The sequence below is a fragment of the Carassius gibelio genome, chromosome B7, assembly GCF_023724105.1.
Source record: "Carassius gibelio isolate Cgi1373 ecotype wild population from Czech Republic chromosome B7, carGib1.2-hapl.c, whole genome shotgun sequence".
Taxonomy (NCBI): domain Eukaryota; kingdom Metazoa; phylum Chordata; class Actinopteri; order Cypriniformes; family Cyprinidae; genus Carassius; species Carassius gibelio.
Window position 1 is genome coordinate 5321105 of NC_068402.1, and position 283227 is coordinate 5604331.

At 38.3% G+C, this 283227-nt stretch overlaps 22 protein-coding genes, 1 long non-coding RNA gene, 2 other non-coding genes and 1 pseudogene across 54 annotated transcripts in view; 11 read left to right on the forward strand and 15 right to left on the reverse strand.

Moving 5' to 3' along the window:
• LOC127962500 (ephrin-B3-like) overlaps positions 1-9806 on the reverse strand; it is a 72423-nt gene extending 62617 nt beyond the window's left edge. Inside the window, exon 1 of the mRNA XM_052562087.1 lies at positions 8690-9806. Within this exon, the coding sequence (XP_052418047.1) occupies positions 8690-8838 (149 nt within the window). The 5' untranslated portion in view covers positions 8839-9806. The remainder of the gene's footprint in view (positions 1-8689) is intronic.
• Positions 9807-18113: 8307 nt separating this feature from the next.
• On the reverse strand, positions 18114-31456 carry LOC127962672 (telomerase Cajal body protein 1-like). The gene is made up of 11 exons (XM_052562316.1): positions 31246-31456; positions 30272-30539; positions 28733-28874; positions 28526-28621; positions 28328-28436; positions 27262-27350; positions 22109-22332; positions 20709-20920; positions 20464-20567; positions 20229-20372; positions 18114-19520 (listed from the first exon to the last, which is right to left on the reverse strand). The coding sequence occupies exons 2-11, from the start codon at positions 30504-30506 to the stop codon at positions 19301-19303; spliced, it is 1575 nt and encodes a 524-aa protein (XP_052418276.1). The 5' UTR covers positions 30507-30539; positions 31246-31456; the 3' UTR covers positions 18114-19300.
• An 871-nt stretch (positions 31457-32327) lies between these two features.
• LOC127961426 (GRB10-interacting GYF protein 1) lies at positions 32328-55749 on the reverse strand. 2 transcript variants are annotated; one of them, XM_052560509.1, is made up of 26 exons: positions 55217-55749; positions 51001-51570; positions 50777-50840; positions 48543-48672; positions 46635-46730; positions 46316-46430; positions 46122-46230; positions 45716-45909; positions 44333-44559; positions 44128-44248; positions 43745-43924; positions 43509-43654; positions 42957-43116; positions 42628-42842; positions 41671-41774; positions 41480-41580; positions 41305-41375; positions 41099-41224; positions 40683-40868; positions 40118-40287; positions 39196-39356; positions 38813-38976; positions 38685-38732; positions 38449-38581; positions 33918-37368; positions 32328-33678 (listed from the first exon to the last, which is right to left on the reverse strand). In XM_052560509.1, the coding sequence occupies exons 3-25, from the start codon at positions 50809-50811 to the stop codon at positions 37301-37303; spliced, it is 3060 nt and encodes a 1019-aa protein (XP_052416469.1). In that variant the 5' UTR covers positions 50812-50840; positions 51001-51570; positions 55217-55749; the 3' UTR covers positions 32328-33678; positions 33918-37300. The 2 variants fall into 2 exon arrangements, with proteins under 2 accessions (XP_052416469.1, XP_052416470.1); XM_052560510.1 differs by having other exon boundaries at positions 42676-42842; positions 55217-55747.
• Positions 55750-55846: 97 nt separating this feature from the next.
• On the forward strand, positions 55847-59057 carry LOC127961427 (mitochondrial fission 1 protein). The gene is made up of 5 exons (XM_052560511.1): positions 55847-55932; positions 56350-56482; positions 56602-56678; positions 57049-57154; positions 58310-59057. Exons 1-5 carry the CDS (start codon positions 55888-55890, stop codon positions 58408-58410), a joined length of 462 nt encoding a protein of 153 aa, XP_052416471.1. The 5' UTR covers positions 55847-55887; the 3' UTR covers positions 58411-59057.
• A 5021-nt stretch (positions 59058-64078) lies between these two features.
• On the forward strand, positions 64079-72854 carry LOC127962683 (claudin-15-like). Its single transcript, XM_052562328.1, has 5 exons — positions 64079-64483; positions 65323-65487; positions 65648-65729; positions 72073-72180; positions 72348-72854. Exons 1-5 carry the CDS (start codon positions 64267-64269, stop codon positions 72436-72438), a joined length of 663 nt encoding a protein of 220 aa, XP_052418288.1. The 5' UTR covers positions 64079-64266; the 3' UTR covers positions 72439-72854.
• A 1066-nt stretch (positions 72855-73920) lies between these two features.
• LOC127962464 (dnaJ homolog subfamily C member 3) lies at positions 73921-82007 on the forward strand. The gene is made up of 13 exons (XM_052562032.1): positions 73921-74051; positions 74285-74434; positions 75414-75524; positions 76087-76211; positions 76325-76399; positions 76523-76666; positions 78067-78248; positions 78497-78616; positions 79118-79223; positions 79384-79504; positions 79579-79711; positions 79835-79983; positions 80775-82007. Exons 2-13 carry the CDS (start codon positions 74338-74340, stop codon positions 80909-80911), a joined length of 1500 nt encoding a protein of 499 aa, XP_052417992.1. The 5' UTR covers positions 73921-74051; positions 74285-74337; the 3' UTR covers positions 80912-82007.
• A 577-nt stretch (positions 82008-82584) lies between these two features.
• LOC127962111 (cytochrome b5 domain-containing protein 1-like) lies at positions 82585-86172 on the forward strand (annotated as a pseudogene).
• Positions 86173-87632: 1460 nt separating this feature from the next.
• On the forward strand, positions 87633-137701 carry LOC127962100 (chromodomain-helicase-DNA-binding protein 3-like). Of its 2 annotated transcripts, none has more exons than XM_052561549.1 (40): positions 87633-87978; positions 90026-90156; positions 90470-90637; positions 91379-91503; positions 91581-91819; positions 92649-92776; positions 92855-92984; positions 93789-93964; positions 94156-94410; positions 95416-95619; positions 95704-95921; positions 95992-96123; positions 96251-96341; positions 97503-97694; positions 97782-97982; positions 98205-98342; positions 99642-99763; positions 99954-100127; positions 100281-100422; positions 100615-100746; positions 101065-101182; positions 102030-102154; positions 102317-102548; positions 102684-102853; positions 103782-103959; positions 108596-108682; positions 109970-110055; positions 110460-110593; positions 110719-110863; positions 111711-111876; positions 111956-112110; positions 113562-113796; positions 113891-114025; positions 114275-114403; positions 118058-118166; positions 118446-118578; positions 121790-121985; positions 124345-124508; positions 125234-125360; positions 130661-134685. In XM_052561549.1, exons 1-40 carry the CDS (start codon positions 87813-87815, stop codon positions 130864-130866), a joined length of 6294 nt encoding a protein of 2097 aa, XP_052417509.1. In that variant the 5' UTR covers positions 87633-87812; the 3' UTR covers positions 130867-134685. The 2 variants fall into 2 exon arrangements, with proteins under 2 accessions (XP_052417509.1, XP_052417510.1); XM_052561550.1 differs by lacking the exon at positions 130661-134685 and adding an exon at positions 135343-137701 and having other exon boundaries at positions 87639-87978.
• Positions 137702-139093: 1392 nt separating this feature from the next.
• On the reverse strand, positions 139094-147248 carry LOC127962110 (tumor necrosis factor ligand superfamily member 12-like). The gene is made up of 6 exons (XM_052561578.1): positions 146492-147248; positions 143285-143366; positions 141779-141826; positions 141655-141678; positions 141404-141531; positions 139094-140450 (listed from the first exon to the last, which is right to left on the reverse strand). Exons 1-6 carry the CDS (start codon positions 146705-146707, stop codon positions 140196-140198), a joined length of 753 nt encoding a protein of 250 aa, XP_052417538.1. The 5' UTR covers positions 146708-147248; the 3' UTR covers positions 139094-140195.
• A 1161-nt stretch (positions 147249-148409) lies between these two features.
• LOC127962112 (thialysine N-epsilon-acetyltransferase) lies at positions 148410-152553 on the reverse strand. The gene is made up of 6 exons (XM_052561579.1): positions 152357-152553; positions 151456-151507; positions 151260-151343; positions 150005-150106; positions 149893-149933; positions 148410-149744 (listed from the first exon to the last, which is right to left on the reverse strand). Exons 1-6 carry the CDS (start codon positions 152417-152419, stop codon positions 149571-149573), a joined length of 516 nt encoding a protein of 171 aa, XP_052417539.1. The 5' UTR covers positions 152420-152553; the 3' UTR covers positions 148410-149570.
• Positions 152554-160167: 7614 nt separating this feature from the next.
• LOC127962109 (uncharacterized) lies at positions 160168-165281 on the forward strand. Its single transcript, XM_052561577.1, has 3 exons — positions 160168-160485; positions 162608-163300; positions 163541-165281. The coding sequence occupies exons 1-3, from the start codon at positions 160443-160445 to the stop codon at positions 163624-163626; spliced, it is 822 nt and encodes a 273-aa protein (XP_052417537.1). The 5' UTR covers positions 160168-160442; the 3' UTR covers positions 163627-165281.
• Positions 165282-165406: 125 nt separating this feature from the next.
• On the reverse strand, positions 165407-168769 carry si:dkey-19b23.7 (uncharacterized). The gene is made up of 8 exons (XM_052561576.1): positions 168479-168769; positions 168042-168113; positions 167854-167925; positions 167494-167669; positions 167357-167414; positions 166830-167001; positions 166136-166333; positions 165407-165816 (listed from the first exon to the last, which is right to left on the reverse strand). Exons 1-8 carry the CDS (start codon positions 168524-168526, stop codon positions 165710-165712), a joined length of 903 nt encoding a protein of 300 aa, XP_052417536.1. The 5' UTR covers positions 168527-168769; the 3' UTR covers positions 165407-165709.
• A 2667-nt stretch (positions 168770-171436) lies between these two features.
• zpax4 (zona pellucida protein AX 4) lies at positions 171437-178703 on the forward strand. 18 transcript variants are annotated; one of them, XM_052561551.1, is made up of 27 exons: positions 171437-171600; positions 171678-171760; positions 171839-171928; positions 172579-172706; positions 173095-173235; positions 173309-173380; positions 173452-173622; positions 173728-173824; positions 173901-174124; positions 174215-174299; positions 174380-174588; positions 174680-174764; positions 174874-175085; positions 175159-175243; positions 175328-175536; positions 175631-175715; positions 175799-176007; positions 176087-176168; positions 176254-176462; positions 176906-177023; positions 177104-177309; positions 177418-177535; positions 177668-177837; positions 177912-178009; positions 178118-178227; positions 178303-178452; positions 178615-178703. In XM_052561551.1, the coding sequence occupies exons 1-27, from the start codon at positions 171578-171580 to the stop codon at positions 178620-178622; spliced, it is 3477 nt and encodes a 1158-aa protein (XP_052417511.1). In that variant the 5' UTR covers positions 171437-171577; the 3' UTR covers positions 178623-178703. The 18 variants fall into 18 exon arrangements, with proteins under 18 accessions (XP_052417511.1, XP_052417513.1, XP_052417514.1 ...); XM_052561553.1 differs by having other exon boundaries at positions 175340-175536; XM_052561554.1 differs by having other exon boundaries at positions 175201-175243.
• LOC127962104 (uncharacterized) lies at positions 178445-192380 on the reverse strand. Of its 3 annotated transcripts, none has more exons than XM_052561570.1 (12): positions 192130-192380; positions 185647-186482; positions 185425-185546; positions 185117-185269; positions 184274-184497; positions 182979-183130; positions 182795-182898; positions 182612-182672; positions 182438-182526; positions 182227-182361; positions 179443-179543; positions 178445-179326 (listed from the first exon to the last, which is right to left on the reverse strand). In XM_052561570.1, the coding sequence occupies exons 2-12, from the start codon at positions 186422-186424 to the stop codon at positions 178849-178851; spliced, it is 2397 nt and encodes a 798-aa protein (XP_052417530.1). In that variant the 5' UTR covers positions 186425-186482; positions 192130-192380; the 3' UTR covers positions 178445-178848. The 3 variants fall into 3 exon arrangements, with proteins under 3 accessions (XP_052417530.1, XP_052417531.1, XP_052417529.1); XM_052561571.1 differs by lacking the exon at positions 192130-192380 and adding an exon at positions 187230-188974; XM_052561569.1 differs by lacking the exon at positions 192130-192380 and adding an exon at positions 186796-187221.
• Positions 192381-195865: 3485 nt separating this feature from the next.
• On the reverse strand, positions 195866-201297 carry LOC127962106 (4F2 cell-surface antigen heavy chain-like). 3 transcript variants are annotated; one of them, XM_052561575.1, is made up of 9 exons: positions 201050-201297; positions 200534-200698; positions 200255-200442; positions 199647-199820; positions 199125-199213; positions 198820-198950; positions 198336-198618; positions 196584-196646; positions 195866-196463 (listed from the first exon to the last, which is right to left on the reverse strand). In XM_052561575.1, exons 2-9 carry the CDS (start codon positions 200692-200694, stop codon positions 196116-196118), a joined length of 1437 nt encoding a protein of 478 aa, XP_052417535.1. In that variant the 5' UTR covers positions 200695-200698; positions 201050-201297; the 3' UTR covers positions 195866-196115. The 3 variants fall into 3 exon arrangements, with proteins under 3 accessions (XP_052417535.1, XP_052417534.1, XP_052417533.1); XM_052561574.1 differs by having other exon boundaries at positions 200534-200726; XM_052561573.1 differs by having other exon boundaries at positions 200534-200764.
• A 2900-nt stretch (positions 201298-204197) lies between these two features.
• On the reverse strand, positions 204198-209163 carry LOC127962105 (4F2 cell-surface antigen heavy chain-like). The gene is made up of 9 exons (XM_052561572.1): positions 208998-209163; positions 208541-208755; positions 208153-208340; positions 207448-207621; positions 206822-206910; positions 206553-206683; positions 206111-206423; positions 205976-206038; positions 204198-204786 (listed from the first exon to the last, which is right to left on the reverse strand). The coding sequence occupies exons 2-9, from the start codon at positions 208729-208731 to the stop codon at positions 204448-204450; spliced, it is 1488 nt and encodes a 495-aa protein (XP_052417532.1). The 5' UTR covers positions 208732-208755; positions 208998-209163; the 3' UTR covers positions 204198-204447.
• Positions 209164-210829: 1666 nt separating this feature from the next.
• zgc:103586 lies at positions 210830-213727 on the reverse strand. Of its 4 annotated transcripts, XM_052560044.1 has the most exons (8): positions 213525-213714; positions 213389-213439; positions 213011-213202; positions 212080-212872; positions 211667-211777; positions 211426-211537; positions 211205-211262; positions 210830-211109 (listed from the first exon to the last, which is right to left on the reverse strand). In XM_052560044.1, the coding sequence occupies exons 4-8, from the start codon at positions 212084-212086 to the stop codon at positions 210996-210998; spliced, it is 402 nt and encodes a 133-aa protein (XP_052416004.1). In that variant the 5' UTR covers positions 212087-212872; positions 213011-213202; positions 213389-213439; positions 213525-213714; the 3' UTR covers positions 210830-210995. The 4 variants fall into 4 exon arrangements, with proteins under 4 accessions (XP_052416004.1, XP_052416002.1, XP_052416001.1 ...); XM_052560042.1 differs by lacking the exons at positions 210830-211109; positions 211205-211262; positions 211426-211537; positions 211667-211777 and having other exon boundaries at positions 212509-212872; positions 213389-213400; positions 213525-213727; XM_052560041.1 differs by lacking the exons at positions 210830-211109; positions 211205-211262; positions 211426-211537; positions 211667-211777 and having other exon boundaries at positions 212509-212872; positions 213525-213721.
• Positions 213728-216388: 2661 nt separating this feature from the next.
• On the reverse strand, positions 216389-218516 carry LOC127961100 (transmembrane protein 272-like). Its single transcript, XM_052560040.1, has 5 exons — positions 218475-218516; positions 218247-218315; positions 218103-218153; positions 217803-218009; positions 216389-216814 (listed from the first exon to the last, which is right to left on the reverse strand). Exons 2-5 carry the CDS (start codon positions 218308-218310, stop codon positions 216621-216623), a joined length of 516 nt encoding a protein of 171 aa, XP_052416000.1. The 5' UTR covers positions 218311-218315; positions 218475-218516; the 3' UTR covers positions 216389-216620.
• A 412-nt stretch (positions 218517-218928) lies between these two features.
• Positions 218929-230524, reverse strand: LOC127961395 (calpain-5-like). 2 transcript variants are annotated; one of them, XM_052560477.1, is made up of 14 exons: positions 230301-230524; positions 229394-229820; positions 226847-227038; positions 225968-226099; positions 225387-225598; positions 225097-225289; positions 224724-224917; positions 223106-223183; positions 222526-222979; positions 222247-222369; positions 221533-221729; positions 221246-221364; positions 220455-220591; positions 218929-220309 (listed from the first exon to the last, which is right to left on the reverse strand). In XM_052560477.1, the coding sequence occupies exons 3-14, from the start codon at positions 227009-227011 to the stop codon at positions 220145-220147; spliced, it is 2169 nt and encodes a 722-aa protein (XP_052416437.1). In that variant the 5' UTR covers positions 227012-227038; positions 229394-229820; positions 230301-230524; the 3' UTR covers positions 218929-220144. The 2 variants fall into 2 exon arrangements, with proteins under 2 accessions (XP_052416437.1, XP_052416438.1); XM_052560478.1 differs by having other exon boundaries at positions 229394-230524.
• A 1203-nt stretch (positions 230525-231727) lies between these two features.
• Positions 231728-233708, forward strand: cnpy4 (canopy FGF signaling regulator 4). The gene is made up of 6 exons (XM_052560295.1): positions 231728-231917; positions 232006-232132; positions 232271-232367; positions 232492-232614; positions 232786-232903; positions 233010-233708. Exons 1-6 carry the CDS (start codon positions 231833-231835, stop codon positions 233111-233113), a joined length of 654 nt encoding a protein of 217 aa, XP_052416255.1. The 5' UTR covers positions 231728-231832; the 3' UTR covers positions 233114-233708.
• Positions 233709-233760: 52 nt separating this feature from the next.
• On the forward strand, positions 233761-233854 carry trnai-uau (transfer RNA isoleucine (anticodon UAU)). The gene is made up of 2 exons: positions 233761-233798; positions 233819-233854. It is a non-coding gene; the product is annotated as a tRNA-Ile (tRNA).
• Positions 233855-234729: 875 nt separating this feature from the next.
• Positions 234730-234823, forward strand: trnai-uau (transfer RNA isoleucine (anticodon UAU)). The gene is made up of 2 exons: positions 234730-234767; positions 234788-234823. It is a non-coding gene; the product is annotated as a tRNA-Ile (tRNA).
• A 2176-nt stretch (positions 234824-236999) lies between these two features.
• ntn5 (netrin 5) lies at positions 237000-255092 on the forward strand. The gene is made up of 7 exons (XM_052560064.1): positions 237000-237406; positions 244246-245576; positions 246522-246710; positions 247566-247715; positions 249765-249818; positions 251460-251540; positions 252168-255092. Exons 2-7 carry the CDS (start codon positions 244259-244261, stop codon positions 252884-252886), a joined length of 2511 nt encoding a protein of 836 aa, XP_052416024.1. The 5' UTR covers positions 237000-237406; positions 244246-244258; the 3' UTR covers positions 252887-255092.
• A 3228-nt stretch (positions 255093-258320) lies between these two features.
• On the reverse strand, positions 258321-269621 carry si:dkey-33c9.6 (active breakpoint cluster region-related protein). 3 transcript variants are annotated; one of them, XM_052562220.1, is made up of 22 exons: positions 269460-269621; positions 269181-269293; positions 268830-268934; positions 267825-268082; positions 266884-266991; positions 266743-266797; positions 266598-266650; positions 266364-266501; positions 264726-264841; positions 263786-263942; positions 263502-263627; positions 262786-262861; positions 262589-262684; positions 262412-262483; positions 262029-262126; positions 261815-261919; positions 261401-261567; positions 260436-260575; positions 260183-260317; positions 259942-260047; positions 259650-259770; positions 258321-258486 (listed from the first exon to the last, which is right to left on the reverse strand). In XM_052562220.1, exons 1-22 carry the CDS (start codon positions 269512-269514, stop codon positions 258397-258399), a joined length of 2490 nt encoding a protein of 829 aa, XP_052418180.1. In that variant the 5' UTR covers positions 269515-269621; the 3' UTR covers positions 258321-258396. The 3 variants fall into 3 exon arrangements, with proteins under 3 accessions (XP_052418180.1, XP_052418181.1, XP_052418182.1); XM_052562221.1 differs by having other exon boundaries at positions 269181-269324; positions 269460-269610; XM_052562222.1 differs by having other exon boundaries at positions 269181-269255; positions 269460-269607.
• A 550-nt stretch (positions 269622-270171) lies between these two features.
• Positions 270172-275554, reverse strand: LOC127961177 (uncharacterized). Its single transcript, XR_008154391.1, has 2 exons — positions 272763-275554; positions 270172-270791 (listed from the first exon to the last, which is right to left on the reverse strand). It is a non-coding gene; the product is annotated as an uncharacterized LOC127961177 (long non-coding RNA).
• A 7443-nt stretch (positions 275555-282997) lies between these two features.
• The window catches only part of ponzr1 (plac8 onzin related protein 1), an 11175-nt gene continuing 10945 nt past the window's right edge, over positions 282998-283227 (reverse strand). The window contains exon 4 of the mRNA XM_052562164.1: positions 282998-283227. This exon is cut by the window's right edge and continues 259 nt beyond it. The gene's annotated coding sequence lies outside the window, so the exon portion shown is untranslated.

Sequence of the window (283227 nt, forward strand, 5' to 3'; positions counted from 1 at the left end):
TCAAGCTGAAGTGTGCAGAGGAGTCGTGGGAGGACCATGCGTTCTCGTTAGGCTGGAACACGGCCCTAGCGCTGTCACCAACTGAGTACAGCGTTCTGCTTTCTATAAGGGAAGACTGTGTGTGTGTGTGTGTGTGCGCGGCAGGAAGCCTTCAGGGTCGTGATCCATTGACCATCTCTCACACTCTGTAAGTAGGTCACGTCAAACCCCGGGCCCCCTAACTGACAATTACAAACTGTCACACATATACACACGCTAGGGCATTTTGGTCATTTTGTCTACTCATGCACTGATAAATCAACTGATTACTTGAGAGGAGTGGACGGAGGAGGGGGCACATCTGTGCTATTCTTGTAAAATTTCTTCCATTTACATGTGCCCGATTTATAAAGGAAATAATATATCAGTGCATTAAAAATACAATACAATAATACACAGTTCAAAATGTATGTAATTGAAAAAAAAACACCTCTCATGGACACCAAAGCTGCACTTTTTTAAAATCAATTTTAAACGATTTAATTCATCCGTGCTCAATAAAAGTATTTAATTTCTTGCTGACCCCAAACTTTTCAACAGTAATATGCTGAACTTTCCTAACATGCAAATTCTTATTTGTCCCTGATATATTTCATTTTAACTGAACTGGAGGATTTCGTACAGATAAACACACACACTCTCTCTCTCTCTCTTACACACACACACACACACAGTATTTTTAGCACAGGCCTTAACACAAATCATAGGGCCTCTGTCAAAATCAGACAACACTCATCACTAAAACAGCACAGTCAGACGCCATGGAGGACAGGAAAGGTTTGCACATTGTGTGCACTTTGAATACATCTGCCGATGTCCCAGTTTCCTTTGATAACTTCTGTTCCTCTCTTGTTCTTAACTGTAGAGACGACGGTGCAAATGAAGTCTGGCTCCGTGTGTCCGTCTGCAGCTTTGAGATCAGTCACCTTCGGCCCGAGCAGCGACACTGACCCCAGAACAGACAGACAGAGATATCTGATCTTCATCACAGTGAACAGATGGCCAAACCGACTTCAAACCGGCTCTATCCTCTGATTAATATTGACCGCCAATGATTTTGTCCACTTGAGAAACATTTCAAAGCCGGAGTATAGAGTAAACGGTGCTATCTCACTCAGATTTTAGCCTCCAGACCTTTAGATCTGGAATCAGTCGTGTAAAACTTGCCTTTCCTTTGTTTCCCATATCAGAGCTGATTCCAGATCAGAAGGCAGACGGAGAGGCAGGGGAAGTCAATAAAAGCAGGCCTGGGTGGCATGGGCTAATCTATAGTAGTATGGAGGTTTTCCTCGGGCTGATCAAGTTTACGATTCACCTAATCAACTCTGGGGAAAGAGGAAGCCTGAAGGGAACAGCAAGAAAATGTGGCATTGTCGGTGGTTGCCAGAGTAGTGCTTACAGGCCAAAAAGTGTCAAAAACACCCATCTTGCTCTGTAAACATATTGTTTGTATGCTATACTATTCATAAATTAGGATTTGGTCATTTGGGGGTCACCAGAGCTACATTTATTTGATCAGAAATACATTAAAAAAATAATACAGTTAACGGTTATTCCATTCCATCCATAATATAAATGTTTTCTATTTTAATATATTTTAAAATGCAATTTTTTTTTCTGTGATGGCAAAGCTGAAATTTTCAGCAACCCAGTCACATTTCACATGATCCTTCAGAAATCATTCTAATATGCTGAACTGGAGTTCATGAAACATTTCTTATTATAACGAATGTTGAAAAACGCTGTGCTGCTTAATATTTCTGTGTAAACTGTGACAGAAATATGTTTTAGGATTATGTGATGAATAGAGAGAAATTGGTGTTATTTATAACATTATAAATGTCTTTACTGGCTCTTTTAATACATTCATGCATCCTGGCTAAATAAGTAAGGTCTTTAAAAAAATATTAAAACAGTAAATTATACCAAAACAAGGAAAGAAAGAAAACTTCCCAGTCTCATGATGGTATGTGCGCGTGTCTTTGACCCATGCTGGACCTTACGGCAGCAGGAGAGGATGATCCTGATTAGTAAAGGCGGTCTGTGTGAGAACGAACCAAATCACACACACACACACACACACACACACGGAAAGCCTCCTGGACAACGCTCATGTGACCCTTTAAATCTGTGAATGGAATTAGCCAAAAAAGAAAGAGAGTGAAAACAGAAGTGAAGGTCTTAACATCTATGGCAGCAGGTGGGCACAGACCCTGATCAGCTTTATTACTCTTAAAACAAACACACACACACACACACACACACACACACACACACAAGTAAGACTCCATTCTCTGTTTCATATTCGGTCTGCGTTCGAATATTAATGCTTCAGTGAGGAGGCCCAGTTTCCGAGAACTGTCATCACATACCTGCACACACAAACACACAGATTCAAACACACACCTAGTGATGAGAGATGTTCAGAGCGAGACCACACACACACACACACACACACACGCACGTACCATGCTGCTGGGCTTTAGGAGGCCCCAGGAACACAACGTCTCCCGCACGTCAGCACGAGTTTAACAATCAAACCGTGTGTGTGACTATGAACGTCCTTTCAATTATTTCTAAATAGTTTAAATGAACACCCCGCAAATGTCAGGAGGTATTTGGGCACACAGAAGTGTGTTTGTGTAAACATGTGTTCCTTATATTTGCATCACACATCCCCTGAACACACTTCTGGCTGTCTCTGCAGGGACGGCGCCTTTGTTTCCCCTTTATAGAGCCCTGTGTGTGTGTGTGTGTGTGTGTGTGTGTCTGCAGTTATTCTGCCACATCAGCTGAGAGCCATTTTCACCGCTCCTGTTGCTGAGAGCTCGTAAAGCTTCCAGCAGACCCTGCACCACACACACAAACACTCCCAATTTTCCCTATTTCTCCCTCCAGGGTACTGAGAAGATCCTATACAAGAGCTCAAATGCTGTTTCACACACATTCGTGCAGTACAACCGTTCATCTAATATAGCATATGCACTACACATATGCCATCTAAAAGAGGAGACAACATTATTATAGAATTATTTCTATTTCTGACCAACCAAACCTTAAACCCTAAAACTCCTAAAAGGAAACTTTTTACAAAGGGATGCCCCAACAGGTTAATAAATAAACTGACTTTACTTACTAACTGCTAGTTTACTTTCTAATCATCAAAATAATCCGTGAATATACATATTAAAATGATATCTGACGGACCATCCAACACTGATGACTGGAGTAACGGCTGTTGAAAACTGTAATAATATTTCATAATATTACTGGATTTTGATCAAATGAATGCAGCGCATTGTGTGTGTGTGTGTGTATAAATACATATTTCTTTAACTTCTAGGGACAACTGCACCCTCAAATCATAGATAGGTAAGCCCATAAGCTCACACAAAGACACACAAACACACACTCTCTCTTTCTTTCTTTCTTTAGACAACACCAGTGATGCTGCACAAACAGTCGAGCCTTTAAACTTTCTGAATAAAACCAAATTTCCCTTGACCAAAGGAAGTCAATCCTTTAAATCAAGCTTAAATGGATCTCCCCAGTTTAGCAAATGAACACAGATTCAATCCTCTAATCCATTTGTGAGCATGTCAAAAAAAAAACTTTTACATTCATTTAGCAGATGTTTCCGCAAGGCGACTTACAAATTCGGACTTTCTGAACACAACAATGCATGTCAGTGACCTACTGAGATCGTGTCTTCTTCTAATCCCTCCACCCAATGCCCTCCCTCCCAAGTTTCCCTCGTCTTAAGCCTGAGATCGGTTAACTAGCGCTTTTATCCGAGTCCAATTAGCCTGCGATAAATTAATTATTAAAAATCCATTGGGGGTAACATGTTTCTTTGAGAGAGAGCGCTGATACAAAAGGCTCATCACGCGTACACACACAGACCCTGTGACATTTATGATAACACACAAATCCTTACAGTTACCCACAATCGCTCGTCTGAATTCATTATCGGAAAACCCCCCAACAGGTTTGAGCTGGATCTGAATCTCTGAAACGCAATTACCCAAACGCACAGTGATTTCGACAGAAGCACAGAAACCTTCTGAACCGTAAGTAACCATTTGGGATCAAATTACCCAACCAGCATCTCAACATAGTCAATTGGAAGAATTACACGGCCGTAACTGACCCCTCAGGGCATCAGTCAGAGACGTGTTTGCTCATCCAGAGAGAGCCGGGTACCAAGGACACACAAACACACTTTGTCTTTCTTGTGTGTAAACAATGTATCAAGAGGTGTGAATGTCAAAAGGTGAAGGACGCTCACTGAGAAACACTTACTGTTTACTAAAAGTCCTGCTTCGTGCTTATTCAATCTCAAGAAACCATTTTTCATCTACGCCTTAATTAAATATACATTCTGGAATTACATTAAAACTGCAGTGTCTACGAGCAAACACAATTTTTGCTTTATAGATTTTCTTTTTACCCTATGCAGACAATTTCAAGGTGATCTTTGTGCTGGACTTGCATTTTCTTAAGCCTAACTCAAACTGACATTCAAGGCTTAGAAGATATTGATTTTGGTACATTTAAGGATGCGCCCCGCTGTTCCTCCCTCTTCTCTCGATCCCTCTTTCCTCCCATCACTTCTCAGCTGTGTCTTCGCTCCCCTGAAGGCTACACATGTTTCTAATTTCGCACGAGGAGGAGAATGGCAGCGCCATCGTGAGAGGGTGAGATGGAGTAGTAGTAGTGACGGAGAGAGTGATGGGATTGAGCGGGTGAATAAAACACTCTACAGGTGCAGGACCTCATCTTCAAAGCACTGAGGAGCAGAGGTTCACTGATCCCTATTAAATATACAGCACTGCCAACAATGTAACCTGCGTACAGCTACTTTTAGTGCGAACTGTGCAGACTCCTGTAGCCTGGAGCAAAACCACACGGTGCAGATGTCTTGTAAGTGTGTGTCTGCATGAGCAGCCAAATTTACACTGCACTGTGTATTTTCAAATCAAATATGAATATGGCGACACTGTGTTTGTGTAAAGAAACCAGACTTTCCTTTACAGTGTTCAAGCTACCATGTAACACAATAGTAAGTGATTAATACAACCAAAGATTAATTAATATGCAATGTATGGTGCTTAACACGTAATGCAGATTGTCCTGGCAAACTAATCTGCCGATATTTTTCCATTTTGATATCGGAAGCCATTAAAAATGCATGCTTCATTTGCCAATTCGATGGACTGTTCATCAGTGTGCGTCGCTAGGCCAGGGCTTGACGGGGATATAGCCCCATCAGAAACTGTTTCTTGGTGTCACTTTCGTTAACATTGAAAAATTAAAATTAAAAACCTAAATAAAGGTGGAATGGGTCAAGGAACACAAGAAAGCAATGCACAAACTGTGTGCAAGAGTTATGTCATTAATTCACTACAGAGAATGTGAAAGTTTAAAAACTGATGGAGAATTATACGGCTGCATTAACGGCGCATGTTCCTTTACAACGAGAAACGAAACTCCTCAAAATAATGGTATATAACTGACTTAAATTATTCTCTGAATATTTCTCTTGTGACCCGCATAGTAGAAAAACATGAGACGAAACGTATTTCATGCTAAACAGGTTTTTTGTTTTTGAAAATCATGCACAAAATAAAACTGCTTTTAATTTTCATTGATGACTGCAGTGTTAATAATTTTAATTATAGACCTATAATTTGTTGTATAAATGAATAGACCAGTTTAAAAAAAACTGTGGGGTTTTTTGGTGTTTTATGCCTTTATTTAGATAGGACAGTAAGTGACTGGAAATGATGTGGGAGAGAGAGTGAGGACAGGAACGGGAAAAGTCCGCGAGCCGAGACTCGAACTCGGAACGGCCGAAGCGCAACTGCGCTACATGTCGCAAGCCACAAGGCTATCGGCGCAGACAAAAAAAAACTTTTTTTTTTAATTAGGAGTAAGCTAATAGTCTAAACTTTAATTATCCTCAAAGTGTGTCATGCAGTGATGAGCTATGAAATTATTCCGGGGCAATAATTTCGTGTAATTTAGTAATAAAAGTAGCCTAACCTAATAATAAAAAGCCTAATAATAAAAAGAATGTAACAGGCCTACATTAATCGGAAATGGTAAATCCTCTTAATATTGCCTATTTCCGATGCTTTTGACAATATCTCTGGTTATCGCCGACACACGATCTCAGCACGGGGATGTTATCGCGGGGCGCCACCTTTTTTTTTGTTTTGCCACTTTATCTATTGTAAAAAATTAATTTTTTGAATTTACCATGTTTTCCTTCCAGTAGGCATTAAGAGTGACTGAGATTTGATGGTCAGAAAAAAATACTAAATAGATAGTGTAAAAATACAATAATAATAATAATAAAACAATGAAAAAAAAAATCCCTACTTTCTCGCTTTTCTATGTGCATTCATGAATTGTATTTATTTGTAATTGTCATATTTGGCAGTTGGCATTAGACGTTATATTACTAATAACAGTGACATATGAGAAGTTTAATACCACAGAATTTATTTATTTTTTAATATGCCTTTTTCGAAGCTGTTGTATATAATAAAAACACAAAGTGCCTGAATTTGCATGCTATTTAGATATATATAAAAGTTTATTATTTTCACTCAATTTAATTAGTTTTTTAGCAACCCCTCTGAAATGGTAAGCCCCTCCTTAGCAGCCCCAACAAAAACAAAATCCTGGAGCCATCACTGCTGCCTATAAAAAAAATTAAACTTTTGGTTTTCTTTTCTTTTTCTCTTAATTTCAAGTGTTCCTAAGCGAGTATGTAAATGTGTAAAATGAACACTGACCGCAATATGTCAAGAAATATGTGACCATGGACCACGAAATAAGTAGCACATTTGTAGCAATAGCATACATTGTATGGGTCAAAATTATCAATTTTTCTTTTTTTGCCAAAAATCATTTGGATATTAAGGAATGATCATATTCCATGAAAATATTTTGTACATTTCCTACCGTAAATATATAAAAACTTAATTTTTGATTCGCACAACTTTATTTGTTCAACTTTAAATGCGATGATTTTTTTGCACACTTTTTTGATTGCAGATTTGCAAACAGTTGTACTGACTGTGAGCGTTCACACTGCGAAATGACGCGAATTCGGATCATTTAAAGTGCGAAAAATCCGTGAGAAAACCGGCGCCCACTGCTGATCGACTTACATCGATTACTAGTGATTGAATCAGTTAAACCCATTGTCATCCGCGCGCCTCTCCTCTCTCCTCTCAGGTAAAGGTCAAGCAGAAGACGGTCACGGGCATGCCCCCCACCCGCGCTCCCGTTTCAAATCAGGTCCCCACAAACCCTTGCTAGATTAACACAAGCAACACCGACAACAACCCTCATTAAGAGCGTCTGCCAGCGGCCACTGGGACAGAATAAAGCCCCTCCATCACCCCCAGCAGCATCTGTTGAAGCGCACAGCCCGGTATATGCGCCACATGGACACATTAAAAACCTATTCGTCTTTCAAGAGCTCGTGGCACCACTAATAGCCCCTCATAACCCACATACCGATTTAGACCGGGCACACAAGTGCTCCCACGACGCCGGGTGTCCATTTAAACAAGCCCAGTAATGACAGAAGGGCGAAAGAAAGAAAAAAAGAAAGGGGTCTGCTCGGCCATAAATCGTCGTTTATGTGCCGGACACACCGCTTGCATGGGTTTCTTTGGCTCCCCACTAAATTAATTCACAGTTGCTGGGTTGCAGAGACCTCCCCCTTATTTACGGATATATAGTATGAGAAATCCAGCTGTAAATTATTCCCTATTCCTTCCTGCTGCAGGGAAAACAGTGTCATGCGTGACTGGAGTAATCAATTCTGTCGCGTGAAATGGCACTGATTGACCATCTAAAGGTAACACCTGCGTGTAAAACTTTTCACTTTAGGTGTTTCCACGCTAACTAGGTCCAGTAAGGTGTCGACTAGGAGTGAAAGCGTACTCCTTCTTTTGTTTTAACTGACATGACAGCAGAAGTTGCCAAACTAATAATAGACTAGTCCCTGAAAAGGTGCAGTTTGCATTTTTCAGTTTCATTTAAAGTTTGAGTTGTTGTTATTACGTAGCCTATAAATAAAAGTGCAATTGGTTTTTAATTCATGTAAACATTTTTGCATGCTCTTTTGTTTGAAATGCTGCCATGACAGAAGTTATGTTGGTGACTGGAGACACTCTGAGGGCTTCTACACGTTCTCACAAGTTAAACAAGAACGTTTTACAAAGGCTGCATTGTTTAAGTGGCACTAAGACGGCAAAAAATAGCCTACTTGGTGTTAAGCAACTAAAATTCATGCCAATCTAACTGGAGCGTATCTGAAGGAGAGTCAGCGGTAAATGTGGCGGCTACTGTCGTAAAACTCCTCAACACACACCTTCAATGAAATGTGGCATTTATTAGTCTGGCGACATTGATGCTCGTAACTTCTGCAGACTCGTGATTATCCACTAAGGGGCTTGTCTGCGTAATAGCGCTTAACAGCTTTCTTTCCCCCTGCGAGAGACGTTTAAAGCCGTCTTTTAACGATTTGTGCGAAAACACGAGGCGTTTGACTATCTCCAACGCAAAGCTCTTCTTAAATAAACGGGGAATAAACGCCGTGCCCAATGTCTTTAGTTGCGGCTCTTACCTTTTGTTCATGGAATTCCAGTAGATGGGCTCCATGTTGGTCGCCGTGATCCCGAGTAAATCCACTAAGAACATCAGGAGAATTCCCAATCCATTTTCACAGCCCCGACTCGCCATTTGAAATCCCGAATCCCGTCTATTTACTCCCATCAAAGCCGCGTGGGATACTCTCCCAGAGGTCGGAGATCTGTGGACTCGGAACAAACCGGGTGTGCTTCAGGTGAATCCGTCAAGTGTGATCAGGAACAACGTGTTTTGGGAGCCTGCATTGGATATCTACTAAAACACACACACATGCGGGAGCACAGATTAAACAAAGGTGCAGTCTGTGTGGATTTTAAGGAGAGAATTCCTCACACACACACACACACACACAAAAACGTCTTTAGGGGAAAAGTAGCTCGTGGACAATAGTACTCCGCCGTGATTTCAATTCCCACAGCCGTTTTCTTGCTATTTGTTCATGCAAGAGTTTACTTTTCCAGTATTTCGTGATGCTTATTGTTTTTTTCCGCGGCTTTCAGACTGGATCTTTCCCATTCCCCTTTTCACTCCCACTTCATTCTGTTTTCTCCACGAATTAGGACGGGAATGTGATGGCAGATGGATGATGGTTTGGGAATGAGCTTTTCCTCGCCTCTTCAGAAGAACATGTTGATGCTGGATACAGCTGCTTCTCTCTCTCTCCTCTAGTTCTCCAGTTGGATTTTCCTGCTCGTCCTCGAGATTCCAATAATTCCGCATGCACTTGAAACGATGCGCGCGGCTAGCAATCCGTAAGGCTTATAATTAACGCAAAGATAGCAAAACGAAACTAATCAATGCATGTTATAAAACAAGCATATCAACTGGACACAGATTTATAAGTGTGGCGAAACTGGCAAAATGATTGCCAGGTTTTCCAGGGTGGAAACAAATATCGCAATCCTTATTCATGGGTCTCGGTTGCAGGGTGTTTGAGAATGTGCTCGGATGTGGCAAGTCATTAGATAGTTCATTTCTCGTCTGTCCTGCTTGGATTCTCTCGATGTGTCTCTCTCACTGGCTGCAAATCCGACTAGTGAGACTTGTTCCTAACGCTAGGCGCACACTGACAGACTGAGATGTTTGAGAGAGAGAGAGAGAGAGAGAGAGAGAGAGAGAGAGAGAGCAGAAGGGAGGGGGGAAGAAGAGGTGTGCGCGCTCGAATAAGAAAAATCCCATCTTCCGGCTGGAGTGCGCACTAACGGAGCGGATTTTTCTTTGGGGGATTTGTTTTTCCGCATGCAGAGGTGCTATTAAATCAGTCGCGAATACATCCATATGCCATGCAAACATATTTCCCAACGCTCATGTAAAAGATCCTCTGTATCCATAAATAAATGATACCAGTCTCAGTGCACGTACATTTTTGTGACTGCTTCTCTTTCCGTTTGATATGATGATCGTGATCCGTGGCACCCGATCACACCGATCAGCGCCTGTCTGTGCGTTCAGAAGCGACGGCTTACGGAGCTACAGCGCCCCCAGTGCATTCGCTGGTAACGGTGCATGTAATAACATTTCATGCCGGTGGTAACGACACTAATGACAAGCTTAGTAAGATATGCAGCAGATAAAGAACTTGTTTAATAAATATCCCTACCGTCCAGTTGAAACTGCAGTGATTTTCAGCGTTCTGCGTATGTGGAAACTTGGTAGCCTTATTAATTGAGTTTGTATACCTGTCTATTGCATATAAAAAAAACTATAATTTGGAAGTGTATTATGGACTAGGCGCTGCTGATGGGACCCAATGCGTTAAGGCGAAGGAGTAAAACCTTGCCAACAGTGACACCCGACGGCGAAGTAATGCTACTGCAGCCCACTAACTCTAAATAGCGCCCTGCGAATTTTGATGCCCTTTTGGACAGCCATATCAATTTTAAACGATTAATCCATCAATTTCATCCATCCATCCATCCATTCATGTCACATATATTCTACTGCTGTCCCAATTCATCAAAGGACTTTAAATGGCATTTAAAATTTTTTATTAAAGCAGGTAGTTGATAAATAGCTAGGCTTTTTAACGACTAGCAAACGTCTAGTAAACTAGGTCATTTTGTTTGTAAATTATTTATGTAGCAAGTTATCAACAGCACTAATATGTTATTGTTTATTTAATTGTAATATGTGTGTCTGTTTGTCATTATGGAATCTTGCTGTGAAAGGGCACATAGTTTTTTTTCATACAACAATTTACAGTGATAATATCTAGTATACTGTACATTTGAATCAGTGGTTAACTAACATTACACACAGCACATGCTAATGTAATTAAAACAGACCTACCAATAACAATGTGTAAGCTGCTCCAGGACATTATTACATATTTAATATGTTATTCTTCAGAAATGTCACTCACTACACTACAATGTAAAATATGATTAAGGGTTTTAAATATTCAGAATTATGTTATCTGACAAACTATTATTTCAACAGTTTTACATGCAGACAGAGAAAATATGCTGTACTCACTTAAATCTTACAAAACTGCAAAGATAAAAAAAAATTTTTATCTTTATTTTTCAAAAGAAAATAATTTATATAACATACAGAGGGAAAAAAAAATCCCCGATTTGAAGGTTAACACATTTTCTGTATACGACTTTCTTTTAAACATTTTTCCACCCACCCACATAGGGATATAACAACAACAAAGATTAACATTTTAATATAAGATTATAAAGTACACTTTTTACATAGCCTACTGGTAATTACAGGAATAATATACATAAAGTAATATATGCAATTTCCCCTATTTATTATGAAACTGTCAACACATTTCATAGCTATAAAATAGGTTGTAAAGATTTCAATCTAGGGATTGAGGAAGATGAACGCATGAAGGAAAGTATATTTTAGATGTTTTATATAATTTCGAACCACTTTCAAGCGGTTGCAAGTGCATCAATTATATTTTCAAATGACAAATATTCCTAAAGTTACTAAAAAATGTTAGACAAATGCTTAAAAATGATTTTGCATGTACTGCAGGGCATGGCAAATACCCAGACGCTGTGACGTGAGCCTCACAAGATCACAGTTAGGAGCTGATCTCATCAGTCTGTGTCGCAGTGTCCATGAGACCTGGCTCTTTCCCCAGTCTGCGCAGCTTTAAGAGGTAATCAGAGCGGAGGGAGGAATCTGTCAAGTCCACAAACCGCCTGTAACTGGCCTGCACCTTCTGAAAGACAGCAAGAAGATGTAAGCACACAAACATGCTGATTGCATTTCAGTTAGACAGGTGGATCATCATAATGACAAAAGTTGGAAACGTCTTCAAGAAAAAGGTCAAATGTCAATACTGTTGTCTATTGCGGGGAAACAAACTAAGCTTAATAAGAACCAAACATCAGAGGACGTGCTTGCACCGGAAAAGAGAAAGTTCTGTTATTCCGTCATTTTATTGCAGGGTGTTGCAGATGCTGGATTTGAGCGGGTCCCCTTTTTAGAGCTGTTCATTTATTCATGATGACCTCATTACAAGGGCTGACCTTAAACTCTGCTTTATACTGAATGCGCTCCCTGCAGGCCTGCTCCAGACTGTCCCGCAGCTGCTGTATCCTGGAACACACACACTCCGTCATGCACCATTTCAGAACATTATTCAAAAGAAAGTAAGTGTTGGTGAAGACAACAAAATCTATATATTCTAGGATTCTTGAAGAAAAGGGAGAAAGCATACATATTCAAAGAGAGAAACTAATGAAATTTACAAAAGGTGGGAAGGAGAAAGAGAATAGCTGAGATGCATCACAACAGGAAGCTGGGGTGAGCAGGAGGGGTGTTTCATGGGTATTTTTACCTGTTTTGTAACTCGTATATCTCCTCTTCATGTCTGTCCTGTAGAGCCCGTTTCTCTCTTTCTGCCTTCATGTCACACTCCTCACGAATACTTCTCTCAGCATCCTGCACACACCTCCTCACACACTCCTGAGAAGCAAAGAGCAAGGTGAATGAATCACAGCTCTACTCGAGTCAGATTTTAAAGTTTGCAAATTTTGTTTCTTCAACTATTTACATATAGTAGTTAAATCAGTAGAAACTGTTGATTATTATTGATTTGCATACAACAGAACCTTATGCAAATGTTCAGTATGCACATCATTGACCCATGCAATGCTATTCGTTATTTAAAACTTTATGGAAGCATTAAGGTGCTTTTTGGTGTCCAGTACATAACTCATTTGCCTTGATAAATTACAACTAACCCAAAGGTTGGGGGTTCGAGTCTCGTACCGGCAAGGATTGTAGGTGAATGGTCATATTAGGAAATCCGCCCCTTTAAGAAAAGGCCATCCCCTTTAGTGACATCAGGACAGCAACAGATTTTTTTGTGTGTGTGTCTCTTCGGTGGGAATTTCAACAGCTGAAATAAGTTGGTGACTTTTCAATTGATAAATTTTCTTCTGAGTTTGCTTACTTGCTTCTCCAAAGCTTACCATGTCCACCTAGTCTGCATAAAATATGCCAGAAGGGATTAGAATACACTTTTTTCTAAATATGTTTAAATTTACCAAATTGTGTTCAACAACCAGACTAAATATTTATCTAGTCACAGTTTGTTGTAAGCCATGCTCATTGAAGCCCAAAGTGTCAATGAAAACATATTTAACAGTAATATATATGACCATGACAGGGTGGACATATCTTATAGTTAATGATTCAAATAATGGCCCATAATTATCTAAAAAAAAAATATTAACAATAAACAATAAAAAATGACATGACATAAAGCAAATGGGAAATTAAAACCAAAATTTTTGAGTATTGTGAGGGTTGAAAGGCACTCTATGGTGATATTTACCTGGGAATTCAATAAAATCTTCTCATTTTATTTAAACACAATTAGCTCCATCTTACAGCAGCCAGGTTTAATTTAATATTGAAACATTACTGTTACAGTGTTCATTCATTCTGTGAACATCCACTTAATTTATGATATAAATCATGAATAATTCCCTGGAATGCACTAGGAATATTTCATTTTTCTCCCCCAAATCCTCCTGTCTTTCCAGGTTTGTTTTCACACGGATGCTGTATAATTTAATTGTTAAAAGATATTACTATAAAAATATTGCTGCGGATAGAAAGGAGGATTTTTGGGAGTTATTCATGGTATGTTGAAGGTAATTTCTTAATGCTTTTACACTTTTAAATTTCCTTTTAGTGATCGACGGTTAAAGGTTGAGCTAAATAATGTCACCTCATAGTACCCAGTTTTTAAAAAACTTATTATTGTGTTATAAGGGTGAACTTTTTGCTGATTGTTAAGTATAAATGGAAGTTACTCCTATAATTGGCGCAAAGTATCATGGTGCGTAAGAAAAAGATGGATAGACCTTGTGTAACTCTGTCCACCTTTTCTGCCCTGTAGTCTTTGCAATGTGTCCAAGCACAACTATTTGTCCCAGACACAAGAGACGTGAAGCGACAACACAGTCGGCTTACTTTGCAGCTATAGTGTGTCACATCCTTTATGAAGCTGGCCTTAAGGCAGGTCATCCCAATGTAGGGTTATCTGATTTATCTATACTGTGGGAAGCAAACGTCCAATAACAACGACAGACAAACTAGACCACAGACACACACACATGTGTCTCTTCTCGTACAGTGTGTATTATTTTCTCCTTTGTTTCTTTGTGCTGCTGTTCTTGCAGCTTCCTGCAGGCCTCCCCTACGGCCTGGACCTTCTCTTCCTCCATCTGAGCCCTCAGGCTTTCACAATGAGCTCTGAACTGGGCCTGGAGCTCCCGCCTCATTTCAGCCTCCAGCCTGTCCCTTGCTCGCAGGGCCTCTCGAAAACTGGCCTGCAGACTCTGGGGAAGAAGTGATGGAGAAGAAATACAGGGGATAAAAGAGAATAGGGAGGACAGAGAAGGATGAATCGAGAATGGGAGAGACGAATAGATGATGAAGATATTGGGATGAACCCGGAAAGTGGGAGATGGAGAGGTAGAGAGAACACAAGGAGACAGCGGGCGTTAGGGAGGGAGAGAAAGAAAAGGACGGATGATCAGTGTTGGCAGGGCAACTGTACTGGGCTTTTGAAGAGGAGAGTCATCTCTGAGTTTGGCTGTTGCTTGCTTTCCCTGGAGAGCAATTACACAAGCAATTACACCCCATTACAAAAGCTCTTCTCATTTCTCTGACACAATGGCAAAGCTTTGACTGCTACTGGCGTTGGAGTAGCAACCGGATCATTCATTAAATCTGACACTCAGATGCAACGAGGAGAGAAGTTAAGGATTATGCTGCTGCTGCTGCTGCTGCTGCTGGACAGGGAAAACGAAGCCGACTCTTTTTTATCAGAAAGTTTTAATCAAGTCCTAATAAAATCTCTCTGGACCGCTCCCCTGGAGACTGAAATATGGCTTTTTGAATTCCAGGAGACAGAGTTTTACAGTCTAATATGTCTGTATTAATTACTTTTTTGACATGGTTCACTTGAGGATTACAAATATTCACCTCTGCCAAATGCTTTAATTCCTCCATTAAAGTCAGGGTGCTCCTGTCCAATTGCAGTCTGTAAACTAAATTTTTGGTGGTCCTCTGTTGTAGCATTGAGAGATGACCATGGACATAACTGTTCTCCCAGTTCTGAAAGAAGACATGGCTCAAACACGAAAATCAATGTTTGAAACAGATTGTAATCTTCAAAAATACATATGGCTGTTAAATAATATATGTTATACTGTAAATAAAAAAAGATCTTATGCATGCCTCATGAGGAAATGTCTCAGATGCACATAGGAAAGAAAAAGCATAACTGTTATCTCTAATATCTCACTCGTTTATCCTGGACACTGACAAGATTTAATGGAGAGCAAATGAAAACTTTGGTTTAAGTCTTTCCACATGTCCCTCCTGTGGAAAAAGAGCCACATGTCTCCTTCTAGAGTTTCAGAATGAAAAACTTTCAAACTGATATGCCAAGATACCACAGTAACAGGATTTTTAGAAATATTTCTCATCAAATCCTTCCAAGAATAAAGTGTGTAAGGATTTTGTCCACATTAATTTATAGTTCTTTACAGGTAATGCTAACAACATTCATATGTGTGTAAACTTATTATTTATTAACACAATTAATACATTAATGAAACATAACCAAAAATGTTATATGGATAGTTCACCCAGAAATACAAATAATGTCATGTCGTTCCAAACCTGAATGATTTTCTTTCTTCTGTGGAATTTTAAAGAACACATTTATGAAAACTCTTTTTTTTTTTCAGTCAATGGGGTCCTGTTTTGCTTTTGAGAAAAAATGCAAAGTGATGCAAGTTGAGGGTGAATAGAATTTGCATTTTGGGGTAAAATATTCCTTTAAGACTTTGAGTGAAATGTCTTTTTGAGTTCTGAAAGACCAACTTCTAAGCAAGTAGACTTTCCTTGGGGTGAGTATATATGTATTTTTTCTTTCAAATACATAATCTTCCTTCTTGTGCATGAGTATAATTTTTGACCTCTCTTTTGACATTTCTGTATTTGTTAGAAAAATGTCCAGTAGCAGACACTGTGGTAGTAAATGCCAGAATCATTAGGCTGGACGTCGTGGGGAGGTTGATGACGCTGATTGCTCTGTGTTTTGTTATGGTTGTCCAAGGCAGAGAATGTTCTGTGCTGTCCTTCAGAAAGAATTCAGATTATACTACTGGAGGAGAACCTAGATGTGCCCTGGTACGTTCTAATGAAGGCTTGAAGAGACCATATGTTTGTGTAGTATTAAGACTACACTCACCCAGAATGTGTGTGTGGAGCACTCTCTGTGTGCTTAGAGTTGTCCTGTTCACCATCTTCTCGAGAGACCTTCTGTCCCACATTTCGTCTTCACAAACACTGCACCCTTGGTCCACACAGAAGCACCAGAGACTGGCTCTTAAAAACTCACAATTTCCTGCCCTCCACCACGTCTCGTCCCTTTTGGGATTTGTCTTTTCTTTCAGCTTTTGACTTGCTGATGGTCGCTTAGCAACATGGACAACAAAACAACAGACTGTGCTGCTTAGCATTCAAGAATGATTTGATCCAAGATCAAGATTTGAGACAAGATGCCTGCCAGCGTGTGTGTGTGTGTGTGTGTGTATGATTGTGTGGAAGTGTTTTATGAGCAGCCTCCCACTGCGCTAGTCATTTGAGATGTTTTGCTTCAGGGTTCATGCTCATTTGTGGGTCACATTTTGTGCAATATGAAGAGCACAAAATGGAATATAATGCCCAAAATGGAAGTTCACAGTTATTTGGAATCCGAAAGATGTAACAGAAATATTCTGAAACAATAAATTAAATAAAAATAAATGAAATTGAAAAGCTAAGACGTACTAAAAGAAAAGAATATTTTTAATAATAATACATTTATAGAATTAAATGAGTTTTACATTTTCTAAAAACAATATAACTGTTGCGTGCCCATGCAAAAGTTGCTGCCATTATGCTAGCTGTCCCTATGGCAAATACCCACTGGAGTGCCACAGGGCTCAGTACTTAGATCGCTTTCATTCTCCCTTTACATCAAATCAGTTATCCTCACCTCAAACAAACAGGTATCCTCTTGAAGTTGAATCACAGCATATCTGGTATTAATGCATGGAAGAATGCCCATCATGTGAAGCTGAATTTATCAAAAAAATGCTGTTCATTCCTGTGAAGAACAGGCTTTGCCAAGACCTCATCATTCTCTCTTTTCACCCACACAAAAAGCAAAGAACCTTATTACACTCAACAACTGCCTGTCATTTGTACCCACGTACAAGTCAAGTCACATTTATGCTTTATAAAATACAGTTTCGAAGCAGCTTCACAGTAATAAATAGCAAAACAACGTCAAACGTCTTTACAATTTAAAAGAAATTATTCTGTGATGCAGAAAACAGTGTGATTATTGAGCGCAAGTCAGTTTAGTGTTGATTCAGTCCAGTAACTGTCAATGCTGCAAAATCCATCCATAATTAAACAAATTCAATTCAGCTGTAAAGAACTTATCAATAACCATACCAGAAACATCTGATATTTTTCAAAGGTTTCTCCAGCATAACAACCAGTCAGACTTTTTCTTAGACGAAAAAAAAGTCCACTTAAACCCTGCACAATCGGCTGCAAGCTTGCATTCATTTTTTGAAGGAAATTCCCACTTAATCCAATAAACAACAAAGTCTCTGCCCTACATATTTTTCTTTTCTATTTTCTAATCTATTTGCTATCATATTGCACATAATACAGAAGATCACATTTAGAATTACTTCCATTCCACTATGACTTTTAGATTTAAAACTGAATATCCACAAGATATCATTAATGTACACAGCACAAATACAGGAAGTTACACACCTAAGCCTGAGCAATAGTAATAGTGATTGCTACTGCCTTTGAAAACCATTAATTACAGAAACACTGTGACATTTTAGATTTAAACATGTTTATTAATATTTTCAGCCACAAAGTGATCTACCTGTTACAAATGGTTCATCTGAGCAGAAGAAACCAGAAGCAGACTTGGATGATGTGGCTTACAATCCACAGAAACGGTACAAAAAAAGGTTTGCATTACACATTTGTACAAACAACTGATGCTTTCAGCACTGAATGTAATGTGATACTCAGCACTCTGACTAGAACATGTTCGGCAAGCCTCAAACATTCAAACCCACTGCTTTAAAGAGTAAATTACAGACATACACGCAAGATAAAGCTGTAAAAAGTGTACATTTTTAAAAAATGCACACCATTGTGTCAAGATGACAGCTACCATTAGAATATGCAAAGGCTCTTTCTCTCCGACACATACACAAACAAACATAAACACAGGTTATTACAAAAGGGAATGCGCAGCCTCAGCTAAAGAATCAAGAACCACTGAGAGGCAGGAAAACAACCACACACACACACAATGAAGCAGATTACTGGCTTACAAAAATATATTCACAGCTGCCCACTGTAGCTCTATAGCACATTTAACATAAGATAAACTGTCAGAGTCAATCACACACAGCCTTCCCATAGTCAAAATCATCTCATACAGGGATTAAACCTGCTCCTGAAATAACTCTTCTGTGTTCACTAGCAGTCCTTAAAGTAAGTCCTAGACAAGGCTCAACGTGTTTCCCGAAACCGGCTTTACATGGGTGAAGGAAAACAAACCCAATGCAAATCGTAAAGGCTGCAATGCTGCATCAGAAACCTGAGAGTCATCCCACTCCAGCGACGTCTGGGCATCCTGAAAGCACTGCTGGTAAACAACGTAAACATCAATTTAGGTCCCCGTCCAAACAAAACAAAATCTATGAATGAATTATTCATATTTCAGATCAGTGTCCCAAGTGATCGGAATAATAATTTGCTGTCAAGACGGTTTAAATTCAATGGACTTTGAAGGATTTCACTCTTGATTTTTACACATTCACTGATTGAGGTTTACAAACCCAGCAACATGCAAAGAACAAAAAGCCTGCAGGATTTTAAAAAGGGACTATTCTACAACTAAAATCGATGCAGATTTACAGTCTCACCACTCTTCACCTAAACAATCATTATAGGTTTGGCAGTAGATTACGGGTCATCAGAAGTGATGATTAGCAATCAAAAAGATCTAGCTCTCAATAACTGCTGGCTCCTCCTCCCGGACCCTCTCATTGGTTGAGCCCAATGGGCCGGCCCACCACAGCACCAGAGCATTGTCCTGTCGAACACTGTTTGATGACATCACATTCCCCTCATCCAAATCAGACTCAGAGTCCTCGCTGTCAGACGGCCAACAGAAATTACGCTGACCACTAGACGAAGCCACCAATGGCATGAAAGGATGCACGCTGTCGAAAAAAAAGAGGATATGTTATTGATGCTATATGCATTGAATTATTTAGCAGATGCTTACGCTTTCATAGTTGTGTTAAAGATGCCATGCTTTCAAATTGATCGTAAGTGTCCGTAAAGACATTTACATTACAACAAAAAAGAAATGCTCTTCATTTTTTTACTTTCTATTCTTAAAATAAATAAACAAAAATTATATATAAAGTAGCACTACTGTTTTCAACAGTAAAATTAATATATAGAAGATTTTTTATCAGATTAGCATATTATAATTTCTAAAGGATCTTGGAGTAGTGGAAAACAGTTATTTTTAAACTCTAATAATATTTGGCGAAATCAACTGTGAGCATAAAAGACTTCTTTCAAAAATGTTTAAAAACCTTACTGACCCCTTGTTTTCAACGCTAGCGCATGAATGCCACATGAACTGACAATATGCTTTTTAAGTTCTTAGTACATAGTACAGATGAATAGTTTCTCTAATTTTAGTAAATGTATTTCAGAGAAGACTAAAGGCTGGGTAAGGGACAAACCCAAAATAAAGAAATTCCGCAGCAAACTTAACCTTTCAGAACTCCTAAAATTAGAAAAATGAATTACGGAGCCACAATATAAAAGGTGATTATCCATAAAGGCTATGATTTTTGCACTTTACATTTTATATATCATTAAGTTTTTCCATTTTATAAATTTGTTAATTATACCTGATGCCATTAGTGCAATTAGTGTGCGCCTGAAACTGCAGCGCAGGTTGTAGTGTCTCCTCGTTCCCATCAGGTGGCGCTGTGAGGGTGTCCCACACCGACACCACACCATCTGTGTCCCCACTCAGAAGATATCGGCCAGATCTATTTCAGACACAAATATCAACATCAGCAAATCATAAATGCATCTAATTACTGTGCTGTCCTTCGAAGTAAACTGGTAGATCTCTCTTACTGGTCCAGGTCAAAGTAGATGCGCTGGTTTGTGTTGACGTTCCTGTGCATGGACAACAGAACTTGTCCCGGATCTCTGAGGTCCCAGCAAAGGATCTCCGAATCCTGAAAGCAGTGACACATAACATTAGCTGGAAATTCAAAACATGCAACCAAATTAGAGCATTTTTGATTGGTGGATGCATCTGAAATACTGAATTTAGCCATATAAACCTGTAGAAGTACAGCACACATGAGCCCACTGACCTTACGGCCGCCCGTGAACAGGTGATAGCCGTTGGGTGAGAACAGCAGGTGTGTAAGTCCTCCGCGGTGTCGAGCGGGCAGCAGAGCCAGCAGAGAACCGTCCTCACATGAGTAGAGACCGGCCGAACGAGAGTACGACCCACAGGCGTACATGGACTGACACGAACTGAAGGCTATACAGGAGATAATGCCAGTCTGACCCTGTTTCTTGACTTCAAAAAGTTACGAGCGGGAAGAAAAACAGGAACAACAGTATTAAGATCGGTTTCATATTGGAAAACCATGATAAATCATTGAATAATGAGAAAGACATTTTTCAAGACAAGGAGAAGCTGTCTTTACTTAGATGAAGTTCACAACTAATTACTACAGTATGTATAATTACTATAGAATTATTAATATTAGACAATGAGAATAGAATTCATCTGATCTGCAATCACTACTGTGCAAAAGTTTGGAGTTTATGATTTTGAAAGCCTTTTATGTTCACCAAGCCCACACTTATTTGATACAAAACAAAGTTTTAAAAACATGAATAAATTACAGTTTAAAAGTACTGTTTTTTTATTTGAATATATTTTAATGTCACTAGTCTTTAGCGTCACATAATCTTTCAGAAATCATTCTAATATGCTGATTTGAAATTATTTTTTTTCCTCATCATTGATTAAAAAGGTTGTGCTACTAAATATTTTTTGGGAACTGAGATTTTTTAATGAATAGAAAATTCAAAAGAACAGCATTTTTTTGGAAATGGAAATCCTTTGTGACATTATAAATGTCTTTACTGTCACTTTTGATCAATTAATCAATTGAGTGCATCCTAAAAACATTAAAGAAAAGATTATATATATCAGCTCCTCTGTAACAACTTGGCATGTAGTTCATCTAATCAGAACATATCAATTTTACAATATCACTGTGAGTCTTTTTATTTTTTTGTAAATAAAATGTTTATGAAAAAAAAAAGTTTCTTTCTTTTGCATCCATTTAAAATAATATAATACAATATAAACAGTAGGTGGTATCTTTCAACCCTTCATCAGTCTGAACAAAGATCTTTCAAGTCAAATCCAGACCATTCATTAATTACAATAGCAGTGTTGAAACACCACGAATGAGTCAGTCACTACAAACATCCTAAGATAATTATATCCACAGCTACTGTCTCGATCAGAGGCATGCATGCCGTGTTAGCTTAATGGAGCCAAATATGTGTTTCCAGTCATGAATGTGTTTGGAATGAATCCACCCAAACAAACAAAAAGAAATGAAATGGGATTACAGGCATTCCACAGCCATGCCAGCCAGCCAGCCGTCTTAATGACCCCGATTAACGAGCGTTTGAAGAGTGAGAGTGATTGATGTAGTGGTTATTCCTCTACAAGAGGGATCCTCACCCATGGTGGGCCTCTGCTCGCAGTCTCTCCCAGGACGCTCGGTGTGGAAGACCCTGACGGTTTTGTCAAAGCCGCAGTAGAGCTGAGAGCCGTCGGGAGAGAAACACAGCGAATGGGCCGCTGTCAGCTCATCCAGGTGGTTGTAGGGGCGAAAAGATGCCCGGAGGTCCCCGTAAAACGCGTCCCATATGTGGACGGGGTTGTCTCGGCTACTGCTGGCAATGCTGAAGGGAGAAGAAAAGAAGAAAACTGGATTATATGGCAAAATCTTAAAACTTTCCCCCACTGAAATCCATTGTTTTGGGGAAAACAAGAGATTGCGACATCAGACTTGACAGTCAGACTGGCTTTCTTTCAAACTCACAACACAAAAGACCCATTCACGATAGATCATCCAACAAATGAAGAGCCGAACAATTTGAAGTGAAAGACGACATCTACTGCTAGATAAAAAAAAAAAGAGGACATGCCATTCAAAAGTTTGGAAAATCCCTATACACGAGGTTTTGGTATATCAGCATGAATCTTTATTCATTTGTGATGACTTTGCATTGATAATGGACAATACAACGTATTAAAACAGTTTTTAACCTAAATTAAAGAACAATGAAATGAAATACTAGAAAAATCCTATGTTTGTAAATCGTCTCTGTGCTTTGGGATGGAATAAAACAATACAAGTTCTCATGTGAACATTTAGGGATCATACAATAAAAACAATGCTACTTACTATTTTACTGTAAAACTGATACATTATCGGGGGGCATAATCACTAAATTCAATCTAAACACTTGGAAAATGATCAGCATTTTTTTAACCACATTCTTACAGTGCGGTCACATTAATGAATGCAAAAAAAGTAACAATTTTGCCACCAAAATTCAATCCAAACAGAAAGCTGCTTGTTTTGAAAGTAACTTATGTGTGCTGTGCTTTATACATTATCGATAAAAGACCTTTTATGTCTAAATTTAGCTAATATGACCACACATTTAAGACAAAACAAGTTTATTCATATTCCAAATTGTAAGAATTGCTATTGAAATGACTTAATTTTGTGTGTGAAAATCCATCATAGATACTTTATTAAGCGTTAAAGTAAGTCATCACCATACACTGCCATTAAATTAATGCTAGTCAACCGGATATTTATTAAGTTTTCTCCACTTGTGTTTCACCGAATAATGTCAAATGGATTGGGAATGACATGAGGGTGAGGAAAATGAAGTCAGAACTTCTATTTTTGGGTGAACCATTTCCTTAAGTGCAGATCCATCGTTTGGTCTCAACAGGAGGGCAACATAGTTTAAAAGTGTGTAATGAGAAACTACCCCAAAATGACTCGAGTCGAGATGGAGGAAAGAAGATGACCTGAATACTAAGCACCTCCCCTGGAGGGAACGGCCAATCATAAGTCAGAGATAATGATCAACCCCTGTGGACACTCAAGCTGCTCTTCAGCCAATGGCAGCAGTACGAACGCCGAGAAGAGCTTTGCTCGGAAACTGCTGCGTTTCATGATGCTTCAGAAATACCTGTAAACAATATCACTACAACCAGACGCAAGATGACAGATTATTACTGAGCATGTCTCGTCTTGACTCCTTTAACCTCATCCTCTTCATCTTTAGGAGTTCTTTATGAAGTTACAGTTTCGTCCTTCACCCACGACTTGTCATTCCTTCATTTTCTTTGTCATTTTCGGTCGCTGCAGGGCGGATTCTGTAATCCCAAACAACGTTTGATCAGAACTGAGGCTGTGTGTGGGTGAAACAGCACATGCCACAGTTAACGAGCCCTCGTTAGTAACCTGCCGCAGCTATCTGTGACGACTGCCATTGATTTGGACTGATTTCTGTTCCATTGCCTTTTGTCACACAAAAAACATAACCATCAAAGAGGACATCATACGAGAACTGAAGCGACAGAGGACTGGAGAGGAAGAATAAGAGACCACTTACTTCCTCCCTAAACAATTCCAGCACTACTTTTAGCAAACCCTAACACACACATAGTTATTTACTGAGAGCTGGGAAAATTAACATGTCAATTTATGTGAAATTGGTAACACTGCATGAATTTTCACCTCTTGAGGTAGCCATGCTATTGTCTTTTTTCACTACCTTAAGTAACAGTACATGACCAAACTTATAGTATTAATTGTAAAAATGAATGCACAAAATCAATCAATGGAAAAAAATTAAGCTGACCGAACACTGACAGAGGCAGTGTACTAAAAAGCCTTTAAAGTTGTCCAAATTAAGTTCTTAGAAATGCATATGATCAATCAAAGAATTCAGTTCTGATATAATTATGGTAGGAAATTTACAAAATATCTTCATGGAACAAGATCTTTACTTACATTTACTTTTATGCATTTAATAGACGCTTTTATCCATTTTTTTACCAGTATGTGTGTTCCCTGGGAATTGAACCCATGACCTTTTGCACTGCTAACGCAATGCTCTACCACTGAGCCACACTAACTGACTTGATGCTAATGATTTTTGGCATAAAAGAAAAATCAGTAATATTGTTGGCTATTGCTACAAACATACCCCAGAAATTTAACACTGGTTTTGTGACCCAGGGTCACATTTATTGTAATGCGTTTATAGTAATATTGTTTTAAGATCACTTAAAAGTTATAATTTTTTTATATACTGCAAATATTAATAAATAATAACACATATGATAATTTGTTTATGCTTGTTTTTTAATTACACTGGTATGTTGATGTTGCAATCAATTATTTAACTTATACTAACTATAACTAACTATTATATGTGACCCTGGAGCACAAAGTCACTGGGGAATATATTTTGAGCAATAGCCGAAAAAACATTGTATGGGTCAAAATGATCAATTTTTCTTTTAAGTCATCATCTTCCATGAAGATATTTTGTAAATTTCCTGACATAAATATATCAAAACTTAATTTATGATTAGTTATATGCATTGCTAAGAACTTAATTTGGACAAATTTAAAGGTTGATTTTCTCAGTATTTAATTTTTTTTGCACCCTGAGATTCCAGATTTTCAAACAGTTGTATTCCAGCCAAATATTGTATGATCATAACAAACCATATATCAATATTGTTGATGTATTAATCTCAATTTCGAAAATATTTACACTTAAGACTGGTTTTGTGGTCCAGGGCCAGATATATATATATATATATATATATATATATATATATATATATATATATATATATATATATATATATATATATATATATATATGTAAAGATCGGTCATATTTCAGAGCCAGGACTAACAAACAGTTTTATAAATGTATGCAATCAAAACCACTCAGTCACTCGAGAGGGTTTCACAGAAGGTACAGGAAATGTGAGCAGCCTCAATAAACACAAACTTTCTGAAATTTTGAAATACATTCTGGGTTGAATCCAACAATCTCCGCCGGAGGAGGAGACAAGGCTCATCAGCACTGATCATAACAGAAGGGAAACACAGCAATGTTGATCCAGAACAATAGCAGCTTAATTAAACAAAGCACACTCTCTTTAAAGACGTGCCATGTCTCTGGAAAGAATTAACTGGGCCACTTTGTAAACCAGGCAATAGAGATTGTGAAAAATGTGAGTGTGGCCATCAGCAGTGATTAAAACTTGACCATGGTTAATCAGAGAGCGTCCATCTTTTGGGGGAACCTTTGTCTAACCTTTCCGGATAGCCATGAATATCACATTAGTCTTCACTAAGTATTAAGTGTAGTTTTGCAAAGTGAAATGCACCAGAAATATTGGAAAGAGATTCTTTTGATCTTCCTCTAATTCAGGGGTCACAAACATTGGCTTGTAGAGCCTGTTTTATTTTGTTATGAGCTGAATGCGAAGCCAAACACAATTATTCTCTGCAGCACAAACAGAATCAAGGATTCACACGTTGCATATCAATTTGGACACTGTTCCACAGGTCCGACTTTGTCAGCAGAACTGCAGAGTAGATAATAGCCTCCGGTTTGTTCTGCTTTTTTACTCGCCTGCTAGCTTTCAAAACAACTATTGAGATAAATACGAAAAGAGCAGTATTAATGAGCGGTTCAAACCAGCCGGCAAACACAGTCCTTAACAGTCCCCTCACAGACCACAATGACAGTGATTCTCCAAACAACACTCTTAACTCAACGCAACAGACGTTATCAAAACTAATATTTTGTAAATAGCTACACTAGAGTTAAAAAGTCTGGGGTCAGTACAAAGCTTTTTTTTTTTGTTTGAAGGATCATGTGACAATGAAAAGTGGAGTCATGGCTGCTGAAAATTAAATTTTATAATACATTAAAACAGCTTATATTTTATATACTAAAAAATAAAACAATGTTACTTTAAATTTCAATAACACTACACAATATTGGTTTGCCTTATTTCTGTGGTTAGCCATTTTTTGTGTGTGTGTGTATATATATATATATATATATATATATATATATATATATATATATATATATATATATATATATGTGTGTGTGTGTGTGTGCGTGTGTGTGTTCTTTTGTTTTTGTGACATATCAGGACACAACTCTGTATAATGACATGGGTATGACACAGGTATTACAAGGAGAGGGTGACTTATGAGGACATAACCCATGTCACATTTTTCAAAACGCTTATAAATGTAAATTTATAAGCGTATAAATTACAGAAAAAGTTTTTTTGAGAAAGTAAAAAATTAAAGTTTCCTGTGGGGGTTAGGGTTAGGTGTAGGGCCATAGAATATACAGTTTGTACAGTATAAAAACCATTACGCCTATGGGATGAACCCACTTTTCACTAAAACAAACGTGTGTGTGTGTGTGTGTGTGTGTGTGGGTATGAAGATTTCAGATGCAAAAACCTCAAAGTCCATCTGAGATTTTTGCTTTTTCTTTTTTCCCACAAAGTGCAATAAAAGCTAGCTATTAAAATGCTTTATTTTCAATTATTAAAGTGCTTTATTTAAAAAAATGTCCAATTATATTTTCATTGAAGCCTGATAAAAATGCTAATTTAAAAGAAAAAATCTCAGATAGGCTCATAATGCATAATATTTAAATAAATAAAACGTGTTTAAAAAAAAAACTGGTCTAGATGCTTTTAACTGCTGATTTAGGATACCTTGAAACAGGACAGACAGAAAAACTCACAAGCATGTGTCTGGGTCCATAGACGTCATCTTCGGGAACCAGCAGTAGTCATAGATGGTGTCTCCTTCAGCCATCTTCAGCACTGGACTCTGAGTGCACACAAACAGAAACAGCATTACAAGCGCATATCCTGCGTACAGAATATCAGACTGCTTACTGATTTATATGCATTTCAAGGGTTTTGAAATAAAGAAAAAAGTGATTTTTTCACTCCAAAATGTAAATCCTGTCATCATTTCCTCACCTTCAAGCGGTGTCAACCCTGTATAAGTTGATTTATTCTGTTGAACACAAAAGAAGATATTTATTTAAAAAAATAATAATAACAAATAAAAAAAGCTGATGTTCCCCATTGACCTCCATAGCATTTCTTCCCACTATGGAAGTCGATAGGGAACATCAACTGCTTAATTACCCACATTCTTCAAAATATCTTCTTTTGAGTTCAACAGAAAACCGAAACTCACACAGGTAAATGATGAGAGACTGAACTATTAAAGTAAAATTTTTCTTTAAATCGTGTCACAAGCCATTTATAATCTTGAGCATTGGCCTGAAATCAGTTCTACAAAGGGAACTGATCTTAGCTTAGTATTTCTACTTATACAGGTGCTTCTCAATGAATTAGAATGTCGTGGAAAAGTTTTTCATTCCACTCAACTTTCTGTTAACATGCTTGGATACAGCACTCTGTGAACAGCCAGCTTATTGGCAATTAATTTTTGAAACTTACGCTCCTTGTGAAGGGTGTCAATGATTATCAGAGACCATTTTGAAGGCTCAGGAAACCTTTTCAGGTGTTTTGAGTTGATTTGCTGATTGGCATGTCACCATATTCTAATTTGTCTAGATTGGTGGGTTTTTGTTAAATGAGAGCCAAAATCGTCACAATTAAAAGAACCAAAGACTTAAACTACTTCAGTCTGTGTGCACTGAATTTATTTATTACATGAGTTTCACAATTTGAGTTGATTTACTGAAATAAATGAACTTTTCCTCAACATTCAAATTCACTGAGAAGCACCTGTATATATAAATTTGACGAGATATTCTAGAAGAGGCTGACCATTTCAGAAAGCATGTCCCAGTGGCTGCTGTACAGCTCAGGCGGGAGGTTATACACACGAAGAACATTATCAGCGCTGTTTGAGACAATGCAGGAACCATCCGGAGCCCTGCAGAGAGACGTCATGAAGAGAGACAGACAGTGATACCATTTACTCTATACAGCCATCAGAAACAGCTCGCTTTCATCTCTGCTCACCATTTGCAGCCTCTGAGGTAATTCTCAGCGGTGTGAGTGTACTCGGCCCAGGAGCCCGTCAGCATCTGAGGGCTCTGGCTGAAGTCGAGGCCCTGACTGTGAAGACAGCAAAGAGACAGCACCGAGCAGCTGAAAATATCCCTGTCCCACTGCAACTGTGTCACCATGCATTTGTTCCTACTATGTTCTGATGAGCTGTACACTTACCAGCTCTGCTCTTGTGAATTGTACTTCTCAGGCTCATCTGCTATGTCCTCCTCAGTCGGTCTGAGTGTTTCTCTGTCCCCATCTCCTTCAATGTCCTCAGGCCCCATAGCCTGTCCTGTTTCATCAGTCTGATGACAGGCGACTGACAGAATCAAAATAACACAGACACCTTGGTTGACGAGTCAAGTAAGAGGCTTACTTGTGGTACTTTATTTACAGGATTTAGAAAAGCACATTTCTTTAAAAAAAGAGGAAAATACACAAAAAAATCCATTAACATTTCCTCACCTTATTGATCTGAACACATTTGACATTCTTCTTCCATAGATAAGAAAGAAATGAAGTATGTTGCATGATATTGTTCTTTTCCAAACAATTGCAATAAATGGGGAATGAGGCTTTATAAGATTCAAAATCTTGTGTGGATTTGAAGTTCTACAACAATCTTCTCTGAAGCTGCAAAGCTCTATTTCTCTATTCATTGAGATGGCATAGAAAAGAGATACGAAAACATTTCAGTACAGGTTTGAAGTTTCATAACTTTTTAATGACATTTTAGTTTTTGCATGAACTATAACTTAAAAGGTGTGCAATAAAGTATGCTGTAGTTTTTTTATTTTATTGTGACAAAATGTCATTTTTTGTGTCAAGTATCTGTTACTTAATTCCTCTTAACAGGTTACTAATTTAATTTAATTAAACATAAGCCAATGTTAACCTGTGTGTTTGTAATAGGGTCAGGTTTTTTTTTTTTTTTTTTTTTTTTGTGGATCCCAGGAACTAAATAAGTAAACATAACTTTTTTTTTTTTTAAGAGTATATACTGTACATTCATTTTTCCAGTATTTCTAATTTCACGTATAAGCAATGGCCTGATTAAATGTTGTGAAAACTGAAATTGTTTTCTAAATATTTCATATTATGTCACTCACATGATGTAGACCTCATATTAGTAGATTTATAAATCTGTCACATCATATTTTATATTGTTAAAAAAAAAAAGACTCTTAAGATCCATCTTTACTAAAAAACAAACAAACAGCTAAATTAAATTATTTCTTCTGGGGGTTAAAAAGTCCACAACCAAATCCAATTATATGCATATATTTAAACATTAATGCACTAGTCCACTATTCTCTACTTTAATGTTTCCTGACTATCTGTGATTAAAGGCACATGTCATACTGTCCATGTGAACAACATTCAATGGCATTCACTTGATAAACCATGTAAAAAAAATGAAAAAATAAAAAGAGCCCTGAACTGTTTAATCACATTTTATTTCAGATCCAAGAAAAATAACATCACATCCAAATTTCTGGAAGGAACCGGCAGTTCACTTGCAGAAGGCTGCCTAACTACAAAATTGAACGCATATGAAGAACTAAAGGACAAGCTCCATGTAATTCTTTAAACATGGCAGTAGGAGTACCGCATATGGAGTTTATATCACATATTAAGACATCAGAAAGGCATATTGACAGTGTGCCAAACAGGACGTTATAAAGTGCTTTAAAAATAGAAAGACAACGTCCTCACCTTCCTCTGAAGTCGCAGCTGCACCATGGCTCCCACATGTGTCTGCTGAAGGCACCACAGCCATCTGTATCATTTCTAACTCAAGACCTACATCTTCCTGCTCCAGTCGAGGCTGTTTTGCTGCTGGCTCTTCTCCTTCCACCTCTCCCTGATGATAAGCCTCACGAGGAGGTTCCCCATCAGCTTCTGTGTCGTGTCCTGCTCCACCATCACCGCTCTGAGCTGCACCGGACATCACGTTTTCAGGGGGATCTCTGTGTTTAGTGCCCTGCAGAACATGCACAAATTATATAATTTCAGTCGTGGATTTCACCTACAGATTACATACAGTGGCACTGAGGGCTTAACTATCTGACAACAACATGCAATAAAATAAAAAATTACTTTGTATTACATATTATTTATATTAGAATCAGTAAAATCAGTGATATCACTTACAATAATATGAAACCCATAAATTCCTTACTAAATTAATAGTTTCTGCTATATGCATATCAAAATTTCAAAAGAAAATAGGCTATCTTAGGAGTACTTTAGAAAATAATGTATAATTTATAAACGAAAATGAATAGTGATGCGTCAGGCAAGGACTCTTTTACTGTTTTATTGCGTGTCTGTGTATATATAATTATGTTTACTACAAAATTACACAATTTTACAAAACACATTTAATATAAACGTTGTAAAGAAACATGTATTATTGACTATAATAAGAGTTTTACAATAAGTTATTTTTATACACAGACATATAATGCATAATTTTACATGTTTCCTATATTTATACAAGGTAATTCGTTTAATATCTCCAGAAACCACAAATGCTAGATTACGTGGAGCTACTGTCCTAATGAAACTAATATTCATATTCTAACATATAGGAAGTTTGCAGGGTTTTGTGGTTGCATTCTTAAAATTACTAATGTTTTTCAGTGGAACAGCATTTTGAATCGTCTAGCCAAAAACAGTGACTCTACCTCTTGTTTCTTTAATTCGTATCGGTCGTGTCTTGTGCTCTGGATCTTACAAAGCAGACAAAATTCCTCAGTGTATGTGTTATACTAAATCCAGATGACAGTTTCCGACCATCTCGACCATAAACGCGTTGGGTTCATCCTACAACACACAGGAACTCATGCGCCGTGTTTGTAAGCGCAGGGAGCCGCCATTGTTGCATAGTATGGGTTGCCAGGTCACTTGACTCTCGCGATATTTGCGTCATTCTCCGCTTCTACAACAGTGTTGCCAAATTAGCGGTTTCCCCTACTCTTGCCGTGGATTGTTTTTCACGTCCGCGGGTTGAAACAACATAAATAACGTGATATTTAGCCTCTGAAATGCGAATTTTACTGGAGATTCCCCATGATTTTTTTTTACCAGGGAACTCCCCTCGAAACGCGATTGGGCTAGTTTTGTGTAGCAATTGGGCGGGTTTTGTTGCGGAAACCTGGCAACCCTAGTTGGGACCGTTTAACCCGTTAACTGTCACCCGGCCCCTCGGTGGGCCACCTACTTTTACTTCACTATATTAAAATTAAATCCTAAAATAAAATATCAAAATCCATCATTTAAAACCCATTTTAAATTCAAACATATCATTACCACGAAAATGGTACATCAAAATCACATTACAAAATGTCTTCAGTCATGAATTATAAAAATGTAGGTTTGGATCATGCACTTTCAAGTCTATGTTCAAAAATGCAAGTGAGAGTTGACAGGATAAACAGAAATATTAGAAATTCATGAGTTTTCCAGGAACAACTTAGGCTAAGACATAATAATAATAAAAAGGGTTACATTTATATGTTGATTACTATATTTCCAACACAGTATTTAATTAAAAAAATTTAATCAGTATTTCAGTTATTTAAACGTTTTGTAAACTGTCCTTCGAAAAATGCTTACTATTATATACCCTCACGTGAGAAGCAGACATGTAATCAGTTGTTATATAATCGTACATTTGACGTAAAGCAGGTTTATGAAGGTAGAAAAATGACCCCCTATTTATTTATTTAGTCAAATGCTAAATAGAGAAAAATGTCCACACAAGTGCTTCTTTCTGAAGTATTTATTGTTTTTCTTCAAACAAACCAGAAACCCCAAAAAAACTATTTACATAATGAATTTTCAAACATTATTGTCAAAATGGTTTCTTATGACCTTTCTTGAATTGTTGCATATCTGGAAATTTCAATGGACATCCAACTCAGATGCGTGTGATAGCAATGATAACTAGTATAAGATCTTATGATTTCGAATCAGCCAGTTATGCAGTTGATCACTTGTTCACACAGCTCTGTGACAGTCAATACAGTATTGTTGCTTCACACACTGAATCAATAAATATGTCTGTATTTTTATCATCATTAACATTTTAAAACATGGATTTTTGCATACCAGTCAAGACATTCATCTGACCTGCAACATCACACAATTAATCATCTTAAAAGGGCAACACCGTACTCACAGAGTGACAGCACCCCCACCAACAGATCCCATCCTCTTTCTGATCTTTAGCTCAGGAACAGTTGAAGCTGACACTCAAGCACGTGTTAGTAAAAGCACTTCTACACAGCCACGCTGATTTTGAGCTCAAAAAAATCAAAACATCTAGCACAATGCTGACTTGGAAACTTTTTTTGCATGGAGTATTGAAAATGCAAAGCATAAGGGTGTATCCTCATAACAAGAATTAATTACACATCTTTTGTGGGGATCATTTGTAATGTTATAGAAATCATTTCGCAGGTTCATAATGTTTCAAGGGTTTCTTAAATAAAAATCACACGCTATTATGTCACTAGAGCTAGTCTCGATGACAATTAACACTTTTTTTTTTTGTTTTACTCATCTTAAGTGTGCCTTAATAGGCAAAACTGAACTGTTAAGGCATGTCATAAAAGAGAAGAAAAAAAAAATCAAACAAATCTGAAACCAAACAGAGACAGGGAAAAGGTTTAGGGGTTATATACATTATTTACATGGCAGCCAGAGATGAAGTGTAGTAGAACTGTGTTAAGTCATGTCTGTGTGTGTGTGTGTGTGTGCAGGTGTATTTCAGTTATTAATATGTGTGTGTGGTGTTTTGCCCTGGCTGCACTATTCTGTGCAGGTTTGAGATCTCATAGTTCACTCTTCCAGCATTCACAGTTCACTCCCTCCTCCTAGCAAGGAAACACGTTCCTCGGAGTAGACCGAATACGGTGCAACGAAACTGCAGGTCTAGACCTCCTCCTGGGCTTTTAGTCCTCGTCATGCACTCATCTTTTCCCATGCTGTTTGAAATTCCTGTCCTTGGGATCTTTCTCTGAAGGATGAGGACAAGAATTAAGGGGGAGGTGGAGACGCAACACGAAACACTGGAGAGTCTCCGTCTTCATCCGAAGATGTGGAACAGCATAGATCTATAAAAAAAAAAAAAAAAAAAAAAAAATCACATAAATTAAGAAAAAGCTAAACAAATCAGGAGTAGATCTAAGTGTAAAAACTTCTCTAAATGTTCTGGGGGTTGCCAAGTCTTTTCTTATTAGTAGAACAAACCTTAACCTAAAGTTGCTCAACAGTTATTACTTTTGAAAGGGATAGGGGATGAAAAATCAATAAATGTATGAACATATATAACCAAACAAATGTATGCTATTACCAAACAGACGGTCTTGTAGCGCAGTAACCACTTCAAGACAAAGGTGAAGTTCAGCCATGCAGTCAGCAGGTGGCGATAGAGCTGACGGAGCTTATTGGTTCTCTCTCTCCAATACAAAAAAAAAAAATTGTCCTCCAGTCCTTTTTTTTCTTTTCTCCATAAATATTTTTCAGTCATCAACTAAACAATTCCAATCCACAAAAAAAAAAAAACATTTTGCATTGGCTAGCACCCTGGACCAAGCAGTTTAATCCTTTTTACATAACGGAGAACACTGTTGAGTGAATCTGTTCTGAATCTCCACATTGTAACCAAGTTTGGAGACTGTATGTATAAGTCATATATATCAACATTGTTCAGTGAAAATCCTCCACGGGGAAAATTCCAAGGATTTTTCCAGAAGTCCTAATGTGTCTGAAACTTCCCTTATCCATTTACGGTAAAGCTTGTGTGGCGTTGTTCTCAAGCAGACCGAGAAACAACCACCAGAAGGAAAATTAGTTTCATGCAAGGGCGTCGAAATCTCTCCAAGAGTCCATCTGCTGACAGAAAGCGGGCATCTTGTGTTCTGTCTGCGCTCTCCGAGCCCAAGTGAAAGTTCCTCACAGTTTTAAGCAAAGGAAAAGTGCATAGAGGGCATCAGGGCAGTGCTAGTCCCTTTGTTATCTTTATGAAGACACCCCACAGAGAAGGAGGGGAGGAAACCAAAAAAAGAAAAGAAAAAATACAATAAAACGCGAGGAATTATCAAACAGATCTGAGGTCACACATATGCTCTTTTGTTGTTCTTCTCATCAACACCCATCACAGATATGTCCATCCAAAATAATCCACAAGCAAAAAGTTGACTGGGTAAAAGGGAAAAAATTTTAAAGCATTCAATATGCATCTTACAGTACAAGTACCAAGAGGTCTTGATTTTTGTCTTCTTTCCAGGTACATAAAGCATTTCTTCTGTCTTGATCAATTTGATTCCATTACAAAAAAAGATTAGTCAAAGGTAAACAAACGAACAGAAGTTCGGTAAACAAATATGGTCGCCTTTCTGAAACCCTTTCCGTAAGATAAAGGTAAGTGAAATCTTTGATGTAATTCCATTACTTGTGTTCCAGCGATCCAAGTTTGTTTCAGTCAGCAAGTTATATAGGCTGCGCTCATATCCACATGCAAAGGAAGGGTCTGACGTCATGCCATTAAAGTCTCAACTGCAGAATCGCATATTCAATCATCACAAAAATAAAGGGGAAAAAGCACCCACAAATGTCTGGGTGGTTTGTAAACAACCAAAACTCCAGTATGGAATAGAATATCTTTTAAGTTTTCATTTTCATAGTCAAAGTCTGTATGAACAGGATTGTAGAGGCAGTGTGTTATCGATTTCGCTCCGGATGATGTCCCGCTGATTACGCTTTAATATCCTGTGTTGAGCAACTCCATCGACACAGTTACATTTTTGGAATACATTCAACATTTCTTTTTTTTTTTTAAGAAGAAAAATAAGTACACAAATGCACTTCACATGGTGGCAACTGAAAAAAATCCAAGGATAATTTTCTAAACGAAAAAACAAACAAAACAAGTAGCAGCCCCAGGTGCTCTTCCTTTTGTAGTCCAATACTTTGCTTCTATTCATAGATTCATATATAATCATATATAACATTAAAAGAAAAAATAAATCACCATCATTGTCGTCGACAACAACAATGAACAAGTAACAAAATATACAAACATTTTGTGCACCGCTGAGTGCACTTGCACAGTTTGTTGCGATCTTTTTTTTTTCTTTTCTTTTTTTTTTTCAGCCAGAAATAGTCAAAACCTCAGTCACTCGAGAGCAAGAGAGTGGACAGAAAGGCAATGTTAGGTCACATCTTCCAAATATCAAACATTTTTCATCCAAGCATCCCCAGGCTACAATAGAACTGTACAGAGATAGGCTCTTGGTTCAGAAGCATGGGAGGCATGTGGGGGCGGAGCCTTCCAAAGGAAACCACGCCCCTTTGCTAAAATATAATGTCTCAATGGCAGCAATGACGTCTAATCATTCGCCCTTTAGTTCTTAGGCACACATGTGGGGACAGAAACACACACACACACAAACACACACGATGCAATGTATGTACCACAAGTAACCATTTCCTAAAGGTATACAAGATTGAGCTCTTCAACAAGACACAAACAAAACAATGATGCTAACGACACGTTCTTAAACCTCACAGAGGCAAAGATGAAGCAGCGGAGGCAGGAAGACAGACGTCTCTTGCACTCCCCACCATAAAAACTAAAGAGTGCTGGTTGGCGTAAAATGGGCTAAAGCTTTTGTGTTTGAATCTAGAGGTTTCTTAGTTGGGGAATGGAAGGGCTGGTGAAAGAGGATGTGTTGTGCCGTTGCCCCCCTCTTTCTGTCTTTCTTTCATTCATTCGTTCGTTCACATACTGCACATTTACAAGAGGAGTAATACACACAGTTCCTCTTGTACACAAGCATTCACATTCACACATTCAGTTCATAAAAAAAGAAAAAAGAAAAGAGAAATCACTCTGTATGACGAAATGGCCTGTTTTGATCATACGTCTAAGTAAGCGATTAAAAAAAAAATACATTGTGCAGACTGGTATGTTTTAAACGCGCGCGCACACACACACTCTCTCTCGTTCGTCTCAAACAAACAAACATGCGTGTATAACATACACGATCACAAAAATATTCATCTCTATTATGTCTAACGCTTTTTTTTTTTCTTTTTAAACTTGCATTTTATTTGAGTGCAAATCTTCAAGTTTTATAATCAAAGTTTTTTTTTTTGAATATCTTTATGTTTTTTAATAGAAACTTTATATATATATACGTATATAAAAAACAACAGTGTTTGTCTTTAAAGAGAGGATTTGTTTTTCTGATAATGTCTGAACTGAAACACACAATGGTCCCCCAATCGCCACCATTTCCTCCCAGCACAAACTCCAGTTCTGATTCAAAACACACACACACACAGTATATATATGTGGTAACATTTCTGAAGCATACCACATAAATATACAAGTAAATCTTCTCGAAAAAGAAAAAAAAAAACTATCTTAATAAAGTGCATTAGTCTGAGTGTAAGGTGCTTAATGCTGTAAGTGCCAGAACTTTATCACCCCCCCCCCCCCCACCCCATCCCCCGAAAACACACACACAAAAATAAATTCACACCTGCTCCCCTTCCCTGTTGAATTACATTCTTCTATTCCCAGAGCAAAACCCCCCCGCCCCTAAACTGATCCCTTACTCCTGGCTTATGCCCGAACCCCTCTCCCTCAAAGCAGTGCACATTCGACTTGCGGAGTCTGATTAGGTGGACCCGCGGGTTTAAAGGCCTCGTGTAGCTATTGCTGTGGATTCAGTAATCCTCCACCATCTCCATCTCGTTCAGACCATACCGATCAGGGCCACCGTGGAATGAGTACCCTAAAAAGAAAGGGAGAGGAAAACTAATTCAATTTCAAATACAGTAGAAAGTTTTCCCTAGAGGACGCATGGCAAATGAACAACAAATCAAACAGCCTACAATGAATCAAAAGTGCACTACCATTCAAAAGTTTGGGGTTGTTAAGATTTTTTAAATATTTTTTAATTAGTCTAAAATTATTTGGTCAAAAAACGAATTTTTTTTTTTTGTGCGTGAGAAATATTAATACAGTTTAAAATAACATTTCTATTTAAATATATTTTGAAATATAATTTATTCCTGTGATGGCAAGGCTCCAAAGTCTCCAAATATGCTGATTTGGTGCCCAAGAAACATTTATCATCAATGTTAAAAACAGTTGTGATGCTAAATATTTTGTGTCAACAATTCAGCATTCTTTGATGAGTAAATGTCTTTTTTTTAATGTAATTTTAAATCTGATCAGTGTCACTTTTGAATTAAATGCATCTGCCACATTTTTCAAATACCTTCCTAATCCCAAGCTATTGAATACTAATGTAGGTTTTCATTAAACTTTTCACAGTTAAACACAGCATTTCATTCCAGAGCAAAATTTTATTTCACAAACAATAAAAAAAAAAATTCTCATTCCTTTAAAACAGGGATCCTCAAATCTGGACCTCGAGATCCACTTTCCTTCAGAGTTTAGCTCTAACCCTAATCAAACACACCTGAGCATGCTAATCAATGCCAATGAATGTCTTTGGGATCATTAGAGAATCCCAGACAGGTGAGGTTGATCAGGGTTGGAGCTAAATACTGCAGTGCATTGGACCTCCAGGGCAAGATTTGAGGAAGGGGGCTCTAAAATGTTCCTTTAGAATGTGTTATAAAAAGATGTTTGGAAAAATGCAATGTCATATGATGCCATTTAAGACTTATGCACAACATTACACAGCAAGTTCTAAGCCGTATGCGTTTAATTCACTAAAAGTCATTGTTTTTCAGAAGTTCACTAAGAAAATGTTAACGTCTACTAAATGCATGAATTCATGAATAACCAGCTGACAGGAGTCATTTGTAAGTCATGCTGTTAGCACAAGAGGAAAATAGATTACCTAAGATGCTTGGGTCAGAGTGCAGCATCGTGGGCTGTTTCTTCTTCAGCTTTGCTGCCTGATCGTAGACCACACCCCCCTTCCCAGAAAACATCGACTGCAGGGCACTGGGGTTCATTCCACGTAGGTTATCCTAACAGACAAAAACATTGTGAGGCATAATCTGATAAATGACAACCCAGACTGGCTTCTGCCCTCTGTGTCAAATAAATCCCCTTTTCTAAATCCACTCATACCTGCAGAGGGATGTTGTTCATGCTAAGTCCAGCCATCTCTTTGGAGAGCTATAAAAGAGGCCAGAGAGTTGTATTAGGAGAAGCAAACAGCCGCACACAATGACTCTATATCGTCCTGTCACACACACCTGCTGCTGCTGTCTCTGGTGGTTAGCTTTCTGTTTGGCACGGCGCTCCAGGAACTGTCTGGCGAACTCTTTGGCTTCGACAGTGTCGCCCAGGTAGGAGCAGATAAAGTTCAACACCTCATACGGGGACTCCACCTCCTTCAGGTACGCCACAATGGTAGGAACTGTGAACACAAACACACACGCTCCCATATCTGCTTTAGAAACTGCTTTAGCCCGCTAGGCTAACAACTGTGTGTTTGTTTCTACAAAAGTCTAAATCACTTTCCACCATAATCCTCAGCTCCAGCAGATGTTGTCAAAAGAGAATTTGGACTTCAGATTATTTTTTAATAATGAGATGAAAGCTGGTGCATGCAAATCCTAAAAGAGAGATGTCTCACCGTCCTGGGAAGAGGAGGAGTTATTGGCGGAGGTGTTGAGAGCATGCAGCATCTGTTCACACCAGGTGGTGAAGCCATCCTGAGACTTCATCCCCTGCAGGAGCTTCAACAGCCGCTCCTCCTCCTCAGTGTGTTTACGGCCTCTCATCATGTACTGCTCGCTGTAGAAACACACACACACACACAGTTCAGCTAGAAGCACTTTAGCATAGCGCTAGCAAAGCCAAGGTCATGAGTTTGATATACTTTATAAAATATAAACAAGAACATTTTTTTCCATGACCTTTCTGATTATTAATGATTATGGTATAGTAGGGGTATGACGAGACACTTATCCCAAAAAAAATGAAAAACACCAAATGCAAAAAATTATATTGAAATCAAATTGTACTTTATGAAATTAAATGTCTATTTTAATACATTTTATGCAGGTATAAACAACATGTAAACAATGCAAAAAGGTTTTGCCACAAACTCAACTGACAGGCAAGTAATTGCACAAAATTATATAGTATACATAAAAATAAGTCAGTCAAGTTTATAATTCAATAAACTGATTTCCACTTTAATAAAAAATATAAGATTTTTTACCCATTTAATTTTCCTCAACTCCTTTTTAATAGAATATACATTTCACATCAATTTATTTAAAAAAATAAATTTTTAGGGCCCTATGAAATGTTATATTTTTTTCTCACTATATTATTTATATTTTTCATTGTTACCAAATTGTCGGTTTTAGCATGTCTTATTATTTGAATCCATAACACAACTTATTATTTTTTTTTTCTTAAAGTAGCCTTATGAATTTTTTCCCCTCAGAAATTGTGTTGTGTATCTGAAGTCCCACACATCATCAGAATCTTGTGATTACTAGATATTGGTCTATGCCGCTGAAAAGCTGTCAGTGGTTTGTGTTTACCTCAGTGAGGGACTGCTGCGGCTGTTCTTCAGGCCCATGTTGTTGCGAAGTGTGCTCTGGTTCTTGAGAGCCTCGTCCCAGACTCCCATCCCTCCTCCAGAGGGGCTTCCACCACCCACCTTTCCATCCAAAGATCCAGCCGCTCCCCACAACGAAGAGGCATCACCCCACTGTAGAGCGAGGCACCCATGATGGATTTATTTTGATTATCAGGACTGCAAACCAGTGATGTGTGTGTGTGTGTGTGTGTGTGTGCGCGCATGTTTTTGTGACATATCAGGACACACTCTGTATAATGACATGGGTATGACACAGGTATTACAAGGAGAGGGTGACTTATGAGGACATAACCCATGTCCCCATTTTGGAAAACAATAATAAATCTTACAGAATTAGTTTTTTTGAGAAAGTAAAAATGCACAAAGTTTCCTGTGAGGGTTAGGGTTAGGTGTAGGGTTGGTGTAGGGCGATAGAATAAACAGTTTGTACAGTATAAAAACCATTACGCCTATGGGATGTCCCCACTTTTCACAAAAACAAATGTGTGTGTGTGTGTGTGTCTCACCCTCTGCTGCTGCTGGACTCTGTGCTGTTGTTTGTGCATTCTCTCAGCCTCCTGCTGGACATCCAGGAGGTTGAGGGGCTTGGTCTTTCCCATCCCAGGCATGGATCCTCCGCTCCAGCTCGACCCGGAGCCTGAGGAACCCTGACGCTGAGTCTGCTGGAGCAACTTCATCAGCAAATCCTGCTGCTAAGAAAAAAGAAAAAGCAAGACATGAAGAAAGAGTTGGAGTGTGAGAGATAAAACTACACAAATAAATAGCAACTAAAACAAAATTAATCTTAAACTACCATTCAAGAGTTTAAAAGAGTTTTTGAAAGACGTCTCTAATGCAACTGCATTTATTTGATTATATAATATGTCAAATGCATAAAAAACCGAGATGAAAAAAAAATAATTTTAACACACTGCTGTAATACCTGTTTGCGCCTGTAAAGCTCCTCCTCCTCTCTCCTTTTCTGCTCTTCTCGCCTTTTTTCATCCCTCCGTTTTCTTTCCTCTTCCTCACGCTTGGCCCTGAGTTCAGCTTCTCTTCTCTCTTGTAGCTGGAACACGACACAATGCAGTGCAATGAGTCCAGAGCATTTCCTCCGATCACCAGCAGAGGACATCAGCGGCAACTCACCTTCTGAAGCTGTTCTAGAATTGGACCCTGAGTTGAAGAATTCATTAAGTCCCATAGACTGGCCTCACCGCCTGCTCAAGGAAAACAGAGAGAGAGCACGAAAGAAAGTTTGTTTTCAGATGCAAGCGAGTGAGTAACGAAAAGATGACTTTTGGAGTGTTATGTGTGTGTCGACCTGCTGGCTGTGAGGCTGAGGTATGCATGTCCCACATGGACCCTGTATCTGGCACTGACATCGACCTGTTTAACGAAGGCATCATACCCTGCTCTCCACACCTACAAGACAAAAAACACACACAAAGAGGGTTGTAATACAGTCTGAAGCATACTCAGTGACACAGCAAAGACACACAAACACACACTCACCTGTTGATGAGCTGGAACAGCTGCTGTTGCTGGAGTTGCTGGTAAAGAGCCGTGGCAGCCGCTAGTTCCTGCTGCTTCTTCAGCCGCTCCTGATCCATATTACCCTGATAGACAGAGACGAAACAATTAAGCCATGACAGTGACATGCATTTATTCACGAGAGAGACACAAACGAGCACATTTATAAAACACAATAGATCCACATGTTAGTGAAGTCATCAAGACGTTTATGCAAACTGTAAAAAACAACAACAATATAATAAACAAAATATCTCTTATACTTTTCGTATTTATATTGATATTTCAACACCAGATCAAAAAGAACCAGTTTTTTGGGGGGGTTAAGGTTCTCCAAGATGATTAAAAGAATATTATTTTAGCTTAATGGTATTTACTTCATTTAAATCAGTATGATAAATGCAGTCTATAGCAAAAAGTTACACTGCTAAATTTCACGTTATATACAACAATGCAGAATGATTTGTAAGCTTTTACATTTGTTAATGCTCCAAAATAGCAATATTATAGTACTGCAAAAAAATAATAATAATATTTAATAAATAATAAATATAATTTTATTGTATCAGAGAAACAGTGAAAATACTAATCTTCATGGCTATCCTAATTTCCCTGATTGATTTCAAATGTTAAAACAGAGCATTTATTTTAGTAAAACAAATCTAGGACCTACAGAAATTACAAACTTTTTTGTGTTTTGCTAATTACAAAGTTTTTAATAGTTTGACATTTTGAAAAGAAAGAGTTAACACATTCCACGTGAACAGGAATGCAAATTTAGACAAATGCTTGCAGTGATACACAGAGACAACTTTACAAACACGCTTTTCCCTTTTACATAAATATGAAAACTAATGGATGAGAAAAAGCTCCCCTAGAATGCAAATGACCCTATGGAAAATGATGCCCAAGCATTCACCCTTCCACCCAGAGACTCACGATTGGCCCCCGGGGTGGGTGAGGGCGAAGGTCGGCTTGCTTCCTCACCAGGAGGGGCGGAGGGGAGGGGCCAGGGGCGAAAGGCACACGCCCCCACATCTTAATGACTTCTCCCAGCGGCTGAAATCCCTCATCACAACCACGTTTAACAAGCAGGTTCATGGCGAAATACCCCGCCTGAAACCATTCACACATCTCCACTGTACTGAAAGGACCTGAGAGACAGAACAGACAAAAAACAGGCACAAAAGAGATGCTATTAACGGACTTTACTCAAAGCACTGCTCCATATGCATGAGTTGACCTCCTATGAGAGAATGCGTGCGTACCCTGAATCTCTCCTTGTGGGTCTTTGTAAAACCATTTCATGGCAGAGTCATGGGAGAGAGGAAGAGCAGAGGCCGTGTTTCTGCTCTCCTGAAGAGTCTGGGTGAAACACTCTTCCTCTAGAGATGTGTCCTGGAGCGCCGCCACCATCTTCTCTGCCTCCTACACACAGAAAATCACCATCAAAAACTCATTTCCACTAAAAGAATGAGAGTGCGCTATAAGCAATGTCATTTATCTAAAGAGGAGACCTATTCTACACTTTTAGTAACATTTTTTTTTTCATAGAACTTATACTTGTTGATCCAAGTTTCTAGAACAATAATAATAATGAGCCATTACTTAAAAAAACATTTAGTTTTAATGTAGTCATAATCTTAATGTTAATCCACATTTCTAGATCAAAAGAATATTATAAATACATACAAAAGTTAAATAATTTAGTCATAATACTGAGCATCTACTAATATAATCAATGCGATCAATATATGCAGATGATATTATTACTATAAAACGTTCTAAATAGCCCATTTTTGCATCAGTTTCTGTGGTACCTGTTGCAGGTGCTTCATGCCCTCATCATCCTCGATATCACCCCCCGGTGGTGGGAGGTCAGTAGCAGCAGAGGACGAAGAGGGAGGCGATGAAGGCAGACTGGAGGAGGCACTGGGGCTCAAATCAAGCATGGCCTCTGATAACACTACAGAGAAGACAATTCACATGTGAAGCATCACCCATCTTCATAGAAATGTACATAGAAAAAATTATATATATGCATATAAAAAGGTACCTTCACTTGGTAGTTTGTTGGGAATGGAGGAGGCAGGTTGAGGCTCCTCCAGGCCAGAGGGGGCAGCAGAGGGCACAGTCTCAGTGACAGGAGCAGGAAGAGACTGAGGGAGAGGAGAGGGAGGGGAAGGAGAATCCGGTTTCACTTCAGTTTCAGACACTGGAGCAGAGTCAGTGCCATCTGTAGAAAGAGAAAAGAGAGAGAGTGATGAGATCGATGGAAGCAAGTTCGATTTCCTTAAACATACTTTGATTAAACACTTTGTAAAACTTCAAAGCAGTGATTAAATTGTATTTGTGCGCAAAATAACTCACAAAAAAAATTCTATACATTTTTGCAAGAACGGTGCTTGAAGCGTCTACTTTTTCAATTTTTGTTCCCACCTTTCTCGCTTTTTTCAGCACATGTGCCATTTTTCTTCTCTTGATCAGCACAGTCCTCTTCCTCATCTTCCAATCCCTGGAAATCAAACTCCTCTTCTGGAATTGGGTCTTTCGGGCCCTTCTGAGACAATAGAAGAGTTGAAGAACGCGAAGAAAAGAAAACCACAGATTATAAATCAGTAGAGAGTAGATCTTATGGGTTCACCTTAAGAGACATGAACGCTCCAGAAGAATCAAAAGTTCCCATTTCTCCATCTTCCTCATCTGTGCACCACTCTGGCAGACCATCTCTCTCATCCTCTGCTCCTTCGCTGCCTGTTCTCCGTCTGCCTCCCTCATTCCCTCCATCCCGGAAGTCGAAGTCAAACTTCCTGCGGCGAACTTCACCCGGACCAGCGTGTTCGCGCCAACCGGCAGAGCGAGGACCAGCATCTAGGATGTTGAAAAGTTTGAATATGTAAAAGTGTGAGGATGCTAAAATACAGTAGATCACAAATAATAAACAATTAATGTGACTTGATTATTATTATTTTTCTTACAGATGCCAAACTCTTGAACTTTAGAGCCTGTTTAACAAACCTCAAGCTCCATTTACTTATGGTACACCTCAAGTAATCCAGTACAAAGTGTTTAGCCAAAACAGATGGTTTGTTTACATCTAATAGTAACTAGTGGAGAAATAAAATACACTTTTGGGTGAACTATTCCTTTTATATGTTGGGCACTATGAAATCAGTTTTATTTTTTCCTAAATTCCATTTTATTTTTTCAAATTCCGTGTTTTTCCATTTAAATTTTCCTCAACTCCTTTTTAATGGTTAAATTTAATTGTATAAATAAAAAACCATGTCTAATTGAAATCATAACACATACATTTTCACAAAAATGTATTAAAAGTTTAACAAAAATAACATGTTTAGGGCCCTATGAAATGTTTTATTTTTTATTCACCGTATGTTTTATTGTTACCCTAGTCTGTGTTTTAGCATGTCTAATTATTTAAATGCATAACACAACTTAATTTATTCTTAAAATAGACTTTATGGGGTTTTTTTCCCTCAGAAATTCTGTTGTGTATTTACATTTTTCTGGTTATCAAATGAAGGCATAAAACAAAAATTACATTTTTCTTTGAATTATTGAAAATTAAGCATACTTTATTTTTTGGTAAACAAAAGGGATTTACTATTAAAAATAAGACATGGAAGAAATGTTGTGTGATTATTTAAAAAATAATGTTTGTTTCTTTTTAGTAGTAGTAAGCTTTGTACATTCTATAGAACAATAGTACTACATTTCTGGCAAATACTAAACCAGACTTTTATTTTGAAGGGTTGCTGTGAATACCTTTACAGTTCTGTGTATGTGATACGACGCTAGTTTTACTCAAATCAAACGGACGAATGCTCATGAAGTGACTCTGAGTGCAGTTTTGGAGATGATGTTCAGGTGTTTACATCCTCATTTAGTGAGACAGCAGACGCTGAAATCACCGCGAGCGTGACGCGCACTTCCGTGTGTGTAATTTTCTGCATCGCGGAAATGATAGGGCCCTATATATGCAAAGTGTAAATGTGTTCTGTGTTACCATCTCTTCGTGCGCCGGTGAGTCTCCAGCTGTTTCCAGTCTCTCCTGTGTCCTCCTCCTCCTGCTCCTCTCTCAGGATGCGCCAGTTGTCGCTATCAGAGCGCATGAACTCCTTTCTGCCACCCGGACCCACTTCCTCGAAACCCAGACGCACACCTTCCCTCCGCAGAGGTTTCTCAAAACGTCTCTCACTTCTGCAGAACCAAAGGTGACGAAGACTTATTTAGATGGCTTTTGATTTGTCTAAACAGTCATCCAGATCCAGATTGATAAAAGGATTTTATATCTATCGAGGCAAGAGCTTAAGCAACAAACGGAGGCCACAATAGACTCAAATCATTGTGGTATGACTTACAAAACTACAGAAATAATTTACAATACAATAAAACAAAACAATTAAGAATACCTGTCATCCCAGCTCTGACTGCGATGGATCTCTCGAGCGCTACGACCAAAACCGCCTTCTACTTCCTCATTGCTTCTTTGGTAGAAACCACCCTCTCCTCTACCTCGACCTAAACACACAGTGTAACAAACCTCAGCATCCCCGCCGATACATGAATAATTTACACGCATGTACACGTAAATAGATAGACTTGCCTCGACCGCCTCTCACAGTGCCTCTGCCTCGACTCACCCCAGCAGGGGCGGCCCCGCCACCCTTACCCATAAGCCTCAGCACAGCCACACTGTTGACAGACATGGAGAAGTTCCTCTGCAAAGAGAGAAAAGCACATGAGGAGTGAAACCAGGACCACAACAAAAACGGTGGAGATATATAAGATAGTGTTTTGGTTTCTGGAATATGTGCTTGGTCCACCTCACCCCACCATTACTTCCACAGGATAGTGTGTGTGTGTGTGTGTGTCTAATCAGCCCCAGGATCAGAATGCCAGACGAGTAAGTGTGCGCCTCTCACCTGCTCCTCTTCAGTGAGAGGCAACAGTGCCAGTGGCAGCTGAGGCTCATCCTGTAGAATAGCAGCAAACTCTTTGTCCTGCATTTCTTCAGGGACCTGAAAACACACACAAGAATGGGACTCGCTCTACTGTTGCAAATGATGGACTCAAAACTAGGAAATGTACATCTGGACAGAGAAACATTTTAAATAGACAAAGTCTGGACTGTGCACTACCGAGTCAGGATCACCCATCAACATTCTTCAGCACATTTTGCGATTTTTGCACCCTTATTAAGGCACTACATCATAGGTGATGCTACAAAAATTGAGCAACTCAATCACTTCATCAATGTCCCTTTTTACAGGCTCAAAGGTTTCATTTCTGAAGTCTTTCACTCAGGTTGCAGCAGAATCAGTAATGTTGTGAAATATTACAATAAGCACTGTTTTCTATTTTGCTACTCAAGAAACATAAAAAGCTCAGAGGTAATGTTGACTTTTAAATGGAAACCACCCTTTAAGTCCGCTTCTGCCCTAAAGAACTGGAACTATTTAAGAGTTAAGTTTGCGTAATGCTGACGTGGCTTCTTACAACAGATCAACTTTTAGAAGTAACAATCATTATATATATACATGATGCATAAATAAATATGCATATATAAATCAAAGCATCTCAGGTTCCTCTTTCAAAGCAGTTTTAGATTTGTAATTTTCCACAATAGTGGCCTTACATGAGTGACTGAATTTCTTAAAAATCCTTTTCCAACACATTGTAAGTGTAATTACAACAAATATCCTTGCTTGATTAGTGCACACTGAATATTTCTTCTGCAATATAAAAGCATGGTAAATCATTACCTTAAGGCACAGTTTCTATAGTCTATTTTGGTTATAACAGAGCTCTGCCGCCGCTGTTGCCCGCAGAAACCTTTATGACTTGTGTCAGTACTGGCAAGAATTTTTTTGCATTTTAAAGTCGACCAGTGGAAACATGTACTAGACACACACTGCATGTTAAACCTCAGGCCATATGAAAGCCACAAAAGGCAACCTGCTAAAGCTCCCTCAGCACTCTCTGAGCACACAAAACACTTACGGAGTAACATTTACAAACACAAGGTTTGAATTCTAGAAGCATCACAGAGAGATTAACACCGTCTAAATATCTAATCATTCAAATTAAAAATTTAATTTACAACTAATAAATTGTTCAACCAAAAAGGAAAAAATTCTGTCACTCAAAATACTCATGTTTGTACTTTAGCGTTAACCAAAAGAGTTATTTTGCAAAATGTCCAGGCTGCTCTTTTCCATTTAATGGATGTGAACAGAAGTAGCCCATAAAATTTGTGAGAGTTACATTTAAAGCTTTGTGTCAAAAACTGACCTTGAATTTAAGCCAATGACAAAAACATATTTAATTGTATACTTATGTATCATTACCACTTCCATTGTATGCACAAATGCACCAAGACAAATCAGTATTGAGCTCCACAGAACAAAAACCTGTTTCTAGCAACATAATGGTTATTACATACTTAAAAAAAAAAGACCAATATGTTTTTTTTTAATGACTGATGTAGATACTAAAGTCCAGAGCAACGTACAGCCAATGTATAACATAATTTACCACCAGCAATTGAGATGGACAAATTTCCTCTAATGAAATCTTATTAACTAACACAGCTGTCAGTAGATTGAATCAACCAAGCAAACATGAACAACTGATGCAAATAATCTGAAAATGCCCAATTACCGGCAGATCAATTGGACTAAAAACTAATTTTTTGTGTCTAAACAGTCCTTCTAACGTCATTGTCAAGCAGTAAAGCTGTAGGTACAATCAATGCAAAATGAATGTTTAGACATCACCTAGACTTAAAAATAGACCAATAGAGCCCAGAATTGTTTTAGGCATTTTCCCACCTTGTTGTCTTTGACATAAAGTGCTAGCATCTCCTCTCGGCCATAACGGTACTCGGCCAATTTGTACTTTGGCATAGCAGGAGAGGCAGGAGGGGAAGACACACTGCCTCCACTGGAAAGTGCACGGAGCCTGAGAGAGAGAGAAAAGATACAGCAGAATAAAACGTGAAAGCGCCATTGAGAAATATTCTAATTCTGGCTAGCATTCAAAGACAGCCCAGTCAATGTCAACCCTACATCCAGCTTTATTTAGGATCTCTCACTCCCCTTTTACAAGAAAATCATGCATAAGCGTGGGCTGATGCTTGGGTAGGGGAAACTCTCTTAAGAACTAAAAAAGATAGATGTTATGCCCAATAAATCCACATCAATCAATTCATATATATAGACTACTGTTCAAAAAGTGTTACGAATTTTTAGATTTTTTAAGAAATCAATGTTATTCATCAAGGTGCATTAAATTTGATCAAAAATAACAATAAAGACCTTTAGAATGTTACAAAATATTTCAAATAAAATGCCGTTCTTTTAAACTTTCTATTCATCAAAGAATCCTGAAAAAAAGTCATTTCCCACCAAAATGTTTAAATTAAATTTATGCATTTAGCAGACGCTTTTATCCAAAGCGACTTACAGTGCATTCAGGCTATCAATTTTTACCTATCATGTGTTCCCAGGGAATCGAACCCCTAACCTTGCGCTTGATAGCAGCACAACTGTTAATACATCGATAATAATAATACAAAAAGTTTTCAAGCACATCAGCATATTACAATGACTTCTGATAGATCATGTGACACTGAAGACTGGAGTAATGCCATCACAGGAATACATTTGGAAAGAAAAGAAAAAAAAAACGGTTCATTCAAAAACAAAACCAAATCTTACGGACCACTAACTTTCGAACAGAAGTGTATATACTTGTACAATATTTCATTTCAGACAAACCGGCTGGAGTTGCTGTGTCAGATACTGTATATAAGAACTGTGCTTATAGTGTAAACATCTCTGCTGATTATATGGGAGAGATCTGGTTTTGTTGGGTGTCAGAATCACCAGAGCTATTGTTGTTTTGACAACTTTACTTGGGGCTGACATTGTCTCGCCCCCGGCATCTGGTGTTAGTAGTTCCTGGTTCAAGCCCAGCAGCTTTGAGGGGCCAGTGCGAAGTTGTTTTTCCTGACTGAAACCACTCTTCTGCGGTGGAAACATGTGAAACGGAACCGGCTGAGGCACCTTGTTGGTGGAAAAGGGGTTTCAGGGCTGTGGCTGGCTTTGTAAACTTTACATAAATAATACCCCGCTGAGATAAGCGGATGAAGGCTTTGAGGAAACATACCACCCCTACATTGTACATGTCAAACTCAGGAATTCACTTTTGTTGGCCGAGGACCAACTATGCACAGAAGAGCCTTAGTTCAGGACCACGCCTAATGGTTTAATTTCTGCATAATCGTTTAGTGTGTGCCAAGAGGAGACACAGGGAGAGAAGGGAAGGACGGTAAAGGAAGAGAGCAGTGCTGAGGAAATATCCTTTAAATTGAAAAAACTGAATGGTACGATAGCATATTTGAAGCTCACTTCATTGAAGTGATTTAGGAAGGAAATGCATTTTCAAAAACTGAGCTTTGAGCTGTGACAAAAGATTAAAAAAAAAAATTTTGTTCAGGATTTCCAATACAACATTTTTCCATAATTTCCAGCATCATTCCTCCAGTGTCAAAGGATCCTTCAGAAATCATTTTAATATTCTGCTAAGGAAAACATGTAATATTATTATTATTATTATCAGAGATAAAAAAAAAAAAAAAACATCTGCGCTGCTAAATATTTGAGGAAACTGTGATTTTTCTTTCAGGATTCTTTGAAAAGTAAAAAAAAAAGAACATTACAAATGTCTTAATGGTCACTTTTGATCAATTGAATGCTACCTTGCTGAATAAAAGCATTCATTTTTTTTAAATAAAAACATCTAGCCGACCCCAATCTTTTGAGCACTAGTGTATGAGTAAAAAGACAAAAAATAACAACACTTATCCCTTTGCCTAAAGTAGCTAGCTACAGGAAAAGATAGCATTACTTCTTGCAAATTATTAATTCCTCCAACAGTGACAAAGAATGGAACAGAGAACATCTGTCAAAGGACGGTGATGAGAAAAAATTTCGAGGAAAAGAGAAAGGAAGATCTGACAACAAGAGAAGGAGACACGGAAATAGAAAGGATCAGATTTTACCATTCTGGGCCAAAGTTGAGTGTTTCAGCAGTCATATTCTTCCTTCCTTCTCAGAGGTGAAAGTCTACAAACAGAAATACCTGAATGAGAGTATGCAATACACTGCAAGCATACTTCTGTTCATTAGCACACACAGATTCTTTTATTTTATTGCAGTATAATGCACACATGACTGACAGTCATATCTTTACATGTAAACACAGCAGTTCATGTGTTATCCTTACCCTGTCCGGGGGAGTGGCGCAGGCAAGACTAGGCTGGACCAGGTCTGGGTGAGAGGGCTGAAAGGTGTGTGTGTAGTTGTGTGTGTGTGTGTGTGTGTGTTTCAGAGTAGCCAACTTAAGAGAGAGTAGGGCTATAGCTGCCGCCTTCAGGGTGTGTGTGACGGAGAGCAGAAACACAAAACGTCCGACACGGTAAGAGCTCTCTTGTTCACAGCCGATGAAAACAAAAAATAAAAGCAAATGGAAAACAAAATAAACAAAAAAAAAAGAAATCAAACCCCCCTAAAATGAGTAATACCTGTTGGACTGCAAAAACTGCAGAGCTTTGATACTGACGTCTAAAGTCGATCGACTACAGGAAACAAACAAAACAGACAAAGAGACGAAAAAAAAAGAAAAAGAGACAAACTTGTTAATAATACAGCTGCCAGAAGCAGTTATGAGCCTAATAAGCTTCTCTCTTTCTCTATTTGTGTGTGTGTCTTTTGAACTCTTTCTGTCAAATCTGTATGGACCAGGTCCCAGCTGGTGACCCCCTCCTCACGCCGACAATCCCTCTCCCTCCTTTATCTGCAGGAGAAAACAAGAAAACCACATAAAACTATAACATAGTGTGGACTAAATTAGTGCTGCGTCGACACGTCACACTGTTTACATCTCGCGTAATAGCATACTGGAAATGGACAAAGTTGCATTATATCACAAAAACAGAGAGAATAAAGTAAGTCTGTGTTGGTGCGGGTTTCGAATACGCGTTAGGGGTCGTTCACATATCGCGCCTAAAAACGCGTGGATAACGCTAGTCGCGACCACTGCCGCTTTCTCCTTTCCAAAGCGCTCGGGCAGTTACGCCCAGGCGGCAAGGTAGTCTCCATTTGTCCGTTATTTATTTCCAAAGATACACGACAATGTATAAAGGGCTCCATTACCTTCTATGTTACATTACGGCCCCGTAGAAACAGTTTTTGTAAAAATAGGCTAACGATTGCGTCATAACCACTCGACTCTCTGTCGCACAGTAGAGAAATTACCGTACAGACGGGAGGAGAAGCTTGCAGGCAATTAACTTAATATGGCGTACTGGCGTTAAATTTAAAAATACTACACAAAATAATTAATCAGAATACATACTCCTGCTCACTCACGCCAAAGAACTCCCCGCTCAAGCTAGCCGTCTCTGCAAGATTAACGATGGCACGCACAGCTACTAGAAGATTTACATCTGTCAGACAGATTGCTAACGTCATCAAGCTTAGTTTGAGTCTGGGCGTCAGAAACGGAAGTGCTTCCATCATGAGCGCCCATACCGCGCGCCTACATTGGAAATAACGAACTTGTGAATATGTGAATGGCCCCTTAAAAGACAACAGTCACAGACCACAGAGCTACTCCGAGTCAGCTCCAGATCTCTGGAAACCATGTTAAACCATAGCAGAACCCTGACTACATTTTATGGTTTGTGACGCTAAAGAACATTTCATGACGTCTCAGACAACTGTAAATTTGTGGCTACTGTGGTTTAATTATAAACGTGATCATAAACTCAGATTTACCATAGTAAAGTATGGCCTCTTTATTTTTGTATACTGTAAAAACTTCAACCACATTGGTTGAAAATAAAGGTTGAAATATTATAAGTTATACTTATATTTTTTTGTAAAGTTATCCAAAAGATTCATTAGCTAATCAAAAAAAGAACATTAGATTAATTATTTATTTTAATAAAAATTATTGTTAGAGAAGTCAACAGAAAAAGTAATTGTCAGTTGCAGTTCTAGACTAAATGCAAGCTCTTCTGACACCATTAAAACTGAGAAAAGGGGGCACTAGTGTTATTTCAGTATTATATATCCCTGTTCTGAATTAGCTTTTATTTTATGTTGATTTAATTTCAGTTACATTTTAAGTAATCTTTTTATGTGTTTTGGTCAGATTTACTTTTTGTTTAAAATCACCATATTTATTTATTTTATTGCAAGTAAGTTATTGTAGTGCTTCAAATTTAAATGAAAATAAGAAATGCGTCCTTGGCTAATTAAATGGAATGAGTTTAAGCTTTTTGTTTTATTTCAGCTTTGCTTCAATGAACAAAAATATACGTTTTACTAGTTTTAGTTCTCCAGCTTTAGTTCACGATAACAACCCTGCAGCGCACATTGCCCAACACACTCCTGTAACAGTATCCCATCAATTTAAAGGCCAAGTGTGCATGAAAATAACCTCTCTCTCTTTTTTTAAATATTCTGAAACATTTTCTTTAAGAAAAGAGACCACAAACAAACCATGCCTTAGGAAACGCATAGTAAAAAAAAATAATAATGCTCATTTGTGGCAAAGTTTAAAAGCACACTATATTTTGGAAAGGGCAAGTGTGCAAAATGTGTGTTTTGCAGATAGATTTAAGTGCAAATCTTTCTAGACTGGCATCTGCACAACTAGAATAGTTATTGCAATCAGGATAGTATAGAGATGGAAAAGAAATATCCCAGGGGTTTAATCAAGAGCACCCACAGATATCATAGCAACAGAAATATCTAAGCAACAGAACAAACCGTTGGGAATAAATAGTATTCACTGGGGAGCCTGGCTCTTTAGCATAAAGTACTACATACATTAGAATCGATGTCATCTCAAAAACAATTAAAGACACCTGTAACTTCAGAAGCATTTAGAGATGCATCAGTATGCCTGAGAGAGCTCATAATTAAACTTAAGCATTTGCAACGGCCGTCATGTGAACAGCTGCCAAATATCAGCAAACCGCTCAAGTACGGAGAGATGAAACGGTTCAAATAGCTGGTGAAAAATGATTCAGCAATTCTTTTTTATGTCAACAGGTGATCCATGGCAAACACTGAATGCACTAATCAAGCCATACACAATGACAAACGCATGTTTACTTTATATTAATTATGATTCTAATATGTAATTCCACTAATAAGGGTGTTTATTGTGATTTCATGTGCCATGGTTTAGTATGTTGCAGTCTTGATTCAGTTCACAAAGTCAATATAATGTGTGTGTGTGTGTGTGTACACTGATTGACATATCTTAGTTTTAAAATGCTTTGACCAGTGCATATAGCTAACAATGGGCTACATTGAATAGGTCAAAATTATAGATTTTTCCTTTATGCCAAAAATCATAAGGATATTATGTAAAGATAGTGTTCCATGACGATATTTTCTACCATAAATATATCAAAACTAAATTTTTGACTAGCAATATGCATTGCTAAGATCTACACTTGGACAACTTCAACAGCAAATTTTTTTTACACCCTCAGATTCCAGATTTTCAAATAGTTGCATATCAGCCAAATATTGTCAGATCCAAACAAACCATATATCAATTGAAATCTTATTTATTCAGCTTTCAGATGGTGTAGAAATAAAAAAAATTCCCTTTTATGACTGGTTTTGTTCTCATATTTCCAGTACATTTAAATTTGTAACAATTACGAAGTTTTTGCTGACTTGGAAAAAGTTTAAACAACTTAACGTTACTTGACTAAAATTTCGATTCGCTCCAAATGCTGTTAATTTATGATTCTCGACAAAATACGAATCGGACCGTTTGCGATTCAGTGAGCTGATGACTCGACAACCGTTCAGACGGATTCAGTCCGGAATCGGTTCAATCGATTCATCGAAAAGATCCGACTCAAAAGAACGAGTCGTTGAAGAATGGGACACAACTACAACCCGAATACTCGCCATTAGGCCATTTCTTCTCGATGTATCCTCACGTCGCGACGCAAACGTAATCCCAGAAACATACATATTGTTACATACGCAACATTTCGGAGTTTAATATTTACCGCGTCAAATGAATTGAGCACTGAAGCAGCTCAGTGTTGTTTTAATATTGATTGGATGAGTTTTGAGGGGCGTCGCGTGCATGCGCGTGCACTGCCTGGACACTCCCCCTCCCTGCGCACGCGGCGTCCCTCCAAAATCCACTCCGCGGCTTCCCTTGGCCTTCAACCCGCGGCCACAGCTGCCTTGGATACCAAACATACAAAAAGCCTCACAATTTAAAACAGCAAGATTTATTCCCACACATGCAAGCGCTGGCCCCATAAAGCGCTAAAACTCATTCGCTGTTCGCACACACGCTGTCCTTCCCCTTCCAAGTTTGCATAAAACTTAACGCAACACCCATCTGCCATTAACGCTTCAGACATTCAAGCAGAGAGAGGCACACAGTTGCTGACCGTATTTCTGGAGCTGTCGATGCGATTTCACTGTCCAGTCGCCCCGTCAAACTCGACGATCTTCACTTCGGATGCATGTGCAGTTGTTTGTGTTCTGTGCGCCTCCTCGAGAATCCCGCTCCGTTTTTACGGTTTTTTAGCTCTCTCTCTCCCTCTCCAACGGTCGCTGTGTGTTGATGTCTGGTACGCTCTTGTTGTTTGTGTTTTAGGGAAGATGGCCGTCCTACTCGGTCATAACACGTGACCACAGTGTCGCGTTGCTTTGAGAGGCGCGTGAAGATAGCGACCTCTATCGAAAGATTATTTTAAAAAAAAAGACCGTTGGAAATGGTTTTGTCCAAAATAAAAGCCATGATGACTAAAGTGTGTGTGAACCGAAACAATACGTGAAAAGAAATTAATAAATTACGTTACACGCACAAAAACAAGCAAATGCTCATAATAGTTTTGCATAGTGGCCGTTATTTATTTATTTTTTATTTGTTTGTTCAACTATAGGTCCTGCCAGCTAGAAACTTTGAACACTTCACATTCTCGCTGCTTTATTTAATTAACAGCGTTAATCAGTGGGCAATTCTGTTATTTATTTATTTATGAAACTGAGTACGTCATAATCACGGGCTTTTACTTTGACAGTTTCGTGAACGCGCTTGTGTGGTTTTTTCTCGAACATGGAGGCGATTCTGTCAGATCTTGTGGCACCAGAAGATTTAAAGGTAAAACATATTATCCTTTTACTTTCATGACTGTAAATCCAAAATGACATCGATGTCGTATTGAGGTATGTAGTGAAATGACTGATATCGGGGTTGTCGGCGGAGACATTTCTACTGTAAGTTACGTTACTTAATCAAAACAACAAAACACTGATGATGACGTATTGTTGTAACTCATAGACTTATACAGAGTACAGTTGCTATTATACGCCTTTGCTTATTGGATAAAATACCACGTATTGTTGTTATCCTATTGTCTTACCTATTTTTTACGGAATCAGACGTTTGTCTGCTTTGTTCCTGTTGTAAAAGTTAGTCTGTGGTTATCGTCAGAGGGAGCACGTGATCCTGACATCAGCCATCTACTGATTCAATCTGATTCTCATCAATCCGTGGACATTAATTGTTGTCTTTCAGAGGTTTGAGAAGAAGTACAACGATGAGCTTGTGAAAGGACCCGTTTCCAAAGACACGACCTTTGAATACGCCTGGTGTTTGATCAGAAGCAAGCACACAAATGACATCGTAAAAGGCATTCATTTATTAGAAGGTCAGTTCTTCAGCACGTCTCTTAGTTTTTGGTCAGTTACGTCCTTCTTGAGCTTCAGCTGTTATTTGGCCTGTTCTTGGTTTAGAAACTCTGAAAGTGATTCTGTTTTATTTCAACAGAACTGGTTCATAAAAGCAAGAAAGATGATCAGAGAGATTTCCTCTTCTATCTTGCTGTTGCAAACTACAGACTTAAGGTGCGTTTACCTTTTTACTTATTTTGATATTTGATGATTTTGTCACTGTTAATAATCATTATTTATTTCATGAAGCCATGTGTGGCATCTAGTTAAAAGAATGTTTCTCAACTTTGTTGCTGGAAGCCCTGGAACATTGGAGTTAAATAATTTTATTGTCACGTCACCATATAAACAAGTGTAAATGGTTCAATACATTACCTTTCTAACGTTTTAGTAACATATTTTAAATGTTTCTGAAAGAATTCTCTTATGTTGCATTTGTTTGATCAAAAATATAGTATAAACTGGTCTTAGAGATACTTAGATTGTTTTTAATTGGTTTCTATTAAATCTCTCTCTCTTTACCGCCTTACCATCATACTTTCAGGAGTACGAGAGAGCACTGAAGTACATTCGTACACTTCTGAAGAATGAACCGGAAAATAAACAGGCCCTGGAACTGGAGAAACTTATCAACAATGCGCTAAGAAAAGGTAAGGTACAACAGGACTTAAACCAGGGAAAAAAGACATTAAATGGTCTTTTTTATTAGGATTTTGTGACATACTACCCTTTAAAAGTTTGAGGTCTGTGTGATTTAGCAAGGACTCATTTATTTATTCAAAAGTGACAATTAACATTTACTTTTACATTGTTAAAATACATTTCTATTTTTAAGTTATTTTGTTTTGAACTTTATATTCATAAAATCTTTAAAAAAGTATTGTTGTTTTCAGAAAAATAGTAAGTAGCACAACTGTTTTCAGCATTGATAATAATCTGAAATGTTTCTGGAGCAACAAATCTGCATATTAGAATGATTTCTGAAGATCATGTGGCACTGAAGACTAAAGTAATGTCTGCTGAATATTCAGCCTTGCCATCAAACGAATGAATTCCACCTTTAAATTGACACAAAGAATAATTGCTCAAGATCTAATTAGAATGAGAAGGTTTGATAGGATGACTGCATTTACATGCATATTAGTATTCTGATATTAATCACAGTTTAGTGATTGGTATTCAGTCATGTAAATGCCTCAATCAATTGCTGTTCTTCTACATTTTTGGATTCCGCAAATTCAAATTCCCACACCAGGAATAAATCAGAAATGTGTTGCATGTAACTTATTCAGGAAAACCACTGCAAGGAAATATATTTGCATGTGCCGCGAAACATGCATTACAACAGGTTTCATCAGATTCTTCATGACTGCAGATTTTGTGGAATGAGCGTTTCAGGATTCTTAAGTTGCTTTGCCATTCTTCATTTGTAAGCTGTAACATCACAGCTTTCTCCTACCAGTCCTCGCTGCAAACTTGCATTCACTATCTCTTCGTTTGCTGAGTTACCAGCACGTGACAGCATGTGCCTTTTGGCGATTGCCTGATTATTACCATTTTATGACAGTGTTGTCAGGCGTTTCTAAAGGCGAGAAGTGGAGGAGTCTTTATTAAATTATAGACTTGGTTATATATTGTCAAACCTGCAACAACCACGTTTATAGAAATATTCCAATCTGTATGTGTATAAAAGGCCTTAAGCTGAATTTAATGTGCATGTAAACAAATCTCAATGTGATAACAGCATAAGCAATAGTGGATTCATCTCAACAAAGAAATAATTTTTTGTACTTGTTCTTTTTCAGATGGGTTAGTCGGCATGGCTATCGTCGGCGGTATTGGTTTAGGTGTGGCCGGATTGGCTGGTCTTATTGGTTTGGCCGTGGCCAAAGGTGCAAAGTCCTAATATGGAGATCCTGATGAGTGTACTGTGGTTCCGTTCCCCTCCAGACTTAATCATTTCTTATAATCACCTAAAACCATAAGGAGGCCTGTGCCTTTTTATTATATATTTTGCTGCCAAGATTTTCATAATGAGCTATCATATTTGACCACATTTCTTTTGCTTTATGATTCTCCAGCTCTTTCTGGTATGTAAAGAGATGTGGGGTTGAAATAAAGTTAAAAATGTTATGCCTTTGCTTTGAAACTTCAACTACAGAGGTTTGCCAAGGATTTGCAGTACAGAATAAGATGTATTGTATGCACTTTTTTGGGGTTTTCTCTTTTTTAATTAAATATATCAATGTACTTACACTATAGATGATCAATATGGAACACTTTTGATAAACTACATTAAAACCTCACATCTGTTAATAAATTAAATTGTGTGCTTACTGAACTTGTAAGGTGTTTTTACATGCGTTGCACATTTGATTTGAAAGTGTCATGCATGACCGTCCTTGTAATGCATTTTCTTACAAGTCATCATTGTCAGCACCGTGTTTATTACACACTGGTTAACATGTACTGTCAAGTGTTTCATCTTCCCTTCCTTGAGTGTTTCCTGTGTGACTTATTGTAATAATATACTGAAACATCTGCAAAGAAAAAGCACAACGTGTTTTCTTTGTTTTCCACACATTGTTAAGATGAACAAGTAACTGGAGTCAAGTCAATAAATTCAACAAAACAAGGTATTTTAAGCCTGAAAAAGGTTAATGAAGGGATTTTTTTTTTAGTTGGATATGCATCGTGCAAGTCTTAAAATTCTTTTATTCCCAGATATTTTGTCTTCAACATATCTGTGAATCAAAGTGAGAAAAACAGATTACTTTAATAATGAATGCAGACTGAATCTTTTGGTTAAATAGTTACTTAATGTCAATGTCCTCCGTGCATCATTAGCTTAAACTCTCTCAGATGTGGGAGTATCTCCAACATTGATTTAAGTCAACAACTATCAGGCCTTGAAAGTAACAAATTAATTGTAAAACATGTTTATTTAAGATAATAGCTGATAAAGGCATTCAATTTAATGTTGGGTACATTTCGCACATTATTAAACTAAGGGACTTATGCATATCTTAAGACATCTCAGCTTTACAATGCTGGCTTTAACCTGTTAACTTTCACTCACGTTTTTGAAGATAGACATGAATGTGCATGATACAAACCTAAATTTTTATAATTCATGACTGAAAACATTTTGTAACATGATATTGATGTACCATTTACATGGTAATGCAATGTTTGATTTTAAAATTGGTTTTAAAGGATGAATTTTGAGATTTTATGTTTTCAAGTGATATATAACTTCTGATGATTTCTAAAATGTGATAGAGAAAAAGGCAACGAGGAAGTCTTTTTTTTAAACAAAGGTCAAAGCTCCTTTTGTAATGTAGATTTCTCAGGGTGCACTCTTGTCATAAATTAATCTATTACTTTTCCTACATAATTTTTAACAAAACATATTGGTCAAATATATATTTGGGAGTCTTAGACCTTTCCAACGATATATAGTTTGTCAAGATTAGATTAGATTTGATTGTAATATAGTTTAGTCAACGTAGGCGTCCCGTATACGGGACGGGGTGACAATTAACAGGTTGTCATAACTAACATCATTTTATAACGCAATATTGAGGTTACTTATTAACCGGTAAAGCAAATGATGAAATGAAGTCTGATGCACAGGCTAGTCTTTCTTCTATTTGCCTGTCTGTGACTTTGCTGGTGCTATGTTCTATTGGATGTTTCCAAACTTTGCTCATGAGACTTATTGTAATTAGCCATAAAACAAAAGGGAGACAAAAACAAAGACTCAAGTCAAGCTCCGACTTGGACTCAGAAAAGAAAATGTGCAAAACTGTCACTGGGGCGGTATTCTTTTAAAAGTCTCTATTGTGTACACTTTAGATGCTAATATGTACTTTAAGGTACTCATATTTGCATTTAGGAATTCATAAGGAACAAGGTTGTACCTTTCAGCTATTGAACCTTAGGATACTTCCTCACTACTTTTTTTCTTGAGCGTGCGTTTCATCCCATAAATAAATATTAAATAAGTAAATATAGAATAGAATAAATATTTTATTGATGCATTTATTTATTACAGAAAATCCAAGTAGCCCATCAACAGTGCAAGTGTAGGGGCATTTTAGTATCAGTCAAACTATATAAATATTTAATAATAGTTTTTGATTTGGCTCACCTCTTGATTTTAAAGAGACCATAAAATAAAGCCTGGGTTCAATTCTCAGAATCATAATTTTCTTGCTTTCCTTGTTCACACATTAACAATTTGCTTAAAGCAATTACACAACACTCTATATGTGTACAACAGTCAAGAAAATCTCCTCACAGTTTATTCTTCTTTACAAACATCTATTATATTTGTCCTGTCCACTACCACGTTATACTCATGACTTATCCTGCTCCTGTAAATCTGCCTTCCTGCAGAGACGACAAACATTTTTCTCCAGTTAGTCTAATGTGTTAGAATTTGTTGACACTGTGACAATTAAATTACGCAATGTCATTTAAACACAGCAGACTTGGCAAGGATCCTACTCTCAGAAAAACAAAGCTGTCAATGGGGCGGTACCTTTTCAAAAGGTATGGTTTTGTTCATTTATGTACTAATATGCACACTTTAGGTACTAATATCTACCTTTAAGTTACCAATATGGACCCTTCAGGTACAAATGTGTAAGTTTTGAAAAGGTACTGCCCCAGTGACAGCTTTTTTCTTCTGAGAGTGAGATCTGAATTAACCCTGCCGAGTTTGCTGTGTGTTAGAGCAGGAAGTGCAAAAAGTCTGTTTCTTAACAGAGCTATTTTATGAGCGCTTCTTATGGTCCCCATAAATGTCAGATCTTTGAAAGTGTCATCATCGGTTTTAGGAGATGCATAAGCATGTGGGAAAACGATTGTGTTTGTTAAAGACCATCAAAGATGACTTATAGCAATAGTCAAGCAAGCTAGTCATAAACCTGACCTTTAAAACCGAGAGCAATCATCTGCTTATCACACGCAAGCGATTCACTTTTATTTTCTCATTGCTCACGTTACATGTGAAAGAGTTAAACATTCATTTCATCAACATATATATTTGTTACATTGACACATTATAAAAAAGCAATAAAATATAATTGTAAATGATGATGTATTTTATTGCATGATATTTATGTATGTATTTATAGATAGATAGATTATAGACAGACAGATAGATAGATAGATAGATAGATAGATAGATAGATAGATAGATAGATAGATAGATAGATAGATAGATAGATAGATAGATAGATAGATAGATAGATAGATAGATAGATAGAAAGACCACATACCAAGTGTTTCCTTATGACAGTGGCATTTTTCCACATAATTTTACTGTATTTGATCCTTTCTTTTATCATAATTTACAAAGCCATGTATTGCAACAGACTTACTTCCTTTTGCTGGGAATCGATTAACAATTACATTTTTATCAGTAAAAACATCTTTTCTTCACAGATGGCTAATTTTTCGTTAAGCCATTAAACATTAATGGAAGAATCACATCATGTGACGTTTTATTTAAACTTGTCGAATTTGATCTTTGTAGGCCTTTCTGTGTTATCATCATGTGTATAAATCTGATTTCTTGTTAATGTTGACACTGAGATATTTGCCAAGTGTGAGACATGAATATAATGCAATACTTGCTTTAAAATAATGTTTGCAGTTATAGTAATCTTTTTGTAATAAATTGTTTAATATATAATTTGTATAAAGATATGTAGAATCTATTTGTAAATGCTTCATTGGGTAGTAAGATGTATCTCCTTAAAATTGTGAAGTAGGCATATATAACTATGTCACGTAAGTATCTTAGTGCTGACAATGTTTCTTATCTCTGTTTTGTTCAACGAATGTTCTTTTGAAATATATAAAAAATGATATATATATATATATATATATATATATATATATATATATATTTCAAAGTGAAGATAAACTCATTGTGACATGATACATGGCGATCTAATCCTGGTTAAAAAAATAAAATAAACATTGTGTTCAACTTAATGCACATGATATATATATATATATATATATATATATATATATATATATATATATATATATATATATATATATATATAATGTGTGTGTGTGTGTGTGTGTGTGTGTGTGTGTGTGTGTGTGTGTGTGTGTGTATCACCATACTGTGGTGCCGTATGTCCCAGAGTGATGAGACAAAACCAACAAAACCCATTACAAATTAGGCATTTGTTGCATCCATTGGAGACATAATTACTGATTATAATGACTTCTTTTATGCATTGCATATTGTGCCACGTAAACATAAAACCATGTCTGCATTTGTGATCGGAGAAATGACAAACCACAAGCACTGCTCTACACTGCTCAAAACTCACCTTTGAATCATCAGTGGAAATCCTTTACATATGTGAACGTACTTACAGACTGTGAGTCAGAAACACCAGACTGTCCTTGCAAAGTTAGAACTGCCCCACTTTATAGAAACAGACACAGTTGAGGGATATTCACACAGGAAACAGTCCTTCTCCTTCGTAAAATGCACTGCACACATCTGAATATTTGGGTTGAACTGTTCTGGAACAGTGTTGTAAATACAACTTAACCACTGATTTCTAGTTGTGTCCTCTTTTGGAAGACCAAACAAAGTAGTTTCGCTTTCACTGCGAAACACACAGCATCTCCACAACATGGTGGCCGCAACAGCGAGAATAGTAGTTATGCCTTCTTTCTTTGCGTGAACATTTGGGCGATGTTATGCAATCTTCGCACCTCATGATGCAGAGATGTGGGGGTGTGCAAATTTAACCATAATTCCTGAAGTGAGGTTTCATTTGGTGATTGTGAACGTGATCTAGAGGCCACCTGATGAATATATGAGAATGTGTGACATAGTGTGACAGATACTGAGAAACAGATAAAGGCAGTAGATAAACACTGTCAACAGCTTCTTCAGTTGTTCATTTAATCACTGCACATAGTTCCCCTTTTCCCTCTTTTGATAGTGTCCTCTGAAGACAATTCCATTTAGCTGAACTTCTTAGTAGACTATTAAAATCTGTTATTAATAGGCCAGAGTAATGTTCGAAAGGGTTTCAGACATTTGGTTTACTCACAGCTTGTTTAACTGACATGTTCCACTTTGTAACATGTAAAAGCAGTGCACAAAAATGTTTTCAACAATGATGATATTAAATGTTTCTTGAGCACCAGATTTCAGGAGACTGGAGTAATGCCTGCTGGAAAATAAGCTTCGCCATCACAGGAATAAACACTTACCAACCCCAAAGTTTTGACCATGGATAGTTATTTAAGATATAGACAACAAATATTTTTAATTTGGAGAGAATTTTTTTTTTTTTTTTTTTTGCATTTTCTGTGGCAATCTGTTTGGGTGCAGTCAGCAAATCACACTTTACAGTGTGCAATGTGTTTGAGTCTATGGAACATAAGGATGCATTGCCAGTGAAGGTCAGGGAACGACCATTGGACTTTAGTGATAACCACCTGTTGAGTTTCGAGGTGTAAAATCATGCACACGAGAAGGGAGGGCAAACAGATCCTATAAATGACCCATCGCTTTTATATGTCGATCTCCGTGGAAAAACCGGCTCAGCTCACAGAGCAGCTCGAGAAATTAATAAACCCTGGATATTTCTCAGCCAACGCAGAACACATAAAAAAAAAAAAAAAAAAAAAAACAAACATAAAGGCTACATAAAGCAGGGAAGCTCAAGAAATACTAAAGTCGATTGTGGATGACTTGTATAAAGCAGTAATGGATCCGGTTGTCGAAGTCGTTGCTTTAATTCTCGGTTTTGTGAGTTGGATAATGGTTGGCGTCACAATCCCGAACCGTTACTGGAAAGTATCCACACTGGACGGGACAGTGATCACCACCTCGACCCTCTACGAGAATCTGTGGATGTCCTGCGCCACGGACTCGACGGGGGTGCACAACTGTCGCGAGTTCCCCTCTCTGCTGGCCCTGTCTGGTAGGACACAATCACCACAATTAATCTTACTAATTATTTCATTATCACACTTGTAGCAATGTGATATCAGCCACCACTATAGATACATTTCATTTAGGTTGAAATGTGGTTACCATTATTTTTCCCCTCACAACTTATTCCAGGTGTTTTGGAATAATTTAAATAAATATTTTTTTTTATTTCTTTCTTTCAGTAATTTATTTGTTTACTGCTATTAACTATTTATTTATTTTCTCTGTCAGACTGATTTAAGCTATTTGTCTTATAAATGTATTTCTTTATTTAAAAATATAGCTATGTTGCGATGTCTGTACATTCATCATTTTCCGTCCAGTAGGCCTAATTATTTTATACACTACTTTTAAATTCATTTGACTTTCCTTCCTTCCTTCTTTCTTTTATTTATCCTTTCAATATTTAATATTTGTTCATTTGTTTGTTTACTGCTATTTACTATTTATGTGTTTCTCTTTTATAGCTAAATCATTATTTTTTATATCTATTTGACTTTGTGCTGTTTATTTATAATTACATTTGCATTTAACACTTTTATTCAAAGCGAAATAAGGACAATGGAAGCAATTAAAAACAACAAAATAGCAATGATACACAAGTGCTATAACAAGTCCCAGTTAGCTTAGACGCAGTAAACGTAGCAAGGGCTTTTAAATAATAAATACAAAGAAAACAGAACATAAAAAAGTATAGAGCAAGCTAGTGTTAGAGGTTTTTTATTTATTTATATATAATCCTAAATATTTTATATCAATACTGTATTCAGATCTTTGAGTAGGTTTGTTAATATTGTAATATAATAGCAGATCTTTCTGTTTCTCCAGGTTATATCCAGGCGTCGCGCGCTCTTATGATCGCGGCAGTGATGGCGGGCACCTTCGGCTTGGTGGCCACCCTCATCGGCATGCAGTGCTCGAAGGCCGCCGGGGACAACTACACACTGAAAGGCAGAATCGCAGGAACCGGAGGCGCATTTTTCCTGCTGCAGGGTAAGACACATTACTAATTAAACTCAAACCTGAACTGAGATCTCTTATTGGTGCATGTGCTTTTTAAGTTATGCTTAAAAGAGTTCTTATCAGATGCGCATTCCGAAAGCTTTATTGCTATTGCATCTGTAAAACTTTATGTTTTTAATCCCATCCAAAGGTTTGTGCACGATGATTTCAGTGTCCTGGTACGCGGCCAACATCACTCAAGAGTTCTTCAACCCGCTTTACCCTGGCCAAAAGTAAGAGCTCTTCTGGAAATGTAAAGGGAAAGGCTGCCACCTGCTGTTTCAATTCACACACAGTCTGAAGTATCAGAGTAAACTAAATTAAACTTTACTATAGGCCTACATGTATTTGGACACTCTCAGGAAAGAGTACTAAAGCTGTCTTAAAGCTGCAGAAGGTAACTTTTGTAAAAATATATTTTTTACATATTTGTTAAACCTGTCATTATGTCCTGACAGTAGAATATGAGACAGATAATCTGTGAAAAAATCAAGCTCCTCTGGCTCCTCCCAGTGTCCTATTGCCATTTGCAGAAAATACATAGCTCCCGTTAAGAAACAACCAATCAGAGCTGCGGTCCGTAACTTTTTTTGTGTTCAAAATGTAAAAAAATGTATATAATAAGCGAGTACACCATGAATCCATTTTCCAAACCGTGTTTTTAGCTTGTCCTGAATCACTAGGGTGCACCTATATTAAGTGTTTATATTCGGACTATTTTAGATTGCTTCAGGGATACTGCGGCGGAGTAACCCAGTACCTTTGTGATTCTTCATAGACATAAACAGAGAGAAGTAGATCCGGCTACGATGTTCTTCCGCAAGACGCAAGCAGTTCTGTTTATTAGCCGCTAGAGCGTCAAAAGTTCCCTACCGCAGCTTTAAATGTTACAAATATTTACCATTAGGTTCCCTATCATAGGTCACTTCGATGCTGCGGTGACGTCACCACGTATGGGAACACCTCTGGTGTGACGAATGTCTGAAGCCCTATACCATCCCGCCAATCCTATTGGCCAAATGGCGCATAGCACCACCCTGCGCATGCACGCGCATGATATACCTGGGTGCAGCGCGCCATTTCGCTCAGATTTCATTCCTTCAGGAATAGCGAATCATCTGTGCCCTATCGTCTCGCGTTCTCCAGCGATCTCTTCGAGCAGTGTTAACTCCTCTTCGCGGACGCGATGAGCTTTCGAAAATGTAAGGAGCCATGTACCAGGTACATCACGGCGGGGGACACTCATGACAGGTGCGTAGTATGTCTTGGTTTACATCACGCACAGGCGGCGCTTAGCGGCCTTTCTTCCTGTCCCCATTGTGATGGCCTGCGGCTCAGAGTACTGCGCTCCAGGGTGGAAGTTTTCTCTAATGTCGCCCTCGAGTCTAACCCCCGTCAGGTCACCTCTGCGACTGCCGAGGCACCGCACGAGGCGAGGGCCTGGGGTGACACGTGCGACATGGATTTTGTGGACAGCGCAGCGCTGGAATATTCTCCACATCGCTCGCTCTCCCCTACCCTGCTGCAGAATAAAACTTATACTGAGCCCGTCGTCTTCTCTAATGAGGATTTACTTCCCACACCGGAGGCATGCACCGCCATCTCCTTCGGTTGTGGACGCTATGACGACGATGTTTTATCCACCGCGGCCTCGGGGTCTGAGGACTTCGCGACTGACACTAGCCCTCTTCCTCCTAGCGGACAGGAGAGGCGTGTTTCCCCCTCCTACAGTGAGCTGTTGGATGTGGTTTCTCGTGCGGTGGGTAAATTGGGGCTAGACTGGGAGGTTGACAAGGCCGAGGCCAAACCTTCTTCCAAGCTGGACGACCGTTTTCTAACCAGTCGGACACCTACACAGCCCCGGAGGCCTTTGCCTTTTTTCCCGGACCTCCACCAGGAGGTTTCGAGGTCCTGGAAACAGCCATTTTCGGCGCGGATTACTAACGCCGCGGCCGCGGATTTCGCCACCGTTTCTGATATGGCGAACCATGGCTATACTATGATGCCCCCGGTGGAAGAGACTCTCGCCGAACACCTTGCGCCTAGTTCGGCCGCGGCTTGGAAGTCTCGCCCCCTTCTTCCTTCGAAGGCGTGTCGAGTCACGTCTAGTTTGGTGGGTAAATCCTACATGGCGGCTGGTCAGGCGGCTGCGTCACTCCACTCTATGGCGGTCCTTCAGGCCTACCAGGCGGAGTTATTGAAGGAATTGGATGAAGGTGAGGGCATCACACCGGAGGCAGTTAAAGAACTGCGTAGAGCTACGGATTTGGCGCTACGCGCTACCAAACATACCGCTCGTGCAGTGGGCCGTACTATGGCCGGTTTGATTTCGGTTGAGCGCCACCTCTGGCTTAATCTCACCGATATTAAGGAGAAGGATAAATCTTTCCTTATGGATGCCCCTGTCTCCAGGGATGGATTGTTCGGTGAGGCTGTCACGTCAGTAGTGGAGAAGTTCAGGGCAGCGAAACAGCAATCAGCCGCTTTCCGCCAGCTGATTCCCCGCAGACCCAGGGAGGTCGAACGCCGGCAAGCGCCCGCGCGTTCTCGCTCAACCTCCTCTCACCGCCAGCGAGCAGCCTCTCGAGAGGAACCTACACCCATGGCGCCTCCTCGTAAGGACTGGGGCCCTAGGGTTTTTCCTCCGGCGCACCAGCGTCAACGTAAGCGATTGAACCTGACCTCGACGGCTAAAGCCTCTCGTTCTCGGGTGCCGAATAGCAGCTCCTGATCTTTTTGCTGCTTGCCAGGGACTGTGCCCTCCGCTAGAGAGCGCTGTCGGACCGCTTTCGCGCATCCCACACTCTCATTGCAGTCCCCATGCTCAAACATTGATTGTCTCGCCGCTAACAGCGCCTCGAGCAACATTGGATCGAGCTGTAATGACAGACGCTCCCTCAGACACTCTGCGCAATCCTGCTTTCGGAGTTCGAGGGACGACTCAAGGACCCTACACAAACGGCCCGTTTATGACGGCTCGCACAGCCGCCGCTTTTTCGCTAGCGGCAGAGCCCGATGTTCCATCTGTTGGCCTAATTCCTGCCGTGGACACGTTTCAGGATTATACTCAACGGAACGCAACGACTCCGGCGCATACGCTTCCCCGGTGCACGAACACCACGGGTTTTTCGTGTCCGGTCGTTTTAACGCGTATGACGGCGTTGCTGGGAGCGGAAGTTTTGAAACCGTTAATATTGTTTCAGGCCGCGTGGGAACGCTTGCCCGGCATTCCTCAATGGGTGTTACGCACGGTTTGTCACGGATACACCATTCAGTTTCGGAAAGGCCCGCCTCCTTTCCGCGGGATTCTTCCCACTACGGTGAAGTCTACGGAAATGGCGGTGCTGCGACAAGAAATGTCAGCTCTGCTGAGCAAAGGGGCTATAGAAGAAGTACACCCCTCTCAGATGGAGACAGGTTTTTACAGCCGTTATTTCGTGGTACCGAAAAAAGACGGCGGGTTACGACCCATTCTGGATTTACGCCGTCTGAATCTTGCACTCAGACCGAGCAAATTCAAGATGTTGACGGTGAAATCTATTCTGTCTCAGATCCGACCAAGCGATTGGTTTATTACGATCGATCTGAAGGATGCGTATTTCCATATTCAGATCGTCAAGAGACACAGGAAGTTCCTCAGATTCGCTTTAGAGGGCAAAGCGTATCAGTACCGCGTTCTTCCCTTTGGCTTGGCTTTAGCGCCCCGTACGTTCTCAAAATGCATGGACGCAGCTCTGGCCCCGTTGCGGCTCCAGGGCGTTCGTGTGTTGAATTATTTGGACGATTGGCTGGTGCTAGCGCAATCGCGGACTCAAGCACACTCTCACCGAGATCTTGTGCTGAATCATTTAAACAGCCTGGGCTTACGAACAAATTTCAAGAAGAGTGTTTTAACTCCCTCTCAACGGATAACTTTTCTTGGAATAGATCTGGACTCTCGCGCGATGACAGCGAAGCTTTCTCTCCCGCGCGCTCAGTCGATTGCGTCATGCGTGCGGCACTTCAAAGCAGGTCGCACGGTGACGGTGAGATTGTGCCTCAGGCACTTGGGTCTAATGGCAGCAGCATCCCCCGTGATTCGTCTGGGATTGCTTCATATGCGCCCCTTCAGTGGTGGACGAAAAGGCGGAATATTTCACCCCGTTGTCTCCCGCATCGCACGATTTCGGTGACACGGCGGTGTGTGATGTCGCTGAAAATTTGGATGTCAACCGAATTTCTCCTGTCAGGAGTTCGATTGGGAATTTATGCTTTCCGAGAGACTGTCACGACGGACGCGTCTTTGACTGGTTGGGGAGCTGTGTGTCGAGGGCGACCAGCCCACGGAGTGTGGACAGCGGCTCAGCGCGGCTGGCATATAAACAGACTGGAATTACTGGCAGTTTTTCTGGCTCTCCAGTATTTCGCGGATCTGCTGATCGGCCGTCATGTGCTGCTCAGATCAGACAACACAGCGGTTGTGTCTTATCTGAACCATCAAGGAGGACTGCGCTCTCGCCCCCTGTGCAGGCTGGCGAGGCGTGTTCTTCTGTGGTCTCGGGACAAGTTTCTCTCGATCCGGGCCATTCATGTCCCCGGACGATTGAATTTCGGAGCGGATCTGCTATCCAGACAGGCTCTGGAACAGGGAGAATGGCGATTACACCCCCAGACGGTGGATCTTTTATGGCGGATATTCGGCAAAGCGAAAGTGGATTTATTCGCATCGAGCATGACTACGCATTGCCCGCTATGGTTCTCCCTACGCTCCCCATCGCCCCTGGGCGTGGATGCGTTAGCTCACAGCTGGCCCAAGACCAGTCTGTATGCTTTTCCTCCGATTCGTTTGATCCCAGCGGTATTATGCAGAATACGGCGGGACAGAGTGGAACAGCTGCTGCTGGTGGCTCCGCGATGGCACACGCAGCCGTGGTTTGCGGATCTGATCAGTCTGCTAGCGGGCTCTCCGTGGGAGATTCCCATCAGACAGGATTTATTATCACAAGCACAGGGGCTGATTTGGCACCCGAGGCCAGATCTGTGGAAACTGTGGGCGTGGCCACTGAGCGGAGTGCGTTAGTATGTCCCGGTCTTTCTGCTGAAACTACTGAGACTATATTGAGTTCTAGAGCAGCTTCTACGAGACGCTTATATGCTTTCAAGTGGAGACTGTTTACAGCCTGGTGTGGTAATCATAATGTGGATCCAGTTTACTGCCCAGTGGCTTCAGTGCTGGAGTTCCTCCAGGAGCGTTTCTCGGATGGCGTTACACCAGCCACTTTAAAGGTTTACGTGGCAGCCATTTCAGCTTACCACGAATGCATAGGCGGTGCCTCTGTGGGGCGTCATCCATTAGTTTCTCGTTTCATACAGGGTGCGCGACGGCTGAGGCCTTTCCGTCCTGTGCGAGTTCCTTCATGGGATTTATCCATTGTGTTGTTAGGTTTATCAGGGCATCCGTTTGAGCCCTTGGAGACCGTATCGGATAAATTCCTGACACTGAAGACACTTCTTTTCATGGCTTTATCCTCCCTCAAGAGAGTTGGGGATTTACAGGCTCTTTCTGTTTCACCCTCATGCATGGAATTTGCACCAGGCTCTGTGAAGGTGCTGCTGCGGCCCAGGCCTAACTATGTTCCTAAGGTCGCATCTAACCCTTTTCGCTTTCAGCAAGTGGTTCTGGAAGCTTTTTCACCTGCCGAGGCCGGGTCAGGAGATCTAAGTCTTTGCCCTGTGAGAGCTTTAAAGACTTATGTGGATCGCACAGCCCCTTGGCGTGGTTCTGACCAGCTGTTTGTCTGCTTTGGACATAAAAGTAAGGGCCATGCAGTTACAAAACAGCGCATGTCCCATTGGCTGGTGGAGGCAATTTCTTTGGCCTATGAGGCGCGCGGACTCGCTTCGCCCTTAGGGGTTAAGGCTCATTCCACTCGAGCTGTAGCTTCTTCTCAAGCTTTTCTCAGTGGCTCTTCTATGGATGATATCTGTGCTGCGGCAGGATGGTCCTCACCGAGCACTTTTATCAAGTCCTACAGTCTGGATGTGAGGATGGCCCCTGGCTCCCGGGTTCTCTCCGCTTGAGCAGTTGCTTCCTCGGATCTCAGTTATCAGGTACGTCAGGCGTTTTGGTATATCGTTCCCATACGTGGTGACGTCACCGCAGCATCGAAGTGACCTATGATAGGGAACATCTCGGTTACGTATGTAACCTTGGTTCCCTGAATAGGGAACGAGATGCTGCGGTTCTGGCCGTTCCGTACCTTGATAACTCTTCATCTTCAGTCATGAAATCTGAGCGAAATGGCGCGCTGCACCCAGGTATATCATGCGCGCGCATGCGCAGGGTGGTGCTATGCGCCATTTGGCCAATAGGATTGGCGGGATGGTATAGGGCTTCAGACATTCGTCACACCAGAGGTGTTCCCATACGTGGTGACGTCACCGCAGCATCTCGTTCCCTATTCAGGGAACCAAGGTTACATACGTAACCGAGATGTTACTAATGTGCATTAATTATGATCCTGTGTTTGTGTAAAGTTTGACTAAATTTGGTTTGAGTGAAACCTATGCACATGTTGTTTTTGTGGTGTGTTATAGGTATGAGATTGGAGAGGCTTTATACATCGGCTGGGCCTCTGGTGTTCTTGCCATCTGTGGTGGAGCTTGTCTCATGTTCTCCTGCAAACTGGGCACAGAGGAGAAGGCGTGAGTTTCTTTCACACAATCTCTTAAACTCACTCACACGCTTCTCTTTCACATGCGTTCTCACTTCTCGTTCTTTCATATAAAACATTGAGCCCTTTCTTGTTATTTTATGCATTTTTGCATGTGTTTTGGGGCATGTTTCTTACATTCAGCATCTTCTCTTGCAGTTACTACCAGCCCACACGTGAAACGGTTTTCTCAGCGTCTGCATCCATGAGAGAGACACAGAGCACTTATGGAAGAAATGCCTATGTCTGAATGAAGCAATTCTGGTCAATTTCAAGTCCAAACAACATTATATTACATTACATGAATAGTCGACTGTTAATATTCTGTCCGGTGATGTTTTATCAGTGCAATTATGTAAATATGTATAAAGTACCAAACGCACAGGTGGTTTTGTGGTCATTAGTCATTAATCAAGAAAAATGTTACCATGTCGGTTTTGCTGTGCAAAAACACCTCAGAGAACATTATACAGAATGAAATAGTTGAAATTACTTCAGTTTTGTTTAGAATTTTGTTGCCGTTACATAAATCAAGATTTAAAAAAAAGAAAAAAAAAGATTTACAACATGTTAATTATTTTTTCATCATTTATTTGTACAAATGACCCTGTTTTATATGATGTTTTATACAAACAATAAACAAACATTAAAAAAATATATAAAAAAGCCATTATGTATTGGAGATATTTTATTGTTTGAACCAACACACTATTACAATAATACAACATTTCATATTTTATTGTATTCTTAAAAAAACTTTACCATTTCAAATCCTATAGTATTTTATTCTGTTTTTGCATATTAGTAATAGCATGGAAGCCATGGTTACCATGGTAAATACTTGAAAGGGTCTATTCTATTCTATTCTGTTCAAAGCTTCTTAAATTGTCTATAGAGGGTCCCAGATTCATTTATTTCAAATGTTAGTGCTAAGTAATAATTTTGAATTAAATAAGAACATGCCATTTAAAAATGTCATTGTTTTATTGTTCAACAGTTCACAACAGTTTCACAGTTTTTGCAACAACAATACAGTATATCACATTTAATTTGATTCTTCTATTCTTCTTCTCACTAATAAAATCCTATGTTAATTTATTCTGATTATACATATTGACAACAGCAATTAGTTTTAGCAATAGAAACCACAGTAAATACTATTCTATTAAATGATCTTTTATTCAAGCATTTTAGTTTGAAGAAGGCACATTGTTTTATTTATTTATTAATTTTCAGTAATAATGATAACTTATAATGAAACCATCGTTACCATTTCTATTCTTTCCTTTAAAGCTGCATTCTATTCCATAATGCTATAAAACAGCATATATTCATAACAGAACAGAGTATAACAGAATCCAAATGCATTAAACAAACCATGGAATCATATAACAACCATGTTTAACACAGTAAATGTTTGAAAACCTCACTGTTCCTAAAGGGATTTAATTTATTTGTATTTTGCAAAATTTAATGTTAGAACTTAAGTGCAGTGTGGTATTTTGGTGGAAGGTTAACATGGGATATTGATAAAGTCATATTCTTTTTTTCAGTTGTGGTTTAATGCTGTAAGAACATAAGGGATAGAATAGAATAGAATAGAATAGAATAGAATAGAATAGAATATTTGCCATGGTAACAACGGTTTTACTGAAGAGAACACACGTTTCCTCACAAGTGATGATGATGGGTCATATCAGCTGTCAGTCCAGTGCAGGACGTGGGCGTGTCCGTCCAGTGCGCTGAAATAATTCGGCCAATGGGACGGGACCACGTTTGTCGGCAAACACGGATGTGAGCAGCCAGTCACCGCGCTGAAATGTAGGGCGATTTGAATTGTACACCTAGGAGCTTCACCAAAAAGTAGGTGACCACCAGCTGTTGTGCACGGTCACTGTCACACTGGGATAAGAAACACCTCGCTATAAATTACAATACACGCAGAGAGACACACGGAACTAGAGTTTCGCATTGCTTTATTCCACTCGGACGTATTTATAATCCGGACAACAGAGACATCGCGTTCTTGCCAAGTGTGCCGGATATATGTCGCTGTTAGGATGATCTGAGTGTAAATACCTGTTCTGTCCTATTAGGCGTTGTGAATCCCAGTGGAAAGACACACGGTTGTATATCGGGGGAGTGATAAATGAATGTCATGATGGATTCGGGACGGCGGAGAGGTTTGAGCAGTGTCCTATCCTCGCTGTCTCTGCTCTGTGTGCTCCTGGATCTACAGCTGGACGGTGAGAGATCACTTTACACGACACAGCTCACCTATTTATTAAAAAGGAAATCATTTTTTCCGTTTTATTTTCTTCAGCTCTCTGGGAAGAGCCGTAGTATTACCATGTTTTTGGAGAAGAACCATGATAATACTATGGTGTTCTTTCACGTATCACTTTAAATTATGGTTCAGGAATATGGTAATAATATAATCTATATTTTAGAATAACACAATTCCATCATCTGGCACTATAAGCATTATAGCGGGGTACCTCCACAGGTGCTCAACAGGAAGTGTCAAGGAAGAAGTCTCTAATAAAATCTTTTAAAACGTAGTAAGATGAGTATCTAAACAGCATTTTGATGGCATCTGACACTGTCTAGGTTGACAACTCAATTTCTCTCACTTTAGAATCTGGTTTTGGTCTAACAGAAGAGCAACATAGCACTACCGTGTCATTTAATAATTGTTTTTGGACACAAATCATTATTTATTTGATGTACTTCACGAGAACTAGAAGTGATAGTTCGTTTTTAATTCATGCGTGGATTATTGTGATAACAAAAGATATATAATTGCCTTCTACACTATACCTTGGAGTTATTAATATATCGTAAATATAAAGCATTTAAAGCTCTTTATTGGTTAATACAGAAACAGAAGCCATTTCTATAGTTAAGTAGAGAATTTAGTCCTTTTAGTTTTACTTTTGTTTTGTTTTCCATAACTAGAGGGTGGAGTGCTGTTTGCATGGTTTCACTTTTTGTGCTATCATTGTTAACCGAAACATAAATGCAGTGGAAAACCGTGTTGAATTCCCTTTAAGGAGTTTGTTATCATGACTTGTTGTTTTGGGTATGTAAGTTATGTAAAAACATTGTTTTGGGTATTTAAGGAATGTAAACTCACTCCCATCCGGCAGATTGGGGGTTTTCAAAGCTGTCTCATTATGAAGTCGAGCAGGTGTCACGTGTAAGTCACCTGTCTCTTTGTTTCAGGTGTGTTAGGAGCAACACCGGTTGAGATTGAGCATCATCTGGAAATGGGTCGTAAGCTGTTGGCAGCCGGACAGCTGGCTGAGGCCCTGTCTCACTATCATTCAGCTGTGGGTAAGACATGTATGCACACACACCGTGAACGATGAAGCCTACTGTACCATTCAAAAGACTGCAGTCAGTAAGAATTTTTAAACAAAAATGAATACTTATGAATGATGATGTTTAGAGACATTTATAATGTTACAGGAGAAGCAAATGCTGTTCTTTTGAACATAAACTTTTTTTTTTTTAATTCTCAGGTTCTCAAAAATATTTAACAGCGTAACTATTTGACACATTGATGATCAGAAAAATTTCTTAAGCACTAAAATGACCATATTAGAATTAATTCTGAAGGATCATGTCACAGTTGACATTGAAGACTGGAGAAATTATGCTGAAAATTCAGCTTTGGCATACAATAAATGTTTATATATATCAAATTTTTACTGTATTTTTGTTCAAAGCTTATAAAAGCCAAATTTACAGACCAGACAACTGTTAAACACCGGTTTGATTTTGTTGTTTTAGTTGATGCTAGTTGGTATTAAAATGCAATCACATTCAGTGTATGTAGGTGATTGTAAATAAAGTACAGATGCAGTTTATTAGCCGATGCGAATGTGTTAAACAGAGGGGGACTCTAAGAACTACCTGACATACTACAAACGGGCCGCTGTGTTCCTGGCTATGGGGAAGTCCAAGTCTGCTCTGCCTGACCTGTCCCAGGCCATACAGCTCAAGCCAGACTTTCTTGCGGTGAGTGCATTTTTGTGGTTGTGATGTCAAACTCAGTTCTAGGTGGCAGTAGCGTGTATATATATATATATATATCATGTTTATGATGTGTGTGTGTTTGTGTGTGTTTTCAGGCCAGACTGCAGAGGGGTAATATTCTACTGAAACAGGGAAATACTCAAGAGGCTAGAGAAGACTTCCAAGCAGTAGTGAGTGAAACAATTCCCTTATTCCTTTAAAACCTGCCAACTTCATTCTCAAACCAGGTCACATTTTTGCTCCATTTTGTTCTGTTTCCTGCTTTCTGCTCTGTTAACGTTTCTCCTTTGCAGCTGAAGCGTTCCCCGGATCATGAGGAAGCACAAGATCAGCTCAGCAAGGCTGAAGAGCTGGAGTTACTCCAGGAAGAGGCACATGAAGCTCATCACCGAGCAGACTACACCACTACTGTCCAAGTGCTGGAGAAAGTCATAGAGGTGAGTTAGTCTGGAGATCCAAAATGCACATGCAGCAACAGGTGGTGTTTATATATTGATACATGTGTTAATAGTAATATTAAAGAGATTAATCACCCCAACAATTTGTTTTTCCAAAACCATTTGGCTTTTTTCTTTCCTCAGTGAAACGCTAAACACGATTCTTTTCATATTCTAGAATCTTTTCCATTAAAACAAAAGTGTTATGTAATGTATACTGTCAAGCGTAAAAAAGGACCCAAAAGTTAGCGTAAAAGTCTTCTCTAGAGCTTGTGTGCGATTCTAAATACACACAGCAGCTTTGTTTGTGTTAGAAACTGAAATTTACACTATTATTGAAATGTGCAAAAATTAGTGCAGATGATAAATCCCATCCACAATAAAAGTTTTTGTTTACTTAATATATGTAATGTGTATATTGATTATGTATATATAAACACACACACATACTGAATATATTTAGAAAATATTTACATGCATATACATTTGTTATTTTATTCTTATGTTTTATATTATATATAAATGTTTAATATAAAAAAAACAACATATTTTTCTTAAATGTATAAATGCATGTCAAGTCAGCTTTATTGTCAATTTCCACATGTACAGTACATGCATACAGAGAATCGAATCAAACATTTGTTTGTATGTATATAAACATAAAAAATATACTCTGTATACACACATATATTATGTAAACAAAAACTTTTGGAATGCAGTTTATCATTTGACAGCAAATAAGAAAAAATTGTTTATGTAAGAAGTCTCTTCAACAGGTTCACCAAAGCTGCATTTATTTGGCCAAAAAAAAAATAAAAAAAAAATACAGTAATATGTGAAATAGCATTATAATTTAAAACCCTTTTCTATTTCTATATATATATATATATATATATATATATATATATATATATATATACATATATATATATATATATATATATATACATAATTGAATTTATTTCAGAATTTAATTTATTTCTATGATGGCAAAGCTGATTTTTCAGCATCGATGTCTCCAGTCTTCAGTGTCACATGATCCTTCAGAAATATGAATTTGAGAAATTTCTCAATCAATATTGAAAGCAGATGCTTAACTTTGGAAACATTTAATAATAATAAAAAAAAGGATTCTTTGATAAATAGAAAGTTCAGAAGCACTGCATTAATTAAAAAATAGAAATGTTATTTTATACATGACTTTACCATAACTTTTGATCAAATTAAAGCATTCTTTATCAATAAAGCTATTGTAATGTTATAAAGTTATAATATAAAACTTTGTAATGAGTGGCCCTACAAATAGAATACAATACCAAATCAAATGTTTCAGTTTAAGCTTAGCATGCCTCCGTGATTAAAAAACTCAGTCCTGTAGTCATTTTTTCTCTGTTTTCCAGCTCTCTCCTTGGGATCCAGAGTCTCGAGAACTAAGAGCCGAGTGCTACATCCGACTCGGGGATCCACGGAAGGCCATTATGGACCTGACACCAGCTACGCGTCTCCGTGCGGACAACCGAGCAGCCTTCCTCAAACTCAGCCAACTCCATTACAGTTTAGGCGATCATCACGACTCTCTTAAGTATGTCATTCAGTATATGATCCTTGAATTAAATCATACAGAGCCGAGCATCTCCTGTAAGCTGCTTCAAGGACAATTCTAGAGTCATACAGTTTAGTGCATACAGTTGTCAGTCCCACACACTGACTGTGTGCATGTACAGTAGTTGGAATAGTAATACACCAATCTCATGTAATGTTGAAAAGAAGAGTTGCTTCTTTTTTTCGCTCCAGTTCACTGTGTGTTTCCCTCTTTGTTTCTGTTTTCAGTCAGGTCCGTGAGTGTCTGAAGCTGGATCAGGATGATAAGGAGTGTTTCGCTCACTACAAACAGGTCAAGAAGCTCAGCAAGCAGCTGGACTCTGCAGAAGAGCTGATCTCAGAACAGAGGTGCTGTTATTACTTTATAATTATTTATCTTATTGCTTATTTTGTCACATTCTATACACTACCGTTGAAAGGTTTGGGAATCCCTTGAAAGTCTTTATCAATATTTAAGTCAAAACAGTTTTTTTTTTTGTGATGGTAAAGCTGAATTTCAAGCATCATTACTTGCAGTCTTCAGTGTCACATGATCCTTCAGAAATCATTCTAATGTGCTGCTCAAGAAACATTTATTATTATTAACAGTGTTGAAACCAGTTGTGCTGTTTTTTTCAGAAACCGTTTCCGTTTTCATCATTTGATGAATAGAAAGCTTAATAAGAACTGCATTTATTTTAAATAAAAAATGTCTTCACTGTCACATTTGATTAATTTAATGCATACTTGCTGAATAAAAATAATAATGTGTTTTAAAAATATTTCGGATTTGGTTTTGAATGGTTTTATACCTCCATAATGTTTATTATTTCAGGTTTTTCAGTGCTACTGGTTGTATTTTTATGACAGGTATCAGGAGGCCATCGAGAAGTATGAATCTGTGATGCGAACAGAGCCCAATGTGGCATTCTACACTAATAAAGCAAAGGAGAGGATCTGCTTCTGCTTAGTCAAAGTATGTTCCTTTATCATGTCATTTATTAATGAGGGATGGAAACCCTTCAAATCCAGCTGTCATAGAAATCACTATGCATATGGTATATTCACTTTCACATCGTTAGAGGTTAATAAGAATAAGAGCATTGAGAGTCTGGGTCTGTTTTTGGCTCCTCCAGATGAAGAGTGCCGAGCAGGCCGTAGACATTTGTTCAGAAGCCCACCAGAGAGAACCTCAGAATATCCACATCCTCCGGGACCGAGCGGAGGCATACATCTTACTGCAGGAATATGAGAAAGGTAGTTCAACTCTCACTGACTTCATAACCTTTTCATTTTGTTTGCATAAACTTGTGATTCTTCCTCCGTTTCAGCTGTGGAAGACTATCAGGAGGCACGGGAGTTTGATAAGGACAACCAGGAGATTCGTGAAGGTCTTGACCGAGCACAGAAGCTCCTCAAGCAGTCTCGCAAGAGAGACTATTACAAGATCCTGGGGGTCAGCAGGTAATGTTGCAGGCAGTGTTTTGTGACTATAATAAAGCAGAAGTTTCTGGGGCTCCTGCACTAGCAACAATGAAAGTAGATTGTTTGACTGAAATGCTCGTGTCTTTCACTTGTTTTTTTTAGGAGTGCCAACAAACAGGAAGTCATAAAAGCGTATAGAAAGCTGGCTCAGCAGTGGCATCCGGATAACTTCCAGTCTGAAGCAGACAAGAAAGAGGCAGAGAAAAAGTTTATTGACATCGCATCAGCAAAGGAAGTGCTCACAGATCCAGGTAAGATCTTAAAAAACTAAATTAAGCATGAATACAAATGCTTTTCAGTCCTTATCGGTCTGTCGGCAGTCAAATTTTTTTGTAACATTTTTGTTTAAGTTTGTTTTATCACTGGATGTGCAACACTACTGATCAAAAGTTTGTAAATGTAAAAAAAAAAGTCTAAAGTGTTCATTTAGTAAAACCTACAGTAATGTGAAATATGATTAGAATTTAAAATAACATTTTGTGTTATATTTTCTAGTAAAAAAAAAAATTATGATCATCAACACTGAAACCAGTTGTGCTGCAAACCATGATCGAGTACCATTCAAAAGTTTGGTGTAATTAAGATTATAAAAAAAGATAAATTAATTTAAGATTAAAGATGCATTAAATTGATCAAGGCCTAATGGAAAGACCTTTATAATGCTACAAGGGATTTCTGTTTTAAATAAATGGTGTTGTTTTGTTTTTTTTATTGATCATAAAATCCTGATTTCAACAAAAAGTCTTCAAAACTGATAACGTTATTATTAAATGAGCAACAAATCAGTATATTAGAATGTCTTCTGAAGGATCATGAGACACTGAAGACTGGAGTAATGATGCTGAAAATTCAGCTTTGCTTTCACAGGCATAAATTACTTTCTAAAACGTATTACAATAAACTAAAGAAATGCATTGTATTTTTGGTCAAATACTGTATATGCAGCTTTGGTGAGAATAAGAGGCTTCATTCAAAAACATTGAAATTCTAATCATTAAGTGTCTTCAATTTGATTCGTTCTTCTGTGTTGTTTTCTGTTCAGAAATGCGTCAGAAGTTTGATTCCGGCGAGGACCCCCTGGACCCTGAGAATCAGCAGGGTGGAGGAGGCAGAGAAGGGCCCTTTGGCTTTAACCCCTTTGAGGGTGGAAACTTTCACTTCAAATTCCACTACAACTGAAAACGGAGAGGCTGATGCAGTATAAACGGATAATGATTTGGACTGAGAAACCTGGCTAGAGAACCTGCTTTATCCAAACTGAACTTTGGAGGAAACTTATCAAACAGGGAGTTTTTTTTTTTTTGTAGTTGAGACTTGAATCCAAAGGCTGTTTTGGACTTCTCCAGGAGAAAATTACTTGATCGGGCAAGCACCACTAATTTGGTGTTTGATTTCCGGTCCTTCAGTACGGAAAAATGCAGTCTAGTTGAACTTGGAGTCTTAACACCAGATGAGTCATTTTGGCTCAACGTTTTTGATCTTTCTTTGACATGTGCCATCTTTTAACATCACTTTATCTTTCTCATACTGTCTTTTTTTTCTTTTTCTGCTGCTTATGTTTGTTTTCTTTGAATAGCACTCCAGAATTTAGGGTTGTGGTTTCTTTTCGACTGTGCCATCATGTACTTCTGCCACCAGTATGTCATATTTGCGTTTTTAAAGATTCATCTCTGACATGCTATCAGTCTTGAAATAGATTAAACAGTATTGCACAGTTTTTGGCAAAGGAGGTACCTCCTGCTTAACTACCAGTAATGAACATGCTTTATAGCCTGACAATTTCGATCTGATACCGGTTTGCACAATATAAATATATATTTTTTACTGAAATCTTTGCTAACAGTTTACATGACAGAATGTTTATGATCATTTGACAGCTGTTGCAGATGATAAATCAGATGACAGGCTATAAACCAGTTTTTATTTGGTTGAAGTTTTTTCTCTTATATATCAACAGGTCAGTGTCCCACAACAAAGCTTTGAAACTATTGTTAATCCTGCACTTTCAAATCGAAGTTCAACCAACTTAAGAAATCGACAGATATTGGAAAATACATTTATGAAATGAATAAGATTTATGAAATGTGGCAAAAGTCATTTAAAAGGTTTGCAGGTTTTTTTGGGGTAAACATGCCAGTGTCTCCTTTGACCTCACTGATGTTAAGGACATAGGTCTTCCTAATGTTTTATGCTTGTTTTTCATTTGTTTTAAGCTAAGCAAATCCATGAAAATCTCCAAGATATACTGTATTTAAGAAAGAGTATTGAAAACTCATTTGTCAAGTGTCTTTATTTCTAGGATGAGTGTGTGAACTTGAAGGTAAAGGCACGCATCACAATTACTTTTAATTTTTGGGTTAGAGTCTTTTTATTTTTGAAAATATGATGTAACAAAAAAAAATCACAATTACTCAATAGTACTTTTTAGCAACGCACATAAAAAAATGGTAACACTTCATAATAAGGATGTATTAGTTATAATGAAAATGAAATTACTTTAGAGCGTTTGATTTTATTAATCTTCGTTAATTTCAACATTTACTTCAATATTATTAAAATCAAAAATGTTATCTCTTAATATAATTGAATGGACCTGGGCTAATATAAACTAATACATCAACGAATGTTGCCTCATTATGAAGTTTTACCAAACTGAAAATAAAAAAACTAGCGCCAATTTTTTTTCCCTTATGTTGCGCGCTCCCGTCTCGTGCTTCGGTTACCACAACAACAAGTGAGCTTGTGCGCGCCATAACAACAGTAGTTTTGTACGGTGAATGAATAACGTACTGTACTCCTAAATCGAGTAAGTTAAACGGGTTTTATTTCTCCAAAACAGGAAATTTGTTAAAATGCGGTGCCCAAAGTATTTCACACCGAACGAGGTGTCCGTTCACAACACTCAACGATTTTTGGGTGTCACCGCCACCGCTCCTGGAGGAATATAAAGGCAAGTAACGTTAAGTCAGCCATATCGTTAAAAAATTAAAAAGAATAAACGACTGTGTCCCCAAATATTTTAAATATGTCACGTATTAAATGATTATAAAGAGCATTGTAACAAACTCTGTTTCTTATAGGTGATGTGTTATTGAAACCTATCACAGAGTGTGCAGGGAAGGACATCAGTCACTGGTTTGACCCAGAGACAAAGGATGTAAGCCACTGTAATTACATTTGTCAAATATTTTCATGTTATTGACTCCTATAGGGCACACACAAATAACTAGTAATTAAGTAGGTTTTCCAAATATTTTCTTTAAATATGGTATTTGATTTTAGTATTTTTTCCCAGTATGGTTTGATGATTATTTCAAAGATAAGAAATTGGAGTCAAATCTGTATGTTTTTGATACATTCCTTCATTTTAAAGGGACACTAAGTAGGAATTACTCCCATCTAGTGGTGAAATTGTAATTTGCATTCAAACTAATTTTGCTCTCCAGCGCCTCGCTTTTTCAAATGCGCGTTGCATCTACGGTAAGCGATATGTACCAAAAAGCTTTGACAGGATGTCTTCTAATAGCACTTCGTCGAGTTTTCCTTCAGGTGAACAGGTGTGTTATTTCAAACAAACTGCAACATGACAACTAACAAACGAATGTTACAGTATGAATTACTGACTGTGGAAAACATGAAATATTGTAATTAGTAGTTATGTCTAATTTATTTGTTATATTTTCTGAATTATATGCATTGTTAGATATAAAAAAAATATTATAATATAGACTGTAACACTGACTTACCTGTCGAGAAGAAAACTGGCCACTTCAGCGTCTCTTTTGAAATCTTTATCAAGCATTAGCTCTTTCCACCTAGAAAAAGCTTCCCCGACATTAACTCTTGTTTTCTGTAATCTACGGTCACGTTTCCTTTTACGTTCTATTTTTTACTGTTTTGGCGACTATGTTTTCTTCTCCTGTGGCGCGGCATATGTATGGTCCATAATAAGAATGCAATCCAGACTTTTAAACTTGCCGGTGCAGTTTCAAGCGCCTCTCACTGCTCTGCACCTGCGTTTCTGGCTCTGACCGAAAAACGCGTTGTGGAAACGCGTTGGCTTAGTACTTTTTGTCCCTCTCTGCTATTATAGTTTTGCAAGATGGCGGAACTACATGGAAGCCTCCATCGACCTACCCATCCCATGTATATAAAGATAATAAATTCTTCATTTACAAGGATTAGTTTAAACACTGGCATAGGTATTTGTACACCATTGAGGGCATATTTATGAATAAAAATATTTATTTTAGATAATAAAATACCTAAAAAGTTACTTATTGTCCCTTTAAATAAGTATGAATTTCCCACCCTGAGAACATAACTTAAACCAAACTAGGCTACTGCATTGCTTTCTGCACTATAAAAAATGACTGCGATTTTAACTGTAAAAATGCTACAGTAACAAACCTGTTAAATGATCAACGGTAATTTGAAAACACGTAAACTGACGTTCTTTGAAATAACTGTTTCTTATTTTTTTTCTTATCTGTTATGTTTATTAGGGTTGTATGTTACATAAAATGATTTCAGTACTTCAATAATTTGGTATATTAATATTATATCAGTTAAAGCATTAAACTGTACATTTAAGGCAAAACCGTTAAACCTGAAATTGTGTATCTGTATTTGGTACAAAACCGTTAAACCTAAAACGGTGTTACCGTATTTTTTACAGTATAATTCTGCCAACCACAGCTGCCAGTTTTTTACCGTATTATTATTACATATTATTTTTTACAGTGTTGGCATGAATTGACAGTATTGAAGTATGTATTATAAATGTCTCATTCACATTTTTCTTTTTATTTAATGTCCCCCTGTAATCTTTCATAAAAAAACAAAAACACTAATTTCCCCTCTCGTTGCAGTGATCTCTTCTCTGATAAGGTGTGGATCAGCAACCTGTCGCTCACCCGAGATGTTAATAATGCAGTAATGCACAAGTTAGAACATGACTGCATTCTAGTCAGTTCCCAAAAACAAAATAGTCTAGAATAGATCTACACTATTTTCTCATTCAAAGAGGTGTTTCACTCAGATATATTTCACAGTAATGGAAGAAAATAAAATCTTTAAGGGCACAACATTTTTTTTTACTTGATTATGGAGCTGATGTTTTTTTTTTTTTTTTTTTTTTGATTCAGTGTTGTGTTTTCCCTTTTTATATTCTTACCCATGTTGACCTATTGACTGGCTGCATTAAATACTACACCCCTAGGGGGCGCTTTTTACACACATCCCCTCCTTGCCCTCGCACTGACTGGCCCTATGACTTCGGGAAGCCGTGGTGGAAGGATAACCGCTACGAGGTTGGGTTGCTGTCTGCCAAAACACGCAGGATACACATTATCAATACTCTAACCTTCCAAGAGCAGAGGCTGGAGGTAGGCCAATATTAACCTGGCAGAGATTTGTAGAGAGCAGAAAATGCCGATGCTGACTCCTCTGCAAAATGATTTCAGGATTGTGCCTAAAAAAGTGTGTATTAATTATTTAAGCATTCCTGAGATAAAATGCATGCAGAGAGCACATTCCTTGTGTCAAATTGCACGCTTGCACTGCACTGCTGCATACTGAAGAGGGCAGGGCTGCTTCATCGCTTTGTAGCTCCTCTTCATCTTTTGATTTTGTCCTCCCTCCCGTTCTTTGCTTCTGAATGTGTATGTGCATTCATAAAGTGAACATGTATTTTCTGAGCAGCCAAATAGTTCTAAGCTGTTATTATCTAAGCAGGTTTGCTCTGAGGAGACTCTGGATGAGATTCTCCAGCGATACCTGCGCTACAATTCCCATGCAGCAAGCTACACCTGGAAGCACAATGGCGTGAATTTGGACATGAGCAAGACCCTGAGTGAAAACGGCATCCCTGCAGAGGACGAGCTTTACTGCGGAAGCCCGGATTGTGACCTCTTCTCTCCATCCATATGTCTGTATTTCAACGACGACCTCACTGAACTCTAAAATCGCATGCTACTAATACGAACAATGGCATATAATTTATTAGAATATCACATCCACTGCGAGCCAATTCGAGCGAGAAGCATGAACGCCACATCAACTATTCATGTGTTCAGTGTTTCATCGATTCCTGTCTGTGTCTTATCGCAGCTCTCTGGGCTTCATCCAATCAAATGCTGAGCAACAGAATAAAAAAGATGAATGCCAGCCTACATAATAAACCTCTGAACCATAAAGTCGGGTAGTTGCCATGGTAATTGCTCAGAGGAAATGCAGCAGCTACTGTATTGTAGGCCACAGCGGACTCTCTCGACCCCAAGTAGCATATGTGTGCATGTAGACAGAAATGATTTCATGCAGCTAACATTTCAATTTAATCACTGCTTTATGAGACTATGCCATTAACGTCTGCAAACGTGCCTCTTTTTGGAAAGCAGTTTTTAATTTGCTTGTGCACCGTGTACTTGGCCTAATGAATTTTTGGGGATCTTTTTGTTCTGTGTGCACAGTAAAGAACATCTAGAACATCAGCGGTTCTCATCCAGTTGTTCAAAGTAAGACCAGATATGCACCAAAGAGCTAGAACTCTAGAACTCATATTTCTTGTTTAAATTAATTCCTGTTTCTGTGATCTTGAGAGACCTGGATTTATATCGAATTTAAGTGGGATTTTTCAAAACCTGGAAAAGTCATGGAAATATCTATAACATATATATACATTTTTGTAGTTGTCAAGCTCAAAAATTATAGTAAAATTTATAATAAGATTATTATTATTTTTTTTTACAAATCACAAATTTCTACAAAAATCCAGTATATTAATTAATAGTAACGTAAATCCTGATAAATGTTAATTTAATGCATCTGTAATTTGGGAATTTTATTAAATTAATTATTTTATTTAAATATTTTTGCTATTATAAATATAATTTAGATTGTTTATATCAATATTTAAGTATATTGCACCTTCTTATATATATATATATATATATATATATATATATATATATATATATATGAAAAAGTTTGAAATGAGCAGCAAAAGTACAAGAAATATCTTCAAGTGACTTCAAATATTGTTTTTGACAATTGGAGTCAGAGTCAGAGTCACAAAGGTTAAGAACCGCTGATTTGGATTTATACCAGCCAAACAATAAAAAAAACTATATTAGACTAAATATGAAAAACTGCATTTAAAGCAGGAAGAAATGTATAAAGCTTTTTGCATCATCAGTACCACGGCTCACAGGACGTCATAATCCAATATGTGCACTTGCAAAATATTATTGTAATTCAGCAGCTAAAAAGACAAATGATCCATTCCATATAATTTTCCTAATAATTTATTCTATTTTGAGCGGCTCTGAAAACTTCCTTTGTTCTGTCCTGAGCTTAAATAGTTAATTTTTAAGCAATGCAACTGTGTGATGCAAGTGTGGGCATGGCTGCGGCAGCGCTCCCCCCCAGCCAACCTCACATCAGCCCTTTCGATCCACTTTTTTTTTAGATCATCATTATTTTTATCTTTTTTTATTATTATTATTTTAGATTTGTTTTCACAAAGGTGGGTGCCTTAAAAGAATATAAAGCTGGCCATGTTTGTTTCATGCTGCGCCGCGTAAAGTGCGCGAGGGCGTTATACTATGTGCACTTTCGAAAAAAAGAAAAAAAAACCCAGACAGTAACCAGGCAAGTCTGAAGCAGAGAGAGAACGAAAGCTCACACAATAAAGCGAGTTGAAATACAAGTTGCAATCAGCTATACGCTCCCCTCCAGACACAATGTGATTATTTTTAAGGAGGGAGGGGAGGCTGGAGAGAGAGAAAGTGAGAGAGAAAGACAGAGAGAGGGAGAAAAAAGGCAGGGGGGGGGGGGGGGGCGTTCTGAAATAATATAGTCAGCCATTTTTATGTAAGGGGATTTTTCTTATTGGGGGGGGGGGGGGGGTTGTTAAAAAATAAATATAGGGGCGGCCATCTTTGTTTCTCTGCCTTGTAGTGTAAAATATTCCAAAACGCCCCCCACTTTTTGTGTGTCGATTTGAATATTAAACAAATATCATAATTCGGAAGGAATACACTTTTAGATCTCGCGGAACGGGGTCACCGACGGGAGTATAATGTCCTCTCTTCTCCGTTCTTGTGAGGATGATGAGGGCACGGCGGTTAATTCCGAGGGAGGAGATTTTGATGAAGAAGAAGAAGACGACGGAGACCTGGACGAGAACGCAAGCGACATAAACTCGCCGGCGGCTCCTCGAGAAACTGCAGCGAGAGCCGCGCCAGGTACCGTCACCGTACAGTCCGCGGAGCGCGCGACAACGCAGCCAAACAAACGCGAGCGCTCCGACAACTGCCACAGCGACATCTGCGCTAATGCACGCTTCACTCTGGCTCCTCTGAATTGGCTTTTGCTTTATTTACCCCGCGTGCATTTTGGCAGAGAGTTGCATGGAGTTTGGCTAAAGTTGACCGATCCCCCCTCTCTCTGTCCCGTCAGTGTCATTCATCAGGTCTGTCATATGATGGTGCTTTCTCATCTCCAGCTGTGATCCGACAAAGGATCATTAAGCCGCCACTTTGTCGTTTTGTGGTTGCCCCGAAGGCTACAGTTACTTGGCACTCGAGCAGTTAAAGAATAACATGACAATGCATGTATCTAAAGAGGCGTGCGCGTCAGGACTAACGCTACAGCTTTGATTGTGACAATGTAAATAAACTTGACCCGACCCACTGCCGCCAGGTTCAGGACAGGGCAGAGCGATGCTTTCACTTTTCAAAACGCCAGTTTATACGCTGTTACCATCCCTCCGGCTGTTTTGAGTGTGGGGACATGTCAATAAAGCGTTAAATTATTATGTATTTATCTATGGCATAACATCAACCGATAGTGATGAGTCAAAAGTTTCCACTATTTATTCGATCACAATAGCGCCGGCCACACAGAATGAAAAGCCTCAAAGCATGCTGATTAGTTTGTCCTTATGTAATTGCATTTTGTAAGATTTTACTTTTTAAAAAACAACTTGTTATTTTAACTTTTATATCACACTCTGTAGCTGTGCTGTTGTTTGTGGTCTTATATTTTGGGCCCCGTTTGGTGCGTAAAACCGCTGTCTCTCGCCTGTGCATCATTTGGCACGCGCGTCCCGTCTCGACCCCGCGACCTTCAGCTGCGGTTCATCTGGTGGTCTGCTCCCCAGGTACAGGAGTTCACGAAGAGGGGAGCATCAGCTCGGCTCGCGGCCTCTCGATCACCGAGCCCCGAGTGCGTGCTACTGCCGCCCCTGGCTGCAGCGCGCGCGGGGAAAGTGCTCTGCTTGCGCGCCCCTGCAACAAACACACAATCACATCGAACTCGTTTATCGCAGCGCAGCGGTAATAGTTCTAATCTGCGATGTCAAACATGGAATGCTGATATCTGCATTATACAAACAAACTGTATCAGGGTGAATGATACAGTGTAAAAAGTGAGAAGGTGCACTACTTGTTACAGTGAGGAAGTATTTCTATCTTATTATGTGACTTATTTGGTGTCAACTAATGCAGCCAGGTTGATTTAATTATAATTTAAATTATAAATGTAGTTATAAATGTACTTTTGAATTTAAATAGGCAAAACCAAAAAAGAAAAAAAGGAGCTGTTCACGTGTTCTGCACAGAGCTGTTTGCTTTAAATGAAAGAACAGACTGATTTGGTTTCATCTGAACGATTTTACATGGCTGCTGTAAACAGTCACATGACTCGAGCTGTTTATCTCCACTTTGCCTTTCTGAAAGATAATGTCTGTGTCAAAGCACCTTTTATGGAAGCATGTCAGACTTGTCATAATACAGGTACCTTATTTGGATGTAATGTTAACCATTTTTAGCACATCTTTAGGTGAGCTGGCTGGGTGTTTAAAAGAAAAAAAAACATTTTGAACATTTTGTGAAAGAAGTTGCATCATTTAATTATTCTTCAAATATTTTTACTTAAAGTAATTTCTTCAGCTCACACAGTGACATTAAATTCTCATCTTATGGAACACTGCGTACAATATTTATCATGGTCTTCAAATTCACTCCGTAAATAGATTTCGGAGAGTCGTAATTAGGTCATGTTTGTGAGACTAATTCATTAAGTCCTACAGCTTAGTTCAAGTCAGAAGTGGAATGATTTATATTTCCTGTGTGACAGTCTTGGTCTCCACACAGCACCTCTCATGTTGTTCAATAATTGAAGTGGGAAATTATTTGATGGATACCTCAGAGGGTTTGCATAGAATTATGGTTACTTTCATTTCGTCAGTCCTCCCATGTTCCCTCATTTCCCCCCATCTCTCTCACTTAGATGATGGTGAGACATCGGACAGGGACAACCTGGGGAAAAAGAAACGAGGCCCCAAAAAAAAGAAAGAGACGAAAAAGAAAGACAAGGACAAGGAGGGGAAGATGGCCAAAGCACGCAAGCGCAAAAAAATAGTATGTTGTTGCTGCGTTTTCTCTCTCTTAATGTTGAAGTGCACTGTTTTTTAATTAAACCTTTATTAAATAGTAATTTGCAAGCTGTCAAATATAATAGCAATAAGTCTTGCATGTCAATATTTTCAGAATAAAGTCGATTGAATGGAGATAATCTCTATGATTATTACTATGATATAATTTCTGCAATCATATACTATGATTGCACTCATTTAAATGAAAATAATTTTTATAGGTTTTGTGTTTTTTTAATGAATGCACTATAGTGACCGTTCTAATTATTTGCTCAGTTTTATTTCTCTGTTTCTTGCAGGACAGTGATGTAGAAAGAGACTCGGACTATGCCGTGAACTCTGACAGTGCTGCCAGCAATTATGGAGGAGAGAAGAAAAAGAAGAAGAAACACAAGGACAAAAAAGAGAAGAAAACCAAGAAAAAGAAGAAAGAGGATGAAGACAGCACGCATGAAGAGACCACAAAGGTTATTCTTTAGCACTTTCTATGCCTTTTCTTGCTCTGCCTGCAGAGTTGCATGCTATTTCCCATCCGCTCTGCTGATACAGGTTGTGTACTTCTCTTTATTCTCCTCTGTATCCAAATCAGACATATAAAAAGTGTAAAGCTCAATTAGTTTATTGAACTTAGAGTGGTAAAACTGTTTTGCTGTAGTTGGTATTCATGTAAGAAGGTGTTTCGTTTTTGGTCCGTACTGAAATCAAGCAAGTTATCCCATGCAAATCAGTATTTTAAATAATTACATAAAAATTATAATGCCAATCTTAAATAGGAGTTAATGGGTACTAGATAATTTTACGGAGTGTCTATTTACACTAAATAGATAGAAATTGATTTTATATCCATTGAATACGTTTAAAAATAGCTGTTAGTATTTACAGTTTACCAAAAGATGAATCACAGCTGAGCTGGTGCTAGTACTGTATATGCACGACATTACACTCAATATAAAGTGTTTGCAGACAAAATCTTCTCACATTCCCGAACACATATGCAAACACATCATCATAGGTTGATCTTGCACTTGCATCCAGAAATTATGACAAGTATAAACTGTGACATGGCGCTTTTTGCTGTTGCATGTCCACGACAATGTACAACACACATAATTACAGTTCACATGTAGTGGAGTCTAGGGCTCAGATGTTTCCAGATATTTATTACTCATCCACACTGTGACAGCCATATGATGAAGCCTTTCTTCCAGCCGGTAGAGATGAAAACGTCAGCCCAGCTGGCCAGGGAGTGGGGACTGGAGGATGTCGATCACACATTCACAGAAGAAGATTACCACACACTAACCAACTACAAAGCCTTCAGCCAGTTCATGAGGTACTGTCCTGCACCAGAGGATTCATACATTGTAGTTCCTTTCAGCAACACTTCTGTAAACATATGATCCTCTGCAGACCCTTGATTGCTAAGAAGAACCCTAAAATCCCCATGTCCAAGATGATGACCATTCTGGGGGCCAAATGGAGGGAGTTCAGCTCCAATAATCCATTTAAAGGCTCGGCCGCTGCCGTCGCTGCCGCCGCAGCCGCCGCCGCAGCAGCCGTAGCTGAGCAGGTCTCTGCAGCAACAGCCTCCCCTGAACCTCCACCTCAGCCACCACCACTTCGCAAGGCCAAGACCAAAGAGGGCAAAGGTGAGAGGTCACAGAGCATGGGCAGCTGCGTGGGTTTCAGTACAGGACTTGTTAATTCACTTTGTTTAAACACACAGCATCCAAAATTTGTGTTTTTGTCGGGCTGAGGGCTGCTGATGGTAGACATGCTGTTGATTTTTTTTTTATACACTACAGGTGATAAAGGAAAAAATTTTAACGTATAATATTTTCCCCAGTTTGTTATTCACAGTGCATTAAAACAATTGTTTTGTATTACAGGTTTATTGAAATGTTATGTTTACGTGAGGCACTTCCTCGTTTAAATATTCACACATTTGCATGCAATTGAAAATCTGAACTCAATGAAATCTGATAAACCCACGCTCAGAATTCTTGTTTTCTTTTTCTTTATTGAAAAATTATGGAAAAATCTATCTAAAATTTGAGTGCAATAAGCTTATATATTACAGCACAAAATGATATGGGCCAGAAAAAAAAACAATAACAAAAAAAACAATAACTATATTATTTATTTTTGTTTTATCTTGCAAGTGAATATTTTGTCAGGGAAGAGTTAAAATTTCGACCGGGCCAGTAGAAAAAAATCAGAGAGAGAGACCTGCAGAGTAAAGCCTTTCATGCTCATATCCCATATTTTTTACATTAAATTTGCATTTGCACTCATTTTAAGATAATATTTAACATCTTTAAATCTAATTTCATAGAAATCTCAAAATGTATATTGATAATACCTAAATTCACCTAAAAGCATTTTTAAACTACTGATTTTAGTTTTTTGTGTTTTATTTTTAATACATCTGGACAAAATTTGGTTTCATTTCAATATTGAAATATTGGTTTTCGTCAGGTCCTGGCTATAAGAAACGCAGTAAGAGTCCTCGCGTCTCAGATAAGAAGAAGCCAAAGCCCAAGAAAATGGCTCCTCTGCGTATTAAACTGGGAGCTCTTGGTAACAAGAGGAAGAAGAGCAGTTCGGTGAGAGTTTGTGTGTAATACGTCTGCACATGTTGGGTGCAGTAGTTGTGTTTGATCTTGTGTGTGGTTGTAATTCAGAGCGAGGAGGTGGATGAGGACGATTCTGAGCAGGAGAACTCCAGCGTTCACAGTTCATCAGTACGCTCTGACAGCTCGGGACGGGTCAAGAAGAACAAAAGGGGTCGCCCAGCAAAGAAGAAGAAAAAGGGTGAGATGTTTACCTTTCCTTATTGTATTGGATCTGTCTTTAAAAACGATGTCTTAATCATCTGATGTATGAACTGAATAAAAACTCCTTTTGACATGAAAACAAGAATGTAATGTAATCTTACCCAATCTTTTCCAAAATTGTTGTTTCTTGATTCATCACTGTAAAATTAAGGGAAGTGCAAAAGAAGGATGTACACCTTCAAGTGTACATACTGTATATATATATATCTGTATATATATATATATATATATATATATATATATATATAAATATATATATATATATATATATATATATATATATATAGCGAAGTTCTTTTTTTCTTTGCTTAGGAGTAGGAAGTTGTTTGAATACCTTTGTAGCTGTATATCGATGACGGCCATGTTGCTGACAGCAATGTTTAGTCAAATTATATGTAAATATTTGCTGCACACGTTCCTCTCAAAAGCAAAATAAACACACAACAAAAATAACAGGGGTGAGAAAAGAGTAGTTAAGAAAGCATCTAATCAAAGCAATGAGCATATGTTTGCACCAGCTCTGTAATTCGGCGCTCTAGTCAAGTCAAACTATGTTTATTAATATAGCTCTTTATTCAATAGATTGCTTTAAAAAAGAAAGCAGCTTTAAAGTATTGAAAAATAAAAACTTTACTTTTATTACTTATTATTTAGTTCCTAGATTTCGTTTGAAGTATGTTGGCGCCTTTAATAGTTTAAAATCGTTTTTTAATGCAATTGAAAAATTGCTTCAAAGAGTTGAAATAGATTTCGTGCCTCTCAATGTCTGTTTCTTTCTCAGTCCTGGGTGATGAGGATGGCGATGGCTATGAGACTGACCATCAGGACTACTGCGAGGTGTGTCAGCAGGGAGGGGAGATCATTCTGTGCGACACCTGTCCTCGAGCGTACCACCTGGTGTGCCTTGAGCCTGAGCTTGAGAAAGCCCCTGAGGGCAAGTGGAGCTGTCCTCACTGCGTGAGTCACATCCACCCAAACCTACAGAACTACAGACTGATTATAACCTGAAACCTGATACTTTTTCCACATTTTATATGGGAAGGTCATCAAAAACATGAAAAATTGTTGTCTTTTGTATAGTATGAGATACATTTTTCTTCATAGGCTCTTCATTGTATGCGTTTAAGTGTATGTTTTTGTTTTTCCAGGAGAAAGAAGGGATCCAGTGGGAAGCAAAGGAAGACGACTTTGAGGACTTTGAAGAAGAGTGTGACGATGTCCGGGATGTGGAGGCAGGGCTGGGAGGAGAGGAAGAAGATGATCACATGGAGTTCTGTCGCGTATGTAAAGATGGAGGAGAGCTGTTGTGTTGTGACTCCTGTCCGTCGTCCTATCACATTCACTGCCTGAACCCCCCACTGCCCGAGATCCCCAACGGAGAGTGGCTCTGTCCACGCTGCACTGTGAGTAATGCTATGTCACAGGGCTTTATATTTATTTATTTTTGTTGTATTGGAAGTCTCTTAAAAACTATGCACTGATATTTTACGCGGTTTATTGTTTTTCCCATATCCCAGACCCAAACACTTTAAACTAAAATGTTAAACTATGCTAATAGAAACATAAACAGTATCAATATTTATTGTGAACTAAATGACTTACTGACCCATAGTTGTGGAGTCACCACAACAAACAATTTAGTCCTAATAAAGTTTTTCCAAAAGTTAGTGTACTTGCTTACCATGGAGACAACACTGTCAGTGAAGAGCATGCTTGAGATGAAATATGAGACATGTGATGTGTGAAGAAAAGAAAGCAATGCAAGGTAAATATCACTTGTTGTGAACAATGTTTGTAATTTTATTTTCAGTCCAGGTGGAATTTTGTTAAAATATGCAAAAATGTGTGAAAATATAATTTTATTGTGGGTATAAATGTATCCATAAATGATAGGAATGAATTACATCTGTGTATATACATTTATATATATATGTGTGTGTACATATATAGCATTTTATGTAATTTTAATACACAAAATAAAATATAGCTCAGTTGAGGTAAGTTAGTTTACTTGTGCTGATTTTAATTTGATGCAAAATTAGTTTTAGTTTGAGAGATTAAGTAATTTATAAGGTTACTTAAAGGGATAGTTCACCCAAAAATCTAAATGATGTCATTAATGTCTCACCCTCATGTCGTTCCAAACCTTCAATGGAGGGACTAAGAGCTCTCGGACTAAATCTAAAATATCTTAAACTGTGTCCCGAAGATGAACGGAGGTCTCACGGGTTTGGAACGACATGAGGGTGAGTCATTAATGACATCATTTAGATTTTTGGGTGAACTATCCCTTTAAGGAAAATAGACTTGCGAATTTTAATTTGTAATCAATGCTTTACAGATTCGTCAGTGATCAGTTTAGTGGAAATATTTCATATGATCTGCAGCTTCTGTTGTTTGTTTTTTAGTGTCCACCAATCAAAGGGCGAGTGCAAAAAATTCTGCACTGGCGATGGGGTGATCCCCCGCCCCCTGTTCCTGTCCCTCCGCCCCCAGACGCACCCCCTGATGCACCGCCCCCTCCCCCTATGAAGGGTCGTCCAGAGAGAGAGTTCTTTGTGAAGCTTGTGGGACAGTCCTACTGGCACTGCACCTGGATCACAGAGCTACAGGTGCGTCTGTAAGACATTGTGAGCCAGACATCACCGTTAAACGACACACAGACATTTCCCTTATCCATATCTATCCTTCCTCAGCTCGAGATCTTCCACTCTGTGATGTTCCGGAACTATCAGAGGAAAACGGACATGGACGAGCCGCCCAGCCTGGACTACGGCTCCGGGGGAGAAGAGGATTCTGGGAAGAGTGAGAAGCGGAGAGCCAAAGACCCTCAATATGCCATTCTGGAGGAGAAGTACTACCGATATGGCATCAAGCCTGAGTGGATGATGGTGCACAGGATAATCAATCACAGGTGAGTGTTTTTTGTGTTAATATACTACATACTGTCAGAATATTAGAAATGTCTTTATGTGTGTGCGCAGTGTGGATAAGAAGGGCAACTACCACTACCTGGTCAAATGGAGAGATCTGACCTATGACCAGTGCACCTGGGAGAGAGATGAGCTGGACATCCCTGAGTTCAGCGCACACAAAACGCTGTACTGGAGACACAGGTGCAGTCACGCATCAATGTTTCAGAAAACTGTCACAAGGGTTTGAATCCTCTCAGAATCTTTGTTTCCTAGCAATCCATCTCGGATGATGGAATAAGCAGTGTTTTGTTGTTGTTTTTTCTCATAGGGAAGAAGTGATGAAGGAGGACCCAGAGAAGCCAAGGAGGATGAGGAGGAGAGAGGAGAATGATGAAGCCCCATGCACGCCTGTTAATGATGTTGGTGTCAGCCTTTTCTTTTCCTCCAGTGGTTCAGGAATAACATTTTTAAAGCAAAGTAACACTTTTATGTTAAGTCAAACAAGTACAGCTTAGTCAGAATGGTGTCAGCTGGTCATATATTTAAATGTAATGTATAATAGTTTTTATTTTTATAAAATTGGTAATATCCTGTAGTTAAGATGAATCATGCGGCTGCTAGATCATATTTAATATTAATTAATAGGTTATTAATGTAAAAATTAAATGCATTTAATATATCACTACTTTTACTTTCTGTTATTGAAAAAAACTTTTAAAACTAGCAGTTTTTTTCATAATTACATCAGAAATATCATATATATTGTATGGGAGGCCTGTGAATCAAAAAAGTATCTTGCAAAAAAGTAGCATCTAAAAAGAAACACAACAAAATGATCATATTAAGAAAGAATTTCACCGTCATAATATAGCACATTAATATGCAAATTTAGCCGTTCAGTGAACTTCAAACTTGCCCTCGTGAAAACTAGCATCTAGTTGCTTAGATAATTAAAGGCCAGACATAACAATAACACACTATTTGTTGATCGGTTCAGTTGTCTGCTGTTTTCTTTTCTGTGTTAATTGTATAATAAATTGTGTCATGCAATGCTGCCAATGTGTAGCATCTTAAATATTCATGTCCTGAAAAATGTAGGCTATTAATTGCAGCCTTAGACACAAAAAGCTATATTACCATCATAAATAGATTGGAAAAAATAAATATAAAATTACAAACAGAATACAATGTTAATATTATTTTCTATGATAATCTAATGTCTACATTTTAAGATGGGGTGGCCAATCCTGCTCCTGGAGGGCTATCATCTAACACACCTGCTAGGACGTTTTGATTTTGATTTTTGAAGCTTTTAAAACTATTGTTTGTGTATCATATCACAGTTTGAGAGCCACTCTTTTATGCTGTTGATTTACTTTTATTTTCTCATACTATCTACCTGTTAATAGTCCACAAAATTGGGTCCTACCATCTTTTTCTGCCTCCTTGCCATCTATTTTAAATAGCTCTGATGTTACTTTATTTTTAACATTTGCTTTCTAACACAAAGTCCTTTTTTGGGCATGTAGGACCACCCTTCTTGTTTCTAAAAAGTTCTCTACCTAACTCTCTTCTCTCAGCCTACCATCAAGTACGAGGAGCAGCCGGACTTTGTGACAGAGACAGGAGGGACGCTGCATCTCTATCAGCTGGAGGGCCTGAATTGGCTGCGGTTCTCCTGGGCACAGGGAACAGACACCATCCTGGCTGATGAAATGGGCTTGGGCAAGACCATCCAGACTATTGTTTTCCTCTACTCGTTATTAAAAGAGGTCTGTGACGCTCCGCTTACAAAAGTGTATTTTAAATGACATGTAAACTTCTAAACCTCACGTCTCTCTGTCCATGTCTCTCTCCAGGGACACACTAAAGGGCCGTTCCTGGTGAGCGCACCGTTGTCCACAATCATTAACTGGGAACGGGAGTTTGAGATGTGGGCTCCTGACTTCTACGTTGTCACTTACACCGGGGACAAGGACAGCCGGGCCATCATCCGTGAGAACGAATTCACCTTTGACGACGCGCCGGTGAAGGGAGGAAAGAAAGCCTTCAAATTACGGGTGAGAAGGAGAGGAGATGGGCGCTGGAAGGGGAAGGAATGACTGCTGATTGGAGAGGTGAAATGCAAAGATGGACAATGTAGAAAGAAAATGAAGAGAAATGTGACGGAAAGAGAGAAGCCATAGTAATAGAGAAGAGGCAAAGGATGTCATTCTGGTGCTATAGGAAGAAGTGATTTTACTCTAACCATTATTTTCATTTTTTACCCATCATCCCTCTAGAGAGAAGCGCCCATTAAGTTCCACGTGTTGTTGACATCCTATGAGCTTGTGACCATAGACCAGAACGTCCTCAAGTCTGTTGACTGGGCCTGTCTTGTAGTGGATGAAGCCCACCGACTCAAAAACAACCAGTCCAAGGTACGCCGACTTAGTTAGGTTTTCCTGTGCTTTTGTCCAAGTTTTGTTTGGTTTGAGGGAGTGTGTGTGTGTGTGTGTGTGTGTTTGGGTGATTCATCCTAATCTAATACAGCACATGAAATAACTTCTTGTGTTCTTGGCAACAGGGTAGATTGAGGACAACAGATATAAACTTTTATAAACCATTATAAAAAAGCCATTACATGTTTTCATTCAATGAGTCACTAAATAAGAAAGAATTTGGGGTTATTGAAAAAAATTTGCATGCATTTGATCAAACGCAATAAATTAATAATTGTTTGAATGATGAACTGTTTTGTATTTTAATATATTTTATAATTGATGAAAGAGCTGAATTTTCAACAGCCATTACTCCAGCCTTAAGTGTCACTTGATCTTTTAAAAAGTCATTTTAATAAGCTCATTTATTGCACAAGTAACTTTTTTATTAAAGCTGCAGTCGGTAACTTTTGACTTTCTAGCGGTTAATAAACAGAACTGCTTGCGTCTTGCGGAAGAACATCGTAGCCGGAACTACTTCTCTCTGTTTATGTCTATGAAGAATCACAAAGGTACTGGGTTACTCTGCCGCGGTATCCCCGAAGCAATCTAAAATAGTCCGAATATAAACACTTATTATAGGTGCACCCTAGTGATTCAGGACAAGCTAAAAACACGGTTTGGAAAATGGATTCACGGTGTACTCGTTTATTATATAAATTTTTCTACATTTTGAAAACAAACAAAGTTACGGACCGCAGCTCTGATTGGTTGTTTCTTACCGGAAGCGATGGATTTCTGCAAATGGCAATAGGACACTGGGAGGAGCCAGAGGAGCTTGATTTTCTCAGATTATCTGTCTCATATTCTACTATCAGGACATAATGACAGGTTTAACAAATATGTAAAAAAATATATTTTTACAAAAGTTACCTACTGCAGCTTTAATACTGAAAACAGTTCTAAAATATTTAATAATAACCGAGATATAAGAGTCCTTGCTTAAAACCAATTTTAATTACTTTTTAAAAATCCGTAGCGAACCCAAAACTTTAAAGTGGTAGGATGATCTATATTAAGAATAATCGACACATTCAGAAATTAAATAACAACTAATTTTACTCATTATTGTACACGTTTTGCAAAAAGATATAAAATAGTTTAGATAGACTGGCACATCATGGTTTCATAATGAATCTATAGTAAGCACCTTTATATATTTCCAGTTAAGTGAAATACAGATTTTGTATGTGTGTGTGTGTGTTTTATTAACTGAAGATGGTTGTTGTGGTGTGTTAGTTCTTCAGGAGACTCAATGACTACAAGATAGACCATAAGCTGCTCCTAACAGGAACTCCTCTCCAGAACAACCTGGAAGAACTTTTCCATCTTCTGAACTTCCTGACACCCAACCGCTTCAAGTATGACCATACGCATAAAAGCACATTTACTGTATATGCTTAAACAGATTATAAAAGTGTCCCAAGAAGTATGTTATATAATGCAATGATATACATTTTTTTGATACATTCTGAGGCCACTGCACATCAGCACAGACACGTTTTAATACTCAAAATAATTGGACTACATCGCTTTATCTCTGTCCTTCAGTAATCTAGAGGGGTTTCTAGAGGAGTTTGCAGATATCTCTAAAGAGGACCAGATTAAGAAACTGCATGACCTGCTCGGCCCACACATGCTCCGGAGACTCAAAGCTGACGTGTTTAAGAACATGCCGGCCAAAACTGAGCTGATCGTCCGAGTGGAGCTCAGCCCCATGCAGAAGTGAGTCCTCAAAGTGTCTCGACGTGTATTTATTATCTCAAAATAATCAGCAGTAGAAGGAATATACAAATATTGAATTTGTTTAAATACATTTCTTACTATGCATGCTAGCCTTTTTCATATGTTTTAACGTGCACATTGTGTAATAAACAGAAAATACTACAAGTTCATTCTGACGCGTAATTTCGAGGCGCTGAATTCTAAGGGAGGAGGAAACCAGGTGTCTCTGCTCAACATTATGATGGACCTCAAAAAGTGCTGCAACCACCCCTACCTCTTCCCCGTCGCTTCTGCTGTAAGAGCACACACTGTATTTCTGACGGACACAACAACAACAAAAAAAAGTAGTGTGAAATCCTGCCACCTGCTGTCAGAAAATTGGATTTGCTTGATGCTTTCAAAATGTTTGGCTAATAGTAGTGTTTAGTGTTTGACAAGGTTTTTTTTTATCGTGCATATGGGCGTCATAGATTGTCTTGTGTTACAGGAAGCTCCCAAAACACCAAGTGGAGCGTATGAAGGTGCAGGTCTCACTAAGGCTTCTGGGAAACTCATGCTGCTGCAGAAAATGCTCAGAAAACTGAAAGAGCAAGGCCACCGAGTGCTAGTGTTCTCTCAGGTACAAACACACAAGAGAATGCTTTCACTTAGCTTGTGTTTTACACATAATAAGCTGGAATGCACACAGGATCCCAAATTGTGGTTTATTAGTGCCCCCAGGTGGTGTGGAGCACACCTCTGGAAATGTGAGAATATTGCAATATATATGTGGTTTGAATTTCTCTGTGTTTCTAATCATTACAATCTCATTTGGAGCTAGTGGCAAGCTAGGTGTTTCTTGGATGGTCTGATTTGATCAGATGTGGTACTTTGCATGCATTTTAATTTCGTCACGTCTTACTATATCTTATTTAAACTTACACTGGTTCCTCCCCAGATGACAAAGATGCTGGATTTACTGGAGGATTTCCTGGATTATGAGGGCTATAAATATGAGCGAATTGATGGAGGCATCACTGGAGCTCTCCGACAGGAAGCCATCGACAGATTCAACGGTAAGAGCAGTGCAGATAAACATATTTAGGTAATATTACTGTAGTGTGTTTTGGCGAGTTGTGATCCTGTCATGCTTTCAGGTCATTAAAAAAATTTTTATAACCTGAATGCAAAGCAAATCGCTTTGGATAAAAGCGTCTGCTAAATGCATAAATGTAAATAAATGTATATTAAAACATTAGGTGGTACTTAGATGGTCTGATATGAAGAAAGGTGGTCTAAAATGTTTGAGAACCTCTCAGCTAGAGATTTGGTTTTAATAGCTATTCAGATGTCATCACAAAGCCATCTTCGCGCTCTCCTCTCTCTTCTCAGTCCAAATGTTGATGATAAATGTGAAGCTCATTGTTTGTAAGACTCAATCCATTCTTGGAGCCGTCGAGTAAGTTGTTTTCAGATGTGGAGGAAAGTTTATGCCAAATGCCGAACGTCTTATCTCGAAACGGCAGTTGATTTATTTTATTGTCGTGGAAGCAAAGCTTGCAGTTTACAAGGGCAAAATTACTTGAGGACAGACACGGTTGGTACATCATATCACTGTTTAAAGCATTTATGAAGTCTGGAGTCATTGCTGAATTTGAATATTACAACGTTTTGAAGGATATATAAACATTGTTGCTATAATTAAATCTTTTGCATTGTGCTCCGGTGAGAGAGGTTGTGTTTGATTGATTGTGTTATAATGACTTGATGACTTTTTGGTTGGCCAAAATTTATGAGCAAATCTTTAAAAAAATCTCCCAGTGAGCAATTTCATTTAACTTTAAGGAATTAAGGAAGTTTTTCCTCATTTTGACTTGTTTGGGACATAATATTTTCTAATTTCTCTCTCTGTCGGTCACACAGCTCCTGGTGCGTGTCAGTTTTGTTTTCTTCTCTCTACTCGAGCGGGCGGTCTGGGAATCAACTTGGCCACTGCGGACACAGTCATCATCTTCGACTCTGACTGGAATCCGCACAATGACATTCAGGTAAATATAAAACAGCGGAGTGTCTCACCTGACAGGTTTGATCTGGGGTTTTCTCTGTCGAGTGCCACCTAGAGGACAGTTTGAGTACTGAAAACCTAGAACAGCATCAGTGAGGTTTCACAGCCAAATATATTTAGAATCGTATCTCTTGTCTCCTCTTAGGCCTTCAGCCGAGCTCACCGTATTGGTCAGGCCAATAAAGTGATGATATATCGGTTTGTGACTCGGGCCTCAGTGGAGGAACGAATCACTCAGGTGGCCAAGAGAAAGATGATGCTCACACACCTGGTGGTGCGGCCCGGTCTGGGCTCAAAAGCTGGATCCATGTCTAAACAAGAGCTGGACGACATCCTCAAGTTTGGCACGGAGGAGCTTTTCAAGGATGAGATCGAGGGTGGGATTGAGACATTCAATTGAGATTAATGAACTCGATCGTTTGCTTGTTGAAATGTTGTGAAAAAACTTGCTCTGTAACTCTCTGCAACATGTTGTGATACTGAAGGTTCACCAGCTTGTTTCTTGTTTTCAGCGGGGGAAAATAAGGAGGATGACAGCAGTGTAATTCACTATGACAGTACCGCCATCGAGCGCTTGCTAGACCGCAGCCAGGACGCCACAGACGACTCTGACATGCAGAACATGAATGAGTATCTGAGCTCCTTCAAGGTGGCCCAGTACACCGTCAGAGAAGATGACAAGGTGGGAGGAGCTTTTCTGGAGTATATAAGAGTGGGGCTTTTGAGGAAGTTGAGAGATATCACCAATATTTCAACAATAATACTGAAAAAATGAGCCATAAAGCATGTTTTGATTTAACAACTATCTGAAGTATGTGCCACGTATGTCTCTAACTTTCCCTGCCAGAGGATTTTTTATCATTATAATAATAAAAATAATAATTATAATGATAAATATAAATATTTTTTTTTAATTTCAAGACTTAATGGAGGCCTCAGATATAATAAATTTTTTGCATTGACTTTTTCTGAGATGTTTCTCCTAAAAAAAATGCTTTAAAATAAAGTGACAGTAGGTGCGTTTATAACGTTGCAATATTCGTAATTCAACTAAATGCTGCTCTTTTCAATTTTAGACAAAATTATTCAGCAGCACTTATATTGATAATAATAAGAAAAATTAGCCTAAAGGATCACGTGACACTAAAGATGCTGCAGAAAACAGCTTTGCCATAACAGGAATAAATTACAGTATATCTGAAAATACATAAACACAATAATATTTCACAATACTACTGGTTTTACTGTATTTTGGATCAAATATATTTAGCCTCGGTGAGCATAAGAGACATAAAAAAATCATACTGACCACAAACCTTTGAACAGTAGTGAAAAATAGACTTAGAGATAGAGATTTTTGGCTTACAGTAATTAGTATACAGTTATGAAAGTAACGTGTATAACGTGTCTCATATAATTTAGTCTTGCATGAATGTAATTAGAAATGTTTGATCTTTTTGGAAACTCTGTTCTAGGATACTGAAGATTACTAGGGTCTTTTTTCAGGAGAAACATCTTAAAAGCAATAGACTTGGTCTCCATAGAATATTGCTGGTGTCTTTGAGAAACAAATGCGATATTAAGGAGATCTCATTTGTTGTTGTGTCCAGATCGAGGAGATCGAGAGAGAGATCATTAAGCAGGAAGAGAATGTGGATCCTGATTACTGGGAGAAACTCTTGAGGCATCACTATGAACAGCAGCAGGAAGATCTGGCCCGTAATCTGGGTAAAGGAAAGAGAGTCCGCAAACAGGTCAACTACAATGACGCGGCTCAGGAGGACCAAGGTAGCTTCTCCCACATAACAATTTAAGTGAAAGGTTATACAAATGAATGTCAGTACTTTCTGTGCAATGTTGCAGTTTATTTCAGTAACGACAGCACTTGAACTCCAACTTTTTTTCATCCATCCATCCATCATCTTCCGCTTATCCGGGGCCGGGTCGCGGGGGCAACAGTCTAAGCAGAGACGCCCAGACTTCCCTCTCCCTAGCCACTTCCTCCAGCTCTTCCGGGGGGACCCCGAGGCGTTCCCAGGCCAGCCGGGAGACATAGTCCCTCCAGCGTGTCCTAGGTCTTCCCCGGGGCCTCCTCCCGGTGAGACGTGCCTGGAACACCTCCCTGGGAAGGCGTCCAGGAGGCATCCGAAATAGATGCCCGAGCCACCTCAGCTGGCTCCTCTCGATGTGGAGGAGCAACGGCTCTACTCTGAGCTCCTCCCGAGTGACCGAGCTTCTCACCCTATCTCTAAGGGAGCGCCCAGCCACCCGACGGAGAAAGCTCATTTCGGCCGCCTGTATCCGGGATCTTGTCCTTTCGGTCATGACCCACAGCTCATGACCATAGGTGAGAGTAGGAACGTAGATTGACCGGTAAATCGAGAGCTTTGCCTTACAGCTCAGCTCCTTCTTCACCACGACAGACCGGTACAGCGACCGCATTACTGCTGAAGCTGCACCGATCCGTCTGTCAATCTCACGTTCCATCCTTCCCTCACTCGTGAACAAGACTCCAAGATACCTGAACTCCTCCACTTGAGGCAGGAACTCTCCACCAACCTGAAGTGGGCAATCCACCCTTTTCCGACTGAGAACCATGGCCTCGGACTTGGAGGTGCTGATTCTCATCCCAGCCGATTCACACTCGGCTGCAAACCGTCCCAATGCACACTGAAGGTCCTGGTCTGAGGATGCCAACACGACAACATCATCCGCAAAAAGCAGCGACGAAATCGTATGGTCCCCAAACCGGACACTCTCCGGCCCTTGGCTGCGCCTAGAAATTCTGTCCATAAAAATTATGAACAGAACCGGTTACAAAGGGCAGCCCTGCCGGAGTCCAACATGCACCGGGAACAGGTCTGACTTACTGCCGGCAATGCGAACCAAGCTCTTGCTCCGGTCGTACAGGGACCGAACAGCCTCCTAAGTAGGGAGCCGCCGACCCCATACTCCCGGAGCACCCTCCACAGGATGTCGCGAGGAACACGGTCGAATGCCTTCTCCAAGTCCACAAAACACATGTGGACTGGTTGGGCAAACTCCCATGAACCCTCCAGCACCCTGGAAAGGGTATAGAGCTGGTCCAGTGTTCCACGACCGGGACGAAAACCACACTGTTCCTCCTGGATCCGAGGTTCCACTATCGGCCGAATTCTCCTCTCCAGTACCCTGGCATAGACTTTTCCAGGGAGGCTGAGAAGTGTGATCCCCCTATAGTTGGAACACACTCTCCGGTCCCCCTTCTTGAAAAGAGGGACCACCACCCCGGTCTGCCAGTCCAGAGGTACTGTCCCCAACCGCCATGCGATGTTGCAGAGGCGTGCCAGCCAAGACAGCCCCACAACATCCAGAGACTTGAGGTACTCGGGGCGGATCTCGTCCACCCCCGGTGCCTTGCCACCGAGGAGCTTTTTAACTACCTCGATGACTTCAGCCCGGGTGATGGACGAGTGCCCCTCCGAGTCCCCAGCCACTGCTTCCTCAACGGAACACAAGTCGGTGGGATTGAGAAGATCCTCGAAGTATTCCTTCCACCGCCCGACGATATCCCCAGTTGAGGTCAACAGGTGCCCATCTCTACTGTAAACAGTGTTGGTAGGGCACTGCTTCCCCCTCCTGAGGCGTCGAACAGTTTGCCAGAATCTCTTCGAGGCCAACCGATAGTCCTTCTCCATGGCCTCACCGAACTCCTCCCAGGCCCGAGTTTTTGCCTCCACGACTACCCGGGCTGCAGTCCGCTTGGCCTGCCGGTACCCGTCAGCTGCCTCCGGAGTCCCACAAGCCATCCAGGCCCGATAGGACTCCTTCTTCAGCTTGACAGCATCCCTTACTTCCGGTGTCCACCACCGGGTTCGGGGATTGCCGCCTCGACAGGCACTGGAGACCTTACGGCCACAGCTCCGAGCAGCCGCAGCGACAATGGAGGTGGAGAACATGGTCCACTCGGACTCAATATCTCCAGACTCCCTCGGGATCCGGTCGAAGCTCTGCCGGAGGTGGGAGTTGAAGATCTCTCTGACAGGGGGCTCGGCCAAACGTTCCCAACAGACCCTCACAGTACGTTTGGGTCTGCCGAGTCTGTCCAGCTTCCTCCCCCGCCATCGGATCCAACTCACCACCAGGTGGTGATCAGTTGACAGCTCCGCCCCTCTCTTCACCCGAGTGTCCAAGACATATGACCGAAGGTCTGATGACACGACCACAAAGTCGATCATCGACCTCCGGCCAAGGGTGTCCTGGTGCCACGTGCACTGGTGGACACCCTTATGCTTGAACATGGTGTTCGTTATGGACAAACCGTGGTTAGCACAGAAATCCAATAACAGAACACCGCTCGGATTCAGGTCAGGGGGGCCGTTCCTCCCAATCACGCCCCTCCAGGTGTCACTGTCACTGCCCACGTGAGCGTTGAAGTCCCCCAGTAGAACTACGGAGTCTCCAGTTGGAGCACTTTCCAGCACCCCTCCCAGAGACTCCAAGAAGGCCGGGTAGTCCGCACTGCCGTTCGGCCCGTAGGCACAAACGACAGTGAGAGACCTATCCCCGACTCGAAGGCGCAGGGAAGCGACCCTCTCGTTCACTGGGGTAAACTCCAACACATGGCGGCTGAGCTGGGGGGCTATTAGCAAACCCACTCCTGCCCTCCGCCTCTCACCATGGGCAACTCCAGAGTGGTAGAGAGTCCAGCCTCTCTCAAGAAGTGTGGTTCCAGAGCCCAAGCTGTGCGTTGAGGTGAGCCCGACTATCTCTAGTCGGTACCTCTCGACCTCCCGCACAAGCTCAGGCTCCTTCCCCGCCAACGAGGTGACATTCCACGTCCCTAAAGCCAGATTCCGTGTCCAGAGATCGGGTCGTCGGGGGTCTCGCCTTCGACTGTCGCCCGATCCTCTATGCACCGGCCCCTTACGCTCCCTCCTGCAGGTGGTGAGCCCACAGGAGGGCGGCCCCACGTCACTCCTTCGGGCTAAGCCCGGCCGGACCCCATGGGGGAAGGCCCGGCCACCAGGCGCTCGCATACGGGCCCCAACCCCGGGCCTGGCTCCAGGGTGGGGCCCCGGCTGCGCCATGCCGGGCGACGTCACGGTCCTTGATTTTAAATCTGCCATAAGGGGTTTTATGAACTGTTCTTAGTCTGGCCCGTCACCAAGGACCTGTTTGCCTTGGGAGACCCTACCAGGAGCATATAGCCCCAGACAACATAGCTCCCAGGATCATTCGGGTACTCAAACCTCTCCACCACGATAAGGTGACAGTTCAAGGAGAGGACTTTTTTTCATGTTCTCTATAATAATTTGAGAACAATCCAAAGAGCAACTTTTGCGTTAAACGTAAGAACATCTGACTGTCTGTACAAAGGATGATCTATGTAACAATCCCCATCATTTGATTAGTGACTTAAAAAGAGTCAGTCATCTGAAATATTTATCTATCTCATGTCAAAATGTTTCTTTGTTTTAAGTTTGTCAAATTGATTTTTGAAGCCCAGATTTTCAGAGTGCTCTCAGACTTCTGGAGCCCACTGTATTTTAATTATCCAGTTTTTCTTGCTTTTTATTATAATAAACCATGTTTGTGCTTCTCATATGAAAGCAGTGCATTATCTCATATAAATCTTGTAGCAGCTTCATTCTTGGCATGTGGTTTACTACATTACTTCTGATTGAGTGGGACAGATAGACTGTATCCCAGTTAGACTGCTGTTTTGGTCAGGTTCGAGCAGCCACATGCAGTTGACTCAAAAATGGCAACATCCACAACACCCAGGGGATGCCCAAGTGTGGCAGCCTTTCATTTATGTGTCAAAAAAAAAGAGAAAAACAAAATGGTCAGGAAAAAGACAAATAACAGAAACGAAAAAGGAGGTTTTCTCCAGAAAGGAACAAAATAGAGTTTTTGGTTTTCTGATTTTCTGCGTAATTACAGTGATAACTGAGACAAACTGTTGGTACACTTACTTTTCTTTGTGTATCCATGCATGCCTGAACTGCAGGGTCAAAATGTTGCAGCATCTTCTCTGCAGAAGTTATTACGTATGCACAGAAAACAATCTGCTGGCCTTTTTAAATGTTTAACGGCAGCCTGTGCTTCAATAATTGACATTTGTGGGTTTTTTATTTTGGTTTAAACAGCCCTGTGTTTTCCTGTAGAACTAAATCATTCTCTCTGACAGCTGAATTTGAACAGGACGCTTGTGCAGGGTTAGATGAGTGGAGAGACAGAACATTTTGCCACAGAAGAGCCAAATTTGAAACGATCACATCTGTCTTTTTCCACTGTTGGAGAGGGTTACCAGACTGATATATAAGATTTTGGTTGGGCTTTGTTTGAAGGTTCTGGTGAATGGAAATTGTTTGACTACTGCTGAACATATTTTGTACTGTGGTTTATTACTGACAGTGCTCTTTTCTATCTGATTTTACAGAGTGGCATGCTGACATTTCAGATAACCAATCAGAATACTCCGTGGGCTCAGAGGAGGAAGATGAGGACTTTGATGAGAGACCCGAGGGTGAGGAGCATACAGTCTATGAATCAGACACTCTTTTAATAAATTTTCACATATTTTTCTTAATATAAATAAAATAAACATAATGCAGTGTTATAACCAATAGTTAAATATCATATTATTAATATTATAAACTAACCAAGCCTATTCCAAGTTATTTATAATTGGGGTTGCAAAAAAAGTGGAAAATGTCCAGTAAATTTCAGAAACATTCCATACATTTTGGAAGCTTTCCAGGATTTTTTGCAATATTTCAGGGATTTTTTTTTTTGGAAAGTTTCCAGATATTTTCCACCCCTTTGCAATGTTATTTATAATTAGGTTGGAATAATGTTCAACTGAACTAAATATAAACCATATGTTTACAGTGTTAATTCATTTAGGTTATTGTTATTTCTACATAAACATGATACAGTTTTAACTTTTTAAGCTGCATAAATTGATATTAGTTCATGTATTATGAATGAATAAGAATAATATACAATATATAACAATATTGCATTTATAAAACAATACTAGTATTATTTATTAATTCATGTAAATGTTAACACTGTAAAAAATAGTTGTGTTGAAATGGACTATATATATATAAACTCCCTAACCAAAGTATTAAACTATTAAAACAATTTCTGCTTATACTATATGCTATTATCAATATACTTTTAAGTATTAAAATATAAAAATTATATTAAAAACCATTTGTGCTATGGACATTGCAACTTAAACCATGCAGTTTATTGAGGAGAGATGCTGTTTCTGTACTTACAGCTTCACTCACAAATGTACAAATATAAAGGTAGCACTTTATTTTACAGTCCTGTTCCTCATGTACATACGATGTACTTATTATAGTAATTACAATAACTATGTAATAACTAGGTACTAACCCTGAACCTACCCCTAAACCTAACCCTACCCCATGTAGTTATCTTGTATTACCAGAACTTTCTTAGATAAATACACTGTAAGTACACTATAAGTACATGCAAGTACACGTACTGTAAAATAAAGTGCAACCAATATAACTACTAAGCCCAACATCTTTTGGCCCCTTTTAGACATTAATTAAGACATTTATTTGCTCCTTTTGGCACCTCGTTGGAACGTCTTGTGGTTTTGTCAGGTTCTGCTATTCTCCAGGAGGCACGTTCACGGTTTATGTATTGCAGCTGTTCAGGATAATGTATCCTTCCTGTGCTGTAACCCTGTTTCCTGATGCTGGCTCAATGAGATGGACATGTTGAACTGATCTCTTGGCTGACTTTCCTCTCCTCCTCTCCCCTCGTCCAGGTCGCAGACAGTCACGCAGACAGCTCCGAAACGAGAAGGATAAACCACTGCCACCCCTGTTGGCCAGAGTGGGCGGCAACATTGAGGTATCGTGTGGCTATTCTTTACTTGTCCGTTTGTGTTGGCACAACTATTGTAAATGGCCATTAAAAGATGCATGCTTAGTGTCAAATCAACACAAGCCTATTGGTCACAGTTTAATGTGATTTATAGTGTATTTTCCAAGTGTTTGCTTATCTGGAGGTGGCCTGCGTGCGTCCAGTATATACAGCGTCTCTGGATGCATGCCTCTTATAATTAAATTGACTGACATAGAGCTGGAGATAACAGGGCTGCATTCTTCCAGTTTTGAGAACTGCCCAGTAACGTTTCATAATGTCAATAAAAGCATGTCTGTTTTTCGTATAAAACCTGATTAGATTAAAACAATTTACACAAAAATGCAATCTGTCATCTTCTGCCCAATCGTGTGTCTGTGTGTGTTGTTCAGGTATTGGGCTTCAATACACGCCAGAGAAAAGCCTTCCTGAATGCCATCATGAGATGGGGGATGCCAGCTCAGGACGCCTTTTCCTCACAGTGGCTCGTGCGGGACCTCCGCGGCAAGAGTGAAAAAGAGTTCAAGTATGTCTTTCTGTACCAGTAAATGTGTTTGGAAAATGTAACTTGATACAGAAGTGTGTAAACTTCAGACTTGGGCACCGCTGAGGAAACTTTTGTCTTTTCCATTTACTTTGTTCCTCTGGCAGGGCGTACGTGTCGCTCTTCATGAGGCATCTCTGTGAACCGGTGGCTGACGGTTCGGAGACGTTTGCTGACGGTGTCCCGCGCGAGGGGCTCTGCAGGCAGCCGGTTCTCACGCGGATAGGGGTCATGTCTCTGGTAAAGAAGAAGGTCAGTGTGGGTCTGCCACATTTCTGCTTTTGGATGAACTAAAAGTTTACAAAAAATGTGTTTCAAATAAATGCTGTTTGCTTATATTCTTCAAAAAATACTAAAAAACTAAAAGTGTGATGGTTTCCACAAAAATGTAAAGCAGCACTGTTTTCAACATTACTTGAGTTTAGTCTAATGGCTACTGGAAAAACTATCAGGAATAAATTACATTTTAAAATAGAAAATGGTTGTTTTAAATTGTAATAATATTTTTTCTGTATTTTTGATTAAATAAATGCAGCCAATGTGAGCATAAGAGTAATAAAATTGACTGACCCATTTTTGTGACTGGTAGTATCTGTTCTTAATATTCATCTTTTAATGATGCTTTACAGTGCAATGCATTATCTTTTATACAGCTGAAAAAATCATCGAGCTATGCTTTAAGCACCACTGCTACAGCCATTCACATTCAGACAGACATCACGGGCCATTGCATCTTGTCTCATGCCATTTTTAAGTGTCTTGTCCTGATTTAAAGGGTTTGTTCACCCAAAAATGAAAAGTAGCCCATAAATTACTCACCCTCAAGTCATCCTGGGTGTATATGACTTGTTGCATGCATCAATCCAAAAGAAGTTAAATAAAAAGCGCCCATCCGTTAAAAAAAAATAAAAAAGGTGTCTCACACAGCTCAGGGGGTTGAACAAAGGCCTTTTTTGCAAGAAAAATATCCATATTCAAAACGTGAACATGTTAAAATAGTTAAACTGTAAAATGTGTGTTGAAAACCATGCATGATTTTTAGTCTTCAGCACTTGAGTTACTGTACTGAAGAGGCAGGTGTGTTTTACATTGTGTGCAGGTGCAAGAGTTTGAGCACATTAATGGGAAATGGAGCATGCCTGAACTGAAGCCAGAGATTACTGTGGACTCCAAGAAATCATCAAGAGCTTCTTCGCCTGCCATTAAGACAGACACTCCCACTCCTGAAATGAGCTGCAACAACACACCGTGCACCTCCAAACCAGGTACAAACCCACCCAAAACCCCCATATGAGAGAATCTCTCACACACAGAGACCTTACCTGACGTAACCTGTTCCCACAGCCACTCCCTCTCCACCCGACAAGATAGAAAAGAGCTTGAAAGAGGTGGAGAAAGACGAGTGTGAATCCATGACAGAGCCAGAAAGAGAGAGAGAGAAGGAAAAAGCGAAAGAAGGAAAGGAGGGGGAGAGTGTGGAAAGCACAGAGCCTGGAGAGGTAAGTAAGTGAGTGTGTGTGTTGTGAGGACCAAATGCAAAACCTGAAATCACCCGCATTGTGGAGAACATCCAACAAGGAAAACAACTTGATAAGCATAATAAATGATGTCTTAATGAAAATAAATGAAAGGTTTGTGCAGTGGTTAGGTTTAGGGGTTATAAAAGGCCATTATGTCTAATATAACAACAAGTAAGAACAATAGAAAAACATATCCAGCATGATAAACAAATGTGTATGTGTCAGGGTGTGTCAGGGATTGTTTTATTATATTGCACTATGCGAACCTGTCTGTTTAAATCTGTTGTTTCAGAAACTGTGGAGTCTGCTTGTGTGTTTCATGGAGATAACATTTCTGAATGCACATAGTAATCATGCTTCCAGGTTCTTCTGACAAGCTGCTTTTAGTGATGGTTCTGAAGATCTGTAAAACATTATATCATGTAATTTATCATGAAGTTATAATACAATTAGAGTCTGGCATAGACTACTGTTCAGAGGTTTGGGGTTTGGTAAAATATGTATTGTAATCTCTTGTGCCCCCCCCCAAGGCTGAATTTATTTGATCAGAAATGAATTTATTTTCGGTAATATCATGAAATATTATTACAATTTCAAATGACCTTTTTTCTATTTTAATGTTTTTAAATGTAATTTATTCCTGTGATGGTAAAGCTGAATTTTCAGCAGCCATTACTCCAGTCTTCAGTGTCACATGATCCATGAAATCATTTGGTGTGAACCATTCACCCACTTGTGAAACATAAGAGAAGATATTTAGAAAAATGTGCTAGTGTTGTTGTTTTTGTCTATGCAGTGGATGTTAATGTGTACCAAAACGCATCAGTTAACAACATTCTTCAAAGTATCTTTTGTGTTCCACAGAAGAAAGAAACTCATACAAATTTGGAATGACATGAGGATGAGTACATTATGACAGAATTTATAATTTATAAATAAGCCATATTTATAATGTCATCGTACATGTGTACTGTATAATGATGACAATAGACAGGATTCTTTCATTCAATCACATATCCTGATGGAAATCTAAAGGCCCAAACCTTTACAAACCCCATACAAAAAGCACTTTTTGGATATTTTTTCTCTTTTTTTTTTTTTTTTTTTTGTCAGTCATGTAATGCAAACCAGCTCTCTTCCAGGATGCCTGAAAAAGCAGGAAGCAAACAGTCCCAAGCCCTTCGTTAGCAACTGTCCTTTGCTAAACATCTGCTATAATGTAATATAATGAACATCTGTTATAAAATAATGACTTTTTTATTTGATTTATTTGTTGCTTGATACAAAATGAATTTGGCTGGATACATCTTAAATGGCCATTCCGGCGTGCCTGAGGAAGCTAGAGATGCCTCTGCAAGCATTTGCTTGTAAACAGTAACTTCATCCATACGATGCTCAAATAAAGAATGTGTTTATTTCTCTTCTTCCAGACTTCCACCGCAGTAAAGGAGGGTGAAATAGAGCCTGTAAACAGTGAAAAAGCTCAGACATCCGAAAGTCCAACAAAAGCTTCTGAAAACTCAAAAACAAAAGAAAGCCCTGCCGTCTCTCAGTCTTCTCCAAAAGAAAAGAGTGAGACAGAAATACAAGAGGAGGAGAGCACTGAAAAAGAGGCCTTCCCAGAGAAAACATCAGATTCTCCATCTGTTAAAGATGAGAGCAGAGGTAACTGCGGCCGCAAATGGTGGAATCTGATTGGCTGTAGCGCCAGTCAGTCATTTTATTGTGATTTGGGGTTAATTGTTGTCTGTCATTACAGAGGTTTTGAAAGGGGACAAGGCAGAGAAAGGAGAAAAGGCTGCAGAAGAAAAAGAGAAAAGTGAACTGACGTCTCCTCCCACCGAAACAACAGAAAAGAAAGAGAAATTAGATCAACCCTCAGATGTCAAAAAAGGTGAACATTACAATGCTACTTCTTCTTTGCTTTTTGTATATTATATATAGATGCATAGTGAAGAATGAAAAAGTGTTGGACCAAAGTTGTGTATGCAATCTAACACATACATTCACAAAAACAGCACCTAAACTCAATGGTGCAACCTTCAGTGGCACTGAATTTAAGCCTTCATTTTTGTGTTTTAATGAATGGAATAAATAATTAAACTAAACATGACTTGTTTTTCTTTTTTCTGTCGTGTCATAGAAGAGGTGAAGGGTGAAAAGGATGCTGTGAAAGAGGTCAGAGGGCAGAGGGAGGAGGTCCCCAAAGGTAACAGCAAACCCACAGAGCGTCCCCGGTTTATGTTCAACATCGCGGATGGAGGATTCACAGGTAAATACAAAAAAAATGTATAAAGCTGCTGTGTGCCATTTTGTCTGTGTTGACATGTTGAAGGTGTCTTTAAGCATTCCCATTTATCTGCTCAGTATTTGTTTTTCGATTTTTTGTTTTAATCTGGGGCTGCTCACGACTTCATAAGTGGGAAATAGGAAGTTTTTCAAATATATTTAAACTTCTTATTCTAACATAGAATGTCTTTAAAATCTCAGAATGGCTCAGTTCATAATAAATGCAGTGAACTTGTTTATTGAATGTGCTGTGCGATTAGCGCACATTTGGAAACCCAATGGCCACCAGTTATGCTTTATTTTCACGGCAGACGATTACAGTTTGTCACTAGATTTTTAAATAATCAAAATAAAAGATAAAAAGTGCAGAATGAATTGCTAGTTTAAATGGTTAACATTTTAAATATTGGAATAAATATTCTACACTGGATTTCATAATGAGATATTGTATTGTGAGATTTTGTTATCATTGCATCCCAAATATATATATATATATATATACAATTTTTTTTTTTTTTGATGGCTGCAACACTTTCCAAAAAGGTTGGGACAGAGATTAAATAAAAGTAAAAAGGTTATAGAATATCCACGTTAAACTGTTTTGAAACAGTTCACAAAAACAAGGTGAACTGGTAATATTTCAAGGTATCATGTTTGGGTATTAAAGGAGCATCTCAAGCAAACCCGGATCATGGCTCATCAATTTGTGCCAAATTTCATGAGAGAAGTGTCAAACAAATCAAAAATCACATTTCGCAATGCAAAATTGCAAAGAATTTAGCTCTTTCGCCAAGTACCATACATAATATTTTGAAAAGATTCAGGGAATCCAGAGAAATCACAGTACATGTAAAGCAAGGCAGGAAACCTCAGTTGAATGTGCTTGACCTTTGAGCCCTCAGATGGCACTGCATAAGAAACTATCATCCTGTGATGTTAAATATAGCCACATGGGCTCAGGAGGACTTCAGAAAACCACTGTCATTTACCATAGTCTGCTTCTGCATCAAGAAATGCAACTTGAAAACATTACTCCAGGAGAAAGCTATACATTAATTGTATGCAGCGATGCTGGGTTCTCTTGGCCAGAGCTCATCTCAGATGAGTCCAAAAGACAGTGAAAATGTGTTCTGTACTCAGATGAGTCCGCATTTCAGCTTGTTTCTGGGAAAAATGGATTTCGAGTTCTAAGTCCCAAAGGCCAAAGGTACCATCCAGACTTTCATTAGTGACAGAAGTAAAAGCAAACGTCTGTCATGGTATGAGTTTGCATTGGTTTAAACGTACTATTGAAATGGAGGCATAAATTGGGATTGTACAGAGAAATATACAGCCATCAAGATGATGTCTTTTATGGGAAGTCTATGGTTATTAGATCAAGACGATGCCAGCTCTCATTCTGCATGTGCTACAACAGAGTAGGTCTGTAGAGACAGAGTGAATGTGTTAGACTGGCCTCCAATTGAAAATGTATACCAATCATGAAAAGGAGAATAAGTCAACGACAAAGTCTTGTATAAAGCAAGACTGTTTTTTACTTGCAAAGCTAACAATTAGTATACACACTTCCCAAACAATAAAACATTACAATTAAAAGGAAGGTAGATGTTACAGTGTTAAACATGCCTCTTTCCTGACTTTTTTGGAGTGTGCCGAGGCCATCCAAATCAAAATGTGTACATATTTATAAAATACATTTACATTGGTCAGTGAAAACTTTGGAAATCTTTTCTTTGTAACTAAATAAAAGTTATTTTATTGCATTTTACAAAATGTCCCAACTTCTCTGGAAATGGGGTTGTACATGAAATATATATAAAAATCAATTAGTAATATTTGATTTATATCCTACATTCTCAATATCCATTACCATTTCTAGGGCTATTTTGAAATATTTTTAAATATATGTATGAAACTATATATTTTCTTGCAGTTTGGCAAGACCTTCCTTAGCACTTTCATGAGCTTTGGGCAAAATACACATCACAAACACAACTCATTTTGAAATGCAGTCAATGGAGGAATGGTGTAATAATGACATTTTCGATTTTGTTTGGCGCTAATAGCTCAGAAATGACACCCTGCTGCTTGAAGTTTGCAGTGTCAATAAAAAATTATTAAGTAACAATTGTGTCACTTAAAGTGGCTGGCCATCCTACTCATTGCCACATCTTGACCTTTATCCATTTTTATCCTTGTAACATCACACTAGTTCATTGTTTACCAAGTATTGACAAGCACAGTAATTGTGGCAGGTAATTGTGGCAACATTACGTAAAGGTGCTCGCTCATGTTAAATAAAGCATGTACCGTTATGATAAAACACAATGTAACAGTGTGTTGTCGAGGTAACATGACAGTGTGGTCACATTCTGAAGTGCATTTTAGCTTCTGTTCAGTGGTTTTACCAGGAACGGCAAGTAGTGATTTCATCTGTCAGTGGTTTATAAAAGCTTCCCTTAGATTAGTTTCCATCGTTCACCATTGATTATTTCCTAAATTGCTGAAATACGAAAACCTATGATTTCATGCATTCTGCTTATATTCATGGGCAATCAGTATGTAAACGCACACTTTTGTGTTTATGTTTTGTGTGCAGATACTGAATAAGTGCATACATCAATATTTCTCTGTGAGACTAATACTATGAATAATTGGTATGTGGTAAGGGTGGATACTGTAAAGGGAGTATTGGGAATATAAAGGGAGAGTTCAAGAGTAGGAGTGCCATTTTCTCATCACAAATTCTGGGAAATTATTTGAAGATGATTGTAATGACCAGCGCTAAATTATTTTTCATCTACTATGAATCATCACCTGACAAATACCATCAATGTCACTTGAAAAAAGTGTTTGCTTTTTCTTCCATTTCAAACTGTTAACTGCTCAGATATGCCAGAGTTGGTTAACTAAATCATAAAACTCACTTGTAAATATTTTAATCAAGGATGCATGTTGCATTGGTTATCGAGCAGATATTAAAAGATTTTAACCTCAGTATTGCATATTTAATTGTGCATGCTCATTTCTCATTTTTACATTTGCCATCATCTAATACTCACTTAAATGTTTATAAAATAAATTTTTTAACATTTAAAACTTAATTTTTTTTATTATTAATATAGTCAAAGCAGCATCAAAAATATCATATTCTAATTAATTTATTAGTATTAGCCTTAACACTTAAAAAATGTATTGGCTTATCGATATCAGCCATAATTGTATTATCTGTGCAACCCTGATTGAATATTTTAACCCCTTAATATTTACCAGCCCTCTGTTAGCAGTCTGGTGCTCATTTGTCTGGTCTATTATTTCTTTGATTTTTCTTTCCAAGCCCCAGCCGCTATAAATAGTTTCAGTTCCCAGAAGCCAATCACTGTATATAGTTTAATTTACACTTAAAAAAAAAACAGGGGTTTATGCATATCGTTCATAAACATTTCACCAGCGCTGAGAAAACATTTCAAGCAAACACTAAGCACACGCTGGAGTAGTTTATAGATCGCTAACTCCATTTACATACTTGCTAGCTTTGTTGTCGGAAGATTGTTACCTTTTGTTTATTTCTTCGTCTGCAGGTATAAACAGATTGTAAGTGATATGTGGCCGCGTTGTGTGTTTCTTTTATCTACAGAGCTCCATACTCTTTGGCAGAACGAGGAGCGGGCGGCCATTTCTTCAGGCAAGATCAACGAGATCTGGCACCGGCGACACGACTTCTGGCTGCTGGCAGGCATCGTGTGGTATCCTTGTAGATAGGCTGCTGTCACCGTAGAAATAATCCAGTTCCATTAATGTATATTTATACTGCGTTTACTAAATGAACAGTTTGTTTAGAGCCCAAAGCCAAGAAGAACAAGGAAAAGCGGGGTTCCTTCAAATACATCAGTTTTCTTTAGCGAAACTACAGACAGCAAAATTGTTATTCTTTTATTTAAAAGATAAAGATCTTTAGATTTGAATGCATATCATGGTCTAGTGTAATTTGACGGGTTTGAACTTTGACCCTTGACCTGTTGAAGCCATGGCTATGCACGGTGGCAGGACATTCAGAACGACCCGCAGTTCGCCATCGTTAACGAACCTTTCAAAACTCAAGTCAACAAGGGAAACTTCTTAGAGATGAAAAACAAGTTCCTGGCCAGGCGCTTTAAGGTATGTTGTAAATAAAGAATCTTAATAAATCTTTTGTTTAGTTAAGTTTCTTTTCTTTTTGTTTGTTGTGATATCCGTGGTGGAGTTTTATTTGGTTTTCACTGTGGCTTTTGTAGTTATGTTACACGGTTTGTCTTGCGTTGCGGTAGGTCATTGTTTGAAAGCTGCTTCTTTTGTTCTGTCATTTGTATCATAATTATATACTTGCGTGTCTTGTTTTGGCATGCTTCTTACTCTACCTTTTGTTCTGCTGTTTGTGTGATTTTAAAGATCTCATCTCTACATCTCGACACGTCACATTCGCAAACCCAAACCTGAACATGCTGACACGCGTTCTTGTGAAACAGCCTTGTCTCATTGTTTTTCCTGTTTTTCACTTCATGACATGTTTCACATCCTTTTCTCTACATCCTCGTTTTTCTTTTCTCAGCTTCCCTCACTCTCTTTCTCGGTCTTTCTCTTCTTCTCTTACATAATTCCGAATGTGTTGAGCAACCTGAGAACCGCCGTTATTCCAGTGGAACTTTTTTCAATTGGAAGCTGGTGCTTTCTCATGCTCATAAATCACTGGAAGGGTTTATCGTTCCAGACGTAACTTTTCTGACAATTCTGTTCAAGAAATTTCTTAATTACTTATTATTTTGCAGTCTATCTTTCTCCCAGTTTCACTCTCCCTCAGTCCAACTCTGTTTTCTCAGTTTTTGGCGTCTCTTAATCGGTTTTCTTTTTTTCTCTCAGCCTCTCACCCATGATATTTTTTCCATTGTCTTTTCTTCACTCTTTTAAAGCAGGAATTTGAGATGACTCTTGTGCTTAGATGATGTAATGAAAAATTGACTACCGTTCAAAAGTTTAGGGTCAGTAAGATGATGTTACAAAAGATTTATTTTTCAAAAAATGCTGTTCTTTTGAATGACAAAAAAATAAGTTTCCACAAAAAATATAAGCATCAACTGTTTTCATTGTTGATAATAAGAGGTTATTTCTGAAGGATCATGTGAAAATGCAGACTGGAGTAATGGCTGCAACACAGGAATAAATTACATTTATTATGTTACATTTATCTCACCAATCTATAAAGGAATAAAACAGTAATATAAAAACATATCATAAGGATAATAATCGTTTAGTTTGAATATATAGGGTCCTATTTTAATGATCTAAGCGCACGTCCCAATCCACTTTTGCTAGTTTAACGACAGGAAAATGGTCGGCATGCCCAGGCGCATGGTCTAAATGGTTTGTCCCTTTCTCTTAATGAGTAATGGGTGTTTTTGGGGCGTAACATGGAATAAACCAATCAGTGTTATCTCACATCCCCTTTTAAAAGCCAGTTGCGCTCGCGCCATGGTGGGTTCGCTATTTACATGGCGTAATGTAATTTTTCCATTTTAAAGATGTGTGTGTAATAAGCAAAGTGTATGTGCATTGTGCACCCTCCTATAGACGCATATTACTAATGCACTCTTTAAATAACAAAGAAAGACTTTAGACCAGGTTTGAGTTGGTCTATGGCACAGTCTATTTTCAGTTCCTCAAAATAGCAACGTGTTAACAATGCACCTGAACACACCTCTTTTTTAGACCAGCATGGGCGCACAAATTAGCGCAAATGCATTTGCTATTTAAATAATGCGGCACATGGCGAGAATATGAGAACTGTGTCAGGCTGAAACTAGCAAAAACACTCGTGCCGCATTGCGCCAGGTGTAAGATTATGGAAGCATATTCAATTTGGGATGTAATATGCAAAATGACAATGCAATATGTAAAATGGCAATGCATTTCTGTATTTACATTTACATTTTCCAATACATTTGTGCAACATTTGGTGCAAAATGAAAATGAAATTTGCTATTTCATACACTAGTTTTAATATGTAAAATGAATACTACTTTTAACGCTTTATAAGTTGCAAAATGTAAATGAAAATGTATTACAGAAATGATTAGATATGTGTAACATGTTCAAGCAAAAACTTTGGCAAAATGATTATTCAAATGTTAATTTTCTTAATTGCATTTACACTCACAGTCAAGACACTTACGATTGTATTTTCATTCAATGTCCCCCGATGAATGTAGCAAAATTCAATGTGCACAGTTAAAATGCATTCTGAGCCGATCTTTAAGCAACAGCTGCGAATGGAACGGCTACAGCGACTGGAAATTTGCTGTCACACCACCGTAGCCAAGAACATAAAAATCACTAAGCAACGGTAAACAGGACAGCGCAACGCAGCATTAATTCATTTATTGAGATACAGAAAAATGTAATTTACAAAAGCAAGAGAAGGATTGCTTTTGGCATTAAATGACAATCTTTTGTCAGAAGAGGAGTTTTTAATATTGTATGATGTAAATAAGTCTAAAAACCTAGATTTACCATGTAAGCAATGCTTGCCTTTTAACCTTGATTACATGGAGGAAGACGAATGCTTAAATGAATTTCGTGTCAGAAAATGTGACCTACCAATTCTGGTAGATTTTTATTTTATTTTTTTAATTCATTTAGAAGACGCTTTTATCCAAAGCGACTTACAATGCAATCAAGCTATCATTTATTTTATTTTTTTTACCTATCATGGTAAAATAAAATATTTTTTTTATTACCTGTATAGATGTTCTCGGGATTCCCAATGAGATCGTTTGTGATCACACAATCATAAACTGATGCAAATTACAGTGTCATATGCCATAAAACATAAAATTTATTTACCTAATCTCTCACGTTGTAGGTGACTCCGGCAAATCAGCTGTTCTCCCGAAGTAGACCGTTAAAGTAGAACGTCACAAAGTATCAGTTAAATTCACGCATGCGCAATACAACGCCAGAATGGCGTTGCCGTTCCACCAGAGGCTGTTGCTTAAAGTCCCTAATCACTGGGTGAACAAGGCGGGGCTTGCAGAAGGTCAAGAGACTCAAGACTCAAGAGGATTCAATTGAGAGAACATGGACAAGACAGTTGGTCCGTGTACGTTTTTATTATAAAAACGTGTGCGTTACAAATCGGTTTATGGCTTCAAAATTTCATTCGCACTTGTGGGCGGTGCTGAAATGATCCTTTCATCAGCACCATTGTTTTATCCATTCAAATTTAGTTGGTCATTTTCAGCTGCTGTGCCAGATCAAGTAGTTAGTGGGTTGCCTGAACAGCTAGCGGACTAATTTAGTCTTACACACAAGATCTCTCTCTCTCTTTCTCTCTCAGTTGCTAGAGCAGGCCCTAGTGATAGAGGAGCAGCTGCGTCGGGCTGCGTACCTCAACATGACCCAGGATCCGACTCACCCGGCCATGGCCCTGAACGCTCGATTTGCTGAAGTTGAATGTCTAGCCGAGTCCCATCAACATCTAAGCAAGGAATCCCTCGCAGGAAACAAACCTGCCAATGCTGTCTTGCATAAGGGTGAGGAAAGTTTGTGTGTGTGTTTGTCTCAAAAGTAATCTTTAAATGAAAAATGAGAGGGAATATGTTTGTGTGTAACTGGCGTCTTGAGCGTGTGATAAAAGGCTTCTGGATAGATCCAGTGGGACCAGTGCTCTTGCCAGCTCTGATATGAGAACAGTTTGAGAACTCAAGGAACTTTAAATATCCTGGAGTTTTCTCAAGCGTGTTGTTTAATCTTTGCCGATAAACCATTTATTGGATACCAGTTCACTTGGCTTGTCACTCTTATTATTGTCTGAAATTTCTGAGAGAACTGCCAATAAATTTCACATGTGACAATCAGAGTTCACTGTCACATTTAGTTGAACTGTCAATTGGCTTTCAAAGCTGAAAGTGATAAAAAGGTCTTTGATTTGCTTCAAAACAAGTACTAATTTAGTATTATTTATTTAAAAAAATTAATATTTAGTATTGGTACATTTTTTACATTTAATATTTTGTCATTTTATGTAAAGTTGTAACTTTTTTATACATTTTTAGGTATATTTTTATTTAATTGTTTGTTATGTTTTAAATATTTTATTTTATTTACTCGCCTAGTTTTTAATTTAAGTAACATTAGCACTTCAGCTTATTTTATTTCAAATTTCCAGTTTTTCATCTAATACTGTATATATACACTGAACAAAATTATAAATGCAACACTTTTTTTTTTTTGCCCCAATTTTTCCTGAGCTGAACAAAAAAATCTAAGACTTAATCTTTGTATACAAAAGGCCTATTTCTCGCAAATAAATTTCACAAATCTGTCTAAATCTGTGTTAGGGCCGTTACATAGTCAACGCGAGAAATGCGAGCGACGTGCTCCTTTTCATAGTCTAAACAGTGGACGCAAGCGTCACGGGCGATGCGTGTATGCAATACACCGCTCACTCAACAGGGGGTAGTAGAGTCGTGTGATATTAGTAGAGTCACTGGTCGCGTGATATTCAGATCACAATGGCAACTGAAGAGGAGTGTATTCTGTTGCTGATGAACTATCGTATAAATGTGGATGAATACGTATAATTGCGCATAATTTTTCCTCTTCGCCCGCCATTGTATTCAAACGTTCTTCTTCTGTAAACACTACTTGAATTAATGTACAATACTTGCAATGTCGCCCCCACCGACAGCGCATAGTATTGCATGCATCGGCGTGTCGCGTATCAAAAACTAGGACGACACATTTTGCTACGCACCGACGCATAATGGCATCCGAAAAACAGTCAATATCTGGTGTGACCACCATTTGCCTCACGCAGTGCAACACATCTCCTTCACATAGAGTTGATCAGGTTGTCCACTCCTCTTCAATAGCTGTGTGAAGCTGCTGGATATTGGCAGGAACTGGAACACGCTGTTGTATATGTCGATCCAGAGCATCCCAAACATGCTCAATGGGTGATATGTCTGTTGAGTATGCTGGCCATAGTCAAAAACGTAGTCAAAAACAGGCAATGTTCAGAGAAACAGGAGATCCAGCATATGAACTAACAATGACAGACACTTAACAGATTCACTACACAGAATATATCTCTCTGATATAACACTCACTACCAAACGACAAAGATACAAACAATAGCATACAAAACTTTAGAATGCAAGCGAAACCAGAAAGCAGTCAACAAGGCTCAAAAGGCCTAGACGAGTGTTTGGGGCGGTCCTTATATCTGGTTCATGTGTATAGTTGGACCAATCACCATCTTCAGCTGGTTAACAGAAGCCACATCCACCTGGAACACAAACACATCTACACAAACGAGCAAAAAAAAAAAAAAACACATACAAAAAAAAGAGTACACAGATGCATAGCATATTTTAAAGTTCATAACACAAGAACTGGAATGTTTTCAGCTTCCAGGAATTGTGTACTGATCCTTGCAACATGGGGCCGTGCATTATCATGCTGCAACATGAGGTGATGTTCGTGGATGAATGGCACAACAATAGGCCTCAGGATCTCATCACTGTATCTCTGTGCATTCAAAATGCCATCAATAAAATGCACCTGATCAGCACCTTGATATGCCACACCTGTGAGGTGGATGGATTATCTCGGCAAAGGAGAAGTGCTCACTAACACAGATTTAGGCAGATTTGTGAACAATATTTGAGATAAATATTTGTGCACATAGAAAAAGTCTTAGATCTTTGAGTTCAACTAATGAAAAATGGGGGCAAAAACAAAAGTGTTGCATTTATAACTTTGTTCAGTGTATATTTCATTTTATTTCAGATTTATTTCTATTCAATAAAACTTAACTTTAACTTTACAACCACATCCTTTATGTTCCTGTTAGCATGCTGTATGTTGTAATGATGGACATTTTTGTAGTTCTTAACCAACTGGAGGAGCTTCTGAGTGACATGAAGGCAGATGTAATGCGGCTCCCAGCAACACTCTCTAGAGTCCCACCGATCACGGCCCGCCTGCAGATGTCAGAGAGAAGCATCCTCAGCAGACTGGCCAACAAAGGCAACGAGACACACACACCACCGGTAAATACACAAGTACATATGAATGTACATATTCATACAGATATTAAATTATTACAAAGTACACTACCTCTCACAAGGCTGCGGGCAGTCTTTTCTTCAGTAAGGATGTATTAAATTAAACAAAAAATTGTAGTCAGCAAAGAATCCTAAAAGAAATTGCATGGTTTCCACAAAAATCACAAGTTTCCTGAGCAGCTAATCTGCATATTAGAATGATTTCTGTAGGATCATGTGACACTGAAGACTGGGGTGAATTCAGCTTTGTCATCACAGGAATAAATTACATTTTAAAATTTACTAGGTATGAAAAAATCATTTGAAATCATAATAATATTTGCCATTTTTACTGTATTTTTATCAAATAAATGTGTTGAGTATATGACACATGTGAAAAAAAAAAAAAAACATTTTTACTGACTGACAATAGTGTACATACACTCTTCACAATTGGTAAATGCTCAGGCTTGTAAATATTTAACTATTTATATAATTGCATCAGTATATTTAAAATCTAAACATATTCCATACGATTTAAATTTATGTATGACTGACACAGAAAATAATAAAAAAATAATATAAAATAGTAAATATGCTCACATTTGGTATTAATAAAATGTGCAAAGAAACTCTGAGTTAAGTTTGTATTTTTTTTTTTAGCTGCTTAAAATGAAATCCCTTTGCATTCTAAGGTTAATAACACAATCTCTTTTTCTCTCTTTATCTAGCCTATTCCTCCAGGACCGTACGCCACCCCACAGAATTACGGCCCTCCCTTCACACCTGCACCTTCAGTGGCTCTCACTCTAGCTGGGGCCAACTACAGCCAGATGTCCCCTGGCGCTTTCATATCAGGTCAGTTTTGCTGCTTCGTCCCCAGAAAGGCACCCCAAAACAGCCTCCAGTGATCTCACACTCTGGTTACCCTGAACCATTTTAAAGGCTTTTCATTACAGTTTTTTTCAGTCGCTAACAAGCATTTGTCCAAGCAGTTGTCACATTTTCAAAACTCTAAACACAATTAGCACAGCATCTATCTATTGTGGCCATACCATTCACACATTTCATGTCGTTTTCACACAATATGGATTCATTGAACACATTTCCACAATGCTTACATTTTCTGAACAGACAAGCTATACCTCCCAACAAAATTATGGATCGTTTTGGTAGTATTTACAAATGTTAACACACAACATCCCACAATAGCAAAAACAATGTTCCAAACCTTAGATACAGTATACGGACGAGGAAGAGTAAGAGCAAGGGGCCCAGGGAGAAGAGCAGGCCAAGTGAGATATGCAGTGAGAGGAGCAGGAGCAGTGAGAGGTGCAAGAGCAGTGAGAGGAGCAGGAGCAGTGAGAGGAGCAGTGAGAGGAGCAGGAGCAGTGAGAGGAGCAGGAGCAGTGAGAGGAGCAGTGAGAGGAGCAGGAGCAGTGAGAGGAGCAGGAGCAGTGAGAGGAGCAGTGAGAGGAGCAGGAGCAGTGAGAGGAGCAGGAGCAGTGAGAGGAGCAGTGAGAGGAGCAGGAGCAGTGAGAGGAGCAGGAGCAGTGAGAGGTGCAAGAGCAGTGAGATGAGCAGGAGCAGTGAGAGGAGCAGTAAGAGGAGCAGTGAGAGGAGCAGTGAGAGGAGCAGGAGCAGTGAGAGAAGCAGGAGCAGTGAGAGGAGCAGGAGCAGTGAGAGGAGCAGGAGCAGTGAGAGGAGCAGTGAGAGGAGCAGGAGCAGTGAGAGGAGCAGGAGCAGTGAGAGGAGCAGTGAGAAGTGCAAGAGCAGTGAGATGAGCAGGAGCAGTGAGAGGAGCAGTAAGAGGAGCAGTGAGAGGAGCAGTGAGAGGAGCAGGAGCAGTGAGAGGAGCAGGAGCAGTGAGAGGAGCAGTGAGAGGTGCAAGAGCAGTGAGATGAGCAGGAGCAGTGAGAGGAGCAGGAGCAGTGAGAGGAGCAGTAAGAGGAGCAGTGAGAGGAGCAGTGAGAGGAGCAGGAGCAGTGAGAGGAGCAGGAGCAGTGAGAGGAGCAGGAGCAGTGAGAGGAGCAGTGAGAGGAGCAGGAGCAGTGAGAGGAGCAGGAGCAGTGAGAGGAGCAGGAGCAGTGAGAGGAGCAGTGAGAGGAGCAGGAGCAGTGAGAGGAGCAGGAGCAGTGAGAGGAGCAGGAGCAGTGAGAGGAGCAGTGAGAGGAGCAGGAGCAGTGAGAGGAGCAGGAGCAGTGAGAGGAGCAGGAGCAGTGAGAGGAGCAGGAGCAGTGAGAGAAGCAGGAGCAGTGAGAGATGCAGTGAGAGGAGCAGGAGCAGTGAGAGATGCAGTGAGAGGAGCAGGAGCAGTGAGAGATGCAGTGAGAGGAGCAGGAGCAGTGAGAGATTGTTTTTATTTTACCCCCCCTCCCCCCACCCTTTTTATCTGGGCTTTTTGCTGTTGTTGTTTTTTTGTTCAGAATGCTCTTATGTGTTTCGTGGATATTTTGTCCACTGTAAGCAATACTGTCAAACCTTTTCTGTTCTATCATACCGTGTTTCTACTGTACCTCCTGCAGTAAACAGTAAAGGAAACAAATAGCTTTTTACTGGAATGCTTTTGAATGTGAACATTACTGTACATTTGGACATACAGTTTCTAACCAAGAAATTTAGTGTAAAACAGTGAATTGCATGTTTTGCATGCAAATACCTGTAAAACTGAGACTGAAAAGTCTATGCAGTTTTTGTAATGTCAACAATAGCCAGTATTTTGAAACCTGGTGTACTTTGATTGACTGCATGTACCTTTTGAGGTGAAAACAAGTGTTATTCTTTGACAGAATAATTTAATTTTGAGTCAGATTTCCAGTGTTTTGGTAAAGTTGGTGTGTGCAGAGAAAGATGTGTTCTATTTTGAAATGAAGATTTAGTATATATTTAACAAAATGTGTTTTTGAGAAGAAAATTATCCATTTGGCCAATTGTGTTTTGTAGGTGTCAGTCTGTGTTAAGAGTTTAGAAAAAGTATCTGAAGTATGGGTAAGCGCTTGTTAACGATTGAAAAAAACTGTAACACTGACCAAAAAGCAGATCAGCGTTTGTTAACTGCTCGTATTAAACGCAAAAGCACGTCAAGGTTGAAAAACCGTTGATTAGAATTTTTGTGATTTAAAAAAAATAATAATTGTGTTCTAAATTCTAAACATGAAGTTCTAAAATGACACGTTGAATTGAAATCTGTTTTGACCAGCTGGAGGTACTGATGTGTTTGTTTAGTTGGTTTAAATTTGAAAGGCAGATTTGCTTGCCATCTGTTGATTATGGCAGTTTCAAAATGTGAAAACAAAGTGCTTCTTGTAAGCAGCTCTGGATTAGAGCATCTGCTAGATGGTGAAACGTTGAAGTCAATTTTTCTGGATGTTAAATTCTCCTGTCACAGCTTAACATGGAGAGACAGCTATAAGTAGGATATTCATGGGGTGATTCTGCCTAAAAATATAAACACACTGTGGCTCTGTGGTGCTATCAAAACATTGAGATCCAATGCATGAGTTAGGGGCGGAGCCAGTGACAGATAGAGAGGGGAGTCTTCTGAAAACCTGTTTGCAAACAGTTATTATTTTTGCTGTTCCTTTTGGTGACACAGATCTGGTAGAATGTACTTTACCTTTAAGGGCTGAAGAATTCTTGGTGGCATTAGTAAAATGTAAGCATATTTGTAAATATATGCACCATTCGCACATATAAAACACCAGTGAATAAGTGAAATGAATGAATGATTTTGCAACCGAGTTGTAGCTACATACCCAACAAAACAATAATGAGTTTTCAAACTTTTTAAAATTAAATTACCGACACAATGCACATTGTCCTACAAACATCCGGTCAGGATGAGTCTTTTTAATCGATTAATTAAAAGAATCAGTTCAAAAGAGTCATTTGTGAATCAGACTACACCAGTTAAGTATTGTTTATTGAATATTATAGATATTTTGAAGTGGTTTTTATTTTTATATTCTCAGTTTTAAATTTTCATTTTTAGTTATGTTATGTATTTGTCATTTTATAAGTGTTTTTAAATTTTACTATTTAGGTTTCCTTTATTATTATTCAGGTTCAAATTATTTCCAGTTACTAATCCTAGTGATTCATCCTATTTCAGTTAACTGCCAAGACAGCATTTCTAATATTTATAACTTTTCAGTTAAACGTTTTTTCATCATATTGATGTTTCACTTTATTTCAGCTTCATTTTAATGAACAGATATGTTTTTAATAGTTTGATAAGTTGAGAAATGGACAATGCTTTAAGCTGTAACTTTACCATCTTACGATTAACGTGGCAAAATCCAAACGATTCAACTTCTCTGTTTTTCTCCCTGTTTTTTTTTTCTTGCTCTTTCTCTCTCAGTCTATTTGTGTTTATGTGGGCGTACGGATGCTCTATTTCACAATAATTTGTGAGGTCAGTGCATGAGAGGCTGGATTTGACATTTGGTATGTAGTTTCTCCATAAAGCACTGAATCTTGAAAAAGGTTTAAACAGTTATCAAACTTTCAAATGATTTGTGTTCCACAGATTTCAGTATTCAGTAGCTTAGTATTTAATACTTAAATTGTAAAACAAGGTTACAGATTTAATCCTTGCTCAGTATGTCACTGTTCAGAAATGCAAGCACATGTTCTGTCCTAAGTGGAAAAAAAACTACATTGACACAAGTCACACTTGATGTATTCATATTTCTGCAAAAATATGATTCTGGTTAGTGCACTTAATTACATTTTAATTTGAGAGGGCCCCTGTGGAATTTTGGCTAAATGATTTCCCTTTCTCCATCTTTGGTCCAAGAGAACAGATTAGCCCTGCCAGTGAGTTTATTGTTTCAATATTAGCTCTGTAACAGCATATGTGTGCAGGAAGCACTGAGAAGGACAAATGTAGTTGTTTTTGTTTGCCGTTTTCTGTTTATTCTATCAGAGGCCAAACTCTGTCCATCGTCCTGCCTTTTTTTACCCGTGCAGAGTGGATTGAGTGTCCTGATACCAATCTTTCTACCACAGCGTCTAAGGGAGGCATATTTTCTTGCAATGGTGCTTTTTCTGAAAATGTCATTACAGTTATCCAGAACGTTAGCCGTGCCAGGAATCGCTCAGCCGAGGGAACATTTTTTTGCTTTTCTACTCAGATATTTTTAAGAGAGAGAAAAAAAACCATGAAGAAACATAAATGTGCCTGTGCCTTTACGCCGGTTTTTTAAACCCCCTGGAGGCAGAGCTAGATGCTCGCTCTTTGTCTCTCTCTTTCAGTCTCTGTCTGTCACCGAAATAGCCCTAGACTTCAGATCCTGGTGGGTGCAGAGGCTGATTGGGTCTGTTGAGGCTGTACACACTGAACCCTCGCCTGGCTAAAAATATGCCCCGCTTGGGGCCCGTTTGAACCCTCTGGTCCCTGATTAAGACAACTGCGGTGACCCCAGTTTAAACCGAGCCAGGGAGCGAGATGAAAACAGCATGCCAGACTAAACAAAAAAACGAGAGAAAGAGATAGAAAAGAAAATAGAAAACTGAAGGACAGACTGTGTTGATCTGTTTAATGTACTCCATAATAGGACATTTTTGGACCCGGTCTGAAATCTCTCTAAAAGACAGAGGAAGAAGTGAGAAGGAGGAGGAGAGAGACAAAATGGAGTGTGAGCTCCGCTTTGCCTCTGTAAAAATCCTAGCGGACCCCGTAACATCTCGCTCAATCATTCTTAAAGTTGTCCGAAATAAAGACCTTGGCGAGCATGTCTTGTTTTCTTTTTGAAGTCATTGCCACTTAAACTCTTAGCGTTTTACATGTCATGAACTTCATAGAGCAAAAGGTTTTAGACACATTATGTCAACACAGATTTCTTTGGCAAAAAAATGCCCGAATCTCTCTCTCTCTCTTTTGTTTTTTTTCTACCTTGTGAAAGTTTGGTGCTTCACTGCTCTCACAGCCAGTGGACGTCCTGAGTCTGGCTCTCTGGAGTATTTGTAAGAGTGGGAGACACAAACTGGAAGATTTTATGCTTTTTCTTTGTTCGAGAGAAAGCCTCCTTCCAGCCTCCTGCCTACAGTTATGGGTTTTTCTCTGTTTTCTCAATATTGAGGACTCATGCTATGCCACTGATTGACCGCTCCCTACCCCCCAGTGTCTACAGTCTGCCCCCTTTCTGCCTCCACAGAAGCTCCGTCCTGCCTGAAGACCAAGGAGCATGATGTGCTGCAGCGCCAGAGGGTGGTGGACCTGTGGAAGGACGGCAAATCGGAAGGGTCAATTGGGCAGGAGCTTCACATGCCCAAATCCACCGTGCACAGCATCATCGTCAAGTACCGACTCAGCAACACGGTGGAGAACCTGCCGCGCAACGGACGTCCCAAAAAACCATGACCTGAAAGAGCCATGGATGGAGGACGGGAGGGACAGAAAGGCTAGGAAAAAAACGATAAATAAATTAGACCGGATTGGTGTGAGAATTCTGTAGCCGAAAGAATATTGTAGCAGGCTGCTGGACTTCTTGAGAAAAGATACTCTTCAGGTCAAATGGTTTATAACAGATTAACAAAAGAGAGAAATGAAGTAGAGAAAAGGGAGCTGAAACAAGAGCCGTTTGGACGATGAAAACACTGACCTCTTCTTCCACTTCTGCCCTTTCCAGCACTCTTTTTCTCTCTCTCTGTCTCTCTTCCACTCTTACTCTCTCTCCCCTTGCCCCCTCTGTTCCCTTTCTTTCATCTGTCGGTCCGAGAGAAGTCCCAGCAGATTAATTATTCATTTGGCTGAATGAGCGAGAGTGCTCGTTTAAGTGCCCGAAAACTTCCCTCCCTAATTCCACCACAAATCACTCTTTCTCTGCATCCCTTTATACAATATCTCTCTTGCTTTTATCATTTCTCCACTCTCCTTCTGCCGTTCTCTCTCACACACACATGCACACACAGTGTCAGAAGTGAAGGATTCCAAAGACGGCAGTTTTTCCAAAATACCATAAGTTTGTTTTCTGATCCAATCAAAACTGTTTTGGAACCGAGGCACAGTGGAGTGGAACTATCTTTTTTCCTGGAAACTGCGGACCTTTTGAAAAACTCTCCAGCCACGGACTCTCTTCGTTTCTAAACCAGTACTGTGAAATGTTCATATATATATATATATATATATATATGTATATATATATATATATATATATATATATATATATATATATATATATATATATGAAGACTGACTTTTCATCAAAGAAACCTGTCCACTGGGGTGATGCAGACAGATATACATCTGCACCTGAACTGAGATCAGTTGCATGATTTTCCAGAGCTAACTTTTTGAAAACGGCACTGATCCTGGATCAGAAGACCTTCATGCTGAGCATGCACACAATTCAACCTGTCCGACCAAATTCCTGTGCTGCGCTAGAGCCAGATTCAATCCCCAGCAGGACTGTTGTATGAGAACTCTCTGCATTCTACAAAAATTCACAAGCACACCCACGTGTGCACACTCACGCACATTTGAGAGCCACTTAAGTAGCTCTGTATTTTCCACCACATGCTGTGTTTTATTGTAATGGCTGAGTGAGCGTGTGTGTGCATGCAGTACCAGTGAACTGAAGCTAATCATGCTTATGTTTGTGTTCGGTTGGGGTTGATTCTGTACGAGTGAAGATTCAGGGCTGCTGGTGTGTGAGTGATTAATTGTGTGTGTGCGCTGGTTGTTTGAATAGGCTGAGGCCAGCTGCCATCTCTGCATGTTTTACTGGTTTACCGAGACATCGAGGCGAGCTGGTGTGCAGAAGCAAAACTTGAGAAAGTGACATACAGAGAAAGATGGTGGAAAGGGAGACTAATCAGGAGATTAATGTGCTGATTATATCTTTAATTAATTAGGATGAAAACTGCTCATTTATTTTCTGTATTTTATATAAAAGCAAGTTAATTAACATGTTGCCCAGTGTTCTCTTCCAAACACTGCAAATTGAAGGCTGTAAAAACAAATATAGATGTATAAAAGTGGGCTTTACTTAAAACTATGGCCAGTAAAGATGAAATCAAATAAATTAGAATGTTACAAAAATGCTGTTTACAGGAACACAAACACAAAAACATTCCCAGACATAGAGTTTGGGGTTGGTAGGAATTGTGTTTAAAGAGACATTTCTGATATTCACCAAGACTGCATTCATTTGATATATCATTCTAATATACTGATTAGGTGCTCAAGAAACATTTCTTATTATTATCAATATTGAAAATAGTTATGCCACTTAATATTCTTGTTTAAACCATGACACATTTTTTCAGGATTCTGTGATTGAACAAAGTTGAAGAGAAAAGCTTTTTTTTGCAGAGTAACAAAAATATTCCTTTCTTTAAAAAAATACAGTTTGAATGGTACTGTAGTAACATGTCAATATAAGTTTTCCTGTGAAGTACTTCTTATATTTCTATGTCATTACAGTTACTGTTCTGTTAAAATATTTTTTCTACTGGTGTTGCATATATTTCAATTAAACAATTAATGTGACATTTCAAATCTAAATGTAACATCCAACAAATTTCATCAAAATTAATTATTTAATTATTTTCTAACTAAGTGAAGTCTTAGCTACACAAGGCCAAATTAATAGATAATGACAATTGTTTTTTAATTTGTTTGGATTATTATCAATATTCATTATTATTGATTTTATCAAGTAAACATTTCAGCTCTAAGTACGAGAGACAGCTAGTCTGGAAAGAGAGACAAATCAAAAAGAAAGAATCAGTCTGAGAGTGAATCAGTCCAAGAGGGACAGAAAGGCAGTCTGACGTTCATTCTGGAATAGAGAGAAAGTCTGAGTAAAAGTGGTAATCTGAGAGAGACGCTCTGGGAAAAAGAAGAAGCCTGAAAGACGGTGAGACAGTCTGGGCGAGAGACAGTCTGAGGGAGAAAGCCAGATTGTTGATTGTAGAAGCAGAGAGTCAAGTCACTCCGAGATCTGAATCTGAGTAATGAATTATTTTCCTTGGCTCGTGTTGTATGCAGTACAGCGTTCAGAGATATGAAAGTCACCCGACGGGTCTCTAGCTCAGCATTTCCCCCTTGTAAAGGAGCCCCAATGCATTCCATGCTCTCTCCAGACGCGTTCCCTTCTGAAGGCCATGCATTCTTCTTCTCTCATTGCTTGTTTACGAAACGGTGCCAGTCTTAATCAGATAATTGAACTCAAGCGTTACCATTACCCTGTTCCAGTGCACACATTTCTTTTTTTGCACACTCCAGAACATTCATCTCAGCCAAAACCTGTAGCTCAACAAACGACTCTAGCATTATTTTCCTTGGAAAAACTTTGGTTGTGTAATTTCGAGGAACACATGCCAAAAGGGATTGTTCCTTTGTAGATCTTGCAACTATTCCTCAGTTGCCTGCATGTTTAGGCCTGAGACAAAACAGGTACCCCGAGTGCACAATCAAGGTGGCTGTCAATCACCTGTTTGGGATGTTGTGCAACCAATAAATGAAATTTAGACGTTTAGAAATGTCTTGAAATAAAGATGCATTTCTTCAAACCAAAGGTATAAAGTGCTGTAACTGCATTTATAGAATAGAATAGAATAGAATAGAATAGTCACATTAGCAAATTTTTTATGAAATTTCATGGACAAAAATGGTCCATTGTCAATAGTTTAGCAATGCATTTAGCACTCCTCAAATAGAAGTCACTTTCAAACCAAGCAACTTTGTTTTGCATGACCATCTTGAACGTGAGCAAATCTTACGCAAAACTTCCAATTGTGCAGATTCCTGTCGAAATGTCTTCGCCCATGTGATTTTGCTGAGCAGTTTTAGGCTAAATATAACTTCAACTTTACATTGTAGGCCATTTATAGTCATTTTTAGTCACAAGGTACTGTAGGGTGTTCCTGGCAGGACAGTTAGACGTGACTCAGAAGTTTATATGTGACTCAAATGATGGCATCTGTCATGTCTGTCTGAGTCATACTGTGAAAGAAAAAATCTACAAGTACAGCGAATTAAGCTAAAGAATTTCAAACACTATACACTCACTATGTGCTTGTGTGTGGTAAACTAAAATACTCAGTACTGTTGTCCTCAAAATCATTTCTTTATAGAAGACAAGGTTTTGTATTATTATTATTATTATTACTGTGTATGGTATATTATACTCTGACTGTATGCAAGTTTACCCATTAAAGGATGTCCATAATGGAGCGCAATGTGGTTTCTTTCGTGTTTTTATACACATTTACGACTGTAACCATGACACGTGCGTGCATTCCAAATATTTATTTCAAAATACCTTAAATTGATATATAAAGTTGATCCTTAAACATTTAAAAATGACTGAAATCCAGAAGGTTTATTATTCCTGTATGGTAATGAGACATTGCCATTGTGCTCTTGATCATATCGCACTGGATTGATGCTAAATGACTGCTTTCTAAACGATGTTAGCCTTCAAGTACATAATGTACAAACATATTGCTGCCTGGTATAATAGACATAGTGGGCATGATGGGCATGAATACCCTGCAATGACTGATCATCATGATGACTTTTTTACCAAATTTAAAAATGAGGAACAACTTCATCCTAAAATTAGAAGAAAAAAAACAAGCTTATGGATGATTCATGATTTCTATGCGAAAACATTCACACATGGTGTTTTATATTCACGGTTAGCGAATGAAACCTAATGAGACAGAAAGGGAAAAGAGGAAAGAGAAGACAATGGAAAATGTGATATAATAAAGATTAGAAGGTCATACTCAACTTTCAACTGTTTTGCTGTTTTGATATAAACAAAAAACGGCTAATTATAATTAGCGTACAGATCATTAACTTCCCTTTCTTTATGTTTCCCCACAGTGCTGAACGGACCCCCCATGTCGGTAAAGAAAGAAAGGGAGGCAGAGCTTCTTATGGCACGAAGGGAACAGCGCAGCGGGGAGGTGATCTGCATCGACGACTGAATTCAGCTCTTCCCGACCCACACACACACACACACGCTGACTCAGTCGAAGGACATCTGCATGCAAACGTAAACACAAATATTCCTCAACACACACACACATGCACCTGCGGTTGACGAATGAACAGACTACCCTCAGTATCACGGCAGCACTTTCACGACACCTCGAGTCACAGCTACTCAGAATTCAGCAGACTTTAGGCTCGCCTTTGGTTATGTCCTCCCGTACACATACCGTATGTGCGCATATTTCCTTTCCTCTCAGAAATATCTGTCCCAAATCAGCCTCGCATTTCAGACCAATCCACACGTTCATCCTCTCTCCAGCGCCCCTCGACACAGACATGAAGCTGCATGAATGTGGAATAGCTTCACATCACCCGCAGTGATTTGTTTTCCGACAGCATGCACCTGACAGTCCACGGTTTAGTCAAGACAAACGTCCGTGCATTGAGCTGTGCCGACTCAAGCATAGTGCAATCTTTCAAGCAAACCCTAATCGTAGCGTGACCGTTTCGGAGCCGCCATGTACCATCAACAAGCTTCAATCTTAACGCAATCTTTAATCTTAATGCTTTAAAGGGATTGAAAATCCAGTCATCATTAGGTTTCAAACCTATATGAAAGGTATTTTGAAGAACTGCTTTTTTTTTTGTCCGAACAATGAAACTCAATGCAGTCCAAAGCAACACTGGACACATTTGAGTGTCATTGCATGGTCAGAAAACACATTTTTCAGAATATCTTCTGTTCTATAGAAGAAAGATGGTCAAACAGGTTTGGGAGTGTAAACGATGGCAGATATTTCATTTTGAAGTGAACGATGATGATGATCCCGTTATGATGATTTGCTTGGTTTAGGAGCATATACACGTATTTTTACATAAAAAAAGAGGGAAAATGTAACCGTATCCTGGTCTATTTGCTTCATCTTTCAGAAAAAAAAACACGAGGTAAAGTTTATATCCTACCACGACAGTAAGGAAGTAATGTATTATGTTGGATTGAAACAGTATTGACTGCAGTATTGTCTTGGGATAAAAAGACAAGTTTGTTATGAAGTTAATTTAGCCTTATATTGGGACATCAAGCATTGATATGTAGAGTTCCCTGCCTTTTTAAGTATTGACCCTTAATCTTGTGACACGGTGAGGGGAAGAGGGTTCAAAAGCATCTTCAAACCTCCATAATAGTGTTCAAGATTGTAACTGAAGCACGTTTGGCAGTCCTACACTTTCCAAACTCCTCTTTCACTCTTTCTCTGTCATCCCCCCGTCACTTCACCCTCCCCTTCTTTCATTCAAACAAACCGCTCGCATCTCAGTCCTATCCTTTCTTCACATTTCTACTTGTTTTTACGAGCTCTTTGATATTGGTTACATATTTAAACTCGGTTTCATTGTGTTCTCCTGTTTTTAATCCTTGTTATTACAACTAAGATTATTGTTGTTGCTCTTGATGTTGTCCTTGATGTTACGATTGCGAAGCTTCTACCAAATGAAAATAATAATAATAAATAAAAAAAACAGTCGAAACATTGATGCATTGTATGTTTGGTCCAAGACATTTCTCTATACCAGACCTCTTGTAATAATATTCCACAAAAGGACTTCATAATGATTGATATCATTGCTATCTAACGGACATCGCTTATATCTAGATTTGGGTCTTGCAAAGAATAACTTGTATGCAGTGGATCACATGTAACCATGAAATTGAAAACATATGAATGCATATATTCAAATCAGAAAATGAAATTCCTCCGCAGTGTTTCTTTATGATCTTTGGCTCCTACAAATACAAGGCTTTTAATGTAATTGCCTTAAATGGTAATACAACTGTAAAGGGTTAATCGACAGATGTGAACTCTTGTATATGGCTGCAGTTGTACTATTCCTAGCTAGGCCTCAACTCAGACAGATCAGAGTTGAAATGTTAATTTATTTGCCCTGGTCCCCAGTATAGATCCTTTATTGAAACTGAAATATCGTTAGTTTCAGTGCTTGGTATTATTTGGGAGAGTTGTGTCAAATCAAGCACTTTCTGTCCATTTTTCATTCTGTCTTTTAATAGTTTTTTTTTGTTGTAGTTTTGTTTGTTTCCTGCTAAGCGTCACTGTGTTCGTTGTGATTCCAGACAGTCAGTGACATTGTTGTGATCGACATTCGCTCACCGAATGGAACATGTTAATAATGCATCTTTCTCTCTTTTGTTTCGTTTTGTTTGTAATAAAATAAAAATTCCAAACGAACAATTTCTATTTTGCTGTTCTTGTCATGAAGTAAAAAGGGTTGGGAGAATTAATCGGTTCATTGGAATGTCTATTACAGGTCTCCAGACTGTTACTGAACAACAACAACAACAAAATACATTTGCAACACATTTAAAATCTACTCATTATTGATTGTTTTTTTGGGTGTCCATTTTGGTTTTCGTCAGAAATCATATTGTTAAAGAATCTTATCTACCAAATACTATAGAATAACAACCTTATTATGCTGAAATAGCGTTAAAATTGTATTTGTTCAGGCTAGAGATGCAAATGCGCATGTGTAGTCTTAGCGTGCATCTCAGATCTATGACTGCAACCCAAGACAATTTCAAGGAATGTATTTCTATAGTATTTGCAGCAAACCACAGCTTCTAATGATAGCTGCAGTGACGTGATGGACGGGACTATTCCGCCATATTGCCTGTTTTTCCCATTTATAAAGAAGTGCAACGTCTTTGTTCAAACTCACTAGAGGTCTGAATCATTCAGTCAGTGTGAATCATTGAGGACCGTTAATGAATTCACAACTGATTCCCTCACAGACCCACAGGACAAGGAACCGATGATAGCTTGAAGTGTGTTCTTATCTGGAGCATTGCGAGATCAAAACTACACACAAAAAAGAGCATTTCGGCACGCTGAAAGGAACATGTTAATAATCTTTTTGATTTGGTACATTCAGACTTGCTTGTTTAAATAAAACATGCCAAGCAAATGTTCAAATATCCTTTAAGTCATAATGTTTTTGTCATATTTGACTACAATGATTTCATATTACAACAATTTACGGCGGCTGAATTTTTGCAGGCTTGTAATATAACTTCTTAATCAGCTTTACAGGGCTTTTAGCTTTGAAAACCTACAGAGATCACATTTCTTGATACTTTCTCAATACCCATAAATGTAGGAACCTCATATCTTCAACCCAATTCACAGGTAAAAAACATTTTTCTGATGATCTAAAAACAAATATGGCCACGAAAAATAAACACCTGTGCATATTTTCAAACCGAAACTGCCTTAAATTCACACATTTACATATTCTGACAGTACCTCATCTCGACCCAGTCAGGATGTTTAAAAAGCAGAAACGGTGCCACAAACCAAATGTGGATTTTATGCAAGGAGTGAATCCAAACAGATGAAAAAAAAAAATACTGATTAGACAAGGGGAAAGGAATGGGGCTAGAGATCGGGGGGAATAAGCACATGTTTTTCCTCAAAGGCTTTCAACTATTTGCTGCAGATTGAGATACAGGAAGTGAGAGTCCAGAAGCAAGTGGAAATAAGAAGGTTTGCAGGAGTCCACACGAAGGTTCAGGAAATACAAAGAGGAAGCCAGCTGCATTATTAGGAAACCCATTTGGGACATGGTGCACAGTTGTAATTTTCACTTTAGATTTAATTGACAGAATTTACAAGATTTAAGAAAGGCTTCAGGAGCGGTAGTTCAGGTAGATATTGACAGATTCGAGTCACCAGTGGTTTCATACATTTCTAATTAGTGAGATTAAATGAAATTACGATGGTGTAAAAATCTGTAAATTTACCTTTAAAAAAAAATATATCATGAAATTGCACCTTATATAAAAACTAAAGGCATACTGCATACTGCGACTTTTTTTTTAAAGGTCTGTGCCGTCCATGCCATCAACCTTCATGCCATATGTACACATAGTCCACTTTCAGTGACACAGTACAGTACACAAGATACATCATCTGCTTAAAAGTCACGGCATTTTCATCGATAAATATTAATATATGTTTCATATGTCACAGTGACAGTGTATTTGGAAAGAAACGTGTGGCTTGTTTTTTCAAATCAATGCAACAAACAAAAGTAACTTTTTTTGTATTATCTGATGCATATTTAGTCACTCTGAGTTTTCATAACGACCAACCAAAACCTTCATTTTTCTGTGCTGAACCCATCCAGTAAGGCAGTTCATGAACTAGGGCAGCTCTGTTTTGGTCCAGCCAAGTAACCAGTGGTGAAACCTCTCATGCTTGTAGTGGCCTGCAATGCTGCTGAAAATTCATGGTCCTTCTGGTCAAACTGGTTATGCCAGTGTATAAGCCAACCACGCTGCTGGAGCAATGTCTCTGGTATGCTGTAATTAAATGTTATATTTATATAGTAGAAACTGTGCTGGTTTGGGTTTAATAAGGCATTTGCAGCCAAACCGACAGAGTATAAAATGATTCTCCATAAATTGGTCCAGCAAGGCGAGATGTGCAGTCATTAACATCCCGATGACATCTCCATGGAAGGGCACTTGCGTTCATAAAGGGGTCATCCGTGACCACAGTCAGCTGGTTATAGAAATGTTCCCTGCTGAGTCAATATTTCCTCTTTTAAAGCAACGCCAGGTTCAAAGAGACAGGTTTAGGTTAGGTACTTTTGGGCCAGTGATCTGTGGAAAACTATAAAACTATTTTGTCCATACAGCTGAGGTGTCTGGAAAACCGTCTGTGCCTCTAGTTGACTTTGAAGAGGCCAAAGTAGTGTTTGCCCGACATCTGCAGACTGAAGGAACGTCCGGTGACGGCCTTCAGCTCGGCGCCCTTGTTAAGGCGTAGGAGGCCGGAGACCTGGCAAGGCTTTAGGAAGTGAAACCTGTGTGAGCCAGATGCTGGTGTGGTTCCATACCCCTCGATGCACTGGAGCAAAGGGCCCTTATGAACGGACACCTCGAGCTTCACGTACTGACTCTGGTTCTCATTGAAGTGTACCTGGGGATTGGAAAGGCATTCGTGGCAAACAGCAGGAGAAAGAGAACAAGTCAATTAGGAATGCTATGAGAGACCAATTCAAAGCAGGGGATGTAGCAAAATTCTTTCAGCAGTGAACAAAAAATAAGTTATGTATAAACCAGAAGCCTTTTGATTAGATTTAACAGGAATCACACAAAGTTGAATTGGAATTGGATTTGAAAGTTTTCCACAGGTGGCATTTTAAAATTTCTATCTATCTGTCTGTCTGTCTATCTATCTGTCTGTCTGTCTGTCTGGCTGGCTCTATCTATCTATCTATCTATCTATCTATCTATCTATCTATCTATCTATCTATCTATCTATCTATCTATCTATCTATCTATCTATCTATCTATCTATCTATCTATCTATCTGTCTGTCTGTCTGTCTGTGTCTGTCTGTGTCTATCTATCTATCTATCTATCTATCTATCTATCTATCTATCTATCTATCTATCTATCTGTCTGTGTCTGTCTGTCTGTCTCTATCTATCTATCTGTCTGTCTGTCTGTCTGTCTGTCTGTCTCTGTCTGTCTGTCTGTCTGTCTCTGTCTGTCTGTCTGTCTGTCTGTCTGTCTGTCTGTCTGTCTGTCTGTCTGTCTGTCTGTCTCTCTGTCTGTCCGTCCGTCAGTCCGTGTCTGTCTGTCTGTCTGTCTGTCTGTCTGTCTCTATCTATCTATCTATCTATCTATCTATCTATCTATCTATCTATCTATCTATCTATCTATCTATCTATCTTCAAACATGAAGGCTTTTGAAATATATATCTATATATATATTATAACTATATATATTAAAATTCTAATTGCAATTATCTTCCGGTTTGCTACCTCAAGTAAAATTCTGTTTAAATACATTAATACATATATACACACACACACACTTTGCTGGCGAAGTGGCAGGAAAGTTTGCGGAAAACTGGTTTAACTCACTTGACAGTACAGGAAGTAGACACCGCTGCGCTCTACTTTAAAGGTGCCAGTGTCTTCATCATATTTCACCGCTTTGCTCATATTCAGCTGCTCCTCAGTCCATCCTTTAATGACTCCTTCACTCCCCACTAGGACACATACATTATTAGAGAATATTCCACAAGACACATACAGTTAGAGAATATTACACACACACACACACACACACACACACACACACATATATATATGTATACTCCCAAGTAACTCACCTTTTTGGACGAAATCGTTGGTTACTGTTAAAAATTAGATATACATTAGTGTGGGGGAAAAACAGCAGTCAGGTTTATATTGTTAAAAAAAATATATTAATTTTTTGCAATACTATCCACTTACTCTCAAAATGAGAGGCCACTTTTCGTCCATTTCCTTTCCTCCCTCCCACTTGCAAGATAAAGACAAAAGAAAGGCATGTTTTGGAAAAAGAGACAGAACTCTCTGGGATGCAGATAAGAGTCATCCATGTGGAGCTCCTGCAACTTCCAGCATTAAACAGCTGTGCAGATGCAAACATCATGGATTAATCTAGATAATTTATACACCAGCTGAAGTCCTGATTGTCAAAGCAGATGGTAAAATATTTCCTTTCAGCTCTGTTCTACACTTCTCCTAGCCTTTGTTTTCAGTAACAGGCACCATGCACAGTATTTTCTACTTTCACCCCACCAGCTGGTTCCAGTCAACAAAGAGGCAAAACTTAGGGGAAAAAAATAAGACACAGCTAGAAAATGAATTTGTGGCTCTTTCTTAACCTTTCTCATGCAGAAAATAATTTTCCTATGAAATGAGATAGATTAACAGCTATGGCTACCGTTCAACTTAATGCAATAATTCAAACAAACCACCTTAAGAAATGTGTTTTTTTTCTTTGCCCCTCTCCAGAGGCTCTTGAATCTCGCCTCCGGGGAGCTGCCTGAACTCCCGCTAGTCCGTCAAAATGTGCATTGACTGATCACCTAGGTCTCAGACTTCAAAAGTAACTTCATAGAAATGGTTAAAGCGACTGTTATTCCTGGCTGACCGTTTCAACTTGAAGCCGTGACTGTCCCTTAGGGGCACTATTCTGGGCTAGGAAAACAATATATTTTGAGGAACGATTGTGGATAAGCATTTTGGCTCTGAAATCAGACAGCCGTCAGGTGTCAGCTGAAGACTTGTGGCTGCTCATTAGACTTCTGAAAGTCGCATGTTTATTTTGTTGATCTTTTTGGCCGTAGTTCCTTACCTTTTGTTGTTTTTACCCTGTTGGCAGCTCTTTTTCCACTGTGTACTCAAGAGACCAACCAACTTCGAGATGCCTTATCGCATAATTGCAAGAGAACTAAAGTAAGTCTATTGCTAATTAAAGCTATTTCAGGCTTCAGTGCAAGGGGTCACTTGTTTTAGAAGGTTGCTAAAACCACTGTGCCCTTGCGGTCATTATGCCAGTTGGTTTTTGCAGGGAGCGTGTCCATCCAGCTCAAACCTGTAATTTCTGCTGTCATTCAGCCTGCTGCCTACTGTTTCCTGTTGCAGCTTTTGGAAATATATGCCCAATGGTTTACCCAAGGTGCCGTGGTGTCCAAAACAGTTTGGTCTCTGTAAATATTGCGTGCGATGACTAAAGATCATCCTTCTGCAGCTGCAAAGACTGCATGTTTTTATCTCCTGCATTTTTGTAATCTCTATGGTTTTATCCAATTTCCTTTAAAGAGTAAAATGCGATTGCTATAATGGATAGTCTGCATTTGAAGCTGACACAATCACAAATCATTTGTTCAGTGTTTACTAGTCAAGTGCTTTGAATGGATTTCAATAACTGGCTTCATGCCTGACATTATGACATATGATGTCCTTCAGTACCATCTCTGCGGAACCTCTGACTCTCCAGCAGTTCGCGTTTTTCCAGGATGAGCTGGAAGATGGCCTTGCGCTGCATATTCACCTGCAAGAGAGAGAAATAATGAGCGAGAGAAGAAAAGAGAAGAACATTTTTTATCACGCTCAACAGCTTTTGCAGACAGATATGGGAGACCAGCGTGACTGGGCCAGGAATGGAACCTAAATATGTGTGTCATGCATGAGCAGACCACTGGGGAGAAACACTGCTGGCTTCTATTAACTGGCGTTTTGTGGGTAACCCATGCAGTAGTCATAGCTTTTGAAATAATCAAACCCAAGCTGGAGGCGTTCCGGAGCGAGACACAAACAAACAGGCACCAGAAGACTGGCTAACACTGACACTCAGATTTTAATAGGTCAACCATTTCCCCTAAATGAAAACCTGTAACAACACCTTGTAAGTTTTTGTTTTTCTAAATGTAATACATTCCAGGAATGCTTCTCTGTTAAAAGGAAACTTTAAGTAGAAAAAAAAAACTGACAAACAATGTGACAAGCGTGTGTATGCTTTGTCAGCAGTTTAACATATGTCTGGCAACAGAAACCATGGTTGTGCATAAGTGAAGCGAGTACCTGTCCATTTGGACTCTCAGTCTACTCCAAGCAAAGTGCATTTGGATCTACACTCACCACATACAGTTATGGTGTGTGCAAAAACTGTTCCGTGCTACAAAAAAATAAGTAAAAGTCATATGCAGACTCTACTTTTTTTGCCATTTAAGGGTGAAATATTGCCAGATAGGTAAACTCTTGCCAGATACTGAATGCAGAATATCACATAAATGCTCTTGCCAAACCATAACTGTATATTTCCAATGTTTTCTCAAACAAAACAGTTTCTGAAAATCCACAGAATACATTCCCTAGATTTTTAACATGCCTAACCATATTGTAGCTATCATTTTGCATCAAGGATGCTAGCATCCTAGCTAACGTTAGTTACATGTCGCTTGTTAAGCAATTCACAAACGAAGCATCACAGAATCATTTTTTGTCTTTAAACAAGGTAGAAAAAATCTATACTTTAAAATCTACTCGTGCCAATGTTTTTCTTTTACCTTTTTGCAATTTCAGCCAGTGTGTTTAAATTTGTCCTACTAGTTATGTATGGTATGTGAACAAATCTTTTGAACTAAATGCTTTCGTATGGAAAAAAAAAATAACAACACATATACAGGTGCGTCTCAATAAATTTGAATAAAGTGGAAAAGTTCATTTATTTCAGTAATTCAACTCAAATTGTGAAACTTGTATTAAATCAATTCAGTGCACACAGACTGAAATAGTTTAACTCTTTGGTTCTTTTAATTGTGAAGATTTTGGCTCAAATTTAACCAAAACCCACAATTTCACTATCTCAACAAATTAGAATACTTCATAAAACCAAAAACATTTCAGTGAATTGTTGGCCTTCTGGAAAGTATGTTCATTAACAGTACATGTGCTCAATACTTGGTAGTATTGGTGATCAGTTTGTGGCTCTGCTGAGGTGGTCTGGAAGCCCAGGTTTCTTTGACAGGGACCTTCAGCTCATCTGCATTTATTGGTCTCTTGTTTCTCCTTTTCCTCTTGACAATAACTCATAGATTCTCTCTGGGGTTCAGGTCTGGTGAGTTTGCTGGCCAGTCAAGCACACTAACACCATCATTTAACCAACTTTGGGTGCTTTTGGCAGTGTGGGCAGGTGCCAAATCCTGCTGGAAAATGAAATCAGCATCTTCAAAAAGCTGCTTAGCAGAAGGAAGCATGAAGTACTCCAAGATTTCTTGGTAAATGGGTGCAGTAACTTTGGTTTACAAAAAACACTATTTTAGTCCATTCATTGTGAAGTTCACTCAAATTCTTGAATCAGTTTTGTTTAACAAGCCTCATAAGGTTGTGGTTCTCTCGGTTGGTTGTGCATCTTTTCTTCCACACCTTTTCCTTCCACTCAACTTTCTGTTAACATGCTTGGATACAGCACTCTGTGAACAGCCAGCGTCTTTGGCAATGAATGTTTGTGGCTTACCCTCCTTGTGAAGGATGTCAATGATTGTCTTCTGGACATCTGTCAGATCAGCAGTCTTCCCCATGATTGTGTAGAATAGTGAACCAAACTGAGAGACCATTTTGAAGGCTCAGGAAACCTTTGCAGGTGTTTTGAGTTGATTAGCCTATTGGCATGTCACCATATTCTAATTTGTTGAGATAGTAACAAAGTAACTAGTAAGACTGCTTCATAATTGTTTTGGAATCACTACAGTGGGCACCTCAATGTCCATTTGATGTCAAATTTGATTAATCAAGATTTGATCAAGTTGCTGTATACCATAATTTTTTTAATTTAGCTTGGATGGCAGTTTCTTCCGCTGGTTAACTGGGTAAAATTGGAAGTCTTCCCACACTGAATATGTTTTAATATATATTAAGGCCAATATGTTTGATGTTCAGTTTACTCAAATCAACATAAAGTTTTAAACGTCCAGTTGATGTCATATTGACATCAATGATTAGTATGTTTAATTAGGATTTATGTAAATTTATGGCGTAACCTGAATTTGTCATTAGCTTGATTAAGTTTAAATATAATTATTTTCTTACATGTAACTAGCTACTTCCCACCACTGGTTACCCATCTGTATCTGAGGGGAAGCTGAGACTCTAAATGGTAGTTTACAAGTTGCAAATCATTTAACCATAATTACACAAACGCTTTTACGAGACGCGATGCTTAAAAGGCAATGTCAATTGGCTTCGAAACGCCCTCGTGCCAAGTAGTCTAAGATTTCCAGTAAATTGCCCTAAACATGGAGCAAAATTGGCAACAGAGCTATCACACTTGGCAGCGACTTTAGAAACTAAATAGGCCATAACTCACAGCACCCAGCGCGCAAAGTCTGGAAGGGTCATAAAAACGCGTCCCGCAGACCCCCAGCGGTGCCACAGCTGTATGTTTGTATAATCAAGTGCCTCGAAATTATACCATTACATTCTTCATGATAGCTTATACCTCCCCAAAAATGACTTACAAAGGACTTTCAAGCTCAGGACCAATAATCTACTTCATGATTAAAAGAATGAAAAAGCATAATTGCAAAATCACTGCGTGATTAGTGAGAACTGTTTTGACAAATGTGCTTGGGAATGCATGCATGCATCTGACGTGCATTTAAAAGACATCGCGTTTACCTGCTCTAAGCGCTCCTGCAGAGTTTGGAAAGACCTCGACAGGTCCCGCGTTTGTCGCATTGTCCACACTGTAAATATGGCACTGCACACAGCCAGGGACAGCGCGAGCACGGCCATGAGCGACCAAACCAAGCGCAGTGTGCGGATCCGTCTCCTCTGAAGAATTCGCTGCATCGTTGCGCACACGGGTCGTTTACCGTTCTGGAGCGTCCACATCAGTCATTCTGTCCACATTCCACGAGAACATCTCTGAGCCTCTCTGGTAGGTCCCATGCGCGAGAGCTTCTCCAACTCAGAGCGCAAATGCAGCTGTTGCAGCGCGGTCAACGCAAACCTGGTTGCAATCGTTGCGAGATTGACCCAGCAAATCAGTCGCCGCTGGCAATGCTTTTTCTATATGGAGAACTGTCTGCGTTTATTGCATAAACTGTCCAGAATGGAACAGCAATATTCCTCTCATCCCTGTGCAGAGAGTTGACAGTAGCACAGCAACACTGCAGGGTTTGGATTTTACTCGCATCTTACAGAGACCTGATTATTTGACATTACTTCCTCGTGTTCTCTTAGACAAATAGATCATGGTGTCATTTCAAAGCACTTCTGCGTCCATGTGCTCAAGTGTGCACTGCAGGGAAGTGAGTCCTGCACAGCAGTGGAAAACAGATTTCCTTCCCCCCTCGTGTGGTGCCAAGTATTCTTATTCTGTAGCGAAATACTATTTAGCTCTCTCTGTCCTGCCTCAAATCAACAAGTGCGCCTGTCCGCGTGCCTTTTTTAAGAAGGCTGGTTAAACTGGTTGTTCTCTTAGGTTTTACAAAGTCTGCCCATTGATTTAAAGAGTAAAGAGTGCTGATTAAATTATCACCACATCGAAATGCTAGAAAGACAATAACTGCATGAAACCAAGGGGGAATTAGTCTCTTTTCCGATTCAAATTAGACCAATCTATGTTTTTATGTAACCAACTTAATGAAGAGTTATTAAAACTTATGACCAGTTTTGACAAATTTGATTACTTTCTTCTAACACTAGTCTAAGCATTTATGCAATCAACCACATGCGCTATATTAATAATAAAAAAAATTCCAGCAATACACATTTATATAATTTCTGGGTTGCACATGAATCAGCTCATAAAACCATAGGTACATAAATAGACCTACACTTTATGTACGTGGTATTAGCAAGGATTATTCAAATATGAACCTAGACCTTCAAATGACATGTAAATTGTTTGCTTTTATATTTGAATACTAATGTAAATATGTATTTTTCCCTCTTCTATGGTTTCTAAAATGACAAACAGCACAGTCTAATTATTGCTTAATCATTTTCTAACATACATGTCAATATTTTGAAGATGTGTCTAATTTTGCTCTCCCTTTTCCTTTCCAAAAATCCCAAACAGCTGGATGTTTTCCTGGCAGTGAGTTTGATCCTTATGAGTCAGTAAATGAGCCTGGGTCTGATTCACAGCTTATTTAATGTTTTACGAAATGTTGGCCTGTCAGTCGGTTGAGCATTTAAAGGCTTAAATGAAACAACACATGCACTTCACAATTGTTGTCTTGGTTGTTTTTAATACAACTTGATTTCCTCAGTGAAGTCCGAAGGCCAAAGTCCTAAATGTGGTATCGTTAATGGGTTCTCCAGGTGACCACTTGATGTCGCTGTTGCCTAAAGTGTGGAAAGTGCAACATGTTGGCGAATCAGCAGATTGGAAATGTGGTGATCTGCAGGCCAAATGTGAATCCTGCCTCCAGTAACGATTAATCTTATGGTCATGGATTCAGAAATTAGCTTTGATTGCATCTACTGTGTTTATTGTATGATTACCTGTGCATAGTTTTGTTAAATACTAATCTAAATCACAATGTTTAAAAAGCTTTTAGTCAAGTAAAAACACATGTAGCAAAACCATGGACAAAGGTACTTTTATCAATGGCCGACAGAACAGACTCCACAGTACATTGGATACAGCAGCTTGTAACTTTTCTGCCATCATCTTTACAATGAGGCTACACAGATGTTCTCTAAAGTGCTACAAAATAACAGTTCCATCCTAACAGGTCATACAATGTTACTAATTACTAACTAAATTTACACACTGAGGTACTTACGGGTTGTATATTGTTCACGCTTATGATTTATTCAGTAACAGCACAAGATTTTCTCGCCAAAGACCTTTTTGCAATAAACATTAAATATCTGGTTACTGAAAACTGCACACAAATAATCTACAAGGCAAAGTGAACAATTCAGAAAAGCCAAATCCAAGCATGGTTCCACTAACCAATAACAAATAGGATATAGCTAATTTGCAATTGTAGTCCATAAATCTACTTTTAGTGAGATTATTCTCTGTTATAACTGGTAATAGTTACCAAAAGTTAGTCAAGTAAAGTATGTGGCTCATATCTGTACATGTTCACCATAAACAGACACATCTTCATGTTCTAGGTGGCTGTGAATCTTGTGTACCAGTCAGTTCTTCATATACAGTTTAAGAACACTACTTGTGTATAATTTTAGATCAAGTGGTTTTGTGAGCGAGACTGACTAGATGTTCAAACGTACAAATAAATATTCAAATGTACAAATAAAATGACACATTATATATGACTAAATACTAAAATGGCTATTTAAGTAGAACCTCTAAGATTCTAAATTCTAAACGACTGTAACAGCATGAAGTGTAACAATTTCACTTCCACTCTTTCCACTAGTAGAAAAATGATTATGTCATAATATGTCCAATACAGATGTGATTCCTAATAACACAACAGTGTACTTCTGAATCTTTGGTTAGGCCAGACTTCACTATTTTAAATGTGTAGAATGAATCAATGTTTTTTTTTTGAGGCAACATAAATAAGCAGTGTCTTCTGTCTGTTGTTCTCTGCAGTAATGCTCCTCTATATCGCCTCATAAAGTTGCAGCATGTAGGATATGAGTATGAGCATGGTTACTTATTTCAAATTTCCCATTTTAACTGACAGTTTACTGTCATCCTGTGCTTATCAAACAACTTGTTACTTGTGGCTCAGGGGTTGATGGGTTAATCTATGTGCTTTAAAATTTAAAGGTCCCCCTGGGCTAACTGTTCAAGGGCATCGCCCTCACAGCGCATGCAGTGATAGCCGAGGTCAGAGGTCACATCCCAGCAGCCCTGCTTTAGGTAGAAGTCAAGAGATGATTTGTTCCAGTCCAGTACAGTGAAATTCATCTGAGTGCAACCAGCAGCCAGACCAAGCTGAGGGTGATCATAATCACAAACATGTCAAATCATACACAATCAACAATAATTGAATTCTCAATTTGCTAGCAACAGATTCCTTGCTAATGTATTGTGATCATGTGCCATATGTTGCTATAATCTAAAATAAATAAACCCCTCTCACCTGGGAAACTTTGGACATCAGAGCCTTGCCAATGCCTTTACCTGGAAATACTCACAGAAAATAAAAAAATATCTTCAATTCAAATAAATGAAAGCACACAGTGATTCCTCACCTCTGAACTCTGGCATCACATACAGATCCTCCATGTACACTGCCCGACCTTTCCATGAACTGTATGAGTAGAAGTACAGAGAGTAACCAACCTTGGTGTGACCTGTGAAGAGATACATGTACATGAATCTTCTCTGTCAGCTTGATGGTTAAAAAAAAAAGATTTACACTAATGTTAACACCAAGGTAAACACAAACCTCAAAAGGCAAACAATATCAAGTTGTAAAACAGTTACACGTTTAGCTAGGCAATTAAAAGAGTAGTTCACCACTAAAAAATATTTTATTCTCAGGCCATCCAAGATTGAGATGAGTTTATTTCTTCATCAGAACAGATTTGGAGAAATGTAGCCTTGCATCACTTGCTCAATGGATCCTCTGCAGTGAATGTGTGCTGAGTCCAAACAGCTGATAAAAACATTTTAAATTTAATTTTACATATTTTTTCTGGAAATTCCTGTCATTTGCACATAAACTTATCACCACTTATAAGCTACTACTAAATATTGTAGAAACTTAATTTTCTGTAAAGTTGCTTTGCAATGATTTGTATCGTAAACAGTGCTATTCAAATAAATGTGAATTGAATTCTTAATATGTCGGTGGATTTTACTGTGAGAGGACAGGGGATGGACTTTTTGACTGGAGGAAACATTACGGACTTGCATTTGGTCAGAAGCAACACTTTCAAGATAAAAAAAATAGTATTGAAGGACTTGTTTGCTACAAACATGCAGCCTCTCACATCGTAATATTTAACTGATGGATTATTTGTAGATTATTGTGATGTTTTTTATCAGCTGTTTGGACTCTCATTCTGATGGCACCCATTCACTGCAGAGGATCCACTGGTGAGCAAGTGATGTAATGTAAAATTTCTCCAAATCTGTTTGGATGAAGAAACAAACTCATGTTCATCTTAGATGGCCTCTAGGACGGGTAAACTGGGAAATTTTCCTTTTTTGGGTAAACTAGTCATGCATGGATAAATGCCACAACAATACATATATGCTGTTGCAATGGTCCTTTAAAATGGTGTAGAAAATATATATGTAACTGTGAGGAAGTACATTCAAAGAGAAAAAAGGGCAAACAAGCTTATGTAACCACTATGGACTCAGGCTAGACATGACACACATGTCCAGATTAGACAACAAATTTGTATTCTGCTACAGGGCAACGCAGAAGAATTTTATTTCATGTTGTAATAGGAGTCAAGAAAAAAAAAAAAATAAATCATGGTTATTTTTTCTCACCCTCTCCAGACTTATGGTGCTCTGGCACTTCAGCAATAATTCCATGGAAAAAAGGGTTTTTGGAGAATCCATCCTGCTCCAGATCTAAAGTTAGAAAAGCAGGATTGGCTTTAAATTCTCACTAAATCAATCCCCAGAATTAATTATTTCAAGCAAATCCTTGTACTTGTACGGGAGAGGTAACAATCAGACCTACCTCTTTGTGTTATCTTCACCTGGTCCAAAACTTTCTCATACTCAGCCAGCTCCTAGTATGAAGGATTTGACAATAGAAACAGTTTTCTTCACTTTACAGGCACATGATGCATACAAGATGACATTAATATTGGTAAAAATGGAAGAATGACTAATATACACACTACATCAAGGCAGTCATTTAATCTTGAACTCACAGTGCACCAAGCACCATTTTCCTAGCCAACATTTGCATGTTTATGAAGTCATATAAAATCTTTGTAAAGAAGTTGCTTAAGAGTTTACAGCACAGGATTTCATTCAAGCAGGCACAATAGAAAATATTACAGTTTTTAACTCAATTTAATATATCAATCATTAAAGTATATTTTGAATACGATTATATTTTGTAATGGATGTTTGTTTCCACTATTCTGACATGAGCAAAAAAGTGTTTAATTTGTCATTTCTTTGTCGCACGCACCAGTAACTAATAAGGTTTTAGTAATTAGGTAGATCTAATTCATGACGTGACAATGGCCTGCATTTTCGCACCCTTTCGTCTTTATTATAATGACGTCATTGCGCATCCACGATTCAAAGCACAGTAATAAAGTCGCGGCTGACAGGTGAAGGCTACTGCTCGTTTCCCAGCATTCCAAACGCCGTCCACTAGACTCAAAGAAAGGAAAGTATCAGGTTACAGTGTGTCAAATGAATTTGGCTTACTGTAACTCTGCCATCAAAAATACTGCTTCAATTACGTACGTTACACGTTCTAACAGTAGCAGTGTTTGGAAGATAATGAAAAGATTACGCACGCTGTCTGTGACGCAGCAGATCCGTGATTCTATTTTTCATAAGATTCTAAAATCGTCATAAATGGACGCACGCACATGACACGCGCGTGCACGTCCACTCACCAGTATCATCCGCGAGATGTCCTTACAGTCCTCGAGCGTGGCGGCCCGGATCGTGAAATCCATCCCGTGTTCAACAATATTAACAAGCTGAGCAACAAAATCGGAGTCAACGTGGAATGTTCTTAAATGTAAACACGGAAGCGATGTGTTTGTGTTGCTCTGACTCTCACGTGGCTCTTAGAAACTGCTAAAACAGCGCCATCTGCAGGTTCTGATGTGATAACACAGTTCCGTCATCACCAATGACCATTTATGCAATTATGTGGTAAAGAAACCTTTGCAAATTAACCTTTCATTTTAAAACAGCAGATTAATATTAGGCACTTATTGTTAGACATAGCAGCCTACGCACGTCATCGTTTGGAGGATTATTGCAGATTATATTTAAAGGTTGACTCGTGACAACTGGTTTTACAGTTACTTTCATTTTTACTAGTAACATGACGTTCATTGTGGTGTCACTGTTTAATATTAACATGCTGATGAAGTCTCTAAACTATTTCTCCCTCACGCATTCAGTAGCTACTCTCTGGAATCATTCAAAAATAACGTAAGCCTGTATTCGACTATTAATAATATAAAAGCTGAATAACCTTGAACAAACAACATGTTTTTCATGTTCAAGTCTTACAAAACTGTGAGTCAGATGGCCAACATTTATAAAGATATTAGACGGAAGATGATTATTTAAGAAGTTTACATTATCTTTAAGAAGTTGTTCACCCAAAAAATTAAGCTTTTCATCATTCCATCATTTGAACAATATGTTTTTATGTAACAACAGAAACGTGTTTAGATGTATGTGACCCTGGAGCACAAAGTCTCAAGTTGCCGGGTATATTTTTAGCAATAGCCCAAAAAAATTGTATGAGTCAAAATTATAATTTTTTTCTTTTATGCCAAAAATCATTAGGATATTAAGTAAAGATCATGTTCCATGAAGATAATTTGTAAATTCCTCCCCGTAAATATATCAAAACAAATACATTTTTGATTAGTAATATGCATTAAGAATTCATTTGGACAACTTTCGATTTGTATTTAGATTGTTTTGCTCCCAAGACACTTAAGACTGGTTTTATGGTCCAGGGTCACATATATAAATCCAAAATAGTTTGAAGATATAGAATACTTGCATTTTACACATACAGTGCCTGTCCCTTTTGATCTAAATTCAGTGTTTAGACTGCATATGTAATGGACTCATAATATCATTCAATAGCTTCCCTTGTCAGTTTGACATTAGCTCATTAAATTTAAGGCCTACAATAAATAGGCCACACATTCCACACCACAAAGCTGCTGTTAAACTCAGGGATGTAAACTGTATTTTCAGAGTTTGTATGTTTCTAAATATAGATTTGTGAGCTCACTAGTTAGATGGACTGGGTGGGGATTCTTTCATTTGAACAGTTATATTCAGATTTCGCTCCCAGAAACTGGCTTTGTGCCACTCAAAACAGGCCCAGTATTGAAGTAACGGGAGCAGCTGACTGAACCGTTGTCTGAGGCTGACTAACGCAAGCAAGGGGAAAAATACTGCTGTTTTCCATCAGCTACGCATGATCTTCAGATGACGTAGGGCCTATGTTAAAGGTCCAGCCTGCAACATTTAAACAGGCCTGCAAGCGAGTGCATTTCTGTCCATTCAACAGGATGAGGGTGGGTGGGTTTCAGACAGAAACAGCTAATTGTGTTCTATATCCTTGAGTAGGCTAAATAAAGACATGAGGGTTAGAAAATCTTGAAAGACCATACAACAGCAACTTCAGACAACATCTTCAGACAAAATACCTTAACAAGGTCATAAAATCTTAAAAACAATTTTTTTTGAGACGTTAACATGGGTTGCATATCAGTGAAAACAAATATAGCAAAATGTTTCATTTTTGGAGCCATTTCGTTCTTCTGCATCATCATACCATGCCCACAAGGAGGCGCCGTCATCATGGAAAGAATCAGTGCAAAGAATCATGGGGCACGAAGTGTCCATCAGTTGTACCCCTTCCCCTTCGAAAACCTTCATTCCGAGGGGCCCTAGGAAGTGGCCAGTTTTGAGCACTTTGGTTTGGAACGACCCTTCAATATGGCAGCCATGATTGTTTTCACTTTTTAAAATTTTACAGACAAGTATAATTCAAATGTAGATGCTAGCATGGTATTTTCCAATGCTATTTGCTTTAAGGACTACAATTGTTGTCTGACTGGTCAACTCACATTCTCGTGGTACTTGATAAACTTATTTGGGAGCTAGTGAAGGTGCATTGAAACGAGAGGATGAAAAGGTGAGAATATTTTTATTTAAGCTACATGGTATAGGCTCATTAGTACCAGGACAGTGCCAAGAACCATTATATAACTGACATTAACTCTTAATACCTACAGCTCTTAGAAAACTCATGCATTCATGGAAAAATAGAGGCCCTGGCATCACAACCAGTATCCTAAGACCCTTTTATACACACCTCATAAAGAACAGATGGAAGAACAGAGGCACAGTCACTCTGCACATGGGATGCAATAACCTTTATGCAGAATTCGATTAATCCAAACATTAGTAAAAAATTAAATAAAATAAAAATTGGCATCTTAGCATGTATTTAACAGTCAGTGCTACACAATGTAAATGTCCTCTAATTGTAAATGTAAACAGTGCAAAAATAACAAGTCTACACCCAAAATAACATCAGCTGAACGTCCACTACATACTATATGCATTCTCCTCTTGATCTTGTGCAGGGTAAGGAAACCGTCTTCCTTTCCTGTTTAGTCTATGACGTGGTGACATTCTTTTTCTGCTACCATAGTTTCTTTTTTTGGGGTGCTTCCAACAGTTTCAATTTGACATGAAGAAACTTCAGGCAACTGAAAAAAGGTTTTAATGTAGGTATCCTTAAAAAAAAAAAAAAAAAAAACTTAAAAATGTTGTGATTGTAGTGCAAACTGAAAGGCACATTTTTATTAAAAGTCTGCTCTGATTTGTATAAGGACATTTGTGTAGAATCACTATTGTCTGCACAGTATTCCAGCTGAATCACATTTTTTTTATTCAATTAAGTAACTTATTAAATATATTTTCTGTATATATATTTAGATCAGATAAAAAAGGAAGTGAGCTCATATAGCTGATGTAAGTGAGCCGCAAGAGTGAGGAAAAAAAAAATATTTTTCTGTGTACAGGACTAACGTCCCTCTTTCCCATATTAGGAGAAGAACAACTGTTTGTCATCTGAATGAGGAAATAGCCTGAGCAAATGTTGTCTTTCAGAGTCCAGACGCAGTTAGTCATGTGACCTTAACAGTGAGTTGAACTGCATGGTCAAGCGGTGGTTTTCCAGTATGAGATTTAATATTTTGTTAGACATTAACAGTTTCAGTCAGTGAGTGAGCCATTCAGAAATGTAATTTACCTCATTTAAACTCCATCTACTGTTTGTATTTAGTACATATAGGTAAAACCTTATTCTGTCAAAACTCGATGGGCTCAAACATGACTCATGGACATTAAAATGTAAATTAAACTTTAAAAAAAAAAAAACTTCTAATAAAAAAAAAAAAAAACAAGAACAAAATGGAGGGCTATTATTTCCAATCCAATCCAATCCCCTTTATTTATATAGCACAGTTTAAATAACACAAGGTTTCCAAAGTGCTGTACACCACAACAATAAAAAAAAAACAAAAACACAATAGGATAAAAAAGATAAACACAATAAAATAAGAGTAATAGAATAAGATAAAAACAACATGAAATTATAGAAATAAAATCAAATAAGATAAATAAAATGCACTGCACACACAACACATTTAAATCACATTAATCACGATTACCTGGTATTAAAAGCCAGAGTAAAGAGATGAGTTTTGAGCAGTGATTTAAAATGAGACACTGAGGAGACTTATTTGCCTGATTGTTTCACAATTATAATTTAAGTAGTTTATTTTGATGGAATGACTTGAATAGAATGACTAAAAATGACCCAGAGTGTTATATTAATTGGTGCTGACATAAATATTTGGCATTATTACAATCATGTTTTTGAGTAATCTAGTTGTAGGTAACCATTTATGTTATCGAAGCATACAACGAAACATTAATCTTGGAAAACATGACTTAAAATGTATTTAACTTGTGTTTTTGTTTTCTAAACATATGGGTAAAAAAATTATTTGTAAGTATATAACGAAGTTTGAAGTTATAAATAAAGCATACACAATCCCTTACAATCAACAACAACAAAAAGAGATAATCAGAAAGCTGATGCCTAGAAAATTATCTTTCTGCACGTGTTAAGTGTTGTTTTGTCAACTAAATCTAGCGTGCTATTTGTTTTGTTTGATTAAAAAGAAGTCTGTTCGTATCTGTTCTTAAACATTAGATGATTACTACTTCATCCTTCAGCCCAGTTAACAGAAGCTCATCTTAAGCAGTAGGCCTATATTAGCAGTTAGATAGAGGCCTGCAGGTTACTGTAAGGTTTTGAACTCCAAGCACATTATGTGGGATATGCTGCATAAATTGTCACAAGTAATCTAATAATGCTGTTTATGGCTCACACCTGTTACTAAATTTAGCAGTAGTGCTTTGTCAGAGACATACATTTTCCAGCACGCAGCTATCTCTGAATCTGCTACAGGAGACAAAGTCCAGGACTAATAAATTTGGAGCGTCTCCAAATCGAATACCACAAGTGTGCAATATACTTGTGGTTGAAATACTGTACATCTCTCACTCATACGTTTGAATCCAATTTGTCATTGACCGCATTATGTTTAAGCATGATGATTTAGCACTAGAAGAGTAAAGACACAAAACAATTGATCTGTAGGACAGTTTGGACATTGCGGTGAAAATCAGAGGTAAAAACAATATAAATACTGTTTCTTGCACAGACCTATCCCTTTAAGGTTTCTTCAAGAGGATCATCCTTATAATATGTTGTACTTTGGATCAGACATGTTCCTTAATGGCTACTTGCATAATAGAGAGATGAAAGAAAAAGTCCAAGCAGTTACATTAATCACATGTTGGGCCTTTAAAAATATCTCCTATTTAGAGTAGGCACTTCTGCTTTTTGAATTTTTCTTGTTTTTGTTGGAAAGTTTTAGTTTGGGCCTGTGAGATAAGATATGGAGGCTTTGAGAGAGAAGTGGGTGGTTACTCTGATTACTAAGATGTTGAGTTGAAGAAAGGAAGCAGAAAGCACTTTTTATGCTTTGTTTCCCTGAAGTTCTCAGGCTCCACAAATAGAAACCCCACCCCTAAAAAAACAACAAACCTTTATGGTCACTAGATTAAGATCAGAGTTATCACCAAAAAGATCACAGATATGACAAAGTTTTATCCAGAAATGTATTTTTATAGAGCCGTTGGTGTTAGATTGATTATTTTTGCACACATGATGCTTTACTTGCTCATTGCCATCCTACTGGCAAAAACTGGTTTACAACAAATGCTTATAGTGTGTGTGTGTGTGTGTGTGTGTTCTTTTGGGGGGTGGGGTGGGGGGTGTTGGTGGCATTACTGGCAGTTATATAATAACACTGCTGTGCTACCAGAGCTACTTTGGTGGGTGTGTCTCCCAAACCTCCAATTTGCTGATTACACAGGGGCTCTGTGTTCCTTCCTCGGTCCACACACATGGTATGAATTAACTCAGTTCACTTTTACCTCTACTGAAAAACCAGGAAATCTAATTCAATCAGGAAAATGTTAAAAATCTGCAAAAAATATAAGCCATCCCATGTTCTTTCTTTAGAGACTCTAGTTTCAAAGAACCGAGATTCATTATTTAGTTGACAAAATTACACAAAACCAGACTGGTGGAAATGGTGTTCACCAAAGAGTTAAACGTGTGCAGCACTAACAAAAAAAAACATACAAAACAAAACAATAATTGCATTGAGAAAGCGCAGCATAATTAGTGTGTAGTGGTTTGAGGGGGCATCAGCAACTAGGAAAGATGTGGGACATACTGTATAGTTAACTAAGAAACAGTTGCTGTCTTCAGGCAGCCCTTACTGAGGTAAATCACTTTTCTCTGGAAAAATGGCAATAGATAAGATACCTTATTCCATTCTCCAAGTGATGCTTCACCTCCATACGGGAGTCAAAAACAACATTGTGCCCCCTGTCAACAAACTTTCCCCCTTCTAAATTTTGAATAATTTCACACCCAAAATTTAAGGTTGAAATGCGCAGTTTGTCCTGTAAACTATATGTGACCCTGGACCACAAAACCAGTCTTAAGTCGCTGGGATATATTTTTTAGCAACTGCCAAAAAAACATTGTATGGGTCAGAATTATCAATTTTTATTTAATGCCAAAAATCGTTAGGATATTAAGTAAAGATCATGTTCTATGAAGATATTTTGTAAATTTCCTACCGTAAATTTATCAAAACTTAATTATTAATATGCATTGCAACTTTAAAGGCGTTTTTCTCAGAATTTAGATTTTTGCACCTTCAGATTACAGTAGTTGTATCACGGCCAAATATTGTCCTATCAGATCAAATCAAGAGAGCGGTTTTCTCTATCTCTGGGTCCCAGGAGGGCACGGAGAGTTGTGGATGGCCCAACACTGGACCTCACTCATCCTAGAGTTCCTGTGGCTCAGTGGTAGAGCATTGTGTTAGCAGCACTAAAGATCATGGGCATACTTACATTGCACTGAAAAAAAAAAATTTTCTTTGATCTCTTTTTGCACAATGAAAGTATTATAGTCTAATTAGTAACTTACAATATTTGTATTAAATTCACATTAAATACGAAGTCAGTCATATTACAAATATTTGATGGCACCCATATCTGGTAGTTAAGTAAAAAGATGGATTTTTATGCAAAGTTAGTTACACTATTAGTCTGCGTTGCCCATCGCCCGTTATAGATCAGCTAACATAATCTATAAAGGTGCAAAATGCATTTACTTATATATATTTGAGAATTTAGATATTTTATTAAATATTTTAGGAATATTTTGAATAAAAAATAAAATCCCTGCTAAAAAAAAACAACAAAAAAACAATGGACACCATTACAAAATGTTTAATGGTTTTGGTTATAATGGGACTTGTATTGGTTTTACTGGAAACTGTAATGGACACTGTTGGTCTCTACCGGTAATTGGTTGCCTTCTATAGGTGGCTTTTTAAAACCAATAAATCCTAATGGAATATGTCCCAAAACACACTACAGATAACCAATTTAATTGTTTTAATGGTTAATGTTATTTGTTGTGGAAAACATAATTCTGTGATGGTTTTATTGTTTGTTTGTTTTTCAATATGGACATAAGCCTATATCAGTTATACAGTGATATTGTGGATTTTGTGTGTCACATGACAAACATGAAACCCCCAGTCCACCCACCTTCCCTCATCCCCCCTAAAAAATGATGCCCCTAACACTACAATACAAAATTGGTAGAATAAATGAAACCTAATGAAACATTTATTTTTGTTTAATTGTTATGGATTACTTCTAGAGATTATAGTGATACATGACGGTGAAAAATGAATGGCTGACTGAATGAATAATAGTCTACTTAAAGTAGGTTAAGATTAATTTAAAATTGTGCCCCCTAATATCACAAGTGTTTTGTTTCATTATCAGTCTGTACCTACATCAAGCTCGTCATCTTTCGATGCTATCTGTACATGTACATTTATGTCTTTGTCCCTGGTGAATCTTATTTTGGGTACATCGCTGACGCTTGCTTGAGGGCTGGACTTGGTTCACGCTCCTTTACATTTCCAGCACTCGTTAACGCCGTGTCCTCGTGGTTGTCTGACATCTCCCCGCGGAGGCGTGCCCACGCCGCTCAAATACAGCGCCTCAGACGCGCGCTTGATGCATTGGGTTCAGAGCGTACAGTGAGGTAAGCAGAGTCTGCTTGCGCACGCCGAGGAGAGCATGCGATTGTCTCGAGACTCGAACCATATCCACTCCCGACATTGAGAAACAGCGCGTTCGGTTCAGTGTATCGTAAAGCGCCGTTTCAGATTTAGGAGAGAAAAGTTTTAGGTGACAAAAGCCACGACGGTTTGGACGTCTACTTTCCATTCAGTTGTTTGTGGAGGACGCATGATTTACCTGTGCCGGACCATAAGTGAAGATTGCATGAAAGGTGAGAAAGGAGTCTTTCACTGATAAATCTTGGATTTGGAAAGGAAGATATGTATTTGTTCTGTCGCCCTTATTTATTAAGCTGTACAAGTTTAAGACTGTATTTCAACCTGTCTAACTGAAAAGTAGCTAACGTTAACTTTACTGTTTCTCAGCCTACATTTATTTTTTATTGCTGGAATATTTTATAGTTGTGTATATGACTTTCCTAATGGACTGTGCACTAGTTCTGGATGTTTGCCAGGTTTATTAGTCATTTGAAGAATTACGGTGTAAAATAAGTGTTTATTTCATGTTAATGTCATTGAGTGCTATTTGTATTTATCTATTTCACCTCACTAGAGCCCCAGTAAAACCAAGGTAGAAGAAAAGCAGGCAATTTTAGGCTGGTTTAAGCTTGTTTTAGACTGATTTAAGTAAGCAGTATCAATATTGGCATCAGTTACTAAAAAAACCGTATCAGTCAACCGCTATGAAGTAATTGCACTGGTTTGTAATGATTAACTCTTGAAGAGTTGTAGATGACCATGTAAGGACTTCTGAGTAAAGTTAAAGATGGACTTTAAGTTAAAGCTGTGTTTTTTCTTTAATTGCAACATAGTAATAATAATAATGAAAAAATGTATTATTAGTCTGCAACTATGGGATAACCATCAGGATTACTTTGCAGTTACGCAACTGTATATGACTAATGTTCTTATCATGGGTATATCTAAGTGTCTCTTTCTACAGCAAATAAATAAACATAAAACACATTGGACAAATTTTAGGTTTATCTAACCATTTAAAAAAAAAAAATCTGTCATTTCTATGATAGTTCACAAAGCACACTGTGGTTCAGATGTTCACAAAGGTATTCTAAAGGAATGGTAATTTCCTTACAGATGTGCTTGTGTGTGTGTGTGTGTGTGTGTGTGTGTCTACTTGTTGCCAGTAGATCAAATCAGTCTAAGTTATTTCATGTTTGCATTTCTCAAATGACACGCTATTACACACCATTGTCTTTGGGACGAGAAATATTGTGAATGTGGCGGGATGTCGTCTAAAGCTGTTTCCTGTAGAAAGTTTCTCCTCAACAATAGGCATTGGGACTAAAAACAGTTGGAGATCTGAGTGGTGATCAACATCAGAAGCATCTGAGGATGCTGAAATAATGGCCAGAAAAAAAGAGAGCGGAAAAAATAGAGTGCAGCACAATGGTATCGGCCACATAGCCAGCACAATGTGGGAATTAAAGTGGGATGTTTTTTGTTTCACGAGACAAAAGAAAAACTAACTGCCAGTGTTGCATAAGTTCTGTAAGGCACCCCTCTGTGCATTTGGACTTTGACCTAATGAGGCCCTGAAGGGCAAGTTAGCACGGGTTGGTTCGAATACATGTTTAAAATGAGTGAAGTGCACTAAGTATATAATTGAGGGAAATGCTTGAACTGGGCTGTGAGAAGCAGGGTAAGAAATTAATTTGCCATAGATGAGGATCACCAGTTTCTTGGTCAGTTGTTTTAAACTCGGGATGCATGATATATTAGTACCATACTGACTATTAACCGATATTTATTTTTCAGTATAAGTATTGAGTATTTACATTCAAATTTTTGACCGAATGTTTGTCAGTCCTTCTTTTTTTTTTTATATGAACAAAATCGTATAAATAAGCGCCTTAAAATGGAGTGAAATAACAATTGCACATTTGTTATTGTCCTTTTTCCAGCAGAGTGTCTCCGATGACTCACAGACGACAGACGTTCTTCCACTCTTGCTAGACGCAAATGTGGCCTGTTTAATATTTGCAGCTCCTGTGCAGGAGACTATGCATAAGTCTGTGCTAATGCTTGACTAAAACCGATCCCATCCTGAGATCTTGGGTTTGGGTTTATTTGTAGCCATTTTTCCAATAAAGAGTTGACAGACGGTTGCAGTCAGATTGCCACATAAGAACATAATGCTCTGGCTCATTTTATGCTTAAACCATAAGGTAGTGTTGCTAAATAATGGCTGAAAAACATGGTTAATGAAAGTGTCACCACATGTGTAAATAAATCTTTGGGGTAAAAATGAAAAAATCGTGTTGAGATTTTCACTTCATGAGCATGAAACTTATTTCTCTTCGTTCTTTGTTTCAGATCTCAAGGATATACTTAGTTGTGCCACACTGGGAGGCTTACTGGATAAGCAGGAGAACTATCCCTGTGGCTCCAAAAAACTGTCTCCGCTTCGATCTTCTCCCACGATGGCCCTGGCCTCCTTCCATCTGATGCAAACACTAAAGAACTCTCCGGCGGCTTTCCGTCGACGATTCCGTCGCGACCGAACGGAGAGCCTGTCTCACGGCGATCCCCTCTTCAAGGTACACTACCTCGGCACCAAGAAAATCTTCTCCCTGGACTTGGAGCAGGCGGAGGATGCCATCGATCGACTCCTGGATGGAGTCCCTGGGAAGCTTTCTAAAGATCACGCCCTAGTAGTGCGCCCCCGATACATCGAGGTGAAAGAACTGAGCACCGGAAGGCAGCTCACCAAGACCTACTTGCATGATATCGCGTACTGCGCCTCGCACACGGCCAGACCCAATGTGTTTCTGTACATCTGCAGGCAGCCCGGTCAGCAGCTGCAATGCAGAGTGTTCTGGTGCAGTCGGGCAGAAAGGGCGAAGGACATGACCGCCTGCTTGGCGATGTCGTTTCAGAGAGCACTAAATGACTTGCAGGGTGGATGCGCCACGTTACCGCCAGGGGAAGGGATCACTAAAGAGCCAGAGATTTCTGGTACGCCCCCTGCACCCAAAGGCTCAACATTGCCAGTTAGTTTGGGAAAAGGTGAGTTAAAGCAGGAAGAAGTGGAGACAGATGAGTGCTGTATTGTTGTAGCTTATACAAAATATGCTAGCAATGCCAAGGTCATGGGTTCGATTCCCAAGGAATGCATGAACTAATAAAATGTCTTGAATGTAATCCAAGTCACTTTGGATAAAAGCATCTTCCAAATTAATGCAACTAAAAAAAATGCATTTGATGAGTGTTCTATAACTCTCTCTTGTTTTGGATTTTGTGTTTCAGTCCGTTGGAAGAAGAGGGGGTCAGTGTCACGCAGTCCTCTCCGTGCTATTTCCAGAAGTGGTTCTGACAGTGACAATTGGAATTAATGGGCCCCGTCCCACCCACCTTGACCGCATTCATTTTGTGATGCTTGGGATTTTGCAGAAAGGAATGTGAGGAAAAGGACAACCACACCTACAACTGGTGGAACTTTTGAGCTTTGATGGAGTTTGCAACTCAAGTTCAGAGTCCGTATTCTAAACCACCACTGCATTTGAGTTTACGGATTTACCAAAGTGATAAAATGTAGGTTTCCAGAGGTTTTTTTTTTTTATGGTTTAGGAAAATGATGGGTTCAATCATGCTGGTTTAAATTTAATCTCAGTTTGCTTAGGGACTATGAGACAACCAAAACCGCTAACCTGAGGTGAACCGATATCTAGTTTTAAAATCATGTATGTATCACAGAGTTGAGTTTTTGTGTGTACACTACATGTCTGGGTAGTTTGTTAATGTGACTGATGAGCAGTCAGACAGGCGTTGTTTGTATTCAAGGTGTCAAGTGAGGATCTGTGTGGGAAGTGGGTGGATGCTTGATGGTAAACAGTAGCACAACCAGGACATAAAAGTAAGAGCTTTGGAAAAGTGTTTCTATTCCAGATGCACAAAGGAAGCAATGCTTTTTAAATACAATCAGTTTTATTCTAAACTACTGTATGCTTTCACATGCTTTTTTTTTTAATACATGGCCAAAGCCTTGCCAAATGCATTATTACCAATGATTGAATTATTATAACACCATCAATGTGACCATCATTCATGGTGTATTATGTATTGCATAATTGTATACTGGCTTGACAATCGGGACTGTATGTAATTTGGTGCTTTGATACTGAGATTCTTGTTTCTGGTTGTCTGTCATAGCCATATCCGTCTTAGCCTGGTTCTACCTCAGTTTGCCATTTTTATTCCGTTTTTAATAATTCCAAACAGATAATGAAGATCAGCGGTATTGCTGTGTGCTCTTAAAATGAGAATTTGTTTCCGTGCACCTGCATTCCAGAAGTTTTTGAGGGCATAATAGCTCATGCACCCCCATCCATTTTTTATGTATATGTAGCTTTTACGACATCAGCCCGTTTTCCTTGGAGAAGAAAAAAGCCCAATAAGTCACTGTCTCCAGGCAACATCTTATGACATCAGAATACTGTTTCAAAGGTATGCTTGCACAGAGAGTCATGTCCTTGAAAAAGCAGCATCTTTGCACTACAGTTACATAAAGTTATAAATCGCAAGGAAGCATTTTTAAGTGGCCTGGATGCATAAACCAAGTATTTTAAAGGAGGGCACCATGCTTCACATGACTGGGACAACACACATTACCTAGTACAAAAGATTGTCCAGCACCATAAGTTGCTATTTCCCTAAAACTGTTACATGTGCTCACTAAGAATCACATCATATATCACAATAGTATTCAGTCGGTGCCTCATGGTATTAGAAATTCTGCCTCTTGTTAGGCCAGTTACATCAAAGGGATTTCTTTTTTCTTTTTATCCTTATGGATTTTATTTAAAGTCGTATTAAACCGTATCTCGCATTACAACGACCTCAGATCTGTTGTTGGATCTGTTCTGTCTGCTTTATGAGGTGTTTTAATGTTCTATGAATGTTCTTGTACCTTATTTTTAACCTACTTTTGTGTAGACGCTTAAATATTAAATGTATTTTATGGAATATTAAACTTTTTATATGTAAAACATTTGTGCTATGTATTCTAGTAATTTATTAAATGCACAAAAGACACCATAAACTTTTAAGAAGCCAGTTGTTACTTGAATTTCAGGACAGATTAGGTCTTTAAAGAGTGAGCAGTTTCTGTGTAAATCAAGGGGTGCAAATCTTTTAATGGCAGGGGATTAAAATAGTCTCGTCTGATTTAGTAACTTTTCAAAAACATACGTGGTTCACAAAAACATGGCTGACATTTACAATCTTACAGTCACAGGGCTAAAGCTGGCATTATTAAACATCTGTTTGTACATAAATTAATGATCTTTTATATAAAAACATAAATAAATAACAAAACATGTTAGTTCATGGTTCAGATTGTGATTTTTTTTTTATTCTAAGAGCTCTAGGACAAATAGTAAAAATGGTGAACCCTTGGATTTCTTTGAAGTATCCGTTTCATTCGCTGAATAAAGGACTTTGAGTCCTGTCGCTTCCTTGAAACCTTTGGACCTCAGAGAGGCTTTGGAAATGAAGTCGTCTCAGCGGCTTCAACTCTTCCACAACTAAGAAATAAGGTAGAGGAAATGTGTATTAGAGGAAGATGGTCAAATCTAGCCAAAGGCCTGTTTCACACAAACCACTTACCGCTCTATCTATACGCAGAAAAAGAAGTGCTTCTGTGCCACAGCAAAATTAATATATGCAACAGACACGGGATGTATGAAGCAGGCTTAGGACTTTGCTATGTTTAGTTTTCTGTATTGTTTTTCTTGCTCACACCCCTTATCGTAGGAGCACAATGACAAAGGAACGTTCCAAATATTTGGATTCCTAGATTTCCCGGACTCCTATCTTTCAAAGTAACTCGAGCTCTGTGCTCACCCAGATCATAGAACGGTTCCTTTCGGCTTCCCTGAACCACGATCATCTCCAGGAAATTCAGGAGGGCCCCAGTGACCAGGAAGCGCTCTGGGAGGGACAGGGTTTGGAGGTAGCGCATGTCCAAAGAGAAGGGGTTGTCGGGAGGCGGCATGGTGCACAGTCCCACCAACTCATTCACTACATCCCATACATGAGCTCCTACAGGGCACATGAAAGTTTGTGTGTTACGAAAGACCCTTGTAAAATGAAAAGTAGAGATGTTTGATTAGTATCCTTCAGGTGGACTTGGGGGCCGATATGCATTATGGTAACACAACAATATATGGATATACAACCACTAAAGTAAGTTGTATGTGTATTTATACATACTATTTATCATATTTATCACAAGATTCCCCTTTCTGTCAAACATATTTTATTGGATGGTCCAGCTTTTAATGCATGTAGAAAAGTCCTAAATGAAGTTGACTCACTTAAAGAGTTTTTGCCATGTAAATAACCTAAGATGTTGACATGGCATTAAAAAAAAATATAGCAATACTACAAAATCTTTAACCTTGTTTAACAAAAAATTGTAAACGTTTCCAAACTTTGAACCAGGAACATAAAGAAATATTGTATATAATAAAATTGTGAAAATATGGCCAATAAAAGTTGAAGCTGGTGAAATAAAGACGTTTAAGGATGTTAAAACCTTGGGAAGTTGAAACCCAGTCTGTGATGGACTTCAGCTTCATTGGTGTATCTTTGACTAGAGTATCAGTTCCTCCGACGTTTACTAGGCGCTCATGATTGGATCGAATCCAGACATAAGGTTGCCCATACTTGACATAGCCGGCTAACAGGAACAGGGTGCAATTCATTTCCTGCAATGAAAAAATATATATTTTCAGAGCCTTGACCACTTCAAGACAATCAGAAATTGTGCATATTTATTATATTTAATATTTAATATTTTTGATTGATATGTACAATACTGTTAAAATATATTAAAATAACAAATTGTAATAATATTTCATAATATTACTGTTTTCACTGTATTTTTGATCAAATAAATGCAGCCTTGTTGAGCATAAGAAATTTCTTTCAAAAATATAAATCTTACAGACCCTTAACTTTTGAAGGGTAGTGATTAATTTTTCAACCTAAATGAATCGGCATTGTATTTTAAGATTAGTAATGTTCCTAATGCATGAATTTGACATTGGCAATGATACTCACAGGAACAGCGATCTCTCTCTCACTGGGTGAAGCTGGGAGAAGATGAGAATCAACATTCCTGTGAGTGAGTAATTCAAATAATTGATATACAGCACTTGGTTTATAATCGCTACAGTCCAAGGATATTTTTCTTCCACCTGCTGGGAGTTTGTGTCTGTGTGCCGTCTGGTGTCTGTAGTTTGTATTGTAGAAGTGGTCCTTCTCCTGCCAAAGGCGAGCTAGCATAGTCGCTGTCCAGACTGTAACTACTACTGCAGGTTGAGCTGGTAAAGGTGGAGGCCACAGACACAGGGAACCCCGGGGAACACCATCTCTGTGAGAAAAGAGTCATGTTTCCAAAAGATACAACTGTCACTGATGCAGCAGCACTTGAGCTTTTATGTTTAAAGATGTTTGAAGCTGCACTTTATGACTCCAAACATCTTCTCAAACACAGTTTTAATGCAAAATAAAAAAGCTAAAATAAAAAGTGACTGAGAAACAATAAAGACCCCCACCAAGTCATCATTGACCACAGTCAGCAGAAGTTCCTCTCTCCCTCTTAGCCAGGGCTGGAAATATCGGAAGCCCTACAGACAGACATAAACGACAGCAAAAAACTAAACACGTTTTAATTACCTCAAAACGTCGTGCAGTTTTAATTAAATATGAAACTGTAAATACTATTGCTTTAGGAAAAGCCCACCTGTAAAGAACCCAGTATTGCAAGCTCCGACAGGAAGTGCTTTAGTCTCGCGCTTTGTTCATGTTCTTGCATCTATCACAAAATCAAAACAGTTTCTATAATGAGTTGTTCTTATAACGTACAAAATACACACTTATATAACAACAAATGGCTTTTAATGGTGAATGAACAAGATTTGATGAAGCCTACATCTACTAAGGGCTCATAGCTTCGTTAATAGGCAACGGCAGCCAATCCTGTCATTGCGTGCGATGGATTGAGAAAATAAAACCTTTTGCATTTAATATGATAATGTCTTAACCGAACACATCATAGTGAAACGACCCATGCAACATGGCTGTCAAACTAAATCAACCGATTAGTTACAAAAATAACTAGAGACCTAAACATAAGCGCATAAATAAGCATGCAGTGAAAATACATTTTCATATACTTACACCAGAACTCATGTTTACACGCATGATTTTGCTGTAAATGAGATGCATTTACATTGAGCAAATCAATGCAAGCACACTGTCACGCCTATTTGCACATGCATTTCTTTGTCTTCCCTATGCAATGCATTACCAATGCATTGGTAAATTAATCATTCATGCAATAGTCTCTTATCCTAATGTTTTTCCTCCACGGTTTTAGGTATTTCGGATTTTAGGTCTCATTTGGTATTTGATCGCGTGCTGATCATTGTGCAGATGATGCTCCTGTCGCGCACAAGGGATCATCTGCGTGTGGTGCTCTTAAAGAAAAACGAAAAAATATCACATCACCTGTGTGTATAATACTTTGGTGTATTTTTGGTGAGTGACATTTAAAATAAAATCACAGGATCAATTTGAGGAATCAAATCTAATCAATTTATGACCAACCAAAAAAATACCTGTGGCCAACAGACAAAATCTGGAACTTATAGTCATATGATATTTTTAGCCAAATTACACACTGCCATTTTATAGTTATTCAGTTAAGAATTATTCAGTGTCTATGTAGCTAAATATAATAGCGATGTTGTAAGGAACTGTAATAAAGCAACAAGGTTATTATTTGCATTTAGCCACAGTGCCAGATCATCGCTTATTACATAATAACCCAAGTTAACAGATTAAATTAAGACATTGTGCAGTATTAATGCCTACGAAGCTGTGCTTTGCATGTCTTAGAAGGGTTATAGGCTGGAGTTTAGATGGTGGGGGTAAAATTCAGGTTCACAAAAAGGACACAATCCGTAGCTGGTGAATTCTGTGTTGACTAGAAATCAGCAGTAGAAGGAGAAATGACTCACTGCATATATCAAGCAAAATGATGTCACACCACCCTGTTGCCCACAACAGGAAGTGAACACAATAGCAGTCATACAATACAGCCAGAAGAGATTCTGTGGAATGTGTATCGTCTACTAGCTGCAAAAACACTCTGGGCCAGAACACATTGTGTGCTTTCTGTTTTAATCAGTCATCTTATTAATTGTTCTGCTGTAAAACCAAATGCTCTACCAACGTACTGCTGTCACAGTTTCACTTTTAGTCACTTCTCAGAATATAAAAAAGAAGTATGATATGAGATCACTGTTTCTCATTATAGTTTGTGATAGTTTCTTCCTCTTTCTTACAAGGGGACCATCTTTCCTAAATGCTACTTCTAGTTTAAGACTATTAAAATTATTTTAATATTAAAAAACTATTTCAAATATGAATATTTAAAAATGAAATTACTCAGTTGCGTAGTGTTACCTCTGTTCATTTAAGTGGTATATTATTGGGCGGTTTACATTTTAAAACTGACCTCACTTCCTGTCTGAAAGTTAAGCTGACAGCATTATGTTCTTTTCCTGTATATCGCTACACTGTGCTTTTTAAAAATTTTCTATGGACATCCTGTAAAGATTACGTAGCCTGACAAGAGCTTAATATTCAGTCACTGTTTATTTAATTAATCAATGTACATAATTCAGTTCTGGACCTTCAGTGTGAGACTCTATTTAATTACAATGAAAAGCTTGTTTCATTCACTCATTATACTTTTACATTCAAACAAACCCTTTAAATGTCCCCCTGAAATAAACCCATTCATTAGCCTAACACAGAATATTATTTTTGTTTTAGCCCTGATTCACAAAAGCTGGAGTTCATTTGTTTCAAGCGAAAATATTTGATTCTGTTGAACACTGCTGTCTTTATGTTTTATGTTCAGGCATTGAGTGTATTGTTTTGGTCCTTTTAATTTGATTTCTCTCTCTCTCTTTATTCTGCTTCCTTTTCACCTCTCATCTTTTGGATGCTGATATGTGAATGGGTGCTGAAGGCCTTGTTGTGAGTGCAGAATAAGACTCAAATGGGAGGAAAAGACTTGATGGCAGCACCCCTTTTTGGAAAAGTGTTGTAGTCCATTTGAACTTTAGGATAGAAATGGTCATAGATATATTTATAGCTCATAGTTTTCTTTTATCATATTTATAAATAGAGAATAGAAACTCACTTAAAACCCCCTTATTGTTTTATCATGTTAGACTTGTCTTAGTGATTTCTGTTATTCCCCTTTGTGGAAGGGGAAAAAAAGAGAGAAATAACTGTGACTGATCACACAGAGCTGGTCTGTCACGCTGTGAATGTCATATCATGATGATGTGACAGTCACACATTCTCAGGCCTAGATGTAATGCAAATTCAATTACATTTTCATTTTTATATGGTTCAGTTTTGTTATTGTGATATTTCGTTATGTCTTTTTACTCTCAAGTCAGTGGCAATAAATACAAATGTTATAGTGTTTTTATGTGAATATACTGCAAGTAATTATGACAGCATGTACAGGCAAGGCATCTATTAAGCTTTATTTATTGGTATCATGTCTCCATCTGTTATATGCCTGATACATCATTTATTTGATATTCTCTCTGTATTTCTTTTAGGATTGTCAAATTCTGTAACGGAAATGTTTTCCTGGCACAGGTTTATGTATCTTTACTCCCACCTTGTGGACAGATACACCATTACATTGGTTCAATAATCCTTTGGTCAGATATATTAAATTAATTCAGAATAAATTATTTGTTGTACAGCTGAAGAAGTTATATTAAATTACAAAATAAAAATTAATGGCTGAAATGAGTGAATAACTTGAACTTGTTTCACAGTGACTTTAATCATGGTTTCTATGGTGTATTTTATAAAAGCCAAAAATTATCAGCATATTAAATTGCCGTTTTTGTTTTTTTTACATAATTTTCAGTAATTGGCCCTTTATTTCAGCTTTGGATAATGGGCGTGGTCTCCTGCTAACTAGGAAAGTGTGGAAAAAAACAGTGATTGCAACCAATTAGTTATGACAAAAGTTTGTCCTAATAAGAGTAGCTGCTGTTGAAGTAGCCAATCAAAACATCCAACTTCTAACAAGTCAATCAACATTACACATTATAAATATAGCCGTCGGTCAGAAAACGTTACTCTTAGCCGCATAGCTCAGGATATTGTGTTAGTGCTAATGTAGGTTTGGTAGCGTTTGAGGCTACCGTACTACAGAGACTTCGTTAATCAGTGACTATGGCTTTTGGATTTGTTTCAGGGTAATTGTTTTTGAAGACTTATTTTTTTCTGTATGTAACTTGATTCCATTAGTAACTTTTTTTTCTTTTCTCATTAGAGGGCTTTTTCTCCTGTGTGCAGTAGCTTGTGCACTGCCTGGCTCTAAAAATGCATTGCAGCAGTCCTCCAGACTACCACAAGGTAAGAGTTTGCAGAAAGGTGACTTTTGTTGTATGATGTACTTTTTCAAACTGCACTTTTTTTCTTTTTTGTTCATAGCTCCCACTGTGGTCGAATGCAAGGCCCAATCCCTGGTTGTGTCGGTAGACATACCACCTTCTGGCAGTGCACCGCGTTTTGAGGCCATTGGTGCGTTGTGTGTTTTTTTTTTTTTTTTTTGTTTTTTTTTTTTTTTTTTTTTTGTTTCTACCGTCATGGCCAAAAGTTTTAGCATTGACGTTGTCTTGTGACATTTGCTGCTTGAGTATTTGTAGAATTTTTCCTGTTATACTAAAAAACAATGCATACGTTCAAGGCTTTTATTTCCAAACTAAGTTGATATTTGATCAAGTTGATATTGTTGACCCTTGTTCACAACCTCTGCAATTAACTCCTGCATGCTGGATGTTAGCTTCTGACTAGTGGTGATCCATTCTTGCCTAGGTTCTTGACAATGATTACCTGCATGTTCCTTTAAAGGTAACGTTACTAACAGATACAGTGATTGGAAGCACTTCCCTCGTTTTTATAGAAATCAGTCTGCTTACAATCTACTTGGTATGAAGGTGATTTTAACCAGTTTAGTACTCACTCACACGCTGATGAAATGATTGGCCCATGTTAGCCTTTTATTTTTTTCTGTGACTCTTCGAAACTTAAAGTGCTTTTGATCACACTACAATCTATAAATTATGTGAATGAACCCCACAACAGCTTAAGCAGCAAACTTTGCAGAACCGAAAATTGTCACGCCCAAAACTTCTGGCCATGACTAGTTTTTCTCTCCTCTTTGGTCTTAGATGCCACCGGTGCATATCCTGTCACAGAGCGCTATGGGGCTCAGTGTGGTTACACTTACTCTGTCCAGCCTTTGCTGGGTCATGTTGATCTCAGAGCATCATACTTCTCCTGTCACACGGGAAATCAGGTACAGAATCCAAAATGAAAGATCAAAAACCCATTTTGGTTTTGTTACTTGATCAAATGAATGCATTTTTGTAGCTGCTTTGAAACTTAACTTGTTTAACAGATGTAGCACTTCAATTCTGAACACTGTCATGATGCTTTGTGTAAAGTGACGCATTTTGTAATTTAACAGTTAAAGTCCACTTCTATAAAATTGATGTTAATTGTGCACCTAATCGGCACTTATGAATGCTTAAGGATTGTGATAAGCTGAACTTTTCGGTTTTGTTACCGGAATGCAAAGTGTTCTAAAACATTTTTTTTAAATGTCTTAAAACGGTTGTTGCATTTCAATAAAATGCTTTGGTTTGTTTTTCACAAATGTTCATGACCCCAAACTCATTCCTCAGAATGATGAGGTCTTCACCTTCATGTTTGGGGTGTTCACCATTGATGAGAGTGGCAAAGAGTCATCTTTCAATGTCTCCAAGACTTGCTCTGTTCCTCCTTTCTCTCCGAGGGTGGTTACTTGTGAAGAGAACTACATGGAGGTACGAATGAATTAACTTTTACATATGGTGTTTGCCCTGCTTTTGTTTGAAGTTTTTCCCTCTTCTCCAACAGGTGTCTGTGAGAACTGATCTACCTTGTCCTACAGCTGGCAGTATTAAAGACTTCTCTGCATCTTTAGCTTTGGTAAGCAGCTAGTTCTTGTTAAGGGTTCACGTAAATTGTGGTCTTCAGAACTTTATATTTTTTCCTAACAGGCCCAAAGTTCAGCTGTTGAGGCCTGGCAGGTGATGCTACAAAAAGAGGGCCAGCAGCCTGAGGTAATGTCGGTTGAGTATGCTGCTACTCTGGGCTACATCATAATGGTCACACCTGGCAGACTTGTATTTCGAACAACCTTTGGACAACTCTATGCTTCTGTTAAAATGGTATGTTTAATGTCATCAAACTGACTCTGAATAGGGGCATGTGGCCTGATGTTAAATGTTCACACATTTAGGACTGCCTTAACTGCTAGATCAAACTTGTTTCAGGTCAATGGTGCAGCAGTTGAAGTGATCCAAGCCACAGTCTTTTTCAGACAGAACTGGATGGTGGTCATGGTGGACCTGGTTGCTACCTGTTCACTGGGTAAGAATTTTTCCCATCCGTTACTAACTCAGAGTTGACAGAGTCCCCTTCAGGAACCATGTTTACACTTTTTCAGTTAAAGGCTCTTCTGATGACTCCAGACTTCACTGGAGGACCCCTGCAGAAAGGACCCCTCCGGCTGTTGGACCCTCTAAGTTGAGGACAGAGTACATGGGCATGGGAGTTAGTGGTGGGGTTGCGAATGAATGGGCTATGACCGACCAAGGCTACTCTGTAACAGTTGGTAAAGGGAGCGTAGCACATAGGCTCCCCTCTGTTGCTGAGGGAGGAATACGAAAGGTATAATCCAAACCAATTGTTTTCTCCATGCATGAGCCTGTAATTTGTTTAAAGTTAATTTAGATAATGAATTGCATGTTAACTCTTCAGAACCAGCAGGGTGTGGTGACCAAGCCTAAAGTTGTCCGGCAGATGGCTACTCCACCAGTTCCTCGCCCTCCCCTTTCAGTTAACCGTAAGTTAGAAATGAATCATGTTTGGGCATATGGCGGATTCTCTTTGGGTGATGGCTTACTTCAACTGTACCAACTCTAGAATCACCTTCAGGAACCTGGAGGACCCCTGCTGAAAGGACTCCTTTGGCTGTTGGAACCTCTGAGTTGTGGGGAGAGAACAGGCGCATGGGAGTTAGTGGTGGGGTTGTGAATGAACGGGCTATGACCGACCGAGGCTACTCTGTAACAGTTGGTAAAGAGACCGTATCACACAGATTCCCCTCTGTTGCTGAGGTAGGAATAAGAAAGGTATGAGTATTCTCCATGCATGATCCTGCAGTTTTCTTTAAAGAATCCTAAAGTGGATTAGGAGACTATGAATTGCATGTTAACTCATCAGAACCAGCAGGGTGTGGTGACCAAGCCTAATGTGGTCCTGCAGATGGCTACTCCACCAGTTCCTCGTCCTCCCCTTTCAGTTAACCGTGAGTTAGAATCAATATGTTTGGGCATATTGCTGCATCTCTAGGAGTAATGGTGTACTTCAACTGTACGGACTCATCTAGAATAACCTTCAGTTTACACTTCTTCCAGATGATGGCTCCAGACTTCATTGGAGGACACCTGCAGAAAGGACTCCTCTGGCTTTTGGACCCTCTAAGTTGAGGAAAGAGTACATGGGCATGGGAGTTAGTGGTGGGGTTGTGGATGAACGAGCTGCGACAGACCGAGGCTACTCTATGACCGTTGGTAAAGCAACTGTAGTGAGTAGTATCCCCTCTGCTGCTGAGGGAGGAATACGAAAGGTATGATCCTGGAATTTGTTCAAAGCATCCTTAAATGGATTAGGAGATTATGAATTGCATGTTAACTCTTCAGAACCAGCAGGGTGTGGTGACTAATCCTAATGTGGTCCGGCAGATGGCTAATACACCAGTTCCTCGCCCTCCCCTTTCAGTTAACCGTGAGTTGGAATAGATATCATGTTTGGGCATATGGATGCTTCTCTATGGGTGGTGGCTTACTTCAACTGTACTAACGCCTCTAGAATCACCTTCAGGAACCTGGAGGAGCCCTGCAGAAAGGACTCCTTTGGCTGTTGGAACCTCCGAGTTGTGGGGAGAGAACAGGCGCATGGGAGCTAGTGGTGGGGTTGTGGATAAATGGGCTGCGTCAGACCGTGGCTACTCTGTAACAGTTGGTAAAGAGACCGTAGCACATAGGTTCCCCTCTGTTGCTGAGGGAGGAATACGAAAGGTATTATCCACTTTCTCCATGCATGATCCTGCAATCTTGTTTGGAGCATCCTAAAATGGATTAGGAGATTATGAATTGCATGTTAACTCTTCAGAACCAGCAGGGTGTGGTGATCAAGCCTAATGTGGTCCGGCAGATAGCTAATCCACCAGTTCCTCGTCCTCCCCTTTCAGTTAACCGTAAGTTAGAAATGAATCATGTCTGGGCATATGGTCGCTTCTCTTTGGGTGATGGCTTACTTCAACTGTACCAACTCCTCCAGAATCACCTTCAGGAACCTGGAGGAGCCCTGCAGAAAGGACTCCTCTGGCTGTTGGAACCTCTGAGTTGAGGGGAGAGAACATGGGCATGGGAGTTAGTGGTGGGGTTGTGGATGAACGGGCTACGATAGACAGAGGTTATTCCATAACTGTTGGTAAAGCAACTGTAGGGAGTAGTATCCTTTCTCCTGCTGAGGGAGGAATAAGAAAGGTATGATCCTGGAACTGGTTTAACACATCCTAAATTAAGTGGATACGGATTTTATTTATTTATTTTTTAAACACTTCAGGACCAGCATGGTGTGGTGACCAAGCCTAATGTGGTCAAGCAGATGGCTTCTCCGCCAATTCCGCTTCCTTTTTCAGTTAACCGTGAGTTGGAACAAATAATGTTGAAGCATATGACATTCTCTTTGGGTGATGGTTTACTCCTAACTGTACTGACTGACTCGTCCAGAAACAAACCTTGAGGAGAGAGTCTTCCATGTCTACCTGGGTAATATTCCTTCTGATGTGGAACTGGTGTCTGTTGAGCTGAATGGGCAGGAGATCTCTGTATTGACTGCCGCGCAGATGGGGTACTCCATCTCCAGAGTCTCAGAAGGCAACGCTACCTCTGCGTACATCATTAGGGTTCCATTTGAGGACCAATTTGTTGCAAAGCAGGTGAGGTTTGCTTTAGTTTGCAATTTTCTAGGTCAAGACCATTTGTAATGCACTTACAAGTAGCAGTTTTACAGAACGACATTAACCTGCTAACATGCATAAAGATAAAGTACAGTGGTCTTTTAACATGGGCATGGTGACCACTCAAGCAATTGAGATGCATGGGTGGTATACATGGTTTAGTAAGTGTACTGTAGTTTGGACCAGTGCTTTTTTTTTTTTTTAGATTTATTAAAAAAAAGCTGTCTAAGATTCTTTTACAGGCAGTTGAGATTGCCAATTCTGTACAGCTTAATGTGACTTGTAGAATAGTTGTAAAATTCAGACATTGATACAAGACCCTCTATGGACTTGATGCAGGCTCGTAAGACCACGTGTCCCTAACATCAGACCCATGTGTTAAATGTTAGTCTTTGATCTCCGTTGTTTTGTCTCTCTTCCAGTACGTTTCAGCTGGCTTGTTCGAGTACTCTCTGGAAATTAAATGGACTTTGAACATAAGGCCTCAGATGGAGGCCTATTACCACTTGTCTTCTGTGTCTGCTTTAGTCGTTGAAGCCTGTAAGAACCATTAACCTCTTGGACATACTTTTGATCGATACACTTGATTTGAGGGGGTGTTTTTAACTTTGTCTCCCCAGTACCTCCAGTGTTTGACAGCATGTGTACTGAAAGTGGCATAAGCTTCGAGAAGGACCATCAGCAGTACGATTACTTGTGGGACATTGCCATTGGGTCTTACACCCTGACCCCACAGCTGGCATCAGAGCGTGGCTATATCCTGACCAATGACAGCACCACATTAATATTGGCTGTGCCTCTGTTTACCATTGGATACGTTTATGAGGTTAAACTTTTTACCACAAGCAGGGCCCAGTTGCGAGACCCACTTTAAAATTCTAAATGGAGTTGTGACCATGGTTGAAATTTAACTTTAAGTTTCCCTATGTAATAGGATATTACTCTGCAGCAGTTCTATGGCACGTTCAAACTTCTCACCAGAAATGCTAAAACCCTGGAGATTGAGCAGTCCTCAGCCAAACGCTGCCTCTTCCAAACCACAGAGCTTTTGGGTAATGGCTGTTATTGACTTTACCCCAAATCTGTGACGTTGTAATAAAGCATGTGTATTATACATAAAAGCTGGTTTCTGTGGGCTTTGAGTTGCCTGATCGAATGCGTTAACATTTTCCTTATCTTTGCAGTGTGCTCTACTGAGGGTGTGATGACTATAGTGACTGACATCACTAAAGCGGTACCTTCTGCTGATCCTGCAAGAACCACACTATTGGACCAAAGCTGCAGACCCCAAGAAACTGATGATACCAGAGTCCTCTTCTCTTTTGGTCTTAACACTTGTGGGACTAGATTTCAGGTAGTGTGTGTGTGGGGTGGTCCCCCAACCTGTTCCCCATGAAATCTGACTAGGTCTTTTACTCGGCTTCTCAGATTGATCAGCAGTATGTAACCTATGAAAACGAGCTCGTATTTCATGAGTTGTATTCTACGGACAGCAGGCCAGTTATCACAAGAGATGCTGCATACAGGTATGTTATTGAGGGTCGGAGTACCCCTAGAAAGCAAAGTGCTGAAGCTGTGCAACTGACTTGGTTGGTTTCAAAATGGTTTACGAGATCTTCTGACTTGTTAATCAGAGTGACCATGAGGTGCATTTACCCAGTACGTGACACTGAAAGCCTTTTTGTGGACCGAAAGTTTAGAGCAGAGACCCCTGGAATTGGACAAATAAAGGACCCTGTGAAGGGCAAGTTAATGTTTAATTACCCATTTTAGAACCATTTGGTGTGCAAGTGCTCATCTCCATGCCTTCTATTTTCAGTTCCTCCCCAAATGCTTAAGCCAATGCAACTGCCAAAACAGGCCATTATGAAGCCCTCTTTTCAGGGATCGGTTGCAAGGAAACCAACTGAATATGTTCGAGTGGGCCAGTGGAGTGTGCCCCAAGACAAATATGCCCAGCGTTCACTAGGTGGTATTTTATTCAGTTTACAAGAAGTCATAGCAACTTATATTTTTACAGTACTTTGAACAAGTTGAGCAATTTTAAATTAAGTTGACATCTATGTGAGTTAAAGACTTGTACAACCAAGTTTTGCATTAAGTAACTTTCTCTTTTTCTCCCCTCACACAGGTGCCTAATGGAGCCTTCTAGATGACTCAACAAACTTGCATTTTAAGCATTTGTCTTGTGCTGCATGAAATAAAGTACTTTCTCAAGCACTCCGTGTGGTTTTTTTTTTTTTTTTTTTTTTTTTTTTTTTTTTTTTAAAACATTACACTGGGTTTTTGAATCTAAGGAGTCCTAACAGTAAAGCAGTAATGTCTTAATTTCTTATGTCATCAAGAGTTAAACTGTACAAGTCAGTTACTGGGTATCATCCCATGGTTTACTGACACTGTCCTGTATGCTCAAATGAATCCCATTTACCATGGAGCCTCTGTTATAGAACAGGCCTCCTGTGTCTATGCAAGGCAGGGAGCCCCAAGTCTGCTGAGGTCCAGTGTGGAGTTTTAAGGAAGATGCTTTGGTTCCTATCTGTGGATTCTGGATCGGAGCCATGCAACTTGTATTGCTAGTTGGGCATGTACTTGGAGTCTTTGTGCCTTGAAGAAAAGCCAACTGGTTCTGTGAATGGACCAAGTTCTGAATCAAGCTTTGGGTCAGGATGTGATTCTGATGGTGGGTCGGGGTTAGGATTTGCTGGTTTGGATGAGCCAGTGCTCTGGCCAGGTTAAGGTTGTGGTGCTGGTTTGGGTGTAGCGGTAATTTTCCTCTCCAGTCCTCTTGCTGCTGCCGATGGATCTTCATGTGAGCATTTCTACTTTTGATTTTATAAAACATCCTGAAATGACAATTTGCATGGTCAAAGGGAATAAATGTCAAAAGCATTTGTTTGCTATGGAAACAAAGACCATTCTTTTCAAACTTGGTACTATAACAAAATTTGCCAATACGTACTTGCCACACTGTTTACAGGGAAAGTTTGTGGGAAGTGGTGGGGTATGAATCAGTTGGTCAATACTGGTTTGGTTAACCAACACCTTTGGGGCTGGAGCAACCTGTGGATGAGTAAAATGCCATGTTTTGTAACAATCGCTAAAAAGGGCTATAACAAATTATTGATTTTAAGTATTGAAAAATGAAGTTGTCCTTCAGAAAATAAGCAAATCACAATCTGTAGGCCATTATACTTTTATACAATTGGTAAGGGGGAGGACGTGCTATTCCTATAAAAATCTGTTTGATGTGCATTCATGCAGTGTTTACTGCAGGCTCGAGTGCTGTTGGGGTGAGTCTTTTCACTCCAATTTAAAACGTAATCACTCTAATTCCTCAACTAATGTGTGAGATTCATTTTGATCCACACGCCATACCAGTTGGTGGCAGAAATACAATCTGTAAATGCAATTTGTCAACCACTAATAAAATCTCAAGAAGAATTTCTCACAATTACAGAAGAGGATAAGACCGTAAAATGCAAGTTGTCATGCATTGTAAAAATATATCTCAAATGCATTAAAAGGCAAACAAAATCTGGCAAAGCACTGACATGGCAGCTCATGCTAAAATATTTGCTCATGAGTTTGTTTGAATGTTTAAAATAAAACATTCTCAAGTTTTGGACAACTTGTGGAGTACACGATTACTAATTCGTTCACTGTGTGACCTTGGCTATTTTTTTCAGATGTTTGTACATAAAAATGTGTAGTTTTTTTCAGTAGTTATTGGAGAACGGTTTTTCGAAAATTTGAATAAACAGAACTGACTTTTCCACAAAATGATTCTTTTTCTTCTAAAATAGCTCAAAATATCACAGACTGACTCAGAAACATGTCAGATAATGTCAGACATATTATCTCATAATACCGTTAAGCTTAAATTTAACTATATCATTAACCATTATTGGTATAAAGCAGCAAGGGAATGCTCTTTTAGATATAATTGGGAGTTACTAAAATTTGCAATCCCTATTGCAATCAGCACTGTTAAAAGATTTTCTAAAGCTTCTGGTCTTTTTTATTATTATTATTGTTATTATTATTTAATTTGTTTAAATGTGAACAAATTTCAGTTGAAGACTGCAATCTTTGTACAATTAATAATATTCCAAGTTAAGAGAAGATATCTTCTTTAGGTATCTCTATATGTAAAAATTAAAATGATAGATATGTATTGAATTTTTCCCCAATTATTGATAAAACACAAAGAAAATATGTGACCCTGGACCACAAAAGCAGTCTTAAGTCGCTGGGGTATATCTTTAGCAATAGCCCAAAAAAATGGTATGGGTCAAAGTGATCAAATTTTCTTTTATGCCAAAAATCATAAGGATATTAGGTAAAGATCATGTTCCATGAAGATATTTTGAAATTTCCTACTGTAAATATATAAAAACTTAATTTTTGATTAGTAATATGTATTGCAAAGAATTAATTTGGACAAAATTAAAGGCGATTTTCTCAGTATTTATTTTGCACCCCCCAGATTCCAGATATTCAAATAGTTGTATCTCGGCCAAAAATTGTCCGATCCTAATAAGCCATATATCAATGGAAAGCTTGTTTATTCAACTTTCAGACGATAAATAAATCTCAATTTCGTAAAAAATTGACACTTTTGTGGTCCATGGTCACATTTAATTTATGGCTGCAGAGAAACTTATCTCTGAGGGGAAGAATATTACTTGTCAAAGGAGAGGGAATCTCCAGATTATTATACGCTGCTCAGTCTCACCATAAACCTCAGAAGTATTGACAAAATGTTATTTAATTACATATGGAAAAATGGCATACATTATATAAAGAAATCTGTTAAATGGTGGTCTCAAGATGTTAGATCTTTGCACATTTAATAATATTCCAAATTCCAAATGTGTCAGTTCATTGGAATGCCTTTGTTTGTGATATTGCCTGGAGGAAAATTTGGCAAATTCCAAATAGATACCTAATTACTAATAAGATTATCCATTCTGTATATCCTGTTAATAACTTTTTAAAGAAATAAAAAAAAAGATATTGATCTTGTGCAAACAGAACCCAGAGACTATTGTGCATTTATTTTGTGCATTTGTGCATTACGCTGAATTATTGTGGAAAGACTTCCCTATTTGTTGAGAACCGAGAACATTGCTAAGGATTTTTCTTTACTTGGAAAAATGTTTTGTTTGGAATTGTTAATTGGAAAAAAGAACATGTACTAAAATTTTATATACATAAATGTAAGTTTTCAGATCAGAAACCACTTTTTTATGTTTTGCTTGCTGAATTAGAGCATTACTCTGGGACGTCTTTAACTCGTGTAAAAAGAAGGCTTTAAAACTAAACTTTAAAGCTTTTTTTCTTTTAATCTTTTCCTTAGATGTAATCTTTTAGTGATATATACCCGTCTTGTACTCTGTAGTGTATTTTTTTCTTCTCTTTTCTGTATTATTTGTTCTACACATGTCTGACATTTTACAAATCAAGTGTAATCTAGTACATTTAATTTAAAAATGAAATACAATTAAATATAAAGTTTAAGCTGAAATTGTGTTAAGTGTGCAGTGCTTGTTTTGTGTGCTATTAAGGCTGAGCAAACCAGGTCAGTTAAAAGCAGTTGAATATTATTCAAATTTTTCTACTAAATTAATAAAAAATCTGCTAATATTATAAAACCATTACACATCCATTCATGGGTTTACCTGATCCGCTCTCATGTTTGTATAGACTTATACCAATGTGCTGTAATCTAAATCAGTCTTACCTGATTGATGACTGCTGCAATTCTCTCTTCCTCCAAACTTTCCTTTTCTCTTTCCCTCTGCTTGTTTTGTTTCTCTGAAAGCCTCTTGGAGTTGTAATAGAATTCAATACACTGTGACACCTGCTTTGTTCTCACCTGAAAGTATGAGAACTGTAAATACACCGATCCTCTGACATTTGGTGGTTTGGAAAGCAAATATTCAATATATTACCATTTTGTGTATAAAGGAGAAATCTTTTCCATAAATTGCAAATGCTTTATGGAACAGCATTTGTTCACTCAAACTCCATATATCCATGCCTAAATGGAAAGTGAAACAGGATTAGTCTTATTTATGTGATGCTGACTGTAAACGTTTTTGACAGTCGACAAATGAGATGTTTACCAGAATAGTGATAGTTTTCTGATGGAGGGGAGTTTTTAAACAACAGCATCTCCAGCGCTGCCTGATACCAGGGAAAATAAGGAGTCATGATTACCAAGGACATTATGAAGAGGTAACTGTGAAAGCAATCACAAACTATCATAAATCTACAAGCATTAATTGAATAATGAATATTGCACTCACTAGAATGTTTCCCTGGCAGTGAGACAGGCTGTGAAGAGCAAGCTCCAGATTGGCGCCCCCTCCTGGTAGAACACTGGAGGCACTCAGGTCAAGAAGATTCTCCACTGAGGTTCGAGATCACACTCATTAATGATGTAAAGCACAAGTGGTTTAATTGTAAATTTTTAAATGTAATTATAATTACCGTGCTGTAAAAGGGTGTCATTTTCCTGTAACTCTGCCCAAGGTTTCCATAACAGCTCCTCTCTGACTGGTTCCTCTGAATTCATCGCATGCTCTCTTCCTGTTATCAGATCTGGCAGCTCAGCTTGGAACTCTGGGCCTATATTTATGCACCTTGGGTGTAAAATGACAAAGTTTAATGAAATCATCTGTTTCAGAAAAGCTTGACACTAGTTTCTTCACCATCTGGGTGAAATTTCAAATATCGTTTATTGTAATGTATTGGAATGGTACGAAACTTGGTAAAGATTTTGGAACATGCACAGAAAAAAATCATGGGCATGATCTGAAAAGGTTAAATGGTCACACTTTCATTGTTCACAGTCATTGAAAATGAATGGGAATCCAATTTTTTTTTTGTAGTAGAAATGTTTGGTATTGCACCCAAACAAAATCTTACTGAGACCTTGTTTATTCATGATATCAACCTCAAATTTGAAACGCAACTTGTTTAGATGCATGCCTTTGATTTTCTTGCAGTTTTTGAGTGAAACACATTTTGAAAATATAAATTTCATATAAAAAAAATTATTTTGTGCATTTTTCAGAACTGTAAACTTCAATAACTTCTGTTTCACTTAAACTCCACTTCATCAATAATCTGCCATGTGTCTTCTTCAAGAAGAGAAGATACCAAACTTAAGTCTGTGCTCCGGGGTCTGTTTTATAAAACAAGTTGACCAAATAAGCCAGGCTTATTTCAGTTAGTATGACTTATTTTGAAACAAATCAACTAAAATAAACCTAGTTCATTTGGTCAAATTGTTTTATGAAACAGGCAGTTTAAGTTTGAAATTAAATTTTCAGGTCTAGGCTTAAAAAGTGGTTTGCAGGTATTAAATGGAACATAACTATTCCATAAATATAATTTAGAACCAAATTTCCTAAAAATCAAGCTATAATATAGAACATTCATTTAATTTAAATAATTTTAATTTAATTTTTTTTTTTTTTTAACTGCCATGTGAACAATGACAGGGGGTTAGAATAAGGAAGATTCAACACAACCAAGCAGATGCTCACCAAATCAAGAAAGAAAAAAATTGATAACAAATAGTACATTGTTTATCTTCTGACAGATTATTGTTGTCAAATAAGTAGCGTTTCTTTTTAGCTGTTCAGACATGCTCTTCATAATTTTTTTTAAACAAAATAAAAATAGGCTGTTTTAGCTGAAATAATACAAATGCTTCATGTACGACACCAATGAGCGACCAAAACTAAGAAAAACAAACAAACAAACGCTTGAATGCTGACCTTTGTGAGTCATCATCTTTCCTCTCGTCTGTCCACAATGCTCTGTTTTCCACAGCTAGGGAAGACAGTAGGTTGCAAAAGAGTCCCGTTCCACTGCGTGTTGGGTTCAGCATTGGAGGTGGCTTATAGTGAGGTGCGGTTTCTTCCCAGTTCTCCATTAGCTCTCTACTCATCTGGATCACACTGTTGTAAGGGACTCCAGTATAGACGGAACTGGGAACATTCTACATGAGGCAAATAAAGCTGCATGTGAGTGATTCTGCTTAAAATCATGCTCCCATGCATAAAGGCTTGTGGTTTTAACCTGTAACAGTTAAAGTTTATATATATACAGTATATTTAACATGTTGTATATTACTACCGTTCAAAGTTTGGGGTTGGTCTTGAATTTTTTTTATGTTTTAGAAGTGTCTTATTCTCACCAATACTGCATTTATTTACTTTATTTAAATACTGTAAAAACAGCAATATTGTAAAATATTATTACAGTTTTATTTATAACAGTGTTCTATTTAAATATATTTTAAATTCAATTTTTTCTTCAGAAATTATTCTAATGGGCTGATTTGGTTCTAAAGAAACATTTCATATTATTATCATTGTTTCAAACAGTTGTTATGTTTTTTTTTAAATGGAAACCATGATAATATTGTTCAGGATTCTTTGATGAATAGAAGGTTTAAAAATAAAAAAATAAACAGAATTTATTTAAAATAGATATTTTTTCTTTTGCATTATAATTATCTTGACTGTCATTTATTCAGCAAGGATTAATTAAATTAATCAAAGAAGTATTAATTTGTCTAAAATGTCAGTACAAAATGTAAATTAATGGTCTCTTGCCTGTGTGCTGAAGGACCCCTGAGATTTGTCTGAGGACCCAGGACCGAAGTTCAGTCCGTAACCGAATCGTGTTCCTTCTCCTGACCCTGACCCCTGCACATGGAGACTAGACTGGTGTAGAGAAGGTCCAAACGAGTGAGATGACTGCCCCATCTGTCAAAAAAAAAAAAAAAAAAAGTTGCATGCTAGCCTCACCAGCTTAAAATACAGAGCATTAAAATGTACTGCTATGATGTTAAAGCCATTAATGCATCTGTCGATTATGCTTGACCAGGCTAAGAATCTGTCTGAATGTGCAGATGACAAACCTGAGACCACGTCGTGTGATCTTCGGATGTCCCGGGATCGTGGCCCATCTCTTGTTGCACGCAGGCCTGGTGATGGTGATGTTGAGCCAGTACAGGGTTGAGGGGCATTTGCAGAGAACAGTCTAAACAAGAAAGCACTTGTTTTATTAAAAGTCATGCTTGAAGTTTAAAAATAACGGCACGCCAAGACAGACCAACACACAAAACATAGTTTTATGTTACCTGTGCCTTTCTGCAGGGAGTTCATATGTTTCAGATGAGGCCCTCCGTGCTCTGAATAAACCAGAGAGGAGTTTGAGTCTTGTGGTAGGTGCTGCGTTAAGTCCAGGCCGTCGCTGTCGTCAGCTTGCAGCTGGAGCCAAATGGGGTGATTGAACCTGGAGGGCGAAGGTAAAGAGGGAAAGAACTGCAGCGAACCATCCGTCTGAGTTTGGATCTGTGATTGGCTCAAGATCTGGCCGGGCAAGAAGTGTTGAGGTCGTTTAGGAGGAGAAAAGGATGGAGCAGGAAGGGGCGTTGGCGGTGGGCTAAGAACCAAAGGGAAGGAGAGAGCATGTGACGGAGGTGTGGAGCTGTTAAAGCCGCTCTGCTCTCCTCCACCCGGCATTTGGGTGGCGCTACGACTGCAAAATGCCTCTGAGAATGAATCCAGTTTTTGTTGCTGACGCACAGTTGTTTCAAAACTCTCTAATGCTTCTTGCTGGTGGCAGTGAGAACTCCAGTCGGTCTCATAAACTCCAGCTTGTGCCTTATTCCTGTTCTGTCCCATAGAGGACACAGGGGATGCATTCCCCCAGTAAGAAGCGTTCCCCGTTTGATCTATTCCATTCAGAGCGTTCCCGGTGCCATCCGTGGCTTCACACGGGACCTCAAACGGGCCGAGCCCACTTATAGAACCTTGCTGGTAAATGTTGTGGCTTGACCTTTGACCTTCTGTCTGGTGTCGGAACATGGGAGTGAAGGAGAGCGACTCGGACTCGGGAGATGTAAGGTCAGCCATGTGGCTTGTTGCAAATGGCTGCACCGTCGAGTTAAAGGACGCTCATCGCATCTGAAAACTGACACACAAAGACAATCAGAAGCCATCAAAACCTTTTCAACCTCATGATCGTTAGAGAGCCAAACCACACAAACAAATGCAATGAGACGTTTTCCCAACCACTCAATGGTTTGCCTTTGTCTTCCTCTGTAACAGTTGGTTTTAAAGACAAACATTCATATAGAAATGCGGAAACGTTTCAGCAAAGAAACAACTGAGAAACGTCAGCTACAGCTATCGAAAGAGAGAAACAGCCTTTGTTCTGCGGCTTTTGTTTATCTTTTTACTTTCTTTCTCATCCTCCTTTCTCGCTCCGTTTGTCTAGTACTCACCAGTGCTTCACTTTCTTTGTCCATAACCTGTTGTTTTTGTACGTGTGCTAGCCGTTCACGTCGACCTGCGAGTTGTTTGCCGTGTGTGACCTTTCTCTCCAGCTAACAAAATTAAAATACAGCCACGGGTGGAAGCAGGCGCTCTTTCTAGCTCTTCCTCGCTTGTGCTCATTATCATACTTAAATGTGAAAACTCGTTCTCACACATATTTCTTTCACAGGTGCCGCCGATCAAAAGGTAAGTCTTCAGTTGTCATAGAGTCACCCCCTCCCTTAAAACCCTGAACCGAAAAACCACATCCTGAGGAAGCAGTCACGGATCTCCCTCTATCTCTGTCTTTCTATATCTCTCTCCCTCTTCTGTCTTGCTCTCCTCCTTAACCTCTTTTCCTTCTCAGTCTATTTTTATCCATTCTCCAACGTTACATACTCACAGTCTCCCATAGATCACCGTCTTCTCTTGGTCGAGTCGGGGTCTAACTCATGGTGAGGGCAGATCAAAAAGGGCTGATTCCAACCTAACCTTACTTTAGAAGACTTTTTACAATTAACAAAAGCAGCAGGATGAAAGCATGTTGTCTTCAATGATGTTGGCAGATTATGAGACCTTTTGGGGCTTATTGTGCTTGCGGCTCAGAATGTTATCTCGAGATTCACATCTGTTGTGGTTAGTGACTTGTGCGTAAAGAACATAAGAGTTGTCAAACTGGCAGGTAAGGCGTGGGTGTACGTGTAAGTGTATATGACGAGTGAGAGGCAAAGCTTCCTGTCAAGTGTGTGTGTGTTTGTCGGTCATAAGAACAAGTATTTTTTTAGTATTTGTATGTGTATGAACAGTAGTGTTTTTGTTAAAGTTATGTGGTGTGTTAACTGCTTAACTTGATTGCTTTATTGAGATTTTGTGCATGCATATATGTGTGTGTTTTTCTGTGCATATGTTTATGTAGGCGAAAAGACGAACTGTGTTTACGCCGGTGTAAATCTGTGGTTGCTCAAATTAAATCATGTGACAGGAAGTTGACCATGAAACAACAAGAGAACAGGAAGTGGACAAGGGAAACCTCCGTACACCCCGCCTCCGCTCTCTCGCTCGCTTTCTGCAAGTGTATCCCTCCTATACCCACAATATAAAATCGTTTCCATACCGCATACATTGTCTATACACCCCTTTTTCCACCCACACGTAGTGTTTCCCTCTCTTTTCTTTCTGCTCTCATGCTAGCTTATTTGCATTATTTTAACTGTTAATTCTTAAATGACAGCAGTTCACCATAATCATACATTTTTATTTTGAATGACTGGTCTACTACAGGTCCACCCACTCTGTCTCTGTACGTCATATTTCGGTCAGAGGCATTAAACTTTGAGAGACCGTGAATCAGGACGGCCCCCACATAGGTTAAAGGTTTGGCAGTCTGGCTGATGAGGGTGATGTTAATTCAGTGGTGAGTACAGTATGAACGTACCTGCAGAAATCACCTACACAAACCTCACCATTAGCATAATGTGGGTGAAAGAACAAAAGGTGTAAGACAATATGGCGAGAGAAGATGGATTTGTGGACCAGAGAAATGTAGATTTTTCACTCTCACTGCCCTACTTTTTTAGCTTTTGTCATTAAAGGTCTACTTTGTACACATTTTTATATTCAGTAACAGAGAGTAGGAGGGATTTAGGACTTAAAATGCCAGCTTTGTTGCATGAAATGTTCATTTTTAAATCAATATTGCATACCTAAAAGCTACGCGTGATCAGGTAATACTGGAGAACGGGGCGAGTGGGTTAAGGAGGGACAAAAATAACAGGATATAATTGATGGAAAGAGGAGTGTGGAGGCTGTTTTCTAGTTTTCTGTCATATGTGTGAAAGACAACAGAGGAGGGGGAAAGCAGCAGAGCGATTTGGACTTTTTCCCCCCCATCTCTGTCTGTCATTATATCAAACCGTTTATCTTATCTTTGAGACAACGCTCATAAGTGCATGCAGAGAGATCACAGAAAAATGAAAACTGAACCTTATACTGTTAAATGAACCCTGAAGTTTAGGTTGCGCAAATAAATGAATGTACTTTTTACAGGTGAGAGTTATGTCCCCCCAAACCTGTAGTCTCTAATGAATTTCGGTGCTTCTGCATTATTAGTCTGCTGAGTGAAATGAGCATTTTAGGAGAATTAATTCATTTTTAAAACACAAGTGAATTCAGAAATGGCTAATGTGTTTAGCAAGCCTCTACTTAATTTCATTAGTCTAAATTTCAACTTACTACACGTGGCCATAATTTGATATCATAGAAAAGAAGAGAATAGATGGAAATACATGAAGATCTGAAAATCTACTTCACTTTTGTGCACATTTACTGTTGTAGATTCTGTTGTAACGTTGGGTCTTGTAGCATGTGATTTTCTTCATTTAAACTGTATAAATTATTTATTGTAAAGTTTCAAACTCTATACTTATGTCTGGCAGTGCATGGCTTCCCAGCTCTGTGACGGTGACCTTTAGAAGTCGTGAAAGCATATAATATCATAAAGACTTTTAAAGATTTTTAGGTTTGGAATTGTTTACATTTTGCTGGCGGCATTTTATAATAGCTGTAATGTAATGCTAAAATGTATGAACCCAAATCAAATGATAAACACAATAGTGTTTCGCGTGCTGGTTTTTGGATAACTGACCTGAAGTCTGTTAAAAGAGGCAAAATCTGCAATCATGATTAATTATATTTATGTATTTGAATGGAAATATATATTTTTTTATCATGGGTAGTGTTTTTGAGTTTTAAATGTTACACATTATCCTATTGAGCCGTATTTATATTATGTCTATAAGACGATCTTTGATTCAATTTAATCAGTATTATATCTAAGAGTGAATATGATATATGCAAATTAGATAAATATAGCATTAGAAGTTGCACAAAAGTGATAATAAATAAACAACTGTTTGAATGTGTGCTTTTGTATGATTACATGAATATATATATTATTGTGTGTGATTTTGCTCAAAAGGTTTTTAAATGAGAGAATGATAAAATATAAAATGACAGAGCACAACATCTATGTGTGTCACTAAATCACTGCAGTCTAATTCATATAACGAAACAAATTGTTTTCTGTTTGTTCATTTATTTATTTTTTTATAACAAAATTTTATTCATAACAAAAAATTAGCGGACTTAACATTTAATTCTTAACTGAAAGTCTTATTGTTTTGTAACACGTTGGAAATATTTATCGCAGAAGGCTAAACATGACTGCAATAGCTTCAGAAAAGCTTATAACAGCTTTAATAAATCGTAAATTTTGACGCCATATCAAGTATTTGTATATACTATGTATAATTTTTTTTTTTGCAAAAATAATGATCTGTTTTATCTGATTAAATCCAAACTTACTGCTGTTGTTTTTTTTTCAAAGATTTTATTCATATTGAACAGGTGCTACCTAGATCGAATATCTTGCCTTTCATAGTCAAATAATAAAACATATTTATAGTCAAATAACTGCAACGACTGTTAAATGAAGTGTTTCTAAGGACTCCCAGAGCCTCGCATCTAAACATGAACATGAACATCTCTACATGAAGACATACCATACTATATTTTATATAAACATCGTTAGAATTACTATAGATTAAACCAGCTAACAAATTCCCTTTGTCTGATAGGATTCATGTGTTTTACTTAAAATATAAAGTCAATTTACATAAAGCCGATTCTAAATTTTCTTTTTCATATTCCATAATTTAAAAAAAGTAAGTAAAGGGAAATATAAAAAGCTAATTTGTTGGTGACCATCGTCATATTCAGTTTGACCCAATTCATAATAATGGAAATCTGAGGTTTAAAATCAACTTTGCGCCTTATAAAAAGCCCAAAACTCATTCCATACCTGAATAAATGAAGACCTAGCACTGTACTGTTTAAGTATTACTTATGCATATTAAAGCTAAATTTGGCTGTAATGATCAGTATACAGGAAATATGTCCTTGGTGGATGCCAACATCCTCACAGAATAAACACAGGACCCTTGCATAGACATCATTTAAATATCCAAAAAGGTAAAAGGTACAATGCAGAAACTATTGCAGTTCTGTTAGTAGAATGATTCATGTTACATCCTAATAGTCTGATTTTGTATTATATATATTTTCAGGAATCAAGATCATCATCATCGAGTCATAAAGGCGGTTGTAGGACGTTATCCATCAGGTGAGTTTAATTTCATAAATAACAATACTGAATCATGACCTTATACTTTTTGCAATAACAGCATAAAACGTCAGAGAAGGTTTGCTTATTAGACCCTTTTGTGTAAAGATGAAATGTACGGAAAATACAGACAATACATTATTAGGAGCCCGGGTTATTAATAATTTGCATGATCGACCATCAACAACAATAGGTCATTACTGACTGCTGTTTTGGTTAAAGGGAAGAACCTTGCACACACTTAGTTGTTCAGGAATTTCAGTATCATAATCATTGACGCAGGTCTTCAAGGAACTACAATTGCACTTAAAAGGTGAGACAAAAATTATGCACAAAGCTTAAAAAAATTAAATAAAATCTTACCCCTTAGAAATATTTTTTTGATTATGATTTTCAGAAATAGAAACTTTTGTTTTATTATTTTAGAGTTTTCGTTGTTGGAGCGCAGAACCAAGAACAAGTATTTGGATTGTACGCAATCCAATTCTGTTTCTCATGAGAATGTCTCGCAGGGACACGTTTCATCTACAGATTATCCGAAAATGATCAATATTCGACTTTGCCGTTCACAATCTGAACAGTGTCATAGACGTCACAAGATACTAATGGAGCAAACTTTTGTTACTGTTGAAAATGTAAGTATTATTGTAGTATGCATCTCATAAACAAAAGATGTTCATTAATTAAATGTAAAAAGAGGTAGCCTACATTACAGTCAAAAAGATACCTCGGTTTCTAATATGTCCTCTGTACTCCAAACGTTTTCCAAAACTAGGCCTCAACATCAATGAATTCTTTTATGCTACACGTAGATCCATGTTGCTTAGATGAGCCGGTTTTTGCGCAAGTCTACGAGTCTGATGCAATACACAGTCTTAAGGGTTTCAAAAACAAGCGACCTGCGCCTGCATCGCTTTACATTCAAGATGTAAAAACAAACAAGATGAGTGTCAGCGCAGCAGCCATGCCTGTGTCTTATATAACTCTGTTTGCAGAACTGAAACACATGTGTACTGTATATACTTGTGAAACACTATCTATTAGACAGTTTTATCACTCGCTAACTCACTTCACTGTCCTTTTTTTGTTGTGTTGTTCACAAACAAAGTAAGACGTCACTTACCTCTCAGTTTTGAAGTCAAGGCCTGCAGGACAGTTGAACTCTGCGTGTTACGTGCACGTCTGTATACACGAGTGAATGAAGGAGGGATGCACTGGTAAGGTAAGATAGACAGTGAGAAAGACATGCAGGATCTGCGGAGGCGTTAGTGATGGTAACTTCGGTACGGCAGTCTTCTCTTGGTTCCTCTGATCTTTTGAAGCCTTGTCATTGTGATCCTGGAAACGAGTGAGAAAAAACATCATACACTGTAGAGAGAGAGAGAGAGCGAAAAAACCTGTATTGCTTCAACTCAGACCTCAGAGGCAGCTCTCAGTTTGACAAAGCGCCTGTCCTTGCCCCTAGGTCTTTTTCACTCTCTCTTTCTTCACATCCATCTAGTATTTGATTGCTATTTACTGCTATTTAATCCGGAACAAATATTCTACAACCTATTTGTTCTGTGCTGAATTTGATTGTATTTCCATGGTCTCCTGTATCACTTCTGAGGGCTTCAAACAGGGGTTCGTGAAGGTACTTCTTTGAGTAAAGAGAAGACGCTGATAATAATAATAATAATAATAATAATAATGCAGTGTTGGAATAGCAGAAATGGTTTTCATTTAAATAGCCGCTGATTGTGGATATTACATGCTAAGAGAAGTTTTTTTAGTGCACTCAAAACAAATCTATATATCTAATTTATTGTCAAAATATTAACAACACTTAATCAACCAAATACATCATACTACAAAAAAAAAAAAAAAAAAAAAAACTAGTATGATTGGGAAGAAATGGCCTTTAAAGCAATAATTAACCCTAAAATGAAAATTGTCATCATTTATACTCACCCTCATGTCGTTCCAAACCTGTGTGAGTTTCTTTCTTATAACATACGTCTTATACACATTCTTCACAATATATTCTTTTTTGTTTAACATAAGAAAGAAACATATACAGGTTTAAAAAGGACACGAGGGTGAGTGAATGAAGACAAAATGTTAACTTTGGGGTAAAAAAAAACAAGAATATGTATTCACCTTCATGTTGTTCCAAAGCGTATTCTTTCTTCTGCTGAACACAAAGATATTTTAAAGCAAGTTCGGGCTTTTTATGTTAAATCAATGAAAGTTAAAGGGGTTCAAAAACAACTTTTGTTGCATGAGACCTTCAGATGATCTTCTTTTGTGTCCCACATAAGAACTCGTACAGTTTGTAGCACGTGTGAGAATAAGTAATGAAGTTTTTATTTTAAAGATGGCAACAATTGCTACATGTAGGTGACATATTTCGGTAGGCCATTATTAATGATGAGGTATGAAAATGATACAGCCACCCGCATTCATTTTAGGGAGAATCACTATTTCATGCAGAGTACACAACGTTATATTTGATATCGAAAGTCACACTTGTGCTGAGAATAATATAGAGCTTGGTGAGGATGATGCTTATGAAGAAATGTTTGCGATGAAGATAGGGGCTCAAGATAACAGGGTTTAATGAAGTTTAGTGATGTGAGTAGGCTGTAGCAGTAAGACCGAGAGTCAGGCATGACTGGGCATTGTTCGGTGAGGAGTTTCACATCAATAGGGCGAGAGGGGGCGTTGTGTCTTTCTTTCTCGTCTCTCTTATTGAGATGAGGGAGGAAAAGTAGAGAGAGAAAAACAGATAATCAAGCCTGTACAAAACCCAGATCACACGAGAAGACAAGTGGGGTTCAAAGTTACCAGAAATGTTTCATAATTTTAAAAGGTATTTCAGATGGATAACTAAAGTTGCATAAGGTGATTTGGTTCCACTTTCAAACTCTGAAAAAAACAGATTCACTGCCGTCAAAAGTTGCCCAGAGTCAAAATGAAACCCCATCCCCACAGAAAAGAAACACACAATCACACAGGTACACACACACACACACGCACAAAGACACATCTGACAAATACGTGTAACACACACATGGGTTTGTGACCACACTCTGTCATCTCAAGAGTACGACGTCGTGTTTTACCAGAAACACGACGCTGTCTCCGTCGATTTTGAAATATCACTGTACCCCCGCTGACATTCACATGCACAAACAGCTGATGTTATAACGTCGTCTGAAACATAGTCAAAGTATCCCAACTCTTTACAGTATGTGTGCAGATATTGCCGAACACAGTTGGCTGTATTTCAGTTGATAATTTTATAATTCAGTCCTTTTTTCTAATGCTAAGATTATATAATTTCTAACAACAAACTTTGGTTCAACTCATTTTGTAAAATAATAGAAAAATTCATTAAATATTTACATTGTCATAGAGAAGGAAAATAAAAAAATAACAGTTTGAAGCAGTTGTTTCATGCCTAATATTACACACATTACAATTACTTAAACACAGCTGTAATATTTCCATCAAATACTGTATGAGTTTCTTTTGATTGAGGTTTAGATTAAGTGTGATAGCACAAGCTTTTCTCGATTCGGTCAGAGAACATTAATCCTGTTGAAATGTTTAATATGGCAAATGTAGAAACTGTGTTGTTTTGTTCAGTCTTTATCTGAACATCTGACCTGGATGTTTTTCCCCTTCTGATTTGAGTTTTTTCCAAACACCTTTTAGTTCTCACCAAACATTTTTGTGATCTATTTCTAGTTCTTTACATGTTGTAAACTTCCCTAAACATGATTTAGATTTTATGAATATGAATTTTTGTTATTTATTTTTATCGATACTATACTTAAAGAATTACTCTTTTATAATGAACAGGAATTAGAAAATGCGTTAACTGTATTTTAAAGATTTGGATGGTTGATCACTATACAACTTAATACAATAATGTAATTTTCTCTACCATTGAAGATGGTCTGGAGATTTTTTACTTTTCTGTACAAGAAACATTTTCTTCCGTCTGTGGGAGGACATGCAAACGAACAGCCCTCACCACCGCTTATATCTGGGAAAGTTCACAATCAGAGTTGATAAAAATTTCTTACAAGATCGATCTCTTTCTGTCTCATACATGTTAACACAGAGATTCAAGCCCAGCATAAGCTTATTGCTGAAAAAAACATATGATATGGGACCCACAGAAACTAAAGGTAAGTAAATGAGAATTATACACTTTTGAAATTTCAGATTTGACCTATGACCTTACATCAATCAACATTAGACTGCCATAAAAAAACAAAAAAACAAACGGGACATCAGGTAAAATGCAAAATTACCAAAGCGTGATGTTTTTACTTTAGAAAGAGGAACTTTGCCATATACATAGTAATGCATCTAATCCTGAGAGAGAGAGAGAGAGAGAGAGAGAGAGAGAGAGAGAGAGAGAGAGAGAGAGAGAGAGAAAGTACAATAATAATATAATTGTGTATAAATCAAACTTTGTTATACCGAGCCGTCATGTTACATATTTCTTAACTAAAGAGCTAGATTTATGACATGTCACACTGACCCGTTCAGCATTTAGGTGCTGAAAATGTTACTAGTTTTTAACAAGCTAAAGTGTGCAGGAAGTAATAGAGTTTTATATAGTACACATCAAGATCGCAGATGACACACATACACACACCTGTTGACTTGAGTCTTCCTTTTCCTGCCCTGAGAATTAACGACACATGGCATAAAGCCAAGACACAATCGCACAACAGTTGTGTTGTGTGCATAAAATCACAAGGTAAAAAAAAAGGTGTTTCGTACACACAAAAATCACTTTTTTTTTCATTTTAAAATACACAGAAAAAAAGAAAGAGATACAGCAGGAAACATTTATCAGCTTTGTTGTTAAGTTGATTTATTTGTGGTTTTGTTCAAACACGTCTGTGCACTGAAAGTAGACATGAAAAACCTTTTTATTCAACTTTATTAGTAGATAAGAGAAGTCAAATTTCACTCATCAAAAAGCACTTTAAAATTCAAAAGCATTTAGACTTTTTCTACTTGAGCTTAAAGAAGCAGAAAGACACTAGGCCTATTTTATCAGACCTCTGAGAAAGTCAAACAGCTCTGAGACGAGCGTAAATGTGTCTAACCAGCATAAGGATAAGAGAACAGAACAGCCTGTTTGGGCTCAAGCTTTAACTTCTCTAAGGAGACCATGCTGTCCACGGCTAGATTCACAGCATCTGTGGTGAGGCGGACCTGAGCCTGAGCCGGCAGGTCACTATTAGAGAGGTTCATGATTACAGAGGCATTTCCCCAGTTAATAGCAGTAAGGAAACGACTGCTCTGATCCCAGAGGCGGAGAAATGCTAATGAAGTGGCTGAACTGTAAAGGCTGACATATTCTCCGTGCAGAAGCGATCGCTCTTTTCCCCTCAGATCACTCAGTGTTTTGAAGAAGTTGCGAACTGCGATACGCTCCTCCTGCAGAGTCTGAATGAGTTGAAGACGGAAAGAGCGAGATTCAGTGTGCTGGTTTTAAATTTGTAATAAGTACGGCGATGAGATCATATCTACTTGTTATGAATAGTCATGTGAATAATCAAAATGCACCTTTGCTGTTGCATTCTTTTCTTCTGCTGGGTTTTCCAAGTCCCACATTATTTGAGGTTTTTCCTGTAAAGGAGGAATCTTAAGTCATCTGCGTTTTAGCAATAAGCTGGTAACTTGGTTAAATATACACAGTAGACTAAGACCTCAGAAGTACTCCCTTCTAACACTTAAAGCTTGATTTTATGCGTTGTTTAGGAAATGTGTCAGATGGCAATTCATAGCACAGTGCAAGGGGCTCTATGGCATATTAGCATAAACTGTCTTCTAAAATAAGTTTATATCTACTGCGATAGTTTGAAGTCTTTTTATAGTTAGCTACCTGAATAATAATCACATTAGCTTAATGACAGGGACATCTGAAGGTATTTAAGAGCTAAGAACTGGTCTAAGATCCTGAAACAGGCTCAATTTAAATACACATTATCAATAAACTTACAAGGCAGAAATACAAATGAAAGCAACCTTACAATCACTTATTCACCAGGACTGTTTGCCATTTGGAACTGAATTCAAAATTAATTTTAAATTATAATTCAGTTCATGAATTAAAAATGCGGATTTACAAAAAGGATAATTGAAGTAAAAAATAGAATATTTACTATTACTAAAGCCTAGAATGTTTAAAAATTGTTTAAAAGTTGGCATTAAATGAGAATTCACACTATTTTTCTAAATTAATGTTCTTGTAATTCTGAACAATTATTCTGAGGATCTTTCCTTTTTTGACCTTGTAATTCTTAAGTCACAATGTAAAATAAAAGACCAGCTACTTTTATTTCACTGCAACATTAGAACATTTGCTAAAAGTTTTTATAGGCCTTAAATATGGACTAATGGTGGATGGATGGATGGGTGGATAGATAGATAGATAGATAGATAGATAGATAGATAGATAGATAGATAGATAGATAGATAGATAGATAGATAGATAGATAGATAGATAGATAGATAGATAGATAGATAGATAGATCGGTGGGTGGGTGGATGGATGGATGGGTGGATAGATAGATAGATAGATAGATAGATAGATAGATAGATAGATAGATAGATAGATAGATAGATAGATAGATAGATAGATAGCTGGGTAGATAGATAGATAGATAGATAGATAGATAGATAGATAGATAGATAGATAGATAGATAGATAGATAGATAGATAGATAGATAGATAGATAGATAGATAGATAGATAGATAGATAGATAGATAGATAGATCGGTGGGTGGATGGATGGATGGGTGGATAGATAGATAGATAGATAGATAGATAGATAGATAGATAGATAGATAGATAGATAGATAGATAGATAGATAGATAGATAGATAGATAGATAGATAGATAGCTGGGTAGATAGATAGATAGATAGATAGATAGATAGATAGATAGATAGATAGATAGATAGATAGATAGATAGATAGATAGATAGATAGATAGATAGATAGATCGGTGGGTGGGTGGGTGGGTGGATGGGTGGATGGATAGATAGATAGATAGATAGATAGATAGATAGATAGATAGATAGATAGATAGATAGATAGATAGATAGATAGATAGATAGATAGATAGATAGATAGATAGATAGATAGATAGATAGATAGATATATAGCTGGGTAGATACATAGATAGATAGATAGATAGATAGATAGATAGATAGATAGATAGATAGATAGATAGATAGATAGATAGATAGATAGATAGATAGATAGATAGCTGGATAGATAGATAGATTTGATTTGATTTAATGCTGTACTCACCCCAGACTTCAGTCCGACCTCATCTCCAGCGCTGAACACAGGTGTGCCCGGGAGGGTGAACAGCAGCATCTGATACAGTCTTACAGGCGCTGCTTGAGATCTGGAAGCCAGAGAACCCAGAGTCCAGCCCAGACTCGTCTGCAGGTGACTGGGGTAGAGTTTCTTTTCTACACTAGTCTCAGGCGGATCCAGCAGTTCAGTCAGAAGCAGGTCAACACCTGAGCGGTTCAGCATGAGAGAGACATCATCCGCGGAGAGATTGGTGAAAGATCCCATCAGAGCTCTGCAAGTCACGAGGAGAAATAGATAGGCTCTTGAAAGCACATGAAAACAAACAGATAAAGTAGAAAGACTCTTGGCCTAACTAGAGGGAGCAAGCAGCAGTGCTCATTACCCCGTCTGGCCAGCAGGGGTCTCTATATCATTAAACAATTCAGCAGAATAGGAACTCACTAGTTCGTAGCACACGATTACAGATACGTACACTTGTTTGGTCTCCTCAGTTTTGTTGAATAGAGCTTGTGTAGATTGCCAGGACTTTGTTGTCATGATGTTTCTCAGGTCAGGCAAGAAAATACCACCAAATCCTTTTTTCAGCCAGTGTGTGCATGCATCCTGAATAAATAAATAACATCAATCGGTTTTCTGTACATCAATAAATGTAATTTATAAGATGTGCTGTTTTTCCAAGATAAGATTTTGTTTGGCTCGTTAATACTTCCTTTCTCATATATGTCTACTATCTTTTCATCCCTTTACAATTTCCTCTTTATTTAAATCAGCACTTACTTTTATTTTCTCAGCCACAGCGGTGACATTGTTGAACCAGACAGCAGTGTTATCATAGCTGGGTGTTAAATTCAGCACCATTGGGATACCTGCAAAAGAGAAAACAACAAATACCAAGAGAGAAAGAAAGCGAGAGCAGGGGAAAAAAAGGGTTGGGGAAATAAAAAAGATGTTTTATAATTAAGTTTGCACATGCTTAATATTTGTATTGTAATATCATTTCATTTCCATAAAATCTTCATCTGCAAAAAAAAAAAAAACCTATGCCAAAGCTTTAAAATAAACTAATGATGGAAAGCCTTCCTTAGAAGAACCATTCAGTCAAAGGTTCTTTAAAGAACCATGTCTATCTTACACTTTTATAATCTGAGAAACCTTTTTTCACCACAAAAAACTTTTGATTAACAGAAAGTTTCTTCTGATGTTAAAGGTCCTTTGTGGAACCATTTGGACAAAAAAAGGTTCTTCTATGGCATCGTGAACTCCTAGCTGGGTAAAAGGCCATTCAGGGTCAAAGGTCACCTTTTTTATGTGCTTGGTCCAGCAGAGATTTCAGATCATTCTCAGTGCCTACTGCAGATTTAACTGAAACCAGATCTAGTGTATCCAGCTGGTTTCCTTCCACAGTGTGAATCGGACCCAGAATAAGACCCTTCACATTCATGTGGCTCAGATAGTCCAGCTTTTCCTCCACTCCTACAGAGAATGAGAGAAAGAGAAGAGATTGCACTGATACCATCATGAACCCTCAGCGGTTTTACATTATGAAATAAAAACTTGAGCAGATATTTGACGTGTTTGACTAATCTGCAATGACTACAGTACTTTATAATTGTAATTCAAATAATAAAAAAATCCGGTCACACTTTATTTTAGGGTCCAATTCTCACTATTAACTAACCATTAACTATGACTTTTGCCTCAATTAACTCCTTATTTGCTGCTTATTAGTAGTTTATAAGGTAGTTGTTAAGTTTAGGGTATTGGGTAGGATTATGGATGTCATGCATTATATGTACTTTATAAGCACTAATAAACAGCCAATATGTTAATAATAGACATGCTAATAAGCAACTAGTTATTAGTGTGAATTGGACCCTAAACTAAAGTGTTACCAAAAATCCATTTACCTTTCAGTCCCTTTTCAGAGAAGGCATTCACGTCAGATATCTGGTAAAGGGGACCTTCGTTCCACCAGTTCATCTCAGGAATGGGTTTACAGCGTGGGGCCTGTACTATGATGACTATTGCTCCAGCTAACATCCCAACCCAGCCGAGCAGGAACAAACCCAGCAAAGCCCTACGTGTCTGAACCCACCTGCAGAAAATATGCAAATCTATACAGTATGAGACAAACTGACTGTCAAATGTTTCGATTTAATTTCATAATCCTCGTGTAGGTTGCCTACCCAGCAGTATTGGTGATTTTCATTAACTCATCCTTGGAGAGGCCAGTATACTTCACTTCAGCGTTCTCTGGGACGGTGACCTTCACGCAGCCATTTTTTTGAGTTTCTCGGTTCATTAGCTGTTTTTCCTGATCCACCTCATTCAGTTCTACGTCCTTCATTTCTCTTTATGTACAGAAGGCTTTTTAAAATACTGGATTAAAACAGCAAAATCTAGTTTAAAAAAAAAATCTGGAAACATATGGTTTATGGTTAAAAAGATTATAGCATAGATTGCCATAAAAGTTATAAAGAGACCACTTTTTTAAAAAAGAATACAAAGATGCAACCTAAAATGATCGTAAACCCAAGGTCACAAATAGCTACTGCTGTCATAGTAAAAGTATTAACTAAGTTAAACAGTAGCTTGATTTACATATATATATATATATATATATATATATATAATAAAACTTTAATTAAGAATAAATCAATAATTCAAAAACAAAATTATCTAAAGAATGCACATTTAAATACCTGTCCAGAGTGGAGGCGTCCTCTGTGCTGTCGGGCAGAAAATAGAGTACAGTATGGTGGTCAGTTCACTTTTATGAAAAGGACTTCATCTATTCCCGCCCCTAACAGCCAACATACAAACAGCACAGGAGGAGTACAGTAGAGAAAGTCATAGATTTCTTCATCTAAACAAAATAAATCATCATGCTTGATACCTTTTACTGTCACTAAATTCTTCAATGCTTTTACCTTTTTATGCATGTGTAGAAAATCAAAAAAATCAAAATGTCATATTTTTACATATCAGCATATAGTTTTTATAAAGTATACAGAGTATTTAGGCTATGTTTAATCAAAATGACAATTGAAAAGCACTTTTGTAATAAAAACGACTGCAGAATAACTACAAAAGTCACGGTGCAAACCTATTCCCACAAAAACTTGCTTTCAATGCACTCAACACCCAAGATAGAACCAGACACAGAGCTGTTTTTTTTTTTTCTGTTACAGGAAGGTGTAACCAACACAACTGTAAAGCTCTCAAAACGATCTCAAAGACCATGCATGCCTTTCTGTCTCCTTCCCTCAGTTTAAGATGAACAATAGCAGCCGAGGGGAAGAGGAAGAGTCTGAAGAGAGTGGTTTGTTTTCTCTGCGCTCTGCATGAGGTCCTGGGGTTCACAGATGCTCTGCAGGGGTCTGGGTGGACCTTTCTAAGCCTGTCTGATCCTGCTCTCCACAAACTCTTTCAAAGACATGAAAAAAATATGACAGACCACAACCAGATGGAACTGGTTTTATCTATTTTTTCCCCAAGCGTGTTTATTGTTACAGTTGGGAGGCTTGAGGAGCCAGGGTTGTCTTGTTTGAGAAGATGTAGAATTGATCTTCATTCCAATGCAGGTTTTCTGTTAAGTACTGTAAGAACTGTGTGTGCTTGAATCATGTTTTTGGAGACAATTTTAATTCCTCACAAAAATTTTGCATGAAGAGTTTTAAAAATAACAATTTTCTTGGTGTGAAGAGCATTTAAAAACATAAATGTCCTTTTTCTGTAAAACTTATTTTGTCTTTTGTGTATTGCAAAGGTTCCATGGATGTTGAGGAATCTACATGGAACCATCGAAGAAAAAAAACCTTTATTTTTATGAGTGTTGTATGAATCATGATGTAATATGATAGTGAAAAAGGCATGAAATAGTCATTAATATTTTTGCATTGTTAAAAAAAAGGTTGCTGATTTGTAAAAACTAACTTGAACGTATAAACGTTTTTTATTTGGCTGATTAATGTGCAAAATATAATTATGGGATTGCATGTTGAGGACATAAAGTGCCCTCTAGTGGCAGTTTGTGAATTAGCTGACCACCTAGAACCTTTCCACCATATTTTGTGAGAAACACACTCTCTCTTTCTATATTTTGATTGTTTAATGAATACAACTTTTAAAAGAAGAACTTTTTTGTAACAATATTCAATAAGTTTTTACTATCAGTTTTGATTGATTTAATGCACTGATTTTATTTAATACTTAATTGCTAAATAATAATATTAATTTCTTTCCAATAGTTTGACTCTTTATAGGTTAAAATGCTTCTAGTTTTTTTCCTGCTTTAGGATCAGGAATTGTGTCCTTCCTTAAACAACAAATATTTGCATGTGCATCTCAATAAATTAGAATGTTGTGGGAGAGTTCATTTATTTTAGTAAATGAAATAAACTAGAATACTTCATAAGACCAATAACATTTTTTACACATTTTTCAGTGAATTGTTGGCCTTCTGGAAAGTATGTTAATTTACTGTACATGTGCTCAATACTTGGTAGGGTCTCCTTTTGCTTTAATTACTGCCTCAATTCAGCGTGGTATGGAGGTGATCAGTTTGTGGCTCTGCTGAGGTGGTCTGGAAGCCCAGGTTTATTTGACAGTGGCCTTCAGCTCATCTGCATTTATTGGTCTCTTGGTTCTCATTTTCCTCTTGACAATACCTCATAGATTCTCTCTGGGTTCAGGTCTGGTGAGTTTGCTGGCCAGCCAAGCACACTAACACCATCATTTAACCAACTTTTGGTGCTTTTTTGCAGTGTGGGCAGGTGCCAAATCCTGCTGGAAAATGAAATCAGCATCTTCAAAAAGCTGATCAGCAGGAGGGAAGCATGAAATGCTCCAAGATTTCTTTGTAAACAGGTGCAGTGACTTTAGTATCCAAAAAACACAATGGACCAACACCAACAGATGACACTGACCCCAAATCATCACAGACTGTGGAAACTTAACACTGGACTTCAAGCAACTTGAGCTATGAGCTTCTCCACCCTTCCTCCAGACTCTAGGACCTTGGTTTCCAAATGAAATACAAAACTTGCTCTCGTCTGAAAAGAGGACTTTGGACCACTGGGCAACAGTCCAGTTGTTCTTCTCTTAGCCCAGTTAAGACACCTCTGACGTTGTCTGTGGTTCAGGAGTGGCTTAAGAGGAATACGACAACTTTAGCCAAATCCCTTGACACATCTGTATGCCTTGACTCCAGCCTCAGTCCATTTCTGGTGAAGTTCACTCAAATTCTTGAATCGATTTCGCTTGACAATCCTCATAAGGCTGTGGTTCTTTCGGTTTGTTGTGCATCTTTTTCCATCCACTCAACTTTCTGTTAACATGCTTGGATACAGCACTCTGTGAACAGTCAGCTTCTTTGTCAATGAATGTTTGTGGCTTACCCTCCTTGTGAAGGGTGTCAATGATTGTCTTCTGGACATCTGTCAGATCAGCAGTCTTCCCCATGATTGTGTAGAATAGTGAACCAAACTGAGAGACCATTCTGAAGGCTCAGGAAACCTTTGCAGATGTTTTGACTTGAGTTGATTTGCTGATTGGCATGTCACCATATTCTAATTTGTTGAGATAGTGAATTGGTGGGCTTTTGTTAAATGTGAGCCAAAATCATTACAATTAAAAGAACCAAAGATTTCAGTATGTGTGCATTGAATTTATTTAATACATGAGTTTCACAATTTGAGTTGAACTACTGAAATAAATTAACTTTTCCACAACATATAGTTTGAGATGCACCTATAAATTAATTCAAGAGGGAACAATTTTCTTTTGATGTACTATAGGCATTAACTCCACCAGTGCATAAAGCAGATACAATTTCACACAAAACATACCTTCAGTAGCAATTTTATTTTTTATTATAACAGGGGCATACGATTCACATGTCTCTATATGGAAATCAACTTCTGTCCTACACCATCCATGACAACTATTTCATATAGCTTTAAAGTAAGTGCTCCTAAAAGTATCTTTATTAGAGAATACAATTAAAACTATAAACTCTTCCACTCAAAAGACAAGTATTTCCAAACCTGTGCACAGTGTTGAAACTCAGAGACATTAAGAACTGTCTGTGTCCATGTGTCTAGCCAGGAAAAGCATAAGACAACAGAACAGCTTGTTTGGGCCCAAGCTCTAACTTCTCTACTGAAACCTTACTATCCACAGCTAGATTCTCTGTATCTGTGGAAGCACGGACTCGAGCCTCAGCCGGCAGGTCGCTATTGGCCAGTGTCATGGTAACTTTGTCATCTCCCCAGTTTAAGGCCACCAGGAAGCGTTCGCTCTGGTCCCAGAGGCGGAGAAATGCTAATGAGGTGGGTGAACTGTGAAGACTGATATATTCTCCATGCAGAAGAGATCGCTCTTTGCCTTTCAGATCACTGAGTGCTTTAAAGAAGTCACGCACTGCGGTATGTTCCCCCTGTACAGTCGGAGTCAAAAGAACAAAAAATAGAAACAGAGTGCATGTGCGTTTAAAATGTGACCCTGGACCACAAACCAGTCTTAAGTCAATGGGGTATATTTTTATCAATAGCCAAAGAAATTGTATGGGTCAAAATTATTGATTTTTCTAAAGTAAAGATCATGTTCCATGAAGATATTTAGTAAAGTACCTACCATTAATATATCTAAACGTAATTTTTGATTAGCAATATGCATTGCCAAAAATTCATTAGGACAAATTCAAAAGGTGATTTTCTCAGTATTTAGATTTTTTTTTGCACCCTTAGATTCCAGATTTTCAAACAGTTGTATCTCGGTCAGATATTGTTTGATCCTAACAAACCATACATCAATGTGCAATTTCTTCTAGAGTGATAGATAAATAAATAAATAAATATATATATATATTTGAATATACTTTAAAAAAAAAATTATTCCTGTGATGCAAAGCTGAATTTTCAGCATCATTACTCATTACTGTCACATGTAACATCCAGTCGATCACATGACCATTTAGAAATCATTATAATATTCTGATTTATTATGAGTGTTGGAAACAGTTCTGCTGTCTAATATATTTGATGAATAAAAGGTTAAAAAGAACTGCATTTATTCAAAGAAAATAAAAAATTCTAATAATATATTTTCTTTACTATCACTTTTTATCAATTTAACACATCCTTGCTGAATTAAAGTATTGATTTTAATAAAAAAAAGAAAGAAAAAAAATGACTGACACCAAATTACTGACCAGTAGTATATATAGTTATTACAAAATATTTATATTTTAAAAACATAGCTTCTTTTTTTATTATTCATCAAAGTATACTAAAAAAGTATCACATGTTCTGAAAAAATATTAAGCAGCAGAACTGTTTCCAACTTTGATAATGCATCATCATATTAGAATGATTTCTAAAGGATCATGTTATAATGATCCTAAAAATTCAGCTTTGCATCACAGAAATAAATGATCATTTAAAATATAATAAATTTAAAAACAATTATTTAAAATTGTAATAATATAGCACAATATTATATTTTTGTCTGTATTTTTCATCAAATAAATGCAGGCTTGATGAGCATATATATATATATATATATATATATATATATATATATATATATATATATAGCAATGTGAAAATGTGAGAATGAAAATGTACCTTTGCTGTTGCATTGTCATCATCTGCTTGACTTTCCAACTCCCACATTGCTTCAAGTTTCTCCTGAATAGGTGATGTTATGTCAGCTTACAAATTTATTGACATCTTAATTTTCTTTTTAATTGCTGTACTCACCCCAGCCTTCAGTCCGACCTCATCTCCAGCGCTGAACACAGGTGTGCCCGGGAGGGTGAACAGCAGCATCTGAAAGAGTCTTACAGGCGCTGCTTGAGATCTGGAAGCCAGAGAACCCAGAGTCCGTCCGCTCAGACTCCACCCCAGACTCGTCTGCAGGTGACCAGCGTAGAGTATCTGTATCACCTGGGCCTGTCTTATGCCGGACTCAGCCGGATCAGGCAGTCCAGTCAGGAGCAGGTCAACACTGGAGTGGTTCAGCAGATAAGAGACATCGAGCGCGGAGAGACCTTTGACTGATCCCATCAGAGCTCTGAAAGTCACGAGGAGAAAGAGATTGAGAAGCAAACATTTGCATTCACTAGCTGTGGTCAGGACTTCAATCTGGCCACCATGTGTCTCCGGACTACTAAACAAATGTCCACTATCTACCTCCCCATACCTTTTTTTGGTCCCATCAGTTTTGTTGAATATTTCTTGAACAGACGGCCAGGCTTCTGTGTTTGCAATGTCTTTCAGTTGAGATAGGAAGATGCCGTCAACCCCCTTATTGAGCCAGTATACACAAGCTTCCTACAAAAACACATAGATTGGAACAAATCAATCATTTAAGCACTGATTAATAAAAAAAGTTATTTCTTACTTTGGCCCCATCTCTAAATCGTTTCATCTTTTCTTTCATTAACTGACCTTCAATATATCAGCACTTACTTTGAGTTGCTCTGCAACAGAAGCAGCATTGTTGAACCAGGCTGAAACTCCCTCATAATTGGGTGTTAGATCCAGCACTATGGAGATACCTGAAGAGAGAGAGGAAAACATGTAGAAAGAGGGGGAAAGGCAGAGGGGAGAGTCAACAAACCAGAAGGCTGTTAAATGATCTTTCTGCAGTTTATCTTTCCTGAAAAAAACTAAAGCCTAATGTTTGCCTTGTATGAAACCTTTATTTAAAGGCATATGGCTTTATTTACTGGAAACCACAAGGATGTTCCTGCTAAACTAACACACTGAATCAGCCAAAGTTGCTAAAGGTATATAATGAATACAATATGTGCCATAAAATAGTTTGTGAGGTGAGGTTTTATAGGATATTTTAGTTGGTTTTTGATATACTTTAAATTATATGTAATGAAATAGATTAAAAAAAAATTATGCCATGTATTCACTAAAGGAAAAAAAGGCAATTTCAGACAGCCTTCCCCTAAAACAGAGCAACTGTAGCGTAACGATACGGTCTATCCAGTGACCCATTTCGTAATTTCAAAATAGGTCACTGGATATGTTGACAGGGTTGATGTTTTCTTTTGAAAGCCTTAAAAACAACCAAGCAAATTCACCTTTTCTATGTGCTCGTTCCATCAGAGAAATCAGCTGGCTCTCAGAGCCAAATTCAGGGTTAATGGACGTTAGTTCCAGTGTGCTGGACTGGTCTGCTTGCACAGTGTGTATCGGACCCAAAACAAGCCCCTTCACCTTCATCTGGTTCAGATAGTCCAGCTTCTCCTCCACTCCTACAAACAAAATAAAAGACAAAGGGTTAACGACAAGAGTTAATCAAGTGAATGAGAGATCATCATCACTGCTTCCTTCTTCTCCAGCCACAGCGTTCAGGACGCTCGTTTAATCATTAATCTGCTTTGATTGTTTAACCACAGTAGTGTGCGTGCACACCTGAAGATATCAGGGTTAAAGGTCACTGTACTTGATAATCTTAATCTATAATGTAGATTGTGTACAGTATTTGTGTGAGAGTGCAAACACTTGTGCAATATCCTAACTACAAACTCAGCCAGAAGTTGTGATAAGAGCAGAGAGTGATGAGAGGGAAGAATCTTGCCTAGATCAGCACATGCTTCCTCACATGAGCGAGTCACAAGACAGCCAGGGCTATGTCACCCTTCTGATATTTTTCCTAGGGTTCTCCTAATATAGTGAAGAGCTAAAATATTGAGAAATTTGATCACGTATGTAAAAGCTGGGAGATGCTGGCAAGAGGTTTCCCCGTTTTGGTTTCAATGATTACCACAAATATAAGCAATCACCTTTCAGTCCATTTTCAGAGAAGGCATTCACGTCAGATATCTGGTACAGGGGACCTTCGTTCCACCAGTTCATCTCAGGAATGGGTTTACAGCGTGGGGCCTGTACTATGATGACTATTGCTCCAGCTAACATCCCAACCCAGCCGAGCCAGAACAAAACCAGCAAGACCCAACGAGTACGAACCCACCTGCAAATATACACATATATATATTAGACAGACAGACAGACAGACAGACTGACAGACAGACAGACAGACTGACTGACAGACAGACAGCCAGACAGACAGCCAGACAGACAGACAGCCAGACAGACAGACAGCCAGACAGACAGCCAGACAGACAGACAGCCAGACAGACAGACAGACAGACAGACAGACAGATATCGTACCCGGCTGTACCGGCGACTTTCATTAACTCCTCTTTGGAGAGGCCAGTAAATTTGACTTCGGTGTCCTCCGGCACTTTAACCTTTACGCAGCCGTTTTTCTCGGTGCCTGACGGAGTTTCTCCGGTCATCGGCTGTTTTTCCTGATCCATCTCGTTCAGTTCTACCTCCTTCATTTCGTATTCTTTTTTCATGCTTGACGGTAGTTTCAGTGCTGACTGTTAAAAAGAAAATTATTCATCATCATAAAAAAAAAAAAAAAAAAATTACAGAAATTAATTTTAGGCTAAATGTAGTCCTAAATAACAATAACTTGTTTAAAAATGTATTTAATTTTTTTAATTTGCTTGCAGAAGATGTTCCTTTATTTATTTATTTTTTTAAATAGCAAGAATTGTGTTTTTAATTCTAAACACTATAGAATAATCTTCAATGAATGTAAGAACGAGACAAAGGCTACCTGAAAAAGAAGAAGCTTCCGTTTCAGTCAGGATTCCTGCTGTTTAACTCCTCAGAGGCTGTTTCTGACGGTCGATCGTGTTTTTATAGCGCAGACACCACTTTTGCATCCGCCCATCTAAAGGAGGAACTCCAATTGTACTTTGACACCGATAAGACTACTTTTTACTGATACTGACTTCTGCAATGTCATCAAATAATGCTCGTTTTAATAGACTGGGTTTACTTAATGCTCGAGAAGTTACATTATAATCACTACTGTACTTGCAATGCAGTCGGAGTTGCTGAAGAGTTTCCACCTTAAACGGACCCCCTCCAAATCCTGAGCGCATTATTGAGCCTGAGTTCACTTGAGTGAGCTGGAATTCATTCCGCAAACATGCACGAGCCCTCCTTGATGAAAAACACGAGTAAAGGGGGAAAAATGTGCTTTCTGATACAGTCAGGCACGAGTCTTGAGATTGTTGCTGATTGATCAACAGATTGTAAAGTGCTCGACTGAATAGAAAACATCGTGTTGCACTGTAACAAAAGTGTTAGCACACAGAATAAATCATTTTATCAAGGTTGCCGTTGATAAGATACATTTACAGTAAAGATCTATTAAAGTGACCAATCCTTTTTATTCTTTTCACAATCTTTAAAAAAATTCAGATAATCAAGAAGTGTATTTCATAGGGAAATATATATGTAAAAAAACAAACACACAAACAAGCTTTTAATTTTACTTCTTAAAAAAAAGCCACAGGCTAAAGCCACATATAAGCACATGATGGTTTGTTTTATTTTAATGTACATTTAAACACAAAGGTTTTATTTCATGTATCACTTTTGTCCTTTGATACTTTCCCTGTTGTTTGCTTGACCAACATTGTGCTATAAAGTGCAGTCACAATTTCTTTATGTCTTTAAATGCTGTGTTTCTTTATGCAGCAAACACTACACTTCCAACAACTTGCTTCCCTCTTTAGTCCTCAATTAAAATTTTTCAGAAAATCTGTTTGTTGTCAACACTTTCCTTAATGCTTCATTTTAGTTCAGAAAACAAATACTCTAAAAAATACTTATGACAAAGACCTGTTTGTGGTTTTTTTGCCGCGACTCTCTCCCACCGACTAATGTTCACTTTCCCTCTCAGCCCACCAAGAGAACAATGTGTGAGTGTTTTTCCCATGTGACAGAACAGTATGTTGGCCCCCTCTGCTTCACAGTGAGGAGAATTTCAAACAGTCCCGGGGCAACAGGGTCACAAGGATTACCAATAACTCTCTCCTCTGGGAAACCGTCTTCATCGAGCCCAGATTTAAGGCATCCGGCATGTTCCATCCAAAGACGTTTTTTCTTATGCACACTAAGTTTGCATTTATTTTAACAAAAATACAGTAAAAACAATACGAATGTAAAATGTAATTTATTCCTGTAGTAAAGCTACATGTATTACTTCAGTCTTCAGTGTCACAAGATCCTTCCAAAATCATTCTAGTAGTTGAAAATATGGTTCGTTTTTTACGTTTTTTTTTTTTTTTAGAATTCTATGAGGAATAGAATGTTAAAAGGAACAGCATTTATTAGATATATAAATCTTTTATTACATTATAAAGGTTTTTATTGTAACTTTTGTGTCCTTGCTTAATAAATAAGTGTTATTAAAACAATGTTTTTACTTTTGTGAAAAGTATAAAGTATTAAACCATTCTTTCTATCTCTATATTCTCTAAATAAACAAGGAACAAAAGGTTAAGACTTAAAAAAAATCTAACTCTCTTTTTTTAATTGTTTTACATTTAATGTAATTTTTATGCATTAAAAAAAGTTGATATTCAACTAAAGCAGTTCAAACATTTCTGACCCTTTTTATTTAAATAAATACTTTTGTAGAATGCAGGGTTTATAGAGATGATAATGTGAGTGAAATGGCCGCATGTACATCACAGTTCATGGTGGTATCAATCCTAAATTTAGATAAAAAAAAAAGAAAGGACATTTTCGGGTAGTGGATTCAGTTCTTCTGCAGGTGAGCCGGGGTGAATGCTAAAGGCAAGAGGTCTCTGAGACTGGTCTTCCTATAGGTGCCATCTGGCTTAGTGAGGTAAACATCCCATTCTGTGCCAAACTAAAAAAAAAGAGCAAGTGACATGCATATAAAAAAACGGAGACAAATGAAAAGTAATAACTGACACATGTGATAAAATATGAGTGAAGCCGTACCTCCATTAATACCTGTCGACAAGCACCGCAGGGTCCCACAAAACTATCTTTGATATCACTGTCGGAGAAATCAAAAGGATTCTTTAACATACTGAATATGTTTTCGGTTCAGTAAACCAGCTTGTGTTAGGAATATATATATATATATATATATATATATATATATATATATATATATATATATATATATATATATATATATATATATATATATGTTATACCATGTGACCGCTATGGCTGTAAATCTTCGGTATCCTTTTGCGACCGCTCTCTGTATCGCAGTTCTCTCCGCACACACAGTAAGGCCATAGGAGGCATTCTCAACATTGCATCCTACAAGATAGAGTGGTTAAGAACACTTTAACAGCATAAGATGATAAAGAGCTGACTACATGGCAGATTAAATGCTGTGGAATCACATTGCTTCAGTCAAAACTGAAACAAGCGGGTGCATCCGCCTACCAGTGATAATGGCGCCCCCTGTCGTCAGAATTGCAGCACCGACTGGAAACCCACTGTACGGACAGTAAGCCATTTCTCGTGCCTGCAAGCATTTTGCCACTAGCTCCGCAACTTAACCACAAAAGTTGAGGACAAAGCAAAAAATAAATAAAAAAATAAAAAAGCGCATCAATACACAACTATGATAACACTGACACGCTTTTGTAATTACAGAAATGCATGTCATACTGCAAAACTATGAGGTTATGTTTAAACATTAAGCATTAGGGGTTCAGAGAGCAAAGTCCCAATAATAGGCCGCTAAGCTCAAGTAACCTGCACACGCCAAACATATCAACTACGTTAGCTAACGTGCATTGAATGCAAAAATAGTTTGTTTACACGTAACGTTATTGGATTAAATGTGTACCTACCAGCCATAACAAATAGCCGACTTTATGAAATGGACTAGATATAATCTTTCTGACGGCGTATTTTCAAAACATTACGCAGTTTTGTGAACAGTTGTTGTTGATGCCTCGCCAGGAATAATGACATTTCTGGGACGGGTGCTGTGACGGGACAACTGACCGACCGAACAAGTGTTGTGGGCGGGGCAAACATCCACCAACCTCATGAATTATTCAAAATACACGTTTTTTTTTCTACTCCTTTTGAATAATTTAGCACGTTTTTTTAATCGGTGTATTTTGATATACACAACTTTTCACAATAACATATATACTGAAAAACGATATATCTAATATTTCAAAACAAATACAAATAAATAAATAAGATGCTGTTAACAGATCTCAAGAAATATTTGATTAATAAATAATTATATTCTAATGAATAAAGGAAGGTTTATTATTTCAAATTTATTTTCAGTAGTTTAAAAACATCAAGAATTTTACTGATTAAACAACCACTGAAAGCGCTTGTAACAAACGTATATAATAAGATCACACAATACAGCACAATTTCAAAGCATTACTGGAAGTTATCTACAAGTCTGCAGCTAAATTTTAACATATAGGTTTCTACTGGTGAACAACATAGTTCTACGAGTCAAAGTGAAATACAAAGCAAAAAGAGACAGCATGAACACACAAAGAAAGCCTAGATTGTTAATCCAAAATGCAAACAGATACAGGGTTTTGTGACAGTGGTCTCCAGTGCTGGTGGGAACATAGTTGGGAGGATATATGGAGTAAATCCAGTGGGTACCTGAAAGAACAGCATGAGACCACCATTGTAGTTTCAATATTATTTATAAATACATAAATATGAATACAAATATGTTGACGATAGGCTGACGATAACCTTGTCCTTTATTATCAGTAATTTAACATCTCTATCTCTCACCAGCAACGAACCAGCACACAATGAATATGTAGAGCGTAAAGCTGAAAGCACTGCAGAAGCGAACCAGCAGAGAGTCGTCCAAAGTGTCCCTCAGGTACATGACCAACAGTGAAAGCAGACCAGTCAATCCAATCACAGTCACATAGATGGGGAGGTTTGGCTGGACAGGGCACTCATGCAAATGGATCACTCCTAGAAACATTTATCCGAACAGCCACATGACAGAGTGAAAAGCATGCTTCCAATGGTGTGTTAAAGCTTCTCATATTCTTGACATGCAATTATTAGTTAAAAGCATTTAAAGTGCTCCAGATTGTGATTACACTAATCATCTCATCAATATTTTACACGGTAAACAAAAACGTCTCTTTACTGTACCTAATCCAGTAGCTGTTAATAAAATCATCCATGCAATCATGTTAATCATCACTGGAACAAAGAAAAAAAAGGATCTGTATCTTTTTTAATGTAGTTGATTATTTATTGGGAGAAAACTAATTCTTAATATTCTCACCAATGAAAGATTTTTTGGCAGCCGTCTCAATAGTCTCCATCTTCAACGATTTCTTAAAAAGTCCATGAAAACGTGAATTCTCTCTTATTCATTTGTCTCATAGACTTACAAACATGAGGAGGGTCCCTAAAATCAGCTTGCGTTATGAAGAACTGAACAGTCTATATTCATGTTAAACCGGATAGAGCTGCTCTGAGTCAACCAGTAGGTTTTTTTTTACATTTCTGTGGTCATCAGTAGCATTAAAACACTTCCTTTGGTGTAATGTTGAGAAACTGTTATTGCAAACCCAAACTGAAAAATAACAACTACCTTTTTGCCTTTAAATAAACATTTTCAGTTAACCATCATACACAATTACCTTGCCGTCCGGGCCTTGATTTTGAACAATGTAATATTTCACTATACAGATCACATCAGATCAACTCACCCTAAAAGTGTGCTTTTCTGTAGTCCTATAGTGGTAGAAAACATGATATATAATGTCAAGCACATGGATTTGATTCTTAAGGCACATATTAATAAAATGTATGATTGAATTGCGATTTTAATAAAAGCAACTGCTAAATATAAAATCATGGTACATTGTGAAACTTTCTGTATTTGTGGCTGAGAGTTTTAAACCAATGACTGAGATCTTTGACAAGTATTTTGTACACATATAAAAAGCACCATAAATCCACTACGAAGCAGCAAAAGAGCCAGACAGTTGTAACAGACTGTATTCAACCAGAATGCAAAGAGATACACAGTTTTGTTGAAGTAGTTCTCTTCATTTGTTGGGTCATAACTGGAAGAATGTATTGAATTTATCCAGACACTCCCTGCAATACACAGAGAAAACATTTTAGTTGAGTTAAATATTCCTCTGATATCTGTGAAATTTAAACAACAATAGAAATGTTCAACATTTGTATTTTTTGCAAATATTTTTCACATTTAGTTTAAAGGGTAAGTTCACCAATTCAAGTTCAACCAGCTTTGTATTGATACAATGTAGTAGTAAATGGACAAAGTGCATTATTTTTCAATAAAATGCTGCACCGAGATATTCATCTTCTGGACTTTTGTGAAAACTACAGATTGTACTTCTGCATTTTTGCTCTCCTTGGTCATGTGATCGAGCCTGATGCATTATGGGTATTGAAGTTTTCCTACACTCTTAAAATATATGTAATAATAGGGCACAATATCCTCTATAATTTGAAGGAATTTTTCCATATTTATCTTTTACTGGTGTTTTGTCAGTATTTAGAATTTTACACTTCATTGCATTGTATTTTAGTTTTAATAGAAATGCCGTAAAATTAATGGGTAATGAGCTTCCAATACTTTTTCTGCTTTTTTACGGATTTAATTTTCTATTTTCACTTCAGCCCTTTTTCTCTGTTTTCTCTAATGTAACAAAAAGTAAAAAAAGTGTTTCTATTGCATAGACAGTCAACTTTTATTAAAGCCTCATCTTGCAGGTGCATGGTGAATTATGACTTTACAGCCCCACATTCTTCAGCCTGTCACAACATGCTTCAACTTTAACTTTTTACATGCAGAGAACGTTTAACCTTCTTTTGCGTATTTCTCCACTAATGTTTCTATAAGATATCTTCACCCCTCCTTCTGTAACTCCTGTTTTGACAAATTCACTCACCTGTGATGAACGAAATACAAAACAAATACACCTAATACTATAAGGTAGACTGAGATGTAGGACTGGACAGAGCAGTCTCTCAGAGAGTAGGCCACTAACAAAAAAACAAACAAATAAAATTCAGCAGTCTTTGTGTAGAGGAGTGTGTTTGCTCACTGTACAAAGTATGTAAATGTTTCTGTCAATATTATACTATAATATGTCATTAAATCCAAATTATTTCTGAATAATGAGGTAAAAACCAGTAAAAACCTGCAATTCCAGTAGCAGCAATTATAACCCCAAGTACAAAAACAGCCACTAAAATAATTAACAGATTGCTCAGACAAGAAAACTGTTACATTCGTACTTTGCCAAGTATTCACAAAAATTTGGACATCATTTAGGCTATATCAGCTTAACACAGATTACAAAAGCAACGTATTTTTAAGAGGGGTCATATGATCCGATTAAAATTTTTATTTTCTCTTCAGAGTGTTACAAGCTCTTGGTGCATAAAGAAGATCTGTAAAGTTGCAAAGACTAAAGTCTCAAATCCAAAATAGATATTCTTGATTAAAGTTAAGACTTGTCCACACATCTCTGTGTCACCATGTGGGAAGATTTGCATAACACCGCCCATGTCGTATAGATGTTGTATTTTTGGTTATGGGTTTAACATCTCCGTCACACGCTTGAAGTATTCAGCCAATAACAACGCACTGGATACCTGGCCAATCACAGCACACAATCTACACGTTTCAGAAAGGCGGGGCATAGAGGAGAAACACTAATGTACAGTATGTGGAAAATAATGTGTTTTTTTAACCTTAAACCACATAAACACATTTTATTTCACCAAATACACAAAATAATGTTCGTTTTAGTAGCATCATATGACCACTTTAACAAGATTAATGTGTGTGTGTGTGTGTGTGTGTTATATTATATTATTAAACAAGGAAATATTAAAAAATATGATTATTTAAAAAAATATTACTTTTTTTACTGCTTTCTCCTCAGTTTGTCTGAAAAATTACATTGCAGGCTTGGAAGCACGTCTACGTCTTCAATATGACACAATATTGTCTTATATCATCCATACTCAACTTCATCTTACACAATCACACATATTTATAGAGTAGCCTATTGTGCATCTATTTTTATCACTTCGTAGCAAGTTGTTTATGTATTTATTTATGTGCGTGCATTTGAACAGAATAACAAAAACATTGAGTGGGTGGTTAATTTGATTTTATTATTAAGTTTTCATTTTCATTGTTAGCCAAAAAACAAAACAAAAAAAAAAGACAATAATATCCATTCCCTTTATCTTCAATGCTCAAAATGCTACCAAAAGTTTTAAAGACAATTGAATATTTTTACATAAATTTGGTTTTGTGATTATATCACACCAACCAGCAAAACCCCGTCATCAAGATAAGTAAAGTAGGCCCACAGAGGTTTTGCTAATCCTGTCCTTTTCCCAAAATTAAAGCACAGATACAAACACAGCACCCAAGCACCAGCACCAGACCTATCAGAATATAAGCCAGTGTGGTGGTCCAGAATGCAAACAGGTAGAGGGTCTTGTTGCAGTAGGGATCTCCAGCCACGGTTTGGTTGTAGTTAGGAGGATAAATAGAATAAATCCACACACTGCCTATAATTAAAGAAAATCAGAAATAGAATTTATTTCAGATTATCATTTGAAGTTGGGATCACCGATTCTGTTGCTTCCCTGTTTAAAGGGACAGTCTATCCAAAAATGAAGAATAATCATTAATTACTCACCCTCAAGTCATTCCAAACCCGTAAAATGAATGCGTTGTACTCTCATGAACGCATGTCAAAGACTGACACGGAAGATAATTTTCTTTGCACACAAAAAGTATTCTCATAGCTTTATAAAATTACAGTTGAACCTCTAATGTCACAGACCACTTTAATAATGTCCTTACTATCTTTGGCCCTAAATGTTTCAGTTGTGTTGCTGTCTATACAGGGTCAGAAAGCTCTCGGATTTCATCAAAAATATCTTAATTTGTGTTCAGAAGATGAACGAAGGAGTTTAGAATGACAAGAGGTCAGAATTTTCATTTTTGGGCGAACTGTTCCTTTAATACTGTGAAGCTGCTTTGAAATATCTCTAATGTATAAAGTGCTAAATTAATAAAAGTGTCTTGACTTTATTACTTTAAAAACATGCATTCACATTTAATTAGTATTTACTTTCCGTTTGCTGTTCAAAAAATAATGTTCATGAAATAAACAGCATAAAGTAAATGGCATATATCTAAATGTTTCAAATTAAACTATAAAACGACACGCCCCCCCACCCATTCAAATTCTAAAACTCAAAATGAAATCTGTGAAATGTTGTTTTTCTAGTTCTATATTAAACAGACATTGTCTAAGCTGTATTACTATATAAAAGTTCATATTCACACCCAAAAACAGACCCACACACAAAAACATGTTGCATTGTTTTCCATTCACAACTTAGAATTCTAAGCATTCCCAAATGAAAATCTTCTGTTTGTTCGGCAAGTGACTTTGTGATGGATTAACCGAACAATGCACCGAATCTGTCAGAGACCTCTGAACACATTAAATGACCTCTTCCACCCACATACACCATTGTGTCTTACCACAGATCAGCCAACAGAACATGAAGGTAGAAACTAGAGAATTCCACACATTGAAGGCACGGCTGAGTGCGGTTTGACCCCCTTCCTCCGTCTCCCTGGCACAGGGCAGACACGACAGCAAGGCCAGAAGTAAACCAAACACCCCGCAAACCAGCACATACACTGGTATATAGTGCTGCACGGGACAGTCTTTCAGATACACTGCACCTGTGATGGTAATCAACATAAGAGCACTTAAATAATGGAATGTAAAAGCAGAGGAATAAATACATTACATACTGTACATTCACTGTGACATACCTATCGAAATCTGAGCAATGGGAAGAGCCAGCAACAGCAGTTTTGAAATAACTGAAATACAAATCAGTCAAAAAATAAATCACTTTAATACACTTTTTGTTCTTCAAGTACAAAAGTAACAATTATGGCGTAAAACTCCCATACCAAGGCAAGTTATACTCATTTGTGGAGGAGATTTCACATAATTGAACATTTGCTTTGGATCCATGGTGCCTATGCAAAGCATACAACATAAAAAAAACCTGATTCATTAAAAACTGATTTTGTAACTGCATTGGATTCTACTAACTAAATCTGTGAAAAATAATACTCTTACAGATATATCAGAGTAAAATTGCCTTCCCATATGTCAATCTGCATAAACATACTTACCTGTAGTTCTTCACACACCACTGGATCAGAAACAGCCTGAAATGATTATTCATGGGTTGTGCGCTCACTTATTTTAGAAGGCTACGTCACTCACCTCACGACTGTAGCGTTTCAAGATAAACCTGTTCTTGCTGTGTTCAAACAAATTTCGCAAACATGCATTATGCTGCAATGAATTTAACAGGCTGGAGTTATTATCTCTCTAAACAAATCCCCTATGTTTACTTACATTCATGAACTTCTGTTGGGAGACAAAGTGGAAAAAAAACCCTCTGATAGATGCTTATTTTCATTAGTGCTTTTAATTTTGTAATCTTGATAAAACTATTTTTGACTAGCAGATATGACAAGTACAGTCATGTTCATAATTAGCATTTCGCAATAACAACTTCAAGAATCCTTTTAATAAAAATGTACTTGCAAAACTGTTAAAAAGATACGTTTAAAAAAACCATGGAGTCACTTTTTTCTGTTTATTTGAGTTTATCACACAAAACCATCAAGAACCCTGTTATTAAGATCCATAAAGTTGGCCTACAGAATCAAACAAATCAAGCTTACAGTAATAATGCTTTCCTGCTGATCAGCAAGGTTGCTTTTTAGTTGTATTTTTTTAATCCACAATTATGAGTTCAGATATAAAATCAAATATTAAATAAATTAAAAATACTAGAAAATCTATATTTAAATTAATTATGATAAACTATAAAATATACCACACACAGTAAAAAATAGGGTCATGTGTCTAGAATTAAAATACGAAAAATCGAATTCATAACCATATCCATTGAATGTCATGTCTAAAATGTCACAGAAATTACAGTACAATGAAAATCTGCTGTGTTCTTGGCAAGTACCATGCTAATGTATTGACAGAGCAATGCAGCAAGGCCAGAAATACACTAAACACTCCACAACCCAGCACATGTGATACAGCGATGGCAGGTAAATGCATAGCTATTGCCACTTTCAGATTCCCTGCAACACACCTATTGCAATTTGAGCAATGCGGAATAACCATAAATGAAACAGAAACAGCCGAATGGTTACTTTTGAGCAAATATACAGTTGTGTTCACTAAGTGCAGAATTAAAGTGTAAAAATACCTGGTTTACACAATAAATACTACAGCGAGATGCTTTAGATACTATATTTGCTTTAGATCCATAATGCCTACGCAAATCAAACAATATTGCTCAGGGAAACGCACAACCTTTTTCCAAAAGAAGCATTCACTGTGCGTTTATTAAAGGTCACAGTACTGAAATGCAGAGTTTTGCATTCTGTTGATGTGAGCCCTTTAAGACTTACTGAGATATCAGAACCGACTCAAAGTCAAAGCATCAAAACGAATAGCAGATTTAATTCATGCTGAAGTTATATTCTGTAATTCTATTTGTCCAGCATTTGGAATAAGCCATTATGTCAGTTATTGCATAACTTTATCAGCATTTTTCTAGTAAAATAATCCAAGACTTTCATATTTTTCATTATCTGTCCAGCAGATACATTGAATTTCATCCATCACTGTAAGCCCTTGAGCAAAGCACAAAACCCCGGGTCGCTCCAGAAGTTTTCCGGTTCTTTGCTGAAGTATGGCAGAAATGTAGTTGTTCCTGATGATCAGTCCTCTGAAAAAAAATATATGTTCAGTCATTACCTCGACTAGGTCACAGGTCTGTCAGGCACTGACTGGAGGAAGTCTCTATGAATACACAGCCTCGCGATTGGCCACCCTGCAAGTCAATCACTCTGTTTTGACAGCGCTCGTGTCCTCCTGTCTGAATCCGTGCTCCTCCCAGGAGCGTGTCCAACAGCAAACCTCTTTTCCACAGCTGAACAAATAAAAACATAAATTAATGTAACGCAAATACAAACAAAAGTGCAAACATCAGCACAACTTTTTTCATCAATTCATTTATAAAACAGAAACACTGGCAAACGTCAGCCTTCACAAAAAACACTGCAGTAGGCTCTAACCTCAATGGATATTTTGGACATGGGGTTCCTGGTATAAAAGATGGCCTTGGTGTTAAATTCAGGACTTCCATCGTTTTTGAAAATGTTTGTCCTTACAGAGTCTTCCTCGCAACGGATGACAGCATATACATCAGGAGCTGATATATATGTACACAGAAGGAAAGATGTCAATTAAAGGCATAATCAGCCAAAACAAATAAAATACTGGTCTGCTAACAGTCAAAGCAGGACTGATCCCTTCTGACTGATCCAAAGCTGTCACTTAAAGGGATAGCTCACCATAAAATGAATGTCATCATTTACTCACACTCAAGTTGATCCAAATTTATTTTCCGTTCAGCACAAAAGAAAGCATTTTGAAGAAAGTGAGTGAGCAAACATTTGATGCCGGCCATTGGATTCCATAGTATTTTTTTCTATACTATGAAAGTCAATGGCTACCTACCGTCAACTGTTTAGCTACCAACTTTCTTCAAAATATCTGCTTTTGTGCTTTCCCATAAGGGTTTGTAACAACTTTAGGATGAGTAAATGATGACAGCATTTTTTTTGGGGGGGGGGGGGGTGACTATCCCTTTAATGAAACTTTGAATATTAGGCACACATGTACTTACAATTGATATACATGTGCTTTGTTGTACTTTATGGAGCTACTCCTATAATTTTATACCCAAAACTTTGAAAATCTGAACAGCTTTCTTCACCAATTGAATGTAAAGGGTAATACGATCTTATAGTCACGCTTGCTGGTCATTTAAGTATTACAATAAAATGTAGTGGTGAGTTTTAACCTGTTTGTTTGGGATGGCTAAGGCCAGAGGCTTTGAGCAGATGGACCGTCGTTACAATGCTGGGCTCAGGAAAACAACACTGCCACAATGAAGGAGCAGGCAGCTCTTCCTTCAACTCCCTGAAGACAGTAGATAAAGTGAAGAAGAAAACACTTCACCTTATTAAACATTCAATTACTGCATTCAACTGTAAGTATCTAGAACTAGATCTACATTTTGTTTACTGTTCAATTGGTTGCTTATTGCAATTAAAAACAGTGCAGAGTAGCCTTATCTTCTGTGCCTACCTGAGGCGCACATGTGAGTGTGAGAAAAACCGCAGAAGGAAGCGACCAGTGGCACCAGGAAGGAAAGTAGTGGGGAGGATGACATAGCGTCCCGGGCCAAGAGTCACTCGCAGAGTAACGCTACGAGAGTCCATATACACAGAGCTAGCAGCCTGCTCACATAAACACTGTACACGACAAACACGATTCACCTCCACCTGAAGGAACGATAAATAAGAGGACAGAAAGAAGAAACATTAAATGCAGATGTAGGCTAGAATCTAATGAGGTCATGTGATTTAGTTCAATTACATTACAGTTATGTACATTGATCAAATCTGATGGGGTTAACCAAGAATGCTGATACAGTCCACAGCACTTTGACTTTTCACTGTTTGTATCACTCCGTTTGTCAGTCTGTGCAGGATACATCGACGACAAGTGACTATTCACTCAAGCAGTAATCCCAAAACACTCATTTAGACTCAGGATCACAGAATTGAAATGCAAATGACTCAGTATTAAGTTTTGTTTATTTAACTCTTGTATGAAAGCAATTTCATATTCACAGTCATAAATATCACCTGATCTTTGGAGCAGCATCACTGTTGCTTGTGTGATACTGCATCGATTGCACAGAACTTCTAATTCAAATAAAATAAAATAAACCACCGCAAAAATTAAACAGCCGCAAAAATGTTTAAAAATGTAGATGAGATTTAGGCAATCACTTACCCTTAGAACCTCAAAGCCAATTGGTAAGTTCTCCCCACTTCCCTCCCTCCTTTTCATCCTCCTGTCCTCCTGTTGCAAACATATCAAGACCTCTGCCCCATCTCCAACCAGTTCGAAAAGAAACTAAGAAAGAGATAGAGAGAGAAATGAAGGACAAACATCTTTATGTAAAATTAGGGACAAGAGAGAAAATTAGCGGGCTGAATTTTTTAAAGGATTAAACTTAAGCATTTATGCTTCAATGTCATTTTTCGTTTGGAAATTCCCAGAGTGATTTACCTGTGGGTTGTATAGAAATGTGTCTCTGTGATTGATACATCCTCCACATCGACTTCTTCTGTCAAGTTGCCTCTCCCATCTCATTTCCATGCCTTCTGCCTGTTTTTTCACATGCTCTCTTCTCCCCTTAATTTGCTTTGGTTTTATTTCTTTCTTTTTCTGTTTTTGGCCTTGGATTTGTCCTTCTTTCTGCCTTTCACTCAGTCTTTGTTCCTTTTTGTCTTGTCTTTGAGCTGGCCTTTGTTTAGACCATTGGAGCCCGGTTGAAGGCCTCTGGTTCTTGATGTTCAGATGACAAGAAGATGAGGGAGGAGGTTGCATCCCAGATGCATAGGTCCAAGCGCCCTGACAGCACACCTCCCTCCAGTGGGTCCGTGGCCAGAGGAGGGATTTTTCCGCCAACCTGCAAACCACCATGTCTGTGAAGTAACGGCAGAAGTCCTCAAACTCCATCCTACGGAAAATTATACATTTATAATACTGCGTTAAAACATGTTTCTCAAAATGATTATGTCTATACACTCCAATTTTAGCCAAATACACATTCATGTCACTGAATATTAACATTCATTTACATTACCAAAACTCTCCAACATCTCGGACAACGAGGCCCATCTTGTCCCGTTCTCTGCGGCTCAGCTGCTGCCACTGAGGAGATCTGAAAGGGAATTGACTGGTGAAACTATGACATTTTTTTATTATTGTTTTATTTTGTTGCATTTGAAGAGAATGTTTTCAAGTTTACACTGGAAGTGCATGAAACTACCCGTAATGTAAAAGTGGGAGACATTAGCAGATGCAGAATAAAGGTAAAATATGTGAAAAAGAATGACATTTTTTTAATGAAGCATGAACATGTTTCAGTGCACCCCATAAACACAATCAAGCCTTTGAAAAAAGCCAGTAGACAACCCATTTAAATTCATAAATTCTGGTAAGCTAAACTCTTTAGGAAAGTGGGCCTCAAGGACCAGAGTTAAGAAAACCTGAATTATAGAATCTGAGACGAACAGTGATGTTTATGTTTTTAACATTAGTAGTTGATCAATTTTTCTCTAGTATGTCTCATCCATTTAAAACTGTGCTCAAACTCACAACCTTGGTCGGCATTGCTCTGCTTTGAAAATGTTTTATTAGCACCACACGCTAACCAATTGCACCACTGGAGCTGTTGACATGATGATATAAACACTATAGCTAAAGCCACCTGCAAATGTTCAGTTACAGAAATAGTCTATGAAGCATGTTTACACAAATTTCAACTTCAATGCCTCATATTATTGAAAGATAAGTAATGCGTTCTGACCAATTGGACCACTGGAGCTGTTGGGCTCAAGGTGCTTTAATACATAAATCCCAACTTCCAAATATCCCTCACTGGAACATTAGCAGAAATGCTACACAGAATGCTACACTCACTGGAACATATAGCCGATGCTTATTAAGTGTCCAAATCACTTTAAGATTGCCATCTTATATTAGGGTGATTTTTAAATTAAGACCTTGAATTATTTAGTTTTTTACTGGACTGTCTCTATTAAAGTACACACCTTTTACCTCGTTTCTTTCTTCCTATAACCACACTCCAGGTGAGGCTTGAACTCACAACCTCAGCATTGCTCTTCTTTTTACTTCCTTATAAACACCACACGTTAACTGATTACACCACTCAAGCTGTTGATGTAAAAGCTATAGGGAAAGCCAACTCCAAATGTTCAATTACAGAAATGAGCTATGAAGCTTGAATATACAAATTCCAGTTTCCAAGTCTCACATTTTTGGAAGATTTAGCACCTATGCTACAGAATGTCAGCCTCAATTGAAGATGGACAAACAAAATTCTTTCACGTTAGCTTTTGACTTCAATATTGCACCTGATTTTTTATGTTAACCCTTGATTTACAAAAATGTAAGACCAACTATATTAGCCCTTTTCTATACGTTTCTATATTCATCTATATATTTCCCAATTGAATGTCTTCGTAAAATCATGTTCCAGGTGAGGTTCAAACACACAACCTTGGTATTGATCTTCTTTGTACCTTATAAGTACCGTGTACCAATCGATTGCATCACTGTTTAAAGAGAACTATAGGAAATGCCAAGAATGCAATTAAATTGTCTAATTGTGGGGTCTGCTAACCATGATTATTCATTGATTTTGTGCTTCTGAGAGAGATAGGTTGCCATTAACTCACCCAAGACTCCACGCTCCTGTCCAGTCTGCTGTGCCCCAAGGGTTCCTCATCCGGACCATGTGCAAACGAGTTGCATTACACATGCCATTCAGAGTCTCTGACATACGAAGTTTTTTGAATGCAGTCACACCGTATGCATGACCCTTTATCAGTCCACAGTCCAGAACTGATTCTACCTGCTCTCCTTCTGCTGGCTGCAACACAAATAAAAAGACAAACTGTGTACAAAAGCAAGAGGTAAAAATCAGAGCTGTGTGACTTGAATGTATCATTATTCCTATTAGGACACACAGAGCACTTATTTGCTTTAGTTAATTGATTTGCAGGATTTTTAGACTTTAAAAAAAGAATAAAATTACTCCTGTTTTCTGACCCGAATGGAACAGGTGATGAGCGCTTTATGGCTATGTGCGTGTGCTAGAGTCTGGAACAGCATTTTTCTCTGGTCAACAAGCTGGATTAGTTCCTCCTGGTTCAAATTCAATGGTTCAGAGACGCCACCAGTAAAATCAACTAGGGCTTCAGCTGTATTGCCTCCCTCTAAAGCCTCATAACACCCATTTAGCCTAAAAATGCAAGAAGAGAGAAACAATTATTAAAAAAATAAAATAAAAGAGCCTTAATTCATTGAAACAATTCTCTCTTATTTGACAAGCATCTCACTTGGCATAGGCTTTCTCCAGCAAGGCGCTCCAGAATTCCCGTGGAGTTGCAGAACGGCAGAAGAGCAGCGTTCCATCCTCACTGACTGGTAATCGGTCATCGACCACGACATCTGTCCACTGGCCCAGTCGCCAGAAACGGAAGTGAAAAATTCCAGCATACAGATCCGGGCGCTTTGGGTGCCACTCCTGTTCAGCATGGTCTGGGATCACCTGAATAAGAGACCATTACAAAGTAAGGAGAAAAAGAGAAAAGGAGTGAAATCTTGATAAATGATAAATGCAGTCAGTGAAACCCATATATACTACCCTTCAAATGTTTGGGCTTGGTAAGATTTTTATTGCTTCTACAATTATTTGATCAAAAATACAGTACAAACGGATATATTGAAAATATTATTTGTGAATAGCTATTATTATTAATAGCTGTGATGGGATTTATTTAAAAATATATATTTTGTAATGTTTTATGTAATGTCAATTTAATGCATCCTTGCTGAATAAAAGTATTTACTCCTTTTACAAAAATCTTAAACACACACACACACACACACACACACACATACATATATATCTTCTGACCTTCTTCCAGAGCGAGGATTCTGCTGCCAAACATGATGTGGCGGCCACCATCCAGCAGTTACCCAGACTGCCCTGGTGCAGGTCCCTTGTGCTGATTCCATCCACAAATAGTCGAGGATCTTTACACAGTTCCTAGGTGTAAGACAGAGGACCCTTAAATTAATTGTATAAGTGTATATGGTTACACCTACCCATTTAATTAAAGAAACATTTCAGAATAATAAATCTTTTTTTTTTTGCAAAAGTAGATAAGTAAATAATAATAATAATACTAAAAAAATTCTAATCAAACAAACATTTACAAAAAACAAAGTGTTGTTACGACACAGCTTGTCTGATGTTAATTAATTAATGTTTTAACTCAATTTTCCTGACTTAAAAGATTTTGCACAAATTTGTTTTCCTTCAAATTTTAGAATATTCCTGTTTTAACGGTCTATTAGATTTGTCCGCATATCACATGTAAATGTAGCATGGTATGTTGGTAATCTCCCTCATTTGAAGCAATACACACAACACATGCACTCTTTGAAGAATCAGGTTACCGACGCCTTTAAGGCCTTTAATTAAACATATCTCTCATGCTGCTGACTGTGTGCAGCCACATTTAGAATCACAAGAGTCATCAGGACAGATCTGAGAGGGTCAGACACCACTGGTCTGCCACCAGACCGTATGTACAGTCACATCAGACTCTACTGTACTCTTTTAATGAAAGGAAATACTTTCTTTTAACATGTTATTCTATTATTGTGGCGTTATACTTTTAGCACCAACACAATTGTTAAGGCCATCTAATATACTCCTAAAAATGTACAAAATGATCTATGAACACAAACACATTTCACATGTCAGTTGTTCACTGTCAGTTTCTCTTACCCTAGGTCTCTTCCACATCAGTCCTGGAGGGGGCGTCCTTTTGTAGAACAGTGACTCAGCTGAAGGAGGAAAGAATGGATCCTGGAACAGAGCCCCTCGCCTCAGACATGATCTCTTCAGCTTATGATAACACTGACCTTGAAACTTGCACACTTTCTCTGCCATACTGCAAAGAGGAGAAGCGGAGAGAAGCTGGGGAGAAGATGACAGAAAAGGAAAATACACATGAAAGAAGAAAAGTTGTGGACAAAGGAAGAGAAAATATTAATATGCAAAGGGAGAAGTTGGGTAAAATGGATCTATTAAGAGTAAAATAGAATGCAATTAAATCTGAGAGAATTAAATAGAATTTTTATAAAGTGCAACCTGAGTTGACAACATAAAGTAATTTATTTATGCACACAACAAAGATTAAAATAACAAAGAATAATTAAATAAAAATAATGATGCCTGATACTGACATTGGAAATGATACAATTCACAGAATAGGCAATGATATACATCTGAGTTGCATGAGATTAATTTATAATCAAACCAGTATATAATAAATAAAATAAAATAAAAATACCTAAGCACAAAAAGGTTTTTTTATATCCTATTCCTGTTAAAGTGACGGCTTTGTTCCACAGCAGTAACAGCCGGTAGAATCTGTAAACCACAATGTTAAGTGTCGTCCTGTAACCTCGAGTTTAGCTTTAGTTTCAGGGATGATTGGGTAACGGTGTATTTGCAGACGGTGTAGTTTCCCTTGGAAATGGAGAAGGGTTAGACATGCCCTGGAGAGGTTAATGTGTCAGGAGTCCCTTTGCATGTAAAAACATCAAAATAAAATATGTTTAGAGGAAAGGTTGTGCTTAGATGGGTTTGGGAACTGGGTTTAGGATTGATTGGATATCTCATATTAAAGTCAAGACTGAGTCAGACTGTGTTTCTGTGTGCATGAGAGACAGTGTGTGTATGTGGGAAGGGATATGATTTAGGGGACATTTTAGCTATTGGGGTTCTGGCAAGGGGCACGGGGAGGCCAGGGGCCAACTGAGTGTGCTGGTATATGAGTAAGTTTGTGTTAGTGTGTGTGTGTGTGTGTGTGTGTGTGTGTGTGTAGTCTGGATCCAAGTTGTGTGCACATACCGAACAGACCAACACTAGCACTGCACTCTTGACTTACCTCACTGAGGGAATGAATAAAAGTTTAGCAAAGAAAACAAAACCAACGCAGAACAGTAGAACAATATTCAGTTTTATATCTCTTTGATACTTTAATTAGACAATCTGAAACTATTAATATAGGATATTGACACTTTTGCTTATTATTACTGTTGCAACAATTGTTTTGTTAGAAAATAATTAATAAATAACAAATATGATATTTTGGACCAGCTTTCTGCACACACTGTTCAGGTTTGATTTTGGCTTATTCGTCTATGCAGATTTGCACCACAGGTTGTTCTGGTTAGTCGGATAGCACTGATGCACTGCAATTTTCCAAATCTGTCACAGATCATCAGTTGGACTGAGATCAGGGTTTTGACTGGCCCTCTGCTGAACATTCAGCGTTTTGTTCTCATTTCGATGTAAATTTGAGTCTGCATTTGGCATTATTCTCCTGGTAAAATTTGCACCACTTCTATTAAACAAAACACCCGATCTCTGGTGATTAGACCTAGCAGCATCTATCCTGCATCACCATAGGTGTTTTCCTTTTATTTTTGAGGAGTGGGCTAGGCTTGACTTACACACGTCTTTGAATTATGACTAAAAAGCAACTTGACCAGAAAATTCTTCTTCGGACACATTTTCACCTCTGAACCAGAATAATTATGCTTGACAGTGGAGTTGTCAGGAAATGGTAGTTAATGTAATGTTTCACATATGGAGGCCAAATTGTAAGGCAATTGTATCCTTGTTAGAGCAATTGCTTTTCATCTGTGTAACCCCAGAACTTCTACAACAGGACTGAATCTTTTATTGCAAACACCTTATTTATTTCACAGTACATGAAAGAATGCTGCATTACAATGATTGTTGTGTTTCAATTCTCACATATTAAAATATTACAAAGAACCTAATTTCAGTGGGATTTGTAAGTAAGAAAACCGCTTAAAGGTCTAAATACTTTTTTTTTAGTGCAGCATATACTCCATTTAAACAATGCTGAAGCTGTATAAACTCACAACACCATTTAAGCCTTTCCTCCATGATCATATTAGCATGCACAATCATAATATATTTTAACATTTCCATGAAGTGCAGTCTGATTTGATAAGCTGAGAGCACTTGGAAATGACATTTTACATGGTAATATAATTGGATGGAATAATAAGTATTAAAATAATTAAAAATAATAACACTTTACATTATTTTATATAAATTAATATTAAATTAGGAAAATTACCATTTTAATGTGGCAGAAAGAAAAGAGTCAACCCATGCTCATTGATTATCCCAGTAGGCCTATATAACATAGCAAACCACTGTATGAACAATGGAAAATTAATATTGAAGACTAAATTCAATCCCATTAAAAAAAATAGATGCAGCTCTTACCTGTAGCTCACTTCTGTTTTTTTGCTTTGCCTTGGTTTAAAATGTTCCTCGGGGCAATGTATCCAGTAATATAGTTTTTGTCAGGTAAGACTGTTATTTGCAGTGTTTTTACACAGGATGAGGCAGATAAGACTTCAGGCATCAGTCATTTTGCAGCAGAAGTGTCCATGTGTCTAATATAACAGGATCAGTGTAGGTGTTCTCTTTCTGTTTGACGTCGCTGTGACAACCAGGTTTTGTGCAGTAGACCAGGTATAAGTATCCTTGGGTCTTCTAAATAGATAAATACTCTGACATTCACTGGAATTTTCAATAAAGTTTAATTAATCCTCATAACGTGTAATATTATGAATTTTACATCTGTTTGAATGACTATCGTTTGTTTGGGGATGTAGCTACTGTAACTCCATCCGTCCAGCCAGTCTAGCTGAAAACACAGTGACATTACAAACAATTACTGATACTGAGACGAGTGTGTGCACACATACACACACAAACACGCTATCAGCTTGCAATGAAACAATAGGTTACTATTATGACAGACACGCCACAGCCAGGAATTGCCACTTGCCTACTTGTGTGCATAAAATGTTTAGCATAAATGCAATAAAAACAAAGGCAATTAAGTGCATGTATCTTATTTACTTTTGTTCCATTTAATTTTATGCATACTTCTTCTTTAAAGGTTTCTCCTTTCTCCATCTTTTTCTATATAAAATGTGTAATTGGTCATGCCCTATTTCTGACCCTGTTGCGAGCTCAACTCCTCTTCCACTGCCACCTGTCTCCCTCATCGCTGTCTTCTTGTGTTCTCTCACTCTTATATTAACACATGGACTATCCCTCCTTCCCAAATCTCTTTATTAGGCATGCAGCTCCCCCAGCATTCACGTGCATAATCACCCACCGTCTCACTCACGATCTGGCCTTTTTGCTCACTCTGAGTATTCCCAGGTTCTCACGTAGTACTGATCTCAGTCCTCTGTCTAGATTTGTTATCCTTCTCATCCTCTCTCCTTCGCTTTTCAACCCCCTCCCTCAGGCACCCACCGGAAGGTTCATCATACCATATCAGCTGTCAATAAACGCATGGCGCTGACACCTGAATCCTCAAGAGGGCCCGGAGCCGGGTAATGCACCCAGACACCCCTCTGAAGACACTAACTTCAATATCAACAGCTAACTTCTTACTAGAGACATATTAATGCAAATAAACTATTGCCAAGAAACACTGTTTCGTATCTTTTCCAAATGGTTTTTGCAGATGACAGAATGGCTTGTAAACTGAGTGCCAGCCAGCTGAGTTAATGCAATCTACATGTTTCTGTTATAAATACACATCAACTCAGTTTTATACCTGTTCAACTCACTCAAGGACACAAAGACTCAGATGGGACAATAGATTCAACAGATACTACTTCTGTCTTCTCGACAGCCAAAAGGTAAAATGATTAATACTTTAGTTATCAATATCCAATATCCAATAAGCATTGGTGTGGGTAATTACCCCAGTCTTCAGAAATCATAATTCATGTTTATTCATTGTTTTGTTTTTTTTAAAGAAATTAAAACTTTTATTCAACAAGGGTGTGTTAATTTTTTAAGAAGTGATAGCAAAGATTTATATTGTTAGGACATTTTTATATATTGAACAAATGCTGTTCTTTTAAACTTTTTAATTCATCAAAGAATCCCGAAAAAAGTATTGCAGTTTCCCCAAAAATATTAAGCAGCACTACTGTTGCCAACATTGATAATTTGAATAATATATCAGCATATTAGAATAAATTATAAATTATATTTTAAAGGAAATTTAAATAGAAACCATTATTTTATATTGTAATAAAATTTTGCAAGATTACTGTTTTTTTCCGTATTTTTGATCATATAAATACAGCATTGATGAGCATAAGAGACTTATTAAAAAAAAACAAAAAACATTACAAGTCTTGATCCCAAACTTTTGACCAGTTGTGTGCGTGTGTGTGTGTGTGTGTGTGTAATATTTAAAATCGTATAAACATAATATAAGCAGTATAATCATTAAATATTGCTCAGTTGAATTGTGCACATTCACAACACTGAACCTGCCACATGAAGCTTAAGAAACTAAGGATGTTGTCTGTAATGGATGTTGTCGAAGTCTGAAGCTCTTGTTTCATAATCTCCGCGTATCCTAAGAATTTGTTAATAAATGCACCTTTTTTCCACTTTGACCAGTAAGCGTTTGTAGCAGGCTGCTTTAATATTTCCGAGGATCCTGGAACGAAACTCATCGATGTCTGCCATCGATTAGCTATGCCTAAATCGATAACGCGTTTTCTGTTTAGCTTTGTCAGTGCGCACTGCGCATGCTCCGTTCAAATTTCTCAAAAATGTCGATGTGGCTTTAATGTGAACGAATTCCTGTTGATTCCAAGATTGTAAACAGAGGTCACTATGGAAATGTTTGCCATTCTCTTTATTTGCATGTTCAGCCCCGTCCTGGCAAACGAAGAGGAGCGATTACCAAATAAATGCGAGGGTAAGAAACATCTTTCGTTTGCCCCTTAGGTGTTAAATGTACGACTGCTTTTTTTTTTTTTAATTCTTACAAACTTTTCTTTTAATAGTTTGTAAATTACTGACGGTGGAGTTGCAGGACGCCTTGGAAAAAACTGGCCGCTCGAAGGAAGTTCTAGAGCTCGGAGAAGTTTTGGACACTGGCAAGCGCAGGCGCAAAATCAAATACAACACTTCGTAAGTAGCGATGACTTACTGTTATGTCCGTTCTGTCCCTATGAGAAAGCTTAAAAAACAAAACCCTCAAGGTTAGGAAGAAAACTAAATGTACTAATGTTCTCCCACTTCTTGGAATTATGATTTATTTGTTTCTAGAGAGACTCGCCTTACTGAGGCCATGGACAACATCTGTGAAAGGATTCTGCAGTATAAAGTCCATGCTGAGAGACCGGGGAGTCTTCGCTATGCCAAGGTACTGAGCTCACCTTAGCACTCTTTCAAATGCAATTCAGTCTATTCTTATTTACAGAGATCATTTAAATGTGTGGATTTTCTTTGCAGAATGATAAATAATTTTAGACTGCTGTGTTTCTCAGGGCACAAGTCAAACCATGAACACGCTGAAAAACCTGGTGGGTAAGGGAGTGAAGGTGGAGCTGGGGATCCCGTTTGAACTTTGGGATGAACCATCAGTGGAGGTGGCAGACTTGAAGAGACAGGTAATACTCATGCACTAACAAACAAAGAAGGAGTTGCATGTTCATAAATTATATATAGTTATTGTTTGAGATTACTGATAACGTTTTATAGTGTTTATAAAGTAGACTGTCGGTTTCAATATACTGGGAAAATATGGTCAAATGTCTGTATTTTTATCATTTATATTACAGTGTGAGACCATGTTGGAAGAGTATGAGGAGATTGTGGAGAGCTGGTACTTTCATCATCAAGATGAGAGACTTGACGGGTTTTTCTGTGCAGCCCATGTCCTCAGAGACTCGGACCAAGGTAGAACACAGTGTCACTCGGCATTCACGAGCATAGTCTGCATCGTAATATAATCCTTCCTTTACACATAAACCACTATTTTCAGGCATTATTGTATCTCTTTCAGAATGCCTGAATGAGGTATGGAAAGGTGACATGGGTGTTGAGGGATCCAAAGAGGAGAGCGAGGGAGAGAGCGGAAGACAGACCCATGACGCAGGAGAACTGTGAAAGCAGAGCTATAATGGTTGATGAATGCATGAGACCTGTAGGAAATCTTTACACAAAACTACAGGAACCAAGAAAACTACGTTTTTTCCTCAAATATACATGAACATGACTTTACTGCAACGAACACTAACTGTAAGTGTTCAAAATTGTCCTGATCTGTTACTTATGCCAGATCATGTTACGTGAACGGTCCTTGGTGTTTTACCTCTTTTTCCATGCTGATATTTCTCAGTGTTACCAATAATGAAGAATGACACTGAAATGTGCCTTTTATTACATATTATCTTATAGGGATGCAATTACAAACACTAACAGTTTTTTTTTGCTGATCGACTTGATAGGGAATTGTATACGTGTTTATCATTATTGCACAACCATGCACAGACCAAAAAGATGGTTTTAGGATTTTGTATTGTGAGGTACTTTAAATATATTTTCTCCTGATGTAACATGTACAGTAATGTTTTTGAACAATGGATTCTTGCTATAAATCATATGTCTGGCGTGTTTTTGGGTGAGTGGGTCACCAAAGTGCCAGTAGCAGCTCTTAAGGTCTGGCTCATCACTTGCCAGTCTGAAAAGCGAACTGATCCTATCCAATTAACTATTTAAGGTCAGTGCACGAGCCTATACTGTCTGAACCGGATGCTCTAGTGGCGCAATCGGTTAGCGCGCGGTACTTATAAGGCAGTACAATGCAAAACGAAGCCGAGGTTGTGAGTTCGAGCCTCACCTGGAGCAATTTTAACATGCATATCGTCTTCTGGTCAACATGAGCTCGACGTTAAATTCTCCACACTGCGTATGCAATTTCTCATGTCCAAAATATGGAGTTTTCCGGGTGCAATTTAAACAGCTACAAAAAAGAAACCTTTAAGAGTAAGGATATTACTAATAAAACCTGTCCTTAAATGAAGTGATAGTAAGTGTTTATTACATGCATTACGTGTAAGCAATTAAGTTGCAGGACGCCTTTTGTGTCTTTGTTCTTGCTTAATGTTCTTGCTTAATAAGGGTGTTTTCGGATGTTTTAGTAAATTGTAACCTTGAAATTCCAACACAAAAAATTATTACAGTTATTAAAAGGGTTTTATATGAAAGATGATCTCCTTTTGATCCCAGCTGGCTGGAGCTTAATGATGTGCAAGAACTGTCACCTAGTGGTTAAAAACATGAGTCATAACAAGTGAATGACAAGTGAATTCATACTTGTCAAAGATCAGTAACAGTATCTGTAACACACTTATAATAACGCTCACAGAGTTCACTCTAACACAGAAACTTAAGTAGCGGATACTAATTACCAACCAGGGGTTTTAAGAAAAAATGCATCAACCACGCCCAAATGGGAACATTGTAGACACCACTAGGGGGCAGTACAGTCCTAAAAACATAAACTAAAAACCAACTGTGTCCATTCATAAACTGGTTCACTGATAGGGTGACAAGCGGTCCTCGTGGATAATAAACCGTAACTTTAGCTGAAAGATACATGTGTGACATTATCACCAGAGGAACCGAGAGACCCGTCTTACTTTCAAATTTTAGGAAGCATGAGTCTCACCCCATGATTATTATCAGATGGACAGATTGTGATTGTTTTGATCACAACTTAAGCTCCAGTGGCGCAATCGGTTAGCGCGCGGTATTTATACAGCAGTACAAAGCAGAGCAATGCCGAGGTTGTGAGTTCGAGCCTCACCTGGAGCAGTTTTAAGGCCTTTCTGCATCAAGGTAAATCATACAAAGCATTCTCTGTGTCACTAGCAGGGGTTCATTGTTGTACTTGTGGGAGACAAACCAAGAAGACAGCTTTATTTCAGTGATGTAGTACAGTTAGTTGATTTCTTGTCGTACACATTATCTATAATTAATAATATGTCATGTTCAATATGTCTGATTTGCATTCATAGGGAAGTGTTACAATTCACTATATGGGAGTTTAGAATTGTTTTCTTTTCTTTCTAAAAACTAGAATCATGTTTTTATTACATCTGAAACTATACGCAAACTGATTGTGTATTTAAATCTTTCATCTTGCACTTTTTCATTCATTTCTCACTCTCTCTCTTTTCTTAATGTGTGTTTGTTTAAAAACTTCTTAAATTCCAATTTACAAACATTTAAAATGAAAGAATATGCAGGGCCAGCTGCTAATGACTTCTATGATCAATCACAGTCATTAACTGTACTACACATTCCTTTGAACCTTATTAATCACACATGTATGACTTCAGTGCAGTGCTTTTATTCTTGCTCATTAATTATTGTTCGTATGTGTCATTTGTGCACTATATAGCAGAGATCATGCTTTTCCCTTGTTTTTCTTGATCAGTATCACAGAATTGTCAGTGTGAACATTTGTTTTTAATTCATGCTTTGAATACCAAAACCAGTGCATCACTCAATCCTACAGTATAGTTTTGAAAAGAAAATATTTCTGTAGACCACAGTATTTAGAATCTTATAATCTGGGCAACATGTGCTTATAAGACCTGCAGACATCGCTATAGTCTGCTTATGCATTTTAAATGAGAAGAACCATAAAGTGGGAAATCTAGACCAAGATATGCTGCATGATTTTGATACTGGACATTTAGGTCTCAAAATGTTACTTTTTAAACAGGATTAAAGCATATCTGACTTCAGCAAAAATATGAGTTATGAGATATGTAGAAAACGTTCATCTGAACAATTCTTTATTTTGTATTCTTCATTATTTACATTTTCTTGTGTTCTCTTTTTATAACCAAATAACATGAAAACTGACTGGTTTCGGAGGTAACTTCTACTTAAATAAAAAAAAAAAATAGTTTAAAAAAATTAAGATAACTTTATCCTTGCCTAAGCCTGAATTTCTGCTATCTTATATCAAACTATGTAGTTTTCTGGCATGATTACCCCTCAAATGTTGAATGTTATTCTATGTGATAATTGATCCAAACAGTTATGAAATGTGTATCCATGGAATTAATAATGACGTGTTTCATTTGAAATCAAAACAGAAACTATGCCAAGGATTCTGTCTTCCTTTCTCCTTTAGGAAAAACAAAGCTCTCACGAGCAGCTGTTTCAAAATCAAACACAGTTTTGCACTGTTTGCATCATCAAATACTTGAAACCTAATTAAGGATGAAATGAGTAGAAATTAGATGACTTCAGACAACAAAAGAATTGCAGGAGAAAAAAAACCTGTGTTTTAAATAACTAAAGCTGGTTTTAATATTTAAGTGGTTACAAAAAATAATTGCAATCAAAAGCTAATACTCCAGCAGTTTTTTTTCTTTTAACAATAAATGAAATCCATAACTTGATAATACTGACAAATGAAGTGCCACTTTAAAATGTATACATGTATTTTCTAAATTATTTGCAGTCTGACCGGTAGCTCTCACCTCCATTTGGTGACATTCACTCTTGCCGCTCACTTCTCTCCAACACACTCCTTGTCTGATTCAATGTCTGGACTTTCTCCAGCCTGCTTTCAATATCACATGGTGTAATAGATCCAGCAGACACTTTCCTGTGTTGTAGCACCCAAGTCAAACCGATCTGTGTGGTGAAAGGATGCCAAGAATATGTGATGAATTGAACAAGAAAATGCTCAATTGTACCAGATCATCCCTCAATTAAGTTTGTTGTACTTGACAGGCATCCAAAAACATCAAACCTTAAAGTGGCATGCTCTATAGCATGGGTACACACAAGCATACACCTGGGAAACAGTCCTCCAGGGAAGTCATCAATCAGTTTTATGGGACTACTCTGGGAGAGTTTCTTTTGTGTTCGTTTCAATTCAGTTGTTCTTTTTTTCACTCTCTCCCCTTGCCTCACCCTTACTCACTATTTCCATATGTGTCAGCTTTAGATCCTCTCCACAGAGGGAGCGCCTCGTTCCTGGGGTTGCCCAAAGTGTTGTTTCAATTGCACACTGAACTTTGAATTGACGCCCGCAAGGGTACAAGTTCAAGATCACGGTGCGTAACCAAAATTGCTTTAGGGGATATTTTCTCAGCTGAAGAGTCAGAAATCCGAAAAAAAGTTTGCCAGTCTTTTTCGGCGCATGCATTCCTAATTTACTTAATGCATGTACAGGCATTTAGTGTGTGTGTGTGTGCGTGCGTCCTTTGCCAGTGAAGGAGTTGACGTCAGGGTGATACGTAACCCTTCCGCGGCGCACTGAATGCAGAAGGAACTTGCGCTGCTCAGCCTGAGAATATCTGTCCACTTGTCGTGCAGTTATTGATCAACCAGGACACGGCTACACTGGCAACCCGCACTGAAGCGCACATGGTAGGTAAACTCAGTTTTGCTCTTTTTCACATTTTCAGTCCCCACTTCTGTCGTTAGATCAGAAGAGGCTTGATCAGGACTGCTGACAAGGGACTTAAATTTAGAATAACCTGTTGATTAAACCGGTGATGGCGCTAAAGTAGCCTGCGCACTAGTTGTTCTTTAAACAAATCACATGGAGATGTGATTTGGTCAAAGTGTTATTTTTTTTGGGTAGGATTAGGATTGTTATATATTTGTTGTATAGCCATGCACTTGCATGAACACAGCACTTTTTATTGCAGCATGAGTCGGGTTTTTAGTTTTAGATCAAAGTATATTTTGCAACCAGATCATTTATTTTACATCATTAATGTATTTTATGTTTTCATTTGTTTTTACTGCCAAATACAAAACATGATTTTTTTTTAAATAGAATTGTCTGCTGCTTACCAATAATTTTTTTCCCCCAAGCGCATCGCAAGTATCTTCATAAGTGTAAATACAATATAAATGCCAAAGGGATAAAATACTTCCATTTAATTGAAATGCACATTTTAACATTTAATTAAACCACCAGCAACATTTAATAAAGCAATTGTAAATTAATGCATATTATTATTGTTGTATTGTGCTTATCAGGTTTGCATCAGAGACTAGTCCATGACTAAAAAATAATAATAAATAAACAAACTGAAGTAAACATAGCCCTAAGAAAAATACGTGATTGATTGTCATAATCAGGAACCTGTACCTGTCAAAGGCGGATGGGCTAGGTGATTTGTGAATTGTACAAAATTGTTCTGCCGGAAGGCTATACGGGTAATTTAAGGATAATGAGATCATTCGTCTACGCACACACCGCAATCTTGTAAAAAATCATGAAGTATTATTTAAGTTAAGGAATATAATAGTCCAAATCCACTGCATTTTAAGAATAATGTTATTTCATTATAACCATAAATTAATTATAAAGATGCAGAGCAGATTAGCCTACATATTTTCCAGAACAGCGCGCGCTGTTGAAGATGTTTCAAATCTGGCATTTTATAAATACGCCAGTTCATATGTTATGGTGTTTTATGACTTAATAGGGACATAATTATCAAATGCCATGATGCAAACTAATTTAGAAAGTATATAATTAATTTTGAATACTTTCCATCAGATTAAATGGACACAATCAGTTAGGCCATGCAATACAACAACGGGGTACACAAAGACCCGAAAATAACAGCTTAAGGCCATGTAGGTGGCCAGCTGCGAAACCATTATTTTAGTAAAAAACGCAATTTCCGTTCCCCGTTCTGCGGGCGCACTTCGTGCCTCGTTATTCTGTGACATATGTCGGGTCAACTGATAAACACGAATGGTTGTAATTATAGCTCCATAAAACAGAATTTTTCATTAAATGATCATTATAGGGTTCGCCTTAGTTCACATCCCATGTGATTTAAATCTCATTGCACAATGCAAACTCAGATTACATCGGAAATATAGAATTGAGAGGGGACCTCGACAGGCCTGCAATGATCAGTTATCTTCTGACCTGTATTTGAATGGAAAGACCAGCTCTCACCAAGCTGCCAGCATATTTGACAGGATGATACATTCTCTCACTGTATCTTCTAAAACACATGGTTAACTTTCATTTTAAACGTTTAATTAACGATGAATGGGATGAAACCCCCCATGCTAATTGTTCCACCCTAGGTTCATCGTGGAATGTTGTGCTTGGCATAACTGGAGCACGGAATCACGGACGGCGATTTCATGTGCATCTGTTTTTCAACATTAAGACGAAACCTGCAGGGAAATTTCATGATTTCACTGCCAGGGCACATAGCGTGGGATAGAGAGAGAGAGAGAGAGAGAGAGAGAGAGAGAGAGAGAGAGAGAGAGAGAGAGAGAGAATGATCGGCCTCTCTTTTTTCCCTTCTTTCTCTCCCTCTGTCTACTGTACATGTGTTTTCCTATTCAAACATGTATCCTTGCTTGGACCTATTAGGCATATGTTAAAGCTGACAGGGCGCACTATGAATATTCTTGTATAAACTTCAAAGCACACAAGGTTACATCTGGCTTGGATCCTTGAATAAGATTTCACAAAACGCGAATAGAGCATGATTCAAAGTCAAAGTTATCTAAAAAAATAAATAAAAATACAGCCTTGTCTAGTTTGCAATGTCACAACTGTCTGAACGAACTGTGCCAAATATATTAAACAAAGGGGAATATATCCAATACTGCATTTTCTTTCATTCCGTTTCGTGTTTTGTACCTATGTTCTGCATTAGGTTTACAAAGGTGTGTTTGACAAATTTGTGTCAGTCAAAAGGTTATTAATAGCTATTATGCTTCTTCTGTAGGATGACATTTTACACATTTATTACTAGTCTAGTCTCTGTTATAGGCTATAATGTAAATTCAAGACCAATATATCCATTGGCTTTTAATTTTAAGACCATTTGAAAGTAGGCTTCCGGACGATACGAGAGGTGTTATTGGCAGCTGCTACATGGTTAAACAGGTGTGTGTGCGTGAGTGTGTGTGTGTGTGTGTGTGTGTGTGTGTGTGTGAGCGAGTGTGCATGTCCTACAGGACACGTATACGACGCTTGTGGGAGATAGACAGGTTTTTGAAAGCGCAAGAGAAAACGTTCTTGTTTCTATTCATCCGAGGACGACGGACAGACAGTTAGTGATTTATTAATTTATGATGGACAGGGACATAACCACAATAAATCACGCAATTTTAAACCAGTTCATTTCAAGAACATGGATCCCACGTGCAGGCCTATCACGGGGATCTCTTGTCAGAGATTCAGTACAACCTTTGCTGGCTGTCGTCCACGACGAAGAGTGTTCAAATGTGTTAAGCAGGCCAAATCTTTCTCATCTGTCCGACAACATACCCCAGGGTTAAGATTTAGGACGTGAAGAGCAACACCGTGTACGCTGAAACTGACAGGTATCGAGCTCTCCATAGACCTGAGTTATGTGCCAAATATGTGCAAAATCATATTTCAGAGAGAAACGAGGAAACGTTCGATCACATTCTAAATCACTTCCTTTTTTAGAATCATATGGTTGTATGTATTTGTAAAAAAAAAAAAAAAAAAAAAGTATTTGTATAGCCTATTTTTCCTTCTAGCTAGGGCAGCTTGCTCTGATCTCTGCCTGAAAAAAACCCCCGAAAGAATTGACATAGACGTGTGAAAATCTCACTTTATCCTTTTCTCAAAAATGAAAAAAATCGTAGGCAATAATACAACAAGGAGGTGCGGGGCTGTAGCCTGCTCGATGATTGACAGGATGTTTTTTTTTTTTTTTTGCGCATAAATTACATACTTCAACGCAACCATTTATTCAACCAATGTGTTCCTAAAACAAATGGATTAAACAAATTCCCATTTAGATTGGAACACAGTAGATAACAGGCAGCCTATACACTGACAAAATATTCGAGATGTGCTGAAACATGTAATTAAGTGAACAAGTTTAAGAATAATTAAAAAAAAGCTATATGATAACATTTTAAACATATAGGCTAATGGTTTATCAAGACTCGTGCCCCATCATGGCTCGAGCACAAACAACGCTGATCCGATCATTTCTTTTTTTTATTTTTTTATTTTATTTTTTTGAATTTGTGATAACTAATAAAGAAGAACCCCCTCGATCGTTTTCAAAGCTAACTTCTGGGTAGCAGTACCTTTCATATGCGACAGGTGTGAATTTATGGAAAGAGCTAGACAAATTGTGGAAACTGTATCCAAGGTTCTACGTGCAGAGACCCAGCAACTTAACAAGTTTGAATTTCGCTTACGAAAATTAACCATGGTTTTACAAGAAAAAAAACAAAACAAAAAAAACATGGTTACTATAGGCTGCGTTTATCCGGAAACAAATTGCATGTTAATGCCAAGTGTAAACTCAGCCATAGATAAACCATGGTAAGCAGAACTTAGTCGTGGTCTTGCAACACTAACCATAGTTTAACCATGGTATAGTAAATCGGTAGTTATACAACTGGTCATTAGTGCGCCAAAACCGTGGTTACTACACTTGTACTATAATAAAACCATGATTAGTTTTCGTAAGGGTCGTTTTTTAGAAATGGGCTTACGAGCTTAATAAGCTTCAATCCATCAAGCATGTGTAATGAGCAATGTTCAAATTAGCTAGCACTGCAATGAAGCATGCAGGGACAATCGCAAATCATGCTGAGAGTGGATCAAACCCTCCCTGCTCGAGACCCGCGCCTCTCTGCCTCAACGACAGCCGTGAATATCTACACTCTCTCATCACTTTCCCAACTTACAGTCTTACGCATCGCCCTCAAATACACCCCCGCCTCTCCGAAACCGGAGATTCAATTAATCAGGCGATCAATTAATGCGGAAGGGTTTTTCACGGTGTTCTCAGTTTTCCCCTGGGGCACGTCGCAACATGTGTGGAATGATCGCGAGCCGCACACCGGACACTGGGAATGTGCCACAGTGAGAAGGAGCCCTGCTCTGTCCTGCAGTTGGCCGCTCATCACCTCCTTTTGTAGAAGCAGACACCTGGCTATGTTTTCGAAGAAAAAGAAGAAGCTTTAAACATGCATTATTTAAAATAAATATTAAACCGTATAGAAACACAAAGACAGTGTAAGACAGTGGGTGGTTTTACCTCTCAGTGCGCTTTCTTTGACCTTCACGTCCCTCAGGGTTGCTCATATTTCAGCCTATGAGATAATTGAGCCAGTGACTCCTCTAGTGAATCTCTCAGTGCTCCTCTCTCCTAACGGGCCGTTTATGCATCCCTGCTGACTTTGCTGTCAATGTCAAACGCTTGTTAGGACATCATCAATCATCAACACTTAGGAATATTCGCAGAACTTTGAAGGCAGGCGATACACAGAGAAAAGAGAGGGTGAGAAGAGCTGAGGGAACAGCAAATGTTCGTAAGTGTTCATCTGTTAGTTTAGGATGCACTTCCAACAGTCAGCAACGGATCATTTGAGGCATTGAGGATTTTACAGCGTGTTTCATTAGAAGCGAAGAGTGTTAGGTCTGAGATGCAACCCATCTGCCTGCCTTTTTTAAAACCACAAGTTGTCAGGGCTCTATATCACTCTGTCCAAGGAAGAGTGAGTGTATTGTTTCTCTTGTCTCCAGGCGAGATTTTGCAACTTTCTCTGGTGTAGATTATCATCAGATAAATAAACAGACTATCAGGCTTAGAAGTGGAAGACAGAGATTCATTTCTGGGGGCCTGCAGACAGGCGGGTACAGGCTTAAACTGTCTTGCCAAAGGAAGTGGCTCAACTTGAGCATGTATTTCTCACATTCGATCTATAGATCTGCCACTCTATTTTATTTTGTAATCTTTGTCTCTATGGAACTTAGAATCAGGGCTCAAGGGTACAGATGGGGAACAACCAAATGTTGCATTGGGTCCTGGAACAGTCGGGCCCCATATTAACCTTGGAATGCATGAAGGGCATGATTTATGGAATCTTGATATATGTATATTTAATACTTTGTAATAATCAATGCATTCTTCATGTAGCTTATGTGAACCTCTTTTTTAAATAAACCTCATGAATTCCATTTGCATATTTGTTTTTAGACAGATAATATTACAACTTTTAAGATTAAGGGTATATGTATTTCCTATTTTATTTTGTAGAAATAATAGTTATTATATTTACTTTTTATATTATTATTTTTTCAGCAAAATAGCAATATACTATTGTTGCAAATATTAATATTTGTTTTCTACATTTTTGTTTGTAATGATGTCGATTTCATATTTTGAGTTTTATGACAGTTCTATATTTCAATGTATGTAAGGGTCAAAGCACCACAGGATTTTGTCTCTTTTTAATCAATATCACTGTGATTTCATTCATGTACCACCAGCCAAAGTTTAGCCACACCAACATTCATGTTTCTCACGTTCTAAGACAAGTAGGTTTGACCGAAAATTTGAAAGGTGCTGGTCTCATTGCCTTAAAAGGAAGCAGTGTAAAAAACTGAAAACATTTTTGTGTGATGCGCTGGACTTGTCTGCAAAAATCATGGCCAAATAATCTGCAAAAGCTACCAGCAATTAAAATTTCTCACGGACAATTTATAGTTATAAACAAACATGTTATGATACAATTAATTTGGACCCTTTATACAAAGCTACACATAGTTTAAACCGTCTCTCTCTCTCTCTCTCTCTCTCTCTCTCTCTCTCTCTCTCTCTCTATATATATATATATATATATATATAGTTTATTTGGGTCATGTGTTTACATTATGAATCATTTCATCCCACTTTATTCTCTCAATAATCAAGTCACCTTATTCCACACTGCTTCTTCCCGTCTCCCCTCACAATTCCCCATCTGCAATGGACAGGTTTAGATTAAAAGAGTGGAAAGCCATAAATATGATAAATGAGAAAGGGCTTAGAATATCGGACCAGCTGCTCCACATGCTCTATGTCATCTCTTGAAGTCTCTCCATGTTTACACTCAATTGCCCCTGCTCCTTCTTTACAGAGTTGAAAATGTCAAAAAATGAATATGCCGCATTAACTCAGACACTTTGACACAGACCAGATAAAGAGAGGCCTCCTACTGACAAACAGGCCTCTGATTGGCCACATTATGTGTGTTAAATGGTCCACTTAGAAGCTCGAATGAGTGTTGTGAGCTGGGATGTTTTTAATTGTGACACAGGTGCTGTGTTCTGAGAAAAACCAAACCGCAATGCTCTCGCCTGTTTGAGCTTCACTCAACCGTCCTGTAAATCCATCAGTATCCTGACTTTTTTGTCATATGACCTCTTATATATTGTTCAATTTTCCCTACCGTTACAGGCTTGATGACATCATGTCCAGATATCACTCCCCTCCTTTCCAGACACTCTCCTTCCTCCCTCTTTTCCTCTTCACCCTCTTCCCTCTCTCCCTTCTTTCCCCTCTTCTTTCTCAATCTCCTCTCAGCTGGACCTCTCCTCATGACCCCTGCTACCACCTGGATGGACGTCCACGCCACTGTCTATCTGAATTTATCAATACGGCCTATGGAGTGCCTGTGACGATGGAGGACCTCCAGCAAGGACCCAAGACAAACATCAGCACTTTAACAGACCTTCATAACCCTCACAATCTGACATGCTGGACGGCTGCCGAAGGCTCAGGCGGCGGGGACTGGACTTTAACAGTTCCCCTAGGCAGACGCTTTGAAATCACTTACATTAGTCTTCAGTTCTGTCAACAGATGGAGTCTGTAGAATCATACTCCATCTCCATCTTGAAGTCAATGGACTTTGGCCGGAGCTGGCGCCCCCTACAGTTTTATTCAAGCAACTGCATGGGCACATTCGGTCTTCCTGCGCAGTCCATGGCTCTGACAAAGCACCAGGAGACAGAGCCGCTGTGTTCAGATCCCAGACCACTGCAGAAGCATCGTGGAAATGTCATGCTGGCCTTCTCGACTTTGGATGGACGTCCTTCCTCCCCAGATTTTGACTACAGTCCAGGACTGCAAGATTGGGTGACTGCAACAGACATAAAGATAGTGTTTAATCAATCACTGGATAAAATGAAAAAGCAAGAAGACAAACTAAATGAAGTGGGGGGCACATTTAGATGGAGGGAAAGGGGAGACAAAGCTCTGAGGTTTGGCGAGAAAAACAGTCAAGAAAAACAGACTTCAACAAAAAGAACTAGAAACAAAAGCACCGTGCACCAAAGTGACCTTAATGTTACTCGAAAGGATATGGGATCTCGAGGTAGAGTGGGAAGGGGCCGAAAGAAAGACAGTTACAAGCCATGTCAGGACGGCACATGTGATTGGTCCCTAAATATCCCGCAGCAGGGCTCCAAAGGGCGAGAGTTGAGGAGAAGAAGAAACAATGCAGGGAGGGTGAAGTCCCATTCTAAATCGAGAAAAAACGCCTCACGCAACGTTGTTCCATCATCTCTTTACACCCCTCTGAAAGCCTCGCTCGCCCTTTCCGACCTGCAGGTCGGCGGCAGGTGCAAGTGCAATGGCCACGCCTCTCGCTGTCGTCGTGACAACCAGGGGCGTGCCGTGTGTCAGTGTGAGCATCACACATCCGGGCCGGACTGTGACGTGTGTGAGCAATTTTTCTATGATCGACCGTGGCAACGGGCCACACCCAGCCAACCACACCCGTGCGTCCGTGAGTTTAAGCCTGTGTGTGTCTGCTGCTCTGTCTATGCTTAAATGTCTATTTGTAAATAGGATTGACTGCTACTTACTTGCAGAAAAAAAAATATTTTTCACAAAATTTACAATCTACTGTAAAAAACCTTACTCGGTCGCACTTTATTTTACAGTACGTGTACTTACATGTATTTATAGTGTACTTACAGTGTATTTATCTAAGAAAGTTCTGGTAATACAAGGTAACTACATGGGGTAGGGGTAGGTTTAAGGGTAGGTTCAGAGTTAGTACCTAGTTATTACACAGTTATTGTAATTACTATAATAAGTACATAGTATGTATATGAAGAACAGGACTGTAAAATAAAGTTCTGCTCCTTACTCTTAATGAGTGTTTTGGTTTCATGTATCAATTTAAAGCACTGAAATCCTGAAAATTAAAATTACACAATAAGCAATACTTAAAAAAAATCTTTGTGACTCCAACACCTTTTATTTTATATTGGATTATTAAATTGATTTTATGATTTCATTCGAGCAATCAAATCAAATGCACTCTCAATTGACAAAAGCCACAAAGCATGCTGGGTAATCAGTAGTGCCACATAATAAGAAATAGCGTACTGTCTGAGTAGGTACTATATTTGAATTTTTAACTTCACCGTTAAAAACGTATTTTCTATACGAGTATGGGTAGTATGAAGGATTTCGGATATACTATTCTTTTAGCATACAGTTTTTTTCCCCCCGCATACTATACATACTACTGTCAGATAATGTAATCTTAATCTCATGCAGTGTTGCTTCACAAATGAATTCGAGCATTATTTCCTATCTTTTCTAGAAAAGAAAAATTCATTACGAAGTTTCTCTACTGAAACTAAAATGTTTTTCACTTCTTTCACTGCTGTTTTATAATCCTCTACCTGCGCTCATCTCTGTCTGTTTCTCTCTTTCCCAGCGTGTGAATGTAATGGTCACTCTACTAAGTGTAGGTTCAGTATGGCCGTGTATCAGCAGTCCGGTCGAGTCAGTGGAGGCATTTGTTTGAAGTGCCGGCACCACACAACGGGACGCCACTGCCAGTTCTGCCAGAACGGATACATGCGAGACCACAGCAAACCGCTCAGCCACCGCAAGGCCTGCCAGCGTCAGTAACAATTGATTATCTGTGTGTTTTATGTGGAAATCATGTTTAAACGGGTAGATACATACATGAATGAGTGAATCATTCTTGCCGCTCAACAAGTGAAAAGTAAAACATGTTTTTTTTTGGCTTTGCCATCTGTGGGGTCTGAGGTGTGTGAAAGGCAGCATAGTCTGTGTCTATGTTATGGCTACACTATGAGTAATGGAATGTGCACTGACACTTGCCCTTTGACTGCTCTCATATCTATGGCATGCTCACGGAGCATTTTAGTCAATGTCCCAATATAACATCAGTTTACACTGCGTGCTTGTGCATGCATTTCATACATCAATGTTTATTTGTAATTTAAATCTATACAAAAGCTGACTGATGTCTTGAAAATACCACAAAAGCTCTGCTAACACCTAAATATTTGAATTAGATGATAGAATTATCTTTAGAAATTTGGAAACTGAAAGATTTAGAGTTTGTTCATGTTAAAACAGACCTGACTTTTTAAGCGTGTATAAATCTTTGTAGGAAGGTTGGAGTTTTGTTTGGATGTAGAAAGGTTGAGCAGAAGCAGAGAAGCAGATCTTTGCTCTCAGTGGTCTCCCAGCCATCACACATATGTTTTATGGGGAAAATCTTGCTCAGGGGTCAATGAGACTTGAATTACAACTGAAGGCATGAACCACAGCTGCCTTGTTCTGTGTAGTATTACTCGTCCTTTCCCTTCATATGTCTAAACCTGCTAGTCTCACACTAATACCCTTAGTCTCATGATAATTCTCTGCTCTCTTCCTTCTATTTTTTTCCTGTTTCTACATTGCTCTTGTTCTAAATTTCACTTTCTTCCTGTTTTGTGTCCCTCAGCGTGCCAGTGCCATCCCATGGGTGCAGTGGGACGATGGTGTAACCAGTCCACAGGGCAGTGTTTGTGTAGAGAAGGAGTCACAGGACAGAGGTGTAACCGTTGTGCCCCTGGGTACAAGCAAGGGCATTCCCCCCTCCGGCCATGCATCCGTAAGTATCACACCTTGCATTACAAATTTAATTGGATTCTGTATAATAATTTGTTGCTGGCCATTAGAAGCAGTGCTTCTCTTGATGAACAGACATGTCACCACCTAATCAGTTTCAAATTTTAGTCATCACATGTGCAGTTTTAATTTGTGTTCCTGTGGCTCAGGTGGTAGAGCATTGCGTTAGCAGCGCAAGGTTGTGGGTTCGATTCCCAGGGAACACATGTTAAAAATGTTAGCCTGAATGAACTCTAAGTCGCTCTGGATAAAAGCGTCTGCTAAATGCATAAATGCAAATTAACCTACAGTTTGTTTCTACAGAGGCATTCTACATTCTTAATGTGTTTGACCAACCCGATCTCATGGCAATTCGTACATATTTTACAAGGTGGCTTATTCGTACGAATTGTATGACCACACTCGTACAATTTCATATGATTTTTGCCAAATCGTACGTATTTTACGAATTGCACAATTCGTATGAATTTGTACGAATGACCTACACCTAACCCCTCCCCTAAACCTAACCATTAGACAAATCGTATAAAACCGTACGAGTGAGGTCGTACAAATTCGTACGAATAAGCCACCTTGTAAAATACGAATTGGTCGTGAGATAGCGTTGGTTTGACAAGTGTTTAATATTTGAATACATATTGCACATAAGGCCTCTCTCTTTCGCATCATCATGTGTAGTCATTTCTGGGGACCTGCTGTTGTGTATTTTCCTGTTTTATTTTTCACCTCAACTGCCCTTGACCTAATTAAATGGCAGTATTATTGTCCCTTGGCGAACTACTGTTTGTTTATGAAGGATTTAGTAGAAGCCGCTCTCTGAAATTCTAACGCCTTCCCCTCATTCCTGTGAATAACTGCTTCCACACAAAGTCCTGAAACTCCTCAGGTGGTGCCACTTGGCCTTCATCAACATTACAATCAGCTTTCTCGGATTTCCGGGTGCTTCGTTTTCATTACGTGATAATCCAATGAATATTGCTGCGTTTTTATTTCTCAAAGTCCACATATCAGCGCAAGCCTCAGGGAGAAGATGACATGGTGTGGCGAACAGCACCTGTCGTGGAGCACAACCAGACCCGTTTCCCTCCCAGCACGACAGACGCATAATTCTTCACGGGTTACGGACTCAGTGATAGAAGAGCTTGTTTGTTGTTCTACATGGATCGTCTCAACATGGATATTAATAGCGTGAGCTCCCGTCTTCCTTGCACCAAAGGCGAGCCGCAGCTAAAAACATGACCGGCACCAGCTAACCGCTTGCCACCTCTCATGGAGCAGGAAACGCAGCCGTCGTTCATCACAGGGAAAGTTATTATTAGCACTTGAAGATTTGTGGGGTTTATATTTTGGATAACAGGGACCAGGAAGTCTCAGGTTATCCATGTTAAACACTATCTATATGCAACATCCTTTAAATCAAATGGATTCCTTCAGGTCTACATTTGCCAGCTCTAACACCCGGAGGGCTAAAAGCACTAAAATGAATTTGAAGCTCTTTGACGTTTGATATGAGTTATTGCTGAGGGACTTTCGCGTTTGGGGGGTCGGAGGAGGAGGATAAGGTGTCAGTGTCCCAGTTGTGTCAGAGATATGGGCAGAAGTACAGAACTCATGGGTAATATATGGTTGACCCAGCGTTGCAGAGCTATCATAGGCCGTATGTATGCGTGTTTGACAGAGGGCGTACTGATAGGTGGCCCTATTGACCTTTAAGACCACACACATGCACCAAATTGTCTGGGCTCACTCACAGTGACAAAAGTACGCTTGTTTTTAACACAAGCATTCCACATGCACTAAACACAACAGGGCAAACTGCAGTCAAAGCACACACATCCCCTTTCTCCCTCGCACACTCACAAATGGCAAGTATGCCCTAATGAGCCACCGCAGGGATTAGAGCGAGTCACCCACAGCGGAGGTGTGAAAAAGAGGAAGGACGAAATGAAAGGCACACAAATAAACTTGTCACTGCTTGCTGTAATTTAAAGAGACCCTCGTCCCCCTTTCTCTCTGTCTGTTGTTTGTTCAGGTATTCAGGAGGTTGCACCACCCACCCCAGTTTTCCAGCCTCAGTACAGCATTGGTAAGCAATTGGTTCTTCATTACACACACACACACACACACACACACACACACACACACACACACACACACACACACAATAATTTTATTTTGAGCTTTCTGCTTAGATACACTGTTCATTTGTGAATTGTCATCTTTTTTTTCAATGTAAAATACTTATTTTTGATAATGTTAAGTTTTTTTTGACATAGAACATTGCTAAAGCTTTATACACAAAACATGAACAATTACAAAAACCAAGACAATAACAATGAAATTATATTAAAATAAGACTTATAGTCTACATATTTAAGCAATTAAATGTGATTTACTGCCCCCTAGTGGATCAACTCTGTGCTGTAACATTATGTGTGTAACACACCACATGAATTTCTCATAAAAAAATGTTCTGCATTATATAGTGTATAAAGATAATAGTATGTATTTAACAAGCTGCACAATTGTAATTACTCATGTTCCTATAATTAATAATGCGGGATATGTAATGCACCACATCTGACATATTATTAACATATATATAATGTATCATTATGGTTGAGATGTTTGCGGAAGAATTTAAATGTGACGAAGTTTGCAGCAATGATTCTGTTATTTTCTTGTTTATTACTGTGAAGCTGCTTTGAAACAATAATGAAACAGTAATGTGACTTGACTGGTATACCAATATAATTATAAAAATTTAGAGCTTTCCTATTTTATTTTAAATATAAATAAATCTGAATTTATGTGTAGAAAGAAATTTACAGCCTCATCCCTTGCAACTGCTAATGTATGTTTTCACTTTGCAAATCAACATCAGAATTACTGTGCACTTTCAGGCTCGCTTAAAATACCTGGAATTATTTAAAAGTTACATTTTTTGAAATTGCAAAATAGTTCCATCCTGCTGTTCATTTATTGACACTGGCTCAGACTTATAAGCTTTATTTTACAACTGTATTATCATCTTCTGATTCCACTGTAGCCTCTTCTGACTCCCTACAAAAACCAAGTATTGACCAAACAGAGATAAGACCGAAAAATGTATAGCCCTTTCTTAAGAGACTCACATATGAGTCTCAGGTTGACTAAATGGAGGATTTTCCAGGGTGATACTATCTTAAAATCTGGTCTGGTGACCAGCAGACAGTAAAAAAACCCAGGGCAGATATTTTCTTTCTGAATAAAACATGTTGTACCATAGACAGCAACAGCATATTGTGCAGTCTGCCATGATTATGGTAATATATACCTGCCACAACTGCTTCGATAATATCTAAAAAAGTGCAGTGCAGTCCATTACTGCTGATTGATTTCACACACATTACTGTGATCTGCTCTGGGTAGACAGGCCAACTCTAGATCTCTGGAGACTAAAGAACTGCCTTTTACTTATAGAAAAAACACTCCTGGACCCCTGTGCTCTATTAAACACTCGAATAGAGATATAGAACAGCCATTCACTTTCCTTTGGATTCTGAGATTGATACTGGTGGTCTAGTTTATACAAAGTGTCATTTAAAATCGATTACAGAATGTGTGTGATTAAGCTTCCCATTGTTGCTTTTAGTAATGGAAAAAACAGTTTACATAGAAATGTTTCTTTTTTTAAATGTGTGTATTTTCAGTAAGTGTTTCTCTCTCTCTCTCTCTCTCACTCCAGGTGAGGAATGTCTGTCTTACTGTCCACCTTCCCAAGCAAGAGTCAAAATGAATTTAGAGACATATTGTCTCAAGGACTATGGTAGGTCCTTAACTGAGGAATTTAGTTTATGCCGCAATAAAAAGACATTGTGTAAAATTGTGCAAAAGTTATATTAAGATGTCATAATTATGAGAAACAAGGTTGCAATTGTGGGATATGTAAATCAGATGTAGACATAAAAAGTCCCAATTACTTTTTACTTTTTTTTTTTTTTTTTGCTGAAGTGAATCAATTGTAGCATTAGTTTTAGCAGGTCATGTTAGTCACGCTCGTGTCAGCTGATCCACGTTTTTCTATAATGATAAAACACCTTTCACAGCACCTATAAATACAGTTTTTCAGTATTATCAGCAGCTTTTGCGTTGCTCAATAGCTAATCACCCTCCTCCATCCCCAACTCCTCCTCACATCCAGACAGGATTCGGCCTTCTGACTCCCCTTTGAATCAGACTAACATATCAAACATGTTTGATATCCTCTGACTGAATATAGTCATAGTCCGCAGCTAAAAAAGTCTGTCAACTCTGCTGAAAATCCGCAGACATGCTTTGAATTTTGGCAACTACGGTTGACTTACAAAGTGAGACGAAAGTCATGTAATGTATTCCCGTCTTTAGTCGTATTGTCTAACATCCTTGTCTGTTTTCTGTCATACTTCTGTCCCAGTGCTGAAGGTGCAGGTCAAAAGTAAGGAACGTTCCGGTCCCTGGTGGCAGTTTTCCATATTGGTGCAGTCAGTTTTTCGTATGGGCTCTTCGCATGTAAAGCGAGGCATTCAGGCCCTCTGGGTTCCAGATCGGGATCTGAGCTGTGGTTGCCCTGCGCTTCAGATGGGCCGGACATTCCTCCTGATTGGAGCGGAGGAAAGCAGCCGGAGTTGGGTCCCTGAGGAGAGGCGATTAGTCGCAGACCGCACCACAATGGCTTTGCAGTGGAGGGAACACTGGAGCCCCAAATTACGAGGCTTCCGCGGGCAGGACACCCGGGGAAAGTGCCCACAGGGAAATATCACTATGCAGAAACACTCTCACCCAAACTTGTACGAAGAATACACCCCCCCACATCTTAAACTGCAGTCTGAGCCACACAGACCACATAAACATACACACACAGCGCATAAGCAGCATCATTTAACCACACACTCTGGAGGATCAGACCTCACGCACACACGCAATAGAGGAGCAACTCAGGGCGTACATGGAAAAGCCACAGAAATGCACCTTGAGGAGGACCATAAGGCTGAAAACATCACTCAGGAAACACAGCATGTGTTGCAGCACACCCAGGATCCTCTCTCAGGTACTTCAAAGACGGGTCGAGCCACCGAGCATGAGCAGAACCACCCAACAGCATGTCCAACACGCTCACCTGGGCCACCTGTCTGACAAAATCAGATTTAAGCAGCAATACTAAAGGAATTTGATGGCGTAGTTTACCAAGAAATAAACATTTGCTAAAAAAAATGCATGAGTTTGTTTCTGTATTAGGACATACTTGGAGAAATTTAGCATTGCTATCACTTGCTCACCAATGGGTCCTCTGCAGCGAACGGGTGCCGTCAGAATGAGAGTCCAAACAGCTGATAAAAACATCTGAATAATCCATATATAACCCACACAAATCCAGTCCATCAATTAATGTCCTGTGAAGTGTAAACCTGCATGTTTGTAACTAACAAATTCATCATTGAGATGTTTATAACCATTGCTTCCGGCTAAAATAAAGCCATCATATTCCTTTTACAATGAAAGAGTCGTCTCGTCTGAACTAGGAGAGAAATATAGACTCGAGGAAGTATTATTATGGATTATGGACTTTGATTTTGGTCATTAATAGATTATGGACTCATATTTGGCTACAACACCTTAATAATGGATTTCTTACTAACACGTATCTTTTTACTTAACAAGATGTTAAATTATCAACTTGTGGATTATTGAGGTGATTTTATCAGCTGTTTGGACCCTCATTCTGACGGCACCCATTCACTACAGAGGATCCACTGGCGAGCAGGAGATGTAATGCTGAATTATTCCAAACTGTCCTGATGAAGAAACAAACTCATCTACATATTGGATGGCCTGAGGGTCAATACATTTTTAACAAATTTTCCTTTTAAATTCCTTTAAGAAATGCCTACAGTGGGCTTAAGAAATGTCAAGGCCAGGGATATTTTGGTTGTCCCTAATGTAGGATGTTTCCTATACAGAGCCACTCAATCCACTGAATATTCACACACTTTGCTGTGAGGATACAAGTATTTTGTATTTTGTGCTATATATTCATCACCAGATTACAGAGCCATTTGTATTATTATTATTATTGAAACATGCAGGTATTTTTCATGTCATGTGCTCTGAGTTTTTTTTTTTTTTTTTTTTTTGTGCACCATCCCTCCAGGAAGAGATGAGTCAAATCCAAATATTAAAAGACTCAAAATCATCCATTTTACTCAACATGAATGTCCTCCTGTCCAGTCCACAGTATTTAGTCTCACAGTCAGACATGTAAGACTTATTGCTGGATTGTAAAAGGCACATTGTTTTCAGATCAGCAGCTGACAAGTCTTATCCATTCTGGTCTCCATCACTGACAGACATGTTAAGTGTGGCTAAAGATTCTGTGACCACAGTAAATCAGTAAGTAATCATTTGTCTTTATTGTATATATATATTCATGAATTACAGTGAATTAAGACTGTATACAACATATCTTTAATATGGTGCCTTTTTAAGTCTTATTGCTTGTGAATATTTTAAGCTATCATATAATATGTAAATGTTCTAAATATTTGTGTATCAAAATGTGACAAAACTTTTTTTTTTTCTGTTTAACTTAACGCTCTACCTCATAATAAATAGTTAACAAGCCTGGTAAAGTCGTTCATCCAGTTAAAACATTTAATAAATGTTTCCATTGCATAGAATAAAATGTAAAAAATAAATCAGTGATAAAAAGTGCACGAAAAGCAGAAGCAAATTCATACAAATGTGATTCATTGACAGAAAAAAAAAGTCCTAATGAAGGAAAGTTCACGCACGTGAGACTGAAAGGGGAAAGACAAATGGAGAGAGAGCGTAAAGCGAGACGGCCAATGATGCACCTGCTTTGTTTGCACAGGAAACACCTGTTCCCAGACTTCCTGCCTGGATGACTGACGACAGTTAATTTAGTGCGAAAAATCTCCCACAGCTTGAAGAGCCAAACTGCCCCACGCTTGCCTTGTTTTGAGAACAATATCTCAGGAAGTCTTACTCGCTAACTCTCGTGCCCTACTGTCCACATGCCCTCTATTTTGTCTAGCAGCCAAGTATGTGTATCAGATAACACACTCCTAACACTAACAGAAGCCCTTTGGACACACATTTGTGAGATGTCTAAATACATCTAAATACATGGAATGTGTGACATTTAAGTCACATTAAAAATATTCCAAACTCACCTGTAGCTTACATTTAATCATGAAGTTCTGGGTTCAGTATAAGTTTAATAATCGATAGCACTTCCTTTCATCCCTCCTTTTCTTAAGAAAAGAAAAAAATAGAAAGATTTTTTTAAATTTGAAGTGAAGAAGACTATAAACGTAAACAAAACACTATTTCGGAAGTCGATCAAGATGTAAACAATGTTAACACCATAGCTGTGGTTAACACGGTTTCAGTGTATAACGAAATTGCTCACTAATCTTTTCTGTGTAAGGTCATATCGCACTGTAGAAATCATTTACCTACCTTTCTTGTGCCTCATCAGTTTCAGATTATATTTTTTGTATTTTTATTATTAGACATTTTTGATTTATTTATTTATTTTGAGTGACGCCTTTTTCCCCCTTCTTTTTGACAGGAATTAAAAGGATTCGGTAGCACTATTTGGTGCACTTTATTTTACAGTACGTCTACTAACATACTAACATCTACTAAGTACTATAGTGTACCTACAGTGTATTTATCTAAGAAAGTTCTGGTAATACAAGGTAACTACATGGGGTAGGGTTAGGTTTAGGGGTAGGTTCAGAGTTAGTACCTAGTTATTACATAGTTATTGTAATTACTATAATAAGTACATAGTATGTACATGAGGAACAGGACTGTAAAATAAAGTGCTACCAAGGATTTTGTGAGGGATAGAAGTAAAGTTCAATGCATCAAAACAACATATCAATTGTTATTAAAATTGTGTTATCTGGCAACTTTAAACAGTGCGTCTTCCTTGTAAATACTGTAAGTCTAACCCTCACAGCCTTCACGTAGAATTCACTAGTGGTTTCTAACCTGACTACAGCCAGACTGAATACATGTGGGATAAACACTGAGTTCTGGACCCTGTGTGTTTACTGGCTGGCAAGAGGAATTTTTACGAGACATGAGGCCTACAGTACGCTACAGAGGCGAAGTTCAACAAGCTCAACCACACTCACGCTCACCCGCTCTCTGTCTTCTGTTCTTTCTCACAGTGTGTGAGTAATGATACTGCTGATTGAACCTCAGTGTTTAATAAGCCTTCCTGAACATGTTGCTAACACCGTTGAGATCACGCACACATACACAGACGGGCACGGGGAACCAGATACACACGCGGCTTCTGTTAACCCGAGAGTGGAGGTCAATCCAGTTGATCCCTTGCATGCATGCCTTTCATACGAACACACTGAGTCCATGGCAACAAGATTCCTTCCTCGCTGTTAGCTCTAATAAATCTGGTGCCATCTGTGTTACATATATACAGTATATACTGTACCACACTGTTGAACCTCAATATATATGTGTAAAATATACATCCAAACAATGATAGAATGGCAGGTGTGACCTCAATCAATAAAATCAGCTTTAGTGGACTGTTTGTCATTATGATGCTCTTCTAGTTGCTGAAATTAAAATGAACTTCAACCTTCCTGATTAAGCTTGATTAGGCTAAATGAGGGGTTAAATTGTTAAAGAATGAAAACACCTGCCTTTCCCAGAGGCAGACCTTGCTTTTTCTGTATAAGCAAACAGGAACACATGGGTTAAACCCCATGTACAACTTTTAAGCAATTAAACTTACATTTGTGTTTGTGTTTATATCTCTTACTGAAATGCAAAAAACTGTATTTGAATAGTTTATATGTTTACAACATATTTAAACATCAAATATTTGTAGATTTTTTTTAAATGTAAAAAAAAACATTTTTATATAATGTAGGAAAGTAGAATATAATGCAACATTTACATTTGTTCACAGCTCTCAATCTAATTTCATTATTGGCCCTTTGTATTAAAAGGTTTGGGCACCTCTGTTTTACAGCAATATTTATTGTTAAAAGTGCTATAAATATTTTTATACTGAATTATTATATTAGACATATAATATATTTTATCTTGCATTACCAGAACTTGTCTTTACCCTCTGCTTATTAAAGTAGAGAATTCGTTCTAATAGTTTTTTATATATATAAAAAATATAATATGAAGGTGACAATATAAAGATGAAAACAACTTGTCTTCACCATTTTTCACTTAGCATAAACGAGTCATAAATATAAAGAGCTGATCTATGAGAAAGTACAGAGCTCTGGTTATATTTTGAGAAGGTGTTCCCTTGCAAGGGGATCATATTTAGGGGTGCTTGGGATCAAAAAGTTTGAAAACCCTTACTAGAGTGATCTATATTTCATCTGTTAGCATCTGATGTACATTTCAAACTATGCCCTTTCAGTTCGCAGTTTCAGTTTGACCCGCTACAGAGATACAGCCGTTACTAATAACGTCTGTCTTTCATTGTGCTTTTCCCATTCAATCCATCATTCAGTTCTTTTATTCTAATGGCAAGATCTTTTCTGATCGTCCCTTCTGCGTTAGCACTTAAGGAACCTGTTTTACTGGTGTCCAATTTGGCGCGTGAGCACCGACTCCTTCAGAACCCATTTGATGCTGTGTTGTAACCGGGGCATGTCTGGATGGTGTTATGGCACACATCTGACATTGCTGCACTTTTCCTGCCTGGAACGCTGGGAACAGGAGCGCTTTTCCCAAGTTTGGATTATGGATCAAAGTCAAAATCAGGCAGAGGGAAGGAGAGTGAATCCCACCCAAGCCAGGTGGGGAATAAGCTGAGGGGAAAAGCAGCACCCAGCGACGGTGGGGGAGAGGTTAGAAAGCATGGATCTCTTTGAAGTGCTGGTGCATGTCACGGTGAACTCGTCTTGTTGGAGCTGAACCGCAGCGGATTGATTTGCTTGGAGGTGGGGTGAGGGGGCGGGAGAGAGGCAGAGTTATTGGTGACCCCCACAAGTGTGTGTGTGAGAGTTAGCCATCTGTGGTAGGATATTACAAGTGTCTCACTTCACCTTTCTCCCCTATTGCCCTCTCGGCCCACCCAGAGACTCTGTTTCAATGAGGACCTCAGCTGAGAAAAATACTTTTCTGTCCTGTCTCAAAGGACGGTGAAGTGAAAGGTTTTCTCCAGTGTTAATTTAATATAATTAAAAATCATCATAGGATTAATAAATATAATAGATTAGTTTTTATTTTGTCAGTTTTCATTAAAGTTTTAGTAATTATATTATTTGATTTTACTGTTTTGTATGCTTTTTTCATTTTAGTTTTATTTATTTGTTATTATATTTATATAGTTCTCTCTCATTTAGTAGTAACTTTTAGTAGTACTTTTTAAGTGTCCACATTTTTAAATGCAAACATTCTAATGGACTGACTGGATTTTGCATGCAAATTTTTGCAGAAAAGCACCTTGAAACTTAAGCTCTAAAACATAATCAACTCGTGGTCAAGTCATGTTTTATGACATTAAAAATCTGAAAGTATTAAACATCTTTAAAATAAAGTGAGTTAAACAGATTTTATTTTTGTATTTGTTTACAAATTTACAGATGACCATGGATGAGCCGACAGAAAAGGAGTCATGTCTCTAGGTCATCGATGTCCAGATGTTTTGTGAGAAGAGCTTCTGGAAGGTTCTGACACTGCAGATAGAGAAAAATCACCTGAACCTGAGAAACAGAAAAACATAAGATCAGTTTCTCCTTCAGGCTATGACTGGCTCATTACCCTGTCAGTGCAATAATACCCATCTGTCATATTCTTTTCTTCACTTTGATTGGTTGATTAATCAGGCAACTTGTTAATGCTCATCTTTGATGCTCACAACGGGTCTACATCTATTAAACTGAAATCAGGATATAGTTCACTGCATAGATTTAATGTAGATGTAGTGTAGATTTAATAAAATAAATAAATGCGCTTTTTTAAAAGTGTTTCAGAGTGAATGTAAAGAGAAGTGATTATAAATTAAAGCTTGATGGTTTAACATCTGAAAATGAAGAAATGAAGACAGTCATAAATATTATTATTGTAAATTTACTAAATTGCCAATAATTTAATAAGTATTAATATATAACTTTTTCTTAATTATTACATTTTTATTTTACAGTGGAATATTAAATAGTCAATAATTCAATAATAATTACTATATAACTTTTCTCAAATATTACATTTGTATTTTACAGTGGAATATTAAATAGTCAATAATTGAATAATAATTCATATATAATTTTTCTTAAATATTACATTTTTATTTTACAGTGGAATATTACAATAATAATATTTCTTACTTTGTTTTTATTAAGTAATAATAATAATAATAATATTGTCAAGTTAAATTAACATACATATGATCACAAATTTTTTTAGCCAAATTGTGCAGCCCTATAAAAAAAATTGCATTTACATTTTTCCCAAATTATGTAGTTTATCAAGAAATAGTTTTTTTTTTGTAAAGAAAAAGATAGACATGAAGTCATATTAACATAAAAGGATTGTATTATTTTATTCTCTTGTTGATTTTAGATAAGACTAATTAGTCCATTATCCCAGAACAAATGAAATTGTAACACCAACATACATTGGATTAAACAAACAGAAAAAAACAAAACAACACACATTTCATAAGTCCACACCATTCTAGAGAAGTAGTATCGACTGAATGCAGAAAATTGTTGTTTCACTTCTTCTAAAACAAACCCCAGAATAGTGAAAACTCTGCCTTAGTGGCCAGGCTCCAAGGAAATGTTATAACTGGACTATTTATAATAACACAGTACCACACTGGACACATCAAATATTTATTTTGTAAAAATAAAAAGAAACAACTGACCTGAACCTCCACTTCTTGTGAAATGTCGACACGAGCCACTAGAGGGCGCAAGAGGCTGGGGCCAAACACTGTGGCCAAATTACTCAGAGACATTTTATTCTCTTCCTTCCGCTCAGCAACACTGAGAAACACAAAAAGAAGTGAAGAGGTGTGAGAATGAGAGAAAATAATTAATAAAACAGAAACATATTTTTCTCATTTGCATCCATCAATGGCGAAAGTGATTCAGGTCAGCCTGGGGTAAAATTAAATCAGTGTTTTGACAGTCACGAGTTGAAAGGATGTTGTGTACCGTCTCAGGTGATGTAAGAGGAAGAGGAGAGTGTTGCGGTTTACATCTGGTAGAGCCTGTAACAGAGTCAGCATGCTGTCAGCCCTGAGATATGGATCAGCAATATCTGCCATAACCGGATAGAGAAGGAGATAAGTATTATCATTTTAAATGCCTTATCATCATCATGTATACTGTTCTCACGTTGCATGTTTATGCACAGACCTGTGCAGCTTTGTGTGAAGGTGTGTGAAGGCCTCACCTAGTGCATCTGCAAGCTCCTTGAATCGCTCCGAGGGAATAAGAGGTAAAGGAAGTTCTCTAAAGTACAGTTTCAGAGTTCCTGATACAGCATTCACATCTACACTCCTCAGTTTACTCACAGCCTCACGGTAATCTACAGAGAGAGACACACTTTTGAGATAAGTGCTGTGAGAATCTTTCAATAGATTGTCACACACGCACACACACACACACACACACACACACACACACACACACACACACACACTCACTAGTGTTAAATGCATGCTTTAGTGCTTGTATCTCTGTGCTGGCTCCTGAGATTCTGTAGATCCCCTCTTCGCTCAGACCCCTCCTCTCAATCTCCTCCACACAGGAACGGACAATGTGAGGGACCAGTACACTCTCTTGCCTGTAAACACAAAAACATAGACACAATTAAGCCTTTTCATTTTCCTCTTCCTTTCTTGATGGCAAAACACCTCTATTTCTACACATCTTAAAGCAAGTTTCACACACGTGCACACCAGCACATTACAACGTCATGACGAAGGAAAGTTTATCAGAATTGTAACACACAGTTTTTCTCCTAATTTACACATTATTTGGACACTTCATACAGGTGCTTAGCAGATAAATCACATGGGGTTCATTTCATCATATTATGGACATTTAATACACACACACACACACACACACACACAATACTGTTCAAAAGCTTAGGGTTAGTAAGATTTTTTTAAAGATTTATTTTTGCCATTTTTATGCATTTATGAGAGAGGGGGGTGGGATCGAGAAAGGAGCAAAGGCAAGAATCGAATTCGGGATGCCTAAAGCACAACAACATTATATGTGAGCATGCTGCCAACGAGGCTATTGGCACCGACCACACATTTTTAATTGTTGCATGCTTACATTTTTTAGAGCAACTGTATGAAACCACTAAATATAAATAACTAAATGTAATATTTTTTTTTTATTATAATCAACATAATTGTAACTGATAATAAATAAGGTCCTGACTCTCTGTGGTCATTAAAAATCCTACGGCACATATTGTAATGAGTAGGGGCGTAACCCTGGTGTCCTAGCCAAATTGCAGCCACTGGCCCTTTGGGTGTACAACAATACACAATAAAGTGCTATATAAATGCATCATTCATTCATAATATTGCAACATCATTATAGTCTTAACAAAATATTATTGCAACATCTTAATAGTCAATTGTGAACTCACATTGCCACCTGTCCAATCGGAACACAGAACACTGGTTCCTGTACTAGAGGGGCGGTGCTAGGAGGATCCAGAGGGTGGGGCATGTACTTGATTGACAAGGTCACATCAACTTGGCCCAAAGAACAACTGACTTTCTTCCACTTCTTCAACATGTTGTCAGTGTCCAGCTGTAAACACAAACATACATAGGTTTTTCAATGCTTGGCATTAATAACTAAACGTACAGACTGGTCTCAAACTGTATACATTTGTGCAATTTAATCTAAAGGTGGTTTGATGAGAATATCAGATTTATTTCCACACAAATAATACCGGTTTAAAATGAAGATGGAGAGATGATGACAAGACGTTTATGTTTGGATAAACAACTAATTTAAAAGGACACAACATGAAGCAAAAAGTATATGAGCTCACATTTAACACCGCCCTGCCCACAATCTCATCCTGTGTGTCGTTCTCATACTGAGACACAAAAACCAGTAACAGCTTTCGTGCTCCGTCCACTTGAAACACAAGCTCCTATATGCACAACAACACATTCAAAGCCATTCAGTATATTAAATACAAGGCAAATCACAGAATGCATAATCTAATTTCTAAAAATTCATAATTGCTTTTACACACTCACCTCATCCCATTGTGGTGCAACACAGAAGGCTGAAAGACAGGTTTGTTTTCGTCTGTCGTAAAACTCAAAGCCGTCCACCTCCACGCAAACATATGCACCTGAAAGGTCAAATAATAAAGCTTATAACAAGAAGTTTATTGGAAAATATTGTTCAATGCATACATACTACAGTATTTTAATTGAAAATAGATAGATATTAAATTAATTTAATAAAGATTTTGTATATATTTTTTAATTTTTGTGGTGTTATTTTGGCAGCGATGCTTGATGAAAGCAATTCGTGCTTCACATTTAGGGCAGAATGTATGTGATGAGTTTGTGGGTTTGATGTGTGTCTCGGAAACTTTCATTCTTGTACACATCACGTGTGTTTTGTCACTTACTGCTCGGGTTTTGCAGACCACACGCCGACTGAACCATCACATACAAGCTCCCACACATATGTGAACTTTCATCTGTGAAAGACACAATAGAATAGAGAGTGTTCATTGTGCACAAGTGTGATTGAGATGATAGTGAGAGCACTATTTACTGAAAGAAAAATACAGAGGGAGCTTTACTGGACTGAACGCGGTTAAGGGGAGGTTGTTGAGTCATTCTGAGTTTGATACAGGAACTGGTAACAGACAGCAGGTCTGGAGGAACCGTCTCGATACCTGTGAAACACACACACACACACACACACACAAATGCATGGGGTTATGATCATGCAATCAATCATCAGGACAGATACACAGCAGGATGAAGATGCACTCACAGTTTCCACTCTGTTTCTCAATGGCTTCTTTCCACTCAATCAGGTCATTCAAAGAAAACAGTCGGATAGTGTGACTCTGTGGAAGGAAAAATCATTATTGACCAATAACCAGAGAAATGTGTAGTTTAATGGCTTCGTGAACTGCAAACATCTTATTTATATCTATCTATCAAGCCCATACCTTTAAACCTCAACAATTTGTACTTTTTTTTAAACATTCACATAGTGCTTTGTCTATGTTCATATTTTCTGGTTAAAAATGACAGTTTCACGATTTTATATTATTTTGTTTTAAATGAATTAATATTTAATTGACTACTTCATCATGTTTGCAACCTCATTTCAAATCAGAAACAGACACTTTAATTAGCATTCTGTATATTCACATTTGTTGTGAAAGGGCTTGTTATGTAGTTGTACTTACTGTAGGTCTTTTGTTCACAAGACATTGGTTCCTCTCAAGACTTCTTCCTCATATAACTAAACAACTTAGGGAGTTTTTTTACTTGCCATTGTAACCTTTAAATCAATTTCAACTAATTCAGGGTATTGAAGCTTATTGTGTTGACCGGTATGAACTGCTTTGGAACAATATATATTGTGAAAATTGCTTTAAAAGTGTTATATATATATATAAACTGAATAGAAAAAATCAATGCTTGTTGGATAGAAAGAACGTGCTCGTGTGTTCACGTGCGACACTTTTGTGGTCTTACCTTTCCACTGGTGCTATGTAGGTCTAAAGTAAAAGATGGTGTGTTTGTTAAGAGCCAGATCTCACACTCTTCAAGTTTGCGCCTCAAGCGATCAATAGCACGAGAAACTGACACCTTGCCTCCTTTCTGTAAAAACACAAACAAACACGGTGCTATCTGAAAGGGGACTTACTACTGAGTTCTTTTCTTTTTTGGAAGATTTTTCCTCTTTAGATTTAGCTAACGGTCAGGAATACTAGGTTAAGGAGTGAAAATCTCACTGAGTCACATGTAAATCGCCTTACCGTGTGTTGCTGGAGTGCTTGTTTGAGCTGGTACATTTTGGCTCTGGTTTTACTGATTTTCACCTGGTATTCTGGTGAGGGCAGATGTTCAGCAGCCCAGTGCAGCTTCAGGCCAACCAATGGCAAGTACCAGCAAAACCTGTACTGTGCCTGCCTCCTTTATATGAAAACACATATAAGCCTCTACAGCATACACACATCCATATCATGCTAATATTGTCAATAAATAAATAAAATACTAATTATAGTGCATACTCTCAGAAAAAAGATACAAAACTGTGTCAGTACCCCTTCAAAGGGTATTATTATATACACTTTTTGCCTCAGTGACAGTGTCCTTTTTCTTTCTGAAAAGTATAATATAACTCTATAACAGGGGAGCTCAGATAGCAGACCTCCAACTGAACTACGTTCAAGACAACGAAGCTGTCAAAACCACAAGTGCTCAGGGTCATTTATGCTAATGATCTTTCAGCGCTATATCCTCTTATCACTTTATCTAGAGCCAAATGTGCTTTATTGCAGCCCTTTCTGCCCTTTGCATGTTGCTTCTAATCTCCAAGTGTCACTTTAAGATCTACAGACGACAGTGTTTTTTTAACAACAGTAGCAGCATAATAGATACTTTCTCTAAAACACTGCAAAAAAACAAGAAATCAGCCAATATAATTATTTTAAACTGTCATAGACTCCATCCACTCAAATAAACCAGGTTTGTTTCCATCTACATTTAGCATTAATTTCTTTGTGGAAAAATTCTCAGACATAAATGCTTAGGTCCAATATTTTCATCTTCGACTATTATTTTACCCCTTTCATTTAGTTTTTTTACAAAGTACTTCTGCTGCCCAGATGTAAATGTATATCTATCCCGAAGAAAGTATTGTCCGGACCTCCGCTGGGAAGGTAACACAGAGGCCTGTGATTGGTGGAGACTCACCCTGCACTTGTCAGTCTGGCACATAGCAGCATGTCTGTGTACAGGAAGAGGTGTCTCAGGTTATGCCCATTCTCATACACATCTACTATGAACCCATCTCGCATCAGCTGACGTCTCTGTGGACATGCACACATGTATATATTATTATGATGAACATTACATTTTAAAGGAGTCACTGGATGCCCATCTTCCACAAGTTGATATGATTATTTAGGATCTTAATGAAAAGTCTATAACATACTTTGGTTAAAATTTATCAATGGTAGTGTAACAAACACCTTTTATACCCAGTGTAAAACAGCTCTTTTCAGAGCAGGCCATTTGGTAGCTTTTTCCTTTAAATGTTAAAGAGCTCTGCTGACCCCGCCCCTCTCTTCCAAGCTGCTCTCTGAGAGACTGTTTACTTAAAAGGATACTCCACACCAAAATGAAAATTTTGTCATTAATCACTTACCCCCATGTTATTCCTAACCCATATAAGCTTCATTCGTCTTCAGGAACACAATTTGAGATATTTAGTATGAAAACCGGGAGGCTTTCTCTGTCCTATAGACTGCTAAGTAAGTTACACTGTCATAGTCCAGAAAAGTATGATAGACATCAACAGAATAGTCCATCTGCCATCAGTGGTTCAATCGTAACGTTATGAAGTGACGCGAATACTTTTTATACACTAAGAAAACAAAAATAATGACTTTATTCAACAATTCCTCTCCTCTGATTCTCTCCACATCACCATAACAAAATGGTGCAATGGGGGTGTGGAGAGAAAAAGAGGAGAGGAAATGTTGAATAAAGTCATTATTTTTGTTTTCTTTGTGTACAAAAAGATTTTTTTTACGCTTCATTAATGTTATGGTTGAACCACTGATGACAGATGGACATCTTAAATTGTGTTCCCAAGACGAAAAGAGCTTTTATGGGTTTGGAACGACATGGGGGTAAGTTATTAATGACAACATTTTCATTTTGGGGTAGAGTATCCCTTTAAGCCGCGTTCATCATGAATCTTACTAATTAGCACATTATTAGAAAAGGCAAAAGATTCATTAAAAAAAACTTTCTGTTCCTCTTTTTTTTCTGTGGGGGAAGCTGGATCACAAATGATTCCAGCTAAAATAGACACCTTTAAGAAGATTGTGGGTGCATTCCTTTCAGAAACAAATGTAATCCACTGCGTTTTCAGTGACTCAGATGTCGGGAGTAAATGATGACTGCTATATTCATTATTACATGCAACAAACAGAACACCTCAATCAGTTAGGAGTCATTCATGTCTACATCCGCTCCAGCGGTGAAACAATGGTAGACTAATAATAGCTCACTCAGGGCGAGTCTAAGGTAAGACACCAGTCCAGTCTGTGCTAAAACACTAGTGTCAATCAAACTATCGTGGGAGGGGCCTGTCTGTGTGACATCACAAAGACAGGGATCTGAGATTGGCTTGATTTTAGAAAGAGATAAAGATTTTAGTAGATAAATAAAAATAAAACACTGGGTGGATCTTTACACTCACTGCCAACACACATTTATGTTCAAACATCATGTAAAAGTGAATTTAGCATCCAATGACCCCTTTAAAGTTTAACAAAAATCTGCATATGAGGAAGGAACCATGGCACGTGAGGTGAGGAGTACCTCTCCTCTGCTGAGTTTGACAGAACGTTTGCACTGCGACCGTTCATTGACCCCAGACAGGAAGCTGCTGGAGAGACGAAGTGCTTCCTGTAACGTGCTGCTGTCGGGGTGATTGGATGGCGTGTGCTTACACAGATCCTGAGGAGGACAGAGAGGAATGTTAATAAATCCACATGCATGAATGAATGAATATTTATAAATAAATGTAAGATGTGATCTTAAACAGAATCTCACGTGCAACACAAGTGTGGTTTTCATCACTCTGTCTAACGGCTTATACAGGAGAGCTGTGGCGTCCAATGTATGAATTATTGAATGTTCCCAGTGTTTAAAAAAATCATTCAAAACCAAACATGGAAGCAAAAAAGGAATTGTTTACCTTCAAAGGTGTATTTAGTTTTGACATTGTCTGACCCTTTGGAGGTCATCATACTCTATAAAGATAACAAGAAAAAGGTTTTTGTGTGGTTTCCCCCTAATAAAGATAATAAAGATAACAAAAACGGGAAGAATATAAGACCTCTGCAAGCGTCCTGAAACGCTGGTCTGACTGCATACACTTCTGCACGATGTACACTGCATTCTCATAGTTGTCAATGAAGCCTCGATACACTCCTAACTGGTTGACCTGTAAAAGGACATCAAGCTATTATAAAATATACTACAATTTAATATATATGTTATGTGCTATATTATTATTTAATTTTTGGGGGAACGTGAACGTTAAACATTTCAATGAACTGATGCAACACTGTGTCAATTGCTTCATATTACACCAAATATTAGGTCAAGAAAGAATAAGCCATATTTTATCATCTACAGTACCTCGAATGCTGCAAAAGCAGTGCTATTAAAAGCATCAAGGACACAAACCACCCTGGTAACTGTCTTTTCGCTTTGCTGCCATCTGGTAAGCACTTCTGTAGCCTGATGGCAAAAACTGATAGACTTAGGAGGGGATTCTTCCCCCAGGCCATCAGGCTCCTAAACTCAAAACTAGCCTCTAATAATCACTTAATCAGTAAGATATTCATCATTCTTTACCTCATATTGAAATATTGAGAATGTCACTTCCTGTTTGCACATTCGCCTCTTGTACTTTCCTGTGTATCTAAATATTTAAGACTACAGTATACTTTCATGAACATTTTATTTTCTATTCTATATTTAATTCTACAGTATACATTATTTAATATTGTATTCTTAAATTTGTATCGTTTACTTTTATTTCATTCTTTAATACCTATATTTATGCATATTTCCTCTGTGTTGTATTCTTTGATAACTGCACTGTCCATGGAGTGGACCTGACTCACATTTCAATGCTGTTTTTTTATTTTTCTATATAATCATGTATGTGAAAAATAAAAATCTTAAATCTTTAATATTTAATCACTGGTGCCTGCCGATGATCAGATTTATGACATTACCAGCCACATGTTTGCATATAAAACAACTTACAAACTTATGAAACAGGTCTCCCACACATAAATGATGCTCCCTGTGGCAAAGCTGCATCACTGTGGCCTCCTCCGTCTCCAGGCCTTGTTGTGACCCTGGGTCCATCATTTCATCAGGTTGCAGTTTGGCCCGAAGGCTTGTGTAAAAGTCCTTGTGCAGATCTCTGAGCTCAGGGATTTGATAAAACACAGTCTGAACCTGCTCAGTGGACAACAGAGGTTGAGAGGTTCCCGCTGCTGCCTTCAAAGCTTTCATAGGCTGCAGAGAAGGAGACATTATAGAGAGAAAATGAACAAAGAATGGAAGTAAGATTGGGAACTGAAATTAAAAATAGCTGATGTAACTGAAAAACAGATTATAAGTACATCACAGAATGAACACAAATGCATTTCATGGGTAAATGCCGGACACAATTCCTTTGAGGAAGTGGTTGAGAAACATAACACTTTTAATGCATTCTCTACTTCAACATTGTGTTGCATGTCATTCTGGACTTTTTGGGAACTCTCTAGTTTAATGATTACCACTAATGGTCTGACCAGAAAGGGAAGCAATACTCGACTAAGAGAAACAGAACTTGACCTACAGGAAGTGGCAGATGCAAAGAAGGTATGATTTAAATGAAGTGTCTCAGAAACGGGTAGAGAACCATAAAAAAAAAGAAATGCTGAAGGAAGTTTTGAGCTTGAGAAGAAACCCTAATTAGGTATGGACCAGAAAAACAGGTGTTTGCAAACAAAGCATTCAATGGCAACCAACGGCATAAATAGCATCGTAGTGAAGCTTTTCGTTTTTAATAAAGGAAGCCGTTTATATGCAGGCTCAGTCATAACATTAATCTGTCACTGATATGATGTTTAACCACAGTGGTTTTTACTTTATAACTCACAATTTAGAAAGTCTGTAAAGCAAGAACCTACTAATACTGTGTTGGATAAGTGCTCAAATCAGGAAATAAAATTAATACATGTCTACTGAGAAAGTCCTGTTTGAAAGTCATATTACCATGAGAAGCGTCTCGAGCTCTGTCAGGTAGATCTCTTCACTGATCAGAACCCCTTTCAGAACCACGGTTCTCTTCTGAAGCAGGTCATCTGGGCTCTCGAGTGTCTGGAAAAACATTACAACATTGTCTGAATACAACTGAATGGAGACCATGCTGAAGATTCACAGCACACAAATAATAGCAACTAACTTGGAGATAACATGTTATTTATTATTAATCTTATAATGCTGATATACTCCAGCGACATTAGTAATAACCGCATACAGGCAAGAACTCACTAACAGATAATTCAGATCAGATTTGTATTAAAAGTTAATTTTATGTAAACATTCTGTGCACTGCAGTCTTACTGGAGTGGATGGCAAACATGGCTCAGTTTGCAAAGGGCTGTGAGAAACCCACTCTGTCTCATCAGTGAACACATCCTGTAGTAATTCAGAATCCATAATCTCATCTTCAGTCACTGTCAGAAAAACATAGCACAATGTATAGCGCTATATAAGAGAGTATTAGTAAATAACCAATGGCAGTTCAAAAATAAAGACTAATATAGTTTTTAAATGAATTACTATGTTGAAGTAAACAAACCAGATTAATATTTTAAGAAAATGTGGGTTGAAGGGTCTCACCGGGCGAGATGCCATAGGACGTAAGATAGTCCACTGCTTCTGTGTAGAGCTCCATCAGCAGAAGCAGCAGAAAGATGTCCAGAGTCACGGCGAGCAGCTCTACAGCTGTGAAGTGTCTGTGAAGTGAATCCTCCCGCTTTCACACTGACTCTTGTATGTGGTTACCATGCTCATGTTCTTCCTGCTTCTCAAACAGTGCAATAAGATATAGGCGGGGGAAGTAAAATGGTCACCGAAAAAGTAAAAGTACTCAAATTTACAATGACAGTTAAGACAGGAGGAGGTAATGTTTGCTCACCTGCTTTAAAAAAGGGAACAATGGTCATCTAATATCCAAGCACCTTGGGCAAAGGATGAAACTGTTATATGTTCATCACTATTTAAATATATTATTATATAAACATAATAAATGTAAATTTATTAATTAGACAAAGGGCTAGTTTATATATACACTATAGTTCAGGTTTGGGGTAAGTTTATTTATATAATTATAATATGCATATATATATAATTATTATTGTTATAATAATAATTATTATTATTATTATTACGTGGCTCTGTGGAATACTTTATTCTGATTGATCAGTCGCAATATTCCGATGTAAGTTATCCCTAGATAACAACCGGTAAAGCTAATAACAGGCTCATCCGGTTAACAGCAGTCAGCGCCGTACTCTTGATAGGAACAGTTCTACCAGAAAGACTCGGGAGATAGAGGAATGTACGAAGCATACATTTATTGACAGCTCAGCGAGCACAATTATAAATTTCTTTGGCGGAAGGCCCCGTCCATGGTTCGTAATCCGAGGGTAGCGAATCTGCATTTCCTGCCTGAAGACGAAGGCAGGGGCGCAGCAGACCCCCCCTGGAAGGTAAGGACAGGACCATCCTGGGGGTGGTGGGGAGGGTGGAGGTTGTTGTCGCGTTGGCATCTGCGAACTCAAACATGTGTAAGTACGATCTTTTATACAGGAGTATAAAGACGTGATTGGATAATGATGAAGGTAATTAGTGACGAAGTGATTGAGTCTTCCTGGCAGAACTTAGGCTAAAGCTTCCATTTCTACCAGAAAGACTCGGGAGATAGAGGAATGTACGAAGCATACATTTATTGACAGCTCAGCGAGCACAATTATAAATTTCTTTGGCGGAAGGCCCCGTCCATGGTTCGTAATCCGAGGGTAGCGAATCTGCATTTCCTGCCTGAAGACGAAGGCAGGGGCGCAGCAGACCCCCAAAATTAGGTGGATTATGAGACCTCCAGACGGGGCCGGCCTTCCCCCCAAAAAAAAGTAGATGAAGTATACCCACCAGTTGTGAATCCTAAGGTTCCTGGAAGAAATAGAAAGAGAGTTAGCATGACCAGTATAATGACTTTAGATTAAACTTCTTAAGTTTTACAGAAATAGGCCAGACACAGACAGCAACGATAGGCAGGACACAGACAGCCACGATAGGCAGGCATGGACAGGCCTCGTTAGACCAACAGAAATAGCCACGATAGGCAGACAAAGACAGGCCTCAATAGACCAACAGAAACAGCCATGATAGGCAGACACAGACAGGCCTCGATAGACCAACAGAAATAGCCACGATAGGCAGACACAGACAGGCCTCGATAGACCAACAGAAATAGCCACGATAGGCAGACACAGACAGGCCTCGATAGACCAACAGAAATAGCCACGATAGGCAGACACGGACAGGCCTCGATAGGCCGAACATAAATAGCCACGATAGGCAAGACGCAGACAGCCACGATAGGCAAACGCGGACAGGCCCCAATTGGCCGAACATAAATAGCCCGATGGGCCAGACGCAGACAGCCACGATAGGCAGACACAGACAGGCCCCGATAGACCAACATAAATAGCCACGATAGGCCTCACGCAGACAGCCACGATAGGCAGACACAGACAGGCCTCAATAGACCAACAGAAATAGCCACGATAGGCCAGACGCAGACAGGCCTCAATAGACCAACAGAAATAGCCACGATAGGCCAGACGCAGACAGCCACGATAGGCAGACGCAGACAGGCCTCGATAGACCATACAGAATAGCCATGATAGGCAGAACACAGACAGCCTCGATAGACCGTACAGAAAAATAGCCATGATAGCCAGACACAGACAGGCCTCGATAGACCATACATAAATAGCCACGATAGGCCAGACACAGACAGCCACAATAGGCAGACGCAGACAGGTCTTGATAGACCGTACAGAAATAGCCATGATGGCCAGACACAGATAGGCCTTGATAGACCATACAGAAAAATAGCCATGATAGCCAGACACGGACAGGCCTCGATAGACCAACGGAAATAGCCACAATAGGCCAGACGCAGACAGCCACGATAGGCAGACACGGACAGGCCTCGATAGACCGTACAGAAATAGCCATGATAGCCAACACAGACAGGCCTCGATAGACCGTACATAAATAGCCACAATAGGCCAGACGCAGACAGCCACGATAGGCAGACGCAAGACAGGCCTCGATAGACCATGATTAGCCACGATAGGCAGACGCAGACAGACCTCGATAGGCCGTACATAAATAGCCACGATAGGCCAGACGCAGACAGCCACAATGGCAGACGCAGACAGGCCTCAATAGGCCGTACAGAAATAGCCACAATAGGCAGACACAGGACAGGCCTCAATAGACCATACAGAAAAATAGCCATGATGGCCGGACACGGACAGGCCTTGATAGGCCGTACAGAAATAGCCACGATAGGCCAGACACAGACAGCCACGATAGGCAGACACGGACAGGCCTCGATAGGCCGTACAGAAATAGCCATTATAGCCAGACACAGATAGGCCTCGATAGACCGTACAGAAATAGCCAGGATAGGCCAGACACAGATAGCCACAATAGGCAGACATGGGACAGGCCTTGATAGACCATACAGAAAAATAGCCATGATAGCCGGACACGGACAGGTCTCGATAGACCGTACAGAAATAGCCACGATAGGCAGACACAGACAGCCACAATAGGCAGACATGGGACAGGCCTTGATAAAACATACAGAAAAATAGCCATGATAGCCGGACACGGACAGGTCTCGATAGACCGTACAGAAATAGCCACGATAGGCCAGACACAGATAGCCACAATATGCAGACATGGGACAGGCCTTGATAGACCGTACAGAAAATAGCCATGATAGCCGGACACGGACAGGTCTCGATAGACCGTACAGAAATAGCCACGATAGGCAGACACAGACAGGCCTTGAAAGACCATACAGATATAGTAACACCACCACCAGTAATTGCATGAATTTACCTGATTAGTTACAGGAGAGCTTGCTGAGCTTCAATAATGGTTTTGAATCAGGTCTGATGTATGATTCAAATGCTTAGGAAGACCATCTGCCCATGATCTTAACAGCTGATGTAGAGATCCCTCATTCAGCTGCTGAAGTAGCTGCCCCAATTCTGAATGAATGGCCAGTAGATAGACTGCAGCTTTGAGAACAGTGGTTAAGTGAGTTCTAAACAGCCTTGGAAAGGGGGCTCCGTTAGGAAAAAAAGAGCTGGTGCGTTTTAGAAATTCTAGGTCGGATTTTTAAGAAATTTCACCATGCAGAGAAGGGACAGGATTATTGATTTTAGAATTGTTAAGGTGACTCCAGAACCTTGCACATCGGTTTTTGAGTGCTTGAGGAGAGTGTGAAGAATTTTTGGTCCGAATCATAGATCTGAAGGAAATGCCGCGAGCAGGATCAAATTGATTGGTTTGAAGTGAATTCCCCTGGAAGCATAACCTGTAGAAAGCAGATAAACACTGCCTCCAGAAGAATATTGAGGTACTTTGAAGGAAGGCCGTAGCAGATGGAAGTAATTCATTTTGCAATATGGGCAGGGTAATAGGCAGACATTTGTCTTTAATTTGTTGGAAGATTTAGCTAACCCCTCAAGTAGTAATAGAACTGAATAACCAAAAGGCTTGAAAATTTGATTATAAAATTTAGCGTGGATTAGATGCTGGCAAGGAGTCTGCGAATAGAGAAATTAAGATTGCGATTTTTTTTTTTTTTTTTTTGACAAGAAAGGAGCAACGGTCGAAATTAGAATAGGAACGCAAAAATTGGAAGGAAAAACATTAGAAGCGGACCATGCAAACGTGTAGGCTTGATTGTAGAGGGAGCGACGCCTTAGAAATGTGATTTCCAGCTGACGTAAGCACTTCGTTAGTATTATGTCTGCTAACGGAGGGCAGACTGAAGAATCCGGGTTGGCTGAGGGCACAGCTGTCTGAAAGTTTAAAAGTGTAAAGTGAAAGCCGCAACAGCCGAGTAAGAGTGATGAACCAACACCAGTAGATGCGCGAATATAAACATGCCTTGATTGTAGCTTAAGCCCTTAACTGTCACTCCCCAATTTTTTTTTTTTTTTTTTTTTTTTCTTTCTTCTCCCCCTCCTCCCCTTAGGGTGTATATATTTATAGAGAGATACGGAGTAACGTTACAATATAATAAAACGCTTTCGACGCCGTTGCAAAAGACACAGTGCTAGCAAACATGTAATAATCCATCTTGTGATAATTGAGGGGAGACGGTTTTATCTTGCTCCCGCCCATATTCGCAGTGGCGTTAGAAATAATTTCGCATGTTTAAAGTCTAATGCGACCGCGCCTTGAGACGGAGACCAGGAGTGCAAACAAACCATGCCTGCTAATTAATATTCGGTTTAAACTGGAGATATGTCACTACTCTGAAATAAGGTCAGCAGCAACTCGTGTCACGTGGAGTAATATATGCCTGCTGACTGAGCATTGAGCCGAATCTTACCTACGACTCAAAAGAAGGGTCCATAAACGCATCAGCTTGGTAGATCCAGTGTTCATAATTCGCTAGCTCAAGAGTAAGCCATGTAAAGATGAGGTGAGAGCAGCGGTTCCCTGCATCTGCAACCATAGAATCCCATTAGAGTATGAACTTTCAGGAATAACGCAAATGAAAGACTGAATAAACAAATATTAAAGCATAGGATTAAAACAGCGAATCACAAGTGTGCTAGACAGAGCTTTTTTTTTTTTTTTTTTTTTTTTTTGAAATGCGAAAAATCTTTATCAGTATAAAGATTGTAGCGTTTATGATGAGCCTTAAGTGCCTCATTACGAAGAAATTCAGAAAATTGCATGCACTATGATCAACATCTTAATTATGCTGTGCAAGTCAATAAACAAGCACGAAACACCCAGTGTTTTATTTGAACGTGCAAGTATAAATCCTTGCAGAGAATAAATTAATGCCCAGGCGCCGCAAGTGCATAGAACAAAATGATACTTATAATGCTGTAGACTTGTGAAGTGATGGAGGCGAGATGCCGAAGAGACTGGCAGCCTTAATTCTGTCTGCTGGTCCGGAGAAACTTCATTCCTGCAGGTTCACGTGAGCGTACAGATGAATATTTGTTGATTGAGACCAAAGTCTTTTCAGGTGTTGAGACCCAAGCAGCACTGACGCGACATCTCGGAAAGCACCAGCGTTGCCAAGACCGTATTTTTTTTTTTTTTTTTTTTTTGTGGGTTGCCTTTTCTGTCCTGGGTTTGAGGTGACCCCAATAGTGTTATATATAGCCCCTAGAATGTGAATTATACCGATAAATCCCTTTTGAACGCGATTGGGCTATTTTTTTTTTTTTTTAATTATAGTAGTAACTGGTGGTTTTGAGAACCTGGCAACCCTGGCCTGGAAGCACACGGAACTCCGCCAATGTTCACATCCTCTGCCGAGAAAAGCTTGTAAATCATCCAACACAAACGACTGCAGATAATCACCGCGACACAGAGCTAAGCCAACGATCCCGTGTGCATCTTAGAGGAACGTCGAACTCTAGATAGTTTGCGGGGCACGAACTTAATTACAGCAAGTAGATGAATAAACACAACAGCTTGAGCAAGTACAATCGCGTCGGAATCTGCGGTTGTTGTCGCGTTGGCATCTGCGAACTCAAACATGTGTAAGTACGATCTTTTATACAGGAGTATAAAGACGTGATTGGATAATGATGAAGGTAATTAGTGACGAAGTGATTGAGTCTTCCTGGCAGAACTTAGGCTAAAGCTTCCATTTCTTGGTGGAAGCTTTGCGTTTGTTTAGCTAATAAAATATTAAAATTCGATTCAAAAACGGTGAGGTTATTTAATTTTGTCATCCTGGTATTGCTCTATCACTCCCTCCTTTCATACAAACGCTGCTGCTTCCATTTTACTACTCAAATTAATATTGTGTGTCTAATTATTTACTTATTTGGCAAGTAGCCGTGTAAAAAGCGGGATAATGTACATCCTGCCAGTTATTATCTCAGAATAAACCCCTTCAGGCTGATAGAAGACCACTCTGTGAACCCTGTTCAGGGTTTATTCTGAGATAACAACCTTATTACACGGCTCTGTGGAATACTTGTTTCTGATTGGTCATTCGCGCCACCCAGCATTACGTTCATACCTGTCAAGTTTTGGATTTGAAAATAAGGGAAATTTTCCAGCGCCCATTGCGAGCAGTCCCACCACCCCAACAAAGCTCCAGTATCCCTTACATTTTAAGACAGGTGTTATAGCCCAAATTAAAACACAAAAGGGTATATATGAAGAGCATTTATTTAAAGGCTTATTTGCATATTTTCTGTTAATTTAACATTGCTTGTCTTTACATTTACATTTTATTTTAATTCCACACATTCTTTTCATTTCATATTGCTTTTCTTTAACAGTTTTTCTTTTCATTTCACATAACTTTTCTTTTACTCTTTTAGTGAGTTGTTGTACCAATTTGTTGCAGACTTTGCATTCTTTAAAAAAGTAAATTCGCTGTCCCATTTATCACGGTATTTACACATGGGTTTTGGTTTTTTGGCAGGTGTGCCTTCACTCTCTATTGTAGCATACATCATCCGTCTCTGTTTTTTCTTTTGCTGTTGTTGTTTTTCCCACGTTATAACTCATGTCATCTGACCTCACACACCCCTCGCGACAGGCTACTACAGGTGGGAGTTATCGCGAGACTAGTGACAGAGCTCAGATTGGGAATGTTTTTATTATTATTATTTTATTAATAACGCAGGTAAAAAAAAAAATGAATAAAAATACGGGAGATTTACGGGAAAATACTAATACGGGAGGACGGCGGGAAAGAAGGGTAAAATACGTGACTTTCCCGGCCAAAACGGGATACTTGACAGGTATGATTATGTTATATCCGGATAACAACCGTTAATTGAATAACACACCGCTCATCCGGGTACAACGACTTGTACTATATGCATTACGAGTCACTATGCTATGTTTAACTGTTTGGCGCCATCTTCTGACTGAAAACACCTAGCCACCGCGTGCTACATTGGAAGACTTCAGCATTAATTTCAACATATATAGTAAAAAAACATATCTTAGCTGTGTAATAAGTGACATAATGTACATCTCCAGTCTCCCATGATCCTTCAGAAAACATTTTAATACGCTGATTTGGTGCTCAATAAACATTTCTTATTATTAGCAATGTTGACAACGAAAGCAACAACAACTACTATGTAAACCAAATGTATTATGTCAATTATTATAAAAAGACAGATGAATGTTTGCATTTCAATATCACTAGTCTCTCTAATTATGTAGGCTACACGTCCATAATTCTTGTTCCCAATAAGTTTGTATACTGTGGAGTTAGCTCACAGTTTAATACTGCCACCTACAGATCGAGAAATACTGAAAGGACCATCCCACGCCAATTTGAAGCCACTTTGAGAAATCAGTAAATCGAAACCAGAAGGCCCTATATATTGAAATGTTCGTGTTTGTCAACTCCTCTGCCCAGATTCTGCATAATTAACAGCGTAAACCTTCTGTAACCAGCTGTAACAAAAAAAATCCTTGGTTGAATGTTGTAGCACTGAAAGGGTTTGTTGTAAGTTTCCCCTCAGCTGTGTTTCTCAGTAAAGTCCTGGAGAGGGCGCTGACATCCCACTCAGGTCTGAAAGGACAATATGATCAATAATACTAATGATAAAGTTTTGTAAAAATTGTTTGGTTTGTCACACAATAACATTAAAATAGTTACTTATAAATAAATATAGCAACATCTCAAATATGTTTAAAATAATAATAATTACAAGTCATTATTCTAGTACACACAGGTATTCAGTTCATAGAGGAAGTGCTAATGCTTTACAGCTGTAAGATAGCTACTAGGCCTGCAGTAATAATATAAGATTAGTATGGTAGTATGATATTGCAGAGAACACGAGCATGAGCATACAGTGATAATACAGAATATAATAAAACATCACATTAAAAAAAGTCCTGATTTGTGGTGTATCCAATACTATTTCTGGGCCCCTACTCTATTTCGATTGAGAATATTATAGTATATAGTACTTAGATATCAGTATGGATATGGAGGTTAGGATCATGATTTTATCATGATTTTATCAGCAGTACTCCATCACATACTAAGCATATTATCACTATTTGTTGTCTGCTTTTTGGGATCAGACAGTGCTTTGCGACCCAGGAATGTTGATGTATAAAGATACTGCACTTCCTCAAAAAGCTAGCCTTGCAGTTTCAGTCTTGCAATAGAACTGATCTGACTTACCTGTTTTAATTAATTTCAGTGTAAGATCCAGAAGGCTCCAGTATTTAACTTTTATGCCTTTGCCAAGTGCTCATATTATTTTCATGTTTATTTTTACCTCACACGGAAAAGACATGCACTAAACTATGATGCAGTTTTTCCTCTATATTTATTTGCAATTCAAAGAAGGCATTGGGGCATTGGGGAATTCACCTGATTCTAGCTGTGGTTTGTAGCTTGTACCAAAAGTAATTGAATGCCTTTGTATGTGGAATATAGATTTGATTTTCTCTCCGGCATGATGTCAGATAGGATCGAATTCAAAACAGAGTTTCCAACATCATATAACCGCGGTGACTGTCTGGTTTTCCTGCTTCCTGTTCAAATGGAGGATTCTGCCCATTTCCATTTCTAACAAGGGAGTAGCCTTAAGTACCACTGAAACCACCAAATTCAATAATATTCGGTAAGTTACATCTAATAGCCATAAGAACAAAGGACAAGGCAAAATGCATGGAGAACTGTGAGGGAAGGGACTGATGACTATGTTTGGTTTTTGAAGGAATGGAGAGGGAGAGCAATAATGTGCAATAAAAATATAGAGATTTGAATGATGGCATTAAGATGAGAATGATGATGGAGAAATAAATGATCAGATTTGATAGAGGAAATGTTAAGTCATTATCAAGTACCGTATTTATTATTATTATTATTTCCTCATTTTGTTATTCTTTTTAATACATTTTCGTGTTATTACTAATATTTTTATATGAACATGGTTCTTATGTATGAAAAGTGCTAGTGTTGTATGTATGTGTGCATTTATAATATTTTTTATATTTTATGTTTTGATCTGAGCTGTGGAGCACTTTAAAATGTATATTGTGCATGAAAATGCTATTTATTTATTTATTTATTTATTTAAAGACTATTACAATTCTGTGGACACATGACCATCTAGCATGAAAGTGCACAAAACATGCCTTATACTGGTCAATATAATGATCAAGAGGGTTTTATTTGTCATTTTCACCAGCTAAACAAACACATCTTATATACTTTTGGTGCTTATATTTGTATTTTTACCATAAGGAGACCCATGAGAATGCTTTTTTTCTGCCTTGTCTATCCAAACAGCAAGACAAATGCTGTGACCTCTCACACATATATACCTCAGTAGCACACACCTCTTCTCACTAGTCCACAAACCCACCCCTTCCACATTAATAGCCTCAACCACGTATGCTGTGCTGCTGGGCCTCTGAAACCTGCGATGCACATTCACATCCGGCACACTGTACCTGCTTTAAACACCATCAGTGCACCACTCAACTATTCGATTCTTTAACATTTTATCTGAATAAATCATTAAAATACTTCAAAATATTCTGTCTGAAGCAAAACTTCGACTTGCATATTCAAACCCGATTCCAAAAAAGTTAGGACACTGTACAAATTGTGAATAAAAACAGAATGCAATGTATACATATATATATATATATATATATATATATATATATATATATATATATATATATATATATATATATATATATATATATATATATATATATATATATATATATATATTTTTTTTTTTTTTTTTTTTTTTTTTTTTTCAAAAGCTGATCACTTCATTTTGTTGTGGCCACAGACCGTACATGATTAATCTCAAGTTTCAAGCAAGTCACAGTTACTACATGTAAATTACATAAGATTTCATTGTTTCATTGTTGTGATGTTTATGTGAGACCTACGGCTGACAAATTAAGCGAAGCAGAACTGAAAGCTAATGTTTTACAAGATGTTATGACATGAATACCTAACCGCAAACAGTGTCAGCCAAGTCTCTAAGGCAGCCAGCTAACATACTAATTGTTGACATACCTGGAAAAATGCAGCAAAGAGTTTGAACTAATCACTTACAAATAACAGAGCAAATAAACAGTTCATCTATCATCTATTTCAAACAATCTGAATCATGCCGTGTCCTGTGGGCATGCTTCAAAGTCACCATATTGTGTACATAACGCTAGAATGCTTTTATGTACTAGAGTGTTCACGCACCATTGAAACAGATACTCACCTTCATGTCAATAACAGTCTTGAAAAGGTTTGAAAAGATATGAGGATGATAAAGTAATACAGGTTTGAAACGACATTCTAGGGTGAGTAGATGCCAGATGTTTCATTTTTGTGTAAACTATCCCTTTAAGTGAAAGTAACACTGGTAGTAATTTGAATTTAAACTATGGAAAATTACTGTACTACATTGTGGATTCAGTTTTTAGGAGAGCACATTTAGAGAACTTCTCTGCTTGTTTCTCTTGTTTCATCTGTTTTTTCCCATGCTTGAAAGCCTATTTGGTTTCTGAAAAACAAGCATATTTCCTGCTTATCCTCCTGTTTCTCTCTCCCAGGCGGCCGTTGCAGAGCTTGTGTAAGAAACTGTGGGAGTGACTGTCTATGATTACTCAGTTCCCGAGAATAATGGATGATTTGCTGGCACACCCCCAAACGAAAAAGAGAAAAGAAGAGCCACAAAGTCCATTATTAGCCTGTGAACACCAACTGTTCATGTGTGTGTTTAGAGGTTAAATGTGTTGCACAATGATGGTGCTGTGCCAGTGCTAATCTGAAAAGTAGTCAGATAAAAAAACTGAAGGTCAAATAGAGGGAAGATATTAAGCTACAATTGGGTTACAGAAACTTCCCCCACGCACTGCCTCAAGGTCAGCTAACAGATAGGACGCTGTCCAGCGATTCAGAATGCAGAAGAATAACTTCAGTTTCACACAAAATGAAACTAAGTGGTTTAACTGTTCAAACTGCATAAAGGATTAAAATGTAGGACAGTGATTGTTCTTACTAGTTTGCCTCTATCCATCAGCAAAAGCCATTTTAGTATTTTATATGAATTTAGCATATGCTGAGCCTTTTTAAATCTTTAGAGTTTAGATTTACTTGTTTGGTTCAGGGTGCAAAATGCAATCTAAGTGTTGTAGAGTTTGATCTTTTCCAAGTAATCCAATCGGGTCTTTGAAAGCAAAGACCCTCCCTAAAAAAAGCCACTTCCTCTAAAACACAGGAATGTGTGCATGCAGACCAGGGGCTAACTAGAAACATGATGTGACCTGAATGCAATGCTGTCAGATTACCTCATGTCTCATAAGAAATGATTACTGTACGAAGCGAATAATATTACTGTAACAATGCCATCTATTCTCAATATTATCCTTAATAATGCTGATGACGTTTAATGTGTGTGCACACAGGGTGCATGGAGTTATGCCAATACATGCATTGACAGGCAGGCAGGAATTCCTCTGACGAGGGATATGATTGGACACACGTGTTACGGTCCTACGACTTCCATATGACAAATACATATAATAATTTATACCACAAAACTTGGTGATTGCTCTTAGGATGTGAAGAGACTTTCAACCAGCATAACAAAAAAAATCTTTCACCTACCCTGCTTTTAAAACATATGGGTGTATAAAACATATTTCTTTATCAGTTGCCATCTTAAGATCAAAAAGATAAGACACGAGGTGATCCAGACTCCTCAGAAAACGAGATTGAGAAAGCTGATCAGAAGTTCTAATGTGAGACATGGAGAGAGAATGATAAAAAGTGTTGAGCACATCATCTATCATTCCTCAACGTCAAATATTGCTTTTCATCTGAAAGATGTATATAGTAGCAACTTTACATGGCAGCTCAATCTAATGGTAACCTAGAAAATGTGCACTATTGAAGTGTCTGTGTGGAGTGGTCATACAGATAAAAGTAATATATCTTTAGAATCTGTAAAGACTTTACATTTATTTGTGTACACTCATTAACATTAAATTTAATGTGAGTGCACTGTGCATTGTTTAAGCTGGCAGTCAGTTCAATAAAATAAAAATAAAAACTACATTTTGGATTTTTATTCAACTAAGAATTGCATGCTGCAATCTGTACTGTATTTTTACTGTAACTGACAGATTAAGGCATAAAAAAACACAACATGTGAGTGGGGAGGGAATGGGAGTCATTCTTCTGGGACTGGGATGGGTCGGATTTTTGTTTTTTGTTTTTGATGTGGGAGTGAGATGGGAGAGGTATGAAAATCCACTCACGTGTCACCCTCTTACACAAACTGTGCATATAGGGAGTGGCGGTACTCCTTACAGAGCATTTTGAAAATGCATTCATGTGTGCATTTTTTAAAGTCCTTTTCAGTCTTAACAATGTCCTGAAAAGTTCAGAAAAGAGACATTAAAAACAAAGGTTTGTCTGCAGCCAAAATCAACGGGAGCTTGACCAAAGACCTTGTGAAACACGTTGGGAGAAACGCAGTCCTCAAAAACAGAAAACAGAAAAAAACAGAGCTTGAAACTTGAGAATAAACCAAACATCACCAAGAGAATGTAAACATTTTCATAGTACTAGTAAAAGTACTGTAGGCCTCTGGGGCAAAGCATCACTATTGGACCTCATTACATATTTATGAACATTTTATGCATTTTGCAATTATAGAGCAGCATTTCCATTAGTTAGTCAAACATCATGTGCACAATCGGTGAACTGTTGCTGGGCAGCATAACGCATGTAATCCTCAGTACAAACAAAGATTAATGTTTGTAACTATATTCTACAAGTTTTACAAATATGCAAAGTATTTTGCATCGGTGAAAAACCTTATTCAAAATTCGGAGTCTTTTATTTGCATTTTGTGAACATCACCTCTATATTAAAATAATTTTTTTTACAAAGGAATATGATAACATTTTTATATACGGATGTTGTCCAAAACACCATCTATGCATTTCAAAAGTTGTTCTGTGGGAAGTGGAAGGGGAAAGAAGTGGTGATCTTGTTTTTACACCTGAGATAAAGTATGTAGTAAGCAAATTCACCAATACAAAAAATATAAGCATACCAGAACAGGTTTTCTATTAACTCATAGTTTTATTACAGGAATGATATTCAACTAATACAAAATAAATGTAATTTTGTATAATGCATTTTTACCAAAGCATAATGAAGCAATAAGGATTTTTTTTACGCTATCTGTTTTTCACATAACATATGGCTGGGTATTTTCTTATATATTTTTTTGTAACTTGTAAAGGTAGGAAAAGTTACATATATTTGTGCAGTATGTAAACAGCATAATAA

Excerpts from the sequence above, each read along its gene's own strand:
- si:dkey-19b23.7 (XM_052561576.1), bottom strand. The coding sequence starts at position 168,526 with ATGCATCTCATTTACAGCAAAATCATGCGTGTAAACATGAGTTCTGGT. Across the intron at positions 168,114-168,478 it reads GTGTAAACATGAGTTCTGGT|ATGCAAGAACATGAACAAAG; the intron begins GTAAGTATATGA and ends ATTTTGTGATAG. Across the intron at positions 167,670-167,853 it reads CTGTGGTCAATGATGACTTG|AGATGGTGTTCCCCGGGGTT; the intron begins GTGGGGGTCTTT and ends CTTTTCTCACAG.
- LOC127962112 (XM_052561579.1), bottom strand. The coding sequence starts at position 152,419 with ATGGATTTCACGATCCGGGCCGCCACGCTCGAGGACTGTAAGGACATC. Across the intron at positions 151,344-151,455 it reads GGTGAAGATAACACAAAGAG|ATCTGGAGCAGGATGGATTC; the intron begins GTAGGTCTGATT and ends TTCTAACTTTAG. Across the intron at positions 149,934-150,004 it reads TGTGATGCCAGAGTTCAGAG|GTAAAGGCATTGGCAAGGCT; the intron begins GTGAGGAATCAC and ends GAGTATTTCCAG.
- LOC127962105 (XM_052561572.1), bottom strand. The coding sequence starts at position 208,731 with ATGAAAAAAGAATACGAAATGAAGGAGGTAGAACTGAACGAGATGGAT. Across the intron at positions 206,911-207,447 it reads GGAACGAGCACATAGAAAAG|GTATCTCCATAGTGCTGGAT; the intron begins GTGAATTTGCTT and ends CTCTCTCTTCAG. Across the intron at positions 206,684-206,821 it reads CTGTTGCAGAGCAACTCAAA|GAAGCTTGTGTATACTGGCT; the intron begins GTAAGTGCTGAT and ends GTGTTTTTGTAG.
- LOC127961427 (XM_052560511.1), top strand. The coding sequence starts at position 55,888 with ATGGAGGCGATTCTGTCAGATCTTGTGGCACCAGAAGATTTAAAG. Across the intron at positions 56,483-56,601 it reads AGGCATTCATTTATTAGAAG|AACTGGTTCATAAAAGCAAG; the intron begins GTCAGTTCTTCA and ends TTATTTCAACAG. Across the intron at positions 57,155-58,309 it reads CAACAATGCGCTAAGAAAAG|ATGGGTTAGTCGGCATGGCT; the intron begins GTAAGGTACAAC and ends GTTCTTTTTCAG.
- zpax4 (XM_052561551.1), top strand. The coding sequence starts at position 171,578 with ATGGCTTTTGGATTTGTTTCAGG. Across the intron at positions 173,381-173,451 it reads TCTCTGCATCTTTAGCTTTG|GCCCAAAGTTCAGCTGTTGA; the intron begins GTAAGCAGCTAG and ends TTTTCCTAACAG. Across the intron at positions 175,086-175,158 it reads CTGAGGGAGGAATACGAAAG|AACCAGCAGGGTGTGGTGAC; the intron begins GTATGATCCTGG and ends TTAACTCTTCAG.
- LOC127962683 (XM_052562328.1), top strand. The coding sequence starts at position 64,267 with ATGGATCCGGTTGTCGAAGTCGTTGCTTTAATTCTCGGTTTTGTGAGT. Across the intron at positions 64,484-65,322 it reads CTCTCTGCTGGCCCTGTCTG|GTTATATCCAGGCGTCGCGC; the intron begins GTAGGACACAAT and ends CTGTTTCTCCAG. Across the intron at positions 72,181-72,347 it reads CTGGGCACAGAGGAGAAGGC|TTACTACCAGCCCACACGTG; the intron begins GTGAGTTTCTTT and ends CTTCTCTTGCAG.
- LOC127961395 (XM_052560477.1), bottom strand. The coding sequence starts at position 227,011 with ATGGCAGAGAAAGTGTGCAAGTTTCAAGGTCAGTGTTATCATAAGCTG. Across the intron at positions 223,184-224,723 it reads ACAGGAGCGTGGAGTCTTGG|ATCTCCTCAGTGGCAGCAGC; the intron begins GTGAGTTAATGG and ends ATTCCCTTTCAG. Across the intron at positions 222,370-222,525 it reads CATTTCTATACAACCCACAG|TTTCTTTTCGAACTGGTTGG; the intron begins GTAAATCACTCT and ends TCTCTTTCTTAG.
- LOC127962104 (XM_052561570.1), bottom strand. The coding sequence starts at position 186,424 with ATGGCTGACCTTACATCTCCCGAGTCCGAGTCGCTCTCCTTCACTCCC. Across the intron at positions 185,270-185,424 it reads ATCACACGACGTGGTCTCAG|ATGGGGCAGTCATCTCACTC; the intron begins GTTTGTCATCTG and ends TTTTTTTGACAG. Across the intron at positions 182,362-182,437 it reads TCTCCTTTATACACAAAATG|GTGAGAACAAAGCAGGTGTC; the intron begins GTAATATATTGA and ends TCATACTTTCAG.
- LOC127962100 (XM_052561549.1), top strand. The coding sequence starts at position 87,813 with ATGTCCTCTCTTCTCCGTTCTTGTGAGGATGATGAGGGCACGGCGGTT. Across the intron at positions 94,411-95,415 it reads GGCTCTGTCCACGCTGCACT|TGTCCACCAATCAAAGGGCG; the intron begins GTGAGTAATGCT and ends TTTGTTTTTTAG. Across the intron at positions 110,864-111,710 it reads TGTCTCTGGTAAAGAAGAAG|GTGCAAGAGTTTGAGCACAT; the intron begins GTCAGTGTGGGT and ends CATTGTGTGCAG.
- LOC127961100 (XM_052560040.1), bottom strand. The coding sequence starts at position 218,310 with ATGGATCCAAAGCAAATGTTCAATTATGTGAAATCTCCTCCACAAATG. Across the intron at positions 218,010-218,102 it reads CATTGCTCAGATTTCGATAG|GTGCAGTGTATCTGAAAGAC; the intron begins GTATGTCACAGT and ends TTACCATCACAG. Across the intron at positions 216,815-217,802 it reads GTTCTGTTGGCTGATCTGTG|GCAGTGTGTGGATTTATTCT; the intron begins GTAAGACACAAT and ends CTTTAATTATAG.
- LOC127962464 (XM_052562032.1), top strand. The coding sequence starts at position 74,338 with ATGAATGTCATGATGGATTCGGGACGGCGGAGAGGTTTGAGCAGTGTC. Across the intron at positions 76,667-78,066 it reads TGCTGGAGAAAGTCATAGAG|CTCTCTCCTTGGGATCCAGA; the intron begins GTGAGTTAGTCT and ends TCTGTTTTCCAG. Across the intron at positions 78,249-78,496 it reads GATCATCACGACTCTCTTAA|TCAGGTCCGTGAGTGTCTGA; the intron begins GTATGTCATTCA and ends TTCTGTTTTCAG.
- LOC127962106 (XM_052561575.1), bottom strand. The coding sequence starts at position 200,694 with ATGAAGGACGTAGAACTGAATGAGGTGGATCAGGAAAAACAGCTAATG. Across the intron at positions 200,443-200,533 it reads AAAATCACCAATACTGCTGG|GTGGGTTCAGACACGTAGGG; the intron begins GTAGGCAACCTA and ends TATTTTCTGCAG. Across the intron at positions 199,821-200,254 it reads CTCTGAAAAGGGACTGAAAG|GAGTGGAGGAAAAGCTGGAC; the intron begins GTAAATGGATTT and ends CATTCTCTGTAG.
- LOC127962672 (XM_052562316.1), bottom strand. The coding sequence starts at position 30,506 with ATGTCCGGTGCAGCTCAGAGCGGTGATGGTGGAGCAGGACACGACACA. Across the intron at positions 28,437-28,525 it reads TACCTCAGAGGCTGCAAATG|GGCTCCGGATGGTTCCTGCA; the intron begins GTGAGCAGAGAT and ends GTCTCTCTGCAG. Across the intron at positions 20,921-22,108 it reads CGAGCAGAGGCCCACCATGG|TCAAGAAACAGGGTCAGACT; the intron begins GTGAGGATCCCT and ends AACTTTTTGAAG.
- cnpy4 (XM_052560295.1), top strand. The coding sequence starts at position 231,833 with ATGGAAATGTTTGCCATTCTCTTTATTTGCATGTTCAGCCCCGTCCTG. Across the intron at positions 232,615-232,785 it reads TGGCAGACTTGAAGAGACAG|TGTGAGACCATGTTGGAAGA; the intron begins GTAATACTCATG and ends TTTATATTACAG. Across the intron at positions 232,904-233,009 it reads CCTCAGAGACTCGGACCAAG|AATGCCTGAATGAGGTATGG; the intron begins GTAGAACACAGT and ends TATCTCTTTCAG.
- LOC127961426 (XM_052560509.1), bottom strand. The coding sequence starts at position 50,811 with ATGACTGCTGAAACACTCAACTTTGGCCCAGAATG. Across the intron at positions 43,117-43,508 it reads GCATGAAGCACCTGCAACAG|GAGGCAGAGAAGATGGTGGC; the intron begins GTACCACAGAAA and ends TTCTGTGTGTAG. Across the intron at positions 42,843-42,956 it reads CCCACAAGGAGAGATTCAGG|GTCCTTTCAGTACAGTGGAG; the intron begins GTACGCACGCAT and ends TCTGTCTCTCAG.
- LOC127962109 (XM_052561577.1), top strand. The coding sequence starts at position 160,443 with ATGATTTACCTGTGCCGGACCATAAGTGAAGATTGCATGAAAG. Across the intron at positions 160,486-162,607 it reads AAGTGAAGATTGCATGAAAG|ATCTCAAGGATATACTTAGT; the intron begins GTGAGAAAGGAG and ends TCTTTGTTTCAG. Across the intron at positions 163,301-163,540 it reads GCCAGTTAGTTTGGGAAAAG|TCCGTTGGAAGAAGAGGGGG; the intron begins GTGAGTTAAAGC and ends TTTGTGTTTCAG.
- LOC127962110 (XM_052561578.1), bottom strand. The coding sequence starts at position 146,707 with ATGTGGACGCTCCAGAACGGTAAACGACCCGTGTGCGCAACGATGCAG. Across the intron at positions 141,827-143,284 it reads TCAGAGGTTCCGCAGAGATG|TGGGAGGGAGGAAAGGAAAT; the intron begins GTACTGAAGGAC and ends TTATCTTGCAAG. Across the intron at positions 141,679-141,778 it reads AGTGGCCTCTCATTTTGAGA|TAACCAACGATTTCGTCCAA; the intron begins GTAAGTGGATAG and ends AATTTTTAACAG.
- zgc:103586 (XM_052560041.1), bottom strand. The coding sequence starts at position 213,564 with ATGGAGACTATTGAGACGGCTGCCAAAAAATCTTTCATTG. Across the intron at positions 213,440-213,524 it reads TGCCAAAAAATCTTTCATTG|TGATGATTAACATGATTGCA; the intron begins GTGAGAATATTA and ends TCTTTGTTCCAG. Across the intron at positions 213,203-213,388 it reads ATTAACAGCTACTGGATTAG|GAGTGATCCATTTGCATGAG; the intron begins GTACAGTAAAGA and ends AAATGTTTCTAG.
- ntn5 (XM_052560064.1), top strand. The coding sequence starts at position 244,259 with ATGTCCAGATATCACTCCCCTCCTTTCCAGACACTCTCCTTCCTCCCT. Across the intron at positions 246,711-247,565 it reads CCACCGCAAGGCCTGCCAGC|CGTGCCAGTGCCATCCCATG; the intron begins GTCAGTAACAAT and ends TGTGTCCCTCAG. Across the intron at positions 249,819-251,459 it reads CCAGCCTCAGTACAGCATTG|GTGAGGAATGTCTGTCTTAC; the intron begins GTAAGCAATTGG and ends CTCTCACTCCAG.
- si:dkey-33c9.6 (XM_052562220.1), bottom strand. The coding sequence starts at position 269,514 with ATGGAGCTCTACACAGAAGCAGTGGACTATCTTACGTCCTATGGCATC. Across the intron at positions 266,651-266,742 it reads AACTAAATACACCTTTGAAG|CTCTCCTGTATAAGCCGTTA; the intron begins GTAAACAATTCC and ends TGGACGCCACAG. Across the intron at positions 263,628-263,785 it reads AAGCACTCCAGCAACACACG|AAAGGAGGCAAGGTGTCAGT; the intron begins GTAAGGCGATTT and ends GTGTTTTTACAG.